The sequence below is a fragment of the Ptychodera flava genome (assembly GCF_041260155.1).
Source record: "Ptychodera flava strain L36383 chromosome 23 unlocalized genomic scaffold, AS_Pfla_20210202 Scaffold_23__1_contigs__length_28996876_pilon, whole genome shotgun sequence".
Lineage (NCBI taxonomy): Eukaryota > Metazoa > Hemichordata > Enteropneusta > Ptychoderidae > Ptychodera > Ptychodera flava.
The window spans coordinates 20,069,178-20,357,535 of NW_027248277.1; the positions used below are offsets into that span (position 1 = coordinate 20,069,178).

Genomic DNA, 288,358 nt, shown 5'->3' on the forward strand with positions numbered 1-288,358 from the left:
GTTATTTTTACTAATTTATTGCAATAGAAAAGCTGAAATGGTCCAAGGCCACTACTCACTTAAACATCGCCACTATGCACTTAAACATCGATCATGGAAAGATAACATTATAGGAAAGAATAATTGGGTGATTGCTGTTCAGGTTTTCAGAACCTATATGATATCCTTGGTATCAAGGAACGGAATGGAAAGGAGTCCGTGATTGTCCCCGCCCCCAATAAAACAACAACAAAAAACAAAACAAAACAAAACAACAACAACAACTTGGTGTGCAGTTGTATAGCCCTAATGCTGCAAGGACGGCACGCTATGAACCTTGAACTCTGAGGGATAGTCTTTGAACACAAAACAAAAGAGTATTAAGTAGTAATACAAAGCTATATATAGAAAAATATCTGCTCTGAGTTGAAATGAAGACACTGGACCATGCATATAGGACCATGTAATGATATGCTCATCCCTATAGAGAAACATATTTTTTCAACAAATCTATTTATCATCCTTTACATTCCGTTTGAGGTCAGATCTCTGCATTATATCAAAGGTCACAATTGGATCAAGGTTCAATAGGTAGATAGTAAATCCATTGGTCAAAAGAGCAACCTCCTGCAAACTTTTAATCTCCTAACCAATTTCACCCCTATTTCCTTATATAAAGGTCCAACTTTGCCCTAGAAAACAATGGAGTTAGGCCAAACCATGGTGGTGAAAGGGTAAACCATTGACCATGGTACATTACCATGGATTTCGATACCAACTTGAACCTTCATACCCAGAAATGTTTCTGAAAGAGTCCAATCTACTGAAAAACTCACCCTAAGTTCAACATCACCAGGACGTTCTCCTATCACCGGATCTCTTCTATTTGCATTTTGTTGTTCAAGTTCTAGTTTTTCAAAATCCCTATCATGGAGTGTGGCTCGGAGTAACCCAGGTTGATACCCTGATGACCACAGCAACTCATTCACATCTTCTTCTCGAGGTGTTGGCACATCAAGTTTTTTCCTGACAAAAGCAAGTAATTTATCCTAATCTTTATCTATTCTTTCAAATGCATATTATACTGTGATATTTGTAGTGTGTCCACATTTGTCTGAGATGACTATAAGAAGCAGTTGCCACATTCATATTGGTCCATGCTGCCTGGGTTTCTATCATATTTCAATCACATGCTGTGAAAAATGTTGGCAATGTCTACAAGCTGATAGTATACCCTAAGCTCTACATCACCGGGACATTCCCTTATCACTGGATCTCTTCTATTTGCATTTTGTTGTTCCAGTTCAAGGTTTTCAAAATCCCTATCATGGAGAGTGGCTCTCAGCAAACCAGGCTGACTCCCTAATGACCACAGCAACTAATTAACATCTTCTTAATTAGCATGTACCGGTACACCGTCTTTGATGGTTGTCAGCTTCCAAAAGTATACGGCTTGCGATGACTTTGGGTATAAAGGTATTGCATTACAAGAAGCAGCCTAAGTGGGTTAAAACATGGACTTCAGTGAGATTCCGCTACCTGTATGAGGATTTTTTTGTTCCAAAATCGGAATTAAAAATCTAATCAAAGTCAAAACAATGCAGTGAGATAATTTAGTGTCTAAATACACTGCTAACATGAAAACTGCTCTCAAGTTACAGGGCAAGAAGTGTAAAACAAAAAGTAAATAGTAGGTTCAAGATCAAGCACAGTGGCCACAACCTGACAGAATGGATGGTAGAAAATCATAGAATTGGTAATGTAGAAGCCTAAGTAATATTAAAGATTTGAAGTCGTAAATTTGGTAATACAGTAACCATAATTATTACCATGGATTTGGCCACAGAACTAACACTGTGACCCAATGTGAAGTAACAGAATAGGTAACAAAGTCATCAAATACTAGCTACTACATTACAGAATTGGTTGCAAAGTAATCAAACTTACTATATAGTAAGTCACAGAATTCGCAGCATATAACAAAAACTGGGTTGTAAATCACTGCATTGGTAACAAAGTAACTGCAGTCACAGAACTGGTAACAAAGTAAGCATTGAGTGAATCACAGAATGCTGTGAAAACTGCAAGTCAGGTCAGCACATAGACACTTGCAGACAGGTAAATCCAATTCTCTACAGCTGTGCATGTACCATCAAATGTGTGGAATGTTGAAATTCATTTGCCTGTCACAAACTCCTAAGAGGCTTGCATAGGCATCACAAAGCAGAGATAGTTGTCAATGAGAGTAACAACATTAATGACATGGGAACTCAAGACCACTAGTCTGAGAAATATCATATGTAGTGGAGCATGGTGATGTGTTATTAATCCTATTCCAGTGTCAAATACTAAATGTAGCAGTCCATCTTCCAGTAACTCAATAGGAATAACACCAAAGATTATTGTAGTTGTAGGATTCATCGCTTCAAAGACAGTGGCATGTGAACAATTTAGTCTGACTGAGAAATATATTGTCATGCTTACATGTTGGTGCTTCAGCCAACATGGCAACTTGGTATGGTAAATGTATATTACCTTAATGAATTGTCAATTTAAAAACAATATGTCAAGTAATATTATAATTATAACGCATAAACTTTATTTACAACTTGTGTTACACATAAAATAGCTCTCTTTAAATAAGTATTTCTCTTGAGAAAATCTAATAACAAAACTTGAAATAATAATAACAGCACACAACCGTGTAAAAATTGTAAAACAACAAAAAGTGTAATGGCAAACACACACTGCCAAAACTCAGAAATCTGAAGAGGCAGAATGATAGAGGCATGGACAAAAATGATACATTTCACCTGTTTTCTCACCAGCTTTAAAAGGAAAAACAATCAAGATGCACTCTTTCTTTTTCTAATTTTCATAATCACTAGCAATTCTTTCATTTCAAACTTGCCAAACATTCTTTTAATTTAAACTCTGGGTGCTGTAGTTTCATGCTCACAGCGTATTTTTTCTAAATAAGTAAATCCTATAGCTATACATCTTGTACGGCATTGTTGAACTTCAAACTTGTCCGTTTTTCACGCTGAAAATATTTTTCAGAATTACTGGAAGCTAAACATGAGCATGTAATTCAATATTTGGACTCAAAAATTAAGTCAAATTTTTTAAGTCATAGTTACCAGTGTCATTTTCTTCATATGATATCAAATTGAATGAAATTAAATTTTTCTTGAACAAAGACTCAAAATTAAATAACGTATTTTCAAAATCACAATTTTCATATGTCTCTGCTGTTGTTTCATAATTTTAAACTATGACCACATTGTTCAAAAAACCTCCATTTTTAAGTTCTAGAGCTGATATCATTTGCAGTCTTCATTATTCAGGTAAAATGCGAGCAAAAGTTAACATTTTATGTTGTTTGTCAGTTGCCTGGCATGTCAAAAAAAGCGATACTAGTAATAGGACCCCATCAACATTCACCACACTGACAGATCCCATGTATCACACTGTGTCTTGGATAAGGGTTTAGGGTGGATATCCAGGAAGTAACTGTGGTTGAACCACCATTGTAGGACTTATGACTGTGGTAGAGAAAGACATATTTGGTATTTGACTTTAGCATACGGAATAACAAAGTAAGTTGGTAAGAAGTAATATTGGTGTCACAGTTTTAAAGCCCTTAATAAATTTACAGAAATGGACAAAGCTGTAACAAAGTAGCAAAGAAAAATAAATTCTTTGGCACATTTCTTTCTAAATTCTAGCTGCCTTTGGCACTTTTTATTCTATTTACATTCATCTGAAAAAATTGAATACTGCTAGGTAATTTTCATGGCAAAATGTAAACAAAAAGCTTCATGACAAGCACACACAATAATGTATCTTTTTGATACATAAATAAGACATAGTCAAGATATTGGCATCAAGTCTTTGATTGGCTGTTGGTTTACCAAAGTATACTGATTAGCCAATCAAGCCACTTCTTAGAAAGCCAATGCAAATTAAATGATGAATGGCTGACTATGATTGGATGACTGTAAATAGTGAAGGCTGGCAAGTTATAATCTTCTCTCTTGTGGAAGATTATATAATAGCACACATGATTTCACAAGTTCTCATCATTTCAAACATTACAGTCTGAAAAATAACAATAAATAGAAAATGTATCGCTCAACAAAATTGCAAATAAGTGTTAACACAAACATTCCCATTTCCTTACTTTCACAGGATATGATGAAAAATTACAAGTCGTGCAAGAAAGCTTGGTTTTGTAGTGGTCATTAACTACAAACAATGTTACTTTTGGATTGAAAGTACCGTGTTTGTACAAGCAGACATCATACTGTAAAGAGTTTTGACAAGGTTCAAATGAGAAAAGTGGTAAGAAATGCTCAGATTATCACTCTTCATAATTGAGGAATTCTTGATGATGTGCTGCTGATGACAACATAACTGTCCTTATTTTGTTGATAAAATCAATGATTTTCTTAGAAGATGTACTGACTTAGACTAAGGGTTACATGATAAATTTGGAAGTAATGATGGGAGCAAAGTGAGGTTTATGGAGAAATGTCTGTTGTTGCCTTTTAGCCCCTGCCATAAAAGTTTGGTAGACATGAAAATTCAGGGGCATTTTCATATACTTGTGTAAAGTTTGAAGTATTTATATGTGATAGTTTAGTAATGTTGGTTATCTTCAAATGTAAGCTCATCTGCTTTCCTCTTTTTGCACTGCACTTGTTTTGAGGGCAATTTGTAACTTTGCAACTTTCAGCTATAGGTCACCTAACACTTTTGATAATTTTGAACAATTAAAAGATCAATTCTCCCAAATTAGTTTCAATCATGTTCAAAGTGAACGTCACTTCGTGTGAAAGTTGGTGCATTTATGAGAAATAAATAGTGAAAATGGGTATAGGTGCCTTGCTGTTTAACAGAGTGTCTGACACGTCACTTTGTCATAGCAATATTCAAGACTTACATGGATACAACATTCAACATCACTTTGGTAGTTTCATGTCACATGGTTTTTGGTATATTTGGTAAATTTCCAGAAATGTAAATATCTTCATTGGCATATGCAAAATTGCTCATGCCGGTATGGTACTGTATAATGGCAATAATGGTATCTATAGAGTATATTCCAGTTGGATAGTGTATCAGTGGGTACTGTAAATAAAGAAAAAATGAAATGATGAAAATCAAATCTCATCTACAGAATAGAAACTTTCAGATTATGTGATCCATTACAACTGACAGATTAAGTAGTGATGAAATAACGAAAACATGTTTTATGAAAAGTTTGACAAAATAATACACATGTAAACATATCTAAATGATCTGTCAGTGCGATAATTATTTTAATAATTCATGAGGAGAAAAATTAAATAATAAAATTATGACAGTGATTATGCTTTTATTCTTGTTGCAATTTCTCATGTATGGCAAAATCCACTGGGTATTTGATTGAAACAAGAATCAAGATTCGATATAGCACCGATTACCATTGAACCAATAGAGAATATTTCACATGCATGCCATTGTACATATGTATGACATATATTGTGTAAGCAGTCTTTCAGAATATCTTTGAATTTCATAACTTTACTCCAAAATAACTAACATTCTTATTTTTGTTTGATAATTCATCAAATTTGAAGAAGACATTTGGTACAAAGAGGCATAAAAAATATAACTTTCAGTTACAGAGTGATTCATTTACGAAGTAAAAAAAATATTAACTTCCAAAATTCTATGATGGTACAAATTTCATCAAAATTTAAACAAAAGGAGACTGGCCAGGTCAATTACATACAGTTGAAAACATGTTGAAACACCAACCACATAGCCTGTCAACACAACATCTATATGTGCAATACACTGTTAATATTTACATTTGGATTCCAGAAATGATCTACATTTGAAACTTCTTACACAGTCTTGTATGCGAATCTTACGCTCCAAGCACCCTACAAGCAATTTCAAAGCAACAAGAGAGGTGCTTCATAATGACATTTTTTGACCAAGGATGATAAATCACGAATTGCATTGGGATTAAACAGGTTTTCTTTATGTGAGAGCATCCCTAACAAAATAGAAGGCAATTGAGCATATGATTTGTTACAAGATTTCTAACCACAAATTAAAGAAATGCACAAAATCAGTTACAAATAAAGAATTTACAGATATCATTATCAAATACAAAATAACATAAACTTTAGAAATTGTACATGAATAGCTGATATCTGCAAACATTACATACTTGTTAACATTGACATACATATTATACCCAGCCAACTGACAGTGCTCCTTTGGGATATATATATATATATATATATATATATATATATATATATATATATATATATATAATATATATATATATATATATATATATATATATTATATATATATATATATATATATATATATATATAATCATATATTTTAAACAAGTATAAGCAAATGAAGGCAGCATATAATGTTATTGCGGAGCTCTTGCACCAGAAAATACTTCAGTTAAGATGCTTTGTGAACTGAGGTTCTGCCAGAACTCAGTTTAAAATCCCTACGTAAACAATGGTCTTGTTGTTAAGGTGACTCCGACCTCAGCATTGTCAGCATTCATATGTATTGACTGATCAAGAAGTAGGTCACCTAGAACAGCCTAGCTGAGCATACAAAACCACGATAGAATTTGCTTCACTACAATACTAAAGTTAGTTGGTGAGTCATTCAACACAATGAACAGCATTACAATATCATGTTGAGGGGTCTTATCTGCTATCAACTCAGAACTTGCCTCTTAATTAGGTTGGTTCACTGACATACCTATGCACAATGGCTGCTGCTTCTGAACACAAAGTTTTGGAAGAAATTGGTGAAGGTTTCCTGTGTTGTACCATCTGTCTGGAGCAGTTCAAGTCTCCTAAAATTCTACCATGTCTGCATACATTCTGTGAGCAGTGTTTAGTCACACTGGTTGAGAAGACTGGCTCTCTAAACTGTCCAGAATGTCGACAGCAATATCAGCTTCCTGTTGGAGGAGTTCCAGCGATAAAAGGCAACTTCTTCATGAACAATCTGATTGAAATATTCAAGCAACGACTAGAGTCTATGCAGGGACCGAGATCAAATGTGAAGGCTGCCAACAGAATATAGTGACTCACAGGTGCGTGGAGTGTAAACTCTATTTTTGTAAGAACTGTAAACGGGCACATGAAAATGTTCCAATGACACGGTCACATAAACTAACACTGACCATTGATGAATATGAAGCAGCAACGTTAACCCATCCAATTACACTACAAGCAGTGAATATTGCAAGAGTTACAGTGGTGGACAATTTGAGGGAAACTATCAAGTTACCATGACAATAGGAGATCAACCAATACAAGGTTGTCCTGTGATCATACCTGTAATAAAAGGATTATTGAAGACCATCGGCAGTAAAGGAAGTGCTGAGGGACAATACAAGAATCCCCATGGTGTGACCATAAACAAAAACAAAGAAATTGTCATTGCTGATTTAGACAATAACAGGTTGCAAATAATAACCAGAGATGGGAAATTTAAGAAGATCCTAAAATTCAAACAGTTTAGGAAGCCTTTCTCACCACGTGATATAGCCATATCAAGTGATAATACATACTATAGTTTAGATTACAAAGACAAGAAAGTTGTTGTGAGTGATGAGAATGGACATGTCATCAGATGCTTTGGACAAAATTCGTTGAAAAATCCACATGGTATTGGGATTAGTCCTGTAGATGGCCTTATTTATGTAACAGACTATGGTGGGAACTGTGTCAAGGTTTATACACAGTATGGCACATACCGTAGGTCTTTTGGGGACATGGTGAATGTGAAGGGGAATTGATTGGCCCTGGGGCGTAGTCATTGGAAGTACTGGAATGGTATTTGTGCAGACTACTATAATCATCGTATCCAGGTATTCAATGGGCATGACCAGTATTTGTATTCCTTTGATTGTCAGAGTGGGGATGGTGAGACGAGACGTCCCACAGGAATAGCAATTGAAAATGATAAATATGTCTATGTTACTACTTTTCCTGGTAATCTACTGAAGTTTGAGAGTAGTGGTAAGTTTGTTTGCCGTATTGATAGTGATAGTGATGGGTTGAGTGACCCCACTGGTATAGCAGTGACAGATGATGTACCTTGCAGAGTGGTTGTAGCTGATACCAACAACCACTGCATCAAAGTGTTTGTACAGTGATAACATCACAATGAATTGTACCAGACTGTGTTTGTTGATTGATAGTGGTCAAATCCAAAGACAAAGATCCAGTGACATTTTAATGTACGTCAGAGCTAGCTTTTAAATGTAGATGACTTTTACTGTACATTTATCGTACATTTATCAGAAACTCAATCACAAGATTGATACACTGCAGCGAAAAGGAAAAAAATCAATTTCCTTTCAAAGTATTTGACTTATGCTTTTTCTTATGTTAAAAATTTCACAATAACACGATTGGAACTAATTTGGGATAATTGGATGGTGAAGTAGTGTCGATTTAATCTGCAATTGTAACCTCATCTGCTTTTCTTTTTAAGTTACACACTTGTTTTCATGAGTATTTTGTTATATTACAGCGTTCAGCTATATGGCACCTAACACTTTTGAGAAATTTGAAAAATATGAAGATCCAATTATCCAAAATTACTTCAAATTGTGTTCAATGTAAATGAGTAAAACAAGGCTTGTTCATGTCTCGATCAAACTCATTCTCATATAATTTGTTTTTGCTTTGTATTGTTTGCACATACAACATTAATAAGGTTAAGAAATATTTTTTTTACTTCACTTATTTGATTTTGAATTTCACCAAAATTGTTCATCAATTATATATGGGAGTCTATGAGGAGAACTGCGAATAATTTTTTTCCAATATAAAACTTGCTATACTTGTGCATATATAGACGTTCAGCAAATGACATAAATTACTTGGTTAGAAGAAGATAGTTACAAATGCTTATGTTTACAAGAAATTTGACTTTGGAATTTCACCGAAGATGTTCATCCACTATACAAAGGAGTCTATAACAAAACTGCAAATCCCAATGTAAAACTCGCAATATTTGTGCATACATATACTTACTTGATAATTGACTGGAGTAGGGTTGTTAAAAGTGCATATGTGTATACGACTTTTAGGATATAATAATTTCTTGATAAACAATAATAGTGCTGTCTGTACAATAAAGGCCAGTTGAACTATAAATGAATTAAAGGGGAAGTTCACCAAGGATGATTTTACATATGTGCTAGCTTTGTGGTCACTTACCAAGGAAAAGCTATTTTCACCATTTGTAACTCACGCGATTTTTTACAAAAACCGTAAAAGTAGTACAGGAAGTTGCATTTTAGGGCTTCTTCAACTCCATGTATTATGAATCATAGAAAAAAGCTCCAGGCTTAGAACTTGCATCACATGTTATGAGAGGGACCATTATAGCTAGTATCCCTGCATACACGATGAATCACTTATAATACAAAGTCCACTGTCAGATTTTGTATTGCTGTTTACTACTAACCACCGAATCTACCACAAACGTTCACGGCCGTTTAACAATGGAGTGGAGTGATAGTTCTGACTATATTCCTATAACCATATATTTCTGAAGCTTGTGGTAGATTCAGTGGTTAGTAGTAAATGTTTGGGGTAAGATCTCCACATGTCATATGAAGACACCAGGGATCAGGGATCCTGCAAACATAAGATTTTTTTTATATTTTCATCCCAATTTAAACGGTCCAACTTCGCCATAGAAAGCAATGACATTGGATCAAAGTATAGAGATAAAGTACAGTCGAGTATGGTACATCTCAAGACTATTTCTAATTCTAGGTTCAGCCTTCTTCCTCAGATATGACTATGGAATGAGTCCAGTCTAGTGAAAAGCTTATCCTTTACTTAACATCACCAGGACGTTAATCTATCACCAGATTTTCTATTTGTATTTTGTTGTTCCAGTTCCAGTTTTCCAACATCTCGATCATGGAGAGTTGCTCTTAGGAACCTAAGTTGATACCCTGATGACCAAAGCAACTCATTAACATCTTCTTCTTGAGGTGTAGGTACATCGTTTTTCCTGACAAAAAGCAAATATTTTATTATATAATAATATTGTCTACATATCTTTTGTCTTTTCATTCACTCATTTATTGCCAGTAAAGCACAAAAAATGCTTAAATTACTTATAACTATCCAAAGTCCAAAGTACGACACTGAACTGGCAAGTTTGAAGTCTAAAATAGCTTTTTTGCTGGTCAAGTTTGGCTCCACCTCAGAAATTCTTTTTCATATAATATGAAATAAAGGCTATGTTTCTTTACAAATTAAAATTTGAACAAGCAAACAAAAACTACAAAGAAATGAAAAGGACAACATACAGTGCGAGCTACCATGTGTCTCTAAGAAGATAGACAAGCCATTGTCACATTGACAATTGTTAACTTTCCCTGGACGTTCAATTGCATTTCAGTCACATGTTGTGCAATTGTGGGCAGATCAGAACATTCCCAGTGTTGACCAAAGCCACTCATTAACATCTTCTTCTTGAGATGTAGGTACATTCCTGTGAAAAATTTGAAATTTGTCAGCTTCCCTAAGTATACGGCTATGGATGACTGTGGGTACAAAGGTATTGAATTACAATGAGCAACGTAGGTAGGTTTAAACAGAGACTTCAGTGAGATTGTTAGAGGAACTTTTTGTTGACTTTAAAGGGCCAGTAACAGTAAATATTTATGATTTGTTCACTACGTTTGTTTGTATGTTATTAAAATTCTTGTCATACTCAGTAGAGCATGCTGAATATCCAATATCCAGCTTATTCACCCTTATGAAAAAGACTATAAAATTCTATCGCTTACAAATATTCTATTGATATCTCTAGAAGTTCCATTGAAGTTTGTATGTTTTGGCACCATTATCTATATAATTCTATAGAAAAACAAGATTCCATAGAATTTTACAGAAGTTAATACAACATTATTGTAGGGTATACGTATTTGTTTAAAATGCAGTGATTGTTAACATGTGAATTCCTGTATGGACAAAAAATTCACTTGTGAACAATAACAATGAACTCTTCATGTACAGGCCAAGTTGAGATGCTCAGTAGTGCATGTGCAGGGTCCATACACTCACAATAGCTGATCATTATTAGAGTAAGTGAAGTGATATTGCTTACACTCCAATTCAAGATCGTCTTCTGTTACCAACATATCCACTAGGACACCTGTAAGTAAAAATATATAAGTAGTAATAGGTCGCACCGTAACGGGCGGATTTTGGCAGGAGGTTCAGTGAGGTTCACGGTTTTTTGGCAGGAGGTTCAGGAGGTTCAGTGAGGTTTACAAATTTTTGGCAGGAGGTTCAGTGAGGTTTGAAATTTTGGCAGGAGGTTCAGTGAGGTTTCCGATTTTGGCAGGAGGTTCAGTGAGGTTCGGGGGATTTTGGCAGGAGGTGGTTTGAGGTGCCGCAGGCGCCGACGATTTGGACCCCCTAGCCCAGTAAAAATTTGCATTTTTTGCAATTTTTGGCAGGAGGTTCAGTGAGGTTTCAGATTTTGGCAGGAGGTTCAGTGAGGTTTCGGGGTTTTGGCAGGAGGTGGTTTGAGGTGCCGCAGGCGGCGACGATTTGGACCCCCTAGCCCAGTCAAAATTTGCATTTTTTTTTTTTGCAATTTTGGCAGGAGGTTTAGTGAGGTTCGGGGATTTTGGCAGGAGCTGCAGTAAGTAGCCGCAGGCGCCGATGTTTTTGACACCCTAACTCGGTGTAACTCTGCAGTGTTGTTCATTTGAAGGCCTACGTATTAAGCTGTGATTGGTCGTATGCGTCATGCTTGACGACTATAAAAGGCCTTATCTTGGCCCGATCCACTCAAAACAAATATTTGGCAGTGAGGTGAAGGATCGATAGCAATAGCCTTGAGTCAACCCACACACATTGAACCTGCTGAGCCCAGCCTGTCCGGCTTCAAGGACGTCTGTGATGTGCGCCATCTATCGACAGCTCTAACTGCTTCTTTCGACTTTGCTACCTGTTCTCATCTGTTCCTTCTGCTCGGGCTAACATGGAATGGGATGATTCTCCCGAATTCACTGCAAGTCAGTGGGAAATAATTGACCGTTTGGAGAGAGAGCATGTACCACAGTCACCGAGGGATAACACTGTAAGTATTCATCATAATATTTAGAGTGTGTAAAAATCTACGCTGATCTGTTGTTCCGTACACAGTACCCGGCTGCTTGGGGTAGTACGTAATGCAATTGCAATACACATAACGTACCGACAGGGCATTTATGCATAATATTTACTATTGCAAAAAAAAAAAACAACAACAACAACAACCAACAGCATATTTACTCGTTATTGTTCTTCTAAATTCAGTGAATTCGTAAATGCTATTTGTGAATATCATATCCGAAAATATTCTCTGAGTTACACATTCTCTTACGCGTACGTAATTTACTGCAGTGTTGGCCATGCAACTCCCGCGCGCTGTGATTGTCGTCTGCGTATTGTGTATACGGACGCTATCCATGAACACCCTTTTTAGTGCATTTGAAAATAAAATACCTTTCAACTCTTCAGATTTATTGTTGAACTAAGACAGAATAATGTTTAGAATCAGTTGGCATGCTTTAAAATGCAAGAAAACGATAAATATTGAATGCATGCAATCTTTTTGTTTTCGTGTGCGGCCGCTATGACACAGTGCATTGTGAGTTCGCACGTAATAACTTGCCGCATTCTCCCACCGATGATCATGTTCGCTCTTTCTATTTCGACCTGTGAATTGTTCAAGAAACACGACTACACAAGTCTTGAAGCTCATGTCAAAAGGAATTTCGATGAAATAGTTTGAAATCTGTACAGTATGTGAGTACAAGTTGGAACTGCGATAACTCGATCGCATCGCACATAATATCAGTGTACAGTGAGCGCGAACGCGATGCGGCTTGACCCGATAATTAGTTTAGGGGTCAACACTTAATTGTTACAATGTTTCAACTGCTTGATTCATAATCGAGGGCAGCTGTACTTGTAATTACGGGTACACGTGTTCTCTTGTAATTGAGGAGGAGGGGTAATGCATCGTTTTTCGGACCATTAGAGACAACTATGTAAACAGTTAAGACTAATGACGCTCGACGGATGATCTGTTCCACTGTATAGGTGTTGGTCTGTGATGAAAGCGATGAGGCGGACTGTCAGTCAGAGAGGTCTGCTGAAGACGTTGGTCCTCGGGCATCACCCGTACGTACACTCAAGTAAGTGGTTGGTATTGTTCAAACACAATAATTAAAAACCATTTGCATTTTAACACCTCGTTTTTCAAAGTGCAGTTGATGTTGTGAGATGTAACTTTGTAATTAAATTATCCCGAATTTTTCTTTTATGTCAAGTAGTAGTCCGAATAAATCTGTTTATTTCATTTTAGCTATCCGAACGTCACCTCCGAGTCGGAGTCGTCAGCGCCTAGAGACGAAGCTCCCTCACCTTCTCAGATATGCAGGTATAGTTTCTTAAATTCACTTGTGTGATAATATTTGATGTTATTACAAAGTCAATTACCCGACGTTCTCTGTTGAGTTGTCACCATGCATTGTTCATAAAACATATTGCTAACATTTTCTATTTCCCCCCCCCTGTTAAACAGAACCGCTATTCAATCACCTGCACAGACAGGAAATGATCAATTACCGGATGAAGAGGGCTCTTCCCATGCTAAAAGATCGAAGTAAGTTTTTTTTTTTTAAATATCAATTGATGGTTACTCAACCCAAAGTATCTTTAATAATAATAATAATAATAATAATAATAATAATAATAATAATAATAATAATAATAATAATAATAATAATAATAATAATAATAAGAAGATGATGATAAAAAAGTATTTCTAATATGAATAAGAAATAGTCCTAATCTTTTTTTTTTTTCGCTTTCAGGTTTGCTACTGACTCTGTAGCAACACCATTGCTCTCAACACATCGACAGCCATCCCAGAATTTGTAGAGGCCTTACAAGAAATCACTAACCGTCCACTGACGCCTACACCGGTACCCTCGGTGAGTAATGATAAAAGTGATCTATGTTGTCACCGTTGCAAACGACATTTTTCGTGTCAAGGCACTTTGCGTCGTCACATTTCCAGTGTCCATGATGAAAAGCACAGTTATTCATGCTCATACTGTGACAAGTCTTTCAATCGAAAGGACAACCTGGTACGGCACGAAACCAGCGTTCATCGTTCGCCAACACACCCCAGTACTTCCCAGGGTACACGTCGCTCACCACCTAAACAACAGCGCTTTCCCTGTCCGACTTGCCATCGTCCTTTTACGCGTAAAGACAACATGCTGCAGCACATGAAGGCCGCACATGCCAACACAAAGGCAAAGCACAGCTGTGACGTATGCGACATGAGCTTCGTCAGAAAGTCACATTTCATCAGCCATAGCAAAATCCACAAGAAGCTATGCAAACCTATGTCATACAAGTGTGCGAGATGTCGCTATGCTTTTAAGTCCTTTCAGGCATTAAAGGCACACAGTCACCGTGATCACGTACCTGAAAGTCCACCTCTTGCATCGTCGTCCTCCTCTTCGACATGGTCATCATCGTCAGATGAAGAAAATGCATCAATATCAGTTCAGAGGGGTGGTGGTGAGAGTGGGCATATCTCTCTGTCAGGCAGTCACCTTGAACAACAATTGCCTGTTGACCTGATTGAGCCCATTTTTGGAGAAGATGAACCATCAGACCTTGCCCCCACATACAGAGAAAACTGGTCCAATATCAGGTCCAGGCATCGGGAAGGGAATCCCCTGCTAGATGTCTACAATTTTAGACTGACGGGTGGATTCCAATTAGATGACCTGAAGATTTTCCTGAACATGGTTCATCAAAGGCAATCCACCCAGTATAAAGTCAACTTTGCACTTGGTTTTATCATGCGCCATGTCGAAACCGATCAACTCAGATACTTCTATCCATCACAGAATAATCATCTGTTAGACACGCCTTTCTTGATTCGGAATCAAGATGATTTGGTCGACCTTCTGGATCGCCTACAAGATATTGATATTATGGAAGACATCAGACAGAGCAGACCGAACACTAAATGGGTCATTGAACTCATTACCAACATTACCATTTATATTGTGAAAATTGCAAAACACAGTATCGGATGCCACAACACCACAAGCTTGCCTGTAGCATTAACGGCATGTCGCAGTGTTGTGGCACTGGTTAACAACCCACATACCAACCGACCATACAGCGACAATATGTGTTTCTTCCGTTGCCTTGCACTGGCAAAGGGTTATGAGGAGACACGTTTGGAAGTGGCTGCAGTCAACTACGTAAAGCAATTTCTTCAACAGCAGGAACGTTTAGCTGGAGACGAATTTGAAGGTGTCTCCTTTGACGATATTGCAGACTTAGAATTTATCTTTGATATCAATATCGAAGTGTGTGAACTTTGTATGGAGGAGGAGGAAGAAGGGTCTCCCAGCACAACAAGAATCGTCAAACACCTTGTCAAATCAGAAAGAAAATACAGCCATACCATGTACATTAACCACCATCATGGTCACTTTTCATACATTAGTGATTTCGACCATTACGCCGAATCATTCAAGTGTGCCTACTGTGAGAAATTATTCGATCATTTAGGACACCTACACAGACACGAGAAAACCTGTACGAAACTGACCAGACACAAGTTCCCAGGAGGCACTTTTCAACTCGCTCCCACCATTTTTGATTGCCTTGCAATGATGGGAATATCTGTGCCAGAGCACTTGCACATTTAACCATACAGGGCTACATTCGATTTCGAGTGTTATCTGAACAAAGAAAATATGATTCCATCCGATGGCGGTAAACTGTGTCTTGAAGCAAAGCACGAATTGTTGAGCGTCAGTATATGCAGTAACGTACCATCGTTTGATGAACCGCGCTGTTTCACCTCTGAAGGAGACCCACAGCATTTGGTATCTGACATGCTGGGCTACCTGAATACCATCAGTCGTCACTGCTTCGAAATAATGAAGAACAACTTTGCATCCATTCTAACCGAGTTACAGGCGAAGATGGCAGGCGAAGGGGTAGCAGATGATGATGAGAAACATCCCCTGAGTAAGCTGAAGCGTCATTTTATGAGGTATCTGAAACAGCTGCCTGTTCTTGGCTTCAATTCGGGGCACTATGACCTGAACGTAGCAAAACCGTACCTTTGGCCAGAACTGCTACAGCAAGACGAAGTAAAGTTCGTTATGAAGAGGTCTGCGGATTATCTGGTGTTAGAGACAGACACACTACGCTTTCTTGATATTGCAAATTACATCTCGCATGGCTGCAGTTATGCTCAGTTCTTAAAAGCGTACAATGCAGGTGAAGAGGATTCTTTCCATACGAGTGGATGGATTCGCTCGAAAAGCTGAAGGAAACATCCCTTCCACCACACTCAGCTTTCTACAGCAGCCTGAAGGCAACAAATATCAGCATGGAAGATTATGCATTTTGTCAGCAGGTCTGGGAAACACGCCGAATGACCAGTTTCAGAGACTTCCTCGTCTGGTACAACAACAATGACGTGAAACCCTATCTCCGAGCCATTGACAACATGGTTGCCTTCTACAGAGAAAGAGGAGTCGATCCTTTCAAAGATGCAGTTTCTTTACCCGGTGTGACTATGCGATACCTTTTTGGACAACTTCCAGCCGACGTCAACTTCTCTCTAATCAGCGAGCAAGATAGAGACTTATATGATACTTTCAAATCCAATATCATCGGTGGTCCGAGCATTATTTTCCACCGTTACCAAGAGGCAGATAAAACCACCATTCGTGATGGCAAAACCTGCAAGAAAATAATTGGCTATGATGCAAATGCCCTATACCTTTGGGCACTGATGCAGGAAATGCCTACAGGTTTTCATGTCAGAAGAAAGGCCAGTGAAAATTTCAAACGGAAATGGTCTGAACCCATGGCAGTGGAGTGGCTGGAGTTTGTTGCTAACAAAGAAAACATCAGTATTCAACATAGGGGCAATGCAAGAGAGCGGCGTCTTGGCAGTCGTCAGCTTCCCGTTGATGGTTTTTGCGAAACTACCAACACAGTATACCAATTCCATGGCTGTTTCTGGCATGGCCATAACTGTTCCCTTAACAGAGGCAAAGAAATCAATGAGGTCCGAGGAAAACCCATGCAGGAACTCTATAGGGAGACTATGAACAATGACAAATACATCAGGGACATGGGGTTCCACCTGGTAACCCTATGGGAATGCCAGTACCTTGACATGAGACGTGCTGATGTTGACCTAAAAGCCTTTCGCCGGCGAAGACACGACAGATATTTTGACAGGTCTTTCTTCTTACAAGAGAAGGACATAATTGAGGCTGTGCGTAATGGAGGATTCTTTGGAATGGTAGAGTGTGATATTGAAGTGCCGCCACATCTCAAAGAACACTTTTCTGAGATGTGTCCAATCTTTAAGAATGTGAACATCTCAAGATCGGACATAGGAGAGCACATGTTTTCATCGCAGCAGAAAAAGACCAGCTCAGATCCCCTCGTCGATCACTGATTGGTAGCCTGCATGGTGAGAAACTTCTCCTTATTTCACCCCTTCTAAAGTGGTACCTTGAACACGGCCTTGTTGTGAAACGGATACATCAAGTTATCGAGTACACTCCAAAGTCCTGTTTCAAAAAGTTTGGCGAATCTGTATCTGAGGCCCGTCGACAAGGAGATGCTGATGCCTCTAAGTAGTCTGTTCTGGGCGATACGATGAAACTCCTTGGCAACAGTGCATACGGGAAAACTTTGATGAATAAGGACAAACATCTTGATGTGAAAATCTGCGGTATTGTCGAGGCGAGCACCCCTTTTCAGAAGAATCATCGACTTCTCCGATGACACCTATGAAGTGTCTTCCTTAAAACGTACTATCACCATAGACCAACCCATGCAAATTGGAATATTCGTTTACCAGTATGCCAAGCTACGCATGCTACAGTTTTACTATGACTTCATGAGCAAGTATTTTGACAGGAGTGACTGGCAGTATGTTGAAATGGACACAGACTCTGCCTACATAGCCATCGCTGCAGACACACTTCACAGCTTGGTCAAGCCCGAAATGCAGGCCCTATATGAAGCTGAACGCCACATGTGGTTTCCCCGACCAACCCATTTTCAACATGACAAGAGGACACCTGGCCTCTTCAAGGTAGAGTGGCAAGGTGAAGGCATCATCGCCCTGAACAGTAAATCATATTACTGTTTTGGCGGTGAGAAGGATAAATTTTCCAGCAAGGGAGTGAGCAAGAAAACTAACAACATCACCAAAGACGTGTACCTTGATGTCCTGACAACCAGATGTCCCAAAACTGTCACCAACAGAGGATTTCGTCTAGAAGGGATATGCATGTACACCTACCGACAGTTGAAATATGGGTTCACCTACCTTTACATTAAGAGAAAAGTTCTAGAAGATGGTGTATCCACTGTACCCTTGGATTTGTAATGTGATGGTGACTGGCTGTTTGGAATTTGAAACTTGTCTGTAAATTCAGAATTTTTATCTGTACGCGAGGAACCCAATAATAAGTTCTTTTGTTGATCATCTTTCAAAACAAAATGTTCCAGTCTCATGTTATATTCTGATAATGTTTAAAAGCAGTTCAATTCGTTCATATTTTATATGCCCTTAAAACTAATGAAAAAACTAAAGAACAACAACAACAAACAAAACGGCGTATAATTATAAAGAAGAAAACAAATGTGACAAATTAACAGTGTTTGAATTGGATATTGTATTGAGAAGTGAAATTTATTGCCTTTCAAATGTTGGGTGTGCAAAATTTTGTTAAAAGTTGGATGTATTAAACCGAACACAACTTTTTAAATTTGAAATGAATCAGCGGCTGGTTTGTATTTGTTCATTGGTGTTTGTGTATATATGTGTTAGTCAAAACAAGTTGGTGTGTATGTGTGGCCCCTTTGCCCCAAAGGCCAAAAAGTGGGCCCCTCTGCCCCGGGGGCCACTTGAAAGCAGTTCTCCTGACCACTGAAGTGTATCACTCTTTCATTTGTTATGTCCCTGCAAGAAACTTTGAGGTCCCTTTGCCCCACGGGTCCCCTTTTGCCCTCCCGTTGTCGAGAAATGAGATCATCCAATGGGATTACTTTCCTGTATAAGTTTGTGATGTTTGCAGTCTGACATTCATTTGACGTGATGGGTCTCATTCTGCAAACACTGCTGAAGTTGATCATCAATAATCGGGATTTTTCAAATCCAATGTTCTTTCTGTATTTATGTGTGTTGCCGTACGTCATATATGATAAATTTTTCAAAAGAAAGCCTGTTCTGTATCACAAAAGTGTTTGATATAAGCAGGGAAATTGACTGAAGGAAAAAGTAAACAGTCACACTGAAGAGCTGACCGGCTGACTTGATGTGCCATGCCACGAGTTCGAAAGAACTGTCCTTACCCAGGCTGTCATGCAAAACACTTAGTCAGACTGGCAAACCATCTCACACAAGTGCATAACATTGAAGACAAAGTGGAGAGGCATAGATTGTTGAAACTAGCCAGGCAATCTGACTCCCATCAGTTAATGTGCCAGCTGATACGAATAATTCATGCTTTGTCCGAACAACATCAACCCATTCAATCATGGATGTCAGACTTCAACATCCTTTCACTGCTCTCATATGTGGACCAACACAATCAGGCAAAACCGAATTTGTTAAGCGGCTGCTCAAGGAACGGGAAGCCATGATTTTCCCTGCTCCAGAAAACATTGTTTGGTGCTATGGCGAATACCAATCTGCCTATGCAGAACTCACTGCAAAGATTCCAGGCATTCGTTTTGTTGAAGGCATACCTGAAGACTTGGACAGTATGTTCTCTCCCCGTCAGTCCAATTTATTGATCCTTGATGATCTGATGTCTGAAACTGGTAACGACAAGAGGATTGCCAATATTTTCACCAAGGGTTCTCACCATCGCAATCTGTCCGTGATGCTTATCTTGCAAAATCTGTTTCATCAAGGTAGAGAGACCCGAACCATGAGTTTGAATTCACATTATCTGATCCTGTTCAAAAATCCGAGAGATGGATCACAAATCACACACCTGGCCAAGCAAATGTATCCTGGAAACACGCGTTTTATTCAGGAAGCCTTTCTCGATGCTACCCGAGAACCCTACGGCTATCTTCTTATTGACCTGAAACCAAATGCTCCTGAAGTCACTCGTCTGCGTTCCCACATTTTCCCCGGAGAGACTACCTTCGTTTATGTCAGAAAAACATAAAACAGATGTGACTGAAAGATATGTCATCATTCATCATGTCTCAGCGAATGAGAAAGCATGCCCACTTTCTCTCTGTGTTAGCCAGAGGCAACCCAAAGCAACAGAGGGGAGTTATTGAAGGAGCCAGTAACGAACTCATTCACTGTCTTTGCGAGTGCTGTCTTAACATCTTGAGGGGCAGTGTTCCACTGACAGCAGGTCAAAAGAAGAAACTGAGCAAATACAAACATCAACTGCGCACATTGACAGATAGAAGGTTAAAACATCCAAGAAGAAGAAAATACTGGTCCAGAAAGGAGGATTCCTCTCTGCTGTTTTAGGACCTGTTCTCTCCGTGCTTGGTAGTCTGCTGTTTAAGTGACGGTCACCATGCCCATGGAACACGCCAAGAAGATGGCACTGGTGCCGCAGGAATTACTCAATACAATACAACTTCAGCAGAATCAGACGACACATCCTGTCACCAAGGTATTGTCCTCATTAGACCAAGAGATGCAGCAGATCTTAGAAAGAACAGATATAGCTGATGATGAAAAAGCTAAGCTATACCAACAGACTCTTCAGCAGTACAGGGCTTTCATCGACAAAAGGAGGGAACCTGTGAAAATCAGCATCCTTCCATCTGAGATGAAAACTGATGATTCGGCTGCAACTTCTTCTTCCATATCTTCATTGAACCTGAGCGCGGAAGGGGAAAGGGTTTATGATGAAAAGCCAGCAGATGGGGTAGAGTTGGATGTCATCGAAAGTGTACCAAAATCTATGAAGAAAAAAGCAAAACTTCTCCTGGAGAAAATGAAACAGAATGATCAAATTGACTGGAACGAGAAAGGGGAACTGATGTTTGATGGTAGTCCTGTGCCAGGTACCCACATGGTAGATCTTGTCAATGATGTTTTACGTCGAAGGAAAACTTTCACTCCCAGGGGATGGCAACAGTTTGCACAGGTATTGTCTACCATGAATGTTCCACAAGATCTGGTAGGAAACAGAGACAGATGGAACTGGATCCAGTCTTTGAAGAAATCCAAAAGACTACTTCACATGGACCACAGTGATGGTGGATCGGAAATGTTTACTGAACAGCCGTTTGCCAAAAAGAAGAAGGTGGCTCCTGTTATTTCAACAACAAGAAGACCTCGACATCGTCCAAAGAGTTGGATTGACTTTTAAAACAACAAGGCCCGTTCCGCTGCTGATCATTTTACAGGAGGTTGTGGTCATGGAGTGTTGTCCCCCTTCTCTGTCTGTAAATGATGTTCTCAAACGCGTAAGGTGTCTGTGTGCCTGCTGTTCTGGGTCCATCGTCATCAAACATGAAACATGTGACCAAATCGACGGAGTTGGATCAACATCTCAGCGAGGTATTTTACGATCCAGGTCATTCCGCAAGTTTTGGAGGAATCGATGCTGTTTACCGTGCTGCAAGAGAAAAGGGGGTGAAAATAACCCGTCAGCAAGTGAGGGAATGGATGCAACGTCAAGACACTTACACACTGCACAAGCCTGTGCGGTGGAGGTTTCCAAGGGCTAGAGTAATTGTTGGTGGTATAGATCAACAGTGGCAAGCTGATCTGGCTGATTTAAGTTCACTGGCAAAATACAACGGAGGATACCGATACATCCTAACATGTATTGACATCCTGTCCAAGTATGCCTGGGCCATTCCCTTGAAAGATAAACGTGGAACCACTTTGGTGTCAGCCTTCCAACAGATTTTTAAAAGTGGACGAAAACCAGAGAAACTGCAAACAGACCAAGGTAAAGAGTTTGTCAACCACATATTTCAAAAACTACTGAAGAATGAAGGCATTCATTTCTTCACCACTGGAAATGAAACAAAAGCATCAGTGGTAGAGCGTTTTAACCGCACCCTGAAGACTAAAATGTGGAAATACTTCACCAGAAACAACACCCTGAACTACATATCCATACTTCCTCAATTGATGCACTCCTACAACAACACCTGGCACCGCAGCATCAAGAGAAAACCTGCTTCTGTGAACGAGACCAATGAAAAAGAGGTGTGGGACACACTGTACAGTGATTTTGACTCCAAAGCAATCAAATTCAAATACGACATTGGTGAGCAAGTGAGAATCAGCAAAGCCAGACGAATGTTCAAGAAGGGCTACCTTCCAAATTGGACTGAAGAAGTCTTCACCATATCAGGACGGATCCTGATCGACCACCCTTGTACAAGTTGAAAGATTACGATGGTGAAGTGTTAGAAGGGACATTCTATGAGCAAGAACTGCAAAGAGTGGTTAAGAAACACGACGATGTATTTAGGGTGGAAAAAATACTCAAGACGAGAAAGAGAAGGGGAAAGAAAGAATACTTGGTCAAGTGGTACGGTTGGCCTGCCAAGTTAACAGCTGGGTGACGGATTTAGCAAAGGTATAACAAGGACATACTCTGGCCCAGCACCACACTGGAAAGTAACAGTCACCATGGCTGAACACCCCTTCTTCATGACATTACCTAGCAACGCATCCATGGAAGTTTTCCCAGACAATAAAGTGACAGGCTACACTGTGAAATTACCAAAGCACGTTTCCCTCCAGGGTAATTGGGAAGTGGCCTTGACGGAAATACATTACCCTTTCCTTGGTACAACGTGGTCGAGGGCAGAAACTTCCTTGTGTATGATGATCAGGACCATAGAAAAACACTTGTCAAAATACCTGCAGGTTACTATGATGATTTTGGAAGTATACTGACTACTCTGAGAGAGCGAGGTTTACCCGATGATGTCCTATTGACTTTCGACACAGTGTCCAGGAAAGTAACCGCTGATGTGAGTGAGGGTACCAGTCTCCACTTTCTTCCAGGTTTGGCTGAAATCATGGGATTTTATCCCAATACCATATTACGGCAGAAGAGTGATGCCCCCTTCATATTCAGTGTTCGAAACCTCTCTTCTCTCTATGTGTATTGCGATCTGGTGGACGACCAGTTGGTTGGAGACACCTTTGCACCACTGTTGAGAATAGAAAATGTGGAAGGGGTCCACGGACAGATGATCAACCACACCTTTCACACTCCATACTTTCTTCCCCTGAGAAATCGCGAATTTGATACAGTAGAGGTCTACATAAGAGACGACACTGTCAGAGAGTACCATTCCAGAGTGGGAAAGTGATCGTGACACTAGCCTTCAGAAAGCGACGCCCTACACTGTTGTAGCCTGAACCATGCCTTATAGACGTAAAATCTATGAAAGCAACCCAGCCACATACAGGAAGTTTTATGTGGATCAGGTGGGAAATGGAGCATCGTTCCAGGGAGCAGCTGTGCAGCGAGGATATGGCTTAGGCGGTCTGTTGGGAGGTCTTTTCCGTGCAGCCACACCGCTGCTGAAACAAGGAGCCAAAGTCCTAGGGAGACAGGTGTTAAAAACAGGACTCAATATTGCAGGTGATGCACTCAGTGGACGTAACGTGAAGCATTCTGCCAAAGGCGACTGGTAAAAGCTGGAAAAGACCTAATGGCAGGAAGGGGTTTGAAACAGTTTTTCTCCCCTGGTGGCAGTGGTGGTATAAAACGCAGAGCGCCACGCAGAAGAGTCATTTCCTCCAAAGCAAAGCGACAGAGAAGATCTCTTGACATTTTTGACTAACATGGCATTTCTTCATGAACACTCCTGCGAATGTACAAAGAGTGAACTTGACTTGTTCACAGTTCCTCCACTCAGACCAGTGTGGAAGAGGACAATGGGAAGAAGTGCATCCCCTGACACACATAGTGGAATCGGGACCCATCGAATTTGTGATTTCGGGCTCGGGGGAAGACTACATAGATTTGTCCTCAACACTCCTTCTGATCAAGGCTAAGATCACAAAAGCTGATGGTAGTAACCTGGGTGCAGATGCAGCAGTGGGACCTGTCAATCTGTGGCTCCATTCACTGTTCAGTCAAGTGGATGTACACCTCAATGGCAAAATGATATCCAACCCCTCCCCTACTTACCCATACCGAGCGATGATGGAGACGTTGTTAAATTATGGGAAGGAAGCCAAAGGCACCCATATTGGTGCTGCCCTATTCTTCAAGGACTATCACTTGAAAATGGACGAAGTGGACCCTACTAAAGAAGGTGGGGAAGCAAACAAGGGACTGAAAAGCAGATATGCCTTCACATCTGGCAGTCAAGTTGTCGATATGGTTGGACCCATCCATTCGGATCTCTTCTTTCAACCCAAGTATCTAATGAATGGTGTTGAATTACGTCTCAAACTCAACAGAAGCAAGAATGCCTTCTCTCTTGTGAGCTCTGCAGAAAATCCAAACTTCAAAGCAGTGGTCACAGAAGCTACAGTACTGGTCAGAAAAATTAAACTCAGTCCATCGGTACAGCTGGGCCATGCAGAAGCTTTAAAGCAGGGACCATCCAAGTATCCCATACATCGTTGTGTGATGAAAGTTCTGTCCATTTCTGGAGGTACAATGTCCTTCAACAAAGATCACATCTTTTTGGGACAGCTACCTAAACGTGTGGTCTTGGGTCTGGTGGACAACAATGCCTTCAATGGTTCATACAAGAAGAACCCTTTCAACTTCAAACATTATGACATGACATCACTCGTCCTCAATGTCGGCGGAAAACAAATTCCAAGCAAAACCTCTGAAAATGGACTTCACCAGGGCCGGGGGTCAATCGTTCCTTATGGCCTACTACTCCCTCTTTACTGGAACTAACAAAATGGGTCGGGATGAAGGCATCGATATCAATCGCTATGAATACGACAACGGATACACACTGTTTGCCTTTGATCTCACACCGGACTTGTCTGCTGACGGAGGGCATTTGAACCTGATCAAAGAGGGCAACCTTGGCATAGAACTGCAGTTCAGACAAGCCTTGCCAAATACTGTGAATTTACTCGTGTATGGCGAGCTGGACAACGTGATCGAAATTGACAGAGATCGCAACATCCTGTTTGACTTTTGAATACGTGTCCTTCAACACTCGAATAAGAAAGCATGGACACCTTAGAGCTCAGGGAGATCTTGACTGGGGACAGGTACGCAGCATCTTCTTTTGTTGGGGTGATGGCCTCTGACAACTTGCCCAAGACAAGACTGAAATCATATCCAGCTGCTTTTGTTGCCAATGTGGACCCCAGCACCAAACCAGGAAAACATTGGGTTGCTTTCTACTTTGTGGATAGCAATAATGGCGAATATTTCGATTCCTATGGACGTCCGCCCATCAAGACACCTTTCGAGACATTCCTGAAAAGAAATTCTCTTGACTGGATCTATAACAGGCAGAGACTCCAGGGACCCCTTTCTTCTGTGTGTGGACAGTACGTTCTCTATTATCTGCTGCATCGGTGCCGGGGATGGTCCATGCCGAACATTGTGAAGCAATTCACTGAAGATTTGACTTTCAATGACTTTCTTGTCAATGATTTTATCGAAAAACTGACAGGTGTTGATTTTGACGTTTATGATGTTGACTTTTTAAAGAAGCGTTAGAATTTATCGTTCACTTTTCATTGCAAGTTAGCTGTTCTTTGTATATTTGCACTGGTGTTAACATTCAAATAAACTTGACAAGTTGTTCCATTGAAAACATTACCAGTGTGTATCATTTTTCCAAGGGTGGGTATAGCGGATTAGGATAAGGGCAGTTAAACAAAATAAATTAATCATCCACACTTCTCTTTCTCTCACTCAAAGACTGTAGACTGACAAGTTTTTCATCTTTAAGTCTTAACAGCACATTTTATTTTCTTAAATTCAAAACTTATAACACAAACATGAAATAGAATACAACAAGTTGTAAGTGTCCCGTACTGTTCTTGTACTCCTGAAGAAAGTCGGAGAAGAAACTTCAAGTAATTCATTGCATGCGTAACCTTTCAAAAAAGAGAACATCAAAAATAGCAACTCAAGCAAAAGGTGTGGCAAATAACTTTGAACGTTGAATGATACAATTGAAAACATTGCCGAAATTCTAACAACTAGAAGATCCATTTGTTTCACACATGGACTCGATAATGTCATTGCAGAGAACCATTCCGTACACGGTAATATTGTCCATCAAGGCTTCAAAGCATCCCTCTGGATCATCGGCCCATCGATAACACAGTAAGTGCAGCAATTCATCAAGGTCAATCAATCCGAAGTCCATTTGAAGGTTACAGATCTCTGCAACTTCCTGGACAGATCTTTCCACGACAGACATGTCGATCCGTTCGGCAGCAGCTCCAAAGTATTTGGAAATCACTTCCCTCTGTCCGGCAGGTGTGCAACCATAATGTAGACACTCGTGTTCCCTCTGGGACAGATAGTCATGTTGACATCCCTCACAGTTTTCACTCACAAGTTTATCAACTTCCTGTGAGATAAATTTCGCATAGATGTATTTCACCAGCTTGCGTGCCACTTTCCTATCCAGGTCATTGGGGATGGGGGGTGGAGTGTACTCTGGAATAGAATGAATTAACTACAGGTCAACATCTGGACAGCATCATCAACTCTCCCTACGATACATTTTAACTGACACCACTCATCCAGTCTTAATGTAATACCTTTCTTGGTTGGTATCAACTGACCAGTCTTCTCCTGCTTAAAGAACTCACGAATGCCAACATAGGCACTTCCCTTGTACATCTTGACACTAACAAGCCTAGCAGATGTCTCCATTGAAGAAAGTTGAAATCGAAACTCCTTCTCACCTGTTTGAGTGTGACATCACTGGTGACGGGTCTCGAGTGCACTTGGAGTACAGTTGCGGCTGGCTATCTGTCACATCTGTACTTTGAGAATCGAACAGAAGGGGTGTTGATGGTGGTTCTACGGCAGGCTCAGGAAGGGTGGGACTGTGGTTGCCAGGGGAACTGGCTGTAGGCGCATCAAAACCTTCTGGAACACCAGGCATTGACCATCGGCTTTCATTGGTTTTGATATTGAAGTAATAGGGCCTCTCTACCCTAGCTGAATAACATTTGCGCCATCCCTGCTGGCACTGGCTCGGTGTAAGGTCACAAGTCGCCATAGCTGTATGCATCTGCACTTGTCAAAGGTCAGAGCTCGAATGAGGCCCTGAGTGGCCCTGATCTCTTTTAAAGAGTGTGCTCATTTGCATAACTTCAAATCAACGAATCAAAACTCTTAAATTCAAATACGCCAATCAGAGGAAGACTCTGAGTCCTCCCATCGTGCTTTGCAGCATTCAAACCAGCCAATCATCGTCTACTTCAATATATCAGCCACATTACGAATTTTCCCAGACTTAGGGGATCAACATCTGCTTCACAATCGACTGTCACCTCCCTGCATTATACTACCCCCCCCCCAAAAAAGGGTCAAACTCCTGCCAAACTTGGCAAATTGCTTATTTTGACTGGGCTAGGGGGTCCAAATCATCGGCGCCTGCGGCACCTCAAACCACCTTCTGCCAAAACCCCAAAACCTCACTGAACCTCCTGCCAAAATCTGAAACCTCACTGAACCTCCTGCCAAAAATTACAAAAAATGCAAATTTTGACTGGGCTAGGGGGTCCAAATCGTCGGCGCCTGCGGCAACTCACTGAACCTCCTGCCAAAACCCCAAAACCTCACTGAACCTCCTGCCAAAATCTGAAACCTCACTGAACCTCCTGCCAAAAATTTGCAAATTGCTAATTTTGACTGGGCTAGGGGGTCCAAATCGTCGGCGCCTGCGGCACCTCAAACCACCTCCTGCCAAAATCCCCCGAACCTCACTGAACCTCCTGCCAAAATCTGAAACCTCACTGAACCTCCTGCCAAAATTTCAAACCTCACTGAACCTCCTGCCAAAAATTTGTAAACCTCACTGAACCTCCTGAACCTCCTGCCAAAAAACCGTGAACCTCACTGAACCTCCTGCCAAAATCCGCCCGTTACAGTGCGACCTATTACTACTTATATAAATATCTGATAGATGACAGACCTGTTTTAGACCTCTAATTACCGGATGCGCTATTTTGCGGGTTGCGGGCTGCGGGTTGCGGGCATAAAAAAATGCGTGATTTTCGGTATCATTTTCGCTAGTAGTTAGAATGAATGCTAAAAGAGTATCTAGATGTATTTGTTTATGGAATAAAAGCCGTGAACTTCTTGAATAATGCCGTTATTTCAGCTTACATCTGGTAAAGCGCCACCAACGTCAGAATAGTCCATTCCCATCCAACATTCGCCGTTGCACAGCGCACTGCAGATCGAAGCTTTCGAAATGATATGACTGAACACGGATGAGTTATAATATGAACACAAGACATATTTCACAACAACTCGCTATATTAACGTTTTATGTTATGATTAGGATGGATAGTTTAAAAGTAAGTTTCGGATCGTTGACAGCACAGATGAACTGGGCGATGAACTTCAGTTCGTTGAAACTCGACACGCCTAATAATTTGTTACTTTTTCATAGAATGCCATGCCCTTCTCACACTTCAGATTAGTTCAACCGCCGATAAAAGCACAATTTTCAGAATCGTTTTCAATGCCGTTTAAAATTATTTTATTGTGGTGAACACGATAATAGTCCTAGGAAACTTTTCATAGTCACGCTGGATCAAATGCATATGGAGCGACTATCATGCTGCAGGTGCAAGTCATAGAATATGTTCATGATATTAGGAGATACACAATTATTGAGAGCTGCAGAACACAAACTCATCCAAAAATATTCCTATTAGATCGATTCCTGAAAATAAGTCAACGCACCGACGTGTTTTTCCCGCTGAAATTCTCTCGTAAAATGTTAGCGGAATGTCGTTCTCTGTGGTCGTGACCTCGGTTGAACCGAAACGGCAAAGTAAGCTAAGTCCATTGTCGTACGTCTTTTTCTTTTAAAGATTTCATGAAAAATACACGGCATTTAAATACACAACACTTCTACGCTTTTTGAAGTCAAATCTTTCCTTACACATTGCATTTAAGTAGGCATTGTTTAATTTTCTGTATGTGTTGCCCTAGAACCGAATTGTGAATAGATGCATTACAAAGAATTTACTTCCTATGGCCTGATACTAGAAATGTAACAATTTTCATTCCGCGATAAGTGGCGACATTTCCGAGGCGCGAATTTTTTTGTCAGTCTGGTATTATTTCTCACTCACATCCATGGCAAGAAAGAAAAGTGATTTCAGATCCCAAATTATTTGTAATGGCCAGGCAGCTCGGAACAAATAAATTGGTCCTCGGAATCGCCGCTTTTAGTTTAGCAGATTTTGATTTTTTTTCAGAAACATGACGTATATATTTTCACCCACTTGGTTTGGTCTGTTATAGCATCTTTAGTCCAAAAAAATCAATTTTACAGCATATATGTTTTCAACAGCCTTCAAATGTACAGTATTATGTTAAAATACACAATATGGATATGTTGTGTTTCATTAATTTTAACCATCTTGACCTGATGTTGAAATATGGATGTGAATATGGACTTGGCAGGAAAGGGATACTGTACGATAGACCTGATCATGATTATTGATAATAGACACCTTCTAAAGGTTTTATTTCTTATATACTAATGCCATATTACATATATTAGAAATCTAGCCATAATTCTAAAAACCCGCAGCCCGCAACCCGCAGCCCGCACTTTAGCAGATACCTCTAATTACAGCGAAAACGGAGTCAGCGTGGACTCTCTGTTGTGCAGCGCAACAAAGTAAACGCAGCCACAGACTTTTTTTCAGACAGAACACCCAAACTAAACGCCATCAAAGGCACACCGCCTATTCAATCAATCCCACAAATCAAACAAAAGATTCAGTTTGTATTCTTATTGTAACAAAAAGTTCCTCATAATGAGTTGAGAATAAAACCAAAATTATGGTAAATCCTGTACAGAAGGAGCTTGAACGGCGCAGTATCAAGTTTTTTGCGTCTGCATACACAAACTTCCTTGGTCAATCGAGGTGGTAGCTTCAGCGAAACTCAGACTGGGACAGCATCTACCAAATAAACATCGCAGCGAGCAGCTCAATTTAGATTGTTGCCAGTACTGCCATTATTATACACCTTATTATTCGATGCCACCTTCATCACCCTACGTCTATTATAAACGTCTAGATTAAATTCCGACGATAGCGAGCAAACCGTCATATGACTGTGTGACCGACTCCTCTGCCCCTCCCCCGCACACAACAGCGACTATCCCTAGTGTGTTTTCCACAGACACTGTCCGTGTTTAGCGTCAGTTGTTTTTCCCGAAGACGGAAACCCTCGCTTCAGTTTCTGAGTTGGACATAATCATTGATAATATTGAAAGTTAACTATTTCAGTTTTTTGTTGTTCGAATAACGGATATATTTTTCTAACATATCCATGATGAAATCAACACGTTCACAAAAAGTAAATCCCGGTATTAAACGCCAGCACGCCTTTTCAATAAAAAATATTTCGTGGCATTTGCTACATTGTCTGTGTGTTTTGTCTGTAAAAACGTCTGTGGCTGCGTTTATTTTGTTGCGCGGCACAACAGAGAGTCCACGCTGACTCCGTTTTCGCTGTAATATACATACATATAGCAAAATGGGAATAAATTATCTTAATCAAAACGTTTATCAAACATGAACAATGCCGTGAGATGATTGAGTGTATAAATACAATGCTCATATGAAAATTGCTAACAATACGACATTAAACTGGTCCAATAATCACTTTCATTCAAGGTCCATGGGACATTTGAGATTTACAAATTTAAGTAGGACCATCCTGAACCACTGAAAGTTAGTGGTGGTACCTGGTGTCCGGAATGGGTAAGCGTACCCTGCTAGCATGCTACACCCGTCAGGATTGGTCCCAAAATTGTCTACATATTGTATGAAGTGATACAGTCTATGAATAAGCCGGGAATGCTGTCGCTAATCATTTGAGTGACAAGTTATGAACAGCAGGTAAGGAGTGCAAAACAATAAGAAAACAGAAGGTTCCTGACCGAGTGGAGCCATAATCTGACAGCACAAAGGGTGCCAAATCATAGAGTTTGTAAATTAAGTAGCCAAAATAATGAGATTTGAGTGGCAGGTTTGGTAACATAGTAACTAATCTGAGTAATTGCCACAGATTTTGTCGCAAAACTCCAACCAAGAGACCCAATGTGAAGTCACAGGTAACAACGTCATCAAATACTTGACACTATGCTACAGAACTGGTAACAAAGTAGAAACAAAACTTACTGTATACAAAGTCACAGAATTGGCAACAATGTAACAAAATGAAATTAGGTCACTGAATTAATAACAAAGTAACCAATATTACAGCATACTGCAGTGAATCAATTGGTAACAAATTATTGAGTGCTGTGCATGTACCATATCAGTTGATATGTGTGGAATTGTGAGAATGTGGAAATTCATTAGCCTGTACAATCTCTGTCCTATCAGGCTTGCACAGGCATGATAGAGCAGAGACAGGTGTCAATGAGAGGAGTTATAACACTAATGACATTGAACTCAAGAGCACTAGTTTAAAAATATCATTATGTAGTCGAGCGTGGCGATGTGTTACTGATCCTATTGGCATGTCCATCTTCAAATAATTCAATAGAAATAAGACAAACGACTATTGTGGTTGTAGGATTCATGGCTTCAAAGACAGTTGCATTTAAACAGTTTAGTCTGACTGAGAAAAATTGTCATGCTTATATGTTGGTGCTTCAGCCAACATGATAACTTGGTCTGGCAAATGCATATTACCTTAATGAACTGTCAATTAAAAAAACATATCAAGTATAATTATAATTATAACGCATAAACTTTATTTACAACTTGTGTTAGCTCTCTTTAAATAAGTTATTTCTCTTGAGAAAATCTAATAACAAAACTTGAAATAATAACAACAGCACACAACTGTGTAAAAATTGTAAAACAACATAAAGTGTAATGGCAAACACACACTGCCAAAACTCAGAAATCTGATAAAGGCAGAATGATAAAGGCATGGACAAAAATAATACATTTCACCTGTTTTCTCAACAGCTTTAAAAGGAAAAACAATCAAGATGCACTCTTCCTTTTTCTAATTTTCATAATCACTAGCAATTCTTTCATTTCAAGCTTGCCAAGCATTCTTTTTAATTTAAACTCTTGGAGCTGTAGTTTCATGCTCACTGAGTATTTTTTCTAAATAAGTAAATCCTATAGCTATACATCTGTTTGTACAGCATTGTTGAACTTCACAATTTTCTGGGTTTTTTTGCTGAAAATATTTTTCAGAATTACTGGAAGCTAGAAATGAACATTAAAATTCAATATTTGGACTCAAAAAGTAAGTCAAATTGTTTGAGTCATAGTTGCCAGAGTCATTTCTCTTCACATAAAATCAAATTTTTGTTGAACTAGGACTCAAAATTAAATAACATACTTTCAAATCACAATTTTCATATGTCTCTGCTGTTAATTTCATGATATTAAACTATTACCACATTGTTGAAAATCCTCCATTGTTAAATTCTAGCTCTGATATCATTTGCAGTCTTCATTATTCATGTAAAATGTGAGCAACATTTTATGTTGTTTGTCAGTTGCCTGGCAAGTCAAAAGACGATGCCACCGCAAGGACCCCATCAACACCCACCACAACGACACATCCCATGTCTCATATTTTGGCTTGGATAAGGGTTTAGGGTGGATATCCAGGAAGTAACTGTGGTTGAACCACCATTGGTAGGACTTATTACCATGGTAAAGAAAGACATATTGTTATTTTGACTTCAGCATACGGAATAACAAAGTAAGTTGGTAAGAAGTAATATCAGTGTCACAGTTTTAAAGACCTTAATTAAATTTACAGAAATGGACAAAGCTGTAACAAAGTAGCAAAGAAATATAAATTCTTTGGCACATTTCTTTCTAAATTCTAGCTGCCTTTGGCACTTTTTATTCTATTTACATTCTTCTGAAAAAATTGAATACTGCTAGGTAATTTTCATGGCAAAATGTAAACAAAAAGCTTCATGACAAGCACACACAATAATGTATCATTTTGATACATAAATAAGACATAGTCAAGATATTGGCATCAAGTCTTTGATTGGCTGTTGGTTTACCAAAGTATACTGCTTAGCCAATCAAGTAGCTTTTAACAAAGCCAATGCAAATTAAAGCATGAATGGCTGACTATGATTGGATGACTGTAAATAGTGAAGGCTGGCAAGTTATAATCTTCTCTCTTGTGAAAGATTATATAATAGCACACATGATTTCAAAAGTCCTCATCATTTCAAACATTACAGTCTGAAAAATAACAATAAATAGAAATGTATCGCTCAACAAAATTGCAAATAAGTGTTAACACAAAAATTCCCATTTTCTTACTTTCACAGGATATGATGAAAATTACAAGTCGTGCAAGAAAGCTTGGTTTTGTAGTGGTCATTAACTACAAACAATCTTACTTTTGGATTGAAAGTACCGTGTTTGTACAAGATACTGTAAAGAGTTTTGACAAGGTTCAAATGAGAAAAGTAGTAAGAAATCCTCCGATTATCATTCTTCATAATTGAGGAATTTCGTGATGATGTGCTGCTGATGACAACATAACTGTCCTTATTTTGTTGATAAAATCAATGTTTTACTTAGAAGATGTACTTAGACTAAAGGTTACATGATAAAATTTGGAAGTAATAGATGGCAGAAATGAGGTTTGCGGAGAAATGCCTGTTTTTGGAACAATATCAACTGGTCTTCTCATCCCTTAATTAGAGACCTTCAGTATTTGAATTTTGTTCCAGTTTTTGCCTTTTAGCCCCTGCCATCACAGTTTGGTAGACATGAAATTCAGACACTTGTGTAAATTTTGAAGTATTTATATGTGATACTGTGTTTAGTAATGTTGGTTATCTGCAAATGTAAGCTCCTCTGCTTCCTTTGCACTGCACTTGTTTTTGAGGGTATTTTGTAATGTTGCAACTTTCAGCTACAGGGCACCTTAGTTACTCTTTTGATAAATTTGAACATTTAAAAGATCAAATTCTCCCAAATAAGTTTCAACTGTGTTCAAAATGAACGTCAGTTTGTGTGAAAACGTGATGCATTCATGAGAAAATAAAAAGTGGAAAATGGCTATAGGTGCCTTGCTGTTTAACAGAGTGACTGACACGTCACTTTGTCATAGAAATCAGTGTTTCAGAGATATGCAAGCCTTAAATGGATACAACATTCAACATCGCTTTGGTAGTTTCATATCACATGGTTTTTGATAAGTTTGGTAAATTTGCAGAAATGTCGGTATCTTTACTTGCATATGCAAAATTATAATCGTGCCGGTATGGTATGGTATAAAGGCAATGGTATGTGAAGTGATTGATGGTTGAACCCAGAGTCATTAAATAATGTTCTTGTACACGTCTGAACTATTTCAGCAGGAAATTCATGTCTTCCAGTGAATCAATAGATGAGTGACCAGGCGAGACAGTTGGAAAAATATTTTAATTTTTAAGAGAAATGTTGGGGCGGTGATTTCTCAGTTATGATTTTACATCTAATTTATTATAGACCCTATTGAATACATTTGACAACAGCACTGGTTCCTTTAATGTCTCAGACAAATTTACACCTTTGACTGCAAATAATCCATTCCATCCATACTGTTCTCTATACAATTGTAGGACCTATGTACTGCAAAATGGGGATGACAGGGTGGCTTACGCTATCTATCCATCATTCATTCATAGTTAGAAAAGTACTGACATAATGATAATCTGACACATAATTATCTGGAAGTCTTCATAGTAACACCCTGTTCTGTAAATGGAAGATTCCGTGACCTGGTTGACGACTACTAGAAATACTCCGTTCCAAGCCTGCTTGGACCAGCTCCATTTTCCAGTGTGTAGTCAAGTGTACTGTTGTTTGTGCTGTCTATAGAGTATATTCCAGTTGGATAGTGGATCGGCTGGTACTGATAAAGAAGAAGATAAAACAAAAAATATGATAAGAAGAAATTCAAATCCGATCCTGTTATCAATTTTCATGGGCTATTACAGTGCTCGATGCTATAGCAGAGCGTTATAAATAATAACACTAAATTACTTCAACTACAAAGTAATGATACTTAAGTTTCATGCATCCTGCAATCTTCAGACTGATGAAGTGAAAGGATTCTCAGCTCTACAATCTCATACATATGTTCGGGATATACCATTACTTTTAAAGGTTGTGTTAAAATTTGATAAATAATATTTGTTTTGGTGGCAACATTTGAAACCAACTCAGAGTGTTTGTTTAACAGAGTAGATTTGTCGGCACTGATGTGTAGCTTTTCTGATATACAAAGATTACATCGGCTTGCTTATCTTAGAGTAACTCAATGCTTGTTACCGTAATGATTTACCAGGAGATGCCAAAGACAAGTCCTTATCTCCTCTCCAACTTACCTATACACCACTGTAATTGCCCCGAAAACATTGCCAACTTGCTAATCTGCTGTCGTATCAGCTGATTAATTGATTGAGTCAACACCACAGCCGTCACACATGTAGTAAAATAAGGGAAGGGTTGAAGATCACAGACACAGTGTCACGATGTCGTCCGTAAAACTAGTGGACGCTTAAAATATTCATGAATTCGTAAATAAACAGGAAGGTACACAACTTATTATTCATAAATAAACGGTAAAGGAGCTCCCTAGTGACCGGCCATTGAGAGAAATTACTGAAAAAAGTCGAAAACCTGAAAGCCACAACCTCGCGACCAGTCGTGTAGACAAATGTTGGCAAAAATTCCACACTTTACACTTACAGCCACGACCTCACGATCGGTCGTGGAGAAAAATTACCAGGAAAAAAGTCAAAGCCTGAAAGCCATAACCTCATGACCGATCATTGAGAAAATGTCGGGCTAAATTCAACACTTTACAGCCACGACCTCACGACCAGTCGTTGAGAAAAATTACCAGGAAAAAGTCAAAGTTTGAAAGCCCTAACCTCATGACCGATCATTGAGAAAATGTCGGAATGTAGAAAAGTTAAAAAGTCACTAACAACAAACAACCATGTAGAGAGACAGCTCAGAAAAAATTAAAATAAATGTGGATGGCCTGAAGGGAAACAGCAACGTTACAAAATTTTGATGACATAGATTAAGTTCCTGACTACATTTTCCTACCCTAGGTCTTTAAAAAGCTAAGTCAATGCTTTGAGCTTATTCATATTACGTGCTGCTGTCGTTGAGTTGCGTGTTTGAAGAATGATGTTTGAAAGTGCATAACAATACAACGACAATATATAAAAGTGACCGTGGATCCTCTGTTGTGCTGCGCAACGACCTAAACGCAATTCAAGATGTTTTGTTGTTACGATGTGCACGTGGTGGAGGTCTTTCGGAATACCGGTAGGTGAGAACTTCATTGGTATGGATAGTAGCTGATGTATTAGCGGGAGGCCGGGCAAACGAGTCGGTCACAGTCGATGACGGTGTGCTACGTTTACGATAGACGCTAGATGTACGGTGACGATGGTGGCATCAAACAATTCCCACTTCTACTTGAGATCAAACTTAATATTGTTAACACTGGCTTCATATCGTACAACTGCCACATTATAATCTCGCTAAAGAAGCTTTTCTGGAGCAAATGGTAAACAACACTAACAATAGATCCTGGTTTAACTGTTTAAGTGCTTTAATTAAAGACAATGGAATGGACTTTCTCCTTGATAAAGCTCCATCACTTAAACACCACAAAGTTATAACTGGATTAATGAAAACAAATTTAACAAACAATTATGAGGTCTTTTGGAAAAAATTGATCACTGATGAAAATAGTAAACTAAGAATGTATGCCAAAATAAAGCATAATTTTAGATTAGAACCCTACTTAACACAGTTACAAGGTGAGAAAAGAAAATTACTCACCAAACTTCGCATTAGCAATCATGATCTAGCAATTGAAAAAGGAAGACACACTGTTCCAAAAACCCCAATTACTGAAAGATACTGCAATCAGTGTAACACCAACAGTATTGAAGATGAAACACACTTTTTATTAGTCTGTCAGAAATACAAAGTCCAAAGAAAGAACTTTTTCAGTAAAATCAACTTCCCAAACGACAATACTGAAAATCAGCTTATTTCTCTACTAACAAAACAAGAGTTCTCTTTTAATGAACAACTTGCAGATTATATTTTTACTTTATACAAACAAAGAAATACCTAGTTATATTTATTATTAGCTACTATTATTATACTGTAATACTTTATCTTTATTGAAGAAAATTTTAACTTATTTTTGTATCACACTTTTATTGCCACAAATGTGATGTAAATCCTATATTTACAAGCAAGCAATAAAATATTATTATTATTATTATTATTACAATGGTATAATATGGACAGTGTATGATATTGGCATACACGATGACATCAATCTATATGGAGCTGTTTTTATTTTCTAGGATTTATTAAAACCAGTGGTGTAGCGTGTCTCATATAAATGTTTGCTCATTTTGAGCATGATGTACGAACTTTGACATTATATAACATCAAACACATCATGGGAAATATGTTTACTTCTGGAGTGGAAATAAACAGGTTTGAGGTCAAAAGGTTCTACTTCCGACTTCCACTCTTATGGACGACATGGGACCATGAGCGACTCAAAAATGTAGGTTGGTTTTCTGGCTCAAGATGACCATTTTAGACAGCATACTTTGGCGTGTAACAGTTCATCGGTATAGCGATGCTTTTGATAGTCGTTAAATTTCAATTGACTTCTATATCTGCTCAGATTTGCGTTTTTTTGTGACACTGTGTCTGTGATCTTCACCCCTTTCCTTATTTAACTACGTGTGTGACGGCTGTGGTGTTGACTCAATCAATTATTCCGCTGACACAGACAGCTGATTAGCAAGTTGGCAATGTTTTCGGAGTAATTGCAGTGGTGTATACACAAGTTGGAGAGAAGATAAGGACTTGTCGGTAATATATAAAGCAGTCAGACGGTGTGGAGTCGAAATCTTTATTTGAAATATCACAGTCAAAATTAATAAAATTACTTGTAGTATTAAAGAAAGCAGTCAGACGGTGTGGAGTTGAACTCTTTATTTGTTATATCAAAGTCAAAATTAATAAAATTAAATAAGGTAAACCGTTGCACAAAAAACCCTCCCTCCCCACCCAAGGGAACTTATTTCTTTCTCCTGTGAAAATACTTCAGTTAACCCTTTGAACCCAGCTCGGACATAAATGTCCGATGACGTCATAGAGTACCGGGGGGGGGGTCAGGTGCAAAGGGTAAGATGCTATATAAACTGAGGCTCTATCAGAACTCAGTTTAAAATCCTTATGTCAACAATGACATTGATATAAAAGTGACCTCTGACCTCAGTCACACGTCAGTATTCATACTCTGTGCATCGCCTGATCATGAAATCGGTCACCTACACTCTAGTACTCCCTAGCTAAGTGTACAAAATCCAAACAGAATTTGCTTCACTACAATACCTAAGTGAGTTGGTGATTCACGTGACACCATGAACATCATCTGTGATATCATATTGAGGTACCATAATTTATCTGCTATCAGCTCTGTACCTGTCTCAGTGTGCTTTACTGACACACCTATGCACAATGGCTGCTGCTCCTGAATGCAAGTTTTAGAAGAAATCGGTGAAGATTTCCTGCGTTGTACCATATGTCTGGAGCAGTTCAAGTCTCCTAAAATTCTACCATGTCTGCATACATTTTGTAGCAGTGTTTAGTCACACTGGTTGAGAAGACTGGATCTCTAAACTGTCCAGAATGTCGACAGCATTATCAGCTTCCTGTTGGAGGAGTGCCAGCAATAAAAGGCAACTTCTTTATGAGCAATCTGATTGAAATATTCAAGCAACGACTGGAGTCTATGCAGGGAACTGAGATCAAGTGTGAAGGTTGCCGACAGAATACAGCAACTCACAGGTGTGTGGAGTGCAGATACTATCTCTGTGAAAACTGTGTTAGGGCACATAAAAATCTGCCGCTAACACGTGCACATCAACTGATGACCAAGGCAGAATATGAAACAGCAAAGTCAACCAGTCTTGTGACACTACAAGCAGTGGAATATTGCAGTGTCCATACTGAGAACAAAATTGAATTCTACTGTGAAACCTGTCAGGTACCTGTCTGTACAAACTGCACCATAGTCAAACACCGCATACCAGAACATGTACACAGAGACTTGAAAGATGCAGCAGATGAGTATCTTACAGAATTGAAAGCCATGGTTGACAAACTGAAAGTGAAAGAACAGGAAGCTGAAAAGAACAAAACCCTGGCCAAGCAGATACACAGTGATCTTACAGAGCAGTGCAGCAGAGAAGAAAGGAAGGTGAGAATGAAAGCAGAAGAAATCATCAAGAAAATAAAGAGAGAAGAGCAGAGACTGATAGATGAACTGAAAAACAATTACAAAATGAAAATCAAAAGAGCAGCTGCTGATATTGATGAGATGGAATTAAAACATGGTAATATTATGAGTGCAGGCAATTACATAGAGGCAATGATGCATCATGGGAATGCTGCTCAACTTCTCTCAACAAAGGGTGATGTCAGTATTCGTATCAAGCAACTGATTACCATGGAAACTACAGACAAAGCTAAACATGACTACTTTATATTCACATCACAAGATGAATTCTCTGAGCATGGAATTCTGGGATTCTTGAATCTCGATATGACATTGAAATCTCAAAGTGTACGGTTGAAACATTCCAAAACAACTCCTGAAAGGTGACTCTGCAGACTTACTGATCACAACCAGAGATTCCACAGGAAAACAAGTCATCCCAAAACAACAAGTGAAAGCCAAGGTAAGAAAACCTGGTGCATCATGGGAAGACATCAATGTAGCTGATAACAGAGATGGTACACACAGAGTTACAGTGGCTGGACAATTGGATGGAAAATATCAAGTTACCATGACAATAGGAGATCAACCAATACCAGGCTGTCCTGTCATCATACCTGTCATCAAAGGATTGGTGAAGACCATTGGCAGTCAAGGAAGTGCTGAGGGACAGTACAGCTATCCCTGGAGTGTGGCCATAAACAAAGACAGAGACATTGTCACTGCTGACACAGACAATAATAGGTTGCAGATAACCACTAGAGAGGGAACAGTAAAGAAAATTTTGGAATTCAAACAATTTAAGGAACCTTTCACACCATGTGATATAGCTATATCAAGTGATAATACATACTATAGTTTAGATGACAACAATAAGCAAGTAGTTGTCAGTGATGAGAATGGACATGTCATCAGATACTTTGGACAAAATGAGTTGAAAGATCCATATGGTATTGGGATTAGTCCTGTAGATGGCAATGTCTATGTGACAGATATGGTGGGCATTGTGTCAGGGTTTATACACAACATGGTAAGTACCTTAGGTCATTTGGGTCAGAAGGTAAAGGTCAAGGGCAATTCAATTTGCCCTGGGGTGTAGTCATAGCAACTACTGGAATGGTATTTGTAGCAGACAGGTATAACCAGCGTATCCAGGTATTCAATGCACATGACCAGTATTTGTATTCCTTTGATTGTCAGAGTGGGGATGGTAAGATGAGATACCCCCAGGGAATAGCAATTGAAAATGATAAATATGTCTATGTTACTACTGAATACCCTAGTAGTCTATTGAAGTTTGAGAGTAGTGGTAAGTTTGTTTGTCGTATTGATAGTGATAGTGATGGGCTGAACTGCCCCACTGGTATAGCACTGACAGATGATGTACCTTGCAGGGTGGTTGTAGCTGATAGGGACAACCACTGCATCAAAGTGTTTGTACCTGTAGTGATAACATCACAATAAATTGTACCAGATTGTGTGTTGTTGACATTGGTCAGATCCAGAGGCATTTTTGATAGACACCTTTTAAATGCAAATGATATGTACTGAATATTTGTTCATCTTTTACAAGCAATTTAATAAAAACATTAATATGTTGCAGATGAAAGAAAAAATTCAATTCCCTTATAGCAGTATTTGATTTAGGCTTATTCTTGTAATAAAAAACCTTCAAAATGCAAACAAGTAAAACAAATATTTTTTCATGATTTGATCACACTCAATCACATTTAATTTGTTACTGGTTTGCAGTTTTTGCACTCAGTTAATAAATGACCAGGTTTCAGAGACATTTTTATTTTCTCTTTATTCATGAAGGAACTTTTTATTCACATCATATTCTTCTACTGTTTGAAAAAGTGCCTTTTTTCAACTTCACTTGGTTCATTTGTCAGAACAAAGCTGGGTAGATGGTGTGTAAAGAACATTTTTCTTCCATATTTACCTCGGGAACTTCACAAGAAAGTGCCTCTGAACAGATATCCAGAATCTCAAATTTGTAAATTCTTTTCTGATCAGCCACTTTGGGGGGTTGATTTTAAAAATGTTGGAGTAAGAAAAATTTTCACTGTCTCAGTATTTCAAAAGTTGTAAATTTTATTTTCCCCACAGAGTTCACGCAGGCATTGGGACATTTTGAAATATCAAGGTGTCAGTAAATATTGGGTTATTTAATTCCCTGGTATCAACATTTGCATGGTGATTGCCAAATATATTCTTGCTTTTGAAATAAATCAGTTGAAAATTTGCTTGAGAAAACTTTGATCTAAAGCTTACATCTTTCCTTTTTGAGGCGTGAACTACCTTAAAGGACAGTAGTTGTAGTTTTTATAATACTCATAGTATTTTTTCCATATAAAAAATTAATTCAATGCATTTCACATAAAGTATATAAATATTCAATACCATGTAAGCATGCTTTTCAACATTTCAAAGTTTGTGTAAGCTTACTTGTACTAATTTCATTCTACTTTTAAGACTTTTAAATAAAAAAGACAGACAAATGTTTTATTTCGACATTCATTGTCTCAAAGTGAAACATCCGTAATTTCAACCCTTACTATTTCATGAATTGAAATTAACCAATTTGTAATATTTGATGCTGCATTACAACTGTTTATTTAGACTTTGCATTATTGGTTGACAGTCTAAAGTTATATTTTTTTAACATGTAGCATAACAATTTTGTGACTCGGTTTTCTTTTGTTTTGTGTTAGTGTATTTTCTGTGTGTAATTGTTCCTATACTTAAAGCAATAAATCAGTAATTTCTTCATTCAATATAAATGTAACCATGTCACTGATGTCTAAGCTAAGAGGACTGGTTTGTACTCATAGGTTATTTCACTGTATGACACAGACAGCATGTAAAGTCAGTAAGACTAACAATCTCAAAATGTTTACTCTCTTGTTATGTTTATACTAATTTATTGCAATATAAAAGCTGAAATGGTCCAAGGCAACTACTCACTTAAACATCATCACTATGCACTTAAACATCGATCATGGAAAGATAACACTATAGGAAAGAATAATTGGGTGATTGCTGTTCAGGTTTTCAGAACCTACATGATATCCTTGGTATCAAGGAACAGAATGGAAAGGAGTCAGTGATTGTCCCCCTAAAATAAAACAACAACAAAAACAAAACAAAACAAACAACAACAAACAACAACAAACAACTTGGTGTGCACTTGTATAGCCCTAATGCTGCAAGGACAGTACGCCATGAACCTTGAACTCTAAGGGATAGTCTTTGAACCCAAAACAAAAGAGTATTATGTAGTAATACAAAGCTATTGACATGCCATCTATCAGACTAAATACATAGAAAAATATCTGCTCTGAGTTAAAATGAAGACACTGGACCATGCATATAGGACCATGTAATGATATGCTCATCCCTATAGAGAAACATATTTTTTCAACAAATCTATTTATTATCGTTTGCATTCTGTTTGAGGTCAGATCTCTGCATTATATCAAAGGTCACAACGGGATCAAGGTTCAATAGGTAGATAGTAAATCCATTGGTCAAAAGAGCAACCTCCTGCAAACTTTTAATCTCCTAACCAATTTCACCCCTATTTCCTTATGTAAAGGTCCAACTTTGTCCCAAAACAATGGAGTTAGGCCAAACCATGGGCCATGGTGAAAGGGTAAACCATTGACCATGGTACATATGATTACCAATTTGGATATCAATACAAACTTTGAACCTTCATACCCTAGATTGTTTAATGAAAGAGTCCAATCTACTGAAGACTTACCCTAAGTTAAACATCACCAGGACGTTCCCCTATCACTGGATCTCTTCTATTTGCATTTGTTGTTCAAGTTCTAGTTTTTCAAAATCCTATCATGAGTGTGGCTCTGAGTAACCCAGGTTGATACCTGATGACCACAGCAACTCATTCACATCTTCTTCTCGAGGTGTTGGCACATCAAGTTTTTTCCTGACAAAAACAAGTAATTTATCCTAATCTTTATCTATTCTTTCAAATGCATATTATACTGTGATATTTGTAGTGTGTCCACATTTGTCTGAGATGACTAAGAAGCAATTGCTTCATTAATATTGGTCCATGATGCCTGGGTTTCTATAATATTTCAATCACATGCTGTGAAAATGTTACCAATGTCTGCAAGCTGATAGAGCATTCCCAGTGAAAAGTTTGATGTTCATCAGCTCTTCAGGGATAAATGCATACGTACAAAGGATGAATTAAGGTTCTAAACTACGATGACCAACAAAGCCAGAATATAATGTGGACTTTGATGGGATCAGCCGATTCAGGAACAATTTGTTGCCTTTTAAAGTGATAGAATTCACATTTTTATATGTTTTTATCACTTTTTTGTTTTGCATGTCAACAACAAGTTCTCCTACTCCACAAAACTGTTGAAATGCCTGCTAGTCAGCATATCAACACGTCATTTTGTGTAAAGTGTATTGCCAATGCTGATATTTTAATTCAAATTGGGACCGTGATTCAACAATAACAGTGCATTCTATACGGTTGCATGTACGGGTTGCAACATAAAATGGCTATGACTTCATACAGCCATGATACTGGATCAGCCATAAATGTGAGGTTGTCCTAAAGACTGACAGTGAGTGCAAAATTTAGATACCTTTTACAGCAAACCACTAACAATGTTATTGCCAATACCACTAGCAGAAATCCTGCAATACCGCCGACTACAATGGCAATCCATTTCAATTCTGAAATCAGAACAGCAATAAGAAATGTTTATCATTATTGCAAGAGGTTTCTATGTAAGGAGAATTGATATGATCAATAATGGAAAATACACAAAAATATCAAGAAATGTCTCAAACTTGTGGAAGTGTAGCAGATATATTCCATCATTTGGTAACAGACCAGTAATTCACTTCTTGGTTTGTTAACCATAAACAAGATAGTCTGACTGAAAATTGGTGCAGACCTTTGAGTTTTGATATCTGAATTGATGCTTGTTTGGTTCAAGTTGAGCTTGGATTTGAAACATTTTGTAAAGATAATGTATACTGTTTTGAAAGATGGCTGTAGTATTCTTTGGTAATATACGGAGTTATAAAATCCCTGAAAATTGTAGTAATGAGTTTGAATTTCCGCAATAGTACCACTTGGGTCGTATTTTCATCACTAACTCAAAATTTCACTGGCCTGGCCAACACGAAAAATTCATCAGTAGTCAAACTGACATTGACCTAACACCTGTCAAGAGGATTCGTTTTCCTGAATGTTTGAATTTAGGAAAATAAAATAAGAAAATTTAGCTCAATGCCACTGTGATAGCCTATGAGAAATTAGTTCAAGGTCTTGTGCCATTTGTGATTTGTTATCACTTACTTTTCAATTCAGGATCCTCTTCAGTACAAGTCAAACCAAAATATCCACTTGGACACCTGAAAGAAAAAATATTTGTAAGTGTATGACAGGTATCAGAAAACAAGACCTGCTTCACCCATACTTACACCTGATATTGCTATTGATATGAAATAGCAAAGATTTCATGGGAATTGAAAATCTTAATCACAGGATTTTTCCATGAAATCTGCCTAAAAATGTTACAATATAGTGGGTATAGAAAGCACAACAATCAGATAACAGGGTTAACTAAATAACGATGGCTATAATCTGACTTAATTACGAGTACAAAGTTACCGAATTAGTGTTGCAGAGGCCAAAATAACTAGCTCCAAAGTAATAGAATTGGTAATATTGTTTAGTAACTGGATAAAAAGTTACAGAATTTTTAACAAAGTAACCAATACTAGATACTCTGTTACAGAATTGGTGAAAAAGTCATCAAATATTGGATACTAAGTTACAGAGTTTGTGACAAGTCACCAAATTCTGGATATGATGAGGTATTGCATCAGTTACAAAGTAACCAACCTTAACATTTACTTAGTTGCAGAATTTCCAACAAAGTAACCAAACTGGATACAAAGTATGGCAATGGTAACAATGTAACCAATATTCCTGTATATTGAGTCACAAAATTGGTAACATGGAACCAAAGTTTGGATACAAAATGAAGCTAAAGATAAAAGAGCGATAGGACATAGCTAGATACTTACAGACAAGTAAATCCATTCTCAACAGCTGTGCATGTACCATCATTGAAACATGGATTTGAGTTACAAATATCTGTTAATTAAAACATAAAATGTGTCACTGATGAATTATATTTCCTCCGATATCTCGACAAAAAATGGCAGAGAATAATGGAAAGCATATTTCAGCTTGGGACGTGTCATGATTTGGTAACAACATTACGGACCTGTTTCTTCATATGATTTGAGGCGAAAATATTCATGTGCATTTCTCATGCTAGGTCACCAATGCCAATAGCATAAATCTTCCATAGGGCGCCCTCGTAGTTCAGACTGAGAGGGTGTACTTACTGGAGCATCCTTCAGCTGAGAGTGGATCACCCATGTGACTTGCTTGACAGTTGCATGCAAAGCTTCCAGGTTTGTTGACACAGACAGTGTTGGGAGCTGTACAATTCAAAGTCTCTGCACATTCATCAATATCTGCTCAAAAATAAACAAAATTCCATTTTTCCATATTTTTCTGGTCATCTTTGCCTTCTTCTCTGTTTAACCTAAGTTTGCATATACTCCCCATCCATCCATTGATCTATCTGTCTCAGTATTTATCTGCAAGGGTTAGAAAGGCTATCTAGTGTCAAACTTATCCGAATGAATTGATGACTGAGACTACAAGCTGCAACAACAGCTGCGCATACAATGACTGCATTGGTAACAAAGTAACTGCAGTCATAAAATTGGTAACAAAGTAAGCATTGAGTGAATGGAATACTGCGAAAACTTCAAGTCAGGTTAGCACATAGACACTTGCAGACAGGTAAATCCAATGCTCTACAGCTGTGCATGTACCATCAATAGTGTGGAATGTTGAAATTCATTAGTCCTGTCACAAACTCTGTCCTAAGAGGCTTGCATAGGCATGACAAAGCAGAGACAGTTGTCAGTGAGAGTAACTACACTAATGACATGGGAACTCAAGACCACTAGTCTGAGAAATATCATATGTAGTGGAGCATGGTGATGTGTTATTATTCCTTTTCCAGTGTCAAATACTAAATGTAGCAGTCCATCTTCCAGTAACTCAATAGGAATAAGACTAACGATTATTGTGGTTGTAGGATTCATGGCTTCAAAGACAGTGGCATGTGAACAATTTAGTCTGACTGAGAAATATATTGTCATGCTTACATGTTGGTGCTTCAGCCAACTAGGCAACTTGGTATGGCAAATGCATGTTACCTAATGAACTGTCAATATAAAAACAATATGTCAAGTAATATTATAATTATAACGCATAAACTTTATTTACAACTTGTGTTACACATAAAATAGCTCTCTTTAAATAAGTTATTTCTCTTGAGAAAATCTAATAACAAACATTAAATAATAATAACAGCACACAAATGTGTAAAAATTGTAAAACAACAAAAATGGCAAACACACACTGCCAAAACTCAGAAATCTGATAGAGGCAGAATGATAAAGGCATGGACAAAAATGATACATTTCACCTGTTTCTAGTTTCTGAACATTTTTAAAAGGTAAAATAATCAAGATGCACTCTTTCTTTTTCTAATTTTTATAATAACAAGCAATTCTTTCATTTCAAGTTTGCCAACATTCTTTTTAATTTAAACTCTGGGTGCTGTGGTTTCACGCTCACTGCGTGTTTTTTCTAAATAAGTAAATCCTATAGCTATACATCTGTTTGTACAGCATTGTTGAACTTCACACTTTTCTGTTTTTCACACTGAAAATATTTTTCAGAATTACTGGAAACTAGAAATGAACATTAAAATTCAATATTTGGACTCAACAGTAAGTCAAATTGTTTGAGTCTTAGTTGCCAGTGTCATTTCTCTTCACATGAAATCAAATTTTTGTTGAACTACGACTTAAAATTAAATAACGTACTTTCAAATCACAATTTTCAAATGTCTCTGCTGTTCATTTCATGATATTAAACTTTTACCACATTGTTCAAAATCCTCCTTTGTTAAATTCTAGCACTGATATCATTTGCAGTCTTCATTATTCATGTAAAATGTGAGCAATATTTGTTGTTTGTCAGTTGCCTGGCAAGTCAAAAGATGATGCCACTACAAGGACCCCATCAACACCCACCACAACGACACATCCTATGTATCACATTATGGCTTGGATGAGGGTTTAGGGTGGATATCAAGGAAGTAACTGTGGTTGAACCACCATTGGTAGGACTTATTACCGTGGTAAGAAAGACATATTGTTATTATGACTTCAGCATACGGAATAACAAAGCAAGTTGGTAGAAGTAATATTTGTATCACCTTTTTATAGACCTTAATTAAATTACAGAAATGGACAAAGCTGTAACAAAGTAGCAAAGAAAATAAATTCTTTGGCACATTTCTTTCTAAATTCTAGCTGCCTTTGGCACTTTTTATTCTATTTACATTGCTTTTTCATCTGGAAAAATTGAATACTGCTAGGTAATTTTAATGGCAAAATGTAAACAAACGCTTCATGACAAGCACACACAATACTGTATCTTTCTGATACATAAATAAGACATAGTCAAGATATTGGCATCAAGTCTTTGATTGGCTCTTGGTTTACCAAAGTATACTGATTAGCCAATCAAGCCACTTCTTAGAAAGCCAATGCAAATTAAAGCATGAATGGCTGACTATGATTGGATGACTGTAAATAGTGAAGGCTGGCAAGTTATAATCTTCTCTCTTGTGGAAGATTAGATAATAGCACACATGATTTCAAAAGTCATCATTATTTCAAACATTACAGTCTGAAAAATAACAATAAATAGAAAATGTTTCATTCAACAAAATTGCAAATAAATGTTAACACAAAAATTCCCATTTTCTTACTTTCACAGGATGTGATGAAAAATTACCAGTCATGCAAGAAAGCTTAGTTTTGTAGTGGTCATTGACTACAAACAATCTTATTTTTTGATTGAAAGTACCGTGTTTTGTACAAGCAAACATCATACTGTAAAGAGTTTTGACAAGGTTCAAATGAGAAAAGTGGTAAGACTTGAGAAATCTTCTGATTATCACTCTTCATAATTGAGGAATTTCTTGATGATGTGCTGCTGATGACAACATGACTGTCCTTATTTTGTTGATAAAATCAATGTTTTTCTTAGAAGATGTACTGACTTAGACTAAGGGTTACATGATAAATTTGGAAGTAATAGATGGAGCAAAGTGAGGTTTATGGAGAAATGTCTGTTGTTGCCTTTTAGCCCCTGCCATCAAAGTTTGGTAGACATGAAACTGCAGGAGCATTTTCAGATACTTGTGTAAATTTTGAAGTATTTATATACGGTAGTTTAGTAATGTTGGTTATCTGCAAATGTAAGCTCATCTGCTTTCCTCTTTTTGCACTGCACTTGTTTTTGAGGGTATTTTGTAATGTTGCAACTTTCAGCTACAGGGCACCTAACACTTTTGATTATTTTGAACAATTAAAAGATCAATTCTCCCAAATTAGTTTCAATCATGTTCAAATTGAACGTCACTTCGTGTGAAAGTTGGTGCCTTGCTGTTTAACAGAGTGGCTGACATGTCACTTTGTCATAGAAATCAGTGTTTCAGAGATATGCAAGCCTAACATGGATACAACATTCAACATCACTTTTGTAGTTTCATGTCACATGGTTTTGATACGTTTAGAGTAGAATTGTCAGTATCTCATTGGCATGTGCAAAAATGCTCGTGAGGGTATGGTATTGTATAAAGGAATGAATGGTATGATATGATCAATGGTTGCATTCGGAGTCATTTTTTAATGTTCTTGTACCTGTCTCAACTATTTCAACAGGATATTCATGTCTCCCACTGAGTCAATAGATGAAGGACCAGGTGAGACAGTTTGGAAAAATAAGTTATTTTATGAGAGAGATATTGGGTAGGTGTATTTCTCAGTTATCAGTCTTACATCTCATTTATTATAAACCTGAGGAATACATTTGAATTATTTTAACTGCACTGGTTCCTTGAATGTCTGGGACAAATTTACACCTTTGACGGCAAATAATTCATTCCAACCATATACTGCTCTCTATAGGATTGTACGACCCATGTACTACAAAATGGGGATGACAGGGTGGCTAAAGCTATCTATCCATCATTAATTCATAGTTAGAAAAGTACTGACATAATGATAAATCTGACACATATTTATCTGGAAGTCTTCATAGTTAAACACCCTGTTCTGTAAATGGAAGATTCCGTGACATGGCTGACGACCACTAGAAATACTCTGTTCCAAGCCTGCTTGGCCAGCTCCATTTTCCAGGGTGTAGTCAAGTGTACTGTTGTTTGTGCTGTCTATAGAGTATATTCCTGTTGGATAGTGTATCGGTTGGTACTGTTAAGAAGAAGATAAAAACAAAAAAATATGATATGATGAAATTTAAATCTAATCCTGTTATCAATTTTCCAAAACTGCTTTTCATTATCAACTGAGTAAATTCCAGATCAGTGACCCATTACAACTGACACAGAAAACTTGTGGTGATATGCTGAAACCATGTTTTCTGAAAATTCAAACAAAGTTACAAATGTGAATATGCGATAAATGTTCTTTCAGTGTGATAATGATTTTAATAATTTGTGAGGAGAAAAATGACATTATGAAATTATGACTGTTAGTATATATCTTCATCTTGTCACAGTTTTCTGGAATGACAAATCCACCACATATTTAACTGTAACACAGACTTGAGATTTGATATATAGCATCAATGGCCATTGACACAATTTATAATATTTCATGTACATATGGCACTACATAGTGACAGGGACTTTTTAAATTGAAATATTATACCTCAAAAATAATAAAAATTCATATTTTGTCTTCAATAATTCATTGAATTTGAGGAAGAAAATCATTATCATGTTATAGAGTGATGCATTTTAGGAAGAATTGTGGAAAAAAATAACAGAAGCTTCCAAAATGATATGAAGGTACAAATTCTATCAAATTGGAACAAATGTGAAGAGACAAGTCAAGCAAATTTTTTAAAATGGTTGAAAGCATGTTGAAACTCCAACCATTTAGATTGTCCATACAATATCTATATGTGTAAAAACACTGTTACTCTTGTATCTGAATTCTTAGCTGATCTACATTTGAAACTTGTCTGACAATTTTCCTGTAAGCAAATCTGACCATTATTTGATCAAAATTATTGAATTATCCTCCTAATGCGTTGTAACTACTCAATGCACCCTGTACACAATTTCAAAACTAAAATATCCTGAAATACATCGCTGATTGCTTTGTCATTTACAGTATCATTATGTGAGCATTCCTAATAAATTGGATACCAAGGGGCATAGAGATTTCTTACAAGGTTTTTTAAACGACAAATTAAAGAAATGCAAATTAAATTTATATATTAACTGTTAACTGTTAATGTTATTGAAGAGCCACAGGAAATACTTCAGTTAAGACGATATATGGACTGAGGCTCTGCCAGAACTCAGTATAAAATCCTTATGTTAACAATGGCATTGTTGTAAAAGTGACCTCTGAACTACATCACATGTCAGTAATCATACTATGTGGATCACCTGATCATGAAGTGGGTCACCTAGAACTCCCTAGCTAAGCGTGCAAAATCAAAACGGAATTTGATTCACTACAAGACTTAAGTTAGTTGATGAGTCACGTGACACCATGAACAGCATCTGCGATATCTTATTGAGGTGCCACAATTTATCTGCTAACAGCTCTGTACCTGTCTCAAGTTGGTTTACTGACACACCTATGCACAATGGCTGCTGCTTCTGAACGCAAAGTTTTGGAAGAAATCGGTGAAGATTTCCTGTGTTGTACCATCTGTCTGGAGCAGTTCAAGTCTCCTAAAATTCTACCATGTCTGCATACATTCTGTGAGCAGTGTTTAGTCACACTGGTTGAGAAGACTGGATCTCTAAACTGTCCAGAATGTCGACAGCAATATCAGCTTCCTGTTGGAGGAGTGCCAGCAATAAAAGGCAACTTCTTTATGAGCAATCTGATTGAGATATTCAAGCAACGACTGGAATCTATGCAGGGAACTGAGATCAAATGTGAAGGCTGCCAACAGAATACAGCCACTCACAGGTGTGTGGAGTGCACACACTATCTCTGTGACAACTGTGTTAAGGCACATAAAAATTTCCCACTAACAAGGACACATCAATTGATGACCATTGGAGAATATGAAACAGCAAAATCAACCAGTCCTGTGACACTACAAGCAGTGGAATATTGCAGTGTTCATCCTAAGAATGAAATTGAATTCTACTGTGAAACCTGTCAGGTACCTGTCTGTTCAAACTGCACCATAGTCAAACACCGCATACCAGAACATGTACACAGAGACTTGAAAGATGCAGCAGATGAGTATCTTACAGAATTGAAAGCCATGGTTGACAAACTGAAAGTGAAAGAACAGGAAGCTGAAAAGAACAAAACCCTGGCAAAGCAGATACACAATGATCTTACAGAGCAGTGCAGCAGAGAAGAAAGGAAGGTGAGAATGAAAGCTGAAGAAATCATCAAGAAAATAAAGAGAGAAGAGCAGAGACTGATAGATGAACTGAAAACAATTACAAAATGAAAATTAAAAGAGCAACTGCTGTTATTGATGAGATGGAATTAAAACATGGTAACATTAAAAGTGCAGGCAATTACATAGAGACAATGATGCATCATGGAAATGCTGCTCAACTTCTTTCAACAAAGGGTGATGTTGGCACTCGTATCAAACAACTAATTACCATGGAAACTGTAGCAAAAACTGAATATGAGACTTCATATTCACATCACATGGTGAATTCTCTGAGCATGGAATTCTGGGATACTGAAATCTGATGTGTGTAGGTCAAAGTGTACAGTTGAAAACATTCCAAAACAACTCCTGAAAGGTAACTCTGCAGACCTACTGATCACAACCAGAGATTCCACAGGAAAACAAGTCATCCCAAAACAACAAGTGAAAGCCAAGGTAAGAAAACCTGATGCATCATGGGAAGACATCCATGTAGCTGATAACAGAGATGGTACACACAGAGTTACAGTGGCTGGACAATTGGATGGAAAATATCAAGTTACCATGACAATAGGAGATCAACCAATACCAGGCTGTCCTGTCATCATACCTGTCATCAAAGGATTGGTGAAGACCATTGGCAGTCAAGGAAGTGCTGAGGGACAGTACAGCAATCCCTTTGGTGTGACAATAAACAAAGACAGAGACATCGTTACTGCTGACAGAGGCAATAATAGGTTGCAGATATACCAGAGAGGGAGAATTTAAGAAAATTTTAGAATTCAAACAGTTAAAGTAGCCTTTTAAACTAAGTGCTATAGCTATATCAAGTGATAATACATACCATAGTTTAGATCACAACAATAAGCAAGTAGTTGTCAGTGATGAGAATGGACATGTCATCAGATGCTTTGGACAAAATGAGTTGAAAAATAGCCCAGATGGTATTGGGATTAGTCCTGTAGATGGCAATGTCTATGTGACAGACAAGGATGAGCATTGTGTCAGGGTTTATACACAACATGGCAAATACCTTAGGTCATTTGGGTCAGAAGGTAAAGGTCAAGGGCAATTCAATTGTCCCTGGGGTGTAGTCATAGCAACTACTGGAATGGTATTTGTAGCAGACTACAGAAACCAGCGTATCCAGGTATTCAATGCAGATGACCAGTATTTGTATTCCTTTGATTGTCAGAGTGGGGATGGTAAGATGAGATACCCAAGGGGAATAGCAATTGAAAATGATAAATATGTCTATGCTGCTGCTGGTGACAGTCTACTGAAGTTTGAGAGTAGTGGTAAGTTTGTTTGTCGTATTGATAGTGATAGTGATGGGCTGGACTACCCCACTGGAATAGCACTGACAGATGATGTACCTTGCAGGGTGGTTGTAGCTGATACCAACAACCACTGTATCAAAGTGTTGGTACAGTGATAACATCACAATAATTGTACCAGACTGTGTTTAGTTGACATTGGTCAGATCCAGAGATATTTTTGATCTACATCTTTTCAAATGCAAATGATATGTACTGAATATTTGTTCATCTTTTCCAAGCAATTTAATCAAAACATTGATATGTTGCAGAAGAAAGGAAAAATTCAATTCCCTCACAACACTATTTGATTTAGGTTTATTCTTGTAATAAAAAACCTTCAAAATGCAAACAAGTAAAACAAAGATTTTTCATGATTTGATCACACTCAATCACATTTAATTTGTTACTGGTTTGCAGTTTTTGCACTCAGTTAATAAATGACCAGGTTTCAGAGACATTTTTATTTCTCTTTATTCATGAAGGAACTTTTTATTCACATCATATTCTTCTACTGTTCGAAAAGTGCTTTTTTCAACTTTACTTGGTTCATTTGTCATAACAAAGCTGGGTAGATGGACGTAATTGTGTGTAAAGAGAATTTTTGTTCCATATTTACTTTGGGAAGTTCACCAAGAATGTGCCTCTGAGACAGATATTTAGACTCTCAAATTTTTAATTCTTTTCTGATCAGCCACTTTGGGGGGTTGATTTTAAAAATGTTGGAGAAAGAAAAATTTTACTGTCGCAGTATTTCAAAAGTTGTAAATTTTATTTTCCCACAGAGTTCACGCAGGCATTGGGACATTTTGAAATATCAAGGTGTCAGTAAATATTGGGTTATTTAATTCCCTGGTATCAACATTTGCATGGTGATTGCCAAATATATTCTTGCTTTTGAAATAAATCAGTTGAAAATTTGCTTGAGAAAACTTTGATCTAAAGCTTACATCTTTCCTTTTTGAGGCGTGAACTACCTTAAGGACAGTAGTTGTAGTTTTTATAATACTCATAGTATTTTTTCCATATAAAAAAATCAATTCCTTTAATTCTCACCACAGAAATCATTTCACATAAAGTAGATAATAATTCAATACCATGTAAGCATGCCTTTCAACATTTTCATGTTTGTGTAAGCTTACTGATACTAATTTCATTCTACTTTTAAGACTTTTGAATAAAAAAGACAGACAAATGTTTTAATTTCGACATTCATTGTCTCAAAGTAAACATCCGTAATTTCAACCCTTACTATTTCATGAATTGAAATTAACCAATTTGTAATATTTGATGCTGCATTACAACTGTTTATTTAGACTTTGCATCATTGGTTGACAGTCTAAAGTTATCTTTTTTTAACATGTAGCATAACAATTTTGTGACTCGGTTTTCTTTTGTTTTATGTTAGTGTATTTTCTGTGTGTAATTGTTCCTATACTTAAAGCAATAAATCAGTAATTTCTTCTTTCAATATCAGATGTAACCGTGTCACTGATGTCTAAGCTAAGATGGACTGGTTTGTACTCATATGTTGTTTGATTGTATGACACAGACAGCATGTAAAGTCAGTAAGACTAACAGTCTCAAATGTTTACTCTCTTGTTATGTTTTACTAATTTATTGCAATGGAAAAGCTGAAATGGTCCAAGGCCACTACTCACTTAAACATCGACCATAGAAAGATAACATTATAGGAAAGAATAATTGGGTGATTGCTGTTCAGGTTTTCAGAACCTACATGATATCCTCGCTATCAAGGAACGGATTGGAAAGGAGTAAGTGATTGGCCCCCCCAAATAAAACAACAACAAAAAACAACAAAAAACAAAACAAAACAACACAACAAACCAACTTGGCGTGCAGTTGTATAGCCCTAATGCTGCAAGGACGGCATGCTATGAACCTTGAACTCTGAGGGATAGTCTTTGAACGCCAAACAAAAGAGTATTATGTAGTAATACAAAGCTATTGCATTGACATGCCATCTATCAGATCAAATACATAGAAAAATATCAGCTCTGAGTTAAAATGAAGACACTGGACCATGCATATAGGACCATGTAATGATATGCTCATCCCTATAGAGAAACATATTTTTTCAACAAATCTATTTATCATCCTTTACATTCCGTTTGAGGTCAGATCTCTGCATTATATCAAAGGTCACAATTGGATCAAGGTTCAATAGGTAGATAGTAAATCCATTGGCAATGTGCATTGGTAAAAAAGAGCAACCTCCTGCAAACATTTGATTTCTTACCACTTTCATTCCTATTTCTTTCTGTAAAGGTCAAAATTTGCCCTAGAAAACACAGAATTGGGACAAAACATGGTGGTGAAGGGTTAACCATTGACCACTGCACATTACCATGGATTTCAATACCAACTTGAACCTTCATACCCAGGAATGTTTCTGAAAGAGTCCAAGCTATTGCAAACTTACCCTAAGTTCAACATCACCAGGACGTTCACCTATCACTGGATCTCTTCTATTTGCATTTTGTTGTTCAAGTTCTAGTTTTTCAAAATCCCTATCATGGAGTGTGGCTCGGAGTAACCCAGGTTGATACCCTGATGACCACAGCAACTCATTCACATCTTCTTCTCGAGGTGTTGGCACATCAAGTTTTTTCCTGACAAAAGCAAGTAATTTATCCTAATCTTTATCTATTCTTTCAAATGCATATTATACTGTGATATTTGTAGTGTGTCCACATTTGTCTGAGATGACTAAGAAGCAATTGCTTCATTAATATTGGTCCATGATGCCTGGGTTTCTATAATATTTCAATCACATGCTGTGAAAATGTTACCAATGTCTGCAAGCTGATAGAGCATTCCCAGTGAAAAGTTTGATGTTCATCAGCTCTTCATGGATGAATGCATACGTACAAAGGTTCTTAATTACTATGACCAACAAAGCCGGAATATAACGTGAACTTTGATGGGATCAGCCGATTCAGGAACAATTTGTTGCCTTTTAAAGTGATAGAATTCACATTTTTATATGTTTTTATCACTTTTTTGTTTTGCATGTCAACAACAAGTTCTCCTACTCCACAAAACTGTTGAAATGCCTGCTAGTCAGCATATCAACACGTCATTTTGTGTAAAGTGTATTGCCAATGCTGATATTTTAATTCAAATTGGGACCGTGATTCAACAATAACAGTGCATTCTATACATATATGGGTTGCAACATAAAATGGCTATGACTTCATATCGCCATGATACTGGATCAGACATAAGTGTGGGGTTGTCCTGAAGATTGATATTGAGTGCAAAATTAAGTTACCTTTTACAGCAAACCACCAACAATGTTATTGCCAGTACTACAAGCAGAAATCCAGCAATACCGCCGACTACAATAGCGATCCATTTCAATTCTGAAATCAGAACATTTACAAGAAATGTGTATCATTATGGTAAGAGTTTCTGTGTAAGGAGTATTGATATGATCAATAATGGAAAATATACAAAAATATCAAGACATGTCTCAAACTTGGGGAAGTGTAGTGGATATATTCCATCATTTGCCAGACTAGTAATTCACTTCTTGGTTTGTTCACCACAAACAAGACAGTTTGAGTGAAAATTGGTGCAGACCTTTGAGTTTTGATATCTGAATTGATGCTTGTTTGGTTCAAGTTGAGCTTGGATTTGAAACATTTTGTAAAGATATGTATACTGTTTTGAAAGATGGCTGTAGTATTCTTTGGTTATATACGGAGTTATAAAATCCCTGAAAATTGCAGTAATGAGTTTGAATTTCCACAATAGTACCACTTGGGCGGTATTTTCATCACTAAATCAAAATTTCACTGGACGGCCGACACGAAAAATTCATCCGTAGTCAAGCTGACGTTGACCTAACACCTGTCAAGAGGATTCGTTTTCCTGAATGTTTGAAATTTAGGAAAATAAAATAAGAAAATTTAGCTCAATGCCACTGTGATAGCCTATGAGAAATCAGTTAAAGGTCTTGTGCCATTTGTGATTTGTTATTGCTTACTTTTCAATTCAGGATCCTCTTCAGTACAAGTCAAACCAACATATCCACTTGGACACCTGAAAGAAAAAACATTTGTAAGTATCTGACAGATATCAGAAAACAGACCTGCTGCACTTATACCTGATATTGCTATTGATATGTAAGAGCAAAGATTTCATGGGAATTGAAAATCTTTATCACAGGATTTTCCATGAAATCTGCTAAAAATGTTACAATACAGTAGTATGGGTAGGACAACAATCAGATAACAGGGTTAACTAAATAACAATGGCTATAATCTGACTTAATTACGAGTACAAAGTTACCAAATTAGTGTTGCAGAGGCCAAAATAACTAGCTCCAAAGTAATAGAATTGGTAATATTGTTTAGTAACTGGATAAAAAGTTACAGAATTTTTAACAAAGTAACCAATACTAGATACTCTGTTAACAGAATTGGTGAAAAAGTCATCAAATATTGGATACTAAGTTACAGAGTTTGTGACAAAGTCACCAAATTCTGGATAATGAGGTATTGCATCAGTTACAAAGTAACCAACCTTAACATTTACTTAGTTGCAGAATTTCCAACAAAGTAACCAAACTGGATACAAAGTATGGCAATGGTAACAATGTAACCAATATTCCTGTATATTGAGTCACAAAATTGGTAACATGGAACCAAAGTTTGGATACAAAATGAAGCAAAGATAAAAGAGCGATAGGACATAGCTAGATACTTACAGACAAGTAAATCCATTCTCAACAGCTGTGCATGTACCATCATTGAAACATGGATTTGAGTTACAAATATCTGTTAATTAAAACATAAAATGTGTCACTGATGAATTATATTTCCTCCGATATCTCGACAAAAATGGCAGAGAATAATGGAAAGCATATTTCAGCTTGGGACGTGTCATGATTTGGTAACAACATTACGGACCTGTTTCTTCATATGATTTGAGGCGAAAATATTCATGTGCATTTCTCATGCTAGGTCACCAATGCCAATAGCATAAATCTTCCATAGGGCGCCCTCGTAGTTCAGACTGAGAGGGTGTACTTACTGGAGCATCCTTCAGCTGAGAGTGGATCACCCATGTGACTTGCTTGACAGTTACATGCAAAGCTTCCAGGTTTGTTGACACAGACAGTGTTGGGAGCTGTACAATTCAAAGTCTCTGCACATTCATCAATATCTGCTCAAAAATAAACAAAATTCCATTTTTCCATATTTTTCTGGTCATCTTTGCCTTCTTCTCTGTTTAACCTAAGTTTGCATATACTCCCCATCCATCCATTGATCTATCTGTCTCAGTATTTATCTGCGAGGGTTAGAAAGGCTATTTAGTGTCAAACTTATCCGAATGAATTGATGACTGAGACTACAAGCTGCAACAACAGCTGCGCATACAATGACTGCATTGGTAACAAAGTAACTGCAGTCATAAAACTGGTAACAAAGTAAGCATTGAGTGAATCACGGAATGCTGTGAAAACTGCAAGTCAGGTCAGCACATAGACACTTGCAGACAGGTAAATCCAATTCTCTACAGCTGTGCATGTACCATCAAATGTGTGGAATGTTGAAATTCATTTGCCTGTCACAAACTCCTAAGAGGCTTGCATAGGCATCACAAAGCAGAGATAGTTGTCAATGAGAGTAACAACATTAATGACATGGGAACTCAAGACCACTAGTCTGAGAAATATCATATGTAGTGGAGCATGGTGATGTGTTATTAATCCTATTCCAGTGTCAAATACTAAATGTAGCAGTCCATCTTCCAGTATAACACCAAAGATTATTGTAGTTGTAGGATTCATGGCTTCAAAGACAGTGGCATGTGAACAATTTAGTCTGACTGAGAAAAATATTGTCATGCTTACATGTTGGTGCTTCAGCCAACTAGGCAACTTGGTATGGTAAATGTATATTACCTTAATGAACTGTCACTTTAAAAACAATATATCAAGTAATATTATAATTATAACGCATAAACTTTATTTACAACTTGTGTTACACATAAAATAGCTCTCTTTAAATAAGTTATTTCTCTTGAGAAAATCTAATAACAAAACTTGAAATAATAACAACAGCACACAACTGTGTAAAAATTGTAAAACAACATAAAGTGTAATGGCAAACACACACTGCCAAAACTCAGAAATCTGATAAAGGCAGAATGATAAAGGCATGGACAAAAATGATACATTTTCCTGTTTGTGGTTTGTGAACATTTTTAAAAGGTAAAATAATCAAGATGCACTCTTTCTTTTTCTAATTTTTATAATAACAAGCAATTCTTTCATTTCAAGTTTGCCAAACATTCTTTTTAATTTAAACTCTGGGTGCTGTAGTTTCACGCTCACTGAGTATTTTTTCTAAATAAGTAAATCCTATAGCTATACATCTTTTTGTACAGCATTGTTGAACTTCACACTTTTCTGTTTTTTCATGCTGAAATATTTTTCAGAATTACTGGTAGCTAAGAATGAACATTTAAATTCAATATTTTGACTCAACGATTAAGTCAAATTGTTTGCGTCATAGTTGCCAGAGTTCATTTCTCTTCACATGAAATCAAATTTTTGTTGAACTAGGACTCAAAATTAAATAATGTACTTTCAAATCACAATTTTCATATGTCCCTGCTGTTAATTTCATGATATTAAACTATTACCACATTGTTCAAAATCCTCCTTTGTTAAATTCTAGCACTAATATCATTTGCAGTCTTCATTATTCATGTAAAATGTGAGCAACATTTTTGTTGTTTATCACTTGACTGGCAAGTAAAAGATGATGCCACTACAAGGACCCATCACACGTCCACCACAATGACACATCCCATGTCTCATATTTTGGCTTGGATAAGGGTTTAGGGTGGATATCCAGGAAGTAACTGTGGTTGAACCACCATTGGTAGGACTTATTACCATGGTAAAGAAAGACATATTGTTATTTTGACTTCAGCATACGGAATAACAAAGTAAGTTGGTAAGAAGTAATATTTGTATCACCTTTTTATAGACCTTAATTAAATTCACAGAAATGGACAAAGCTGTAACAAAGTAGCAAAGAAATATAAATTCTTTGGCACATTTCTTTCTAAATTCTAGCTGCCTTTGGCACTTTTTATTCTATTTACATTGCTTTTTCACCTGAAAAAATTGAATACTGCTAGGTAATTTTAATGGCAAAATGTAAACAAAAGCTTCATGACAGCACACACTAAAATGTATCTTTTTGATACATAAATAAGACATATTCAAGATATTGGCATCAAGTCTTTGATTGGCTGTTGGTTTACCAAATTATACTGATTAGCCAATCAAGTAGCTTCTTACAAAGCCAATGCAAATTACAGCATGAATGGCTGACTATGATTGGATGACTGTAAATAGTGAAGGCTGGCAAGTTATAATCTTCTCTCTTGAGAAAGATTATACAATAGCACACATGATTTCAAAAGTCCTCATCATTTCAAACATTACAGTCAAAAATAACAATAAATAGAAATTGTATCGCTCAACAAAATTGCAAATAAGTGTTATGACAAAAATACCCATTTCTTACTTTCACAGAATGTGATGAAAAATTACAAGTCGTGCAAGAAAGCTTAGTTTTGTTGCAGTCATTGACTACAAACAATCTAACTTTTTGATTGAAAGTACCGTGTTTTGTACAAGCAGACATCATTCTGTAAACAGTTTTGACAAGTTTCAAATCAGTATAGTGGTAAGATTTCAAATGAGAAATCCTCTGATTATCACTCTTCATAATTGAGGAATTTCTTGATGATGTACTTCTGAGGACAACAGAACTGTCCTTATTTTGTTGATAAAATCAATGTTTTACTTAGAAGATGTACTTCGACTAAAGGTTACATTATAAAATTTGGAAGTAATAGATGAGAGCAGTGTGAGGTTTGCGGGGAAATGCCTGTCTTGGGAACAATATCAACTAGTCTTTTTATCCATAAATTAGAGACCTTCTGTATTTGAATTTTTGTTCCAATTTTTGCCTTTTGGCCCTGCCATCAAAGTTTGGTAGACATGAAAACTCACGGACATTTTCAGATACTCGTGTTAAATGTTGAAGTATTTATATGTGATAGTTTAGTAATGTTGGTTATCTGCAAATGTAAGCTCATCTGCTTTCCTCTTTTTGCACTGCACTTGTTTTTGAGGGTATTTTGTAATGTTGCAACTTTCAGCTACAGGGCACCTAACACTTTTGATTATTTTGAACAATTAAAAGATCAATTCTCCCAAATTAGTTTCAATCATGTTCAAATTGAACGTCACTTCGTGTGAAAGTTGGTGCATTCATGAGAAATAAAAAAGTGTAAAATAGATATACCGGTAGGTGCCTTGCTGTTTAACAGAGTGTCTGACATGTCACTTTGTCATAGAAATCAGTGTTTCAGAGATATGCAAGCCTAACATGGATACAACATTCAACATCACTTTGGTAGTTTCATGTCACATGGTTTTTGATAAGTTTAGAGTAGAATTGTCAGTATCTTCATTGGCATGTGCAAAATTGCTCGTGAGGGTATGGTATGGTATAAAGGCAATGGTATGATATGATCAATGGTTGAATCCAGAGTCATTTTTAAATGTTCTTGGTACATGTCTCAACTATTTCAACAGGAAATTCACGTTTCCCAGTGATCAATAATAAGGGACCAGGTGAGAGAGTTTGGAAATATAAATTGATTTCTGAGAGAGATGCTGGGGCGGTGTATTTCTCAGTTATGAGTCTTACATCTGATCTATTTTAAACCTGAGGAATACATTTGAATTATTTTAACCGCACTGGTTCCTTTAATGCCCCAGACAATATACTGCTCATACTGCTGTCTATTGAATTGTAGGACCTGCATACTACGCAAATGGGGATGACAGGGCGGCTAAAGCTATCTATCCATCATTTTTGATTCATAGTTAGAAAAGTACTGACATAATGATAATCTGACACAAATTCATTGGAAGTCTTCATAGTAAACACCCTGTTCTGTAAATGGAAGATTCCGTGACCTGGCTGAAGACAACTAGAAATACTCCGTTCCAAGCCTGCTTGGACCAGCTCCATTTTCCAGTGGTGTAGTCAAGTGTACTGTTGTTTGTGCTGTCTATAGAGTATATTCCAGTTGGATAGTGGATCGGCTGGTACTGTTAAAGAGAAAAATGTTTAAATGATGAAATTGAAAACTACTTAAGAAGATATCGCTTTTCATAATCAACTGACCCTATACAACTGACACAGAAACTAGTAAAGAAATAATGAAACCATGTTTTAATGAAAAGTTGAAAAAACTGCACATGTAAACTCAAAAGATTTGTTAGTGCAATGATTTCAATTACTTATGAGGAGAAAAGTCAAATAATAAACTGTGACTATCTTTTTATTCTAGTTGTGGTTACTCACGAATGACAAATCCACTGTTTATTTGATTGTAACAAGAATCAAGATTTGATGTAGTATCAATGACCATTGCTCCAATCGATCATATTTTGTTGACACGATATTGTACACAACGTGTGTCAAAAGGTATATTGTGTTAGCAGTATTTTTTTGAAGATTTTTGAATTTCATCACTTTACTCCTAAAATAGCCAATGTTCCTATTTTATTTGATAATTTATCAAATTTGAAGAAAACATTCCATACCATGAGGAACAGATATGAACTGAATGGCCTCGCGTGCACATTTGTAAAGTACTTCTTGGGGTATTGGCTTTTATGAAGAAGGAAAATGTGTCAATAGATGACAAAATTTGTTCCCGAATTTCTCAAAATCATCTGTGCCGCGCCGTGTAGCAGCAAAATGAGTTCGTGACCTTTGAAGTACGCGTTTCAAAAAATAAATACCCATGGGAACATGCTCACCACGCCACGCAACTCATGTACAGCTGACTATGGTGCACTTGTCAGGCGATGGTCGATGATTCTGGTTATTGCCTATATTGTCAAGTTCAATGCCTAATTTACGGAAGCACGAACTCTGTCTAGTGTATTCGAAGCTCTGCGTACAGGTTGTGCACACGGCCTCTACCACGTGGTGTCCTGTGGACAGTGTGGTACAAGCCGCCGGCCTACCACCGTACCGCCGGGAAACGCAGACCTATTGTACGCAGGAGCTAGCCTACTGCTGCTGATTTAACATCAATGCCAACATGGAAATCTCATGAAAAATTTGTCATTGTTGGTTCTGTAGCTAATACAATCTTGAAAAGCAACTTAAAAGACACAGACTGTCAATACGTCGCCATAATATTATGCTGATCTCAGCGGAACCATGCCGGAATATAAATTCGCTGACACACACACAAGATTGAAAAGTGTCACTCTACATCTCATTCTCAGAGAAAAATGGAGCTTTTGGTTCGCTATGTCCAGAGTAACCCACACGATTCTTAAAGTCAAACGTCGACACGACGACATCAACAGTCAAAACTCAAGATTAGCGATCAGCGCGGCCGAGTGACTGAATTCAGAAATCACTTTGTGTAAAATGTTTTAGTATAGCGCCCTCAAACATACTTATTTAGCCTCCCCATAGACTTATACAGGCCACAAATTTTCTTTTACTCATAACTTGATAAATTCGCAAAGCACAACCACCAAAAACTAATCAGTTCTTGCAAATTTGAAGAACAAATTGTGTGCGAAATGTGATCGGAATCTGCCAAGCCGTTTTTGAGATATCGTGCTAACAGACAGACACACAGAAACGCCTAAACCATAACCTCGCTGCGCGCATGCGCACGCGAGGTAATAAAAGATGCTATTTTCAGTTAGAGATTGATGCATTTATGGAAGTTTTAAAAATAACAACAGCTTCCAAAATGGTATGATAGCACAAATTTTATCAAAATTGAGCACAAATGTGAAGAGACTCATGGTCAGGCCAATTTACTGACAGTTAAAAGCATGTTGAAACACCTGCCATTTAGCCTGTCGACACATCTATATATGTACAATGTACAGTTATTGTTTACATCTGAATTCTAGAACTGATCTACATTTGAAACTTGCTGCAGTCTTGTATGCAAATCTGACTATTATTTGATCAAAATCATTTAAAGCTATACAGTCACCTGTAATCTAAACATGCCCATATATGGTCAAAGGGGCATTCCTTGGTATTCAAATGACCATGTGAGGGCGCTGTTTTTTAAAAGCGGCCACCTGCTTAAAATCTGTGATTGGTTAGATTTTCTCTTTCCATGGTAACTGTGGCAAAATTGGAACTGGTGACAGTGTACCTTTAATTCATCCTCATAATATGTTGTTACTACTCAAAGCGTCCTGTAACAATTTCAAAGCAACAAGAAGAGAGCTTTATCATAATATTGTTTTGCAGAGGATGACAAATATATCCTGAAAAAAAAACACTGCTCATTGCATTGTGATTTTAACAGCTAATATATATATGTGAGCATCCCTAATATATTGGTTGCCAAGGAACACAATGATTTCATACAAGATTTAACCACAAATGAAAGGAAATGCAAAACCTCCAAAACAAAAAAGAATTTAAAGACATCATCATCAAATGGAATATTAATATAATCTTCGGCAAATTATGTACTTGAACAGCTGATATCATACATACAACATACATAGTGGTAAATATTTACATACATATAAATATCCAGCAAATTTATGCAATAGCCCTACCGACTATCTATAAACGTTATTGCAGAGCAATTGCACCAGAAAATACTTCCTTTAATATGCTGTATGAACTATGGCTCTGCCAGGACTCAGTTTAAAATCTCTATGTCAACAATGCCATTGTTGTGAAAGTGACCTCTGACCTCAGTCACATATCAGCATTCATACTATGTGGATCGCCTGATCAAGACCCAGGTCACCAAGAACTCCCTACCTAACCTTATAAAATCAAAACAGACTTCACTATACAAATAAAGTCTGTTCGTGAGTGTCAGTCATGTGACACCATGAACAGTATTTGCAATATCTTGTTGAGGGGCCTTATCTGCTCAGTGTGCTTTACAGACACACCTAAGCACAATGGCTGCTGCTTCTGAACGCAAAGTTTTGGAAGAAATTGGTGAAGATTTCCTGTGTTGTACCATCTGTCTGGAGCAGTTCAAGTCTCCTAAAATTCTACCATGTCTGCATACATTCTGTGAGCAGTGTTTAGTCACACTGGTTGAGAAGACTGGATCTCTAAACTGTCCAGAATGTCGACAGCAATATCAGCTTCCTGTTGGAGGAGTGCCAGCGATAAAAGACAACTTCTTTATGAGCAATCTGATTGAAATATTCAAGCAACGACTGGAGTCTATGCAGGGAACTGAGATCAAATGTGAAGGCTGCCAACAGAATACAGCCACTCACAGGTGTGTGGAGTGTAAACACTATCTCTGTGTCAACTGTGTTAGGGCACATAAAAATCTGCCACTAACACGTACTCATCAATTTATGACCATTGGAGAACATGAAACAGCAAAGTCAACCAGTCCACTAACACTACAAGCAGTGGAATATTGCAGTGTCCATACTGAGAACAAAATCGATTCTACTGTGAACCTGTCAAGTACCTGTCTGTACAGACTGCACCATAGTCAAACACCGCATACCAGAACATGTACACAGAGACTTGAAAGATGCAGCAGATGAGTATCTTACAGAATTGAAAGCCATGGTTGACAAACTGAAAGTGAAAGAACAGGAAGCTGAAAAGAACAAAACCCTGGCCAAGCAGATACACACTGATCTTACAGAGCAGTGCAGCAGAGAAGAAAGGAAGGTGAGAATGAAAGCAGAAGAAATCATCAAGAAAATAAAGAGAGAAAAGCAGAGACTGATAGATGAACTGAAAAACAATTACAAAATGAAAATTAAAAGAGCAGCTGCTGATATTGATGAGATGGAATTAAAACATGGTAACATTAAGAGTGCAGGCAATTACATAGAGACACTGATGCATCATGGGAATGCTGCTCAAATTCTCTCCACAAAGTTTGATGTCAGCACTCGTATCAAGCAACTGATTACCGTGGAAACTACAGCAAAATCCGAATATGAGGACATCATATTCACACAAAATCATGAGGTTTGTGAGCATGGAATTCTTGGAATCCTGAAATCTGATGTATGTATGTCAAAGTGTACAGTTGAAAACATTCCAAAACAACTCCTGAAAGGTGACTCTGCACACCTACTTATCACAACCAGAGATTCCACAGGAAACCAAGTCATCCCAAACAACAAGTGAAAGCCAAGGTAAGAAAACCTGGTGCATCATGGGAAGACATCAATGTAGCTGATAACAGAGATGGTACACACAGAGTTACAGTGGCTGGACAATTGGATGGAAAATATCAAGTTACCATGACAATAGGAGATCAACCAATACCAGGCTGTCCTGTCATCTTACCTGTCATCAAAGGATTGGTCAAGGCCATTGGCAGTCAAGGAAGTGATAGAGGGACAGTACAACAATCCCTTGAGTGTGGCCATAAACAAAGACAGAGACATTGTCACTGCAGATACAAACAATAATAGGTTGCAGATAACCACCGGAGAGGGAAAATTTAAGAAAATTTTGAAATTCAAACAATTTGAGAAACCTTTCAAACCATGTGATATAGCTATATCAAGTGATAATACACACTATAGTTTAGATGACAACAATAAGCAAGTAGTTGTCAGTGATGAGAATGGACATGTCATCAGATGCTTTGGACAAAATGAGTTGAAAAATCCATATGGTATTGGGATTAGTCCTGTAGATGGCAATGTCTATGTGACAGATAAGGGTGGGCATTGTGTCAGGGTTTATACACAACATGGTAAATACCTTAGGTCATTTGGGTCAGAAGGTAAAGGTCAAGGGCAATTCAATGTCCCTGGGGTGTAGTCATAGCAACTACTGGAATGGTATTTGTAGCAGACTGCTTTAACCAGCGTATCCAGGTATTCAATGCACATGACCAGTATTTGTATTCCTTTGATTGTCAGAGAGGGGATGGTAAGATGAGATTCCCAAGGGGAATAGCAATTGAAAATGATAAATATGTCTATGCTGCTGCTGGTGACAGTCTACTGAAGTTTGAGAGTAGTGGTAAGTTTGTTTGTCGTATTGATAGTGATAGTGATGGGCTGGACTACCCCACTGGTATAGCACTGACAGATGATGTACCTTGCAGGGTGGTTGTAGCAGATAGGGACAACCACTGTATCAAAGTCTTTGTATAGTGATAACATTACAATAAATTGTACAATTGCGTTTTGTTGATTGATATTTGTCTAATCAAAAGACAAAGATCGTGTGACATTTTGATGAACATCTTTTAAGTGTAGGTGAATATGGTTATCTTCTACCAGCAACTCAATCACAATATTGATATGTTGTAGCAGAAAGGACAAATTCAATTTCCTTACAACAGTATTGGATTTTGGCCTTTTTTTGCAATAAAAATCTTCACTATATAAACAAGTAAACTAATCACCTATAAACGGTAATTGCTCTTGGTTTGTATTATATGCACATTTGCAGTTAAAACATTGACAAGTTGTAGAGACTTTTTAACTTTCAATTTATTCATGAAGGAACTTTGAATTCACATTATATTCTTAACTTTCAGAAACAGTGCCTTTCATCTTCGTTTGGTTTGGTAATTATGTTTGTTGAGAATTTTTCTGTCTTTACTTTGGGAAGTCAATGTAGAATGCGCCTCGAGGACAGATATTCTGACTAAGAATTTTTACAATTCTTTTCGAATCTGTGAGGGTTCATTTAAGCTCTTGAAGAAAGAAAAGTTTTCACCATCTCAGTTTTTAAAATTGACACTTTACTTTTCTCAATAAAGTTTACACAGGGATGGTGTCATTTTGAATTTCAAATGGAGGTAAATGTCAGGTAGTGGGTTTCTCTTGCACCAAAATTTGCACAGTGATCCATGATTTTTATTCTTATTTGGTAAGAAAATGGTTGAACGTTTATTGAGGAAAGTTTGAGCAAAAGCTTTAGTCTTTCCCTCCTGAAGTGCATTTAAAGCATAGCAGTTGTAATCTTTATACTATTCAGAGTATTTTTCCATAGAAACAAAATCACATTTCTTCTATTTCTCCCCACAGAATGCAAATGTACAAAGAATCTTTCTATTATGCACAATATGCAAATTCATAGTTGGCAAATAAATTGTGGTCCCAACAAAAATCAAGTTGTCAGCAATAACATTGGTCTCTTCAAAAAATAAAGTAATATTTGGTAAAGAGATTAATTATTTCACAATTTGCAGGTTGTTGGTATTTGAAATGTTTTTATCAATCATCAAATAAAAACAGGTCTCACAAAAATATGTATTCTACCACCACATTGACTCTGAATGATAAGGGATCAATATTATGTTTCATTTTAGATAAAAAGTGATAATGTACATATTTCACAGAATGGACATGTAACATGTCTTTAAGCATTAATTTGATTCTTCAATGAAGACTATTGAATCAAAAAAGACAGACAAATGTTTTGATTTCTACAATCATTAATAAAACATCCCTAACTTCAGCACTTACGTTTTCATGAATTGAATTAACTTAATGAATTTGTATATTTGATGTTGCATAACTGCTGTTTACTTAGATTTTGCATAATTGGTTGACAGTCTAAAGTTACCTCTTTTTAATATGTAGCATAACAATTTTGTGACTTGGTTTTCCTTTGTTTTGCGTTTAGTGTATTTTCTGGGTGTAAGTTTTCCTTCAATCAAAGCAATAAAAATCAGTATTTCTTCATTCAATATCTGGTGTAACTGTGTCACTGATGTGTAGGTGGACTGGTTTGTACTCACAGGTTGTTTCATTGTATGACACTGACAGCAATGTCAAGTCGGTAAGACTATGAGTCTCAAAAATTTACACTCTAGTTCTGTTTTATACCAATTCCTTGGACGAGAAAAGCTGAAATGGTCCGAGGTCACTACTTACTGAAACATTGATCATAGAAAGATAAGGTTATGGGAAAGAATAATTGGGAGGTACATCATTGTTGTCTGTCGAGGGAGGGGATGGAGTCAGTCACTGTCACAACTCTCTCCCCCCCCACAAAACAAAACCTCCAACAAACAATGGAATCGGGCCAAACCATGGTGGTGAAAGGGTAAACCCTTAACCATGGTACATTGCCACTGTTTTCAATACCAATTTGAACCTTCATACCCAGGAATGTTAATGAAAGAGTCCAATCTACTGAAAGACTTACCCTAAGTTCAACATCACCAGGACATTCACCTATCACTGGATCTCTTCTATTTGCATTTTGTTGTTCAAGTTCTAGTTTTTCAAAATCCCTATTATGCAGTGAGGCTCCGAGCAACCTAGATGAAATCCTGATGACCATAGCAACTCTTGTTCTCGAGGTGTTGGTACATCATTTTTTTCCTGATGAAGGCAGTAATTAATCTGAACTCAAAACCATATAGTTTTACAGTTATCCTGTCAATTCATTAATATTTCACAATACAATCAAGTTGGATACAACTCTTGAAGAACAACAGGTCCCATATATTACATTATTACAAGAAATTGAACATTTGAAGGCCCTGAAAACTTTTTTATGAGATAAAGCTGCTGTAAAAACTCAAGCCCAGTTGGCTAAAGTATGTTTGGTTTTGACTCAACTTGGCAGATGGAGAAGTGGTACTGTCTGTATCTTTTTCTTCAAATGCATATTAATTATCATGTGATTTTTGCAGTATGTCCACGTTTTTCTGAGACAACTAACTGCCACATTAGCATTTGTTCACTATGTCTGTAAGTGCCATAATCTCATTCAATCACATGGTGGGTCAACGACACCAATATCTACAATGTGATCAGAAAAATCCCTGTCAAATGCTTAATGTTCATTAACTTTTCATGGAATGCCACTCTGGATGACTGTATACATACAGAGGTTCTAAATTATGATGACCAAACAAGCTGAGTTAAAATCAGGACTTTGGTTGAATTAGCTACTTAAGGAACAATTTGTTGCCCTTTTAAGGGTCAAAATTTGAACTTTTAGATGTTTTTTTTCCACTTTTTTGCTTTGCATGTCAACAGCAAGTTCTTCTCGTCCATTAAAAATACTGAAACACCTGCTATTCAGCTTAACAACGCAGCATACTGTGTATGGTGTATTGCCAATGCTCATATTTGAATTTAAATCTGGACCAGAATTCAACAAAAACAATGCATTCTATACATGGACGGGTTTGCAACATAAAATGGCTATGACTTCTTACAGCAATGATGTTGGATCAGAGATAAGTATGGGGTTGTCCTGAGACTGATAGTGAGTGCAAATTAAATTACCTTTTACAGCATACCACTAACAATGTTATTGCCAGTACTACTAACAAAAATCCTGCAATACCGCCGACTACAACGGCAATCCATTTCAATTCTGAAATTGGAACAGTTAACATTGTTTATAATCACTGCGAGAGGTTTCTAAATAGGAAGTACCAATATGATGAATAATGGAAAAAATATAAATATATCAAGAAATGTCTAAGACTAAGTGTAGGAATGTAGTGGATATATTCGATCATTTGGCTAGTAATTCACTTCTTGGTTTGTTAACCACAAAGATAGTTAAAATGAAAATTGGTGCAGACCTTTGAGTTTGAGTTTTGATATCTGAATTGATTCAGTATTCTATGGTAATATACGGATTATAAGGTCCCTGAAAATTGTAGCAATGAGTTGGAATCTCTGCAAAAGTACCACTGGGGTGGTATATTCATCACTAACTCAAAATTTCACTGACTTGCCCACATGAAAAATTCATCAGTAGTCAAGCTGACATTGACCTAACACCTGCCAAGAGGATTCGTTGCCGCTGAATGTTTTAAAATAGAAAAATTAAGCTCAATGCCACAGTGGTGGCCAATGGAAATTAATAACAGATATTGTGCCATTTAGCAGGCTATGTGATGTGTTTTTGCTTACTTTTCAATTCAGGATCCTCTTCAGTACAAGTCAAAAACAATATCCACTTGGACACCTGAAAGCAAAAACATTTTGTAAGTATCTGACAGATATCAGAAAACAGACCTGCTTGCCCATACTTATACCTGATATTGCTATTGATATGTAAAAGCAAAGATTTCATGGGAATTGAAAATCTTGATCACGGGATTTTTCCATGAAATCTGCTAAAAATGTTACAATATAGTGGGTATAGAAAGCACAACAATCAGATAACAGGGTTAACTAATAACAATGGCTATAATCTGACTTAATTACGAGTACAAAGTTACCGAATTAGTGTTGCAGAGGCCAAAATAACTAGCTCCAAAGTAATAGAATTGGTAATATTGTTTAGTAACTGGATAAAAAGTTACAGAATTTTTAACGAAGTAACCAATACTAGATACTCTGTTACAGAATTGGTGAAAAGTCATCAAATATTGGATACTAAGTTACAGAGTTTGCGACAAAGTCACCAAATTCTGGATACTGAGGTATTGCATCAGTTACACAGTAACCAACCTTAACATTTACTTAGTTGCAGAATTTGCAACAAAGTAACCAAACTGGATACAAAGTATGGCAATGGTTACAATGTAACCAATATTCCTGTATATTGAGTCACAAAATTGGTAACATGGAACCAAAGTTTGGATACAAATGAAGCTAAAGATAAAAGAGCGAAGGACATAGCTAGATACTTACAGACAAGTAAATCCATTCTCAACAGCTGTGCATGTACCATCATTGAAACATGGATTTGAGTTACAAATATCTGTTAATTAAAACTAAAATGTGTCACTGATGAATTATATTTCCTCCCATATCTTGACAAAAAATGGCAGAGAATAATGGAAAGCATATTTCAGCTTGGGACGTGTCATGATTTGGTAACAAGTACGGACCTGTTTCTTCATATGATTTGAGGCGAAAATATTCATGTGCATTTCTCATGCTAGGTCACCAATGCCAATAGCATAAACCTTCCACAGAGCGCCCTCACAGTTCAGACTGAGAGGTGTACTTACTGGAGCATCCTTCAGCTGAGAGTGGATCACCCATGTGACTTGCTTGACAGTTGCATGCAAAGCTTCCAGGTTTGTTGACACAGACAGTGTTGGGAGCTGTACAATTCAAAGTCTCTGCACATTCATCAATATCTGTTCAAAAGTAAAAAAAAAAAATATTTTCCACTTTTGCCAGTCATCTTTGTCTTCTTCCCTATCTGTCCTTAGTTTGCATGTACTCCCTCCTTCCCTCCATCCATCCATTGATCTATCTATAGTATCTCTCTATTTACCTTTCTGTCTGACTAATACAATTAGCCGACAATGGTTCTACTCCAATAAAAAGGCAGCGCAATATTTTGCACACTCATTATGCCCAAGGGATCACATGATCACAGTACAAACAAATGCATGTTTGCTCAGTAACGCGAATGGAAATACAGGCATATCTATGCATGTGCGTCTGTGCACATGGATTTGTTTGTACCTTGGTCGATTCGAATTCCAGGTTTAGTCTAGTCAAGTTTTCTCTCTGTCTGATTGCTGCATGTATTCACTGAAAACCCTGTTGATTGTTAAATATTACTGTAAATCTTCGTATGTTCTTAAAACTGAGAGGAAGGCGCAGAAATGACTTCTAATCTAGAACACAAGCTCATTCTGCTGGTCCTTCTCTTGGTAATATTTACAACAACAACACAACCATCATTTTTCAAAAGCTACATCACAGCTGTCTCTGAAGAAAAAACACACGATACTTACCTTCACACATTTTGGCAAGCTGTACGGCCTCCATCCATCACGACATTCACAGGTAAAAGTACCGTTCAGATTGATACAAATTGTTGAGAGAGGGTGACAGTCATCAACTCCCAACACACACTCATCCAAATCTGAAATCAAGAAACCATTCAAAGAAAAAGAAACTGTTGAAATTTTTCAAAATACATAACATAATATTCTGAGCATCAGTGCTTACCATTTCTTACAAAGTCATACAAGATAAGTTATTTGCTGGGCAGGTGTAATTTTATGGTTACTTGGCGGGTGGGAAGATTGAAATACTAAATGATTTTTGGTTTGGTTAATCAGAAAGGTCAGAGGTTAAGTATACAGAGGAATCAGTGAGATATGATTACGAAGGCAGTCACTATTTTACTTGGGTAAGAAACTTTTCAAAACTACCTCCCAGGATGTCAGGTTGGTATTTTCCACAAGTTTACAGCAACAATAATAGAATGTCTAATATGTATAACACAAAGATACACAAATTCTTGAAGACGTCTGACTGGCAACTTTTCAAAACTAAATGGCAGAATATCTGATTCGCATTTTCCACAAGTTTACTGCACTGATAATAGAAAGCCATATACGTATCACGACAATAAACAATGTCTTGAAGACGTCTTACCACCAGCCACAGATCTATGCCTATCAACTTCAAGTCCAGGGACTTCTTCATTGTTCATGTAACATGTACTACCGTCACACTGGATAGCGTCTTCTAATGCACTTTCCACATCAGATATATCCACATTGGTATCGATGTCAAATGCTAGCTCACTGTGCGACACCACACTACCATGTCTACAATGAAAAATTTCATATAGAAAAATTGAGTATTTGTAAAACCTCTAAGTGCCAAAGTCAATTTTTGTCACTTGTATAGAATATAACTGTTAATTTTTTTCAGATTTCCCATAAAGTTTGGTCAAAAATTGTAGCCAATGAAAAATGATGTCCATTTGGTCCAAAATTATCAAAAAATCGAAGAAAAAATCACAAAAAGTTGTAAAATTTGACACAAATTTTGGTGGGGAAAATTATAGCACTTAACAAGTCATATGATATTTATACTTTGACATCTATCAATCAAATGATCCTATGCTAAAATACAAAGAACCTTCCCCATGCATGATGGACCATCAGATCTTGGGAGGGGGTGGTTAAGATGCTATCATGTAAACATCTTACAATTCCAAATTTGGCACATTATTTTTTGAAATTTGCACTACATGCAAAACATTTTTACATGGATTTGCACACCTTTTGTAGGAAACCTTCATGTGAATGCATGTTTTTAAATCAGCATGGCTGTAGAGAATTATTTCTTTGCCCTCAATTTTTTCCATTTTGTTACCCACCCTTCCATGATGAATGGTCCATCCCTATTATTATCACAAGTTTGTTTCAGCCATTTGTCATGCTCAATTACCAATACAGTAACTAAACTTTCTTTGTTTTCACTCTGTTTTATGTATTATTCTGTTTCTCATTTTTTTCTCGTTATCAGTTTGTCTGGCAATCTATTTGCCTGTGTATCTATCTATAATCATGTCCTCATTTCTTCCAGCCTCTCTTTACTGTCTAACTACCAATCTCTGTTACTTACTCAAACTTGATGACCTTTGACCCAATAAACCCTCCAAGGCCTTGTAAGTCTTGTTTAGCTGATCAATGAATAAAAGAAATGAAAAAGTTATAATTTTTATTGGCAATAAACTGAATGATTTTGCTATTCTGTAATGGCATGCAAGTGACAATAACCAAAATATCAAACAGAATTATGAAATAACTTAAACAACAGTACAATAATGCAACTTGAGATATTTACATTTCCTGACTGATTGTATGCCTGTCTGAATCCAAAGATGTGTCACCATAAAACAGCAAATGCAGTCTTTCCCATGTATATTCTTTGCTGCATGGCAACACCACATAGGGTAGAATACACCTCGGGATAGATATTTGGACTCTCAAATTTCTACATTTCTTTTCTGATCTACCACTTGTCGGGGTTCATTTTAAAGCTCTTGGAAAAAGAAAAACTTTCACCATCTTAATTTCTTGAAATTAAAAATTTATTTTCTCCCATGGAGTTAACACAGGGATGGCAGCCATTTTGAATTTCAAATGTCGTAAAATGCTGGCCAAATTGTTTCACTAGTTCCAAAATTATCACGGCGACCCCTGATTTTTATCATTGATTTGGTAAGAAAATGGTTGACAGTTTCATTTAGGATATGTTTGAGCAAAATTTTAGTCTTTCACTTTTGAGGTGCATACTACCTTAACCATCAAATATCTCGAATGTTCAGATATTGATGTAGAATATTTTACTTGAACTGTTTAGACTTGATCTCTAAAATTAGTGCAGTCTAAATTTGAACTCTGTGTCTTGCATTTAACAATCTGTTTGGTGACCATGAAGGTATTTTATGACATCACCTTTTCTACATTTCATCTTTACCTTTACTTGTTGCTTATTGGATGTATCGGTAAAATGACATCTTACAGAGCATGACTGTACAGGAAAGAATTCAACACTCACACTTGCTTCTATTATCTCTGCTAATTCCTTGAATTCATCGCTGTCCTGATTTTCCAAGTCATCTTGATAAGTCAGGTATGGAAATACCAATGTAGCACCATACTTCACAGCTGGGAAGTAGAAACGTCAATATGAAACATGAAACATGACCTATCACATTTCAGGAGTTAATAAATGCGTAATACCCTGTTATCCTTGGTATTTTGCAGGGGTGTATTCAGTAAAATTTGGTTTGAAGCAAAAAATCTCAAAATATTGTTACAGGTCACATAAAAAATTATTTTGTCATACCTTCAATACACTTGACAAATCCGTTGCCATGGTATTCTGGGAGACACTGACAGTCAAAAGATCCTGGTAAATTGATGCACCTTGCGTATCTTGCACACCGGTTGCCATGGTGACTGCACTCATCAATGTCTGCAAGCAAAGAAAAGATTGTTCTGTAAAATTTGTAAAATCAACCATTCTAGGGTTGGTATTTTAAATAAACTGGGAAACATTACTTCATCCCTCCGTTATACAGGTACAGTGTCTCAGGGACAGATATTCAGCCTTTCAAATTTTTAACCCTTTCACCACCATGGTTTGTCCCAAATCCATTGTTTTCTATGGTAAAGTTGGACCTGTATACAGGGAACTGGGGGTGAAAGGGTTAAAATATTTTTTTCATCTACCAATTTTGGGGGCTCGAATATCACTTTGAAGCTTCTGGTATAAACAAAATTTTCCCAATGGAGTTCAGGTAGGATTTGCAGTGTTGTGTAGGATACTCGGTCTATGCAAATACTATAGAAGAGGTATCTCAGCCACAAGCATGTTTATACAGAAATTCAGTAATCTATACAAGCACTGGTGGCTCACTTGATTATGCAGGGGCACCTGAGTGACAATCTGTGATAGGCTACTGTAAATCTACGGTAGTAGGTGACTAAAGTCCTTGAAACATGGTAGACCCAACTTTTTCTGCATTTTATTTCCAAAGTGAACGTCTTTACAAAGTGCAAAATTATTGCAAGAGATTATGACTGTCATTGGTTTGGCTGCCGCAAATTGCTGTGCGTCAACATTTTTTTCTTGCTTTTCAGACATATGTCCCCACCTCTTTCAAATCACAGACACATTATCTATGTAAAAACAGCATCTGCATGACCATGTGATTATTTGGCAAAAACCCTGGGAATGACATGGTCACATAGATATCCTCAAAAGCGGCACCCTGACACCCCTGCAGTATCATAATAGAACTATCCACCTCAACTATCAAAATCTTTTGGAGAGAACCGAAGATATCATGTAGCGGGAGGGTTATGCAAAATGCAACAGAAAGTATGCCTTGTTTAGACTACCATGTTTTCACTTGTATACCGGTACTTACCATCACAAGAGTGTTTGTCTTCATTGAGATGAAATCCTTGCCTGCACTCACAATAGTAAGATCCTAGTGTATTGATGCATGTCTGGTTACAAGTACCTTGTTCACTCAGACACTCATTGTCATCTGAAATACAGTAAAAAACATTTAAGGTTATAACCTAGGAAGCTAGTTTTCTGTCTTACTGCCGCATACAGCCCTATTTCAAATACTGAACTCTGATGCTTGAAATGATGTGCAACTAATAGGTTCTCAAAAATTTTTGAAGTAAGCGGAAAATTTAGAAAAGTAGGCGATTAGCTTCTGTGTGCAACCAGGTTCCTGGGCGGGCGGGGGGTGGGGGGGGGGGTTAAGTATTTTTTTTAATTTGAACTTGAAGACATTTCTGAGCAATTTTATGCATTTTTATACAGTGTATGAGAGGCTATTCCAACATACACACAGGAGAGGGTTTGAGGGAGGGGGTTCCCCTGTGTGCAAGAAATTTTTAAAATTTGAAGACATTTTGGAGTAATTGCATGCATTCTTGTACTGTATGAAAGACCATTTCAGCATAAGAGTGTTAAGGTGTTAAGGATTTTTTTTTTAATTTGAAGACATTTCTGAGCAATTTTATGCATTCTTATAGTGTATAAAAAGCTATTTCAACATACACACAAGTAATTTTTAAATTTTAAGACATTTTGGAGTAATTTCCTGCATTCTTGTACAGTATGAAAAACCATTTCAGCATACAGAATAATCATTATCACAATTAATTACAACATGTTTTCGTTGGATAAAGTTTTAAAAAAAGTCAGAAAAATTAATTTGATATCACTTGGGCCTGTCAACTGCATTCAGTTGGCGAGGATAATAGCAAAATTTCACCAGACTGTTGTCTAGAATTATATTTAGCTCATGACTTGAACAAACATTTTGAAATACATCTTAGATAGGGGTTTTCACAACCCAGAAAACGATCCGCTAGAATCCTGACCAGTCTGGCTGTACAAAGTCTTTTACTGATTTAAATAAACTTGACTGAAGATACAGTAAAATCAAACAGTTTATTCAATTCAATGAAAATATAGGATAGGAACACAATTTTCAGTGATTTCAATTCACTGTACTATTAAATTACACAATAAAACGAATCCGCGAGCTGATTATTGATTTTTTTGTGATGTTGAATATAATTGAAAAAGAGAGCTAAATTTCAGTGTTCATGTTTGATAAAATCCCATACTAACGACACCGAACGCCAACCTGTACTACACCGTATGTGTACAAAGCACCGGCAGTCAATTGTAACACAGTACACACAACGCGATATCGGTCGACCTGAAATTTGACACTGTGATTGACGTAGCGTTTCAAAGTACGAATAGTCCCGGCGAAAAGTGAGACCAAGTAATTTTTTGTTCATTTAGATTTGATCTTAAACCTCCCAAAACCAACAGAAAAAGTCCTACTCTTTCGCAGAAAATCAAAGTTTTCAAGCGTCGACTTTCTCTTCCGCGATCCACACAACCACGGCCCCTCCACAAAACGCGATGTCGATCGACTTGAGTTGAATATTGACATTGTGATCGACCATCGATGGATTGACATGGCATTTCAAAAGTATGAAAAATGAGACTCAGTAACTTTTGGTCGCTTTAGATTTGATCAAAAACCTACCAAACCCATCAGACAAGACCCTATTCTTACGCAGAAAACCAAAGCTCTCAAGCGTCGACTTTCTCTTCCGCGTTTGAGCGAAACAACGTCGGCTTCATTCGGAAATCGGTCGGCTATTCGTGGGCATTACGTACTTGTATGTTAGTCCAATGTTCGGCTATACCCGATGTGAACGTCGGAATAATTCGGGCTGTGATCGGGAAAGCAGGGTTGACCTCGAGAGCGATTTCCCCAACACGTTCGCTGATTGCTGCAACAAGTTCACCGCGTAAATTGCTAGACTACATATAGCCACATCGGCACTTCTGAAATATTATTTCCGGCTTGCAAGACCACCAAAAAATCAAAATATTGTTATCAAAACCAGAATTTCGGGGCTAGAGAGCGAAACAGTACCAAAAGTAGTCCGCCAAAATATGAAGTAGCCGGTCAATTTAGCATCCGGCTAAAAATGAACACGCTGAACTAAGCGACTTGTAAGATTTCCAATGGGACAACATTTGACCTCAGCTGACCTATTGTGATCTTTGACTTGACAATGACCTGGCACTCTGTGTTGATCATTGTGACCTGGTGCAAAATATAATAGCTTGCTGAAGACTTTCTCTCACTATAGCTGCCTGGCTGCACTGCCATTATACCCTATAACTTCATATTCCTTGGTATAATTAAATTTTCAACTTGTCAATTACATGTAATACTTCTCAACATGCTTCAGTGGAAGTTTGCACCTACGTCTTGACCCATTCTACAGATAAACATTTTGGATGTGAGTTGACTTTTTTTGACTGCTGCATTCTCGAAAGGCGATTTCACTTCATTGCATGAGAAAAACTCACCAAAACATTTTATGCCATCGCCAACCATTCCGTCAGGACACGGTCCACACTGGTATTCCTCTGCACTGCCAGCCGGCATATCCGTACAGTTCACTCCTTGATAGCAAGGATAATCCAGGCAAGCGTCTTTGTCTTCCTGACAGAACCTGCCAGTCCATCCGTTGGCACAATCACAGTCAGCAATGTAGTAACCTTCTGAAGAGACAAACATGATTTTTAACTCTGTTACCGCTATTTCATAGTATTGAGGTCCAAATATGCCATGACAATAATTGGGCCTTTCAAAACATTTACATGGAATAGGTATGAAGTTCATTACTGATCGCACACATCAGCTTATACTTAATTTAAATTGATGACTATGGAAAATATCACAAGTCAAAGCTACAATTAGTCTGGTTCCCTGACCCATTTCCCTGGTAGAGGGCGTGGGGAAATATAGGGTCAGGTACTGGGTAGCCATCTTGAACAGAATTTTGTTCAAAATGGCGGAGGTTAGTCACCTGACAGAACATGCTACAACAAATATGGCTGCTACCAAGAAATATTCGACTGGATCAGAATTATGTTCGAACACTGGTATCCGAACCAAAAACATTGGCACACGAGACGGGAAACATAAACTGAAAGGATTAATCCAGAAGTACGGGGAAATAGAGGTGATTGAAGGCTTGCTGTGATATCGCAGCAGTACTTGTGGCGTGTATCGAACGCGCTAGGGTCATTGAGGTCATCGCCGACTCTGGCGTGACCCCAATGACCAGAGCACGTTCGATACACGCCACAAGTACTGCTGCGATATTACAGCTAATTGAAAGCAAACTTTGTGGGAACTGTGAACGACGATTGATTTCGATGGATAGAATGGTGTCCGAATTTCTTGAAAAATGCCAGGCATCATGTCGACGTTCTAAAAGTATCAAGAGGTGTGCTAAATCACAGTGGCTAAATCATGGAGGTAAAAAGTCTTTCTTTCTACCTCCACGGCTTTGTGGTACAAACAGGAAGTTGGTGTCAAGTGAGCCTGAAAGTGCGAAACCAAGAAACATGAAAAAAAGTTACAAGTGTTACTTTCATCCAATCACAGCTTGTTTTATTTTAACCCAATAGCGTCCATGTTTACATTAGCCGGTACCTGACCCTATATTTCCCCACGCCCTCTACCGGGGAAATGGGTCAGGGAACCAGACTAAGCTACAATTTTGTGGATTGTAGCCAGGGGGGGGGGGTCCCTTTATAATGATTGGATGATCAGAAAACATGATATCACCTAGAAAACTCGGAAATGGCTAAGAATATGGTAACAATGAAAGTATCTTTTTGAGAAGCATGCTTTGTAACAATCAGATTAAAATCAGATGTACAGATTGCAATGTTTCCACTTTTGCTGTTCTCATTAGCTGCAAGTCACGTAACAACGTCTGAACCATTGCCAAAGAAGATTTTGTTCAAATCTCATGCATCAGCTACGACAGCCAACCAATCTGAAAGAGGTTTACAACCACAACTTTTTTATGGATTCCTGTATTGTATTTTAAAATGCAACCTGATTGGCTCCTGCAAAGTGCCAGATTTCAACGTAATCTTCTATGACAGTGGTTCAGAGGTAGTGAGGAGACTAGCAGCTAATATAATAACAAAGAACGAGCAAAGGTGGATATGTCACAATCTAAACATCTGTAAGTGCATCTCGAAAGAAAATGTACAATTTTAAAGTTCATGTTTAAAGATTCATTAAGGAAGTTTGAGTACAAGTATTTCACTTTTGAGGCACATACTATCTTAACCCTTTGAACCCGGCTGGGACATAAATGTTTGATGACGTCATAGAGTACCAGGGGGTCGGGGTGCAAAGGGTAAAGTTATGCATGTGTTAAGAGTTGTTGTTCACCTGGATTGTGGGTTGATATTCAAAATTATCACCTTCACCAAAAGTACAGTTGCCGCCATTTTGACAGGCACATATCCACACGTCTGGGCTGTATATGGCAGCACCACTGCCGTCACTTGCCGTGAAATACACACAATGGGAGTACTCAAATTGACAGGAAGCTCTGGTGTCCAGCTGAACTCTGATCCGCCTGAAGGAAAAAAAAAATCATTCTTTCTGTCAACAGTTTGTCAGATGAAGAAACCTAGCACAGGGACAAACAATATTACATCACTGTTTCTCATTAATATGCAAAAATACACATTTGTCCACACATCTAGACTTCTTTCTTTCCACTACACATGCAGTACCGACACAAAAAACTTAGCAGGCGACTTCAAATGTTACAATGACAAACAGCAAAAGACATCTTTACAGCTCAGACAACAAGCTGCAATTACCACATCACATGTTGGCAGCAAGATTCAGCTAACAAATCTACAACCGTGCAATGCTTTCCTACACGGAATGTTTGTATTACTTTATCATAAAAGCTACCCTCAGACAAGTGGATTACAATTATTGTGAAACTTTGATCAGCTTTTCAACCATTTAAAGCCAACTGCACCATTTTCTTGCATTATTTTATCTCACAAGGTATCAACTTTACTCTCACTTTCTCTTAATTACAACATTCAATCAACATAAACATGTGTGAGTGTCGATATGCCCGGTGGACATGACCCATCAGTGCAGTAAATGCCGTGCAAATTCAAGTTTCTGGACCATTTTAAACAGCGCCCTCATAAGTTCATTACATAACTATCAGAATTGTTCCCTGAAATAAATTTGTCTGTAGTGTTGGTGGCGAATACACATTATAAAAGAATTCATACTGCTCTGTTGGGATTTTTACTGAATGTCAAGATTTACATTCAAGCATCACAAGTTTTCTTGTATTGTAGGGAAGCAGGCAAGATATGGCTGTAACTTACGGATAGAGTCCTGTGGTACAAAATTACTCCACACAGCAAAGCTGATTGGATTCCCATTCATATCAGAAGCATCAAGAGTCATTGAATAGTCTTTGCTTGTTCTCATCTCCAATCGACTTGGAAGTGCACTGCTAAATATTGGAGGGTAGTTCCCTGTTGGTAGGAAGAAAATATTTTGTGTAAGGACATCACATTGCAAAGTAGCACAATGGACATTGTAGATATACTTTTGGACTATAAGCTTTTTATACCCTTCTCAGTGTTAAAATTATTATACACAGGTCATTATGAGTATTATTCTGTCATTTGAACTGCAATATGATTGGCCACTGAAGGGTCAAATAACATTCCATAACCATTACATATAAGTCAACATGATTTTTTAATTGCCTCCTTCAATGGTGCATTTAATATGATTGGCTACTTAGAAGTCAAATAATACTCCATGACAATTACATGCAAGTCAATACAATTCTGACTGCCTCCTTCCATGGTATATCTCAGGTGATCGGCCACTAAGAAGTCAAATAATATTCCATGACCAATATATACTAGTCAATAACAGTCTTACTGCTGCCTTCCTTTGAACACTTAATGTGATTTGTTACAAAGCAGTCAAATAATATTCCATAACCATTACATACAAGTCAATATGAGGCTTATTGCCCCCTTCCATTGTACATTTAATGTGATTGGCTTTCAGTTAAAGAAGTCAAATAATATTCCAAAACCATTACATGCAGGTCAGTATGAGTCTTACTGCCTTTTTCCTAGGTAAATTTAATGTAATTGGCTACTCAGTTAAAGAAGTCAAATGTGCAATCCTTCTCGACTATATGAAATAGTCAATGTATGTGACATCCACAATTTGAGCCAAATTGTTCTTTTTTTCTTTGCAGTCCCTCCGCAAAAATATCCAATCCGTCCCCTTACCATAAACCAAAGACACCAACTGGAGTACAGGGTCAAAGACCGCTGAACAGGTTGAGAGCTGGGAGAGGGAGAGCCAGAACAAGGTAAGTGTGCAACTGCTGCCCACTGTAGAAATATTTTTGATGTCTTCGAAATAATCTGGTACATTTTTGTATCAAAACCACACATCAGTGTTGCAGGGTATAATCTGTTGGTCTAACTCTGAAAAAGGCTGTGGAAGGTGAATTTTGATTTATTGTAATGGAATGATAAGTGTAGTCTGATTTGGTTAAACCTTACCTCATACCCTGTGCAACAGGTTTAGTCTCACAGGAAGGGAAATTTGTGCTTAAAAAATCTTCTGAAATTTTTGTATGTTTTCCTTGCAGCTCTTGGACCATTGATGGCGTTCTGAAAGAACCAAGCAGATCGCACGCGCAGCCCATGTACCAACAAGATGAGCAGTTGAAGGCTGAATTACATAAAGTTATGCTAGAGAAAAGAAGAGCTGAAGAAATGTTAGAACAGCTTCAAGAGCACAAATTGTACCATCAACAACAGGTACATGTGGAAGCAGAAAGACTGGCAGAGGTAAGTATTTTGCTGTATTACTACCCCAGTCATAGATGCTTTCTTCTTTCCCATAATTCGTCAGTGTATGGTGAAGAATAAGGTACATTATTGATATTATTTTATCAATATTCGTATTATCATTTTGGTATTGTGTGGTAGTTGCAGAGTTTGAATTGACTGGTGGGTCAAAGGAATATTGTAAAAGTTTGAGAGTCTGAATATCTGTCCCGTAGGTGCATTCTACCTCACGGGGAATTCTGGTACCATGATTTAGGAACCTTGGTACATTTTACCAGGTATAGGTAGTGCTGTTAACAAAAATACTGCTTGGTGTTCCATTGACAGAGATGGATCCTGTTAACTGCAATTTTGATTTCAAATAATCAAAAATAATCAAATTTTGAATTTTTATCATGCAGGAGAGAGAGAAGAAGCTCCGTGGGGAGATTGATATTTTGAAAAATGAACTCCGATCTCAGAACAGCAAACTGCAGGACAATTACCACATTGTCATGCAGCTGCAAGAACAGTTGGTCAAGTTACAGTCAGAGCAAATGAGACAGAATGCCCGAGAGAAAAGAGCAAACAGCGCCGTGCCAAACAGAAAAGTAAATCTCCAAGGTCCACAAAGTAAAGTTTGTATCGTCATGTAGCTTTTACAGAGCAATGTCTTCACTATCCCCGTACTCTGTAGCGGTGACAAATAGGTTAGCAAGAAAAGTTAGCATCTTGCCAAAGCCAGCAGGTTACGCAACGAAAGCTGAAGGTTCTGGAACCAAGAAGAAGGGTGGAGAGTGACATATAACAGCAAAATATCAACATTTTGGCTTCTTCATTTCTTCCAAGACATGCTGACAGTTAGCTAGAAAAAGTTTGGCATTTTGCCAAAATGTTTTGGCAGATTACCAAGAAAGGTTGTCATATTGCCTAATGATGGTATTCTGCCAAATGTGATTCTGAAGAGTAATTTAAAAGTAAATAATGAACAAAAACTTAGTAAAAGGCCAGGAGGTATTAGGCAGTTCATCAAAAGAGGGGCAGCAGATTGTGAAGAGAAGTTCATCTTCTTTGATTCTAGTCAAGCATGTCTCTTGAGAAGAGGAGAAAGCTGATACTATACTGCTGCAAGTCTGTACTTCGTACCAAATGTAGAATTGTGTGTCTGCTAAATTGTGTTGATACAATGTAAGCCAAACATCCACAATCTACACATGTTCTGTAAGACTTCCAACATTTGCATAGAGCTATTGTGTTACATTTGGCTATCTGAGAACTTTTAAACTTTGGGGCTGTCATGAATTAGCTCATGAAGTAGGTCTGTTCTTTTAAATGTTTTTTTACATCACAACACATTCTTGTCCCTTGTTTATGAACAGTGGCAACTGCACTTTTGAATTCTTTATAAATTAATGCAGAATTTATTCCCTGTGTTACACAGAGATGGCAATGTTTAAGTACATTTTTATTTGACAGGTGTGCAATATATTTCTTTTTTTCCTAAGTAATTTTTACCATGGTGTATTCTTTTTAAATTGTTTTGGTATCAGAATTAAAATATTGTGATACACAGAATCAAAATATGTTTTGATTCTTTTAGATGCCAAATATGGCTCTAAAATGACATTGAAATATAAAAAAATTGATTTCACACATTTTCAAACGTAAAGGACCTTGATATGCTAAACAGAAACACCATATATGGTATTCTTTTTGCAATCAATAAGGAAAAGGCTGACTCAGGATGCCATATTTGGTCAGTGGTGATGTTATCAGTGTTGGCTACATAGCAATGCCATATATGGCAGTAATTAAATGATAGACTAGCCAAGGCTACATGAGAATGCCATATATGGTAATGATTTGTAACTTGTGAAAGGACCATTCCATATGGTGAAAAAATTCAAATGAGGTGGTTGGCAGGACAAACACAAAATTACTTGTGTGAAATATTGATGAGATATTTGTTATTACTTAAGAAAGTGATTATCAGGAATTGCATATTACTTAAAAATAAATGTATTTTTTTTGAAAATATGGTATTTTGTAAACAATGTTACCGGAATAGTACCAGTACTTGCAAAATGTTAGCAAAATCTTCATTTGTAAGAAATATTTTTCTTTGCAAAGAATAATGTGTACTTTAAATGTGGATATTATATTGTAAATATTTGCTTAAGATGAATTGTCTGTATGCTGTCCACTTAATACTCTGGAAAGAATTTTAGAACATATAAAATATTTTTCTAAATTCTACATTTGTTTGTGTGGTTTTTATTTGCACCACTGTTTATGTGACAAAGCAGTCATTAATCAGTCTTTTCTGGTTTGCTCAACGAAGAGTATCAAGATCATAAAGCAAAAACTTTGAAACATGAAACATACTTGTATAAACTATAAAATATAGTAGAGTCAGAACTGCCTGGAAGGTTCTCATAGAATCGCCTGGTGGGTTCTGAGAGAATAGCCTTATGGTTCTGACAGAATTGCCTTGTGGGTTCTAACAGAATCACCTTGTGGCTTTTGATAGAACGGCCTGGTGGGTGACACAATCACCTAGTTGGTTCTGACAGAATCACCTGGTGGGTTCTGACAGTTGCCTGGTAGGTTGTCACAGAAACACCGCAGATTTAGGAGTTTCATGGAAATAAACACTGCAGAGAACAATACTGTGACGCTTAAAATTGGTGAAAGCACAGTACCAATGAGAAAATCTATACATACCGGTACATCAGGGAGGCTAATAGAGCCACAAGGCAATAGTCAAAGTCCAAGATGACATTGAGAAATCTTTAAGTGACAAGAATGTAACAAGTTTGATTGAACGACTTGTCACTTCTGACACAACTCTGATGAATTTTTTCTGAGCTGTTGAAAATTTGTGCACTATCTGACAAGCACCATGTGTATAGTGCATCCAAATGAAATAACGGTGACTTTTTTATGCAGTCGGGTAGATAACTTCCATACCATCAAGGAGCTGTGCAAAGAGCTATCATAAATGTACAAGGGTAACTGACCTATTGAATGCCCCTTTTACTACATGTGTTTTCTGACATGCACAAATGTTTGTGTAACGTGAGATTAAGATGTGAAAGATATGTGATAAAAACTTTAAAGTAAAGTGAAGTGAGCGTTCTTTTAATTTCACCCGAACAAAGGAAAAGTCCTTCGGTGCCCACAAAATTGGCCGCATTTCCCTTTTTTTCTGTCAAAAATTTGAATAGACTGGCTTTACAGATTTAGCTTATATGCAAGCATATAATTGACCTTGTTTCAACATAATTACGCTATCTTGTAGGTCAATTTTTGGATAAAAAGCCTCCACAGGTAGGTAAATTCAATCCAATCAAAAAACGTTGTGTTATATTCTTTGTAGAAGACATTTCGCTAGGAAAAATCGGGTATTTCCCAAAATTCATCGCACCAAAAACAGCAACGTTTTGCGTGCGTAAAACTCTTATACTTAGGTGAATTTCTGACGTCAATGACTAAGTATGTGTAAAGAGAAGTGTGAAAATGTTTTCATTCTCAAGGAAGTAGAGTCGAGTACTCGGCCGCGTGCGGGCGATCTTTTGCATGCCAACAAAGAAAATTCCGCCTGAGCACTCAAACTTCCTAAATTAGCCGAGCTTTAGGGTTTTTCCCTCGAAATTCAGCTAAGTAGACTTGTTTTGCAGATTCAGCTTATATCCTAGCTGTGGGTCCATAGCTGTGGTGTTTTCAGACGGGATTCATGCCTTTTACGGGCTGGTTTTGACTTTTACGATTTTAACCCCGCCACGGTGGCGGGGTTAAAAATCGGAAAAGTCAAAACCGGCCCGTAAAAGGCAGGAATCCCGTCTGAAAACACCACAGCTATGGACCCACAGCTACTTATATCCAAGCATATAATTGAGCTTTGTTTACACACAGCCACCTAGCAGGTCACTATTTTGGATGAAAAGCTTGTAAACTTTTATCCAATTAAAAACTAAAAGTGCCACATTCTTTGAAGAAGACATAATAGCTACGAAAAATCAAGTGCATCTTTCTCAATTCATTGGAACCAAAAGCATCAACGCCTTGCATTCCTAAAACTCTTTGAAGGCTCCGATGAAATTCTGCAGTCAATGACTACGGATTTGTAAAGTGAGGTGAGGAGTTAGTGTCATAAAATCTTGTATCTCTCACAGGCGCTTGGCACTTTTCTGGGATAATAATTGTATTTAATATGTAGAAAGTCTATACAACATGATTATTCAATAAAAGAATCACGGGACATGATATCACTGTTTACTTCTGTGCAGCAGTGGACTATCGCGTGTTCATCGGGCCCAAGCCCGGCGGCTACAGCCACTCTGTTAGGCTGGCTGACATGTAAAGTAATATCACGTACTATCACGTACCGTTATTCTTTATCGAATAATCAAGTCATACACGTTAGGGAGCATTCGTTATTTACAGGGAGGGGGGGGGGTCGGTGGAAATCAGGGGGGGGTGACTTTTACAAAACCGCTTTTTAGGGGGGGGGTCAAATTTTACAATCAATGATTGAAGGGGGGGTCAAATTTTACAAAGGTTTGTATTGAGTTATGGAAAAAAAATTGACTTTGGAATTTCACCGAAATGTTGCTTGTGTAACAGATGTTTCGAGACGACAGAATAATAACCGACCGAAGGTCAGCCAAATTTATTTCTCTAGCAGGGCCAACAAGTCCGAGACTGGCGTTAACCTCTCTAGAGCAGCAACAGAGCATGTAGCCCTGAGTACAGGTCTGTGTGTTCCTGGCGTTATACGGCCTCCACCACAGCCCTGCAACGGTCTGTGGAGATAACTGGGGGTCTCTGCAGCGAGATTCAAAATGGGGATCTCCATGGGTAAACAACTTGACGAGTACGTTATGTTTCAGAAAATGAGCGGTTTTGGACGTTAGGAGAAGTTAATCGCATCTTTTCTGGGGTCGGTTAGGAGGTGAAGATAGGCAGGGAAAGGATTTTGCCCCGATAGAGCAGAATTTCGGCCAAAAAGACCGTTTAGTCTTCATTGCGGTCCAGATCCAGGCCGCAGAGACCTCAGTTCTCTTCAAAGACCATTGCAGGGCTGTGGTAGAGGTCATATAATGCTGGGAACACATGTGCACACACCTGTATGCAGGGCTACACAGCATAGGGCATGAAATGAGGAACCAACACAGTCATATAATGTAACAAACAACTTCTGTATATTACTATATTGTGTCAAATATTGGGGTCTACATATAAAATAGTAAAACCGTACTTCAAAACTATAAATGTTACTCCATGGTAACAATAACCGTACTGATCGACCTCCCGACGGCAGGAGTCGAACACACTTTCAGAACAAAAACTCTATTCAAACCCTTTCTAAATGCTTAACAATTTCTATGGAAAACTTAACATTACCGCAGAGGTACCTCAGACTTGACCACGCGGCTGGGAAACACAAATAGTTCACACGCGACTTTAACTAATGTTCGATGATGAGCACAATTGTAAGTCCGGTGTAATGTCTGCACATGAAAGTCGGCGACAACACACGCAATTCACTGCTAAGCAGCGTCCAGTTCAGCTACCACGGGAGCAGCCATCTTAGATCTTTGTTTACTTCCGGTCGGGACATGCCGAACTAATCTGAAGTCTTCCTCTGCTAACTCCGCGCATCGACAAAAGTTCAGTGGAACAATCATAAATAATGTTCTCATGACAATCTCAGACATATCATGACAATCTCAGACATATGACTGAACTCATAAACAGAATAAAGTTCATAGTTAACACACAATTTGCTGCAGAAAGATCAGCTTTCAACTTGTGGTGATACTATCATCTCAGCGTGCAGTGCGTATATTGCAAATATACGGCACGGCTTTCACTTGTGTGAGCAATGTTCGTTCGACCGACTAAAGTAGAGGATGCGTAGGGTTTAAATAAACAGTCCGATTCGCTTAAAGTTCGATCTCTGCCACTCACCGGTTTCTTTACATATCTGCTGACTTGAGTAAAACTCAAAATAGAGAAATATCTGACTTAAAAAGCACACGCTGACACTCAAACCTTCCAGTGCAGCATGCAAAGTAAAACACTCTCTGGAAAGCTCCCGTCTTGGACTCCCTAGGTATACAGTGATAACACACAAGAACTCCAAGGCAAAATAGAAAATACACAGGTCCTCTATTCATAATGTATGAGAAGCTATGAATAATTTCTTTTAAATACAAAACTAGCTAAATCTGTGTATTTATAGACTCTTGATTATTGATATTAATGTACTTGATCAGACTAGGGTAGTTACCAGTGCATGTGTGAGCAAGAAATTTGATTTTGGAATTTCACCGAATTGTTAATTCACTATCTTGTCAGAGGAAACTATGAATAATTTTTTTCCCTTACAAAACTAGTTAAATCTGTGTATTTATGTACGCTTGATTATTGATATTAATGTACTTGATTAGACTAGGGTGGTTACAAGTGGATGTTTGTGCAAGAAATTTGATTTTGGAATGTCACCGAAATGTTGATTCACTATCTTGTCTATGAGGAAACTATGAATAATTTTTTTTCCAATATAAAACTAGGTAAATCTGTGTATTTATGTACTCTTGATTATTGATATTAGTGTACTTGATTAGACTAGAGCAATTACAAGTTCATGTGTGTGCAAAAATTTGATTTTGGCATTTCACCAAAATGTTGATACTCTAGTATATTGTGAGGAATTTTTTTCAGCTCGGGGCCACAGGGTGCAAAGGGTAATGAATCAAATCTGATGAAATTTTTTTTTCATGGGGGGGGGGGGGGGGTCACATTTACAATTGATGAATTGAGGGGGGGTGTCAAATTTTAGAAATTTGATTCGGAGGGAGGTCGCTTTTTACGTTTCATTTGTCGCTCAAATTCCACCGCCCCCCCCCTCCCTGTAAAAAACGAATGCTCCCTTAAATAAGATGATTATGCAGTGTGTTCGCCGGGCCTGAGCCAGGCAGCAACGCATAGGCACTCGGCCTACATTAATATCATGTCCTGTGATTCTTTTATTGAATAATCATATCGTATAGACATTCTACGTATTAAATACAATCATTATCCCAGAATGTGCCAAGCGCCTGTGGTTCCTCTCAAAGAAGCAGAGTCGAGTGTTCGCGGGCGGTCTTGGGCACCACGATAAAAAAATCACCGGAGCGCTCACATTCTCACATTGGCCGAATCTTCTGAGTCTTTCACTGGAACTTCAAATAAATTGACTTCCTTTTTGACTACCAAACAATCTAGCATCTTCCCGGTGAACTTGTAAGGTCCATGACTACGTATGTGTAAAGAGAGGTGAGGAGTTTTAAACGGTGTCCGAATTTCGTGAAAAATGCCAGGCATCATGTCGACGTTCTAAAAGTATCAAGAGGTGTGCTAAATCAAAGTGGCTATATCATGTAGGTAAAAAGTCTTTCTTTCTACCTCCACGGCTTTGTGGTACAAACAAGAAGTTGGTGTCAAGTGAGCCAGAAAGTGCGAAACCCAAGAAACATGAGAAAAAGTTACAAGTATTACTTTCATCCAATCACAGCTTGTTTTATTTTAACCAATAGCGTCCATGTTTACATTAGCCGGTACCCGACCCTATATTTCCCCACGCCCTCTACCGGGGAAATGGGTCAGGGAACCAGACTATATTAACGTATGAAAATGTTGTCACTCACAAGAAAGCAGAGTCGAGTACTCGGCCGCGTGCGGGCGTTCTTAGGCACACGAACAAAAATATTTCTGACGGAGCGCACTATAAAGTTCCCGAAATGGCCAAATCTTCGGAGGTTGTCCCTTGAAATTCAGATAAAGAGACTTGCTTTGGAGATGCAGCTTACATGAAAGCGTATAATAGACCTTTTATTAACATACAGCCAAATAGCAGGTCAGCCTTACATGCCTAAAACTCTTTTACTCCAGTGAACTTTTTCTCAGCCAATGACTATGGGTGAGTAAAGAGAGGTGCGGATATAGCGTCAGAAAATGTTGTCCCTCTCATGACCGTGTGCGGGCGTTTTTGAGCACCCGAAGAAAAAAAATACGCCGGAGCGCACAAACTTCCCAACTTGGCCGAATTTTTGGTATACACACATTATTAACATATAGCTATATAGCAGGTCAATATTTGGATGAAAAGCCTCAACAGGCAAATAAACTCTAGTCCAATAAAAAAAAAACTAAGAGTATAACATCATTTCTAGAAGATATTTAGCTCCAAAAGAATCGGGTATCTTCTCCATATTAATCGGAACCAAAAACAGCAAAGCCTTGCATGCCTAAAACTCTTTTACTCAAGTGAACTTGTAAGGTCAATGACCCTCAGTGACCCCATGTCAATCCAAAGTGCAGTAAATTGTTTGTTTTATTGTGTTTTTTTGTGCTCTGTCTGAACTTTTTCTAATATTGGTGGAACCATTGTTGATATCAGTTAGTTCACTGTCATGTGGAGTGCTTTAGTTACCCCGGATGATAGTTCGTAAAGAAAGAAGTACCTGAGTTTGAGTTTTTTGATCTCAGCGATGCTTGCCTAAGTTGAGCTTCAGATTTGAAAGGTCAGTGAGATATCACTTTTAGCTCCCTATGTATTGAATATTAGTGAACATTTTGTGGAGATCATTAGTGAGTTCACCGTCAGACGGAGTACTTTGGTCATACATTAGGTCACTGCCATGCCGAGTGCTATCGTATAAGGAAAGTAGTACCCGAGTTTGAGTTTTTGGACATGTAGTAATACTTATTTAACTTGAGATTAAGATGTGAAAGTTAGGTGATAAAATCGTTTCATACTACTATTGATGTGCAAAGTGAGATGAAGAGTTAGAGTGAGAAAGTGTTGTCACTCTCAGGGAAGCAGAGTCCAGTACTCTACCGCATGCAGCATTCTTGGGCAACCAACAAAACATCCACCGGAGCACACAACGTTCCAAAATTGGCCAAATTTTTCGCGTTTTTCTCTCGAAATTCGAATAAATAGACTTGCTGTGTAGATTTAGCTTACATTCAAGCAGGTACTTGACCGTTTATTAACATACAGCCACTTAGCAGGTCATTTGAATAGATTGACATGCAATTTTACCTTGTCTTAGAAATCTGGTTTTCAGAGACATTGAACAATTACATGGATACAACATTTCAACATCAGATGGCCATCAGAATTCATGTCACATAGTTTTTGAATATTTTGGTATATTCGCAGAAATTTCAGCATCTCGATTGCTATAAGTGTAAAATTGCTAGAGTATATAGGTATGGTATACAAGCAGTTGTGGGATATGATCAATTATTGCATCAAGTCTCTGTTTTTAATGTTCTTGTACATGTCTGATATTTTGAGAGAAACTCCCCACTGCCAGTAAATCATCATACGAGGGGCCAGGGCTCAGAAAGTTTAGAAAGAGGTGAATTTCTAATTATGAGCTTACATCTTATTTCTAAAATCGGACGTTTCTTTTTGATTGCAAATCGATCATTCCATCCATACTGTTCTCTATAGAGTTGTAGGACCTGTGCACTGCAAAATGGGAATGACAGGGTGGCTTAAGGTAGCTACATACCTTTTAGACACTTTCAGATTTTTATTTTTTCTCAATTGAGCACGTCCCAAACCCCAATAAAGTATACATTTTCTGAAAGCCCTGATATACAGCTATCCGACCAAGCACTGTGCACGGTCATTATTTGCATAGGAGTTACGTGACAAGCGTTTTGCTGAACCTTCCAAAAACCGGTTTTTCCCGCCTTATGCAAACACGCTGCAAGATTTCTGGTTGGAATTTCTTCATTGACAAGCCTTGACAATATTCTTCAAAACCGTGTCTGGAATTTTCTTTATATGCCTTTGTTTTTTTTTTAATGCGCTCTTAAAGGTTTTAGATGAAGGTGCTTTCAAGGAATTTTAATGATCACGCCATATAATTTGAATAGTTAGAAAAGTACTGACATAATGATATCTGACACATGATTCTCTGGAAGTCTTCATAGTTAAACACCCTGTTCTGTAAATGGAAGATTCCATGACCTGGCTGACGACCACTAGAAATACTCCGTTCCAAGCTGCTTGGACCAGCTCCATTTTCCAGGTGTAGTTAAGTGTACTGTTGTTTGTGCTGTCTATAGAGTATATTCCAGTTGGATAGTGTATCAGTTGGTATGAATGAGGATACTCAAATCTAATTCTGTAATCTACTGAGTAGAAAATTCAGATTATGTGACCCATTACATCTGACAGAGGCTCTATAGTGATGAAATAATAAAAAAAGTTTTGTGAAAAGTTTGACAAAACAATACACATGTTAACATATAGAAATGATCTGTCAGTGCAATAATATTTTAATAATTTATTGTGATGAGAAAAATATCCAGTAATAAATTTACAACTGTGATTGTACTTTTATTTGTTTTGGTGTTTCTCAGGAAAGACAAAATCCATTGGGCATTTGATTGTACTAGAATCAAAATTTGATGTAGCATAAATTATCACTGCTCCAATCCAGCATAATTTATGTACATGACATTGTACATAAACTTATGTGTGACATAGTGACATATGGTCTATAGTATAACAAAGCCTTTTTTTTGAAATAATTGCATTGAAACTTTGTATTCAAAAATAACCAAAGCTCTTACTTGTGTTCAATAATTGATCATTAGATGCTACACAACTACCAGAATTGAATTTAAATTTTCTCCGTCTACACCGGCATTGTTGTAAAAGTGACCAAGCTCCAACATCAGACACATATCTGTATCATACTATGTGGATCGCCTGATAAAGAAGTAGGTCATTCAGAACTCCCTAGCTGAATGTATGAAATCAAAACTGAATTTGCTTCACTGCAATACCAAAGTCAGTTGGTGAGTCATGTGACATCATGAACAGTATTGCAACATCTTGTTGAGGGGCCTTAGCTGCTATCAGCTCTGTACATACGTGTCTCAACTGGGATTAGTGACGCACCTATGCACAATGGCTGCTACATCTCAACGCAAAGTTTTGGAAGAAATTGGTGAAGATTTCCTGTGTTGTACCATCTGTCTGGAGCAGTTCAAGTTTCCTAATTCTACCATGTCTGCATACATTCTGTGAGCAGTGTTTAGTCACACTGGTTGAGAAGACTGTATCTCTAAACTGTCCAGAATGCCGACAGCGATATCACCTTCCTGTTGGAGGAGTGCCAGCGATAAAAGGCAACTTCTTTATGAGCAATCTGATTGAAATATTCAAGCAACGACTGGAGTCAATGCAGGGAACTGAGATCAAGTGTGAAGGCTGCCAACAGAATACAGCCACTAACAGGTGTGTGGAATGCAAACACTATCTCTGTGACAACTGTGTTAGGGCACATAAAAATCTACCACTAACACGGATACATCAACTTTTGACCATTGGAGAATATGAAACAGCAAAGTCAACCAGTCCTTTGACACTACAAGCAGTGGAATATTGCAGTGTCCATCCTAAGAATGAATTGAATTCTACTGTGAAACCTGTCAGATACCTGTCTGTACAAACTGCACCATAGTCAAACACCGCATACCAGAACATGTACACAGAGATTTGAAAGATGCAGCAGATGAGTATCTTACAGAATTGAAAGCCATGGTTGACAAACTGAAAGTGAAGAACAGGAAGCTGAAAAGAACAAAACCGTGGCCAAGCAGATACACACTGATCTTACAGAGCAGTGCAGCAGAGAAGAAAGGAAGGTGAGAATGAAAGCAGAAGAAATCATCAAGAAAATAAAGAGAGAAGAGCAGAGACTGATAGATGAACTGAAAAACAATTACAAAATGAAAATAAAAGAGCAGCTGCTGATATCGATGAGATGGAATTAAAACATGGTAACATAAGAGCGCAGGCAATTATATAGATACACTGATGCATCATGGGAATGCAGCTCAACTTCTCTCACCAAAGGGTGATATTAGCACTCGCATCAAGCAACTGATTACCATGGAAACTATACCAAACTTTGAACCTGAAGACTTCATATTTGCACCAAATGATGAATTTTGTGAGCATGGAATTCTGGGAATACTGAAATCTGATGTGTGTATGTCAAAGTGTACAGTTGAAAACATTCCAAAACAACTCCAGAAAGGTGACTCTGCAGACCTACTGATCACAACCAGAGATTCCACAGGAAAACAAGTCATCACAAAACAACAAATGAAAGCCAAGGTAAGAAAACCTGATGCATCATGGGAAGACATCAATGTAGCTGATAACAGAGATGGTACACACAGAGTTACAGTGGCTGGGCAATTGGATGGAAAATATCAAGTTACCATGACAATAGGAGATCAACCAATACCAGGCTGTCCTGTCATCATACCTGTCATCAAAGGATTGGTGAAGACCATTGGCTGCCAAGGAAGTGGTGAGGGACAGTACAATGATCCCTATGGTGTGGCCATAAACAAAGACAGAGACATTGTCACTGCAGATACAAACAATAATAGATTACAAATAATAACCAGAGAGGGAAAATTCAAGAAGTTCCTGAAATTCAAACAGTTTGAGAAGCCTTTCAGACCATGTGATATAGCTATATCAAGTGATAATACATACCATAGTTTAGATGACAACAATAAGCAAGTAGTTGTCAGTGATGAGAATGGACATGTCATCAGATGCTTTGGACAAAATGAATTGTTAGCTCCATATTGTATAGGGATTAGTCCTGTAGATGGCAATGTCTATGTGACAGATGGTGGTGGGAATTGTGTCAGGGTTTATACACAATATGGTAAATACCTTAGATCATTTGGGTCAGAAGGTAAAGGTCAAGGTCAAGGGCAATTCAATGATCCCTGGGGTGTAGTCATTTCAAGTACTGGAATGGTATTTGTAGCAGACTACTTAAACCAGTGTATCCAGGTATTCAATACAGATGACCAGCATTTGTATTCATTTGATTGTCACAGTGGGGATGGTCAGATGAGATACCCTATGGGAATAGCAATTGAAAATGATAAATATGTCTGTGTTACCACTTTTACCAGTGACTGTTTTAGCTCTAATAGTAGTCTATCGAAGTTTGAGAGTAGTGGCAAGTTGTTTTGTCATATTGATAGTGATGGCGATGGGTTGAACTACCCCACTGTTATAGCATTGACAGATGATGTACCTTGCAGGGTGGTTGTAGCTGATAGGAACATCCACTGCATCAAAGTGTTTGTACAGTGATAACATCACAATAAATTGTACCAAATTGTGTTTATTGATTGATATTGGTCAAATCCAACCACAAAGATCCTGGGACATTTCTTTTAAATGCAGTGGTTGATGCATGGACGATTTATGCTCAATATTTCTCTTTTATCAGTAATTCTAATCACAAGATTGATACGTTGTCGGGGAAGGAAAAATTGTTATACAAAACTTCACAATGTAAACAAGCAAAACACAGGCTTGTTCATAGTTTTATTACACTTCATCTCATAAACTTTGTTACTGGTTTGTATTGTTTGCACATAGTTACAACATTAACAAGTTTCAGAGATACTTTAAATTTTAAATCATTGTATTCACATTATCAGAAAAAGTGCTTTCTTTTGTCTTTCACTCAGTCATTTATTAGTACAAAGTTTGGTAATTATATGTACAGAGAATTTTCCTTCTCGCTTCAGTTTGGGAATTTAAGGGGGAATGTGCCTCGGGGACGGATATTCGGACTCTCAAATGTTCACAATTTTCTGCAATCAATAATTTGCATATTTAAAGATCCATTAGCTTTAACTTTGGTCATTTTTTTAATTTTGTTTTTTCTGTGTGTCATCTGCATTTTCTGGTTTGAATCCCTGAACCATGGAGAAATTCCTAATATTTAGCTCATAAATATTGAGTATAATCTGCATTGTTATTGTTTAAATTTTGTACTCAGGTTCGGACTAGAATACATTTATCAACAATAAAATGGTCTTTCACATATACAGGCCGTGTTGGCAAGCAAGACACCGGACATTGGTCATGATGATCGGATTATAGTCAAATTCTGTAGTTGATACATTGAAACAGAGTAGTGAAAAATTAGTAAAAAGTTACAGCTAATGCCCCTTTAAAGACAATATTTACTGGTAGCCAGTATTTGACAATGTTTTTATCCACTGTCAATATAAACAGGTCTCACGAAAATATACCTTATTTGAAATTCATTCAACTGTTTTCTACCACACATTGATGCTGAGATGATAAGAGATTAATATTTATCATCACTGTAGAAAAAAGAGATAATATACATATTTCTCAGAATGTACACACAGTGTAACATATAACATAACCACACCTTTAAGCATGTTCAAGTTTGCGTAAATTTGCTTGTATTAACTTCATTCAACCCTTAAGAGACTAGATCAAAAAACGACAGAAAGTGTTTTGATTTCCACATTTCATTGTCTCAAAGTAAAACATTGCAAAATTCAACACTTACTATTTCATGAATTGAAATTAACGAATTTGTAGTATTGCATCATTGGTTGACAATCTAAAGTTTCTTTTCGATGTATCTGTGGCTTTGTTCTCTTCTTTTAGGTGCCATATTTTTAGTGTATTTTTCTCGGTGTAATTGTTCCTTTACTTCAATAAGAAATAAATCAGATGTAACTTTGTCACTGATGCGTAAGATGAGTGGTTTGTACTCATAAGTTGTTTCATTGTATGACACTGAGTGAATGTAAACACGGTAAGAGGCTCATAACTTTTACCCTCTAGTTTTGCTTATAAGATTCAGGAAAACTGAAATGGTCCAAGGCCACTATACTCACTTAACCATCGATCATGGAAAGATAAGATTACCGGAATAAATAATAGGAAGGCAGGTCATTTGATGATTGTTGTTCATGTTTCAGTGCCTACATGATAAACCTATTGTCGAAATAGGGAATGGAGTCAGTGATTGTAGCAACCCCTCCAAAAAACAAAACTATTACAACAAATAAATTTAAAAAACCAAAAAATTATTCTTGGTGTGCAGTGGTTTAGCCTTAATGCTGCCGGGGTGCATGTAATGAACCCTGAAGGCTGCTTGGTTAGGCTACGCTGGAGAGCAGTTTATGAGCACCAAACAACATTGTGTTATGTAGCAATATAAAGCTGTCGCATTGACAGGCCTTCTATCAGACCAAATACATGGAAAATTATCTGGTCTGAGTTTGAATGGAGACACGTGGATTCCACTGATATGCTCATCCCTATAAGAAAAAACATATTTTCTGACAAATCTAATTAGTTTCATCCTGTACACTCTGTTTTGGCTTAAATCTTTGCAAGGTGTCACACTGCACACCGGGGGTCAAAGCTCATACTTCCAGCAAACATTAGTTTCTTTTTAAACTTTGAACCCAATTTGCTTCTGTAGTGGCCTGTGAGCAACAATATGTTAATATCTAACATATATCAAATGACAGCTCTGCTTTACCAACATTAATACCGCATTGCTATACACACATATGGCAAAATGGGGATCACAAATCTGTCTTGAAGTGTTACAAGGCTAACAAGCATAAACAATGTAACAATTGAGTGTCTTAATACACTGGTCTCATGAAAATTGATCATAAAACAGCAGGTATTAGGAGTGTAAAACAGGAGTAAACAGTGGGTTCAAGAGAGAGCAGTGGCTACAACCTGACAGAATGCAAGGTGCAAAATCATAGAATTGGTAATGTTACTAAGTGGCAACAATAATCGTTTTTTTAAGTTGCGGATTTTATAACGTAGTAAAAGAAGTAATTGCCATGGATTTAGCCACAAAATTAAAAACAAAATGATCCTGTGTTAAGTCACAGAATGAGTGTAAGAAAGGTATCAAATACTGGATACTGACTTCAAAAAAATTGTAACAAACATTAAACCAAACTTACTGTATACAAAATCACAGAATTGGTAACAATGAAGCAAAAGAAAATGGATGATAAGTAACCGCACTGGTAACAATGTAACCAATATTACAGCATATTGCAGTCACAAATTTGGAAATAATTGATCAGAAGTGAGCATGAATGGAGGCAAATAATGAAAGACAGGTAAGCACATAGACACTTACAGAAATCCAATTCTCTACAGCTATGTATGTACTATAAATTGTGTTGAATTGTGTGGAATGTTGAAATTCATTAGGCTTTCGCAAAACTATACTATGATGCCTGCATAGGTTAGACAGAACAGAGATAACAGAACTCAAGACCACCAGAATTATGTAATAAGCATGTTGATATGTTAGTAATTCTATTCTACAAATCAATTAGGTGCATCAGTCCATCATCCAAGTATTCAATAGGAATAAGATCAAAGATATTGTGTCAAGGATTCCCTATATTATTACGTAGAGCTGCATGTTGCCAGCACAGTTTTTTTTCAAAGGAATGTCTCTCATCTAAGATGACAAGAAAACCCCCTCATACTATATCTTTTTAAAAATCAGAGAGTCTAACATTTAGTATGGCAGCAATAGTTAACTTGAAAGATGAAGGGGTGTATATTTGGGGTAAAAAACCTCAATTTTGGTATTGAGCAAAATATGCTGTGTTGGGTGCAGTGCTCCCTTAAAAGACAGTTAACGTTGCATATAAACAGTTTTTGCCCGACCGAGAAAAGTGTTGCAATGCTTATATGTGGGTGCACTAAAACCGTTTTATATATAATCCTACGGATGTCTATAGTTACGTGTTGAATTACAGTTAGAAACTGTTGTCAGTCTCAAGGAAGCTGAGTAGAGTACTCGGCCTTGTGCAGGCGATGTTTTCACCCCAACAAGAAAATTCTGCCGGAGCGCACAAACTTCCAAAATTGGCCGAATTTTCTTTTTTTCCCTTGAAATTCAAATAAATATACTTGCGTTCCAGATTCAGCTTACACATGTAGGCCCAATTGACCTTTTATCAACATACAGCCACCTAACAGGTCAATATTTGCCAATGAATGAAAAGCCTCAACATCTAGAAAAACTTTAATCAAGTAAAAAATCTGATTGTTTCTCTCTGTCTGTCTGTCTGTCTGTCTGTCTGTCTGTCTGTCTCTCTCTCTCTCTCTCTCTCTCTCTCTCTCTCTCTCTCTCTCTCAAATGTGTATAGACAAATATCCAAAGTTAAACAATGCTCAGTGGCGCTCAGAGTTACAATGAAAATGCTCTCTGGAGGATGTATGTCATGATACGTAGATTTCTAGGAGACATTTAGCTACAAAACAATCGGGCACCTTTCTGAAATTAATAGGGACCAAAACAGCAAAGCGTTGCATGTCTAAAAGTGTTTTACTCCGGTGTGAAATTCTGACCATAATGACGACGGATGTGTAAACATAGAAGAGGAGGTAAAAGCGTCGGAAAATTTTCTTCTCAAGGAAGCACACTCGAGTACTCGGCCGCGTGCAGTTGATCTTTTGCACGCCAGCAAAATATACTGCCGTATTTTGGCTAAGTTGAGCTTCAGATTTGAAAGAGTAGTGAGATATCAGTTTTAGCTCCCTTTATGTTATTCAAAATAGTGAACATTTTGTGATCAAGATTAGTGAGTTCACTGTCACACGGAGTATTGTGGTCACCCATACTCCATATAAGGAAAGTAGTAGCTGACTTTCAGTTTTCCGACATGCAGTAATTGTTGTTAAACTTGAGATAAACATGTGAAAGATGCGTGATAAAAAGTGTTTTATTCTCCTACGGATGTGTAAAGTGAGATGAAGAGTTAGCGTCAGAAAACATTATCCCTCATAGGAGAGCAGAGTCGAGTACTGTGCCGTGTGAGGGCGTTCTATGCGTGGCTCTCCAAACCCCCGCGAGAGGGCCCAAAGAAAGACAAATCGTATATTGGCTATTTCCATTATATATTTAGACAAAATGTGGTAATGGAATGCTCAAAATCCTCCCTTGGGTGTAAGAGATAATGTTTACCCCTGATAAACCATCATTTCAAGAGAATTCAAAATATCTTTTGTGCACCGACGGTACTGTATATTCCCGTTTAAATCCGGCACAGCTAATATCAATATGAGCCGGCAGTGTCAAGATGCTCTGTATTGGTAGTGTGGCATCTTCTTCGTTTAGGGGAATAAAATTTCATTCCCTCTGCATCAAATTGTAATAATACAGATAAATTTACACTAAAATGTTGCATGTGTTACAGAATAATACATATGAATTCACATGAGTCCACATAAATATAGCCTTGCTGAATACAAGCAATGGATTATTGACAGTATTCAACTAAAATACAGGCAATAATTCGCTATTACTATAGTATTATAGGGTTTCATGCAGTGTCCGTTGTTTTTCCTAATCCAGACATTTTCAAAATATTAGGCTAGTTGGGGCACACGGAATTATAAATGCATTGAAAATTAAATACAGTTTATTCCAGGAAGTTGAATTTGCTACTGTGGATTATAATGTGAACTGTTTTGTAATAATGTTTGCAATAAATTATTTCATTTCCTGATAGTTTGCGGAAAAATATGCTCTCCTCTAGTCTGCCTTAGTCATGGTCGCCTGATTCATTTTGCGATACAGTTTATTTGTCCGTGGCTAATGACGGCCAAGTAAAATTTGAATATTTCTTGAAATTGACGAATTTGCTTTGGCGAAATTTTAAGTTTTGGGATTAGTTTTATTTCAGATATTACGCGCGTTTTTGTACTCATTATTTGGAATTTCCTACGATTTTCGAATTTGACACTGCTGTATTAGTCTAGAAATTCAGTGTGCCAAATTAAAGGAAAACGTTTCAAATATTACTGGGTCTATCTGCCGAGTTACCATGGCGACAAGTTGCTGACCGGTCTCTTTCACGCTTTTTAGACTTCTCTTGCCCTTGTGACGTTCGCTTCTTGTAACGTTCAACTTGCTGTGGCAAAAGAAAGGTTTGTAGTCGAATACATCGTTCCTGATTATCGAGCTTGGATAGGTAGTCGACGCTACAAAGCACTTCTCACGCCGAGATAAGATGTCTATTGGCAGCCCGATATCCAACTATGCGGAGATTTCAGGGACAGCGCGCCAGTCACGACATCCACAATCTCTCCGCAACTTTGAAATATTGAAAATAGGGTGATTTAATTCCTATCCCGTGTATTGATAACTGTACAATAAACACAACATGAATGGGCTTCCTTGATTATATTCTCTGGTACAAATGCATGAGATAAACGTGGCATGAGTAGGTAGAGAATTTGATTATCCGGCACCTCTCGTTATGTAACAGGTGAAAGGGGCCCACACAGTGTGTGAGCAGGGGTTGATGTGGATGGAACTGTCTGGGTTGCTTCTGTAGAATGTTTTTATTTTAGTCAGAATGGTGTTTTTGTGCTTTGCTGAGGTGGACACCTATACGATTTCAAGTTTTCCTTACCAACTCAGTATTTTCGATGCCGCCCCTGCACACCCCCCCTTTTTTCAATCCCCAGTCAATTCTCCAACCGTTAACCGTACAAAGGTTTTGTCAACAGACTTTCGTCAGCCTCCAAATGAACTAGTTTTAGTCATTGAGTTTTTCCCAATTTTTGCGCATTGTAGAATCGTGTCGTCCTCGACTAATGGCATTACGATGAAAATTTTGAATCATATAAAATCGTATGTAAAAGTATGCACTACATAACGAATCAGATATGTCCCTCCTTTCAAGTTGATTTAACAATAACTTTTAGACCTCTAAAGCAGATTTAAAAGTTTACATCTGGCCATAAATATCGTCTGGTGCAGATATTATGAAGATTATCGCCATAAATACACGACAGAAAGACCCATCTAAACATGTACAGCCGGTCATAAATATCGCCTGGCGCGGATATTTAGAAGATTATCGCAAATACAAACACGACAGAAAAGCCAAATATTAAACATTTACAAACTCGCTTTTCTCTGATCTTGGCTATACTGTTGATATCTAGATGCGCCCATATATGCGATACTCGCTAGCACCCGTGTAAAATTGGACGCTTGCTGTGATATCTGAATTTCAAAAACGAGATTAGAGATGCACGAGATTAGGCCAAGAAAATAAAAAGTTTGTTTCTCATGCTCGCGCGAGCCAATTAAGACCCGCCGCGTCAACCTTTCTTTCTGCACATGAGAAAAAAAAATGAACAAACCGCAAAATTCGCGACGATAGTGCATAACACAGCGCTGTATAAAAGAGAACTGTAACAAAATAACTGACACTAACATTCCATTCAGAACTGTACACATTTGTCACTGTTATATTAAGCTGTCAAAACTGTGCATTGCTGCACTAAAAGTCAAACCACATAACTGTTGCTATGCAAATTACTAAAGCAACACTGCTGTGTGCATTTGTCTCTGCGTGCATTCCTATGTTGTTTTCATGGTTTTGCGCGTTCTCGTTGTTTGAAGAATAAAAACAATTGAGGAAAAATAAAAACGAGTCACAGCATCATTTTTGCAATATGTCTATAAGATGATAAATCAAACTTTTTATTTTTCTTGGCCTTATAACGACAAAACCAAATTAGAAAATTGCGTCAAATTCTAAATGGAATGAAACAAGATATGCAACATCTTAATCACAATACGATTGAAACTAAGAAGGGATAAATGAATGGTGAAATAATGTCGGTTAAATCTAAAACTGTAAACTTATCTGCTTTCCAAAATACACACTTGATTTTGTGAGTAATTTTTAACATCGCAACATTCATCTTAAGAGCATTTAAAATTTGGAATTTGAAAAATATGAAGATCTAATTATCCCAAATTAGTTCCAATCTAGACTTGAAAGTACATCAAAAACAAATTCGTCGATTTCACAAAACAGTAATAGAATTTTGCTTGGCCGTCATTAGACACGGACCTTTATTCTATAAACTTGTTTCGGACATGTCAGAAATTTGTCATTGTCAATAGCTACTAGTTATGTAAAAAGGGCGCTGTACGAAATATAGCGTATTTTCCTAAAAATCACGTTTTGCAAATATTCATTCAATTTTAAGTAATTGTGAACCCAAGATTAAATATTGGTCAGGTTCTACTTTCAACTTTTCAAGCAGTCGTACGTTTAGTGAGAAAGAAGTGTAAATTTATGTTAATTTATGCGTGTCACCCGATTTCGTGGTTTCCCTTCCACTTTGGCTAGGTCAAACTTTCTGAAATTGTCACATTATCTTTTTAAATTCTATTTTACCGAAAGACAATTTTGCTTGGCAATTAAATTCTAACATTTTGAATGAGAGGCTTAATACAATTTTAATCACCGTTTTAATTGTCAGTCTATCAACAGAATGAAAATACAAAATAAAATAGTAGGTCTTTATACATTTACTATTGTTCGAATTGAAATATTGAATTTCAGGAAATAGTATAGTTTTTTACTTAAATTAATTTATATCAGAAATACCAAAATTGAAGTTTTCTTCCCAAAATATATAACCTTTTCTAGTAAACTGTTGCTGCAACACTAAAGTTAAGATTTTCTGCGTTTTGAAAATATATAGTACGAGGGGGTTTACTTGGCATCTTTGATGAGAAATATTCATTTGAAAAAAAAACTGATGTGTTGGTTAAGTGCAGTACGATGTCTCTTCTCAGTCTTTCTAAAGTTTTCCATCACTAGTTTTGTAACAAATGACTAATAATGCATTCAGCTCGATCCTTTCTGGAATTTTTAATCACAATAGTGCCCCATATTTATTTGCTAACTTCAACTTCAGCCTGACATTTTATTTGTGAAATATTAGCCCGAATGCGACGATTCAGACTATTCCGGTTCCGGGTCTAAACTGTACGAGTGACAACAATTTCCACAACTTTTTTGTTTAAGGTAGAATGCATCTCGGGGAAAGATATTCGGACTCTCAAACATTTCAAATTCGTTTCTGATCTACCACTTGTGGGGGCTAATTTCGATCGTGTCGTTGCATTAACTTCATAAGTATAATTTGTAAATATTCTAAATAACTAAAAATACTGTGACTATCCGTCGCTAGCGCGGTGAAAGCTATGTCCGCTGATGGCCGACTTGCCTTGCCATCGGTCCAGCGCGAGACAATGATTGACACGCGCACGTGACCTAATCCATATGTCTGATTGGTGTAGGTACCATTTGATGTATCAAAATTTCAGCTTAATCGGATTTATGAATGAAAGTATACCTGTAAACATTTGCACATCTCCTGGGTGACGGGCCGCTTTACTCATTAAATGAAAGTAATCCGCGTAAATAAAACACAAAATCGCGACGAAAATCATGCGATTTGTTACAATAATTTTGATCCACATCCACATCAAAGAAAAATAAGAAGACTGTTCATGTGATAAATATATAATCCCATGGAATTTTTCTCTGTTTGCCGTCATCGTATACGAGTGTTTTTCGCGGAGCCGCACAACTTCTCGCCTTCGGCTCGAAGTTGTATGGCTCCACGAAAAACACTCGTATACGATGACGTCAAAGAGAGAAAAAATACCATGGGATTATAAATAAGAATTGACTGGTCTGCTTGTGGCTGGTTGATCTGGTTGATATATAACTAAAATGTTATAACAAGTAGAATAAATCATCAAAAGAGGACGCTAATACGGAACATGTTGCCTCACATTTGTCCGATTTGTAATAAGCTATCTTCGCAAAGGTTGTTGGGTAGGCTTTGGGTTGGATATCGCAGACGTTCCATCAAAATAATGAATGTGTCCTCCACAGTTTTTTATTTCAACGGCAACTTCTCTTTTCAAAATCATTCTTGAACATGTTTCTACGAGGCTTCGTTGCAATTCTTACAATGTCAATTGTAGTTTGCTGTTTTGGGTTCTTATGGCTAGAAATTGATGATGATCATTTGAGAAGAGGCTATCTACCACGACCGAAGAAGAAATTGAAGACTTTAGAAAAACCGAAAACAAAAACTCCTCGCAGCAGACACCTTTTCAATCTGTAAGTGTAAAAATTGATTTCAGCAACAATTGTGTTATTACGTTTGGATAGTGATATGACTGCCTCTTTTACACTGTATTGGCTCTCTGTGTCGGACTTCAACTCACATCCGCCAAATTAAGTTAGGATTTTGATGCAATCTAAAGGAATTTGATAGTTTAAAGTTTCTTTAAAATGGGTATTCGCTATTTCTATATATTCTGCAAAATTCACCCTCTCCATCAAGGTTAGGCGCTAACATGTACACATCATCGAGTCGGCCAACAAAATTTAGAACAAACTTACCGACAGGTATTTAATGAAGTATCATGGTTTTGTGAAATACGCCATCCCAAAGGTACATATGACCTTCACATTTAACAGGCAGCATTTGTAAATGCTTCTCTGCACTTCACAAGCTGTCCAAATAGTCCTTTCCTTAACTAATTGGGTCAATATTAAGGATGTATTACTTTCTTTCAATACTTGTCACAGATCAAGACAATGCCACATCGTTGCGTATCATTGTTATGCTGTACTTGTATTAGCATCATAAACACAAAGGTAGACTTTAAACTTGGCTTATATAGAAGAGTTTGAACTGTTACCTTTATGGTTAAAATTAACAGGTTAATTTCAATACATCCTATTACGTCCGTAGGTCTATACGAATTCATCTACACGACTCCTGCTGTATATCAATCCCATAGGACGCGGTGGCCCAAACTGTCAGTACGGTCATTTTAAATCTGCTCTGCAATACTCTGTCATGCAGAATCGTTCTTTGGTGAACGCAATTATGTTTTATGAACATTCTATGTTCGGAGCACAGGGACAGCTTAAAGACGCACGCAAGGACACTAGAAGAGACATTTGATATCAACAAGTTGAAGGAAATTGTAAACATTATCTCTCTGGAAGAATTCAACGCTCATTGCAACAAAACAGTCGAAACTGTATTAACATCTCCTAAAGAAGGAAAGCACTTGACCAATGCGTATTCAAATGCTGCAAGACTTTATCATTCTGCATTTGCTGTAGCACTACAGAGTACGAACACCTACCGGCAACAAAAGATCAACTTACAGAACGACTCGAAACAGCGTCTTCGATGAACTGTGTTGGAGTTTGGGCCCTAAGCGCTGCAGGTCTTTTCACACCGACTATTCAAGAAAAAGTCGTCAAGCATCTGGTACCGTCACTAGGTATACGCCATTCAGCGGATAGCATTCGTAAGAATGTATTGAAGGGACGGCCATACCTTGCGATCCATTGGAGGAACAAGCCTAAAGAAATGTAAATAAGTTGATATCACTCATGCCTCTATTGTAAAGGAAATTTTATGATTAAGGTAGAATAAGCCTCGGGGACAGATGCTTCAAATATCGGTAAATCTTTGGTAAATTGTTTCTCTAGTACCAAATTTGAACGGTGACCCCCCCAATTTTTATTCTTGACTTTGAAAGAGGATAGTTGAAAGTTTCATTGAGGAAAGTTTGAGCAAAAGTTTATGTCTTTCAGTTTCGAGGCGCATATTACCTTATGTAAAAAACTCACTTACTAAACGGAGTAAGTTTGTATCTGGAACTGATGTGTGTTAGAAAATATCACCAAAATCAACAAGCGTTTCGCACATCAGACAAATTGCTTCAGGAGAGTGTCTCTGATGCTTCTTTCTGCGAAAAGAAGGACTCCTTATCTTCATGTGTCTGTGTAATTGATGCACTCACATTCTATGAGTAAACTAAAACACCTTTAGGGAGCCGTCATTATTTATGGCCTGGGGGGGGGGGTCGGAGGAATCTGAGGGGGGGGGTCACTCAAAAAATCGAAAGCTACAAGGGGGGGGTTGCTCAAAAGTGGAGAACAAGAAAGGGGGGGGGCTACTCAATTTTGTTGACATGTATTGAAGCATTTGGTGGAGTTACGAATTAATACAACAATAATAGTAAAGATTCATACCCGATATTTGTGTACACACACACACACACACATAATATATATATATATATATATATATATATATATAATATATATATATATATATATATATATATATATATATATATATATATATATGTAAATCATAATACAGGTGGTTCAAGTAGAAACTAAATCTCATTACACTATGTGTTTCACGTTATTGTGATCTTCAGATGAGAATGATCAGCTATTCCACGTGGCAAGCCTTATGTTAGAGGCTAGTACTGAGTACATTTTTCAGTATTCCCTGATTAAAGATTGATATACTTGCCTGATCATTAATGAAAAACGTCTGCTTTCTATATTCTACATTGTATAGGTTACCGATAGGGGAAAATGTGTAAAGCAAGCTTATTCTGATGCTATAAAGTTTAAAACCAGTTGAATGCCTTGACAACAAACCCATCTTTTATTGCAGGAAAATAATAATAAATAATAAATGTGAATACATGTATGTCTGTCGCTATTTTTTCGGTTTCAAAAAATATAGTTGAAATCAGTGAACTGAAATATAAGTTTTGGAATACTGTCTCAGATTTATTTTCCTTTGAGTTTTTTATACGAAAAAAATACTCCCCAAGTGCCACCAAATAACACCATTTTAATCTCTATTTTTCAAAAGCTCCAATGGCAGGAGGGGGACACCCCCCTCCTGACCTCCCCCGTGACCGCTTATGCGGTCTCTTGTGGTGCTTTCGCACCACATCTTCCCCCTCTTGAAAAAAAATCCTACAGAATAACTGCATGTCACCAGAGCACTGGATACAGACCTGTACATCAGCCCCTGCCACAGCAATTAGAACCTCCTTCCGACAAAGACCTATACCACAGGGTTTAATCAGGGTCTGTACAGGGCCTATCGCAGCAGCAATCCATTTTACTGTATAGATATTTAACTTTCCCAATTTTTTTGGGGGGGAGGGGGGTCACTCAAATTTTCTGTAGCAGAGAGGGGGGGTTACTCAAACACGTCATGGTTGGCAGGGGGGGGTTACTCGAAATTTTGGAGTTTCGAAAGCAATTCCTCCGACCCCCCAGGCCGTAAATAATGACGGCTCCCTTAGAAGATTTAGCCAACCTCTATGCCTTGAACATGACGTAAACTATTATGTAATATCACGTAGACGATTGCTTACATATATTCTGTATTACCAACAAGTCATTATCAATAATCCCCAGTACTTAAGGTTGCGGAAAATATTTTAAAGCTGAAATTGTGATGATTTAATCGCATTGCTATTGCATCATAAGAAAATCTGACCATTTTTTATAATCACTGCACATAGCTTAATCGATTTTGTTTGAATGATATATTATATTTTTTGCAGTTACAAAAAAGTTTGTGAAAATGTCGACAGAGGTGAAAATAAAAGATGTTAATACTATACGCGGGACCTTGGATTAATGATGAATCCCACGGGCGATATTGCTAAATCTATTCAGAATTTCATGAACACCAACAATCTAACACAAGTGTACGTCGCTAGTCCACCTATCTCAACGGTAAGTTCTTGAAATATCCTTCTGCTGATTCACGCTTTTGCATCCCTTATTTAACCCTTTCACCACCATGGTATAGCCCAAACCTATTATTATCAATGGTTATTGTGGACCTGTTTACAGGGAATTGGGGGTGAACAGGTTAAGCAATAATGTACCCCCTCCCAGCCCATAATGGACGAAAGCAAACTTTGCAAGACATAATGTACGAGGCGAAGTCAAGTACAGTGCAAAGTTTGCTCGAGTCCATTATAGGCCGGGAGGGGGTTCATTATTGCTATTATTTTATAGTTTGGGTAATGCCAGTGAGTTTGTAGAAAACGAATACAAAAGCAAATGAAAACTGAGTTTGAAGCCAATGAGCATCGCCCAGTATGATCGGCCCTGAATCTGTATACTGCATACATTTAACAATATTCCGCATTCACTGCACTGGACATGCACGTTCAACGCACAAAAATGAGCAGCACATTTATGGTTCAAATTAGACATTAGGGGAAGACTGCATTAACTTGCATGGTACCTGAAACCCGAGTCCTTGGCTGACCAACTCGGGTGACAAACAGAAGACTTTGAATCCCTCAAGGTGTGAATGTTCCATTGTTATGTTTATCTAATCCAGCTGGTGCAATTGTAGTGCCATTGTAGGAAAGGCAGGTCTGTGAAATTGATCCTCATAGGGAAGTAGGGTATTCTAAGTTAATGGAGCCTTCCCGTAATGAAATAAAAAAAACTATGTTCGAAGGAAATGAAAAGTAATTACATTCTTATCTATCCAGCTTGAAACATCAAATTTCAATATCATGTCATTCAAAGAGCTCAAAGCACGTGAAATGCAAGGCAAACAAAAGAACGTATTTTCCATTAATACGAATATCGACATCATGTCAAGGGCCTGTTGCAGCGAGCTTCATTATCAGCTGATTGATGCGATCAGTATCACAGACAAAAAGACATTCTATTCGCTAGTAGCACAACATTCAATTACAGACAATATCAACAGAGTTCTGCAATGTCGTTCAAATGTTTAAATTTCATTAATAATTGCGTCAATAAATGTGATTATGGCTTCTTGTGAATTTTGGCGACCGGGAATACTCGACGTAAACGGGTGCTTAAAAGGTACAGTTGACAAACATACTAGAGAGGCTGAATTTAGGTGGGCCACCGGAATTCAGACTTATACTTTTTTGAGGATATGTTTTTATCGATATCTCGCGATCCGCGCGTAGTAGCCACGTCAAATATCGACCGTTGGCATTAAAAAAGTGTGTTTTAAAAATGTTACCAAGTGGGAGTGCCACTATGAGGGTAATCGAGATGCTTGCTACGTCATCATTGCTGCTAACAATAGAACGCGCCCTCTACGACGAGCGCGTCCACTGTACGTGACCGTGCTCACTGTAATAAGGCCAACGTAATTAAATTCTTTGTTTTGCGTACATACCCGCCTAGGTTTTTAAGGTTTTCATGAAAAGCACACACAGTGTATTTGAATAGGATATTTTAGGACATAACCGCTTAGCTTTTCTGAACTAAATTTTGTTACAATTTTTATTTGCTGCAATCAAATTACATTGTGTTATTTTCTTGTATGTGTTTTTCAGCCGCTTAGACGCGTACTTTTTCCATTAAGAGTGGACGCAAAACAAATAATTTAGTTACTTTGGCCTAATTACACCGTGGTTTAATGGAAACCTATCTTCATATACATCTTATTGTCAGAGCTTTTAGCATGAAAGCGGACGTTGTTAGTGATGATTGAATGATCATTATATTATGTTCGACTTGAACGTTTTAAATATTTGAATGTTGATATATTTACAGTATTTAAAAATAATTTGAAAAGGACATATTTCTCATCAAATTGTGATTTTTAACCATTTCACATATGGGGGGAGGGTGACATAGCATTGTAAATAGGCTGGTGACCCCATATTTTTATTTGGTGCATACAATGTGCAATATCTGAACAATAATTTGTATGAAAAAACGAAATTGTTGGATTGGAAATCTAAATAAATCTACAAAGTATGGATAAGGCGTGGTCATTACTTTTAAGTTTGCAACAGCTTTAACTGTTGTTTTGGAAGGCCTGGGAAATGGTAATTTAAATTCGTATGCACATTTTCAGCGGAAAAATAGCTAAAACTGTCATTTATTATTCAATGTGGTTCACATGTAAATAAACAGTGCAGCATTTCAAGAAAGGAAGTGAAAGTAAATATATCGGTTGGGCAACGCTTACGGGAGAATCAAAATTTTTGTCATTCAATGGGATAAAGTGGGTGCATTTCAAATCCTTCTAGCTACCAAATTAATCTGGTGACACATTGATTTTTTTATCGTAATCTCATCCTCACATATAAGTCTCACTGTTATAGAAAAAAAACCGAAAATTGTTGGTAAAAAATTAGTGGCTCGATCACCTTTAAATTTAACATTTTTGTTTCGTTTTTGTTTTGTTTTATTCCTGGTGAATATTGAGAACTATGTGAACAGCTAATTAATTGAATATTAATATATATTAACATAAGCATCAGTAGTCATAATATTCACTGTCGCCTCGCAGTGACTAGATGTATTTTCCACTCATTTCCGTCAGCGATGAATCGAAAAAAAAAGATAAAGAAATTTACCTCGGAATACTCATACTCCTCGTTTGGTTTGTTGCAACTTTCCAGCGTACTGAGTTCGGTTTCACCTACCTATATACACATGTACATCAACAAAGCGAGCCATGTTGTAAACAACGTAGCACTGAGTACTGCATAGTATCGAAGGGGAGCTGAGCGCGAGCAAGACGGAAAAGACGAAGAGTACACCCAGGAGGACTAAACATTTTGATAAATCGCACTGAAAGACATTATTATCGATATAGTACACCATCATCAAGATTTATCGTTAAATGTATTGCATGTATGTTTACTCCATAATATCCCTTCTTATAAAGCGCCAATAGCTGCTAATTTTATGCACTATTTTCATGATTTTATTTTCGAACCAAAGTTGATTCGTGTAAATGTTCTAACTGAAGGACGTGTTGAAGTATCACTGCTAGCTGATTTGCAATTGGATCACGCCTACAAGTTTTAACAGGCTTAATAATAAACGGGTGCCTCATCCATAAAATGGCACCGTCACGGAAAAATACACAAAAAAAATAGTATTTCCTACACATACACATCGTGATCATACCAGCAACGAGCATGATGGCATTTACTTCAATGCACAGCACAGGATGGCCAACATTTTGTTCTTTTAATCTTTATTTTCTATGTCATATGATTTTTGTTTGATTTTGTATGATTTTTAGTTTTTGAAAATGGCGGGAAATCTAAAATGATGTTAAAACCTTTGAATTTACGAATTTACATGCCACTTTTGACACTCGTGGAAGCGATATACACTTTTACAGACTCTAAAGGGTCTTATTCAAAGAAAACTCTTGTAAAACTAAGGGTATTTTGAGATCGGTCTATTAAACATTCGTAGCTATTGGGGCTTACCCACGCCTTTATTCGTTTATAAACAAAAACCTTGTATTGTTATGCTCGCTGAGGGGCCACGATGCTTTATAATGGGGTACATTATCAGTAATAATCAGGGGGTAAAACGGCACAAAATTCACTTCTTTTGACAAAGCTATAATATAATATAATGTAGATTAATTACCCAAGTAATTAACACACCAAAACGCGAAAAAGTTCACCGAACTAATTGTTGGACCTTGTGACATGAACGCTGTATATAGGTCTTTACTTTTTGTATACAAGCTCAATTCGAGACAACATTCCTAAATTATTCCATAGTTATGATAATATTGAAACTATTTTTGAGAGTCTTTAGCTCAAATGGTATATGAACAGAAAAAAGCACGTAGAGTGTTGTATCTATAGATAAGGACACTACCGAGTCATTAATCCTCGCATTTGTGACATCTCAGTTAGATTATTATAATAGTCACTTGTATGGAAATATAGCTGCAAAGCAGCAATGACCGGGTTTCGAGAGATCTCGGTGTACAGGGGTAATAGAGGAATAAATATGCAAAGAGACGAAAGGCTATGGTAGTATTTCTGAAAATGAGGTCAAAGGTCATAGAGGTCATGTGACATTTTGTCGAAAAATTGTATTTCATATTACTCCCTGTGTACCAAAATTCGGATCTCTAACCCTATTGGTTAGCCTAGAATTAGATATGTGCATAATTAATGAGGTCTGGTCACGTAACATATTGACAATAGGTTTCTATCCCATACTACTCCCTGTGTACCAAAATTCAGCTCTCTAGCCCTATTGGTTAACCTAGAATTAGATATGTGCATAATTAATGAGGTCTTGATATTTGACATATTGACAATTGAGATCTATCCCATAGTACTCCATGTGTACCAAAATTTGGATCTCTAACCCTGTTGGTTAGCCTAGAATTAGATATGCGCATAATTAATGAGGTCTTGTCACGTGACATATTGACAATAGATTTCTATCCCATAGTACTCCCTGTGTACAAAAATTCGGCTCTCTAGCCCTATTGGTTAGCCTAGAATTAGATATGTGCATAATTAATGAGGTCTGGTCACGTGACATATTGACAATAGATTTCTATCCCATAGTATACCCTGTGTACCAAAATTCGGCTCTCTAGCCCTATTGGTTAGCCTAGAATTAGATATGTGCATAATTAATGAGGTCTGGTCATGTGACATATTGACAATAGATTTCTATCCCATAGTACACCCTGTGTACCAAAATTCGGCTCTCTAGCCCTATTGGTTAGCCTAGAATTAGATATGCACATAATTAATGAGGTCTGGTCATGTGACATATTGACAATAGATTTCTATCCCATACTACTCCCTGTGTACCAAAATTCGGATCTCTAGCCCTATTGGTTAGCCTAGAATTAGATATGCGCATAATTAATGAGGTCTGGTCACATGACATATTTGCAATATATTTCTATCCCATAGTAGTCCCTGTGTACCAAATTTGGATCTCAAGCCCTATTAGTTAGCCTAGAATTAGATATGCGCATAATTAATGAGGTCTTGTCACCTGACATATTTGCAATAGATTTCTATCCCATAGTAGTCCCTGTGTACCAAAATTCGGATCTCTAGCCCTATTGGTTAGCCTAGAATTAGATATGCGCATAATTAATGAGGTCTGGTCACGTGACATATTTGCAATAGATTTCTATCCCATAGTAGTCCCTGTGTACCAAAATTGGATCTCTAGCCCTATTGGTTAGCCTAGAATTAGATATGTGCATAATTAATGAGGTCTGGTCACGTGACATATTTGCAATAGATTTCTATCCCATAGTAGTCCCTGTGTACCAAAATTTGGATCTCTAGCCCTATTGGATAGCCTAGAATTAGATATGCGCATAATTAATGAGGTCAAGGTCACGTGACCTGACCCAAATATTTCGGTGAACATTAGCAGCCAATGATCGTCTATGTCGAAAAAGAACCAGACTCCTAGCTCTATTGGCTAGCCTGTAATGGGCATTTGTAAATCTATAGGGGAGGTCAAAGGTCACTGAAAAATGTGAAAAATAATACTTTAAAAATCTTCTTCTCAAAATCGGCAGGGCCTATGACCTTGAAATTTGGCATGAAGAAGCCTAGCCCTATGGTCTACAAAAATATCTAACAGAATTTTGATTGGTTTATTTTTATGCAAATTAAGCCAAGTTGAAAGTTTAATTTCAATATGGCTGCCAGGTCACGTGACCCATTGTTATGGTCATGTGATCAAAAAATTACTTGTGAGGAGTTTTACCTATGTGCCAAATTTGAAGTCTCTAGGTGCAACAGTGTTCGCGTGGCAGTTGCATTTAGAGGACGGAAGAAGAAGAAGAAGAAAAAGAATAATAATAATAATAATAATAATAATAATAAAAAACGGAACGATTACTAGAGGGTTTCGGACCCGTGGTCTCGAAACCCTAATTAACAGAGATCAGCTGCATCGTTTGCAATCTCTTCCAAACTTCTGTTTTCAGTCTCGATGTGTGTTTTCTCTTGCAGTATAGTTGTTTTATTATTTTTTGGGTGTCTGTGTTCAGTCTTGTTATCTTTGAATGCCAGTGAGGAAGTATAGGAAATAAATAAAAAATAAATAAATAAATAAATAGATAAAAACACCGCAGCACGTTTAATCAGCCGTTCTCGCAAATTTGATCATACTACACTTGTACTTGTTGATTTACATTGCCTGCCTGATGAAGTACATATTAAGTTTAAGTTTATGCTATTTTCCTTTAAAGTAAGTTAGTAACTGTTTTTAAATTACTAAAGGTTTTGCACGTGTGCATTTGGCAGGGCTGATAGAGCAGTATGTTGCTTCCAGAGATCGCCGTTATGCAGATAAGTTACGTCTAATTCCACTTCGCGGTAAATTCAGTAAGACATACAGCCAGAGAGCCTTTTCAGTGTGCGTGCCATCTTTGTGAAATATGTTGCCTGCAGAGATTCGTACGGCAAGGAATGTTGAGTATTTTGAACGCGGTTTAACATGAATTGTAAGTGATTTGTTTCACCGCAGGACTGCTCGTGTGGTGTGTTATTATCCGTGCTGCTTGCATTAAGTATTTTGTAAATGTTGCATATTCTTTTGAGTGTTCTGTACAGCGTACTATGACTTATATGTGTATGGCGATTGTTAAGAAGTTTTAATAACAATGATAATATTTTGTCTCAAGGGTACAGTTACAGACAAATAAGACGCTCCTTGGTCATGAACTATCATATGCATCAAGTTTGGTTTACATATGCAACCCTAATTTCTCAAAATGCGTGACATCAATGTGTGTGCGGGGAAGCAGATCCAAAATAAATCTGAAATTTTGTTTTGTGTTATTTCTAAACGACGTTAATTTGTTGTGATACATTAAGCCCTGAATAAGAGAAGGAGCATGCATAGTCGTAATCAAATTATTTAAAGCGTAATACGAGTTTGAGCCTAGAAACTTTCTCAATATAACGTGTCTGGTTGTACTGTCGCCCTTCAATCTTCGGTCTAAACCAGACAAATATTGGCAAAACTTTAGCACTCTCAAATAAAGCATTGTAAAGTATAATATTACGAATATCTGTCGCGAGGCGCATTTCTACATTAACTAACCTTCAGAATGCAATTTTTATTTCAATTCTATTTATTTTCCGTTTTTATGACAAAAATTTGAAATAACGTTTTGGTAGTATTTTTGCGCCCAATCCAATCTGAAATATGTTTAAAAAGCCTATTGTAATAGAAGGCATTATTTCAAATGTTGTCAATAGGATTTCTTTTTCTCATATTTTTTTCAATGAATCTTTTTCAATAAAGCTCCTGTTTTTTTAATATTAACAAAATGCGTTCTGCTTTTTCATGTTTGAAATCCGCCATATAATTCTCAATATACTAAACTCGAAATTACATATAAAAATGTAATTTTTTTGAACTTGTTTAATGTTTTTTAATTATTTTTCTTAAAATAAAGAAAAAGTAAAGAATGTTTCTTCTTTTTCAACGAAATGAAAATAGTATTTTTGAAAGTTATTTTAATTTTTCATTTATCACTGCATGGATTTGGACCGTGACGCTGGATACACGCATTGTGCACGTCCATAATATGTACCCACACTGGCATTGAGTAGAGAAGGCTTATGGCCTGTGGAGACTACATTTGTTTATCGGCATGCTCAGGTGACAAGTCAAACGCGCTCAATATACGATAATTCTCGAATTTACATTTACAAATAAATTTTAGAATGCACGTTCTGCTCACTGGCATTTATGAATTTTGTATACGTTACTTGCTTGTGGAGTCATGTAATATCAAATTTATTTCGCCTGCGTTTATTTGTAGGGCTACTGGTATGTCGGTTTGTTGTCTTATGGTTGAGAGACGATTGTTCGAAAGTGACGAAGTTGTGTTAAGTCGGTAATTGAGGTCGCATGCTATTTTGATACCTTCATTTGTACTTAATTTCTGTTTATAAAGGATTTATGTAATATCTAGTTTATTTTCCGACTCATTTGCATATGTTTGAAGCCATTAAAACCTGAATGCAGCCCTGGACTGCATATTATCCACAACGATTAGCTGTAATCATCGTAATTTTTTTCATCGACTGTTTGGTAGGCATTTCCCCAAAACAAGGGGGTAGGATATTAATTATCGGTACATTTATTCTTAGCGCACGATAACATTTCACACATCACAAAATCCACATTCTCTCTTTGCAAATATCAACATTCTCGTTTCAGTACATAGCACTCACCAAGTGGCTTGATTCAGAGGTACTGTTTCGACTGTCTTGACTTTTATAGCAAATTGTTATCACAGACGGTGTGGCTTTTTGTTTTGTAGAATTTCGTGCAAATACTTAGGAATTTAGGAGTCGCAAGTACGTTTTCTGCTGAAAATATCACAAGTGACATAGATACCAAAGCAAAGAATGATCCTTACATATGGTCTCTTGTTGAACAAGAAATCTGCACAAGTAAGTTTACATTTGTTTAATCTTATATTTAAAATAAAAAAGCATTGCACTGATAAATAAGCTTACCTATATGAACAGATCATTTAAGTCTAAGCAAAGAGTCTATTCAAAGTTACCTATAAATCTGTTAAAGACAGCACCTTCCAATTCTCGTTATCAATCTACCTGATTTACCGATTTCTGCAATTCAAAATGACATGTGTTACCCATTAAGAGAAAGTTTACTTTGGACTTTTACTAACCTAACGAAACAGCTACGTTGATGCTATTTCAACAGTGACAGATAGTTTTGATGCCAGTCTAAGTCTACTAATCCGATACTACCACGATGACATCATCTTATACAACATGAAAAATTGCTGTTTTGATCGTTTTACGCTTTAGATGATGGGTATCTTTCAAGAAATGCTATGCCTAAAAGGTTTTCAGCAACACGTTACCTTACACAGAACATAAAATGATTCTTCAGGAACATTTCGCCTTTAACGAAATATACTCTTTCATGATTAATTTCATTTTCTTGTCACAATCACTTATTCTCGTGAAGGACACAAATAACGAAGTTCACTATATATAAAATGTAAACTACTGTGTTTTTAAAGTACGGCTGAAGATTTTCGGCCAGAATAAGTCAATGAAGGCAAAACCACTTCAGATAAAAGTCGATTTTTTGACGAGACTTCCGGCATAAGTTAAAAATATTTATTTTTATTATGTTGCCATTTGAAATTACAGTTATTCCCTGTCCTTAACCATTATTTTTAATGATTCTTCCCTGTCCTTAACCATTTTTTTAATGATTCTCTTTCACAGAGAAAAAATAATGAGTTGATATTGTGTAACGTTTCTCTTCGCAGATGCCCACGTATTTATTGGACACTACAACAGCACTTGGTCGCGGAGAGTATGCGAGAGAAGGTTGGGAAGTATGGCTAAATGCTTGACGATTAAAGATTTTGCAGCTAACCATACGAATGAACTATTTAGCCGTCGTCGCTAACGTGATAGCAAAATGGAAGTACACATTTTTATCGTTTTATTAAATTTGAAAGCTTTTATTTTTTGAAAGGTGTTAGGCATTATCACATGCACATGCCAAATTTGTCGTCTCCGAACAAAAAATACGGAATTTATTCTCTGGTCGTTCTACGTCACGACAACCCGCGTCTATGTCATCAATTTTGGTGCGTCGGACCTTTTTTGCGTCGATCTTCGGTGTGCTCGTAAATGTAAACAAACAACATGGCGGCCGATATTTCTCCCACGATCAAAATGTGTCTGACGTAAAAATATCGCAAACATTAGTCATGATTATTAGAGTCTGACAATACATCAACTAGGCAAATTTTTGAGACCTCGTGTTTTAGTTTTGTCGCCGATATGCATAGGGTTTCGTATTCGTATGGACCCCGCCAACGCCTTAACTTTCCACGCACTGTGTACTTTCATTCGGTAGACCAGACCACGGTAGACATACGGTTTCAACTGCAACAAGGGGGTCAAGTGCGATGTCCATGCCTCCAAAAGTCATGTAATGAAATCGATATTTTCACAGACTACGACATATAATCCGAACAATATAAACACAAGAGTGTACCGCCTGTATATTCCGAAGCCGTGAATAATTTGCGGAAACCACGAACTCGAAGCTGGTAGCGTTACCGTGGGTCAGGCTCGACGTTTACAGTGTTTGCGCCGTCGAGATTCACACGATATTTTTTCCCGAAAAATAGCGTATCTTCGTCTGTGATAAATTTCTAGGCCTATGCTGTCTTTGAAATAGTGTATAACTTTGCGGAAGGTAGTCGTGTTGACCGAGAGGTCCTCAGGCATTTGCTCCATACACGAACGAACGTGAACGCCGTGTTCCTCGCTCACGCGCGCGACGGACGACTGGAAATGATTGACAACTTGCGCACGGCGTACTGATATTATTCCTAAAGTAGTTCAAAAGTTTAAAACGCGGAATCGTCATCCTTCCATCCTGACTAATCTACATAGATTTACTTTGCAGATTTAGCTTATATCAAAGCATATACTCTAGGTGTTTTCAACGCACAGCCACCTTGTAGGTCAATGTTTGAATGTGAAGCCTACACAGGATGTAAAGTTTACTTTAATCCGATCCAAAAACTAAAATGCCACATTCTTTCTAGAAGATGTTCAGCTACCAAACAAGCGGGCATCTTCCTGAAATTAATCAGGGCCAAAAAACAGCAACGCCTTGAATACCTTAAAGTATTTTACTTCGGTGAACTTGTAAGGTTAAATACTACGTATGTGTAAAGAGAGGTGAAAAAGTTAGCATGTGAAAATGCTGTCGCTCTCAAGGAAGCACAGATGAGTACTCGGCCACGTGCGGGCGATCGTTTGCTTGCCAACAAAGAATTCCGCCGGAGCGCACAAACTTCTGACATTTGCCTAACTTTTGGGTTTTTTTTCGAAATTCAAATGAATAGATATGCTTTGCAGATTTTGCTTACATCTAAACATACAATTGAGGTTTTATTAACATACAGCCATCTAGCAGATCAACATTTTGGGATGAAAAGCTAGAACAGGCACGTAAACTTTAATCCAATCCAAAAACTTAGAGTGTCAAATTGTTTTGTACAAGGTAATTAACTATCAAACAATCGAGCATCTTCCCGATGAAAATACACTAGTATGTATGTGTAAAGAGAAGTGGAGAGTTAGCGTGTGAAAATGATGTCACTGTCAAGGAGCAGAGTCGAGTGTTCGGCCGCGTGCGGGCGATATTTTGCACGCCAACAAAGTAAATTCCGACGGAGCGAAGCTTTTACCAAATTGGCCAAATTTTCGGGTTTTTCCTCTCGTAATTCAAATAAATAGATATGTTTTTCAGATTAAGCTTATATTCAAGCACATAACATACAGGCATTTAGCAGGTAAATATTTGTGGTAAATATTTGTGGTTAAAAAGCCTCAACAGATTGGTAAACTTTAATCCAATCAAAAAACTAAAAATATAACATTCTTTCTAGAAGACATTCAGCTACCAGACAATCGGGCATCTTCCCAGTTAACTTCTAACGTCAATGACTATGTATGTGTAAAGAGAGGTGACGAGTTAGCGTGTGAAAATGTTGTTATTCTAAAGGAAGTGCAGAGATGAGTTCTTGGACGCGACGCGTGCGAGCGATCTTTTACAAGCCACTCAAAAAATCCGCCGGAGCGCACAAACTTCCCAGATTGGCTGTACATTCGGTTTATTCCTTTGAAAGTCAGATGAATGGATTTATAGCTTATATCAAAGCATATAATTGAGCTTTTTTAAAATAAAGCCTACCAGGAGGTCATGATATTTTTGGATGAAAAGTTAGACTTGGTTCAAGTCGGTGACTTTTTGAAAAATAAAATCATTTATAATATAGTTTCTCTTGTGTCTCTCCTATTTCGTACAAACCTATTCGGAATTTGGTAGCCCAGGTCAGGTTTTCCCAGCGATTGAATGCGTTACCTTTGAGTCTGTGTAGTATAGCCATATGGGATTCGATCTCCGATGATGACGATGATGATGATTAAATATTTAAAAATGAAGAAAAATAAAAATATATTTGGACTCAGTAAATTTGTTGTTGTTGCTGTTATTGTTTGTTGTCGTTGTTGATACTATTTGCAGAAAAGAACAAAGTATGCGCTGCAAAATTCAACATAGCCTAACTATACATGTGCGTTGCAAATTCAATACAGCTTAACATTACCCAAGGGATGTCACTTCATTGCCACACACTTTTTTTCAATCGCCAAAAATGCACCTAGTAAGCATAGAATTTTACCGATTTCGATGCATGCTAGGTGCATTTTTGGCGATTGAAAAAAAGTGTGTGGCAATGAAGTGACATTCCTTGGGTAATGTTAGGCTGTATTGAATTTGCAACGCACATGTATAGTTAGGCAGCAACGCACATGTATAGGTAGGCTGTATTGAATTTGCAACGCACATTTATAGTAAGGCTGTATGTGTTGAATTTTGCAGCGCATAATTTGTTCTTTTCTGCCAATACTATCGACAAAGACAACAACAATAACAAACAACAACAACAACACATTTACTGAGTTCAAATATATTTTTATTTTTCTTCATTTTCAAATATTTAATCATCTCATCGTCATTATCGGAGATCGAATTCCCTATGGTATAGCGAGTTAGTTTCTGCCGGTGATTCCGGGTGAACTGAACTCATCGCGTCCACTCCACTCACTTGCGCGTTTCACATGAAAGCAAAATAAGCTTACCTATCATTGCGTTCACTCCACTCAAACATTAACAAATCACAGACTTGGACCAAGTCTAGATGAAAAGCTTGAATAGGCAGGTAAACTTTAATCCAATCCAAAAACATAGAGTGTTATATTCTTTGAAGAAGACATTTACCTACGAAAAATCGGGCATCTTCCCCAAATTCATCAGCACCAAAAACAGCAACGCTTTGCATGCCTAAAACTCTTTTACTTCGGTGAACTTCTGAGGTCAATGACAACGTATGTGTAAATAGAGGTGAGGAGTTAGCGTGTGAAAATGTTGTCACTGAGAAAGCACAGTTGAGTACTCGGACATGTGCGCAAAAGATACGTGATTAAAATCGTTTATACTCCAATATATATGGCAGTAGCAATTAAGTGAGATGCAGAGTTAGTGTCAAAAAATGTTGTCCCTCTCAAGGAAGCAGAGTCGATTATTTGGACGTGTGACCATAGGGGAAAGAAATCAGTCCCCTGGGTGGGGAGGGAGTTTTTTGTGCAACGGTTTACCTCATTTGATTTTATTAATTTTGACTGTGATATTTCAAATAAAGTTCAAGTCCAAACCGTCTGACTGCTTTCTTTATTACTACAAGTAATTTTATTAATTTTGACTGTGGTATTTCAAATACAGATTTCGACTCCACACCGTCTGACTGCTTTATATATTACCGACAAGTCCTTATCTCCTCTCCAACTTGTGTATACGCCACTGTAATTGCTCCGAAAACATTGCCAACTTGCTAATCCGCTGTCGGTATCAGTGGATTAAGTGATTGAGTCAACACCACAGTCCTTATTTCACTACTGTGGTGTTGACTTAATAAGCTAATCCGCTGATACGCTCAGTCATTAACAAGTTGGCAATGTTTGCGCAGCAATTAGAGTGGTATGTGCACTGGTTGAAGAGGAGATAAGGAATTGGAAACACAGTCAGACAGTTTGGAGTCGAAAGCTTTATTTGAAATATCACAGTCAAAATGAATAAAATCAATATTAAGGTAAACCGTTGCACAAAGAAACCTCCTCCCCACCCCAGGGACTTTCATCTGCCCCCCGTGTCCCTTCTGATCTTTAAGTAGGACCTGCATACTACAATATTGGATGACGGGGTGGCTATAGGCCTAAAGCTGTCTATCCATCATTTTGCATTCATAAACACGATTGGAACTAATTTGGGATAATGTATGGTGAAGTAATTCGATATAATCTGCAAATGTAAGCTCATCTGCTTTTCTTTTTAAGTTATACACTTGTTTTTATGAGCAATTTGTAATATTACAACATTCAGCTATACGGCACCCCAAACTTTTGAGAAATTTAAAAAATATGAAAATCCCATTTAATTAGTTCCAATCGTGTTTGTAGTTGGAAAAGTACTGACATAATGATAATCTGACACTCAATTATCTTGAAATCTTGATAGTTAAACACCCTGTCCTGTAAATGGAAGATTCCTTGACATGGCTGACGACCACTAGAAATAGACTGTTCCAAGCCTGCTTGGACCAGCTCCATTTTCCAGGGTGTATAGTCAAGTGTACTGTTGTTTACACGGTCGGTAGTGTATATTCCAGTTGGATATCGGTTGTTAAACATAGTGTTTCTATTGTGATAATAATAATCTTAACTGTGGTTCTACCCGAACTAAATTTAAAATTCCTCCGTCTACACCGGCGCGGCATTGTTGTAGAAGTGACCTCCAACAGCAGACACATGTCTGTATCATGCTATGTGGATCACCTGATCAAGAAGTAGGTCACACGTACAGACCTCCGTAGCTGAGCGTATGAAATCAAAACAATTTGCTTCACTCCAATACTACCACAGGGAGAAGAGAAAGGTCCCTGGGGTGGGGAGGGAGTTTTTTTTTGTGCAACGGTTTACCTTATTTGATTTTGTTAATTTTGATTATGTTTATTTTGTTAATTTTCACTGTTAATTTTAAGGAGGCACCGTGGTCCAGTGGTTAGGATGGTGAATTCGACGCCCGGTTCAAGACCCGGTAGGGTCAGAATAATGGTCTAGCATGGTGTTGTGCCCTGAGCCCCTGATGATGGACTGATTAAAAAAAAAGAAAGAAAAAAAAAAGAAAACTGTTTATTATTTCAAATAAAGAGTTCAACTCCACTCTGACTGACTGCTTTATATGTTACCACAAGTCCTTAGAGGAGATAAAGACTCCGAAAACATTGCCAAAACTTGCTAATCCACTGTCCGTATCAGCGGATTAATTGATTAAGTCAACACTTGAAGAGGAGATAAGGAATTGTAGGTATTGAAAACACAGTCAGACAGTTTGGAGTCGAAAGCTTTATTTGAAATATCACAGTCAAAATTAATAAAATCAAATATAAAGGTAAACCATTGTACTTAAAAACACTCCCTACCAACCCCAGGGGACTTCTCTTCTCCCTGTGATACTACAGTTGGTGAGTCATGTGACACCATGAACAGTATTTGCAATATCTTGTTGAGGGGCCTTATCTGCTATCAGCTCTGTACCTGTCTCAGGTTGACCGACGCTCCTATGCACAATGGCTGCTGCTTCTGAACGCAAAGTTTTGGAAGAAATCGGTGAAGATTTCCTGTGTTGTACCATATGTCTGGAGCAGTTCAAGTCTCCTAAAATTTTACCATGTCTGCATACATTCTGTCAGCAGTGTTTAGTCACACTGGTTGAGAAGACTGGATCTCTAAACTGTCCAGAATGTCGACAACAATATCAGCTTCCTGTTGGAGGAGTGCCAGCGATAAAAGGCAATTTCTTTATGAGCAATCTGATTGAGATATTCAAGCAACGACTGGAGTCTATGCAGGGAACTGAGATCAAGTGTGAAGGCTGCCAACAGATTACAGCCACTCACAGGTGTGTGGAGTGCAAACACTATCTCTGTGACAACTGTGTTAGGGCTCATAAAAATCTGCCAATAACACGGATACATCGACTAATGACCATTGGAGAATATGAAACAGCAACATCAACAAGTCCAGTTGCACTTCAAGCAGTGGAATATTGCAGTGTACATCCTAGGAATGAAATTGAATTCTACTGTGAAACCTGTCAGGTACCTGTCTGTACAAACTGCACCATAGTCAAACACCGCATACCAGAACATGTACACAGAGACTTGAAAGATGCAGCAGATGAGTACCTTACTGAATTGAAAGCCATGGTTGACAAACTGAAAGTGAAAGAACAGGAAGCTGAAAAGAACAAAACCTTGGCCAAGCAGCTACACACTGATCTTACAGAGCAGTGCAGCATAGAAGAAAGGAAGGTGAGAATGAAAGCAGAAGAAATCATCAAGAAAATAAAGAGAGAAGAGCAGAGACTGATAGATGAACTGAAAAACAATTACAAACGAAAATTAAAAGAGCAGCTGTTGATATCGATGAGATGGAATTAAAACATGGTAACATTAAGAGTGCAGGCAATTACATAGAGACACTGATGCATCATGGGAATGCTGCTCAACTTCTCTCAACAAAGGGTGATGTTGGCACTCGTATAAACAACTGATTACCATGGAAACTACACAAAAACTGACTATGAGGACTTCATATTCACACCACATGATGAGCTTTGTGAGCATGGAATTCTGGAATACTGAAATCTGATGTGTGTATGTCAAAGTGTACAGTTGAAAACATTCCAAAACAACTCCTGAAAGGTGACTCTGCAGATCTACTGATCACAACCAGAGATTCCACAGGAAAACAAGTCATCCCAAAACAACAAGTGAAAGCCATGGTCAGAAAACCTGATGCATTACGGGAAGACATCATGTAGCTGATAACAGAGATGGTACACAAAAGTTACAGTGGCTGGACAATTGGATGGAAAATATCAAGTTACCATGACAATAGGAGATCAACCAATACCAGGCTGTCCTGTCATCATACCTGTCATCAAAGGATTGGTGAAGACCATTGGCAGTAAAGGAAGTGCTGAGGGACAGTACAACAATCCCTGGAGTGTGGCCATAAACAAAGACAGAGACATTGTCACTGCAGATAGGGATAACAATAGGTTGCACATAACCACCAGAGACGGGAACATTTAAGAAATTTTGAAATTCCAACAGATGTAATTACAAACCATGTGATATAGCTATATCAAGTGATAATACATACTATAGTTTAGATGACAACAATAAGCAAGTAGTTGTCAGTGATGAGAATGGACATGTCATCAGATACTTTGGACAAAATGAGTTGAAAAATCCAAGGGGTATTGGGATTAGTCCTGTAGATGGCAATGTCTATGTGACAGACAAGGGTGGGCATTGTGTCAGGGTTTATACAAAACATGGCAAATACCTTAGGTCATTTGGGTCAGAAGGTAAAGGTCAAGGGCAATTCAATGAGCCCTTGGGTGTCATCATTCAAGTACTGGAATGGTATTTGTAGCAGAATGGTTAAACAAGCGTATCCAGGTATTCAATGCACATGACCAGTATTTGTATTCCTTTGATTGTCAGAGTGGGGATGGTAAGATGAGATGTCCCAAGGGAATAGCAATTGAAAATGATAAATATGTCTATGTTACTACTGGTAGCTATATTCACCCCTGTAGTCTACTGAAGTTTGAGAGTAGTGGTAAGTTTGTTTGTCGTATTGATAGTGATAGTGATGGGCTGAACTACCCCACTGGTATAGCACTGACAGATGATGTACCTTGCAGGGTGATTGTAGCTGATAGGAACAACCACTGCATCAAAGTGTTTGTACAGTGATAACATCACAATAAATTGTACCAGACTGTGTTTTGTTGATTGATATTGGTCAAATCCAAAGACAAAGATCCAGTGAGTGACATTTCAATGTACGTACATCTTTTATGCAATGGTTGATGCATGGATGATTCGTTCTTCATTTGCCTGGCAACTCAATCCCAAGATTCAATTGTTTGCTGAGAAAGTTGAAATCATTTCCTTATCAATAGTAATGGATTTAGGCTTTTTCTTTTGGTGAAAAACATCATGATGAAAACAGGCAAAACAATGGCTTGTTCATGTTTTGATCAAGCTCAATCACATATAATGTGTTTCCTGGTTTTATTATTTTGCACACAGTTAAAACATTCAGGGACATTTTACTTTCATTCATTCATGAAGGATGTTCGGTATTTACGTCATTTTCTTCCATTCTCAGACAAAATCCTTTCTTTTGTATTTCCCTCGTTCATTTGTAAGAACAAAAGTGGGTAGATGGGGTAATTGTATACGAGAATAGAATTCTTGTATCTTCACTTGGAAGAGTTCAGGTAGAATGCACCCAAGGGACAAATATTCAGACTCTCAACTGTTACAATTCTTATCTGATCTACTCACTTTTGACGACTCATTTTAAAGCCTTTGGAGTAAGAAACACTCTCAACATTCACAAATATACCAATTGTACTTCATTATCTAATTTTAATCATTGATTTTTACCACAAGATAACGAAATATATATATTATATATATATATATATATATATATGTATATATATATATATATATATATATATATATATATATATATTATATATATATATATATATATATATATATATATATATATATTAGGGCTCAAATTAACATTTTATCCTGGTAGTCATTTTGACCACCACATTTTAAATTTGGTGGTCATTTTAAGGAAACTGGTAGTCAATATTTTTTTGAACTGAATCATATTATCAGGCTTTTTGTATTCACGAAAAGAGAGGTCAATGTTATGGTGGGAGTCTTTGAACATGGCTGTACCCAAATTGTACATGTCTGTACAGTGGATAAAAAAAAATAATACCTATGTTTGAAAAAAAAACTGATAATGATTTTGCCAACAACTTCTCATCTACTGACTTGTGCTTTATTGGAACCAAATAACATGCAAACAGGTGGCACAATTCATTCATGTTGTCTATCTTGCAATCGTATTTTTATACTTGCCAGAGTTCCAAAGTGATCGCTGCGTTGTCTAATGTTTTGTAATGATAAGTAGAAGGATTTTGAAATTGTTTTTTCCGTTGCGAGAAATATTTGCATAAATGTTGCAAAATGAAATTTTGTTTATTAGCACCTGTGAAGGCCCTGCGCCACAAAAAGGAACAAAACGTTATGTGTATAAATTTCTTCAAGGCCGATTGCAATGTTGTATTGATGAAACGGTACCCTCGCCATCAGACAAACCGGCAACCGCTGAAATACTAAATTTTTTTCCATGGTGGTCAAAATGACCACCAGTTACAGAATTTGGAGGTCAAGCGTGGAAAAATGGTGGTCATTTGACGCAAGACCACCGCTAATTTCGAGCCCTGTATATATTATATATATATATATATATATATATATATATTATATATATATATATATAATATATATATATATATATATATATATATACAACACACACACATGTGTGTGTGTGTGTTAAACACAATGCAACCATTGTGTCAAATTTATGTAAGTTTGCTTGTGACTATTTCATTTTAGTACTTCTACCTTGGTAACAGTATAACAAAGGCAAATGTTTTGATTTCCACATTTTATTGTCTCAAATTTTTTTCTGTCATAAAGCACACCGTCTTAACCATTTCACTAACTGAGATAAAGTTGACAATTTGTAGTCATCACACATTATAACAATTTGTTTAACTTGAATTACTTTGCATCATTGTCTGATTATATAGAACACCATTCCTTTTTTTAAGTGCCGTGTTTTTAATGTATTTCCTCTGTGTAATGGTTTGTTACTTCAAGGAATAAATCAGTATTTCCTTCATTCAATATCAGGTGTAATTGTGTCACTGATGTGTACGATTGACTATAGTTTTTATACTCATTTGTCATTTCATTGTAAGACACTATAATGACTGCAATGTAAACAGTTAAAAGCTAGTCTGTTTATACAAACTGATTGGACACAAAAAGCCAGTGGTTAAAGGACACTACTCACTAAACATCAACCATGGAAAGATAATGTAATGGGAAAGAACAAAGTGGGAGGCATGTCATTTGATGATTATTGTTCAGGTTTCAGATCCTGCATGATATCCTTGCTGTCAAGGAAGGGAATGAAGTCAGTGTTGTCACAAAAACCCCAACAAAACAACAATAATAACAAACCAACTGGGTATGCGATAGTGTAGCCCTACTGGTGCAACAAGGGCATTTATGCTATAAACCTTGAACTCTGAGCAATAGTCTATGAACAGCAAATAAAAGAGTATTATGTAGTATTATATTACCATGCCCTGCCCGTCGCATTTTGATTGGTCAAGCTGAACCACGTGACTGACCACAAATACACAATAATGGTTTGTTTATATGCACGTGAATATGAATAATCAGATTAAACAACTCACAGTATCGTAACTTTACAGCTCAAACGTAAATCATAATCAATCATAAAATAAAATTGAGCACTTGTAGGTCAAGTTGAGATACTTTTTTTCTGAAAACATCTCCAGATTTGCCAATGTTTTACAGCGCGCGTGACAGTGCATCGCGTATTGCTCAGTTTCTGAGGCCAGTTGTCGTTCGCTCCTGAAATTTTTGCAAATTTTGACAGTTTTCTTGGTTCGCTGATAATATAATGGAAATAATAGACTCTGCTCTGACCATTAACGTTTATTTATGGGCGCGGGTTAGAGGAAAGCCAAATTAACAGGCGAGGCTTAATCTTTGGCTTTCCTCTCGCCCTTGCCCATAAATAAACGTTAATGGTAAGTGCATTGCCGGTTATTTCTACAATACAAAGCTACTGCATTGACAGGCCATCTATTCAAACCAAATACATGGAAAAGGGATTTTCTTACCATTTCACCCCTATTTCCTAATGTAAAGGTCCAACTTTGCCAGAAAACATTGGGATTAGGCCAAATCATGGTGGTGAAAAGTAAAACCCTTTGACCATGGTACATTGTCACTATTTTCATTACTAACTTGAATCTTCAAACCCAGGAATATAATGAAAGTTTCCAATCCAATGAAACTTACCCTAAGTTTAACATCACCCGACATTACCCTATTGTATTTGTTGTTTCGGTTCTAGTTTTTCAAATTCCCGATCATGGAGCATCGATTCTGAGCATCAGGTCGATACCCTGATGACATAGCAACTCTTCTTCTCGAGGTGTTGGGACATCGTTTTTTTCCTGACAAAGGCAAATCAATAAATTTTATGTAATCATGATAATGTTGTGCACATATCTTTTGTCTTTTGTTGAGTACCATGTCTCTGTATAGATGATAAACAAGCCAATTGTCACATTCACAATTGTTCATTATGCTAGAAGTTCAACTGTACCGTGTTTCAGTCACAAACTGTGTCAAATGTGGGCAAATGTTTACAAGCTGACTAGTACATTCACTGTTAAAAGTTTGATGTTTGTCACATTCCAAAAGTATATGGCTCAAGATGACTATATGTACAAGGGTATTGCATCACCATGAGCAACCTAGGTAGGTTAAAATGCAATCTTCAGTCAGATTCTGCTACTTGTATCAAGAACTTATGTTGCCTTGTAAGGGGCCAGTGAGTTAATATAAATGATTGTTTTCACTACTTTTGTTTGTAAGGTTGTAAGTTCTTGTTCTTCTCTGTAGAGCATGCTGAAAACACCACTTATAATCTAGCTCCACCCTTACGACAAAGACTTCATAGCATTCTATAGAAATGTACAGCTTACAGACATTCTTTGCGTTTGTATAGATCCACAGAGTTTATACGAGTTTTGTACCATTTTCTATAGAAATCTATAGAAAAGAATGATTCAATATAATTGTGTAGAAGTCTTTACAACATTTTCGTAAAGGTTGTTAACACGACACATATATCTATAAAGTGCAGTTATTGTTCAAATTTGAATTCTGGTCTGAACCAAAAATTCACTCATCAGCAATAACGATGAATATTCATGTGCAGGCTGAGTTGATGTGCTCAACAGTGCATGTACATGGTCAATATATACACACAGAATTAAGTCATTCTTAGAGTATGTAAAGTGGCATTTCTTACTCTTCAATTCAAGATCCTCTTCTGTTACTAACATATCCACTAGGACACCTGTTAGCAAAAAATATGTAAATATCTGAGAGATATCAGATGACAGACCTGCATACTTATACCAGCTCCCATTGATATACATACAGATAGCAAAATCGGAATAAATTATCTTAATTGAAATGTTTATCAAACACAAACAATGCAGTGAGATGATTGAGTGTATAAATACACTGCTCACATGAAAATTGCAAACAAACTGTGAACAGCAGGTAATAAGGAGTGCAAGGCAATAAGTAAAGATTGGGTTCATGCCGGGGTGATCATGATAGAGTAGAGCAGTCGGGGTGCAAAATCATAGAATTTGTAAATTAAGTAGCCAAAATGATTTGATTGTAGGTTGCAATTTGGTAACATAGTAATTGCCATGGATTTAGCCAAAACGTTTCAAGTACGTTACACAATGTGAAGTCACAGGCAACTAAGTCATCAAGTACTTGATACTATGCTACAGAGCTGGTTATAAGTATAAACCAAACTTACTGGATACAAAGTAACAGAATTTGCAACAATGTAACAAAAGAAATGAAATTAAGTCACAGAACTTGTAAAAAGTAATCATATTACAACATACTGCAGTCACAAAATTGGTAAAAAAGTATTGAGTGAATGGAAGCAAAACTGAGACAGGTAAGTACATATAACCCTTACCACCAGTACCAGGTACCTCCAATTCTCTACAGCTGTGCAACTACCATATCAGTTGTGTGGAATGTTGAAATTCTTTAGCCTTTCACAAACTCTTTCCTATGAGGCCAGCATAGGCATGACACAGCAGAGACAGGTGTCAATGAGAGGAGTTACAACACTAATGACATCTGAACTCAAGACCACTAGTCTAACAAATATCATATATAGTGGAGCATAGTGATGTGTTTTTGATCCTATTCCACTTATCAAATACTACATGTAGCAGACCATCTTCCTATAATTAAATAGGAATAAGACAAAAGACTATTGTGGTTGTAGAGTTCATGGCTTCAAAGACAGTTGCATTGAAACAGTTTAGTCTGACTGAGAAAATTGTCATGCTTACATGTAGGTGCTTCAGCCAACATGACAACTTGGCTTTATGGTAAATGTATATTACCTTAATGAACTGTTAATTCAAAAAACATATGTCAAGTAATATTATAATTATAACGCATAAACTTTATTTACAACTTGTGTTACACATAAAATAGCTCTCTTTAAATAAGTTATTTCTCTTGAGAAAATCTAATAACAAAACTTGAAATTATAACAACAGCACACAACCGTGTAAAAATTGTAAAACAACAAAAATTGTAATGGCAAACACACACTGCCAAAACTCAGAAGTCTTATAGAGGCAGAATGATAAAGGCATGGACAAAAATGATACATTTCACCTGTTTCTAGTTTCTGAACATTTTTAAAAGGTAAAATAATCAAGATGCACTCTTTCTTTTTCTAATTTTCATAATAACCAGCAATTATTTCATTTCAAGCTTGCCAAACATTCTTTTTAATTTAAACTCTGGGTGCTGTAGTTTCACGCTCACTGAGTATTTTTTCAAAATAAGTAAATCCTATAGCTATACACCATTTTGTACAGCATTGTTGAACTTCACAATTTTCTGTTTTCCACACTGAAAATATTTTTTAGAATTACTGGAAGCTAGAAATGAACATTTAAATTCAATATTTGGACTCAACAAATAAGTCAAATTGTTTGAGTCGTAGTTGCCAGTGTCATTTCTCTTCACATGAAATCAAATTTTTGTTGAACTAGGACTCAAAATTAAATAACGTTACTTTCAAATCACAATTTTCATATGTCTGTGCTGTTCATTTCATGATATTAAACTTTTACCACATTGTTCAAAATCCCCCTTTGTTAAATTCTAGCACTGATATCATTTGCAGTCTTCATTATTCATGTAAAATGTGAGCAATATTTGTTGTTTGTCAGTTGACTGGCAAGTCAAAAGATGATGCCACTACAAGGACCCCATCAACATCAACCACAATGACACATCGGATGTATCACATTATGGCTTGGATGAGGGTTTAGGATGGATATCAAGGAAGTAACTGTCGTTGAACCACCATTGGTAGGACTTATTACCGTGGTAAAGAAAGACATATTGTTATTTTGACTTCAGCATACGGAATAACAATGTAAGTTGGTAAGAAGTAATATTTGTATCACCTATTTATAGACCTTCATTAAATTCACAGAAATGGACAAAGCTGTAACAAAGTAACAAAGAAAAATAATTCTTTTGGCACAATTCTTTCTAAATTCTAGCTGCCTTTGGCACTTTTTATTCTATTTACATTGCTTTTTCATCTGAAAAAATTGAATACTGCTAGGTAATTTTAATGGAAAAATGTAAACAAAAAGCTTCGTGACAAGCACACATCAATAATGTATCTTTTGATACATAAATAAGACATAGTCAAGATATTGGCATCAAGTCTTTGATTGGCTGTTGGTTTACCAAAGTACACTGATTAACCAATCAAGTAGCTTCTTACAAAGCCAATGCAAATAAAACATGAATGGCTGACCATGATTGGATGACTGTAAATAGGCTGGCAAGTTATAACCTTCTCTCTTGTGGAAGATTATGTAATAGCACACATGATTTCAAAATCCTCATAATTTCAAACATTATAGTCTAAAAAATAACAATAGAAATTGTATCGCTCAACAAACTTGCAAATAAGTCTTAACACAAAAGTACCCATTTCTTACTTTCACAGGATGTGATGAAAAATTATAAGGCGTGCAAAGGAAGGTTAGTTTTGTAGTGGTCATTAATTACAAACAATGTTACTGTTTGATTGAAAGTACCGTGTTTTGTACAAGCAGACATCATACTGTAAACAGTTTTGACAAAGTTCAAATGAGAAAAGTGGTAAGACTTGAGAAATCTTCTGATCGTCACTCTCTGTAATCTAGTATTTTCTTGATGATGTATTGCAGCGGACAGCATAACTGACTTGATTTTGTTGATAAAATCAGGGTTTTTCTTCAAAGTTGTACTTCGAAGAAAGGTTACATTACAAAATTTGGAAGTAATAGATGGGAGCAGTGTGAGGTTTATGGACAAATGCCTGTTTTGGGAACAATATCTTCGATGTCTTCTTATTCCTTAACTAGAGACCTTTAACATTTGAATTTCACGTTCAAGTTTGTGTCTTTTAGCCCCTGCCATCAAAGCTTGGTAGACAAGAAAATTCACAGATTTTTTTCAGATACTCGTGTAAATTTTGAAGTATTTATGTGTGATAGTTTAGCTCATCTGCTTTCCTTTGCACTGCATTTGTTTTTGAGGGTATTTTGTAATGTTGCAACTTTCAGATATAGGTCACCTAACTCTTTTGATAATTTTGCACAATTAAAAGATCTAATTCTCTCAAATTAGTTTCAATCATGTTCAAAATGAACGTCAGTTTGTGTGAAAACTTGGTGCATTTATGAGAACTAAAGTGAAAAATGGATATAGGTGCCTTGCTGTTAACAGAGTGACTGACACGTCACTTTGTCATAGAAGACAGGGTTTCAGAGATATGCAAGCCTTACATGGATACAACATTCAACATCGCTTTGTAGTTTCATGATCACATGGTTTTTGATAAGTTTAGAGTAGAATTGTCAGTATCTTCATTGGCATGCGCAAAATTGCTCATGCCGGTATGGTATTGTATAAAGACAATGGTATGATATCATCAATGGTTGCATTCAGAGTCATTTTTTAATGTTCTTGTACATGTCGGAACTATTTCAACAGGAAATTCATGTCTCCCAGTGAGTCAATAGATGAAGGACCAGGTGAGACAGTTTGGAAAAATAATCTATTTTATGAGAGAGATACCGGTATTGGGGAGGTGTATTTCTCAGTTATCAGTCTTACATCTAATTTATTATAAACCTGAGGAATACATTTGAATTATTTTAACCGCACTTGTTCCTTTAATGTCTCAGACAAATTTACACCTTTGACTGCAAATAATTCATTCCAACCAAACTGCTCTCTATTGAATTGTAGGACCTGCATACTACGAAATGGGGATGACAGGGTGGCTAAAGCTATCTATCCATCATATTTCATTCATAGTTAGAAAAGTACTGACATAATGATAATCTGACATAATTCTCTGGAAGTCTTCAAAGACACCCTGTTCTGTAAATGGAAGATTCCGTGACCTGGCTGACATCCACTAGAAGTACTCCGTTCCAAGCCTGCTTGGACCAGCTCCATTTTCCAGGGTGTAGTCAAGTGTACTGTTGTTTGTGCTGTCTATAGAGTATATTCCAGTTGGATAGTGTATTGGTTGGTACTGATAAAGAAGAAGATAAAACAAAAAAATATGATAAGAAGAATTCAAATCCGAACCTGTTATCAATTTTCATGGGAAATTACAGTGCTTGATGCTAAAGCAGAGCATCATAAATAATAACACAAACTACTTCAAGTACAAAGTAACCATATCTGTTACTTAAGTTTCACGAATCCTGAAATCTTCAGACAGAAGTGAAAGGATTCTTAGCTCTACACTGTCAATACATATGGATTAGCAAGTTGGCAATGTTTTCGGAGCAATTACAGTCAGGGGTGGAAACACAAGTTGGAGAGGAGATAAGGACTTGTTGGTAATATAAAAGCAGTCAGACGGTGTGGAGTCAAATCCTTATTTGAAATATCACAGTCAAAAGTAATAAAATTACTTGTAGTATAAAGAAAGCAGTCAGACAGTTGGAGTTGAACTCTTATTTGAAATATCACAGTCAAAATTAATAAAATCAAATAACGTAAAAGCGTTGCACAAAAAAAACCCTCCCTCCCCACCCCGAGGAACTTATTTCTTTCCCAAGTGAAAATACTTCAGTTACCCTTTGAACCCAGCTTGGACATAAATGTCCGATGACGTCATAGAGTGCCAGGGGTCAGGGTGCAAAGGGTTAAGATGCTATATAAACTGAGGCTCTATCAGAATTCAGTTTAAAATCCTTATGTCAACAATGTCATTGATATAAAAGTGACCTCTGACCTCAGTCACAGGTCAGTATTCATACTCTGTGCATCCCCATGATCATGAAATGGGTCACCTAAACTGTAGTACTCCCTAGCTAAGTGTACAAAATCAAAACAGAATTTGCTTCACTACAATACCTAAGTGAGTTGGTGTGTCACGTGACACCATGAACATCATCTGTGATATCTATATTGAAGTACCATAATTTATCTGCTATCAGCTCTGTACCTGTCTCAGGTTGGTTTACTGACACACCTATGCACAATGGCTGCTGCATCTGAATGCAAAGTTTTGGAAGAAATCGGTGAAGATTTCCTGTGTTGTACCATCTGTCTGGAGCAGTTCAAGTCTCCTAAAATTCTACCATGTCTGCATACATTCTGTGAGCAGTGTTTAGTCACACTGGTTGAGAAGACTGGATCTCTAAACTGTCCAGAATGTCGACAGCAATATCAGCTTCCTGTTGGAGGAGTGCCAGCGATAAAAGGCAACTTCTTTATGAGCAATCTGATTGAGATATTCAAGCAACGACTGGAGTCTATGCAGGGAACTGAGATCAAATGTGAAGGCTGCCAACAGATTACAGCAACTCACAGGTGTGTGGAGTGTAAACACTATCTCTGTGACAACTGTGTAAGGGCACATGAAAATCTGCCAATAACACGGACACATCAACTTATGACCAAGGCAGAATATGAAACGCAAAGTCTACCAGTCCTGTGACACTACAAGCAGTGGAATATTGCAGTGTCCATCCTAAGAATGAAATTGAATTCTACTGTGAAACCTGTCAGGTACCTGTCTGTACAAACTGCACCATAGTCAAACACCGCATACCAGAACATGTACACAGAGACTTGAAAGATGCAGCAGATGAGTATCTTACAGAATTGAAAGCCATGGTTGACAAACTGAAAGTGAAAGAACAGGAAGCTGAAAAGAACAAAACCCTGGCCAAGCAGATACACAGTGATCTTACAGAGCAGTGCAGCAGAGAAGAAAGGAAGGTGAGAATGAAAGCAGAAGAAATCATCAAGAAAATAAAGAGAGAAGAGCAGAGACTGATAGATGAACTGAAAACAAAAATTACAAAATGAAAATCAAAAGAGCAGCTGCTGATATTGATGAGATGGAATTAAAACATGGTAACATAAGAGTGCAGGCAATTACATACAGACTCTGATGCATCATGGGAATGCTGCTCAACTTCTCTCCACAAAGGGTGATGTCAGTATTCGTATCAAGCAACTGATTACCATGGAAACTACAGACAAAGCTAAACACCACGACTTTATATTCACACCAGATGATGAATTCTCTGAGCATGGAATTCTGGGAATTCTTGAAGCTCGATATGACATTGAAATTTCCAAGTGTACAGTCGAAAACATTCCAAAACAACTCCTGAAAGGTGACTCTGCAGACCTACTGATCACAACCAGAGATTCCACAGGAAAACAAGTCATCCCAAAACAACAAGTGAAAGCCAAGGTAAGAAAACCTGGTGCATCATGGGAAGACATCAATGTAGCTGATAACAGAGATGGTACACACAGAGTTACAGTGGCTGGACAATTGGATGGAAAATATCAAGTTACCATGACAATAGGAGATCAACCAATACCAGGCTGTCCTGTCATCATACCTGTCATCAAAGGATTGGTGAAGACCATTGGCAGTCAAGGAAGTGCTGAGGGACAGTACAACAATCCTGGAGTGTGGCCATAAACAAAGACAGAGACATTGTCACTGCTGACAGAGACAATGATAGGTTGCAGATAACCACTAGAGAGGGAACAGTAAAGGAAATTTTGGAATTCATACAGTTTGAGGAACTGTTCTCACCACGTGATATAGCTATATCAAGTGATAATACATACTATAGTTTAGATGATAACAATAATCAAGTAGTTGTCAGTGATGAGAATGGACATGTCATCAGAACTTTGGACAAAATGAGTTGGAAGATCCATATGGTATTGGGATTAGTCCTGTAGATGGCAATGTCTATGTGACAGATAAGGTGGGCATTGTGTCAGGGTTTATACAAAACATGGCAAATACCTTAGGTCATTTGGGTTCAAAGGTAAAGGTCAAGGGCGATTCAATTGGCCCTGGGGTATAGTCATCGCAACTACTGGAATGGTATTTGTAGCAGACTGTTTAAAACCAGCGTATCCAGGTATTCAATGCAGATTACCAGTATTTGTATTCCTTTGATTGTAAGAGTGCAGATGGTAAGATGAGATACCCCCAGGGAATAGCAATTGAAAATGATAAATATGTCTATGTTACTACTGATGCCCCTCGTAATCTACTGAAGTTTGAGAGTAGTGGTAAGTTTGTTTGTCGTATTGATAGTGATAGCGATGGGCTGAGCTGCCCCACTGGTATAGCACTGACAGATGATGTACCTTGCAGGGTGATTGTAGCTGATAGGACAACCACTGCATCAAAGTGTTTGTACAGTTGATAACATCACAATAAATTGTACCAGATTGTATGTTGTTGACATGGTCAGATCCAGAGGCATTTTTGATAGACACCTTTTAAATGCAAATGATATGTACTGAATATCTGTTCATCTTTTACAAGCAATTTAATCAAAACATTGATATGTTGCAGAAGAAAGGAAAAAATTCAATACCCTTACAACAGTTTTTGATTTAGGCCTATTCTTGGGATAAAAAACCTTCAAAATGCAAACAAGTAAAACAAAGGCTTTTTCATGATTTGATCACACTCAATCACATTTGATTTGTTACTGGTTTGCAGTTTTTGCACTCAGTTAATAAATGAGCAGGTTTCACAGACATTTTTATTTTCTCTTTATTCATGAAAGAACTTTTTATTGACATCATATTCTTCTACTGTTCGAAAAAGTGCCTTTTTTCAACTTCACTTGATTCACTTGTCAGAACAAAGCTGGGTAGGTGGTGTGCAAAGAAAATTTTTCTTCCATCTTTACCTCGGGAACTCTGGGACAGATATTCAGACTCTCAATTTTTTAAATTCTTTTCTGATCAGCCACTTTTGGGGGGTTGACTTTAAAATGTTGGAGTAAGAAAAATTTTCACTGTCTCAGTATTTCAAAAGTTGTAAATTTTATTTTCCCCATAGAGTTGACGCAGGCATTGGGACATTTTGAAATATCAAGTATCGGTAAATATTGGGTTATTTAATTCCCTGGTACTCAACATTTGCATGGTGATCCCCAAATATATTCTTGCTTTTGAAATAAATCAGTTGAAAATTTGCTTGAGAAAACTTTGATCTAAAGCTTAATCTTTCATTTTGAGGCGTAAACTACCTTAAAGGATAGCAGTTGTAGTCTTTATAATACTCATAGTATTTTTTCCATTTAAAAAAATTAATTCCTTCCCATTCTCACCACAGAATGCATTTCACAGAAAGTAGATAAATATTCAATACAATGTAAGCAAGCCTTTCAACATTTTCAGATTTGTGTAAGCTTACTTATACTAATTTTATTTTACTTTTGAGACTTTTGAATAGAAAAGACAGACAAATGTTTAATTTCCACATTTCATTGTCTCAAAGTAAAACATCCGTAACTTCAACCCTTACTATTTCATGAATTGAAATTAATCAATTTGTAATATTTGATGCTGCATTACAACTGTTTATTCAGACTATGCATCATTGGTTGACAGTCTACAGTTATCCTTTTTTTAACATGTAGCATAACAATTCTGTGACTCGGTTTTCTTTTGTTTTGTGTTAATGTATTTTCTGTGTGTAATTGTTCCTATACTTAAAGCAATAAATCAGTAATTTCTTCATTCAATATCAGATGTAACCGTGTCACTGATGTCTACGATGGACTGGTTTGTACTCACATTGTGTTTCATTTTGTAAGACTGAGTGCAATGTAAACATGGTAAGAGTAAAAAAATTTACTCTCTCGTTATGTTTTACTAATTTATTGCAATGAAAAGCTGAAATGGTCCAAGGCCACTACTCACCTTAACATCCATCATGGAAAGATAGGCTATGGAAAGAGTAATTGGGGGGCATGTCACAGTTGATGATTGTTGTTCGGGTTTCAGTGCCTACATGATATCCCAGCTGTCAAGGAAGGGGATGGAGTCAGTCATTGTCACCCCCCAAAAAACCACCAAACAAAATAAAAAAACAAAACACCAACTGGGTGTGCAATGGTGTGGTGCTAATACTGCAAGGAGGGCATGCTATGAGCCCTGAATTAACTCTGGGGCATTGTCTGTGAACACCAAGAGTGTTATGTTGTATTCAATATAAAGCTATCTATCGCATTGACATGCCATCAGACCAATTAATGCTTGGAAAACAAGTTTCATTTTCTTAACAATTTCACTCCTATTTCCTTCTGTAAAGGTCAAACTTTACCATAGAAACCAATGAATCGGGCCAAACCATAGTGGTGAAAGGGTAAACCACTGACCATGGTACATTGCCACTGTTTTCAATACAAACTTGAACCTTTGTACCAAGGAATGATTCTGAAAAAAACCTTACTGAAAATCTTACCCTAAGGGACATTCACCTATCACTTGATCTCTTCTATTTGCATTTTGTTGTTCCAGTTCAAGGTTTTCAAAATCCCTATCATGGAGAGTGGCTCTCAGCAAACCAGGCTGACTCCCTAATGACCACAGCAACTAATTAACATCTTCTTAATTAGCATGTACCGGTACACCGTCTTTGATGGTTGTCAGCTTCCAAAAGTATACGGTACAAAGGTATTGCATTACAAGAAGCAACCTAAGTGGGTTAAAACATGGACTTCAGTGAAATTCCCTACCTGTATGAGGATTTTTTTGGTTCCAAAATCGGAATTAAAATCTAATCAAAGTCAAAACAATGCAGTGAGATAATTTAGAGTCTAAATACACTGCTGACATGAAAACTTGCTTACAAGTTATAGGGCAAGAAGTGTAAAACAAAATCTTAGTAGTAGGTTCAAGATTGAGCGCAGTGGCCACAACCTGACAGAATGGATGGTAGAAAATCATAGCATTGGTAATGTAGTAGCCTAAGTAATATCACAGATTTGAAGTTGTAAATTTGTGTAACACAGTAAGTTATTACCATGGATTTGGCCACAGAACTAACACTGTGATCCAATGTGAAGTAACAGAATAGGTAACAAAGTCATCAAATACTAGCTACTACATTACAGAATTGGTTGCAAAGTAATCAAACTAACTATATAGTAAGTCACAGAATTCGCAGCATATAAACAAAATAGGGCCAAAGTCCCTGAAGCTACTATAGACTTGGATACAAAATTAAGTATTATCTGACTGTATGAAATTATCTCACTAAGGTCATCCTAGGGACTTGTAAACCAAATATTAAAGCTGTCTGACCAGCGGTTTTGAAAAAACAAGCGACTCAACAGTTGACAGAGCTCTGCTGTGTTATGTAGAGAATAACCTTTTGTGACACATGTATTGATGAAGAAGGTGGATATCTTTGATAGCTCATTTCAGGATGGCCTGACCAAAAATGGGAAAAAAAAATTCCGTAAAAATACAGATTTGCATATTTCATCACAATTTTAACAAATCTAAGTTGGGTTATCCCTAGGGACCTGTATACCAAATAACAAAGCTGTCTGACCAGTGGTTATGAAGAAGAAGATTTTTTACCAAAACGCCTTTTTTGGCGCTAATTTGCATATTTTCAACAATATCAAAAAATTAATAAAAATAGTTTCTCAAAATCATATATTTTATCCACATAACAAATATCAAATCAGTAAGTACTGCAGTTCTCAAGATATTTGAGTGGACGGACGCCTCACAAACGGACATACACAACAAAGACTTGTTTATAAATAGATCTAGTATGGATAATCACATAGTGGTAGCATACATGTACATGCATTACATACTATAAACATACATACATACATACATACATACATACATACAGACTGATAGTGGACGCCGGACGGATACCCATCCCAATAGCTTCTATAGACTATATTAGTCTATAGTAGCTAATAAACGAGAGTTAATTACATTCTAATTAAAGTAAACAAGACTTGCTTAAATCAAGATTTACGTCATAAAAAAACAGCATATCTGTCAGGTTATAAAGAATCTTAAGCTGGTTATCTTTATCAGTATTTCAATCCTATTAACCAAGCACATTTTAACTTTCAAATTTACATTGTAAGTAAGTTCTGTTGAATAAGTTGAGACTGTACGTACTCAGAGAAAGCACACTGAAGAGACAAATGTTTGAAACTTAAGAAGTTCAAGGTCATCAAAAGCATTATAAGGATCATGTAACACTTTCATTGCACTGTTTACACAGATTGCATAATTGCTATAAATAGCACATGAGGAATCTTACAGCCCAGCTTTACCATAAAAACCCTATCACTTTGACCACTCTTTTAATTGACCACTCTATTTTTTTCCTCAAAATGTAATTTTATTTTATCCTTACCAAGTCAACCATAAATGGAAATTAGAACTTTCTCTATCTCTATTTATTTGACCACCCTATCATGACAAACTATGAGCAATTTCTTTTAGATAACATACAGAAAACAACAAATGATGGTTCAGAATATGTCAAAGTTGGGATTCAGGAAAGTTGCCTTTACATGTTTTAATCCTCCAAGATGGTAAGCATTTCACTATGAACTGTCAAAAAAAGTTGAACTTTCTGATAATTCTACACTAAAATTATTTTGGCTTTGATGATTTCCTAATTTATTCAATTATTTAAAATCATATAATTATTTTTTTCTGGGTGAATTGATAGGGTTTATACAGTACAAGAATACATACAATGTAAGTCAAATTTTGACCAAAAATGACAAAAAAATTCCTTAAAAATACACATTTGCATATTTCATCACAATTTGAACAAATCTAAGTTGGATTATCCCTAGGGACCTGTATACCAAATAACAAAGCTGTCTGACCAGCGGTTATGAAGAAGAAGATTTTTACCAAAACGCCTTTTTTGGCATTAATTTGCCTATTTTCACTAACATCAAAAAATTAAAAAAAAAGTTTCTCAAAATCATATTTTTAATCTACACAACAAATATCAAATCAGTAAGTACTGCGGTTCTCAAGATATTTGAGTGGACGGACGCCTCACAAACGGACATACATACATACATACATACATACATACAGACTGACGCCGGACGCCGGACGGATACCCATCCCAATAGCTCGAATCTATAGACTATAGTCTATAGTAGCTAAAAACTGGGTTGTAAATCACTGCATTGGTAACAAGTAACTGCAGTTAACAAAATTGGGTAACAAAGTAAGCATTGGTGAATGGAATGCTGCAAAAACTTCAAGTCAGGTTAGCACATAGACACTTGCAGACAGGTAAATCCAATGCTCCACAGCTGTGCATGTACCATCAATTGTGTGGAATGTTGAAATTCATTACCCTGTCACAAACTCTGTCCTAAGAGTCTTGCATAGGCGTCACAAAGCAGAGACAGTTGTCAGTGAGAGTAACAACATTAATGACATGGGAACTCAAGACCATTAGTCTGAGAAATATCATATGTAGTGGAGCATGGTGATGTGTTATTGATCCTATTCCAGTGTTAAATACTAAATGTAGCAGTCCATCTTCCAGTAACTCAATAGAAATAACACCAAAGATTATTGTGGTTGTAGGATTCATGGCATCAAAGACAGAGGCATGTGAACAGTTTAGTCTGACTGAGAAATATATTGTCATGCTTACGTGTTGGTGCTTTAGCCAACATGGCAACTTGGTATGGCAAATGCACATTACCTTAATGAACTGTCAATTTAAAAAACATATCAAGTATAATTATAATTATAATGCATAAACTTTATTTACAACTTGTGTTACACATAAAATAGCTCTCTTTAAATAAGTTATTTCTCTTGAGAAAATCTAATAACAAAACTTGAAATAATAACAACAGCACACAACCGTGTAAAAATTGTAAACAAAAAAAATTGTAATGGCAAACACACACTGCCAAAACTCAGAAATCTGACAGAGGCAGAATGATAGAGGCATGGACAAAATGATACATTTCACCTGTTTCTGGTTTCTGAACATTTTTAAAAGGAAAAAGGCTCAAGATACATACTTTCTTTTTCTAATTTTCATACTCACAAGCAATTCTTTCATTTCAAGCTTGTCAAACATTCTTTTAATTTAAACTCTGGGTTCTGAGGTTTCACGCTCACTGAGTATTTTTTCTAAAATAAGTAAATCCTACAGCTATACATCTTTTTGTACAGCATTGTTGAACTTCACAATATTCTGTTTTTCACACTGAAAATATTTTTCAGAATTACTGGAAGCTAGAAATGAACATTTAAATTCAATATTTGGACTCAACAAATAAGTCAAATTGTTTGAGTCGTAGTTGCCAGTGTCATTTCTCTTCACATGAAATCAAATTTTTGTTGAACTAGGACTCAAAATTAAATAACGTTACTTTCAAATCACAATTTTCATATGTCTGTGCTGTTCATTTCATGATATTAAACTATTACCACATTGTTCAAATAGCCTCCATTGTCAAGTTGTAGAGATGATATCATTTGCAGTCTTCATTATTGAGAGTAAAATGTGAGCAACATTTTATGTTGTTTGTCAGTTGCCTGGCAAGTCAAAAGATGATGCCATCACAAGGACCCCATCCACGTCCACAACAATGACACATCCTATGTATCACATTGTGGCTTTGGTAAGGTTTAGGATGGATATCAAGGAAGTAACTGTCATTGAACCACCATTGTAGGACTTATGACTGTGGTAAAGAAAGACATATTATTATTTTGACTTGAGCATATGGAATTACAAAGTAAGTTGGTATGAAGTAATATTGGTGTCACAGTTTTAAAGACCTTAATTAAATTTACAGAAATGGACAAAGCTGTAACACAGTAGCAAAGAAAAATAAATTCTTTGGCACATTTTTTTCTAAATTCTAGCTGCCTTTGGCACTTTTTATTCTATTTACATTGCTTTTTCATCTGAAAAAATTGAATACTGCTAGGTAATTTTCATGGCAAAATGTAAACAAAAGCTTCATTACAAGCACACACTAAAATGTATCTTTTTGATACATAAATAAGACATATTCAAGATATTGGCATCAAGTCTTTGACTGGCTGTTGGTTTACCAAATTATACTGATTAGCCAATCAAGTAGCTTCTTACAAAGCCAATGCAAATTAAATCATGAATGGCTGACTATGATTGGATGACTGTAAATAGTGAAGGCTGGCAAGTTATAATCTTCTCTCTTGTGGAAGATTATGTAATAGCACACATGATTTCAAAGTCCTCATAATTTCAAACATTACAGTCTGAAAAATAACAATAAATAGAAAATGTATCGCTCAACAAAATTGCAAATAAGTGTTAACACAAAAATACCAATTTCTTTCTTTCACAGGATGTGATGAAAAATTACAAGTCATGCAAGAAAGCTTAGTTTTGTAGTGGTCATTGACTACAAACAATCCTACTTTTAGATTGAAAGTACCGTGTTTTGTACAAGCAGACATCATACTGTAAACAGTTTTGACAAGGTTCAAATGAGAAAAGTGGTAAGACTTGAGAAATCTTCTATCGTCACTCTCTGTAATCTAGTATTTTCTAGATGATGTACTGCAGAGGACAACATGACTGACTTGATTTTGTTGATAAAATCATGGTTTTTCTTCAAAGTTGTACTAGAAGAAAGGTTACAGTACAAAATTTGGAAGTAATAGATGGGAGCAGTGTGAGGTTTATGGACAAATGCCTGTTTTGGGAACAATATCTTCAATGACTTCCTATTCCTAAACTAGAGACCTTCAGTATTTGAATTTCTTGTTCAAGTTTATGTCTTTTAGCCCCTGCCATCAAAGTTTGGTTGACATTAAAATTCACGGATTTTTTCAGATACTCGTGTAAATTTTGAAGTATTTATGGGTGATAGTTTAGTAGTGTTGGTTATCTGCAAATGTAAGCTCATCTGCTTTCCTCTTTTTGCACTGCACTTGTTTTTGAGGGTAATTTTGTAATGTTGCAACTTTCAGCTATAGGTCACCCAACTCTTTTGATAATTTTGAACAATTAAAAGATCAATTCTCCCAAATTACTTTCAATCATGTTCAAAGTGAACGTCACTTCGTGTGAAAGTTGGTGCATTTATGAGAAATAAATAGTGAAAATGGGTATAGGTGCCTTGCTGTTTAACACTGTCTGACACGTCACTTTTGTCATAGAAATCAGTGTTTCAGAGATATGCAAGCCTTATATGGATACAACATTCAACATCGCTTTGGTAGTTTCATATCACATGGTTTTTGATAAGTTTAGAGTAGAATTGTCAGTATCTTCATTGGCATGTGCAAAATTGCTCGTGCCGGTATGGTATTGTATAAAGGCAATGGTATGATATGATCAATGGTTGCATTCAGAGTCATTTTTTAATGTTCTTGTACATGTCTCAACTATTTCAACAGGAAATTCATGTCCAGTGAGTCAATAGATGAAGGACCAGGTGAGACACTTTGGAAAAATAGTTTATTTTATGAGAGAGATATTGGGGAGGTGTATTTCTCAATTATCAGTCTTACATCTAATGTATTATAAACCTGAGGAATACATTTGAATTATTTTAACCGCACTTGTTCCTTTAATGTCTCAGACAAATTTACACCTTTGACTGCAAATAATTCATTCCAACCATACTGCTGTCTATTGAATTGTAGGACCTGCATACTACGAAATGGGGTGACAGGGTAGCTTACGCTATCTATCCATCATTCATTCATAGTTAGAAAAGTACTGACATAATGATAATCTGACACATAATTATCTGGAAGTCTTCATAGTAACACCCTGTTCTGTAAATGGAAGATTCCGTGACCTGGTTGACGACTACTAGAAATACTCCGTTCCAAGCCTGCTTGGACCAGCTCCATTTTCCAGTGTGTAGTCAAGTGTACTGTTGTTTGTGCTGTCTATAGAGTATATTCCAGTTGGATAGTGGATCGGCTGGTACTGTTAAAAGAGAAAAAAATGTTAAATGATGAAATTGAAAACTACTTAAGAAGATATCGCTTTTCATAATCAACTGACCCTATACAACTGACACAGAAACTAGTAATGAAATAATGAAACCATGGTTTAATAAAAAGTTGAAAAAACTGCACATGTAAACATAACATAAAAGATTTGTTAGTGCAATGATTTCAATTACTTATGAGGAGAAAAGTCAAATAATAAACTGTGATTATCTTTTTATTCTAGTTGTGGTTACTCACGAATGACAAAATCCACTGTTTATTTGATTGTAACAAGAATCAAGATTTGATGTAGTATCAATGACCATTGCTCCAATCGATCATATTTTGTTTACACGATATTGTACAAACGTGTGTCAAAAGGTATATCGTGTTTGCAGTATTTTTTTTGAAGATTTTTGAATTTCGTCACTTTACTCCTAAAATAGCCAATGTTCCTAGTTTTGATTTGATAATTCATCAAATTTGAAGAAAACATTCCATACCATGAGGAACAAAAAATGCTACTTTCAGTTAGAGAGTGATGCATTTATGGAAGTTTTAAAAAATAACAACAGCTTCCAAATGATATGATAGCACAAATTTTATCAAAATTGAGCACAAATGTGAAGAGACTCATGGTCAGGCCAATTTACTGACAGTTAAAAGCATGTTGAAACACCTACCATTTAGCCTGTCGACACATCTATATATGTACAATTGTACAGTTATTGTTTACATCTGAATTCTAGAACTGATCTACATTTGAAACTTGCTACAGTCTTGTATGCAAATCTGACTATTATTTGATCAAAATCATTTAAAGGTACACAGTCACCTGTAATCTAATATGCCCATATATGGTCAAAGGGGCATTCCTTGGTATTCAAAATGACCATGTGAGGGCGCTGTTTTTTAAAAGCGGCCACCTGCTTAAAATCTGTGATTGGTTAGATTTTCTCTTTCCATGGTAACTGTGGCAAAATTGGAACTGGTGACAGTATACCTTTAATTCATCCTCATAATATGTTGTTACTACTCAAAGCGTCCTGTAAACAATTTCAAAGCAACAAGAAGAGAGCTTTATCATAATATTGTTTTGCAGAGGATGACAAATATATCCTGAAAAAAAAACACTGCTCATTGCATTGTGATTTTAACAGCTAATATATATATGTGAGCATCCCTAATATATTGGTTGCCAAGGAACACAATGATTTCATACAAGATTTAACCACAAATGAAAGAAATGCAAAAACTCAAAACAAAAAAGAATTTAAAGATATCATCATCAAATGGAATATTATAAAATAATCTTTGGCAAATTATGTACTTGAACAGCTGATATCATACATACAACATACATAGTGGTAAATATTTACATACATATAATATCCAGCAAATTTATGCAATAGCCCTACCGACTATCTATAAACGTTATTGCAGAGCAATTGCATCAGAAAATACTTCCTTTAATACGTATGAACTATGGCTCTGCCAGGACTCAGTTTAAAATCTCTATGTCAACAATGCCATTGTTGTCAAAGTGACCTCTGACCTCAGTCACATGTCAGCATTCATACTATGTGGATCGCCTGATCAAGAACCAGGTCACCAAGAACTCCCTACCTAACCTTATAAAATCAAAACAGACTTCACTATACAAATAAAGTCTGTTAGTGAGTGTCAGTCATGTGACACCATGAACAGTATTTGCAATATCTTGTTGAGGGGCCTTATCTGCTCAGTGTGCTTTACAGACACACCTAAGCACAATGGCTGCTGCTTCTGAACGCAAAGTTTTGAAAGAAATCGGTGAAGATTTCCTGTGTTGTACCATCTGTCTGGAGCAGTTCAAGTCTCCTAAAATTCTACCTTGTCTGCATACATTCTGTGAGCAGTGTTTAGTCACACTGGTTGAGAAGACTGGATCTCTAAACTGTCCAGAATGTCGACAACAATATCAGCTTCCTGTTGGAGGAGTGCCAGCGATAAAACACAACTTTTTTATAAGCAATCTGATCGGAATATTCAAGCAACGCCTGGAGTCCATGCAGGGAAATGAGATCAAATGTGAAGGCTGCCAACAGAACACAGCGACTCACAGGTGTGTGGAGTGTAAACACTATCTCTGTGGCAACTGTGTTAGGGCACATAAAATCTGCCACTATACACCGTACACATCAACTTATGACCAAGGCAGAATATGAAACAGCAAAGTCTACCAGTCCTGTGACACTACAAGCAGTGGAATATTGCAGTGTCCACACTAAGAATGAAATTGAATTCTACTGTGAAACCTGTCAGATACCTGTCTGTACAAACTGCACCATAGTCAAACACCGCATACCAGAACATGTACACAGAGACTTGAAAGATGCAGCAGATGAGTATCTTACCGAATTGAAAGCCATGGTTGACAAACTGAAAGTGAAAGAACAGGAAGCTGAAAAGAACAAAACCCTGGCCAAGCAGATACACACTGATCTTACAGAGCAGTGCAGCAGAGAAGAAAGGAAGGTGAGAATGAAAGCAGAAGAAATCATCAAGAAAATAAAGAGAGAAGAGCAGAGACTGATAGATGAACTGAAAAACAATTACAAAATGAAAATTAAAAGAGCAGCTGCTGATATTGATGAGATGGAATTAAAACATGGTAACATTAAAAGTGCAGGCAATTACATAGAGGCAATGATGCATCATGGAAATGCTGCTCAACTTCTCTCAACAAGAGTGATGTTGGCACTCGTATCAAGCAACTGATTACCATAGACACTGTAGCAAAAACTGAATATGAGGACTTCATATTCACATCACATGGTGAATTCTCTGAGCATGGAATTCTGGGAATACTTAAATCTAATGTGTGTATGTCAAGTGTACAGTTGAAAACATTCCAAAACAACTCCTGAAAGGTGACTCTGCAGACCTACTGATCACAACCAGAGATTCTACAGGAAAACAAGTCATCCCAAAACAACATGTGAAAGCCAAGGTAAGAAACCTGGTGCATCATGGGAAGACATCAATGTAGCTGATAACAGAGATGGTACACACAGAGTTACAGTGGCTGGACAATTGGATGGAAAATATCAAGTTACCATGACAATAGGAGATCAACCAATACCAGGCTGTCCTGTCATCATACCTGTCATCAAAGGATTGGTGAAGACCATTGGCAGTCAAGGAAGTGCTGAGGGACAGTACAACTTTCCCTATGGTGTGGCCATAAACAAAGACAGAGACATTGTCACTGCTGACACAGACAATAATAGGTTGCAGATTACCACCAGAGAGGGAAAATTTAAGAAAATTTTGGAATTCAAACATTTTAACAAGCCTTTCAGACCATGTGATATAGCTATATCAAGTGATAATACACACTATAGTTTAGATTACAACAATAATCAAGTAGTTGTCAGTGATGAGAATGGACATGTCATCAGATGCTTTGGACAAAATGAGTTGAAAGATCCATATGGTATTGGGATTAGTCCTGTAGATGGCAATGTCTATGTGACAGATAAGGGTGGGCATTGTGTCAGGGTTTATACAAAACATGGCAAATACCTTAGGTCATTTGGGTCAAAAGGTAAAGGTCAAGGGCAATTCAATTGGCCCTGGGGTGTAGTCATAGCAACTACTGGAATGGTATTTGTAGCAGACTGGTTGAACCAGCGTATCCAGGTATTCAATGCATGTGACCAGTATTTGTATTCCTTTGATTGTAAGAGTGGGGATGGTAAGTTGAGATGCCCAAGGGGAATAGCAATTGAAAATGATAAATATGTCTATGCTGCTGCTGGTAACAGTCTACTGAAGTTTGAGAGTAGTGGTAAGTTTGTTTGTCGTATTGACAGTGATAGTGATGGGGTGACTACCCCACTGGTATAGCATTGACAGATGATGTACCATGCAGGGTGATTGTATCTGATACAACAACGACTGCATCAAAGTGATTGTACAGTGATAACATCACAATAAATTGTACCAGACTGTAGGGGGTTTACACGTGTGAGTTAAAGGGATAGTCCACCCAAATATCAACCTGCCTTTAAAAGTTGAAGAGGATTATTTTTGTAACATTTATAATGAAAAGATGAAAAATGTGCTGTTCATTCTCCTAAAAATAGATGTTTTATGAACTGATGTGTATGACGCCATTTTAGCGATATGGAAACGCCACCTATCGGAATTCCTCAGAGAGGCTTGACATTTGATGACGTAAAGTTTTCGTGTTTGGTTGAGGAAGTTAGGGGGTATCGCTAGGGGGTCTGATCTACGTACGTTTGTATTGAGCTGCTGCCCCATGGATACACTTTGCCTTCAACCTTATAACTTTGAACCGGAATTCAGCGTTACTGAACTCTAGATAGGATTTCGAACTTGGTGTTTCCGACGAATACACGGACACATCGATAAATTCAGAAGTAAAAGAAGGGCACATGGCTCAACCAGTTACCGAAGGAAGCTGTACAAGCATGGCTCTTTTGGTAGCTCCATTATAAGTAACAACGTTACGGGAGGCCATGTTTGGAGCTGAACCACGGTCCCCCACCGTGGTTGAACACATCTTCAATATCGCCTGGTGACAAAACGAACTCAACTTGCCAAAATGATTGCCAATTTGGGCAAAACATTTTGATCAGCATTGCAAGCTAGCTGCTATCACTTGAAAAAAAGATGTTGGATTTCAAACGCCCGAAGAAAACTGTATGACGACATTGCTCCGCCTATTTAACCATTACAACGCTGGTTTTAAAATACGGTTAACTCTTTTATGACAAAGAATGGTTATCGAAAATTGCCAATTCAAAGTATAAGTTTTTCAGTTACATATAGAAAAAGAATGAACGAATGACGAGATAATTCAAAGCACCGTCTCCATTGGAGAGGGAGGAGACACAAAGCGGACGACCGGAAACGACTCATCTGTCCGACTCTAATGGAGTGTCCGTCATCTAACAAACAATAGTTAGGCCCTATATATACACACTTTCATGTTCTCCGGGGCACTAAATTAAACTTCAAACACACTTTCATGTTCAAGGGGGCAATAAATGAAATTTCAATTTATCCTTTCAAAGTACAGTCATAAAACACACTGAAATTGTCCCGTTCTCACAACTCACATCGAACAGTCTGGTTACTTCAAACGTAAGTTACCGGTAATTAGAAACCGCTACGGAGTAGGAAGAGATGAAGAGATCGCGAATCCGAGTAGCCGTTTTCTGCTGTCAACTTGGTGCAGTATTGGAAAAAATAATTGAGAATTGTCAAAATCTGAAAGCCACGACCAGTTATTAGGAAAACTTTTGGGAAAAATTCAACACTTTACAGCAACGTCCGGGCGACAGGTCGTGGAGAGTAACCGAAAAAATCACAAGCGTGAAAGTCTACCCCGACTTCACCACCGGTCGTGGACAAAAAGTCAGAAAAAATTCAACACTTTACATTCATGAACTGGCGACCGGTCATGAAAAGACAAAAAGAAAAAAAAACAACTGAAGCCTTGACCTGGCGACCAGTCGTGAGAAAAATTACTGACAAACGTCTAAATCTGAAAATCACGACCTCACAACCGGTCTTGTGGAGAAAAATTGTAAAAAAAATCAATGGCACTTTAATGCCACAACCTGGCGACAGATCGTGGAGAGAAAATAAAAACAAAACTCATTAACTTGAAAGCCATTTCTTCACGGTCGTGGAGAAAAATTACTGAAAGAAGTCTAAAGCCTGAAAGCCACGACCTCGCGGCCGGTGTCGGAGAAAAATGTCGGCAAAAATTCAACACTAAAAAGTTACAGCCACGAACGTGACCTCGCGACCGGTAGTAGAGAAAAATTACAGAAAAAAGGAATGAAATAAACTGCCTTTCGACAGATTGGGGGTGGGAAGGTGGCAAAATTAAAAAGTCATGTACTATTATATAGCAGTATGGAAAGAAAGTAGCTCTGAGAAAAAAATCTGAATCACGGTTACTCTACGCTTCAAGAGTAACGGTGTCTGATTAGCCTGACTGAGAAACGTAAAATATATTCGATCACACATATTGAGTATCTGATTCCATTTTCCACTCTTGAACTTAAAGTTTTTAGGCTAAATGATGTTATTATAAGTGCTGCTGAGGTTGAGTGGCGTGTTTGAATTACGATACGATGCACTCTGATCTTTGGCGCGGCGTAATTACGTGGAAATTTCTAGAAACCTTACAACAGAGAGCCTCGTTTTCAGTACAATCCAACATGGTCGTAAGAACGGTCTTGTAGCGTGCTTATATAAAACGTTGGTTCATTTGGACCATTTTATGAAATCCATGTGATTAGTTATTTCGGGAAAATCCCTTGTAATTCCGCACTAGTAACGAAGTAAGAAGTTCACTTACTGCTTCTTGTTTTATTTATAATTTAGTGGCAAATTGCTCATTATTTTTTCGACGCCACAAAATATGGCTTGCTGCCGTGGTATCGTCGACAAATTTAGCGGTGGGTCCATAGCTGTGGTGTTTTCAGACGGGATTCCTGCCTTTTACGGGCTGGTTTTGAATTTTATGATTTTAACCCCGCCAGCCCGTAAAAGGCAGGAATCCCGTCTGAAAACACCACAGCTATGGACCCACAGCTAAGACAAATTCAACCCACAGCACTGATGTCCGATAATAAAATTTACTTTGACGTGCCTATTTTTTCTAAAAGGAAGAAAAGACTTATTATGTCTGAAATTTTTCCGACATCAATGAAAGTTGTCATCAACGTATCTTCTTCTTTCTCGAACTCTTTTGCACCAATTCTTGGTTCCAGATAACGTTCAACATACGGATCGTTTCCGGTGACGTCACGCGTGGGTGCTAGTTGCGTTGATGCGGTTAAACATTCCCGAGCAAAATAAAACTTTCTGATTTCAACTGATCACGCAAACTTTATTATGTTTTAAATATCAATGCTATGTCATCAACAACAAGAACAAGAATAATAAGACTAGTAAACTATTTGTAGGAAAGATGATCCCAAAAAACTCTCCGGCGGTTCAGAAAAATCATAAATATTTAAACCATTAACCTCTTTCTTTTATGGAAAGTCTCTCCCACAATCGCCCTTGATGCCTTCCTTTTCACGAATGCATTTGCTTTCCAGTGTAATTTTGTGGTACAGCATCATCTTGAAGTCTTTTCCTAATCCCAATTTGATTAGGGATCGTCAAACTGCCGACGAAGTCCTTCTCTTGGAAACGGCATTCGCATACGTAAAAACATGCACTGTGCTTATAATTTTGAAAATTTATGTCAGTGCCAATCTTCACCAGCAACAATTTCTAGAGGCGGTGTTTTCACCTCGGATTTCGAATCATGCAGAATGCCTTCTCGAAATCTCGCGCACGATCATTGGTACATCAGTAACACTAACGGGCAGGCATAAGCTGTTAATGAGACTCCCTAGATCAGACCCTCTAGCCAATGCACCAAAACACGAAAACTTTACGTCATCATCCGGGAATTTTCCCCGGCATGCTTTGCGATGAAGTAGACAATATGGCCACGCACAGTCAGCTATAAGGGTCTCCATATTGCCTGATTTTGATACTTATTTTCATAGATAACTTCAACAAATCGCTGTTTCTGAGCAAAAAGTAATGATAAATGCTTTTATAACATAAATATAAACCTGTATAAGGCTGATTATATTTTGGGTGGACCATTCCTTTAAGTCCGGAGTTGACACCGGAATAAATTTAAACCTGTGTCAGTGGACGTGTGAACAGACAACACTGAACTAACAAAGAACTAAATTAATACGGTGTCGGAGGGCTGGTTCAGGTTCGGTGCTCCGTACTAAACAATGGCCTATTTACACGTGTGACCAGAACACCGAACTAAACACCGGACTATATCCTGTCTTCGGGCCACAGTCACCTGTGATCTATTCCGCTCTTGGACTATGAGCCCCATAGACGTATGTACAGATATAATGCTGGTTTTTCTCAAGCATATGTACACACGTCTATGGGGCGCATAGTCCAAGAGCGGAATAGATCACAGGAGACTGTGCTTCGGGCTTGCGGTCATTACCACAATCATGGAGGTAGCAGAGATTACCTCCATGCCACAATGGACGGTGTTCAAGTAAGAAGCTCTCGCGATTGCGGCAACAATTGGTCACAGGAAGAGATCAGGCTACTAATGTCAATCTGGAGAGACGAAAACGTCATCCGTATGATGGACGGCACGTCGAGGGATCGGCAAGTGTATGAAGTCGTCGCTGCCAAGGCCAGGGAGAAGGGACTTGAGAGGACAGCGGAACAATGCCACAACAAAATCAAACGGTTGCGAGCTCAGTTCAAGTCCGTGTCCGACAACAACCGTCGTAGTGGCAGAGCTAGAAAAACGATGCCATTTTACGATGAGTTGTAGGTAGTAAAGGGAAAGCAACTGTAGTAAAGGGAAAGCAACTGGTAGTAAAGGGAAAGCAACTCCACACATCGTTCATATTTGGGTTGTTTGCGTTTTGTGTATGATATTGTGTATAATATAAGTGTATATCATGTTTGGCTGTTTTATGTAAAATGTTGCTTAGCCATGGCGAGACATACCCGTAATCTACGTGTCTTGTGTTAATCCGCACTGGAGCGGAGAGACTACTGTGACACTACGATCCTTTGGCGCTACGTTTCGAAAACAGAGTTTTCTTCATCAGTCGCTTAAAATTCATTTTTGATTGGTGAGACGTGTTGAATGGTTGATTGTTTTTATTTGGTAATATGTTGTTCCACTTACGTTTGTTGTTCAAGTAAGGGAAGCTAGAATGTCTACTGTTTGATCTTGTTGTGTTTGTGTAGGTTCGTGTGAACCTGAGTTTGAGCTATTGTAGTTTTTGTGAAGTCTGGCGCTTATAAGTGTGTCGCCTATATTTCTGTTCCTTCTATATGCGATTATTGGTTGGTTTTGGAACAGTTTTTTTAGTGTTTTGTCTTTTTCAAGTTCACTCCAGTTTTTCTGTCAGGGCTTGCTTGATTTTTGTCGTTTTGATGTACGGGCTATATGTTGTTATGAAGACTACTGTTTAATTGTTAGTGGCGTTCTTTCTTTCTTTTTGTTGTTCAAGTCTTTTTCTGCTTTTATGATATGTCTCTCTGATAATGCGTTCTATTTCTGCCGACTTATTCAATTGCCTAATTATGTGGTGTATTCGTGTACATGGAATTTACATCATTGTTACTAGTGTCGCATTGGCCGAACTTTGATTGTCTCAATTTTCCGTATAAGAGTCTGATCTTGACATGAAATAGATACCGATATCAGAGGGGGCGAGGCCATCGATACTCTCTCCTAGTAAATTTCTTCGCCAAAGGCTTCTCGATTGGTTGAAAGAACACAAAAAGAGCGTAGACAGCAGCTGCACGATGTGTGGGTCCACAATTGCAAGCAAGCAATTGTTCTCTGGCCCAGTGAATACCACTGAGGGCGTGACCAAAACTAAATTTACCAGTATACCTTAGTGATTGATGTGTAAATGTGAGATTACTGAGATCGCTGAAAAGAAATATTTACAGAGCAACTAATTGGATCTCCTCAGGTTTAAAAAAAATACATGTGTAAGCCCACCTTGTGTTTTGTTGACATTGGTCAGATCCAGAGACATTTTTGATCTACATCTTTTAAATGCAAATGATATGTACTGAATATTTGTTCATCTTTTCCAAGCAATTTAATAAAAACATTAATATGTTGCAGATGAAAGGAAAAAATTCAATTCCCTTACAACAGTATTTGATTTAGGTTTATTCTTGTGATAAAAAAGTTCAAAATGCAAACAAGTAAAACAAAGGCTTTTTCATAATTTGAACACACTCAGTCACATTTAATTTGTTACTGGTTTGCAGTTTTTGCCCACAGTTAATAAATAAACAGGTTTTAGAGACATTTTTATTTTCTCTTTATTCATGAAGGAACTTTTTATTGACATCATATTCTTCTACTGTTCGAAAAAGTGCCTTTTTTCAACTTCACTTGATTCACTTGTCAGAACAAAGCTGGGTAGGTGGTGTGTAAAGAAAATTTTTCTTCCATCTTTACCTCGGGAACTCTCGGACAGATATTCAGACTCTCAATTTTTTAAATTCTTTTCTGAAAAGAATTTAAAAAATTGAGAGTCTGAATATCTGTCCCAGAGTTTTTTTTACAGGTTTGTGTAAGCTTACTTATACTAATTTCATTCTACTTTTAAGACTTTTGTTGAATAAAAAAAGACAGACAAATGTTTTAATTTCCACATTTCATTGTCTCAAAGTAAAACATCCCTAACTTCAACCCTTACTATTTCATGAAATTAACCAATTTGTAATATTTGATGCTGCATTACAACTGTTTATTTAGACTTTGCATCATTGGTTGACAGTCTACAGTTATCTTTTTTTAACATGTAGCATAACAATTTTGTGACTCGGTTTTCTTTTGTTTTGTGTTAATGTATTTTCTGTGTGTAATTGTTCCTATACTTAAAGCAATAAATCAGTAATTTCTTCATTCAATATCAGATGTAACCGTGTCACTGATGTCTAAGCTAAGATGGACTGGTTTGTACTCATATGTTATTTGATTGTATGACACAGAAAGTAAAGTAAAGTCAGTAAGACTCACAGTCTCAAAATGTTTACTCTCTAGTTATGTTTCTACTAATTTATTGCAATAGAAAAGCTGAAATGGTCCTAGGCCACTGCTCACTTAAACATTGCCACATATGCACTTAAACATCGATCATGGAAAGATAACATTATCGGGAAAGAATAATTGGGTGATTGCTGTTCAGGTTTTCAGAACCTACATGATATCCTCGGTATCAAGGAACAGAATGGAAAGGAGTCAGTGATTGTCCCCCCAAAATAAAACAACAACAAAAAACAAAACAAAACAACAACAACAAACCAACTTGGTGTGCAGTTGTATAGCCCTAATGCTGCAAGGACGGCATGCTATGAACCTTGAACTCTGAGGGATAGTCTTTGAACGCCAAACAAAAGAGTATTATGTAGTAATACAAAGCTATTGCATTGACATGCCATCTATCAGATCAAATACATAGAAAAATATCAGCTCTGAGTTAAAATGAAGACACTGGACCATGCATATAGGACCATGTAATGATATGCTCATCCCTAGAGAGAAACATATTTTTTCAACAAATCTATTTATCATCCTTCACGTTCCATTTGAGGTCAGGGTTCAAAAGAGCAACCTCCTGCAAATATTTGATTTTCTTACCACTTTCATTCCTATTTCCTTCTGTAAAGGTCCGAATTTGCCGTAGAAAACACAGAATTGGGACAAACCATGGTGGTGAAAGGTAAACCCTTGACCATGGTACATTACCATGGATTTCAATACAAACTTGAACCTTCATACCCTAGATTGTTTATGAAAGAGTCCAATCTCATTAGGGGAAGACTGCATTAACTTGCATGGTACCTGAAACCCGAGTCCTTGCCTGACCAACTCGGGTGACAAACAGAAGACTTTTAATCCCCCAAGGTGTGAATGTTCCATTGTTATGTTTATCTAATCCAGCTGGTGCCATTGGAGTGCCATTGTGAAATTAATCCCTTGATAACTAAGTAGGGAAGTAGGGTATTCCTAAGTTAATGGAGCTTCCCGTAATGTACTGAAAAACTTACCCTCAGTTCAACATCACCAGGACGTTCTCCTATCACCGGATCTCTTCTATTTGCATTTTGTTGTTCAAGTTCTAGTTTTTCAAAATCCCTATCATGGAGTGTGGCTCTGAGTAACCCAGGTTGATACCCTGATGACCACAGCAACTCATTCACATCTTCTTCTCTAGGTGTTGGTACATCAAGTTTTTTCTAGGTGTTGGCACATCAAGTTTTTTCCTGACAAAAGCAAGTAATTTATCTATTCTTTCAAATGCATATTATACTGTGATATTTGTAGCGTGATCACATTTGTCTGAGATGACTAAGAAGTAATTGCTACATTCATATTGGTCAATGATGCCTGGGTTTCTATAATATTTCAATCACATGCTGTGAAAAATGTTGGCAATGTCTACAAGCTGATAGAATATTCACTGTGAAAAGTTTGATGTTCATCAGCTCTTCATGGATGACTGTATATGTACAAAGGTTCAAACTTACGATGACCAACAAAGCTGGAATATAACATGGACTTTGGTGGGATCAGCCGGTTCAGGAACAATTGTTGCCTTTTAAAGGGATAGAATTCACATTTTCATATGTTTTTATCACTTTTTGTTTTGCATGTCAACGGCAGTTTTCTACTCTATAAAACTGTTGAAATGCCTGCTACCTCAGCATATCAACACATCATTACGTAAAGTGTATTGTCAATGCTGATATTTGAATTCAAATCTGGACCATATATGATTCAACAATAACAGTGCATTCTAGACATGTATGAGTTGCAATATAAAATGGCCATGACTTCATACAGCCATGATACTGGATCAGCCATAAATGTGAGGTTGTCCTAAAGACTGACAGTGAGTGCAAAATTTAGATACCTTTTACAGCAAACCACTAACAATGTTATTGCCAATACCACTAGCAGAAATCCTGCAATACCGCCGACTACAATGGCAATCCATTTCAATTCTGAAATCAGAACAGCAATAAGAAATGTTTATCATTATTGCAAGAGGTTTCTATGTAAGGAGAATTGATATGATCAATTATGGAAAATGTACAAAAATATCAAGAAATGTCTAAGACTTGTAGAAGTGTAACAGATATATTAATCATTTGACACAAGACCAGTATTCACTTCTTGGTTTGTTAACCACAAACAAAATCGGTTTGAGGGAAATTTGTGCAGACCTTTGAGCTTTCATATCTGCATTGGTGCTTGTTTGGTTCGAATTTGGATTTAAAGTATTTTGTAATTTTAAAAATGATTGTCCGCTTGGATCAATGAGTTTGAATTTCTGCAATTTGGGGAAGAATTTTCATCACTAACTCAAAATTTCACTGGACTTGTCCACATGAAAAGTTCATCAGTAGTCAATCTGACGTTGACTTCACACTTGTCAAGAGGATTCATGTGCTGAATGTTTGAAATTTAGGAAAATAAAATAAGATAATTTAGCTCAATGCCACTGTGATAGCCTATGAGAAATTAGTTAAAGGTCTTGTGCCCTTTGTGATTTGTTTTTGCTTACTTTTCAATTCAGGATCCTCTTCAGTACAAGTCAAACCAACATATCCACTTGGACACCTGAAAGTAAAAACATTTGTAAGTATCTGACAGATATCAGAAAACAGACCTGCTGCACTTATACCTGATATTGCTATTGATATGTAATAGCAAAGATTTCATGGGCATTGAAAATCTTAATCACAGGATTTTCAATGAAATCTGCTAAAAATGCTACAATATAGTGGGTATAGAAAGCACAACAATCAGTTAACAGGGTAACTAAAGAACAATGGCTGTAACCTGACTTAATTATGGGTACAAAGTTACTGAATTAGTGTTGCAGAGGCAAAAAAAATAACTAGCTACAAAGTAACAGAATTGGTAATATTGTTAAGTAACTGGATACAAATTTACAGAGTTTTTGACAAAGTAACTAATACTAGATACTATGTTACAGAATTGGTGAAAAAGTCATCAAATATTGGATATTGAGTTATAGAATTTGTGACAAAGTCACCAAATACTGTATACTAAGCTACATAATTTGATACAAAGTCATAAAATAGTGGAAAGTAAGTCACAGAGATTGTGACAAAGTCACCAAATTCTGGATACTGAGGTACAGCATCAGTTACAAAGTAACTAACCAACCTTAATATATACTTAGTTGCAGAATTTGCAACAAAGCAACCAAACAAACTGGATACAAAGTATGGCATTGGTAAGAAAGTAACCAACATTCCTGCATACTTAGTCACAAAATTGGTAAAATGCAACCAAAGTTTGGATACAAAGTGAAGCAAAAGATAAAAGAGAGATAGTACATAGCTAGATACTTACAGACAAGTAAATCCATTCTCAACAGCTGTGCATGTACCATCATTGAAACATGGATTTGAGTTACAAATATCTGTTGATTAAAACATAAATTGTGTCACTGATGAATTACAATTCCTCAGGTATCTTGGCAAAAAATTGCTGAGAATAATGAACAGCATATTTCAGCTTGGGACATGTCATGATTTGGTAACAACATTACAGGCCCATTTCTTCATATGATTTGAGGCGAAAATATTCATGTGCATTTCTCATGCTAGGTCACCAATGCCAATAGCATAAACCTTCCACAGAGCGCCCTCACAGTTCAGACTGAGAGGTGTACTTACTGGAGCATCCTTCAGCTGAGAGTGGATCACCCATGTGACTTGCTTGACAGTTGCATGCAAAGCTTCCAGGTTTGTTGACACAGACAGTGTTGGGAGCTGTACAATTCAAAGTCTCTGCACATTCATCAATATCTGCTCAAAAATAAACAAAATTTTATTTTTCCATTTTTTTCCAATCACCTTTCTCTTCTTCCCTATTTATCCTTAGTTTGCATATACTTCCCTCCATCCCACCATCAATTGATCAACCAATGTATCTCTCCATTTACCTGTCTGACTACTACAATTAGCCGAAAATGGTTCTACTCCAGAATAAAAAGGCAGCGCAATATTTTACATACCCATTATGCCCGAGGGATCACGTGATCACAGTACAAACAAATGCATGTTTGCTCAGTAATTGCGAATGGAAATACAGGCATATCTATGTATGTGCGTCTGTGCACAAGGATTTGTTTGTACCGTGGTCGATTCGAATTCCAGGTTTAGTCTAGTCAAGTTTTCTCTCTGTCTGATTGCTGCATGTATTCACTGAAAACCCTGTTGATTGTTGAACATAACTGTAAATCTTCCTATGTTCTTAAAAACTGAGAGGAAGGCGCAGAAATGACTTCTAATCTAGAACACAAGCTCATTCTGCTGGTCCTTCTCTTGGTAATATTTACAACAACAACACAACCATCATATTTTCAAAAGCTACATCACAGCTGTCTCTGAAGAAAAACACACGATACTTACCTTCACACATTTTTGGCAAGCTGTACGGCCTCCATCCATCACGGCATTCACAGGTAAAAGTACCGTTCAGATTGATACAAATTGTTGAGAGAGGGTGACAGTCATCAACTCCCAACACACACTCATCCAAATCTGATATCAAGAAACCATTCACAGAAAAAGAAACTGTTGAAATTTTTCAAAAAACACAACATTATATTCTGAGCATCAGCGCTTACCATTTCTTACAAAGTCTACAAATAAGTTATTGGCTGGGCAGGTGTAATTTTAAGGTTACTTGCTGGGTGGTAGGATATACTAACTGATTTTTGGTTTGGTCTATCAGAAAGATCAGAGGTAAAGTATACAGAGGAATCAGTGAGATATGATTACGAAGGCAGTCACTATTTTACTTGGGCTTTTCAAAACTACCTCCCAGGATGTCAGGTTGGTATTTTCCTCAAGTTTACAGAAACAATAATAGAATGTCTAATATGTATAACACACAGATACACAAATTCTTGAAGATGTCTGACTAGCAACTTTTCAAAACTAAATGGCAGAATATCTGATTTGCATTTTCCACAAGTTTACTGCACTGATAATAGAAAGCCATATACGTATCACGACAATAAACAATGTCTTGAAGATGTCTTACCGCCAGCCACAGATCTATGTCTATCAACTTCAAGTCCAGGGATTTCTTCATTGTTCATGTAACATGTACTGCCATCACACTGGATAGCGTCTTCTAATGCACTTTCCACATCAGATATATCCACACTAGTATCAATGTCAAATGCCAACTCACTGTGCGACACCACACTACCATGTCTACAATGAAAAATTTCAGAAAGAAAAAGTAGAGTATTTAATCCCTCTCTGTACCAAAGTCATTTTGTCACCTGTATAAAATATAAGCCAGTTTAACCCTTAGCGCGCGTATACCGACAAATGTCGGGTTCAATAGCTAAGCCGCACTGCGCGGATACCGAGAATTGTCGTGTTTACAACATGCGTTCGTTTAGTTCCGGTTGCAATGTATTCTGGTCGATCTTTGACCCACATATCGTTATCGATATACTGCCATCAAGTGGCAGGAATGTTTCTAGTGGTAATACATGCGTGAATGGGATTATGCGAGGTTTAATGACGTGTTATTCTAGACTTTTCCATGCGATCGCGTGGAACGTTTTGCAAAATGTCCGCCATTGTAAACAAACTGTACGCGTCGCCACGGCAGTCGGACGAAGTGTTTTCACAGAAAGTTTTGGGGACTACAGGTTGAAAGACTATTTAAAAGAAGGATTTTTGCAAAGATTTGACAGGGAGATAAAATGTGATAGTGTTGATCAAGAAAACTCAAAGATCGTGAGAGAAACTGCCATAGGTTTGTACAGTACAGTAAGTACACGATGGGACTACTGACGGCCGCTGGAAATACCCTACGCGCGATCGTAGGACCATCGAGTAAGATTTTACTCAGATTTCAGCTAAAAATGCACCGGATTTCATAACAATCAGTAAGATTGGAGAGATGATTAATTTTATTAAAGAATCATATCAAAATTTCCGAATATTTTGTTGATTTGGGTTCATAAGCGTCGGCAACTTGCATGGTGTTTTTCATGCTGGCGTCACACAATTAATTCAGCGTGCAGGCAGTAGTGCACGCAAATCTATTCAGCGCTCTGAGGGTTAATAATTTTTTCAGATATTTCCAAAAATTTTGATCAAAAATTGTAGCCATAAAAATGTAACTCAGTTAGATAATTTTTTTCAGATTTTCCCCTAAATTTTGGTCAACAAGTCATCGTTGATGACACAGTCCCCACTTGTTAATGGGTGCTTTGATTACAGGTCCTCAGAGAGGATAGAGTCCTCTCATTATTAGGTCTGTGATAAAAATACTTTTGAATAAATTCGCTTGATACATGTCTGAGTTGTAGTTCAGGACATGAAAAAATCGTAATAAAATGGCCACATGGTGGCCATAATGGATCGAATCACAAAACAAATCAATGTGCATATGTATGACATACAGAAGGTCAATGTCCTTGTACCAACTTTGATTAAAATTGGTTGAAATATGCCTGAGTATGGCTTTGTACATGAAAAAATCATAACAAAATGGCCGCACAGCAGCCATATTGGATCGTATCACAAAACAAATTAACATGCATATGTATGACATTGGTCAATCTCCTTGTACCAACTTTGAATAAATTTGCTTGATACGTGTCTGAGTTATGGTTCTGGACATGAAAAAACGTAATAAAATGGCCACACGGCGGCCATATTGGATCGTATCACAAAACAAGTCAATGTGCATGTGTATGACATAGGTTGATGTCCTTGTACCAACTTTGAATAAAATTGGTTGAGATATGCCTGAGTTATGGCTCTGTACATGAAAAAATCGTAATAAAATGGCCGCACGGCGGCCATATTGGATCGTATCACAAAAAGAATTGACGTGCATATCTATGACATTGGTCAATGTCCTTGTACCAACTTTGAATAAAATCAGTTGAAACATGCCTGAATTATGGCTCTGTACATGAAAAAATCGTAATAAAATGGCCGCCTGGCAGCCATATTGGATCGTATCACAAAACAAATCGACGTGCATCTGTATGGCATATGAAGTAATCCTTGTACCAAGTTTGAATGAAATCGCTTCTGGCATCTCTGAGATATCTGCGTGAACGGACGGACGGACGGACGCACGGACGCACACACGCACGGACACGACCAAACCTATAAGTCCCCCCGGACGGTGTCCGTGGGGACTAAAAACTGTAGCCAATGAAAAATGATGTCCATTTGGACCAAAATTTTCAAAAATTACACAAAAAATCATAAAAAACTGTAAATATGGCACAAATTTTGGTGGGAAATATTACAGCACTTAACGAGTTATATGATACTTAATTGACATCTATCAAATTAAATGATTCTATGCTAAAATACAAAGGACCTTCCATATGCATAATGGTCCATCAGATCTTGGGAGGGGTGGTTAAGATGCTATCATGTAAACATCTTACTATTACAAATTTGGCACAGCATTTTTTTTCGGATTTTGCACTACATGCAAAAAATGTTTACATGGATTGCACACCTTTGCTGCAGAGAATTTTTTCTTTGCCCCTCAAATTTTTCCATTTTTTTACCCACCCTTCCATGATGAATGGTCAATCCCTATAATTATTACAGGTTTGGTTCAGCCACTTGTTTGTACATGTATCTATTTGTCTGTGTATCTATATATACTAATATCCTCATTTCTCTCGGTCTCTCTTTACTTCTCACTGCCAATTTCTATTACTTACTAAACTTTCTATTACTTACTCAAATTTGATGACCTTTGACCCAATGAATCCCTCCAAGGCCTTGTAAGTCTTGTTGAGCTGATCAATGGAAAAAGAAATGAAAAAGTTTTATTTTTTATAAGAAGTAAACTGCATAATGTTGCTATTCTGTGATGGCATGCCAGTGACAATCACAAAAATATCAAACAGAATTATGAAATAAATAAAATGATAGAAGTTTGTACAATAATGCAACCTGAGACAATTACATTTTATGACTGATTGTATGAGTGTCTGAATTCAAAGATGTGTCAGATTTTCTAACAAAAAATGCAGTCTTTCTCATGTATATTCTTTGCTGCATGGCAACCCACATTAAGGTAGAATGCACTTCAGGGACAGATATTCTGACTCTCACATTTTTAAAATTCTTTTCTGATCTACCACATGTGGATATTCATTTTAAAGCTCTTGGAGAAACAAAAACTTTCATTGTCTTAGTTTTTTGAAAAATCCAAACTTTAATTTTCTCCATGGAGTTAACACAGGGATGGCTGCCATTTTGAATTTCAAATGTTGCAAATGTTGGCTACATTGTTTCGCTAGTTCCAAACTTATCACGGTGACCCTGATTTTTATCATTGATTTGGTAAGAGAATGGCTGAAAGTTTCATCTAGGAAAGTTTGAGCAAAATTTTAGTCTTTCACTTTTGAGGTGCATACTACCTTAACCATAAAATATCTCTTGAATGTTCAGATATTGATTCATATGTAGAATATCATACTTGAACTGTTTAGAGTGTGTTGGACTTGACATCAAAAATTAGTGGAGTCTAAATTTGAACTTGGCATCTTGCATTCAACAATCTGTTTGGTGACCATGAAGATATTTTTATGACATCGCCTTTTCTATATTTCACCTTCACCTTTACTTATTGTTTATTAGATGTATCGGTAAAATGAAATCTTACTGAGCATGGACTGTACAGGGAAAAATTCAACACTCACACTTGCTTCAATTATCTCTGCTAATTCTTTGAATTCATCGCTGTCCTGATTTTCAAAGTCATCTTGGTAAGCCAGATACGGAAACACCAATGTAGCACCATACTTCACAGCTGGGAAGTAGTAATGTCAATATGAAACATGAAATATTTCAGGAGTTAATAAATGCCTTAATGGCCTGTATCCTTGATATTTTGTATTAGAATTGGCCATTAAAGTTAAGGAGTGCCCTTGCAGGGGTGTATTCAGTTAAAATTGGTTTGAATCCAAAAATAAGTCATTCAAAATGTTGTTATAGGGCTCATAACAATTTTGTCATACCTTCAATACACTTAACAAATCCGTTGCCATGGTATTCTGGGAGACACTGACAATCAAAAGATCCTGGTAAATTGATGCACCTTGCGTATCTTGCACACCGGTTGCCATGGTGACTGCACTCATCAATGTCTGCAAGCAAAGAAAAGATTGTTCTGTAAAATTTGTAAAATCAACCATTCTAGGGTTGGTATTTTAAATAAACTGGGAAAGATACCAGTACCTTCATCCCTCCGTTATACAGGTACAGTGTCTCAGGGACAGATATTCAGCTTTTCAAACTTTTAACCCTTTCACCACCATGGTTTGTCCCAAATCCATTGTTTTCTATGGTAAAGTTGGACCTGTATACAGGGAACTGGGGGTGAAAGGGTTAAAATATTTTTTTGATCTACCAATTTTGGGGGCTCGAATATCACTTTGAAGCTTCTGGAATAAACAAGATTTTCCCGATGGAGTTCACGTAGGATTTGCAGTGTTGTGTAGGATACTCGGTCTATGCAAATACTATAGAAGAGGTATCTCAGCCAAAGCATGTTTATACAGAAATTCAGTAATCTATACAAGCACTGGTGGCTCACTTGATTATGCAAGGGCACCTGAGCGACAATCTGTGATAGGCTACTGTAAATCTAGTAGGTGACTAAAGTCCTTGAAATATGGTAGACCCAACTTTTTCTCCATTTTATTTCCAAAGTGAACGTCTTTACAAAAGAGTGTAAAATTACAGCAAGAGATTATGACTGTTATTGGTTTGGCTGCCGCAAATTGCTGTGCGTCAACATATTTTTCTTGCTTTTCAGACATATGTCCTCGCCTCTTTCAAATCACAGACACATTATCTATGTAAAACAGCATCTGCATGACCATGTGATTATTTGGCAAATCCCTGGGAATGACATGGTCACATAGATATCCTCAAAAAGCGGCACCCTGACACCCCTGCAGTATCATAATAGAACTATCCACCTCAACTATCAAAATCTTTTGGAAAGAACAAAAGATATCATGTAGAGGGAGGGCCTTGTTTTTGACTGTAATGTTTCCACTTGTATACTTACCATCACAAGAATGTTTGTCTTCATTGAGATGAAATCCTTGCCTGCACTCACAATAGTAAGATCCCAGTGTATTGACGCATGTCTGGTTACAAGTACCTGGTTCATTCAGACACTCATTGTCATCTGAAATACAGTAAAAACATTTAACCCTTTCACCACTATGGTTTTACCCAAACCCATTGAAATCAATGGTGATTGTGGACCTGTTTACAGGGAATTGGGGGTGAACAGGTTAAGGTTATCACTAAGCTTCTAAGTTTCCTCTCTCACCGCCGCATACAACCCTATTTCAACTACTGAACTCTGACGCTTGAGATGATGTGCAACTAAGTGACTTGTAAGATTTCAAATGGGAAAACATTTGACCTCAGCTGACCTATTGTGATCTTTGACCTGACAATGACCTGGCACAGTGTTTTGATCATTGTGACCTGGTGCAAAATATAGTAGGTTGCTGAAGACTCTCACTATAGCTGCCCGGCTGTACTGCCATTATACCCCACAACCTCACAATGCTGGGTATAATTAAATTTTCAACTTCTCAATAACATGTAATACTTCTCAACATGCTTCTTTGGAAGTCTGTACCTACGTCTTGACCCATTCTATAGATAAATATTTTGGGTGTGAGTTGACTTTTGACTGCCGCCATTCTGGAAAGGCAAATCTCACTTCACTGCATGAGAAAAACTCACCAAAACATTTTATACCATCGCCGACCATTCCGTCAGGACACGGTCCACACTGGTATTCCACGGCACTGCCAGCTGGCATATCCGTACAGTTCACTCCTTGATAGCACGGATAATCCAGGCAAGCGTCTTTGTCTTCCTGACAGAACCTGCCAGTCCATCCGTTGGCACAATCGCAGTCAGCAATGTAGTAACCTTCTGAAGAGACAAACATGATTTTTAACTCTGTTACCCCTATTTCATAGTATTGAGGTCCAAATATGCCATGACAATAATTGGGTCTTTCCAAACTTTTACATGGAAAAGGTATGAAGTCCATGACTGATTGCGCACATCAGCTTATACTTAATTTAAATTGATGACTATGGAAAATATCACAAGCCGAGCTACAATTTTGTTGATTGCAGCCTAGGGGGTCCCTTTATTGTGATTGGATGATCAGAAAACATGAGAGCACCTAGAAAACTCGGAAATGGCTTAGAATATGATAACACTGAAAGTATCTTGGTGTTCAAATCTCACGCATTAGCTAAAACAGCCAACCAATCAGAAAGAAGTTTACAACCACAACTATTTATGGATTCCTGTATTACACTTTAAAATGCAACCTGATTGGCTTCTGCAAAGTGCCAGATTTAAACGTAATCTTCTAATGTAGTGGTTCAGCAGGGTTTTACATCACTTTTAACTTTTGAGAGTCCCTGGGACTCCTGGTGTTAGAAAATGGGAGTCCTACATCAAAATATGGGGGTCCCAATTTATTTCACAAAATGTTTTATATTTATCAATGCCATGGTCTTCACAGTATTAATTTGCATACACAGAGACAACAAGGTTCCATATTGTACATGGAGGGGTAACTATTGTGCAACACATGCACACAACTATAGGGCATATTCAACTGACTCTGTATAGTTTGAACCGCCTGTATAACTATAATGAAGAGTTGAAGACAAAAACACATTTCACTAACCTTTTTATCGATTAATTTTGGTGTTTGACCCAACTTACATTAGTTTAATTCACGTACGCGTGTGTAACTATCTGTGGCTTATCGAGTCACGGACTCGTACTACCATACATACTAGTCAATCCGTTCGCCAAGTTTGATCACATTTTTGACAAGCACGCCACAAAATCCGCCACAAAATGGAAAGAAACCACTAAGTATCAAGAAAAAAGTTTCATGTCCGGTTTATTTCAGTTAAAAAATGCGTAACACGTAGGAAATGTCTCGCAATGTCAACAGTTCAGAACAACTACATTTCATTTACAAACCGGGTCGACTGTTATGGCCGTCTCGCTTCAGGACGGCCGGAGGTCAAATATCAACAGTTTAAAGGGGCTTTTTGGCAGTCAAACGCTTGAAAATTCACAAAATACACTTCAATTTAACCGAATCCTTACAAATTTCTCAATCTTGCATGTTTTGGACTTCGAAAACCTTAACCTCGGGTTCCATGTCGAGAGTTAGGCATCACACAGTGCCGCCATCTTGGCCGCCGATACGTTCGAAGTTCACTATCGCGATCGATTTGGTCACCAAATCGCGTCATTTTTCCATAAAATATTCTCAAAAAAACTGTAAAATCTATCATTTCTATCACCCAGAGGGCAGTAGCTTGGCATAATATAGTTGTCTTCCGTGTCTACGGCATGGTAAAGCTTTCAAAACGTACGTACATGTTTCGTTCAATGCACTGTGGCCGTATCCGCGTACGGGTGAAACTGCAGACCTGATTAAATATTCATGAAAACCGCTGACCTCTTTTGAAGAAAGTTCGCATAAATTACTGGAATTTTCGATTGTTAGGCTGCATGATGTCATTATTTTAGTCCTTATATGGTACTAAACTGGGTTCAAAGGGTCAGGAATACCCTCCTTCTGGCTGAGTTCGGCAATGCATAGCTAAGTTAGGCATAAGCATAGAACGCAATCACTGTCGGTTTATATACCGACGTGGCGCTGAGAGCGAGAATGCCGTGTCGGTTTATAAACCGACGCGGCACTTTAAGGGTTAAAGTACGGGGTCGGTAAGGTTTACTGGGATGTGTTTTACGTGTTCAGCAGCTTCGCAAGGTGTACACCAGCAACAGATATTGCTGCGTCCCAAGGGACGCGTGGTTTAGTTTTTGAGGGGTCCTGCGTCCGGTTTTATGCGTAAAGGACGCAGAAATGCGCGTCATGTAAAACCCTGGTTCAGATATAGAGAGGTGACTAGCAGCTAAATGCGACGGACAAGCAAAGATACAGTAGATACGTCACCATCTAAAGATCTGATCTTTATCAGATTGACTTTGTAAGTCCATCTTGAAAGAAAATGCATAATTTTAAAGTTTATGGTTAAAAGATTCCTTGAGGAAGTTTGAGCAAAAGTTGAAATGTTTCACTTTTGAGGTACATACCACCTTAAATTATGCATGTGTCAAGAGTTGTTATTCACCTGGATTTGTGGGTCGATATTCAAAATTATCGCCTTCACCAAAAGTACAGTTGCCGCCATTTTGACAGGCACATATCCACACATCTGGGCTGTATATGGCAGCACCACTGCCATCACTTGCCGTGAAATACAACACAATGGGAGTACTCAAATTGACAGGAAGCTCTGGTGTCCAGCTGAACTCTGATCCGCCTGAAGGAAAAACAAAAACAAGAAAATTCATTCTTTCTGTCAACAGTTTGTCCAAGGTGAATAGCGAGGAAAATGACAAACCATTTTACAATGGAGCTGTTCACAAATGACATCGTTTGCTCATTTATATGCAGAAATACATATTTGTCCACACAACTAGATTTTTTTGAAATTACAAATACAGTAACAACCAAAATAACTTAACAGGCAACTGCCAACGTTATGGCAAAAACAGCAAAAGACATCTTTACGGCTCAGACAACAAACTGCAACAACAGCCACGCATGTAATACTGACACACGCTGAAGCTGTATTTGGCTAACAAACCTACAACCGCTAACAGCCATATTCCATGTTTTCCTAGGAAGTATGTATCCTTAGAAGAGTGGATTACAATAATATTGAAACTTGGATTGGCTTTTAAACTTTTTAAAGCCAATAATACCATCTTCTTGGATTTTTCTCTCTCCAAAGATCTAAATTTTACTCTCACTTTCTCTAAATAACAACATAATATAATCACAACAAAAGCTGTGTGAGTGTTGACATGTCCAGCAGACAGTGATCTATCAGTAAAGTAAACACCATGCAAATTCAAATCTACGGGCCATTTTAAACAGCGCCCTCATATCATAAGTTCATAACACATCTACCAGAGCTGTGCTAGCGCGTGGCCATTTCATAGTGGTTCCCTAAAAAAATGTGATTGCCGAGATGGTTGGGAAAACTCATTATAAAAGATTTCATATTGTTTTCTTGAGATTTTCACTGTATATACAGATGTCGTCAAGATTTACATTCAAGCATAACAACTTTCTTGTGAGATAAATAAACTGTTCATGATTTCGTATTGCATTGTATTGGTACAAAAGTGAAGCAGGCAGTACATGGCTATAACTTACGGATAGAGTCCTGTGGTACAAAATTACTCCACACAGCAAAGCTGATTGGATCCCCATTCATATCAGAAGCATCAAGAGTCATTGAATAGTCTTTGGTTGTTTTCATCTCCAATCGACTTGGAAGTGCACTGCTAAATATTGGAGGATAGTTCTCTGTTGGTCAGAAGAAAATATTTTGTGTGAGGACATCACATTGCAAAATAGCACGATGGACATTGTAGGAAAACTTAAGGACTATCAACTTCCAATATTGTTCTCAGTATTAAAAATATTATACACAGGTCACTATGATTATTATTCTGTCCTTTGAACTGCAATAAGATTGGCCTATGGGGAGTCAAATAATATTCCATATTCTTATTGCCTCCTTCCATGGTACATTTAACGTTGGAACTGCTTATGTGTGACATTAATGGAACATTTAATGTGATTGGCTACTCAGAAGTAAAAATAATATTCCATAATATTACATACACATCAATATGAGTCTTATTGCCCTCTTCCATAGTACATTTAATGTAATTGGCTTAAAGAAGTCACAGTAATATTCCACAACCTTTATATGCAAGTCAGTATGAGTCTTACTGCCTCCTTCCTGGGTACTTTTAATGTGATTGGCTACTATGAAGTCAATATCTGTACAATACCAACCTCTCATTTCCTTCTCTGTGTTGTAAGTAGTTTCAGCCAATGCCGTGACCTCTCCCATACTGATGTTTCCTGTAGCAGCAATGTCAAACAAACAGGCCATGTTTTCTCCGCAGAGATTCACAGAAGCATTTTTCATGTCTTCTATCCCGTCAAACATCTCATCAATTGAACCAAAGAAGAGCGGTTGAAAGTGATCGTTTCTGTAGTGCGTGTAGTTTGTGCCATTACCATATGTGAAGAGTGATTCAGCTTCTTCTATTTGCCCTGCACAGAAAACAACAGAAAATCATGGTATACCATGTTATCGACATATTTGCCCTGCATAGAAAACCACAGAAAACCATGGTAAACTGTGTTATCTATATATTTGCCCTGCATAGAACACCATAGAAAACCATGGTACACCGTGTTATTGACGTATTTGCCCTGCACAGAAAACAACAGAAATTATGGTACACTGTGTTATTGACGTATGTACTGGTATATGTATGTACACGCCGTCAAGTATGAATTACGGTATGTGTTGTAATATGGTAGATGTTGACAATTCCTGTTAAAATATGACACATCAATTACTCACACTATTTTTTGCAAAGTTTTGGAAGATAATGAAATAGTTTTCAGACCTCTGTTGACGTTCTGTTCATGACAAGAGTGGCTATTAGTTTGTCGGGGCAGATGTACAAAATGTAAAATAAATTTAAATGCTAATTAGTATGCAAGTATGTAAATATTTTCATCTCATCTGCTTTTTTTTAAAGTTATACACTTGTTTTTATGAGTAATTGTAAGATTGCAACATTCAGCTACAGGGCACCTAACACTTTTGAGAAATTTTAACAATACGAAGATCCAATTCTGAGAATCTCCCAATTCAGTTCAGATCGTGTTACAGGGAAAACTAATCTAGATGTCAGTCAGTGTACGACTTACACATTTGTCCAAATGTGAAGATTTCTTGATCTGTGAAGCTCCCACTCTCAGGGTACATGACTGTACCATTGGGAAGTAGGAAGTCATCGGCCATATCACCGTTCCAGAGTCCTACCAGACCGGATGTACGTCCATGAAATGATTCTGGTAACACCACCGATGCTGTCAACATATTGTAACTTGCTGTGATCTGAAAGCAAGGTCATACAGTTAATAAATAGATTTTGTCAGTTGCTTGAGGTCAAGTTCACCTTGGGTAAAGATATTCAGACTCTGAAATTTTATCATGTTTTGCTTGTCTATTGTTCGTTTGGATTTTTTTATGCCTTAGAATCATACAAAATGCTGTCATCTTTTTTTTTGAAGATAAAAAACGTGTTATGCCCCACATACATGTAGCTAACACTGTTTGGTGACCATTTAATCATAACATTTCAAATATCTACAAATTTTATGAGAACTGTTCCTCTAATTAAAAACTTTGTGATATGACCCCCTTGTTATGAAAGACAATACTTATAAGGTTTCTTGAGGAAAGTTTTTAGCAAAAGCTTCAAAGATTGTCTTTTGAGGCACATAATACCCTAACTGCCATCTTCTAGATCTTTTCGAAACTTGAATGAAAAAAAATTCTACCGATAGAGGTCAATGTCACACATAAAACATGATAACAACTACAATTGCAATCAGTGCTATATATGTACATTGCACTGCATAACATTTTTTCACTCTGAGTTTATGTAGCCCTTTGGATAAATAAAACCCAAATACATGCATCTCCCCTCAGTGATAAAATGTGGAATTTGGCTGTTTTAGAATTCACAAACTTTTCAAAAGGGACTTAACACCATTTGTAGATGTTCTACACAATATATGCTTTAGACCAAAATGTTACTGATTGATAAAATATGAAAAACACAGAATTTAGGGATCATATAATTATTTTCTTTTCTTTTACCTCATTTGCATATTTTTGACACTGATATGTTCATTTGAACAAACTCAATCTTCACCCCTGGGTGAACCTGTACTCAAAATTCAAAGACGGTATGTGATGTAGTTTTTTGAGTTTTTGATGTGGATGGACAAATGTACATACAGACACACAGACGCTGCTGACTTACCACAAGCTCTCTTTGGTACATACATGTATGTGAGCTAAAATACAGAGTTTGGAAATCATATAACTATACCTGTACTGATATCCCTGAAGAAAAAATGCACTGAAGTTTCTCCTGATTTTGCATCAGGACAACATTAGTGAATTTCTCCATCTGGTATTCTCCAATCTCACTGAGTTTCTTGTTCTCTGTGCCATCGATTGAGATCTGTACATCTTCTGTGCCAGGGATGTGTTGTATCTGGACTGTTTCAGAGCCATTCTGCTTGGCGGCAAAGGCGCTGAAAACTGTTGCTGTCGTTCTGTTGCCTATTGAGGGCGCTGCTTCTGTCCTACCCTGCAGGACAAAAACCTAGAAGAAAGGGATATTATGATGTTGATAAAATTTGAGCAATAAGGGGCGACGTCAAAAGTTCAATGTAGGATAAAAAACTTAATTCCCTTAGTTTCCCCCAAAACCCCCCCCCCCACCCCCCTTAGAAACTTAATTGACTTATATTGAACTGTTGCCAGGCTCTTTCTATGTAAAGCAAAGCTAAGGATCTGTCAATTTAGGGGTGAAATAAAGTAATGCATCGTTAGGCCCCACTAGCTGTACTCTTGAAATTTGTTGACGTCAAATTATCTACCTATTCTTTCCTCTCTGAAATCTACCCTCTGAAGAGATATGAGCTTTTACTGCATTAGGAAACCATTCCTTTCAGAAACATTTGACATGTAAATTAAACTTTTATTAACGGTCATTTTGATTTCCTGGCATTTTCAAAAATTGGTAATATTAAAAAGGAATCAGAATATACAATGTCATAGTTGAAAACATTCACCCCTATGCATTACATTGGACTACTCTGTGCAGTTTTATGAAGATTTAAATGCAGATATGCATAGTATCAAGGGTTTTAGCTTTTCTGCATGGGGCTGTGATTTAATGTTTGGGCGAACATTTAATCGCAGTGTAATCTTTATCTTGTTCAAAATTGCATATATAGCCCCAGCAGTGTGTACACAGACCTAAATGACTACATTGTCACAAACTTATTTTAGTTTGAAAGTAAAATCATAAAAATAATGCTAAAAGATACAGCTAGTGGGGCTTAAGATTGGGAACACACTTTGTGTTTCATCCAATGTAAATACAACATACTAACAACAAACTTGAAGTTTATCAATGAATGAACAAGAACAACAACAATAAAGTCCAGGTTTCTCCTTCCAGAGGCATAAAAACTATCTCATCTGTCCTGGTGGTTGTAACAACTCAGTTCACACTGCTCCATTCAGGCGGACTACACATGCACGAGAAATGTAGCAAGATATAATTAAAAATAAATTCCGAGTGCAACCAGAAACAGTAGAGAAACCACCGTCTATGGTGCAACAGAAGCAAACAGCCTGCATTGTTTACACTAACTAGGCCAGGTGCAGCTCTGCACTGTGTTAAAACAACTCCCTCCGCTGGATTCAACACGAAAGTGTACATTTCTGCTCTATTTTTTCAAATATTCATTCCCCTGAAAATTTTTACCTTAAATCGATTTGTAGGATAGAAACTTTTTTAGGTCAAAACCCCCCCACCCCCAAACTAAAAGAATTAAGTTTTTTATCCTTCATTGAACTTTTGACGTTGCCCCTAATGGGTATGCTAATGATACTCCTTATGCTCCTGAACAAAAATCAAAGGAACGGTTTTCCTTGGTCTAAATCACGTAAGTACAGAAACAGGAACTATAAAATTACTATCATATAAAATATATTGCAAAACTCTCATAAAATGACCTTGTCTTTCGTTTTTATCGACAAAAGTGGTTATGACATCCAAGTTCAGAGTCACTAATATCATATATTACCACTAGAGGGCGCTTTCATGTATTCGCATTGCAATGACGTGCCAATCCTCAATCTCATACAACTAAAATACCATCTTTCTTCAATGATGAATAGATTGTATTACACTTTTAACATGGTGAACAGATAGATGAATAGATTGTATTACACTTTTAACACGGTGAACAGATAGATGAATAGATTGTATTACACTTTTAACATGGTGAACAGATAGATGAATAGATTGTATTACACTTTTAACATGGTGAACAAAGTCGATGATTTCATGACCAAGTTTCCAAGCCTTGTAAGACTTGAAGAAGAAGGACGTGTCCTGAATGCATTCATATATCTTGAATGCATTGATATTTTTCTTTCTTTTCTTTCTTCTTAAATTACTAATTTTGTAGACAATTTGCTTTGTCATTTGTTTTGCTCGATGCATTCACAGCAATGTAGATTTGATCCACTTGCCACTTTATTTGGAATAGATTTATCTTTTTCAAAAAAATGTGACAGCAGTGTTAGATTTGGCCACTAGAGGGCGCTTCTCAATAAGTTCTCTAGAAGTTTGTGAACTTGCAAAAGATGATTTAAGGATGTACGAGCGGTACGCGCGCGTGGAATTTGTCACTTCCCATAGGATTACATTGAAATTTGCTGGAAAATCATTTTCTACTAATGTCATTTTCATGAAAATTTGCACAAAGCTCAGTCTTGAGAAATAAATAATACTGATCAAATAAAATTATATGGTCACCGCGCTAAATTTGAGATAAACAGCATTGAATTATTTCGTCCATAGAAAATGCATTGGTGAAAAAATGCTGACTCAGCATTTTTCTCACAAATGGCAAAATTCATGGTCATTTATCTCACAAACGAGCGCGGTGACCCTAATATTTTATCACACATTTTGATAATACTTACAAAGGAGAATCCAAAAATTGACAATTTAGAGAAATGACATTACTTTTAATTTACCGATCGTACATCCTTAAGTTCAAAAACTGATACACCTATGTAACACCATTGGAAACAAATTAATCACACAGTATATGGAGGGTCTGTGTTGATAACTTCAAAGATAAGATATCTTCACAACAGGAAAGTTGTGCAATAGTCTGTGAGTACATGAGATTCAAACCATGATGCAATTGGAATGATAATCGTCTTCACTGACGAAGACTGTATATCTCTTGTAAGATGATTAACAAAGTTGATTTAGAGGTGAAATTTTAGGTCTGGTGAGACTTGACCATAAAGCATGCACCTTGGACTCATTTTGATGGTTAATTTGCACTAACACCAACAACTCAGGAACTAATGGGAAATGTGTTGACCAACACCTCAGGAAATAATGGAATCTTATTGACCTAGCCCTAGGGCAATAATGGAACCATATTGACCTATACCTCAGGCAATAATAGAACTATTACTTACTGGTTGTCCACATCCACTATAGTGTATTCTCCCATTCCATTGAAAGTATACTTGTAATTGTCCAGTGTTATCAGATGAGGATCTCCCCAAGACAAGGCTGTCAAAACAAACAGGAAACTGTCAATAAACTTCTGTCCTTGAGCATAACTGCTTTGATATTCTAAGAGGAACTGAGGTTTAAATGAACTAAAGAGGGCTGACTAGATACTGCTCTGTCTTAGCTTAGCTGAGCAATCAGTAATAGAGGTATTTGGAGTGTCTGAGTGGTTTCATGATGTCGATTTCTTTGCTAAGTGTCTAGGTACTGTAGATTAATTGTGAGTTTAAATCTGATTCCAAAAATGCTGACTTGTGACTGAGTAGATCAAAGTCGGGTTGTAGCTATCAGTTTTAACGCTTTGAGTGCAGCTGTAATTTTTCCCACCAAAATTTTACTGCAATGTTTTACCAGTTTTCATGAGTTTTTCTAGAATTTTTGTGGAAATTTTGACCAAATGGCCATTACAGTTTATTGGCCACAGTTTTTTATCAAAACTTTGTCAAAACTTTTAAAAAAACTTGATTGGGGTATAATTGAAAGTGAATGGTTAAAAGATTGCTGGCCTTTGGGAATTCAAGCAAATTTAGTCTTTCACATTTGAGGTACACACTACCTAAGTTAATCTCTGCATATACTTTATATTGCAAAATGAAATTTCCTCTGAATCTGCATTACCTGATGCTACTGGTCTGTACCGGCTACAATCATCCGATGGGAAGACACTGTAGTAGAGATGACAGTAATCCGACCGCTGGCAACATTCCTGGAATCCTTTGACTCGGAAGTCTTCCATACTTTCAACCATGATGGTGCCTCCCCTGGGGGTTCCTGAGAGAGAAATCAAGGAATCTCTGTCAGTGTGGAGTTGTCAAAGTAATAAATCTGATCATGAATCTGAACCTGATTCTGAGTCTGTATAGATATGGAACTGAATAGCATGAATAGGTAGGATTCTGAATCGATCTATGCTTTTCAAGACAGTAGTTATCAAAATTAGCACAAAAAATGAAGACATCAAGAATATCTCTGTGACACACAGTGCAGAGAAAAATACATCATCAATGGGGTCATGTCAGTGAAAATAAGGCCTGTGATGTCTTGGCATGGAAAGTTGGCAAAAATCATATTAATCTTTGTTTCTATAAGGATCCACAAATTATGAAAATGGTTGAAAGTGTTTTTCTTAAAGGCCCAACCCTGGAAAAGTTTCATTGGATTCATTTCAGTACATCAATGTAAGTAAAAAAGTAGTAAAAAGAAATGTTACAAAAGTTCTCAAACTTTAACCCATTCCAAAAACAATGTGAAACACACTATTTGCTGGTTTACACCACGTTCAATATCTGATAGTGAGAAATGACCATGGCTGGAAAGGTTTCCACATGTGAACCTGTCTGATTGTGGCAAAAACTTGATAGTTTCTCTTTATATTTACACTTAACTGGCCTGATGAACAGGATTGGACAGAATAATTCTCTTTCACATGGATTTTCAAATTATCAAATCCAAACTTCAGTACAACTGACATTCATTCAGAGCAGAATGGTTGGACCAGGCACGGTAAGTGATGTCACTCAGTTCTCTATGGTTATTGAAATGAAGCAAATAAGTTCTGTATATTTCAAATTCTAACAGCATTAATTTGATGATCATAAATTTTTCATTTCCAACTTTGAAATAATGAGAAGATCAACCCTCTTTCAACAGAGGAGATGGAAATTATGTGATTTTTAAACACACATGTGTCCTATCTTACCTGTAAGCAAGCCAGTGGATGTGCTGTCGTCAAGCATAAATTCATCATAACAACACTGCTGACGGGTCCCTGCCTTCCAGAAGAGACTTCCGGCACAGAAGGATCTGTTCATCACCTCGTATCGCGGATCCATCCGTGCTTGCTGCAGACTGCACGGACACGGCTCCGATGCACGGATGTACTGGCTGAGGTCGGGACGATTCTTGTACCAGTCATAGCAAGGGATATTTGGATTGTATTGCCCTGGTACATTCAGATCAAATGCCAGCCGTCCGCGTTTTCCTGAAGATAATCAAATCAAGTTACTTAGGTTAATTAACCCTTTGACAAAGATTGATTACATCAAAATTGTTCAAAATTCTGACATTGCAACTGCACTGACTGAAGGACAGACAAAGAGAGAGAGAGAGAGAGAGAGAGAGAGAGAGAGAGAGAGAGAGAGAGAGAGAAAGAGAGAGACAGAGACAGAGACAGACAGACAGACAGAGACAGAGACAGACAGACAGATGACAGACAGAGTGACAACATTAAAAACCCTTTGAGCGTCAAAGTCTATTTTGTCCCCTTTATAAAGTAAGCCCCGTCAATTTTTCTCATATTTTTGCCAAAATTTTGAGAAATAACTGTAGCAAATGAAATGTGATGTCCATTTGGTCCAAAATTATCAAAACATTACCGAAAAATTTATAAAATTTGGTAAAATTTTGCACTAAAATTTTGGCGGGAGAAAATTACAGCACTCAAAGGGTTAATTGGCAACTATACTATTGTACACTTACCAGTGGAATTTCCAACGACCTCATCCATTTGGTAAACATCTCTTGTAAAAGATTCTAACAGAGAAAGGTAGTGACTGCCGCCATCTGAATATCCTACTTGGACTGACCTGCAATATTCATTGTAAAGTGATTAACCCTTTGAGCACCAAAGTCTATTTATGTCACCTACATAAAATAAACCCCTGTCAATTTTTCTCAGATTTTTGCCAAAATTGTGAAAAAAAAAACTGCAGGCAATGAAATGTGATGTCCATTTGGTCCAAAATTATAAAAAAATTACAGAAAAATTCATAAAACTTGATAAAATTTTGGCGGGAGAAAATTATAGTGCTCAAAGGGTTAACTGTATCAGATCAGTCATAATTCATATTTTTATTTCATTCAGTCCTTACATGGTAAAACTTGACACATGGGAAGAGTACTATGACATAGTGAAAGATGCATGTTACCTGTCCTCAACATTCCCAGAATGCCACAGCATTCCACCAAGGTCGTAGTTGAACACTGCATATGATAAATTTCTGTCAGTTGCTATGGCAACTTGAAATAAGGCAGTCTGAAAAAGAAAATGAAACAGAAATTACATTGGAAGCAGCATTTTAACATATTCACATCAAAACAAGTCCACAATCCATAATGGTTTAAGGTGAAACCATATTTTAATCAGTATTTCCACATATTTCGATGTATTTCTCCCATAGTGTTTACTCTTGATGATTAAATCTGTTCAATAATTAATATTTAAAAATAAATCCCACAGCTTACCTCGATGTCTGCATAAGTTTTGGAAGGGTACGGTGGCACTCTGTGCCACGTTGCTATAAATAGATAAGTAGCGTTGAAATCGGGCACGTTGAAGTACACCTGTATGTGCCTGGTGACCTTGGCAATCAGATCTCGACCCTCACTGGAGGAAGACAATGAGTAGCTCTGGTAGTACACAGCACCAGTGCCGTGTGTTGTGTCAATATCGGACCAGAATGGAGCCAATATTGCCTGACCAGCGGGCACTGGGAATGGCTTCATCGGTGCCGAGTGCTGATATGGCTTGTCAAATGAGATGTACCCATTCATATTTACCTGAAAATAAAACGTCAGGATAGCGTGAACATTTTCCAATGTATACTTTTGCATCAAATCTGTAATTGATTAAAAAAATATTGTCTTCCATATAGTACCGGTAGGAGTAACTGACCAATCACTAGACAGCTTTGACAAACTTCTCCCTAAATTTATATAGCTAGCATAGCTTGAGACACGTCTTTTGATTGGTTCTTTTTATATCATTCTTATGCCGATGTTTAGCAAGAAAACACAGCTCCTTATCTTTCATGGTAGCTTTTGATAAAATTTTCAAAAAGAAATTAAAATAATCTTTTTTAGACAAACGACTAACTTTCATTTTCTTAGAGCATTTCTTATTTTTTAAAGATCATTGTAATAATAAGGAAGTACTGGTAAGATATGTTTGAGAAAAAGTACAAAATGAACACTACTGGTATATGTAACTACTTCATTATCTTATCTCAGAAAGCTGCACCTGTGCTACAAAGTCCATCGCAAAAGTCTGAAAATGTTGGTTCTACTTACATAAAATTTTGTGTAAAATTTTCCAAAAAAGGGAAATCCCTCGAGAAAAGGTATTGCTTCAGTAAATACATCGTCACCCTTCAGAGTGCGAGCACCGCTGTGTTGGTATGGATACAACATTATTTCTGTAAGAAAGATGAGGAATGGTGTTCATTGGATTATCCATCTCTCCTTAAAGGCGGAGCTTCCCTTTAAAAGGACCCCAAGGTATGGCAGCGTTCATTTTGTAAGTGGACAACAAACAGGCAACACACGGGCACACGCTCCAGAAAATGCCACTTTTTAGTTTTCCCCGACCACAAAAAACACAGACAGACTGCCAAGCGGTCAGTGCAAGTTGTTGCCGATCGAACCTTGAGGTTATAATTCAAAGTCTAACGCGAGTAGAAGGAATTTTTTAGGAAATTCGAGCGTTTGTGATGGGGAATCAATGACCGTTGGCGATTTGAACCGACCGTCAATCAAAAGCTTGCATAAACTCTGTTTGCAGGATTAGCAAAATGTGACAAAAGGTTGAGATCATTTTGTGTAATCAATGTAATAGAAATCAAACATCGTACTGGCCAAATGTTTGACTGGGAGGAGAACTCCACTAATGCGAGAACCAGGGATTGAAAAGTGCCGCTTTAAGCTGATCTACAATGATTTTATCACAATTTGAACAAATCTAACTAATCCTAACTCACCTGTACAAGTGTATCCATCACCTCTGAATCCATCATGACATTCACACCGGAAAGCTCCATCAAGGTTTGTGCATTCTGCTGCAGCGTCACAGACTGCCACACCGGATGAGCATTCATCAACATCTGAAACCAAGAATGCCGTGACCTGTAACCTTTGACCTCAGAAGACACTGCATATATTTAACATCTATTAAGAAATGTTTCTGAGGCATAAACTCAGACTTCAGATCAATTTCAGGGTTAAACTTTTCCTACACAAATACCTGGTCTAACTAGGCCACTGATGACTGTGAAAATGGATGTATTTACATTGAACTTTTGTTGTGAATGCAGTAAAGCACAAAACAACTGTGTATAGGTTGATTACTTCTAATTAATTCATCATATCAGGGAAAGAATGTCATGACTGGGGTTTCTATTCTGGCCCTTCAAATCAACAACGGTTTCATATGGTAAATTCAGACAAAGGAAAAATTTTTGAGTATGGAATTTAGTATAGCTGTTACCACTGGCAATAAAAAATTATATCTTTCTAGCACAGCTGTCAAATATAGCAATTTGCAGAATGATATGACCTTGTGACATGGGTGTGACTGATTGTTTGTTTACTGATCTGGCTCAGAGCAGTAAGCTTTTTTAAGGTCTTAAATTGAGGTTATACAGCTGTGCAAGGATCAGATATTGGTTGATCTGTCACTGTCCCCTCTACCTTGTTCTTGAAATTCTTACCTTGTTCACAGTGTGTTCCATTCCATCCCATGGTACACCTGCATTCATATCTGCTGAGTTTATTCAGACACGTAGCACCATTCATACATGGGTTAGATGAACACTCATCGATTTCTACAAATGATTAAAAAAAATTCAAAATTTTTATATCCTGAACTTTAATAGTTCAATAATTTTGCATCTATTGTTGCTCATGTTTGATTGGAAACTCCAAAATGGCAGTGTGCTCTGGACACAGCTTTTGAAAAACAAGGGGGGTGGCTACCTTGCATAATGTACTAGATTTCCATGTTTTGCACAGTTATTAACATATGAGATCTGTCCAAAAACACAGGAGTGACCTATCCTTCCCTCAAAATCCCAACAAGAACTATGAAAAGGTGTGGGCAAGGATCGATAGTCATGTCTTCGAGTTACACATCAGGCAAATCTTAACCCTTTCACCACCATGGTTTGTCCCAAATCCATTGTTTTCTATGGTAAAGTTGGACCTGTATACAGGGAACTGGGGGTGAAAGGGTTATAGGAAACAATTTGTGTTCAGTCAAACAAATGCGTATTGCAAATGATCTTATTTGCTGTTTTTCTCACAAACTTTGAAGATTCTCCCGAATATAACAGTGTCATCTAGTAGGATGGCATCCAAGTACTTCGAACTTGCTATTTCTCCTCGGTAACGTACCCCAAAGCAGTAATACAGTGCAGCCAGTGACAACATAAGCAGCTGGAGTCATTGACATCAATTTAACCATTTTAACACCATGGTTCAGCCTAAAAAAAATTGCTATCTATGTTGATCGTGGACTCGTTTACTGTGTATAAGGGGTGAACAGGTTAAAACACTGACCTGCACATATCTTGCCGTCACCACTATAGCCATCATGACAAGCACAGTGATAGCTGCCCTCGGTGTCAGTACAGTTGGCATTCTCACTACAGTCATTCAAATCACGGCTGCTGCATTCATCAATATCTGTTGATTTAAATTTCAAAGAGTTGAAATTGAATTGGAGTGCCTGGAGAGACGCTATGAAAACTCTGAGTCACATGTTTAAGGTCAAAAGGTCATGACCTTTGACATGTTCACAACCATCAAACTAGGCCTGCTATATCTATTGAGTTGAATTACAAAGAAGAGTGGAAGTGCCTGGAAGAGACCCGGGAAAACTGATTCACATGTTGAGGTGAAAAGGTCATGACCTTTGACCTGTTCACACCCACTTCCCCTACTTGGCTTCACAATTGACCATTACCAAAGTAGTTAAATTTAAGAACAAGAATTTTTTAATCCCATCTTGAAATGTCATTCCAAAATGCAAATATACCAGTATATCTGCCATTTGAAAAAACTCTGAAGGTTTATGGCATGTGCCCTCGGTTGGTGACATAGGTCCATGTTCTTTGACCTCATTTCACTGACCTTGTAACCCCTTATTCAACAATGGGCAGAAGTTCAATGAAGCTGTGTACCTTTCAGCCCCTTTGCCACAATGGTTTGGCCCAAACCCATTGTTATGATTGGTGATTTTGGACCTGTTTACTGGGAATTAGGGGTGAGCATGTCAAGCCAGTGTGCATACAGGAGGTTCTCATGAGGTATGAATACTTTTAATGTCACATTTATCAATTGTGGTCTGACACGTACAGACATTGCAGGGCATGTATATTGGTGAGGTAAGAATTTCAGTCAAACAAACAGGAGCTGCTCCTAATTAAGCCAGTATCAGTTGCTATTCATAAGTCATAAAACCCTCTTGAGAGAAAAAACATTTTTCAATTTACCAGGAGTGGTAGTGTACTGAAATTTCTAGACTTAAAATTGACATGTACTCCATCCTGAGAATATTTGGGTATCTCAATATGACTAATGTACAGCATCTATCAGATTCAAATATCTGGTCAACTCATCTGCTCGTGGCGTTCAAACCACATCAGAGGTTTCGTATCACAAATATACATGAATCAACATATTGTACATGTCACTCAAAACTGTGTATGTTTATACTTACTGTAAGTACAGTTTATGCCATTCCATCCGGACATACACACACATAAATAACCATTCACCTGGTCTATACACTGACCCCCATTATCACACGGACTTAGGACACAGTCATCAATATCTGTAATGTATAAAATGCACAGATTTATGAAAGTTTGTGAAATATTACATAAAAGATACCAATAAATAAATACATTTTATTCATGACAGTAACAATTACATGGCAATAACATAACAAACTTTCATTTCAACAGATAAGGGGAACTCTGAGGGTCACATTTAGTTTGTTCCACCCTTCCACCCCTATTTCGCTGTATATAAGCCCACCTTCCTAATGAAAGCAATTGGGACGTACCACTGTCTGTTTGTGAATGGGTAAATGAGAGGCGCTTTTCTTGGTGTCCATGGTAATTGTATCTATGTAAGAAATTCAATGCCGTCTCAATCCATTTCCTCTTTCTATGTAACATGATACTTTCAAAAGCTATGACATCGGTACGTACATGTACCAACTACTGAAAAATGTCAGTCATTCAAAATATGATATCTTTAAGTAGCACATCCTGTTTGTGTGAAATATGGTGCTCTACGCAAGTGATACGAGAAACGCCCTTTCCTAAATGTATGCAATTAAAGAAATATTGGTTTCGAAAATATTGTCTGCAAATGTTGACGGCTGTCTTCATGACTTAGTTTTGCTTCTGACAACTTTTCTGGTGATACACTAGAAATGTACCTCATGTCACAGACCAAGCACGACCAAAACCAACCAAGATCATGTGATTTTTGTCAACCAATAGGAATGTGTCTTGGCAGTGTATTTGTGATCATGTGACTCAAGCCGACCAATGAGAACTCAGTATGTGTGCAGAGATTATTCAGCGATACCTACTATCACTACAGAACTCTCCTTCAAATCCAACAGGGCACTCACAAGTAAAGTTTCCATCAGTTTGATTACAAAGCCCGCCATTTTGACACGGAGACGACGAACACGGATCTATCAAGTTTAAAAATAAAGAAAAAGGAGACAAACCAAAGAGCGTTACACAATGAGATTTATCATAGGCCTGGGGTTCTATCAATGGCGTAAGTTGGAAATTGGGGTTTGAAGTCAGAAATTGACGTTAACCCTTTGAGTGCTGTAATTGTTCCCACCAAAATTTTAGTGCAACATTTTTACCAAATTTTATGAATTTTTCTGTAATTTTTCGATAATTTTGGACCAATTGGACATCACATTTCATTGGCTACAGTTTGTCATCAAAATTTTGACAAAAATCTGAAAAAAATTGACAGGAATACATTTTCTAAAGGTGACAAAAATTGACTTTGGCGCTCAAAGGGCTAAATATGAAAATGTACATGCATATGTTGTGATTTTGCATGAATTCTGACATTGAATTCGCATCTTGAAAACTTAAGAATCTGCAAAATAAATTAATGCATGCACGTCATTCTTCTATGACAGTCTAACTGTGTAAACTATAATCGGGCATAACTAAATGCATGTAAATCTAAGAAACGCGTAAATAAAACAATGTATAATGTGAGACCACGTTATTACAAATTTTTCATTGGGAGAAAGACAATTTAGTGGTGTACTGATTATAGAAATAACATATCAGTGCTGGATAAGAAAATTAAAGTTAATATGTTAGTAAATAAATACGTGTGCATACAATGTTGTGATTTGTTTGACAAAAAGTCTATGTGTGCATACAATGTTGTGACTTGTTGACAAAAAGTCAGAGTTAAGTAGTGAATCTCAGAACATGACCAAATTTTCTAGAAAGGTAAAATGCGCCTCGGCAACAGATATTCAGACTCAAACTTTTGCAATTTTTTTGTTGTCAACCACTTGTGGGGGCTCACTTTTAAGCTCTTCGAGTAACAAAATTTTCACCAGCTGGTTTTTGTGAAATCGAAAATTCAATTTCCTCATAAAGTTAACACAGGAATGGCGGCCATTTTGAATTTGAAGTGTCAGTAAAAGTTAATTTCAGTGTTTATCATATACCCATGCCCATATTGCTACATTCTAGTGACGTTCAACGTAAAATATCAGCCGTGATATTTCACGGTAAACGTCGAGATATGCACGATGAACGTCATCAGTTTTAGAGTTTTCCCGAACTACATTAGCAGTTTGTTGGTAAACAACGTAAACAACAAAATGGCTGCCGCTCCCCGCCTGCGAAGCGATGTCGCCGACGTAAAAACTTGAAGGGCTTCGAGGAACACGGGTATTTCTGGTTGCAAAATACGGAAATATCACGTTGAGTCTTGAAATGTTTTCCATGGTATTTTTTGGTCAAGTTCTAGCAAACATTCTGCCGTTCGCACGGCGCCGGCACTGTGCACGGTCTCCACCGAACAGGTAGTGAGCGCGTGGCGTGACAGCGATGTCGCGCGCGCGCGACGACTGTTGACATGGCAACTCTAAAGGTAAACTAACAAAATGGCGTCCCCTCTCCGCGCGAGCTCCGTGCCGTACGACGATCGAAATCAGGATAGATTTAAAGCTGAGCAGTTTTTGATCGGTTACAGTTGTAATAGCATATTGCACCTTAAAATGTTCCATCTGTATGACGATTTTTGTATCCCGGTGTCTTTCTTCTTGGGTTTCATTGAGATATGGACGACTTGCAGCGATGTCGCGCGTGATGTTGACATCTTCGTCGTATACTTTATGAATGAAGCCTGTTCACATAAACATTCTGATATTTATGCGCAAGGCGTAATAAAGTGAAGCCTCAAAATTAAAGGTTTTTCGTTCTATTAGTAAAAATTCCCTAAAATTAAGGGCATGGGTATATGATAAATCGGTTATTACCCAATATCGCCTGTTCCTTGTGTCGTATCAGCATTCGTGTCATTTGTGCTGCGTCAGACACTCGACTTCGTCTCGTGTCTGACGCAGCACAAATGACACTCATGCTGATACGACACAGGAACAGGCGATATTGGGTAATAACCTCTTAATGTTTATCTATTCTGCACACTGACCGCTGATTTTTATTCGTGTATTCAAATGGGAGTCATTTGCACATTGTTTTTGGAAGATTTTAGTAAAAGTTTAAGTCAATTTGAGGCACGCACTACCTTAAAAGAAAAAGAAACATTGTACATGTAAATCTACAAAAACAAATATGTCAATGTGTAATAAGATGTAGGTTATGAATACTACACAAGACACTGACAGTGAGTGGAAATTGAGAGGATGATCTGAAATAAAACACAGCCAGTGAAGCCTATGAACTGAACAAAAAATGGAGAATGCTGGACCAATATCGAAATATTTACAAATTTGCATAATCCTAGGGTCCAACGTTTAGAAACTCAAACTTGTTACTTGAAATTTGGAAAAATCGTGGTAAGTGTAAAGAAAACTTGAATTAATAATTGTCACAATATATTAAACAAATATGTTACCATGTGAATGATATAAAAAGAAAATTATGCACAGCCAAAGAGCAAATTACTGACCATGCAATGTGTTGTGGTACAATGGTTATCAATGGGGACGTATGCTGCAATTGCAAAATTAAAAGAATGTGTTGCCATGGAAACGTGTTGCTATTGACGACTGCTCGAGATCAGTAGGTTAGTACACAAACAGGATGCATGAACATGTAATGAGTGTATAACTGCCACAGACACATACAAAGTTGATATACAGTGTCATTTCGTTACATTCCATACAGACCATAAAGTGTGGTTGTGACTTCAGTCGTGACTAACACTGGCTCTTCAGTGCTTCCATGGTCATTCGCTTCTCCTTCCATGGTAATAGTTGCCATAGTGTCTGATTCTTCAGTAGCATCTTCTCTTGGTATCTCTGATGTTGCCATGGAAATATTTGTCGTGGCAACCACTGCTTCCTGGGAACCAGTGCTGTGATTCCCTAGTGTAAATGCTGAAAAAGATGAGTCAGTTACTGGTTGCTCTGTTGTTTCTGCTTCCTCATCATCGTTATCATCGTTGTCATGGTTTTCATCGGTGCTGATGAGATTCTCAGATGAGGAATTTTGATTTGATGGCATGGCGGCTTCAATGGTGTCAATATTTGCGAGTCCTGCCGCACTGCTTGCTGGGTTACTTTCAGTGGTCGGCATTGTCGCATCAAAAGCCGTTCCTACAGATGTTTCGGTAAAACTCTCTGATGAAGAATAGGTGTTTGTTTCGTTGTTGATTTCAATGAATCCTTGTGGTTTGGCTGTTGATGATGACAGGGGAGTGTTAAGATGAATGGTTGACTGTGATTTTTGAGTTTTATCTACTCTAGTGCTGTTCTCATCTGCAAAGCCAGACATGGCGGTAGTGACCTCAGATTCATGCAATGGTGGGGTCACGTCAATTGTGTCATTTCGGGGCCGCACAGCGAATTCAGGTACCGCAGTGGGTTGTACAATATCAATGGTGTCATTTCGGGGACGAGCGGTGAACTTGGGAGCTGCAGTGTTTCGCATTCTATGTTGTGATGTTGTACTTTCGTCGACGACGCTTGGTGATGAGGGCATGCGAGGTCAGATGCCTCTGTGTGTCGCGCATGCGACGTTGTCTCGACTGAAGGTGTATCTGTTATCAGCTGCTGTGTAGGGGCAGATGAACTGCTGTTTTTGCATAGTCTGTTGCCATGGTGATGTCAGATAAGCTGTGTTAGTACTTTGCTGGTTTGTGGAACCTGATTGTCGAGTGATATGTTGCGTTGTCAGTTGTGATGGTGACGATGTTTGTGTCGGTTCAACGACCAGTTCGCTACTCATACCAGTTAGCTGCGTAGCAGGCTCTGTTGTTTCAGCATGGTGATGTGACGATGATCTCGCGGTGTCGGCCGCATCGCTATTTAAAAGAATCTCTGAACCAGATACTGTTGTGTATTGAGTAACTTCATTGTCTGGCTGTGTTGATGCCTCTGCAACACTCTGCTGGTCTGCCATGCGGGACAACGTGGTGCGCTGCGTCAACTCAAGCACTGGTGTTACGGTATCTACAATAGTGTGGTGCTGATCAACAGCCTCAGTTTGTAAGGTGCGTTGCAGTGAATTGTGCGACGGTCGTGACGCCGTCTCCCTTTCTCCCTCTCCTTCAGAAGAGTCATGCGAGGGCGTTGTCATGAGACCGTTATACTCATTTGACCACAAGTCTCTTTGTTGAAAGCTGAGCAAAATTTTTGAAATTTCTGGAAGTCTAGATCTAAATTCATGGTGAGGGTTGTGAGTACTGCTAGAACTAGGTGAACTACTTTGTGCATTTTGTGCTGTTGACAAAATATGGTCTGCTTCCTGAGTCAGCCTTGACTGGGCTGTTGTCACGGCAACTGTACCTGGAATGGGAGAGTTTTGGAAAGGGGTGTTTGTACCTGCGTGATGTGACTCACTGTTGGCCGTTTGGCTTCCTGGGAAAGAAAATAATGAAAAAGAGTGTTTTACAAATACATGACGCAGAAGAAGTTGTATAAAGCCCAAAATATATAATCTGTGCTGTTCTGATAACATGGTTTTCAAAAATAGGGTAGGTACATGTACATGTAAGTCGGCATGAATTTTTTTCAAAACTATTTTAAATTAAATATGCATTTTTCAGGGGTTCAGGGCTGTCAAACACTGGCCACAAATTTTCAAGAAAAATGTACTATCACACACATAAAAGGAAAAATACATAAAAGACATTCTCGTTCAAGCTAAAATTAAATGCCAAGTAACGAGCGCGTGATTTTACGTTGTTTTCTTTCTTTTTTTTTCCTTCTGTGTTTGTGTAGCTCTAAAGAGTTTAGGGTTAGCAGGTTAAAAAAAAGGGTAGGTTGGGTTATCGGAACAGCACATTTTTATTTTGTTCGGCCTAATAGAATATCCTTTCTGATTTTACTGTGACCACTTTGTAATCAGCACTTGATTTCCCAAATAAATATATTCCTTTACAAAAGTGTGTAAACAAGAAATTGGTGCGGAGTGTACAACCAAGAATTCAGTATGCAAATTGCATGATGATTGATTTATTATCAATGGGGAAATATTTTTTCCCGAAAATCACGAACAATATCCTAGATACTACCAGTAATTTTAAGCAAATGGAAGAGTAACACTTTTGTTCCTTTAGTTGTTTTACAAACCAGGAAAATCTTCCACTGTAGTTGCATCGTTACTGATGACTTGGAGTTTAGATCTGACATACTATCCACAATAAAACTAGAGGCACTGCATATGCAGGCAGTGTTTAGAGAACAAATTCTGAACATTTCCACATGCTCCTGGAAATTAAAACAAAAAAATATGCCCCCCCCCCACAAAAATGTCCTGTAATTGCTGCAATATCACAAGAGCAAGCGACAATTCTGAGGAACAATTTGCATCTTTTTCTTGGCTTTATTATATAACCACTTTGTGCATGTCAATCTCAAGTTTGTGTTTTACTCCCCAGAGCATGTTGCTCAGTAGATCACCTTGTCGACCATAACAATACAGTCTACACATCGTTGTACAGACTGTGTTGACAAGCTGAATGCTGTGTATCTAAATCAGGGCTCGAAATTAGCGGTAGTCCCGCGTCCACAGACTACCAACTTTTCCCTGGGGCTACCAAAGTCCATGAAATGGTAGCCCACGTGGACTACCAAAGCCTGGGACAAATGCTTGGCGTGCGATGTCCGTCACTTTGGGACGAGCTAAATGCAGTCAACAAGCAGTTGCATTCGTTTGAAACAATTATCCTTTCATCTGTGAAGAGTTTTTTCTGGTGACTATAACAATTTTCACTGCTATGTTATTGCTTTCACAAGATGCAGAGCGTTTGATACTAGAATGTTGAGTTGCTTTTCCGTGCAGTCTTTGCATGCCAGTTCACACTATGCTGTTGATCGACAGCATACAAGACGTACTTGTGTAAAGTTTTGGGGTTTTGATGCTGAAATTTTACAAAACTGTACTTCTTTATCCAGAGATTATGTTATCAGTTTGATTTGAAGTAGTAATATAAAACACTGTGTCAGTTAAGCTTGGAAATCGTGTCTGAGTTTCGCTGTCTTTTATCTATGGTTGTCGATCAGTATCAATGTATAACGGTCTGTATGGAGAGACTCGGGTGTAACAAGGCATGCCAGTTCATAAGATCATAAAAATTTTTTTTTCTTTTTTTTTACTCAAGTTACAAGTTCTTTGGATGTATAAGCCGATTTTGAAAGTGATAGAAAGAGTTAAAAATGTACATAAATTAGCATAAATTAAGCGTTCTTGACACATAACATGGGGTTTTTCGAGTGGAAGCCCCTAGTTTTACTGCTTTTTTGTGTTGCTGAACCGGGGGCTTATACTTGGACGAGTACAGTATCCCTAAACTAAAATATTCATGGACTACCAGCCATTGTCGCTGGGCTACCAACTTCAGAAAATGGTAGCCCAAGTGGACTACCAGGGTAAAAAGTTAATTTCGAGCCCTGTAAATACATGCGTTGGGGAACAGAACAAAAAAACTGTAGTTGACATTAACGACAAAAATAGCCTAGATATCATCAAAAGTAACAGCTATTGACATTTTAATAAATATATAATGAAAGTTTTGTATCATGAAATGAAATGAAAAGTGAAATTCTATTGAGATAATTAAATTTCTAAAGAGCATTTGTCAAAACGTCAAACATATGGACGCACATATATACTACAACCTTTGCCAGTGAATTTACAAAATACACCTTTCCATGGAAGTTATATCAATATGCTGGCAATTAAAATACACACACACATACCGGTATATATGTACACACATTTGGTACTTAGAGTTACACATACACTGACAGTGTTTCCGCTGCCGTTCGCCAATTAGGCAATTGGCGAATGGAATGGTCCATTTGGCGAATTTTTTTGAAGACCAGTTCGCCAGCCTGGCGAATCCAAATTCCTAATGCGGAAGTGTTGAGTCATTGCCACTGTTTTCCCTCTTGGCATAAGGGTTTAAAAATGGGTGGTATTGCGCACGCTCTGTTGACTTTTAAACAATAGTCTAGGGGTTTAAGCTGAACGTCGCTGAAACGTTTTTAATGACCCGCCATGATTGATTTGAATAGCACACATGGTGCATTGACGGGTCGCTTACATAATGACCTCTTACGGACAGAAAAGCAGCCGACACTGATCAAAGTTCAATAGGGCCAGCAGAATGCAACCCGATAGCCAGAGACCCTGAATCACTACCGGTAAACTCTCAGTCACTGGCGAGCTCCACTGTCTGTACAAGTGAAAGCGGCAAGAAACGCTAGAAAACGTGACCAAGGGCAGTGTTGAGAAGAAACGTAAATTACAGGAGGAATGGTTTGTCGAATTCCCTTGGTTGATTTTTGAGAATTTAGAGAAAGACAAACAAATGTTTTTCTGTAAAGTGTGCCAATCAGCAGGGCAGAACAATATTTTGACATCTGGTCGGTCATATGAAGTTTTTAAAAAAGACAACTTCACCAAACATGAACGCACTGCAGGGCACAGACTGGCGAGTAATTTTACTGTAGCCTACAGCCACCAAAGCAAAAACTGTCGACAGATTAATGAGGATTGCAATTGTAGGCCCTGATATCGAGCAATTTGACTTTCAAAACAGAGCTTTCACTGTTTGGTCAAATATGAAAGACAGAAGAATATTTTGTTCTGGTGTACTTTGTAAACTAAATGAACATGAAGCATCAAGTATACCTTTTAGAGAAGGACTTGTGGAAAAGCTGAATGCTTTTTTTATAGAGATCATGGATTGTGAAAGTGAATCACTGGCTCTAGATCTGTCCAAGAAAGTATCTTGATCTGTCAGTGTGGGGACAGTGTTCAACAATGTGTTGATACAGTATCTTGACGAACGAGAAATAAAAAGTTGTTCACATGACTGTGTTAAAAATATGTGTGTGTACATTTGTATGTTGTTTTCTTTGAAATATACCACTGTAATCTCCCCAGAGCATTAAAAAGCATTAAAAATCATTACCATAACAATTGCATGTATTGTTATGCAAATTAGCCAATATATGATTTCTTTTCCTGGGGAAAACTCTGTGGGCACGCTCATACTGAAACATTTTGGTTGCTAAATGGTGGCTAATCAGTTTTGATGCTAATTAGCCAGTATGGCTAACAGAAAAAATTAGCCAGAGGAAACACTGCACTGGTTCGCACTCAAAATTATGTAATACGTATAGTATGTAATACATATACATTGTATGTGTGTATATCTATGTATATGTATGTTAGTACAACAAAAGAAAGTTTGGTGCCTTCCCTTACGGTCAACATGCTTTTGGAGGCAGAAATGGGAATTTTTAAAACGACATCTCTGAGTGACAATAGGTGTCTCATTTTGGAATGGAGCCAAAAATACTCCCTACACGACAGACCAATTGTTTTCTTATCAATGTATATCTGAAACTTGTCAATCCTTAATTATTTTTTGGAACAAAAGATTAATTTACAGATCAAAGTCTATGGTCAGATTTTATTTGTAATACTAATTACCTACAAGTCGCTCAATTACTTCAAATTACCAAGTTATTATTCTCCAACAATGGATCATTGATTTGCTTTAACAAATATCAGATTACACTTTCAATTACGCACAGTGTGTCCCACACACAGGGTTCATTAAATGTATCACAGTTGGCTAGACACACTTGTAGTAGTTATGTCACCGCTGAGTACACACACATACAGTAATAGAGAAAATTATTCCGTTTATTTATAGCAGTTGTAGAGTATGTAACTGGATTCCTCTCTTCTCAAAAATCTATTTCTCACATCCTGTAATTTGTGCTCGGAGCTGGCTGAAATGATCTCATTTGTGAAGCGGAAATGAAGGCGTGCTTTGGTTTTCAATGGTGAGGTTGGACCGATGTACAAGGAAATGAAGGTGTTCACCACTGTGCTGTGGTTTAAACCCATTGTTTTCAATGGTGAGGTTGGACCTATGTACAGGGAAATGAAGGTGTTCACCACTGTGCTGTGGTTTAAACCCATTGTTTTCAATGGTGAGGTTGGACCTATGTACAGGGAAATGAAGGTGTTCACCACTGTGCTGTGGTTTAACACCATTGTTTTCAATGGTGAGGTTGGACCTATGTACAGGGAATGAAGGTGTTCACCACTGTGCTGTGGTTTAACCCCATTGTTTTCAATGGTGAGGTTGGACCGATGTACAGGGAAATGAAGGTGTTCACCGCTGTGCTGTGGTTTAACACCATTGTTCTCAATGGTGAGGTTGGACCTATGTACAGGGAAATAAAAGTGTTCACCGCTGTGCTGTGGTTTAACACCATTGTTCTCAATGCCGAGGTCGGACCTGTGTGTGATTAAAATGTGCTTTCAATTTGCAATTTTGCATTACACTGTACTAGCAGCAAAGAATATCATTTCTATTTTTACCTTAGATCCCTATTCTTCGTGAATAGATTCACCCAAACCAGGTTCAGCCATTGTGGTGTACCAAAGTTTGCAGGAAAGGAGGAGTTGGGACTAAAACTGTAGATCAATGTAAATGTTGTGGACCTTATTATTTTGAGGCTCAGAACTCTGACTTGAAGCATTTTATATTCCATACTAAATGAAATTACATATGGCATTTATTTAAACATTTCAAATCACAAGAAAATCTAGTTTTCAAATGATGAGATTTTTAAACACAAATTTCAATTTAGTATGGAATGAGATATGACTCCTAAAAGGCATATTTGACTTTAAAAAGCAATATTTTATTCCCAAAAGCCATATTTGACCATGTGTTTTTTGTGGAATTGAAACACTGAGTAAAAAATGCCACTACTAGGATTGGTGGGAAGTATCTTGACAGAGTGAGTTGTAGCCGTTTCAGTGCTGTCATTTTTCCCACCAAAATTTTTGTGCAACATTTTACTAATTCTTATGGATATTTCTGTAATTTTTCAGATCATTTTGGATCAAACGGGGATAACTTTTCATCGCCTACACTTTCTGATCAAAATTTTGGGAAAAATCTGAATAACAAATATTGTGTGTTACATTTTATAAGGGCAACAAAAATTGATTCCCAATCCTGCAAGACACTGTCTGCACTTCCACATCTACCACGTCAGTAAAAAAGCTTTATTGAGCCAAATCCAATACGTGTTGTACTTTCACCTAGTACTTGTGATGGTATGTAATGGCTGGTTTGGTCACAAAAAATTGTTTAAAGAGGCCATCAAATACTCAAATTTTTCACAAAATGCAACATGTGAGACCTGTATTGCCTTGCAAGTGTAACAAACTTGACCTGATGGCATGATGGTGACATACAAACTTGGCGATATAAGGAATAATGTACTGTGGCGATATAAGGAATAATGTACGACAAAACGACTGTGGGAAAATGTTTCATGGTAATACAGGTGCTAATATGACAGACTTTTTTCATTCAATATTGTTTTCATTTTGCTAGTGCACACAATATTTATATCTTTCTCTCTATGACTAAAAATACACAATTTCCTTCTGCCACATTGTTAAGTAGAGGTGTTTGCTATCTCCCTCCTGTTCAGCGTTATTTTACCCCTAAACATTTACCTCCTTTACAGGTATGATGTACAGGAAAGTCTTATGATTGTTTCAAGAAAACATAATCTAGTGATCTAGTGCTGTCCAAGTTAAATAGTATCAGCCCCAGACAAAACTCAAAAAATTTCATAATACTTTGAAGTGCTTATACCACAATTCCAACTACAAAGTCAACTCACTGGGAATAGGGCCAGTGTTTCCAGGGGACAATTTTACTGGTCAGGGAAAAAAAATTCAGGTGATCTGACATGTCTTTACCCTACCTCATGGAATTTTTTTGCAATTATCAAAACTATCACAAGTATTTATTTTTCATCTATTAACTCTTGTCTTGATTATCTCCAGCGATAAAATATATCATAAATGCATTCCCTGTCAAACTAATTTGTTTTGAAGAGTGATGTACAGAAAATATTTTCTTTGCTAAAAATTTGAACCTTTCAGAACAACTTTTTACTGTAATGGTTTTAAACATATTGTTTCATTTACTACAACAACATCAAACTTATACTCACGATATTGCACCTAAATATCAGTTAGGAAGCCATACATTCATAGGAGGGTCGAAGCCAAAGGGTCCTGTCCTACAGCTGGAGGTCCCCTCCCCCGAACGTTACGTATCTGAATTCATTGATATGCAGTAAGGTTCTTTTGTTGGTCTTCCCATTTATTAACATGTGAAAAGCGCGACTTAATCCCTTTTGTCAACCGGCTAGCCACCTTTAGACCGCAATGTAAACACGGAATTTCCTACTGTCCGGCCACTTCCTCGCTATAAACAACACAACACTCGTCAATGGATGGCGTTTTAATAATCTGTTATCACCTTTTCAAAGATTATTAATGACTTGCCAACACTCGAGTTTGCCTCCTTCAAGCTGAGTACCTGTACGTGCCCCATTACAACACACATTGTGTCGTAGTACTTCCCAATGTTGTGTATAGCCGTTTTAATTAACCGTCACCGATGAGGCTTCAATGGCGGTATTACAGAGGACTTATCGTGTAATACTGGTTAACCAGCTGCTAATACCTTCCACGTTTGCATTGACGGCCTAATCTTACAACCTACAGCTTTATTCCTTTGTTGGTATGGAAGCTGTGTTTCGGAAGCTAGAATCTGTAACGTTGTGAAGTCTACTGACGTTGTACGATCCGAGTGTGGACGCCAATATTCCCGTCCACTGTCCCCAAAACTTTCATCACTACGGTTAGAGAACACTTCTGTATTGAGAGCTCTCTTGCTAAGCACCTCTTGTGCTTAACAAAAGAAGGATTTTTCAGAGGGCAAGTTTTGGGTCATCGACGCTATAAACATGTCGCTTTTTCACATGGTAATGCCTGTCGCGTGGCTCAGCTACCGCGCTAAACTTCAAAACATACACGCATCACATAATTTAACACATGGGCAATATTCTTTGCCCGCGGGGTATATCCGAACTCTACTACCTGACCAACACGAGTTACTTCTCTACCGAGGCATATTTGAAACAATTTGAGTGTTGTACTCCAACCGAACAAGGACATATGTGGAATACGAACCTGGAAGTGCTCTACTTGTAGAACTGTCGTCTTCGACAATGCCATCACCTCTAGCGCCAGCAACCTCACTCACCACCACGCAGAAAATGGCGAAAATTAAACAGAACGGCGGGAATTTTGGCATCTTCGGCGGTTTTGGGAGGTAGCTGTGGTCTTGGAGTATCCCCTCTGCCCACTGTGGAAGACAGCTGGGGTACAGTTTACGAAATTAGAAGGGGAACGCCCAAATGTTTTCGCTCTCGCCTGCACATCATGTAAAAACCCCTTTCATAATATAATTCAACGACTACAAGCATTCACCACTTTCATCAATAGAGGGCGTCTCCCTCTGCCCGTTGCTATTTATAAAACTTTCATTAATAATTTCTGCCCTGCTGGTCAATGTAGCCATTGATAGAAAACCAGTGATTCGAATATTAATTCCCAGCACAGACAGAATGCTCATAAGTTTCCACTTGCAATCAGGCAATTTGTTTTCAATTTACCGTGGTTTTTTGTTGACTTCGTTGGACTGAATTTCAATAAAAAGTACATCCTACAGACCGTAGAGAGTTTTTCTACTGTCTATGTAGCAATACTCCATGAGCTGTTATACGATACGTGAGCTTATTGTTTATACGAATTCAGTGATATCGGTAGAGTTTTTTTAACATTTTATCTAACACTTGACGTTAATGGCAGAAAATCCGCACGACTTTTCGTCTATTTCAACCTTCAAAAAGAGAACTGTGGATCGTCCCAACCTTTTAGCAACATTACCGAACTCACCATTTCCTTTACAAACAATAAAACAAAACAAAACAAACAAATAAATCAACGAAAAAATGTGAAACTATCACTGGAAATACACAGCTATGCACTATTTTTTTCAGAACACCAAGGCGTGTTGGAAACTAATAGCGAGTTCACTTTTCAGATCGGGAAGTTCAACTAGAGGTCACTGTCCTATTGTTGTATTCAAAAAGAGCGAAAGTCTTTGTTGAAAGCCGATCGATACTTAACGCCCAACTCTTCAAAGGGTAGGGTTTAAAATGAATAAACTATTAGTTTCGGTTGGACTCAGTAATTTACTGGATTAACAATATGACTTTGGATTGGTCCCAGAGAGAGAGAGAGAGAGAGAGAGAGAGAGAGAGAGAGAGAGAGAGAGAGAGATAGATGATCCTGTGTAAATTTTAATTGCAGGCGATCTTATGTATATTGAAGTTTAACATTTTAGCTCATTTTAGTGCAACGGGTAACTGTCGGTAAAACCTATATGTATGATTTAATGTACATGGAAGCGTAAATTAGTACTCTTGTTCAGTGTTGTAATTTGCCGACAAAATGGACAAATAAAAACCTACTAATTTGTTGTTGTTGTTGTTGTTTTTGTTGTTTCAATCACATTTTGTCGTTGCAAATATATGTAAATGAACTCAACAATAATTTGGCTTCCTGAGCCAGAAATAGGGAGGAAGTACCTGAGTATACACAGGCGAAAAAATACACCCTTTCCTCCGACTGAGTGACCTTTAATTTTCGCGGACCGCCAGTGGAGGTGGTTTACCCTTCACCCTCAATTCCTTGTAAACAGGTCCCTTAATCACCATTGATAACAATGCGTTTGGGCGAAACCAAAGTAGCGGACGGGTAAAGCAGCTAGTGCACGCACCAAATCTCATATATGAATTTGTGTACCATCTTCCTGATATATGTAAACAATATGACCGCCAGTATTTTTGAATCATTCTGAATTATCGCAACTTGTATCCCGGGCAGTATCAAATTAATATCGATATTGCGTTGCACCGTGATTGTGTTTTGTTAGAATTGTTGAGCGTTTTGCTATACTTGTTAAGCCTCAATAGGACCCCCTCCCTCCTCCCGTCATAAAATCAGCTGCTCAAATAATGTTTTGGGGAAAAAAATCATCGTCATGAGTAAACAAATGTGTTCAATCTCATTTCCTCCTCCATCCCTCTCCGATATCAGACTAGCCACTGAGTAAATCTTTGTTTTAATGAGCTACAAGACCGTATTTTAGGGTCAAACTTTCATATATCATAAAACAAGTAAACTCTGGAGTCTGGACTAAAAAGAATGTTATCTAGCTAGTGCTGGGGTCGAACGCTATCAACTGTTTGAAGCCAAGAGAATGTTGAGAGCCGTCTTCATTCTTGTAAGATCTTGTAATATAACAGTTGTGTAGCTTTTGTATTTATTTCGTTATTCTTGTGTATTCTAGCTGCAATAATGGCTGAAATAAGTCCGCCAGGTGGCTGGATGAACCAGCTGCGTATGACTCGCCGCACTGCCGCCGGAGTGAATGCATGATATGACGGATGTGCTGCGTCGGAAAATTAACCATCCAGTTTGTCTGAAGCTTCTGTGAGGCCCATTGAGATCCCAGTGTCACTGTAACTGCTAGCTGTAACCTGATTTGCAGTTCACCAGATCTCGCATTGTTGCCAGTGAGATGAAATACGTAGGAGCGCGAGCGAGACCTCCATGTGTAGCCGTACACTTCCTCTGAATTTGCTTTGCCCTACAATACAGCAAGAAGATTGGCAATGCTACGGGTTTTAGCAAGTGTCCGTGACACGTTAGTTAAAACTAGATAAAACGCCCCTGGATGGGTGGAGACGAAAGAAATATAAAAGCAATACCCGCAAGTCTTATTTTCAGCGACTACTTCGGCCCATGCCTGGACTCGGGCCTTGCACCTTGTCAGAATGGGCTTGGATCGATTAATGCAAGATGCGAGGTATAATGATATTCAAATATGCAGATTACATTAATGAGCATTGTTTCGGTATTAAATTCTATGCTAATGACCCTTAATCAATGTGGAATATTCATGTACCTCGGGTCTTGCATTGTATAATGGGCTTGGATCGAATGATGCAGAAGGGAAGAGCTAGTGCTTTTCAAAAGATGAATGCACGGAAATTACTGACCCTTCCCAAACCGGCTGCTTGCGCAAAAAATGACGACCTCCTCGCCTTGCCAAATAACTTGCATTTCAATTTGGTTGTTTGCCAATGACGCCGTTAACGTTGTTCTCTCGGTAATATGACAGGAAAGCAATAATTCGTCCGAAACTAAAATTGAAATTACTCGCGCAGTAACCACGAAAAACACGACTTAATGCGTGATCGCCTTCCCCAATATTATGATCAACAACTAGATACATATCAACGAAGTGTATATGGTGTGAGGAAGAAATGCCGGCTTATTTATAATAAAAACATGCAGCTTCTCTCTGTGGAAAAAAGTTACCGTACATCTACATATACTGATCAATAACAGTATTACATGCATGTATATAGATGATGATGATGATGATGATGATGATGATGATGATGATGATGATGATGATAATGATGACGATGATGATGATGATGATGATGATGATGATGATGATGATGATGGTGATGATGATGATGATGATGATGATGATGATGATGATGATGATGATGATGGTGGTGGTGATGATGATGATGATGATGATGATGGTGATGATAATGATGATGATGATGATGATGATGATGATGATGATGATGATGATGGTGATGATGATAATGGTGATGATGATGATGATGATGATGATGATGATGATGATGATGATAATGATGATGATGATGATGATGATGATGTGATGATGATGATGATGATGATGATGATGATGATGATGATGATGATGATGATGATGATGATGGTGATGATGATGATGATGATGATGATGATGATGATGATGATGATGATGATGATGATGATGATGATGATGATGATGATGATACTGGAGAGGAGGAGCAAGAGGGATGGTCATAGTCAGCTGGTAGTAGTATAAATAGAGAATGATTATGCAGCATCTTGTGTCTTTTTGTTCACTAAAACATCTGTGTTTATATGACACTTTTCATACAAAATATGTGTTCAGCACAATACGTGATAAAGACTGAGGGAGCCATCATTATTTACGGCGGGGGTGGAGGAATCTAAGGGGGTCACTCAAAAATTGAAAGCTACAATAGGGGTTGCTCAAAATGTGGAGAGAAAGAAGGGGTTACTCAATTTTGGTGCAAAGAAATTGAAACACTTCTCAGATCGCATCATTTAATTTCACACATCAGTTCTCCAAACATTTCTCGTTCTCTCCTTCCTAAGTTCTTGGGGTGTAACAGTTTTACTCAGTAATAAATTGAAAGCACCTCTCAGACTGCACCAGACTGCACTATTGCAATTATCAATTTCTCAAATTTTCCACGCAACAGGGGACACCCCTCTGTCGCTTTTCCCATAAGCCTCTAGCGTTTTCTCCCCCTGTACTGTCAAAGTCAGATATCCTAGTGAAACCCTGTCATGATACCCATCCAAATTAAATAATACTATATGATACTGGTTACAGCGTGAGCTTTTATATCTACATTTGTCGTGACTTGGAATTTCATTTTGTTGGTTTCACTTTTCAACCGTATGAGATCAGTATTTTGTAAAATTAAAAAATACAGTACATGTATTGATATTTATTTAACTTTTCTGAGTAAGCAGTAAAACTGTTACAATATACCCCAAGGCGGTGTTAGAGAGAGAGGTGGGGGTTACTCAAATTCAACATGGTTGGAGGGGGTTGTACTCGAAATTTAAGAGTTTCAAACGAAATTCCTCCGACCCTCGAGGCCGTAAATAGTGACGGCTCCCTTACCATAGAAAGGTTTGAGTAAAACGAAATTTGCCAAAAGATTCTGAGTTTGAAAAGTGTTTATGCTGAATTATGGGCACTGCAAATTACTTCTAAAAGCCGTGCAAATATATTCTCGCGAGCCAGAGCATGATTTCCAAGCTCTTGCCGTAAAGGGGTGTGTCGTTTAACGACGATGTGCAAATAGTGTATGTTTGAACCGCAAGGTGATGCAGAGCATGTATTTGGCACTGCGGGTCAAACACTATCGTAAGGTGCCCTGTATCCAAACACTAATTATGGATTGCTTTGGGGTATCAGCATTAAACTTTCCCATATCCTTGCACAAAACTTTGCTGACCCTTCCCCTACATACACGAAATGAAATGACCCCCAAACTGTTGCATGAAAATTGGTGACCCCATCGCATCCCCCAGTACGCAATGGAGGTCTATGAGTATAAAATGTCTTTTTCAAAGAAAAATACATTGTTTCCATGACCACTAGCGAAAGTGCGTCTACCACCGAACTTAGAGTATAGGTTTTGAAAGTGCCCCGAGTCGTACTCGCAAAAGTGCACTTTGGCTGCGTTCACAAAAGACGGTAGGGAGGGGAGCTGGAGGAATTCAGGCGGATTCGAAAAATTTTGGAGGCAGTGGGGGGACTTGAGAGCTTTGTACTGCCTATAGAAGGGACCTGAAAATTTTTTGGTTCCCTTTTACCTTTACATTTTCCAATTCCAAGGTTTGTCAGATAATCCAATGTTAAAAGAATAACACTTTAGTGCCATCTAATTGTTCTAATATCAGTAATAATTAAACAAAGTCTAGCATATTTTGTCACATTTCATGACTTTTATCTCGAAAGAATCTAGACTGGTTTTTCGTAAAAAACTAAATAAGTTGGCCTAGTAGGTAAGTTAAAGGGACAGAAGCTGCAAATGTTGATAATGTTTTCAATATTTCTATGCAATATAAGCTTATACAGTATACTGAAACACACAATATTCAGTTTGTCGACAAAGCCTGTTTATATAAATATGTATATTGGATGATAACTGAATAAGAGTCCAGACTGAAAGTCAGTTGTCAATGATACAAGTGCACAGTAGACATACACAGGCTGTGTTGGCAAGCTGAATACTTTATCAATCACTTTATCAATCACAATTGTTGCATAACAACACACTTCGGAAAGTGCGGTATATAGCAAGAACAAAACTAAACATTGCATAAAACGTTGTTGTCGATGTCTTTAGCTGCAGCTGCCGGGGGAAACATGTAGGCCCCTTGTGTTTGTAATATCTCCGATGATATTGATGATGATGATTAAATATTTGAAAATGGAGAAAAATAAAAATATATTTGGACTCAGTAAATTTGTTGTTATTGTTGTCATTATTGTTGTTGTTGATAGTATTTGCAGAAAAGAACAAAGTATGTGCTGCAAAATTCAATACAGCCTAACTATACATATACGCTGCAAAATTCAAGTAGGCCTATTGAAGTTTTGTCCAGACAGTTGTGAAGGGAGTTGACATGAAGTTGAACACAGTTGCATAAACTGAACAAAATATTGTCAAAATTATCAAAGTTAATACATCTTCTGCCTTGCTACCGCAGTGTCACTGTCACTGCACATCGGTAGTGACACACTGAGAGATAGCTTTGACTCTGCATATACCACATTGGACACTCAAACCCGGGCCGACTCCAACCGAGCGTCGCGTCGAGCGCCAGACTGTCGCCGAGGAGGTCATTCCAGGGTCATCTCAGGTTCATGTAGGTTCAAAGAGCAGCAAAGAGCGGTGACCTACTTGAGGGCGCTGTGGTTCAATATGGCAGCATTTATAAACCGTATGCACGGCTTATTTGCCCGACTGTTTACACCTTTGCTACTACTATTATTATACTGCGAGTGCCTGCAACAGCTGTCCCCGTCAGATATATTCACAACAGTGCAACAAAGTTGTGTCTTTGCTGCTACATCGGCGTCAGACGACAAAACGGTCGAAATTCTCGAGCAACTGGCTCACAGCTTCCGATCTGAAATACACGTCAGCGTTGGCCGTCTGTCAGACGACCTGGATCATTCACATGGAATGAAGGAAGTGGAAAAGAGAGGCTGAAATGGGTCCAACCCACTGAGAGAAAGGACATAGCATTCTTTGAGCGGGTGAAAACCGACCGGACGTGTCTCATCCGAGCTCCGAGATTTTATCCGAAAGCCGAACACTACGATGGTCCGAAGTCCTTCGGAGCAATGCTTGACTTTGTGAACTCAAAGTGCGGCACGTACAGAAACGCGAATGGACATGTTTCTGTCGAGGGACTTCACAAGGAAGATATTCTAAACAACATCTTTCGTGTTTCTGACATCAGTAACTGCACTTCAGGTATGGCGTTCAAGGAAAAGTTTGAGACTTGCGGAAGGCGAGGCAGCAGTAACTGCAAGAAATGTGACGGCGAGGACGATGGTGTTGCCACGGAAACCGCGTCACTGTATCTTGGCGATCGCACAAAAATGCCAGAATGTGAAAGGATCGCCATGCCAACAAGAGATGACTTTTTCAACGATTTTCTAAAACGTTCAAAACCAGTTATTATCACAGACGCTATGCAAAACTGGGACGCCATCGAGAAATGGAAAAATGAATTTTTGCGGAAAGAGTATGGAAAAAAGAAAATTCACATCAAACTTGCGCCGAACGGTGAATTTGAAGGATGTGAACCATCAAGGATATGGGAAGATTCCAGATCTTTCAAAATTCCTCAACAAGTCCGGGATCAGCTTCCTTTCCCGGATTTAGTGGTGGTTCGACCGGCCACCATGAATTTAAAATTTTCAGACTTTCTGGATATGGTGGAAAATGCAACCCTCAAAAAGAATAATGTCTCTGCCTACTTGGAATACTCCTCAATACCACAGTACATGCCGGAACTGGAAAAAGACATCCAGGAATTTCCTTTTGTGAAAGGAATGCTCACTCGGAAACACTTGAATTTGTGGATTAGTGATGGAAACACACTTGGAAAACTGCACTTCGATCCTTTTGATAACTTTTTATGCATGGTAAGTATTGTCACTGGGAATAGAGAAACCTTGGTGTTTAATGTTGTTGTTTTGTTGTCGTTTATGTTATTATCTGGTGATAATATTGAAGAACAAAAAATTTTCTCACTTTTTTGTTAATTCATTTCTACTGTTTACCTGTACTGTTTACCTTCTAAACAACTGTAAAATAAAATAATTATTATATCTAACTTTCAAGTCTTTGATGTGCCAAGGAGATAGAGTACAGCACTGGTGTCCATTCTTTCCTATAAACACTCATCATGGGATACAAATTGAACTTTCTCCACAGGGTACAGGGGAAAGTCCCCTGGGGTGGGGAGGAAGGTGTTTTTTGTGCAACGGTTTACCTTATTTGATTTTATTAATTTTGACTGTGATATTTCAAATAATGCGTGTGGGACGGCTGTGGTGTTGACTCGATCACTTAATCCGCTGATACGGACAGCGGATTAGCAAGTTGGCAATGTTTTCGGAGCAATTACAGTGGTGTATACACAAGTTGGAGAGGAGATAAGGACTTGTCGGTAATAATAAAGCAGTCAGATGGTGTAGAGTTGAACTCTGTATTTGAAATATCACAGTCAAAATTAATAAAATCAAATAAGGTAAACCGTTGCACAAAAAACACCTTCCTCCCCACCCCAGGGGACTTTCCCCTGTACCCTGTTCTTTCTCTGGTGTCAAAGCATCTCAAACTTTTCAAGATGAAATTAATGTTAACTTTTCCAGGCAACACACTCCAAGGGAATTGATATGGAGAACATTGAACAGTACACTGTAACTTTACATTCAGTTTGGTCATCTTTTGGCGCATGGTTAGAAATGCAGAAAATTGAATATCCGGTTCAGAGTTTGACAAGAAACCAGTTCTTATCTTTGACTCAATATGCAAATGAGACAATTCAAATGCAATTAGGTCACTGAAAGGTCATGCTTTTGAGTTTATGAAATACCCAACTACACAGGGGAGATAAGCTACAAGTTATTGATGCTGCAGCTGATTTCATTGGTTAACACTAAAACGTTAAACATCCAATAAACACATTAAAATATTGAGATATTATTCAAAAGTGAACTACTTTTTCGATATTAGGATATTTTTATAGATGAGATAGTACAGTGTGTTTATGTTCTGTGACAACATTCTATCAATACGGGGCAAATGCAAAATTTGACATAATTCAATTTTTCTACATTATTCAGTGTGTTTTCCACAAGTTTGGTAACACAGCTAATCGCTAGAAATTAACTGTAAGATTTCTGTAGTCCCCTATTATGATTGCTGTTACATAACATTGGGGAACCCTCAAAACATGATTTGGAATTCTCATTAAGGTTAGGTTCCACCCAAAACAAAAAACATGGCTTGTACAAACACTACATTAGCTTGAAGGATTCTTTATAAATAGACTTGTTGTTTCAAATGTTCGTAATCGTTGTAAACATTCTTGTCAAAAACAACATTCTTCAAATATGTTGTATTTTTTACAGATCAGTGGCAAGAAACAGCTGATAATTTTTGAACCTCATGAAAATCACAAACTGTACGAAGCTCATATTCCAGAAGCAATATTGGACTATCAACCGGAGACTGGGAAATTCCGTCGGAAGAGGCTTCTTGACAGCACATCCATGGTCATGTCTCCAGTCGATATTCTGGATCCAGATTTTAAGGTGAAATAATTGTCTTCCAATCCATCCTTCAATCCTTGTGCCTTAATCCATGATTTTACACAGTCTTTCATATTCCCTGTAGGAATGGCAAATTCAACTGTAGATCAGCTACTGTAAATGTACTTTTCAGCAAGCAGTCTTTAGACAATTCAGAGGCAAGAGTTAGATGCAGCTAATTCAAATATTTCCCTAAGTGGATAATGAGAATGAACTAAATCAATTTAAATTGCCCATTTAGCTAAAAAACTTGCAGCAAATTGACAGTGTTTTACAGTATTTGATATTATAAAAAGGAGTGGTATCAGTGGTCAGAATTATGGCAGGTGTGCAAGGGTGTTTTGCATGCCAAAACTTTTCACATTTTACTGCGGTATTTTAGGACTAGGCAGACTGTGTATGCTGTCTTGAGATTCCATATTTATTTTCAGCTTTCTTGTTCTAGTTGTGTGCACTTTTATCGCTAGGAATGCTGTTTATACCCAGCAACAGTGTCAGGTTTCTAACAGTTCAAGTTAGGTTGGACAATCTGTCACTTGAGGGCGCTCTTCTTCTTCCTCTTTGACTGAAGATAATAACTGAAAGCTGCTGCCCTGAGTAAACAATCTTACAGGCTATGAAATGTGAAAGCTGAAATATTTTCATATTTGCCCTTGAACTTGTACTTTTCTCCAAAGTAAATAGTGAGATTGAACTTTGACCACATACCACTATGCAAGCATCTATGCAGCTTTTTATGATGTGTGCAATCATAATACACGTAATGTACCAACCTTGGTTGATAGATTTTGACCGACCTGATCATACTCAAAATTTTTGTCATGATGGTTTTATTTTCATGCCATTATACAAATATTTCAGACCTAGTAACAAGCTTTCTTGCCCCTCCGATAATTGTTACACAACAAAAACCTTGCATTGTGATGTTAATTTGTTTTTCACGTCCAGCATAGACTTGACACTTGGTAGTTTTTTCCATAGGTTTGTGAGAATATTGCAAGCTTTTACATTGGTCCTTTTTTATTGGTGTGTTTGTTTGTGTTTGTTAACTCTGAAATATTTCAAAAAGTGGGTGTCATAAAACCCTGTTTATTAAATGCCTCGATGTGAGTGAAAATCAGTGCATTGATTTGAATAGGAAACATCTGGCGTTTTCGACGTCAAAGCAGACGCTTAACGCTAGATGTAAAATATCCATGGGCGCACTGCTATTTTGACTTTCGTCAAAATCTGTTTGATACTTGTCGATAATGGTAAAATTGTTTGACATTGCCCTGCATGTAACTAAATGTCACATAGCATTAACTGTAATAAAGATATTATTGCCTGAATACATGCCTGGCATTGGGCAAATTGTCACCTGCTCTCGGGCACATAAACCCATGTATTATAATATTGAATTTGTTTATGGTGTATGTGTTTATCTTTGTGGACTCCTTTGTGGACTCTAAGTAGACAAAAATGAGACACCATATGATTTTAGATTTTGCAGTTCTCAATTTTCAGTTGTTTAATTTATGTCTGTGTTTGTATTTATGTACTCCAGATTGTTCAAAATGGCATTACTTAGGAAAAGCAATAGCTCGAAAACTGCACAGCTGTTTTTGTATTCTGACAAAATGTTTTGTTATCATCAATAATTTTCCAGAGGTTTCCAGAATTTTCCAAGACATATCCCCTGAACTGTACCATTTCCGAGGGTGAGGTTTTGTTCATGCCGGCATTCTGGTGGCATGAAGTCCAGTCTTTTCCAAGTTTAACGGAAAACCGCAACGTTGCAGTCAACTTCTGGTGAGTTGGGAAAGTAGCAACCTTTCTCTAAAATAATTTCACTCAGAAATATTTTCAGTGTTTTCTGTAGTCCCATGCATCATACCACTAGAATCCCATCAGCCACTAAGTTGTCAAAAGCTGGGGACTCAATCAAAGTTTGTTCTAGTCTGTCAAAGGATTATGGAGACGCCAGAGGCTTTTTTCCATTGAAATTGTAATCATCATTGGGTGGAAAAAGTGTCAGCGCAAGCATACATACTTTTTTCCTTACCATACCTAGAAAATGAGCCCCTGAATGAGCATGACGTGTCACTCCTGTGATTATATTGCCTGCGAAATATATGATATTATATCATACCAGTATATTGGTGGTGCAAATACAGCAATCTGATTGGTCTAGACGTGAAAAAAAGTGGTATATTGGCGATATACCACGGCTGGCATACGTGCAAGCTCTCAGCTCGAGCAAACCCGTTTTTGACGTTCCATGCTAGAATGTCAATATACTGTTTTGATATAATAGCAATAAATCACACCCAGCGACAGTATACCACTCGATTTTGACCAGTTCACTTTGTATATGCACTCACTATCGCTCATGCATATATGTCCTGAACTGGTCAAAATCTCGTGGTATCCCATCGCTGGGTGTGCTTTATTGCTTAAATATTGCCCTGAGAGGTCTTATATATGCTACCAAACACCTTAAGCATTACTTCCATTGTATGATTCATCCAAATACTATAAATAGCTTCATTGTTCATTGTTACTTCAGGTGGAAATAACTGACTGGGTCAGAGCAAAATAATAATATTATATAGGACTCAGCCCTTGGTGTCGCGCCAGGGGTTATTAGATTAGAAATGTTATTTGTATTGATTCATAATTAGTCATGTAGTAAAGGATAAAATAGAATTAATTGTTACTTGCTATATGCTATATATATATATATATATATATATATATATATATATATATATATATATATATATATATATATATATATATATATATGCTATATATAAGCGCATTGAAATTTTATACTATTATGTAATGCGCTATAGAAGAATTAAGAAGAATATATATACCGTACTCGTCCGAGTATAAGCCCCCGGTTCGGCAACACTAAACAGCGGTAAAACTAGGGGAGGGGCTTATACTCGAGCAACCCCAAGTGATCTGGCATGGACGCTTAATTTATGCTAATTTTATGCACGATTTTTTTCAACACCACTCGATTTTTCTATCGCTTTCAAAATCGACTTACAAATCCAAAGAAATTGATTGTACAATCTCTGAATACAGAAGTGACATTTTGGTGAAATTTCAGCGTCGAAAAAAACCCCAACTGAAACAAAGACGTCATTATGCTGCTGATCAACAGTAATGTGAACAGGCATGCATTGCCCACACGGAAAGGCAACTCAATATTCCAATATCAAACTGTCTACATCTTGTGAAAACAACAACATAGCAGTGAAAATTGTAATAGTCACCAGGAAAAGTCTTCACAAATGAAAGGATAATTACTTCAAACAAAAGAAACTGCATGTTTCAAGCATGAAAACATCGTGGCCGTGAATGAAAATAAACAATGGCGGACGTGAGTGAGACTATTCTATTTAGGCGACGGGGGTGAGTAGGGTCAAAGAATCAAGATAGTACTGGAAAAACGTGTCATTTTCCTTACGATATTGTCAAGGGAACTCCAGTTTCCCATTGCTTTAACATCTTTTAATGGTTTCTTTATTATCTAAAATTAATTTTACCAAGTCAAATGACCAAATATACTCCCCTAACCTTTCTGTATTTGAGTTGCACTAGGGTAGGGGCTTATACACGGATGTAATGCATTTTCTAAAATCCTCTAAAATCAGTAGGGGGGCTTATACACGAGCAGGGGCTTATACTCGGACGAGTACGGTATTACCATACCATATATATACCATATATATATGGTATAATATATACGGATTTGGTTATTTTGTGAGGACATACTGAGACACAAGTAAAAATAACACAAAATGAAATCCAACTCCAGCATTTTACATGTAACACCAATGTCCATTTCCTGTCTGCAACATCTATGTCACCATGACAATGTTTTAGGCCTTTAAGTTGTGAAAAGTGAATCAACTTTAGTTACTACAAATCGAGCTTATTATATATATATATATATATATATATATATATATATATATATATATATATATATATATATATATATATATATATATATATATATATATATATATATATATATATATATATATATATATATATAATGCATCACCATCGAAAACGATAGAATTTTACGTGCGCTAAAAAAGCCGTACGGAATGCCCATTCCGTAACACGTACGGTTTCAAGGCGCCCCGTCCGCTGCAGCTTTGTCTGCGCGTTCACTGTTGAACGGTTTCAAGGGACCCATTGGACGAGTGCCAGAACATGTCTCGCGCGCGCTCTGTACGTACTTGTGTAGTGCACACACACTATCCAGAACTTGCAGAAGTGCGTCCGAGATAGCGTTCAACACTTGCGCCATAAATCGGAAGAAAAATTGTTGACATTGCACAAAAACGGTCACTACTCTGACAATTTGATGCCCTACTCATGAATGTAAGATGTATAATAATAAGGTTATTACAAAAATACTGCAAAGGATGCACTCGGACATTGGCGCCGCGCATCGCCCTCCGCTTCGCATCAGGCGATACGCTGTGCCAATGTGCTCGTGCATCCTTTGCAGTATTTTCGTAATAACCTCATAATATATATATATATATATATATATATATATATATATATATATATATATATATATATATATATATATATATATATATATATATATATATATATATATATATAATTTTTGCCTTACTGCACTCTCTGTGTTTTTAAGTGATAAAGTTCTTGATATTAAAATAGCTGCATGGTTCATTAAAAATGCTCGGTTTGTAGTAAGTCAAGTTGATTCACAACTTAAAGGCCTAAAACCTTGTCACGGTGACATAGATGTTTGCATACAGGAAATGTGCCATTGATGTTACATGTAAAATGCTAGAGTTGGATTTGATTTTGTGCTGTTTTTAATTGTGTCTCAGTATGTCCTCACAAAATCCTTAATGTTAATAATAGGCATTTTTAATGCATTCTGTTGGATGTTGACACTTCCACACATGTGTCGGTTTTGGAAGTCTTGATTGATTACAAGCAAAATAAGTTTTATAAATTGAGTCAGATATTTACAGTGTATTAGACAACCAGTTTATCCAAATCATTGTGGAAAAGTAATTGTAATTGCCTGCAACTAGTTTTAAAATTTTTTTTATTTTGTTTGATTTGCAATCAATACCTTTCTTTTTTTTCTCAATGCAGGTATGAACCATTCCTGACCAAAGATTTTCCGTGTCCTGGGTGTACACTGGATGTCAATCCCAAGTACTCACATCTTCTTTGAAGTTGAACAGAACAGCCCAGCCAGCTTTCTTGCCAATGCTTAGCTCCACAAAGCTTTTATCTTGTAGCTAGGAAATGGAACTCTCTCTACTCAGCAAATGTTTTAATGGCTCACCCAAATTCCCTGTAAACAGGTCCACAATCACCGTTGAAAACAATGGGTTTGGGCCAAACCATGGTGGTGAAAGGGATGTAAATTACCTGCAAAAACATGTTTATTGATTCTCTTTTTGATGCTCTATTCAGGGAATGTTTGTCATACTCGCGAAATGTTCAAAGGGAAATTTGTGAAAGACAAATTTCAGTCTTGAAATTTTATTCTGGTGTACTCTTTTGAAAGTCATGTCAAACCAATATTGAAATCTATATGTATAAATTTTGATCAGTAAAAATCATCAGGTTTTCAAAATGTTAATGTACCTGTCCATGGTTTCCTAGATGGGGAGTGTGGATGTGTGGGGATGTGGGGAAGTGGGGGTAACAGGGGAAATTGATCACTAATCATATCCTGAGACGGGGGAATTTGATCGTTATGATACTCCCATCGGGAAAAATTGACAATGCTGCAAAAGGCTAGTTTTAATTTTAACAGATATCAAGTCCTAAATTATCTACCGGTACACGTTGCCTCTATGACTGGGTGCCATATTTTGTGGGTACAAATCCAATCAAAAATTTGCACGATTCACCTGCCTGTTGGTATTTGATATATTTTTGCATCATGTGGGTGGGGAACTTTACATGGCTTGGAAGATGCATCTCAAATTCCCCAGTTAGGCTTGCACACCTCCTCCATCCTGTCAGACCCACACACTTCCCCCACCCCTTCCCTGGTAGAAAATACCGATAGGTGCATAGTTTACAAAAGTGGTATAGCTGTAATAAAGCTAGATGACACAATATTTTAAATGCTAATGAGCTCTAGTCAAATGAATACTTGTTACTTTTGATTACATTTTCACTGTTTTTAATCCATAAAGCAAATGCATTTTTCTTTTCCCTACTGTCATTTATGTCAAACTTCAAAAATTTGCCTCAGGACAGATAGTTGGCCCCTGAAGCTTTTACAATATTCATTTTGCCCTCCAGTTGTGGGGGGGGGCTCATTTTGAAGTTTATGGAGTAAATATAGTTATCACCCCTTATGTTTCTGAAACTTTACATTTTATTTCCGCCTGGTACTAGAGAAACAAATTGCATGACATTTAATGATATTTAACATTCAAAATGGCTGCTACCCCTGTGTTAACTCCATGGGGATAAATAATTTTTTTATATTTGCAAACATAAGAAAGTGAACAGTTTCTCACTCCCAAATCTTTAAAATGAAGTCCCACAAGTGGTAAGTCAAAAAAGAAGAAGCATAAAATTTGAGAGTCCAAATATCTGTGCCTCAGGCACTTGGAAAATAAATCGAATATTAAAGGCAATGCCAGGAACTTATAGATTCTGTTATTTCATGAAGGATTTATCAATAAAAATATTGACTCTAATTTTTCCTGTTGTATGTCATGCATTGATGATTCAACCCCTCCAAACTTAAAGGGGCAGTCCCTAATCCCTGGTTCTTGTATGAGTTCTTGTTGACATTGAGTATTTACATGGTGTTAGTCCTTTGTTAGTCCCCATGGACAACGTCCGGGGGACATAGGTTTGGTCATGTCCCTGCATGCGTCCATGCGTCTATGCATCCGTCGGTCAGTCAGTTCACGCAGATATCTCAGAGATGCCTGGAGAGACTTTATTCAAATTTGTAACAATGATTATTACCTATGTCATACATATGCATGTTGATTTGTTTTGTGATCCGATATCCAATATGGCTGCTAGGTGGCCATTTTGTTTCCAGTATTTGATGTCGGTGCATACATTCATGCAAATTTCTCAGTGATGCTTGGAGCGATTCTATTCAAACTTGGTACAAGGATTGCTCTACATGTTGTACATATGCACATCGATTTTTGGTTTGATCTGGTCTAAAATGGCCGCCATTTTGTTTCCCATATTTGATGACAGTGCGTCCGTTCACGTAAATTTCCCAGTGATCCCGGTAGCGATAGTATTGAAAGTTGGTACATATATTAATCAATATGTCATATATTATATATGCACGCTATTTTTTGTAATGATCCAATCAAAAATGGCTGTGTGACAGCCGTTTTCTTTCCTGTATTTGATATATCCACAGGGTCGCCAGGATTTATACACAAGGGGCTCAAGGATGGCCAATTAAGAGATAATAAAGATTATGTCATACCAGTATATTGATGGCGCAAATACAGCGATCTGATTGGTTGAGACGCGAAAAGAACCATGGTATATTGGTGAGATACAATGGCTGACATACGCACAAGCTCTCAGCTTGAGCAAAAATATGTTTTTGTCGTTCCTGCCAGAATTTCAATATACTGTTATGATATAATAGCAATAAATCACACCCAGCAATGCTATACCACTCGATTTTGACCAGTTCACTCCATATATGCACTCGCTATCGCTATATATATGTCGTGAACTGGTCAAAATCTCCTGGTATACCGTTGCTGGGTGTGCTTTTTTGATTAAATAATGCTCTGTCCATGCATAGGAGATGATGAATGCAGATATCTCAGATATGCCCGTGCCAATTCTTTTTAAACTTAACACAATGATACTACGCTATGGCATACATATACGGGTCCACTTATATTGGTGTGGCTTGCATAATTATTGCTAATTAGCATAATTTGGGATTAGAGCGCTATTTCTGGTACGACTGTGCCAAATTTGATGAAATGTGCAGATGTTTTTCACACAGAGTTTTTATATCACACATTGACATATGTGAGTATTGCAAAAATTAATTGTTATTTGCATATTTGATGAATATTTATAATTAGGGTGATGTCTAGGTGATGAAATGTGACACAGGTGATAATCTGTCAGTGTAAAATGATTTGCAACATCATATTGATTAATTACTACTTGAATCATTTTTTAATTAGGGTGGCAGACCAGATTGGTTTTATGTTTTCACCACCATGGAACTCATTCTTGGCCATTATAAGCCTCATCTGTATTGCAGTATTTTCAATCATAAACCCAGTTAACAAACAGGACTCTATCCTCGCTCTCTGAGGACCTGTAATCAAATTACCAATTAACAAGTCATCGTTGATGACACAGTCCCCACTTGTTAATGGGTACTTTGATTACATGTCCTCAGAGAGGATAGAGTCATCTTCATTAATTAGGTCTGTGATAAAAATACTGCGATACAGATGGTGCTCAATGGCCAAGAATGAGTTCCATGGTGATGAAAACATAAAACCAATGTAGGCACCATCCTAAAGTTCATAAAATGAGTCAACTAGGAATTAATCAACAGGATGTTGTAAAACACTTTTGCATACAATCCTAACACTTAACAGATTTTCAATGTTACCATATTTCTTGATGCAGTATCTACAACACTATGAGATCAACATCTGTATCAAGGTTCATCAAATTTGACGTTGTATTAATTTGTTGCTATATCACTCTAATTAGGAAAGTTCATTACTTATGCAATTAAAAATTAATGAAAATGACACTGATAAATGTCTTTTTCAATGTTAAAGCAATGTGAGCTTAACATCTGTACAAAATTTCATGAATTTGATGCAGTATTTCTTGACATATCAGCCTACTTACGAAACTTCAATAATTGACATGTTACTGCTACATGATGTGAAAGAAATTGACGAGCGTATGTATGAAATAGGTCAATGTCCTTGTACCAACTTTGAATGATACTGGTGGAAATATGTCTGAGTTATGGCTCTGTACATTCGAAAATTGTAACAAAATCACAGCCATGCAGCGATATTTGATCTCACTATTTAAAAATCAACACGTATATGTATAACATAAGTCAAAGTCCATGTACCAATTCGAATAAGATCAGTTGAGACTTGCCAGAGTTATGGCTCTCGACATGAAACAACCATAACAAAATTGCTACCATGTGGCCATATTGGACCATCTCGTGAAACAAATCGACATACATATGTATAAATAAGTCAATGTCCATGTACCAACTTTGAATAAATTCGCTTGATACAAGTCTGAGTTATGGTTCCAGACATGAAAATTCAGAAAAAAAATGGCACCACTGCGGCCATATTGGATTGTATCACAAAACAAATCAATGTGCATATGTATGACATTGGTCAATGTCCTTGCACTATGTTTCAATAAAATCCGTGAATAAAATCAGTTGAGATGTGCCCAAGTTTTGGCAAAGGACATGAAAAAATTGTAACAAAATGGCTGCCATGCAGCCATATTGGATCATATCATGAAGCAAATTGACCTACATATGTATGACATAGGTTAATGTCCTTGTACCAACTTTGAATAAAATCGGTTGAGATATACCTGAGAATTATGGCTCTGTACATGAAAAAATTGTAACAAAATGGCTGCACGGCAGCCATATTGGATTGTATCACATAACAAATTGACATGCATATGTATGACATTAGTCAATCTCCTTGTACCAACTTTGAATAAATTCGCTTGATACATGTCTGAGTATTATGGCTCTGTACATGAAAGCATCGTAATAAAATGGCTGCCTGGCAGCCATATTTGATCGTATCACGAAACAAATCGATGTACATATGTATGACATGGGTCAATGTCCTTGTACCAATTTTGATTAAAATGGGTTGAGATATGCCTGAGTTATGGCTCCTTACATGAAAAAAATCGTAATAAAATGGCCGCCTGGCGGCCATATTGGATCGTATCACCAAAAAAATCAACGTGCCTATCTATGACATTGGTCAATGTCCTTGTACCAACTTTGAATAAAATCGGTTGAAAAATGTCTGAGTTATGGCTCTATACATGAAAAATCGTAATAAAATGGCCGCCTGGCGGCCATATTGGATCATATCACAAAACAAATCAATGTACATATCTATGACATTGGTCAATGTCCTTGTACCAATTTTGAATAAAATCGGTTGAAAAATGTCTGAGTTATGGCTCTATACATGAAAAAATCGTAATAAAATGGCCGCCTGGCTGCCATATTGGATCGTATCACCAAAAAAATCAATGTACATATCTATGACATTGGTCAATGTCCTTGTACCAACTTTGAATAAAATGGGTTGAGATATACCTGAGTTATGGCTCCCTACATGAAAAAATCGTTATAAAATGGCCGCCTGGCGGCCATATTGGATCGTATCACCAAAAAAATCAACGTGCCTATCTATGACATCGGTCAATGTCCTTGTACCAACTTTGAATAAAATCGGTTGAAAAATGTCTGAGTTATGGCTCTATACATGAAAAAATCGTAATAAAATGGCCGCCTGGCGGCCATATTGGATCATATCACAAAACAAATCAATGTACATATCTATGACATTGGTCAATGTCCTTGTACCAATTTTGAATAAAATCAGTTGAAACATGTCTGAGTTATGGCTCTATACATGAAAAAATCGTAATAAAATGGCCGCCTGGCGGCCATATTGGATCGTATCACAAAAAAAAATTGATGTGCATATCTATGACATTGGTCAATGTCCTTGTACCAACTTTGAATAAAATCGGTTGAAACATGTCTGAGTTATGGCTCTTTACATAAAAAATCGTAATAAAATGGCCGCCTGGCGGCCATATCGTATCACACAAAAATCAATGTACATATCTATGACATTGGTCAATGTCCTTGTACCAACTTTGAATAAAATCGGTTGAAACATGTCTGAGTTATGGCTCTTTACATGAAAAAATCGTAATAAAATGGCCGCCTGGCGGCCATATTGGATCGTATCACAAAACAAATCGACGTGCATCTGTATGACATATGAAGTAATCCTTGTACCAAGTTTGAATGAAATCGCTCTTTGCATCTCTGAGATATCTGCGTGAACGCACGGACGCACAGACGGACGCACGCACGCACGCACGGACATGACCAAACCTATAAGTCCCCCCGGACGGTGTCCGTGGGGACTAACAAGTGGGGACTGTGTCATAAACGATGACTTGTTTACTTTAAACAGCAGTTTTAGGTCACGACTTTGCCATGTGAGTCGTGACCTCTTTTATTCAAAGAGACAATAGCGCTGAACTAATATGTATGGTCCATGACATGGTAAAAATTACAGTGTAACAAATGACAATGAACACTGCATTGATATGAACTGAACTGAACTCAATTGAAGTAGTTTGCATTAGAGCGCCCTCTACATTAACCTTGAAAGACAAGATCATTATCATGTTCTCTTGAGATAATAGAATGAGTGCCCGCCTAAACGAGTAGACCGGCCTCAACATCGATGATACTTTGATGCCAAAATAACCCATGAATTCACCCTCCGACCCAGGAATAGAGGTGCGTATTGAAATAGTAATTGATTATAGTATTGATTAATTTACAGTTGAGTTTGTAGTTGTAGAACTTTCCAAGTTATCTTGACTTTATGTAGAGAGTTTCTTACATAGATTACGTTAATTTTTGTCCTACAGTTTTTACGTTAACAATGTCGATGAATAAAACTGAATATTGGTAATCTGAAGAACTGTGTTGAGCCAATATATATCCGCAACAGTAAAAACTCTACCCTGTGGATTCATCGACATTCAACGAACGATGGCATCGGCAAAACAGTAGATATGGACGTCAGATTAAGCTGACTGCAAGAGCCTTGGCAAATGCCAGGGAGAAGATTTCCAAGGACTTTGACCACTCATACAGACGCCTCTATGATGTAATGCAAGACACGTATGGCTTGCTGCGAAAACGAGCCCTGCCACTCCTTGACGTGTTCTGCTGGGAGTCAATGACCAAGCTACCCGAGTGGCAGAGGCTACGGATTCGCAGCAAACGTATGGCCTGATTGTGACAGGTGAGGACAATACACGTGTTAAAGAAAACTATGATAAGTGGCTACCACTGCTAGACAGATTCTACCAGTCTGAATCAGAATTTCTTGCAATGCTGGATGAACAAGAACTGAAACAGCTTGAGACACAGTTGCATGTGAGACAGGGAGACATTGAAACTTTCCAGTCTTTTGTCACTGACTTGTTGAAGACTGCACAAGTCAAACAAGAGCCAGATAGTGCTGAACACGTTACGCCAGTGAAACAGATGAGTGCGCATTCCACGCATTCCAGCAACAGTGTTGAGAGATTGCGAGGTGTTGACATGAGGAAGTCAGACTTAGTAGATAGCGTTGCACTACCCAAAGACAAAGAACAGCTTGGCTTACAGATGAAAGAGATTGATCTTCAAATAAAGACAGCATTGTTAGAGTTTGAAGGAATGAAGGCGGAGTTGAGAAAGGAAATCAAGAAGGCTAAAAGAAGAATACTAGACTTCCAGTATACAGCGATGATGAAACAGACCATCAAAGTGAGTGCAGCTCAAAGTACTCTGATTCTGTATCCTCCCATGGGACTTTCCTATACTCTAGCCGAGACAGTGTAAACTCAATACACACTGAGCCAAAGGCTACACCGAGTAAACGTATGACGTCACCAAGTCGCCATGGTGACAGAGAGAAGTTTTCCTTTACTGCGAAGGAATTAAATACGCTCTTGAACAATCGAATTGATGAACTTCCAAGAAAGGAACCAAATGTCTTCAGTGGTTCTGTGTATGATTATCCAATGTGGAAAAAAATCATTTGACGCATTGATCGAGAGAAAGGTCTCAGTAGCTGCCGATAGACTGTATTATCTAGGCAGGTACACTTCCGGTGAAGCAAAGGAAGCTATCAAGTGTTTGCTTTTACAAGACACAGATGAAGCGTACACCAAGGCTAAGAAGCTACTAGCTGATCGCTATGGCAACAAAATGGCCGTTGCAGAGATGTATAGAAAGAAGATCCATGACTGGCCCCCAATAAAGAACAGAGATGGTCCAGAGCTGCGGAAATTTGCTGACTACCTGCAACAAGCCAGTCAGCAATGTCAACGATGCGATAACTCAGAGAGTTTTGCATGATCCTGAGGAGCACGAGAAAATACTGCGATAGATGGGACTGCTACGTTTACAAGCAGACGAAGGGTTCCAATGTTGATCTGCATGATGATGATGGAGACAACCCGTACGGAAGTTACCCATCATTCTCCAAGCTTTGTGACTTCTTGAAGGAAGAGGCTGAAATTGTTTGCGGTCCAAAAAACCGCAGGACAGAAGACAGTACCAAGACGACAGCTGAGAAGCCAACGAAGAGTAAACAAAATGCTGCCAGAATCTTCAAAACTGGCACAGAAGAGAGCAAACAGCGCCCTCAACCGAAGCAGAGTTCAACTTCTTCCAAGAACACTAACACTAGTAACAAACCTTGTGTTGTTTGCAAAGGACAACATAACATCGAGTCTTGTGATGATTACCTGAAGATGACCTTAACCCCTTGACTACCTATGGCGCCAGATATATCCGGCGCCATATTGAATAACCATATACGAGTGCCGGAATATCCGGCACAGTTAAATAGGCGTATTTGCTTCGTTTTTGTCGCTAAAAATCCCGTAATTTCGGCGTCGGCACGCAGCGCAACTAAGATTGATGTATTCCGATCTGGCCTGAATGTAATTGCGCCCCGTACGTCCCAGTATGGCCAAAATCCGGAAGCAAATGTCTTGACCCATGACCTCGACCCTAAAAGGTCAGACTGATCACAGAAGCGTCGCGCTGATTGTTTACAGTTTTCAGAAGTACGGACTATCGCGAAGATGTTTATGGTTGTTTTTTTAAGGTAGTACGCTACCATTCTATACAGGAGAGTGCCCTCTTTTGTCCACAAGATGTACATGTTCCTTTTAGAGTACCTAACCTGGTGAGCGTGAATAACATGACAAAATGGCAAAAAATCATGCTAGTGACCTTAGAATATTTCTTTCAGAGTTTTTTATGAATCAAAACAACCGAAATTATATTTTTGCACTGAAAAATCGACAGTTATTTTTATTTTGAAAGATCAGTAGAGAATAATTAACAATTGTAGCTCTGACATAATATCAGTAAGCTAGAGGGTCAAATCTCAGGTCTAACAAAATTCACCTTTTTTCGTCACTTTTTGCTGTTTATTAAGAAAATTTGCTCGGTGACCCCAACTTTTTTTGCTTCTAAATCAAAGAACACTGTCTGTTTGATAGATATTGCTGTACTTTTTAACATTTTGAAAATTATTTTGTGCATTTATATGAAGTTTATATTTTTAAAAAAGACTAATTTTACAGTTAAATGATAAATTTAGGGTCTAATATTTAATTTTTAAGACAAGACATCACATTTTAGTTGATTGTCCTAATTCCGCTGTCCTGGCAATGCAAAAATGTGGTATGCACACTGGGATATGTTAATCGTTTGCGATAAAATAAAGATTCTGCTGGTAAGTGCAAATTTCGCAAAATGGGAGATTTAGTGGTTTTCTGTCAATTTTGGCATGTGTTTTTACAAATATTTTGCATGGGTACCCCATATTTTTTTCATATCTTTGCAATGTACACATAAAGATTATTTCAGAAAGGTCAACTTCAAGAATGTCCCAATATTTTTTGGAATGGTACGTACCTCCTTAATGAAGTGAAATGTTTATTTATGGAAAAACAATGATTTATATTAAATATGTTCTGTTAACAGCAATATTCGTGAATGAAACTAGAGGAAATACAATTTTTACTATAAGCCAGTGAAATTTTATAGCAGCCATAATATCAATATGACTGATCACGTGACTGATCAGGTGTTTGGTCATGTGATATGTTGTTCCCAAAAATGTATTTTTAAATATTGTGAATTATTTTTCGATAAATTATAACCATTTTAAATGATTGTTTCTGCAAGAAAGACATAAGGCAGGTGTTTACAAATATAAAGTGTGTTGATTTTCAAATACAGAATCATGTCAGATGCTGATGTTTGTGGTTCATTTACTCTGCCTTTTTTGAGAAAAATCATAGATAGGTACATCTATAAATAAAGTAAAGGGTAGTTAATATTACATATGTGTAAAGACAATGCCATGAAAATTGCAATTGTATTCAAATTTGCGTCATTATATGGTTCAAAACACGTCCTGATGCTTCAAATATTCATATTCTTTGCAAACTCTGGTCACATGATGTGTCATGTGATCAGTCACGTGACCTGGAAATACAAAACTTATGTATGAAAAAGTTGAAAATTTCATGCTGATTCAGAAAATATATGGTTTATTGGTACTTACTTAATTTTTACTCTAAGCAGTGTTCATGCAATGACCACACCCAAGATTTTATCAATATTTACATAAGGGGCCTGGTATATAGGAATACATTGGCCTTGGTAGTCAAGGGGTTAAACGACCGACAAGCTTTAGTGATGTCAAAAGGCCTGTGTATGACCTGCCTGAGATGGGGACACAGACGACGCGAATGTCGAAGTAAGGGACCGTTTAGTTTTTACGGCCCGGGGGGGGGGGGGGGTGTGGCAAAATCTTGTCGCCGGTGTTCAAAAAAATATAGACCCCCTGCATTTTTCACGAAAAAATGATGACCCCCCCTTTGTCAGACGAAAAATTTTGATGACCCCCCCCCCCCCCCCGCTGAAATATAACCAAAACCCATATGTCGAATTTACCCGCACGGTTTGGATTTGAACTCCGGTACGTGGCGCACTTTATTCGTGTAGCAGAGATGCCAGTGCACAAACTTCTCAGCCACATCCATGCAAACGTCTGTTAATTAGGACGACTGTAAGGCATTTTGAACTTCCATAATGAGACAACTTATGTCCATGGACATTGTATAAAGTAAACTTTATTGTAGTGGTTCGCCAAGGCAGCCCTCCGTTAACCGGTAACTCTCGGTAGGGCCCTACCGAGAAAAATCGATAAAATGGGCGGAGCAAAACATAACTAATATGGTTTCTTTGTGAACAAAAAGTAGCAAATTAAAACAGCTGGTTGAACACCTCCAAAAATAGAACGTGCACGCCACATAATGTAAACATTGACTGCACGGTGACTTTACGTATACTATTTGCACCCAATTTTAGGGCACACAGTCCATGTAGCCGACAATGAGATGCAAATGATATGCGGTTAAGGTCTCCTCAACTAACTTTCAGCTGGTTTTTCACTTTCTACTATTTTTGTAGTATTTTATACAAAGGCACAGACTTATTCTACCTGCAACTTAAAACTGATAGTGATTTTGTAGCTCATTCTTGACTATTTTTCATAGTTTTTGGTAGCCGGTAACAGACACTTCGTGTTCGTGTCGGCTACATGGACGATCTGCCATTTTACGGTTTACTTTCCATACGATACATCAACTCATTTCCCCCATAGGATTGTCTTGAACATAGACTTTTTCGAAGTCTTACTGGAGCAGAGGTTCGGCGCGGCGTCGCCTCGGATTTTACAAACCGTGATGACGTTGCCAGGCGATCGATCGTCGACACCCCTGGGCCTTCATCTCATGCGCGCCATGGTATACGTTTCTCGTCCGAAAACGAAGCGTTTGTCATTGTATTCTGCGGGTTTTTGAATGATTCAACATAATGCATATCATGGCAGTGGCAATAGCTATCCGCATCTTTGTATACGGGTAAACGATGCAGAAATCCAACGAGTAGTTTTTTCTGCCACGGGATCTTTTCCTCGGCTCAGTCAGTCATAGTGTACACCACTCTTGCAGGGAGTCTTGATTGCAGAGTCGTATTTGCCTTGATAATGAAGCACCGTTTTGTCCAAACGCCGTCCTAGAAATGCTGCATTTCAGGAAAGAACGGAAAAAAATCAAAACAGTTCTGAAAGAACAGCAAATTCGCCTACTAGATGTCCCAATTTATCGAGTGTGGTTATTTCAATGGACGACATTGAACATTTACCACAATGCTCAACGGCCGAGTCGTCTACCAAATTTTGTAGAGCTTTTGTCTTACAAACAATCCTTTCCTTATTCGACCTTAGTTTAGCGAGGCAGGGCTGTGTCTCCATTATAAACGTAGTTTTCCACAGTTCTTGGATGGTAGTTGTAGTTTCCTTTTCAAAATTTCGTTGTCTCATGAACTCGGCGCTGTCGCGGATGGGAGGGTACCGACGACTATTCCCCGGCTTCGATTACAAGTTTTATGGTGACCGAAATGAAATGTGGTGTCGATTTGTTGTCTTATGATTATTTCAAAAAGCTTCTGAAAAATACTTATTTTAGAAATCAAACCGTTAATATTTAATCACCTAAAATAAATCAGAATAAAGTGATCGCATGATCTCTCGGAGTATTCATTTCCCTGTGCGCTTACACTAATTTGCGGAACGGAATGAGCGGAACGGAACGGAACGGAACGGAATAGCCACACCAAATAAAAAATTAGTTTCTCTTAATTAGAGTCCATTTTTCGCCCAACAGAATTTTTGAGCGGAAAAGAATGGAATTAAGAGAGACATTTTGATTTAAATAAAATATATCATTTATTCAACTCTACAAGTAAGGCACCTTAATTTTTGAAGTTTCCAAAATGAAAATTATGTCAAATACCACAGGAAACGAGGCTGTAATTTCAATTTGAAGCTACATCTAAATTTAAATCTAACCCCTAGCCCGAGAATCACGCCTTATAGAGGGCAGTACCATAGTGTGGAGGGGGTGGTCAACCCAAAAGAGGGCGTGTCTATGGCCAACATGTAGTTTTGCACTCTGTTTTGTACGATCGCAATAGCTCAACATACTTTTCAAACAATAATTACTTGTGTACGGCATACAACGACAATTAGGGGTGTAAACACTACCTGCCTTCAAAAGCTGATCACAAAAGAATGACTTAAATTGCAAAACGGCCGTAGTTTCATGTTAATGCGTTGATCGACTGTGTTTGTAAGTATAAGCGATGCCTTTTGTATGAATTACTGTTGTCCTTCGACTAGTTGTTTGGTCTTCGATAGATTGATTTCAGCCCAAAGTCTTTTACCGAGCATGCTAAGGGGAGAATCATTTGATTTCTGAAGGAGGGTCTGGAGGATTCGGTAGGGGAATATTGTCAACCCCCCCCCCACACGGAGAATGATAAATAATTTTCTGCAAAACCCAAGTGAGAAAAGAAATGTTACCAATTCCCGGAGAGGAAGGCAAAAAATGTTATGCGAGGTGCTGGAATTACAAAAATGAATGTTTAGAACCGACCTTAGTATTTTGATCTTCTAGATCTGGATATTTAAAATTTTCTAACGTGGGAAGGGTTAGAGACCGTTCAGTTTTTACGGCCGGGGGGGGGGGCGGCAAAATCCAGTGGGGGTCATCATAATTTCGGAATCTGCGAAGGGGGGGGGGGTCATCACTTTTTCACTGGTAGGAAAGGGGGGGTCACCACAGTTTCAAAAACATAATACCTACAATAAAGTTCACTTAATGCCATGGCCATGACGACCCTCTTTACCGCGGGCCGCCTTCAGCGGCCCACTACAATAAATATACTTTATGTATTACCCATGACCCTCTTAACGGGAAGACGCCTTTGGCGGCCCACTCCAATTAGGTTTTACTTCATGCAATGGCCATGATCGACCCTCTTTACCGGCAAGCCGCCTGCGGCGGCCCACTACAATAAATTGACTTCATTGTAATACCCCATGACCATCATAACGGCCGGACGCCTTCAGCAGCCCTGTTTAGTAAAGTTTACTTCGTGCAATGGCCATGATCGACCCTCTTTTTACCAGCGGGCCACCTTTGGTTGCCCACTAGAATAAAGTTGACTTTACGTAATGGCCCATGACCCTCTTAACCGGAGGGCTGCCTTTGGCGAACTACTCCAATAAAGTTTACTTTATACAATGTCCATGGACATAAATTGTCTATGGAAATGAAGTTAAAATTGCCTTACAGTCGTCCTAAGTAACAGACGTTTGCATGGATGTGGCTGAGAAGTTTGTGCACTGGCATCTCTGCTACACGAATAAAGTGCGCCGCGTACCGGAGTTCAAATCCAAACCGTGCGGGTAAATTTGACATATTAGTTTTGGTTATTTTTCAGGGGGGGGGGGTTCATCAATTTTTTTCGTCTGACAAAGTGGGGGTCCTCATTTTTTTTCGCGAAAAATGCAGGGGGGTCTATATTTTTTTGAACACCGGCGACAAGATTTTGCCGGCCCCCCCCAGGCCGTAAAAACTGAACGGTCCCTTAGATATGCAAAATTCTGCAATAAAGATTACAGGTTGCATGAATAAACTTTGACATGCAAAACATATGCACGTGCACTTCCTTTTGAGAACAAATGAAATGTATTGCATTGCCTTCGCAATTCAGTTGTGCAGAAAATAATTTGTTGCGCGAGCATGCTTTTGAAAAAAAATGCTGTCATAGTGGGTTAAAAAAATTATCTACACCTCCATTTTCACAACCCCCAAATCAACTGGTGCTCCCGTAAGTCTGCAGACCCCTCGGCAACAATAAAAACGAAAAAGAAGTGGCACCCGCCACAATGAACACACAATCAGCAATGCAGTTACACTGTATCCATTATTAAGAAGTTACGATCCGTCACCGCCTCCCTCTTTTTTCACCTCCGCGCCAAATGTAATTAGGCGCCATGCCATCGAGGTGAATTATTACACAGACCGCCACCTCACAGACGTTCTGTTGTGTGGGTAGTTTGTAAAAGTGTAGTTTATGCTACATTGGACGTTCTCTTCCGTAGCCTTAATGTCGGAACGTAGCATGAAATTACCAACTACCACTCAACAGAACGCCTGTGCACCATCTCACATGCCTCAGGTAGCCATAGCATCCTCCAGCAGATACAGGGTGAGATTTGGATTCAGGTTAGTTTCAGATTTGATTTATAGCTTCAGTCCAGTAGTCTTATTCATTCGCAGCAGCAGTCTTGGGAGCAGTCTTGCCTGATTATATGTGTAATGTTTGATTTATTGTACTTGTTCTACCACAGCTCCCGAAGTGTGTTTCTATGGAATAAAATTCTAATAGTAGTCTTATTCACGATTTTCATCACGGCAAGAGAAACTTCGAAAAACAGATGCATGTAATTAGGCGCCATGCCATCGAGGTGAATTATAGGGTTGAAAAATGATATTTTATTTAAATCCAAATTGTCTTAGATCCGAAATTCCATGCTGTTCCGCTCCAAAATTCAGTGAACGAAAAAAATGGACTCTAATTAAGAGAAACTATTTTTCTTTTTGGTGTGGCTATTCCGTTCCGTTCCGTTCCGTTCCGCTCATTCCGTTCCGCTAATCATGTAGCCTCAATGGTCGTCCTCCTTATAAAATGGTGAGTTCTAGTATTTCGCTACTTTGAACGATCCCGCCAAAATCGAGTGCACTTGCACACGCAGTCTAGTCGCGATACTAGTTCATTACAAACGCGTGGTAGTCAGAGTCAGACTGCTAATCACACCTATGTCAACTGGCTTTATGAAGATAGCGGTCACTGATGAGCACTAGAGGTAGCCTCGGGAAATTTCTTTGCCAGGAATGAATTGGAGCTAGCTGTGATGGGGATCGAGCGCGGACATTTGAGTGCAACTTATGGGACTGATTGGTACGGTGACCTCAGCTGCCGCCGGCGACGTTTGTCAACTCGACGTCTGATCAGCATAAATGACCCAGCAGTGACGACCGAATATGCCGAAGGCGATAGCAGAAGTCAAAAAACATCCCGGTTTTGTCAGCACATTGGATTCTGGAGGCTACTTGTTTTGTGTTACATAGGCATGCACGGCTTTAGATCGGGAAAGAAAATGTATATCACTTTTGGAAACAGCTAAGCGTAAGCGATAGTTACGCATATCGCATTGCGATGATTGCGCTTTCAACAGTACGTTTACTCGAGGTAAAACTTGAAATTTGAAAAGAAGACAGAAGATATACAGACAGTGCAGACAAAGTGAGAGATCATGCCAGAATTTGTGCTGGTACTTGTCCGTGGTCTCAACCCGAACATACCAGACGTACTTTATGTCGGGCATAAATGACAGTATAGGCCTTCCTGTCTGTAAAATGTACGGCTCAGGTAGGCCAACATAAATGAAAAACGGTCCTTTTCAGGACCAACAAATTTTCCAAAAAGAGAACTACCTAATCAAATGTGTTGCATGTATTTATTATACACAGTGTGTGTGTGCGTTTGTATCTTTCGGTATGCTCCGGTTTGTTTTTTTCCCCCGCGTTGAACAATCAACGCTACGTACGTAAAAAGTAAACAACGTATCGCACATGACTCTTTGCAATCTGCATATCATGTCAATCATGCAGATTCAAACTGAACATCGAACGTTATACCGGCGATATTACCGGCAAGTATTTTATCCTTTTCCTGGTTCCAGACGTCATTTCAAATTTAATTTCGTCAGAAACCAAGTATATTGTGCTCCAAATACTTATACACATATCCCTCAATTTCCAAGAAAAAAATTAATCGGTAGATTTCTAAATTAACGGTTTTTATTGACGACGTCCAGAGCGTACCGAGTACGTTTGAATATCCCACCATTATGACCACTCTCGTAGGTTCTCGCGCTTTTATACGGGAGTTGGGGCTTTAAGAGGGTCATGGGCCATTACGTAAAGTCAACTTTATTCTAGTGGGCCACCAAAGGTGGCCCGCTGATAAAAAGAGGGTCGACCATGGCCATTGCACTAAGTAAACTTTACTGAACAGGGCCGCTGAAGGCGTCCGGCCGTTAAGATGGTCATGGGGTATTACAATAAAGTCAATTTATTGTAGTGGGCCGCCGCAGGCGGCCCGCCGGTAAAGAGGGTCGATCATGGCCATTGCATGAAGTAAACTTAATTGGAGTGGTCCGCCAAAGGCGTCTGCCCGTTAAGAGGGTCATGGGTAATACATAAAGTATTTTTATTGTAGTGGGTAAAGAGGGTCGATCATGGCCATGGCATAAAAGTGAACTTTATTGTAGGTATTATGTTTTTGAAAATGTGGTGACCCCCCCTTTCCTACCAGTGAAAAAGTGATGACCCCCCCCTTCTCGGATTCCAAAATTATGATGACCCCCCCCCCCTGGATTTTGCCGCCCCCCCCCCCCGGCCGTGAAAACTGAATGGTCCCTAAGAAGGTATGCGGTACTTGTGGACAAGGCCACCATACCACACTACATGATGATCCCTCCAGTAAGAAGAATCCAGACACCAACCAAGCTTCCCAGAAAACAGAGGTGAAACAAGAAACCGCTGTTTCACACCGAGTAGAGGTCAACAAAGATTATACAGGTACATGTTCCCATTCACTCATTGTGCCTGTATACCTACATCACAAGAAGACACCGGCTACACAAACACTCGTGTATGCCCTGTTCGATCCACAATCTGACTCCTGTTTCATAACAGAAGACGCCCTGCTTAGCAAGATGAAGGTGAAAGGTCGTGAAGTACAACTGAAACTATCCACCGTGTCGGATGATAACTTAGTGGTCTCATGCAAGAAAATCGACGATTTAGTCATCAAGGATCTGGACGTCACAACCAAAGTAAACTGCCCAGTGTTTACACAAGGAATGTCATTCCAGCCAGCCACGACCAGATTCCAAAGCCAGAGACACTAAGACAATGGCCACACCTACATGAAGTTGCAGAGAAGTTGTATCCATTCAGAAATGATGTCGAGATTGGCCTTTTGATCGGGTACAACTGTGTCCGTGCCATAAAGCCGAGAAATGTTATACTTGGCGAAGACGACGCTCCCTTCGCAGTCAAGACTATTCTTGGATCGGGTGTTATCGGCATCGTGAACAAGTCAATGAACTACAACGACGTACGTGCATGCAGACTTGTCAATACAGAAGAAAGAAGATGTCACTTTGCCTTCAGAACACAGACTAAAGAACTCAGTCCAGCCCAGGTGAAGCAAATGTTCGAGCTCGACTTCAGCGAAGGGAAAATTGATGAAAAGGTATCGATCCAAAACAGACGATTCCTGACAAAGGTACGTGAAGGAATCCGCCAAAGAGATGACGGACACTTTGAAATTCCACTTCCATTCAAACAAGATGAAGTTAAGTTACCAGATAACAGACCCTTATAGCTGTTAAACGCTTGGCTAGATTAATGAACAGACTGATGACGGATAAGCAGTATAAGTTCGATTATATTACCTTCATGAGTGACATCATAGACAAAGGGTATGCAGAAAGGGTACCCACCGATGATGAGCCACAGACAGACGGTCAACGATGGTACATTCCACATCACGGCGTGTATCACCCGAAGAAGCCAGGTAAAATACGAGTGGTATTTGACCGCAGCGCTGAATATCACAGAGAGACACTGAACAGCCACCTGCTTCAAGGACCAGATCTGACAAACGAGTTGATCGGAGTTTTGTGTCACTTCAGACAAGAACCGATAGCATTCACTTGCGACATCGAAGCGATGTTCCACCAAGTTGGAGTTGACGTTAAACACCGTGATTACCTGAGATTTCTTTGGTACGAGAACGGCAACCTTGATAACGAGCCCACTGAATACAGACTGTTTGGAGCAACGTCCTCACCAGGCTGTGTAAACTTCGCCCTCAAGACGACAGCTGACCTTTATGAAAAGGACTATGGTAAAGATGCTGCTGACTTCGTTAGAAGAGACTTCTACGTCTACGAGGGGTTGAAGTCAGTCCGAGAGCCGTCCGAGGCAATTAACCTGATTGAGAGCAGCCGACAACTGTGTCAGAGAGGCGGCTTAAATTGCACAAGTACATATCGAACAACAAGGAAGTCATCGATAGTATTCCTCCAGCACAACGAGCTAAGGACATACAAACCATCGACCTTCGTTGCCAGAACCTACCAATCGAGTGCATGCTGGGTGTGCAATGGTGTCGAGTCCGACACTTTCCAATTTCGAGTCCAGCTGAAGGACAAACCACTGACAAGACGAGGCATCTTATCGACAGTAAGTTCGGTGTACGATCCCCTCGGACTTGTATCCCCACTACTTCTCGGAGGCAGACACATACTGCAAGAATTATGCAAAGACGGTGCCGACTGGGATGATCCGATACCAGAAAACACCATGATTAAGTGGGAAAAATGGAGAAGAGACATACTTCTTCTATCAAGTTTGAAGATACCAAGATGTTACAAGCCTAACAACTTCGGTAAATTGAAGAAAGCAGAACTACACCATTTCTCCGATGCCAGCCATTATGGGTACGGCCAATGTAGTTACCTGCGACTCATCGATGACGAAGACAGAGTTTCAAGTTCTCTCGTCATGGGAAAATCCAGAGTGGTTCCAACCAGACCAATGACGTTGCCACGATTGGAGCTCACAGCCGCGGTAATCTCAGCCAGAGTTGGCGCCTTTCTGAGAGACAACCTACAATATGAAGATGTCAGCCACACATACTACACCGATAGTAATGCGGTATTGGGCTACATCAACAATGAAGCAAAGCATTTCCACATCTTTGTAGCAAATCAGTGGACCAGTGGAGACACGTCGATACCAAGACAAATCCAGCAGACTTGGCTTCGAGAGGTATGACTGCAGACGAGCTACTTACAAGTACTCTATGGTGGAAAGGACCGGCTTTCCTGACTGATATCGAACTGGAACAGACAACCCAAGAAATACCTGAACTCGATACTAATGATCCTGAAGTGAAGAAAGAAGCAACAGTCCTCGCTTCACAAACAAACTAAGACTATGCCGACGTACTGACAAGGCTAGAGTACTTTTCCAGTTGGCATAGAGCCAAGAGAGCGATAGCAGCGTGTATGTAGTTCAGAGAGAAACTACAGAAGCGCAGCGTAAAGAAACCGAAGAAATGTGAAGATAAGGAGACCCTGAAGAAACTGATTGAAAGCGACTATGTACCAGTCGACGTTGAAGCAATGCGCAAGGCAGAGCAATTCATCATAAAATTGGTGCAAAAGAAAGCTTTCGTCCAAGAGATCCTGACTCTCCCACCGAAGAGAAAGGAAGAGGACGAAGCAAAAAATCTTCGATCTCTGGTGAAGAAGACGAGCTCCCTCTATCGCTTTGATCCATATATTGATAAAGACGGTATTGTTCGAGTTGGCGGTAGAATTCGACGAGCAAATCTTCCACGAGAAATAACCCACCCTGTGTGCTGCCGAAACAAGAACACATCACGAAGTTAGTGATCGCTCATTACCATGAGAAGATAGGCCATCCAGGATGCGGTATGACAATAAATGAGATACGTTCATCCGGGTATTGGATAATTGCGTCCACGGCCGCCGTAAGCTCCCACATATGGAAATGTGTAAGATGCAGAAAGCTGCGGAGACCTACCCAACTACAGCGAATGTCAGACCTACCGAAAGACAGGCTAGAACCAGCCCCACCATTCACCTACAGCGCAGTGGACTATTTCAGTCCATTCTATGTGAAAGAAAAACGAAAGGAAGAGAAAAGATATGGCGTGCTATTCACCTGCCTGAATTCACGCGCCATGCACATCGAAATGGCGAACACATTGAGCACCGATTCATTTCTCAATGCGTACCGTCGTTTTGTTTGTCGACGAGGTCCAGTCCGACAGTTGCGATCCGACCAAGGAACGAACTTTGTTGGTGCCAAGGGAGAATTAGCCGCTGCACTAGCAGAGATGGATGAAGATAAGATCAGACAAGAGTTACTGAAGGATAACTGCGATTGGATAAAATTCGAAATGAACATTCCCTACTCCAGTCATATGGGAGGAGTGTGGGAAAGAATGATAAGATCAGCGAGGAACGCCATGACAAGTCTAATGGTAAACCACGCTTATCGACTTGACGACGAGTTACTGAGAACCCTCCTCGTAGAAGCAGAAGCGATAGTCAACAGTCGCCCACTGATCTACAACGATGTGAGTTCAGCCAACTCATTAGAACCCCTATCTCCAAGTCAACTACTGACACTGAAACCCAAGGTGGTTTTACCTCCCCCAGGCAATTTCGAGAAAGCAGATATGTATTGTCATCGTCATTGGAGACGTGTGCAGTATCTTGCTGACGAATTTTGGAGAAGATGGAAAACAGAATTCCTACCAACCCAGCAACAGCGAAATAAGTGGTTGCTACCACACCAAATCTCCAGAAGGATGATATTGTCTTGGTGGTTGATGATAAAACACCCCGATGCCAGTGGCCAATAGCACGTGTTGTGAAAACCTTTCCAGGAGAAGACGGTCTTGTGAGAAAAGTTCGACTGCGCATTGGACAATCAACATATGATAGACCAATCCACAAACTTGTGCTACTGATGAACCGAGGCAGCCCCGTCGAGGAGCCTTGATCCGATTTGATTTGATTCAATTTGAATTTATCTGAATCTATTACTCGATAGTATAGTGAAACTTTGATAGATGTAGTAAAAAAAAATTGACACACTTTACCTTTTGCTTTTCCTTATTAGTTAGGACTATTTTGATAAGTTTAGGTAAATTGCTTCCAATTTAGGGGAGCCATGTAACGAATGACAATGAACACTGCATTGATTTGAACTGAACTGAACTGAATTGAAGTAATTTGCATTAGAGCGCCCTCTACATTAACCTTGAAAGGCCAGATCATTATCATGTTCTCTTGAGATAATAAAATGAGTGCCCGCCTAAACGAGTAGACCGGCCTCAACATCGATGGTGCTTTGATGCCAAAATTACCCATGAATTCACCCTCCGACCCAGGAATAGAGGTGCGTATTGAAATAGTAATTGATTATAGTATTGATTGATTTATAGTTGAGTTTGTAGTTGTAGAACTTTCCGAGTTTTCTTGACTTTAATAGTTGTAGAGAGTTTCTTACATAGATTATGTTAATTTTTGTCCTACAGTTTTTACGTTAACAATGTGGATGAATAAAACTGAATATTGGTAATCTGATCAGAACTGTGTTGAGCCAATGTATATCCGCAACATACAGACAACAAACAGAGCTGAACTAATGTCTGGTCCAAATTACAGACAACAAATAGAGCTGAACTGATGTCTGGTCCAAAATTACAGGCATCAAACAGAGCTGAACTAATATATGCTCCATGAAATGGTGTACATAAAAAGACAACAAACATCACAATCAGTCATCAAGTCTCGCAAATGTATCCTGTTGACCTTGGATGACAACAAGGGGTCAAAGGTAAACTAACCAGCAAAATATCACTATCAATCATGTATTTTGACCCCCGAGCACACGACAAAAGCTACTTCAACTACTGAAAATTAATTTGTTCTCGACGTGAGAGGTCATTCGTTGTCTATCTAGTCTACAATCACATCATGTTTCTCAACACAGCTGCACATATGTGGCTTTCCAAATATACTTTATTTTCTGTCAGTGTCCATGGCCACGACTATGCAGCTGCATGTGCTCTAGTTTACTTGTACTTTCGACATTAAAAAGTAAAAACAGCTGTTTTCTGTGAACACGTTTTGTTTCTTGCTGATATTTCATTTTTTCCAAGATTATTGAAGACGTTTAGCATTTTTTAATGACATTTATTCAAATTTTTGATGACTCCTGCAGGGAGATAAATTTGAGATAATAAATAGGAATATTTGTTTTGATATGATAGTCTGCTGTGTGTTGTGCAAATTTTATTTTTGTTTGTATATATCAACTCTGGTGCGGGATGAATTCTGGCGAAATGTGCATGCATCTATGTGAAAATAATTTCTAAACCTAGCATCCACCTGTCAATGGTCTAAACTGTATCACTCATGTGACATCAAGTTCATTGAAATGCTGTTTTTACGGGAACTTTTCAAAATTGATCATTTTGAGCCCACACTGAATATTAAAATATCAACCTTTGATGAGACATTTTCATATTTGTTGGTTAAGTGATAAACAAAAGTTTGGTTCATTCATCTTTGATGCTGGTGGATTAGCCTGACTGAATACTCTAAAAGTGGCTGATTTTGTATCCAAAACACAATTGTTGTGACTGATGGTATTCTAAGGTGGCGCATCATTCATCACCTTGCCAAAATTACTCTTTTTTTTGCCACCGTCTCCTGAAAGTGAAAGAATTCATGTGAATACTTGTGTGAAACATCAAAATTACCTTGAAATGTCGGCACCTCGGCCGCACTTCCACAAAGACATTTTATACATTTTAAGATGACAAGGCACGGCTACATCCTGGATCAGATTTTAAGTGGAGGTTGCCAAATAATACACTTGGGGAATGGCTTCCCCTTCTCACAATTAAACCCTACTTAGTGTCTAAATATGATGGATTACAGACCATCTGTAGGTACATATGATCTGAACTTGCCAGACCATGACGCTGAGACCAGACTTTGCGTCCACTCCTTGACAATTTATCAATGATCAAACCTTTAATGTCAAATGCAATTGGTAGAATGATTGGGCTAGGGAAGCTCATTCCTTACTTCTCCTCCTTGCGCTGCACTCCTCTCTGCGGAGCCTGCTGAGTGTGCTGAAAGTCAGGACTCTACGGTGTCAAGACTGTGGTCCCACCATTGAGCAGAGTGACTGAACAATGAGAGAAGCACTTGGCGTGCATACACTCGGCCAGTTGTACAGAGACAATCTCGGCATCCTACGGAATTATCGTACAGGGCCTGAATTGCAGGACCTCTGGTGCTAGGATAAACAACTGTGCACACGTGCTACGGGAAAGGACTTGGACGGGATCTGTGTTGAAGTTACCGAATCAAGGAATTGTATGCTTGACTGGACAGTGAACACGGCAAACGGACGCTTACTTAACCCGGCAACTGTAGAGCTCATAGACTGTACTACACCTTACTCCCTACCCCTCTTTTATGCACAAGAGTCGGGTAAGTTTTTCTTATTATCGTAATTTAATATTTCTTTGATATTTAATTATAATTAACAGGAGAGTTACTATATTTTGTGTGTGTGTCTGGATTACTGTTGCATGGACAATAACTGGTAACATCAATCACATTAAGGGTTTTGTCTCCCCACTTACCCACAGCCAGTCCAAACCAAGGTCTTCCAAATTAATTAACTCATCCCGAAAACAATAAATCAAATCATTACAAATTGGTGGCAGCGGTGGGATGATTAATTGATTCGTTATTAATTTTGGAAGGTGAAAAAATATATGCACATAAGGGTTTGTGATCTGTGTTGCTGTTTGTCTGTGCATACAGGAGCTAAGCATTTATTTGCAAAGGGAAAGCGTTCACTTTTGACTTTGCATTTTTACTAGCTTAGTATACGGTCATAGAAGTTTGTTTGAAAAAAATTATAATAATTTTGTATATTTTCAAAGAATGGCTTAAGCAATGAGTTTCGATGGTGAGAGGCATGATGATGCTAGAAGTGTGGACGAGTTTAGTGAGGGTTATTACTATAACGAGCCTTTGACTTAAGTTGATGAGATAAATGAAACAGATTAAATTCCAAGTACTTTGGTGTTGATTGGTAGAGATGGCAGACTTCTGACTGATGGTTTGAGTACGAGGGTGCCAGCAAACCAGAGACTACGTGAGAATGATACGGGTTACATTGAACGTAGAAGTGTGAGTGGCAGTCTTCACGAAGGAGATGTAGGCAAAAGGTTGAGTAGTTGTGCTGATGTCGGCGTGAGGACAGATGACATAGAATGTATTGATTATGAGAGGGAGGCGAGAGAAAGTCAAGAGATGCTAGAACAAATGCGTAATGAGATCAGGCAAATGCAGTCGGTAATGCGTGATCAAGCCCATGAGATTAACAGGCTGAACAGCCAACAGAGAGTATCTCAGGAAAGATTGCTGGAGGTAATATTCTCGAGCAAGGTGACGATCCTGCCCCCACTTGCAAAACACCCACAATACAGGCACCTGCAGATAACAGTCGACCAGAGAATGTAACTGTTAATACTAAGGGTGAACCATTTGATATCCTGAGGAGGTCTGGAAGATTTTTGGGGACATTATTTTTTCCACATGTTCCACTGGATATTATTTTTTTTCTCTTGTGAATCCTTGCCTTTTTTTTGCATTCTTCCTTCAAAGAATTTCTTTAATGCAGTGATGTTGCAAAATCAATCTTTTTGTCATACATCAACGGACTTGTACATAAGTGCAAAGTTTATAAAGAAACTAAACTTTAATAGGAATTACATGGCACACTGACTTAACACGGTTGTGGCTGGACAGTGGCTAAGGTCGAGATTTGTTTGAGTTGATTCCACAATCCTTGATGTTTACACTTGTTTGCATAAGAAAGCATAAGAAAGATTATTTTCATAATATAGAAGTTTATTTAGTGAGTTATTTTAAAGTTTAAGTTATTTGTTAAAGTTATTTGTTAAAGTTACCTAAACTAAATGTAATGTTTTTTTTTTTATATGTAAAACCCTTGATTTTCAAAAGTCTTTGTTGGCATGATAATAAATCCGTGGCACATTTCGGCCAGCCAATAAACCAATTTTCACCTTCAAAAACGAAATCTAAATGGAGCTAATTTTTAATGTTTAAATGGTTTCATTACCTTGATTATTAATTTTTAGTCTGTTCAGAGTTTTACAAGAAACCAGTTCTTATCTTTGAATCAATATACAAATGAGACAACACAAACTAGGTCACTTGAAGGTCACACTTTTGAGTTTATAGAATACCCGACTATACAGGAGAGATAAGCTACAACTTACTGATGTTACAACTCATTTCATTCGTTAACATTAAAATGTTCATCGTCCAATATAATATTTAAATATTGAGATATTATTCAATAGTAAATTATTATTAGACATTTCATAGGTAAGATAGTACAGTGTATTTACATTCTGTGACAATATTCTATCGATACTGGGGCAATGCTTTACTGCTTTAAGCAAACTTTGACATACTTCAATTTTTCTACAGTATTTAGTGTGTTATCTGTAGCCCTATTATGATTGCTGTTATATAGCATGGGGAACCCTCAAAACATGACTGAGGATACTCAGTAAGGTTAGGTACCACCCACTGGGATACTCAGTAAGGTTAGTTACCACCCATTGGGATACTCAGTAAGGTTAGGTACCACCCATTGGGATACTCAGTAAGGTTAGGTACCACCCATTGGGATACTCAGTAAGGTTAGGTACCACCCATTGGGATACTCAGTGAGGTTAGGTACCACCCATTGGGATACTCAGTGAGGTTAGGTACCACCCATTGGAATACTCAGTGAGGTTAGGTACCACCCATTGGGATACTCAGTGAGGTTAGGTACCACCCATTGGGATACTCAGTAAGGTTAGGTACCACCCATTGGGATACTCAGTAAGGTTAGGTACCACCCATTGGGATACTCAGTAAGGTTAGTTACCACCCATTGGGATACTCAGTAAGGTTAGGTACCACCCATTGGGATACTCAGTAAGGTTAGGTACCACCCATTGGGATACTCAGTGAGGTTAGGTACCACCCATTGGGATACTCAGTAAGGTTAGGTACCACCCATTGGGATACTCATTAATGTTAGGTACCACCCATTGGGATACTCAGTAAGGTTAGGTACCACCCATTGGGATACTCAGTAAGGTTAGGTACCACCCATTGGGATACTCAGTAAGGTTAGGTACCACCCATTGGGATACTCAGTGAGGTTAGGTACCACCCATTGGGATACTCAGTAAGGTTAGGTACCACCCATTGGGATACTCAGTGAGGTTAGGTACCACCTATTGGGACATTCAGTAAGGTTAGGTACCACCCATTGGGATACTCAGTAAGGTTAGGTACCACCCGTTGGGATACTCAGTAAGGTTTGTTACCATCCATTGCGATACTCAGTAAGGTTAGGTACCACCTATTGGGACACTCAGTAAGGTTAGGTACCACCCAAAACAAAAAAAACATGGCAGGTACAAACACTACATTACCTTTGAAGGATTCTTTATAAATAGATTTGTTGTTTCAAATGTTCGTAATCGTTGTAGACATTCTCGTCAAAAACAATGATCTTCAAATATGTTTTATTTTTTATAAGTCAGTGGAAAGAAACAGCTGATAATTTTTGAACCTCATGAAAACCACAAACTCTACGAAGCTCATATTCCAGAAGCGATTTTGGACTATCAGCGGGAGACTGGGAAATTCCGGTGGAAGAGGCTTCTTGACAGCACATCATGCTGATGTCTCCAGGTGATATTCTGGATCCAGATTTTAAGGTGAAATAGTTGCCTTCCAATCCATACTTCAATCCTTGTGCCTTAATCCATGATTTACAGTCTTTTATATTCCCTGCAGGAATGGCAAATTCAACTGTAGAACAACAACTCTAAAATGTACTTTTTAGCAAGCAAGCTTAAGATAATTTAGTGGCAAGAATTAGGTGCAGCTAATATTTCCCTACATTAAAACACAGTGGTCAGAGTTTCTTGTTAGCTTAATTAAGAATGAACTAAACCGATTTAAATTCCCAATTTAGCTAAAAAACTTGCAGCAAATTGAAAGTGTTCTACAGTAATGGATATTATAAAAAGGAGTGGTATCAGTGGTCAGAATTATGGCAGGTGTGCAAGGGTGTTTTGCATGCCAAAACTTTTCACATTTTACTGCGGTATTTTAGGACTAGGCAGACTGTGTATGCTGTCTTGAGATTCCATATTTATTTTCAGCTTTCTTGTTCTAGTTGTGTGCACTTTTATCGCTAGGAATGCTGTTTATACCCAGCGTTCGAAATTCACGCTAACCCGCTAGCCCCAGACCAGCTGTTTTCATGCCGGGCCGGTAAGTTGTGAAAGAAGCAGACCCGAGTGTCCTGCTCTAAATAAAGAAGGGGTCAGCAATTTTTAATACTCTTACCCTATTATGTTAAATTCTCAAGTAATCAAACCGCAAAATTTAGGAAAAAATTGGCAGGTAAAATCTCAAAAGATCGAACGGTGAAATTACTTAGCGAAAGCCTTTACAGCTACGCATTTCTCGCGACTTGCGAGATTGATGGCGCTACTCAACATCTTCCATTTGTTACGCGTTGGAGTCACGTTGGGGTAGGTTCGAGATTTCGTTTAGTCAAAATGGCAGCATTGTTTTGATGAACCTCGCCTCGCGGGTGAATATTAGTAGCGAGAAAGATGTACAGGTATTTGAATATTGAGCCACCTACAGCAAAAAAGAAGGGGCCCTGAACAATAAAAAAGATGCAATATCATAACACCAAACTATTAATTTCCCTTCAAGTAAAAATTCCGTATTATGCCCCGGACCAGTTGATTTCCTTTCGGGCCAGTGAATTTTATAAGTTACTGGCCCGCTTGGCCAGTAGCGATTTTGCATGAGTTTCAAACACTGTTTATACCCAGCAACAGTGTCAGGTTTCTAACAGTTCAAGTTAGTTTGACAATCTGTCACTTGAGGGCGCTCTTCTCCATGCTTCCTCTTTGACTAAGAATGATGACTAAAAGCTGCTGCCTCGAGTAAACAATCATATTTGACCTGAAATTGTTCTTTTCTCCCAATTAAATGAAGTGATTGAACTTTGACCACATACCACCATGCAAGCATCTATGAAACTTGTAATGATGTGTGCAATCGTAATGCACGTAATGTACCAACCTTGGTTGATAGATTTTGACCGACCTGATCATGCTCAAAATTTCCGTCATGATAGTTTCACTTGCATGCCATTATACAAATATTTCAGACCTAGTAACAAGCTGTCTTGCCCCTATGATAATTGTTTCACAGCAAAAACCTGGCATTGTGCTGTAATTTTTTTTTCAAGTCCAGAAAAGGCTTGACAAATCTCTTGGTAGTTTTTGTCATAGGTTTATGAGAACATTGCAAACTTTGTCATTGGTACATTTTTTATCGGTGTGTTTGTTTGTGGTTGTTAACTCTAAAATAATTCGAAAAGTGGGTGTCATCAGAACTTTGTATAATCAAATCTGTTTATTGTGTATGTGTTTATCTTTGTGGACGCTAAGCAGACAAAAAGGAGACACCACACGAGTTTAGATTTTGCAGTCCTCAGTTTTCAGTAGTTTAATTTATGTCTGTGTTTGTATTTATATACTTCAGATTGTTTAAAATGGCATTACTTAGAAAAAGCAATAGCTTGAAAACTGCACAGCTGTTTTCGTATTCTGAAAAAATGTTTTGTTATCACCAATAATTTTCCAGAAGTTTCTAGAATTTCCAAGACGTATCCCCTGAATTGTACCATTTCCGACGGTGAGATTTTGTTCATGCCGGCATTCCTGTGGCATGAAATCCAGTCTTTCCAAGTTTAACAGAAAACCACAAAGTTGTAGTCAATTTCTGGTAGGTTTTATAAAAAGTTACCTTTCTCTAGTACAATATCACTAAGAAAATATTGTCAGTGTTTTCTGTAGTCCCATGCATCATACCACTAGAATCCCATCAGCCACTAAGTTGCTGAAGGGCTGGGGACTCAATCAAAGTTTGTTTTAGTCGTTAAAGGATTATGGAGATGCCAGAGCCTTTTGTTTTCCATTGAAATTGTAATCTGAATATAAAATTCCTGGCAAGACAATCTGATGCCTGACACAGGCATTTAAAGTGATTTTCGTTTGTCTCAATCAAGTCAAATGATTGACTAAGGCAAGGGTATAACTTTGTTCTCATTAAAAGATCAGTCCCGGAACTCTGAAAAACAACTAAAAGTGAAAATCTGAGCATTTGATTGGCTGTAGCATGATAAAACTTGTTTTCTGCTTAGCATCTATAAAGCACTACTAATTTTGAAATTCAGGAGTTCAAGTCTTGCTGTCTTGGATTGGTTACAATATATTACACTTTACCTGCTTGGTGAAACTATGAGGCACATGTCCAAACAGCAATAATAAGGCTAGTAAAAAACAAAGCTATTATTGTCATCATTAGGTGGAAAAAGTGTTAGCACAGGCATACATGGGTTTTTAACTTACATACCTAGAACATGGGCCCTGAACAAGCATGACGTGTCACTCCTTCAGTGATTATATTGCTGTGAAATATATAATAAAACACCCTCAGCATTACTTCCATTGTATGATTCATCAAATACTATAAATAGCTTCATTGTTACTTCAGGTGAAAAGAACTGACTTGGTCAGAGCAAAATAATAATATAAATATATATATATAATATATATATATATATATATATATATAATATATATATATATATATATATATATATATATATATATATATAATTTTTGCCTTCTCGCACTCTCTGTGTTATTAAGTGATAAAGTTATTGATATATAAATAGCTGCATGGTTCATTAAAAATGCTCGGTTTGTAGAAAGTGAAGTTGATTCACAACTTAAAAGCCTAAAACGTTGTCACGGTGACATAGATGTTTGCAGACAGGAAATATGACATTGGTGTTACATGTAAAATGTTTGAGTTGGATTTCATTTTGTGCAATTTTTACTTGTGTCTCATGTCCTCACAAAATAACAAAATCCTTAATGGTAATAATAATAGGCATTTTAAATGCATTCTGTTGGATGTTGACACTTCCACACATGTGTCCGTTTTGGAAGTCTTGATTGATTACAAGCAGAATAATTTTGATAAATTGAGTCAGATACTTACAGCAGCGTTGGAAACTACCGCCCGTCCTCCCGTCCGAGACGGGTAAATTTTCAGTCGGACGGGAGGAAAATTGTACTTCCACATCCGTGTGTCGGGCTCTCGATAGTAGCCCATACGGCATACCCAGTAATCTCATCGATCAGCTGCTTCTAGATGTTGTGTAAAATAAACGAAATGTTGTATACCAATACGTCCGACTTCGACGGGCTTGTGCTACTGAAACTGTGCAACTGTGTGACGCCGGAACGCAATGCAAGCGAGACATGTAAACACAGGTAAACAGGAAGTCGCTCATACTTAGATCTCACACTAAGCGAGATTTGCGCGATATCAGCCAGTGCTATAAATATATAAAGATATGAAGGATATAAAGGAAAATGTGGGCAACTCCACACATAGGCTCTATCAAGATTGTTTAGTATTACGATACGGTGAATAAAAGGATCATTGCATTTACTAATGATTTTGTGTGGAATACATGGCGAGACACGAATCGATAGTGCTTTGACCGTTAGACATGTGATTTGTGGTCCCCGGTAAACAGGTTTGTTGATTGAGTGGTTCGTCTTAACGGTGTTTCGGAACCAAAAATGGGGTTCCTTCATCTGTCGCTCTCTTGTTTTGTATCCCATCCGCTTGGTTGTGTGATGAAGTCATCTTCGTCCTCGAGGAGGAGTAGCCAGACTCGTTATTGAGAGAGTTAGCCACTATTGACTTACTCTATAGTGAGCGATCCGGTACGTGGTGTCATATTATAATTAACATGACCCAGCATCGACCGGAGTTTCTGGGCGTTTATAAGGATTTTTGTTTTAGGCCATATTTTGAGCATTGCTAGTGCTCGTTATGTTAACAGTAAATGTTGTACTAATCTGTCAACGATTAGTTTGTTTTAGGCATTTAAATCGATTATCCAAACTTTTAATTTTGTGTCAATTTTTCGTGGACGTTGTAATAGATTTCGGGTCGATATTGGTGCCTGCTTTCCGTTGTTTGAAAAGCATGTTGTGAAGGGCTGCTTCGAGAAATAAATCTTGTTTCTCTGTGTTAGCCATACCCAGGTTTCATGGTTTCGTTAACAATATTTGCTGTAAACGGCCTTTGAAATCGGTTAGGTCTGAGGAGAGTATTGGTTTACTTAATTCATGCCACCAACTTTGATTACTTATATGGCAGCTCTCTGAGTTTTTGATTTCTTTGCCAGATGATGTTTCCTGTATTGCTCAGCAATCTTTTCAGTTTGGTTGATTGTAGTACCAATTCGATGACAGATTGCATCTTGGTTTTATACGATAAAGTGGCATAAAATGGAGACAAATTAAAAAAAATTGTTTCCCCGTTGTTAAAACCGCTATTGTGAAACCTTTTAACTGTTTGAGTGATATGGCAAAGTGGTTTGAATTAACTAATTAATTAATCATCTAAGCATTGTTATTGTAGAAATTATGTATTCAAGTCCGGATTAGAATTCATTTCAAACAGTGGAATTCAGAACAGTTGTAAGATCACAGTTAATACTCATGTTGAAAATAAAGTTGTTTACAGTTTGAAGTACATAATGGTTTTGTGTTTTTTGAATGAATGGATTTGTCAAAAATTCAGGACAGGCAACTTTCTGGCAGGACAGGCAAGTTTTGAAAGTTACCAGTCCTGATGTCTGGCAAATATTTTGGCCAGTTTCCAACACTGCTTACAGTGTATTATATTACCAGTTTATCAAAATCATCATGAAAAAGTTATTGTAATTGCCTGTAATAAATTTTAAAAGTTTTGTTATTTCATTTGATTTGCAATCAATTCCAAAGTATAAATAATATTTTTTTCTCCCTGCAGGTATGAACCATTCCTGACCAAAGAGTTTCCGTGTCCTAGGTGTAAACTGGATGTCAATCCCAATTACTCACATCTTCTTGAAGTTGAATGGAACAGCCCAGCCAGCTTTCTTGCCAATGCTAGCTCCACACAGCTTTTATCTTGTAGCTAGGAAACTAACTCTTATTACTCAGCAAATGTTGCACCCGCTCACCCAAATTCCCTGTAAACAAGTCCACAATCACCATTGGTAACAATGGGCTTTGGCCAAACCATGGTGGTGAAAGGGATGTAAATTACCTGCCAAAACATGTTTATTGATTCCTTTTTGATGCTTTATTCAGGGAATGTTTGCCATACTCGCAAAATGTTCTAACAGAAATTTCATTCTTGAAATTTTATTGTGGTGTATACTTTTGAAAGTCATGTCAAACCAATATGAAATCTATATGTATAAATTTTGATCAGTAAAATCATCAGATTTTCAAATACTAATGTACCTGTCAATGATTTCCTAGATGGGAGATGTGTGGATGTATGGGGGTGTGGGAAGTGGGAGCAACAGGGGAAATTGATCACAAATTGTATCCTGAGATAGGGAATTTGATCGTTATGATATGCCCTGCATGGGAAATTTGACAATGCGTCAAAAGGCTAGTTCTAATTTGGCTGATATCAAGTCCTAAATTATCTACATGTTGCCTCTATGACAGGGTACCATATGTTGTGAGTACAAATCCCATGAAAATTTGCCAAATTCACATACCTTTTGGTATTTGACATAGTTTTGTAGCTTGTGGATGGGCAACTTGACATGGCTTGGAAAAAATATCACATTCTCCTGTTAGGCTTGCAAACCTCCGTACACCCTGTTAGACCCACACACTTCCCCCACCCTGTTAGCGCCACAAATTTCCCCCACCCCTCCCATCCCATACACTTCCCCACTTCTACCCTGGTAGACAATACTGAAGAATGCATACTTTACCAAATTGGTATGGTTGTAATAAAGCTAAATGACACAATAATTTTAAATGCTGATGCAGTCTAGTCAAATGAATAGTTGTTACTTTTAATTACATTATCACTGTTTTAATCTATAAAGAAAATAAATTTTCCTATTCCTTTCTTCAGTTTATATCCAAATTCAAAGGTTTAGCACTGTACTTTGTACAATAAGGCAATATTATTGAAGACCAATGGATACTTGTTCAGATTTAAGGTAAAATTTGCCTTAGGAGAGATAGTTAGCCCCTGAAGCTTTTACAATATTCATTTGACCCTCCACTTGTGGGGGCTCATTTTGAAGTTTATGGAGTAAATAAAGTTATCACCAGCTTATGTTTATAAAAATTGAAAATTGTATTTTCTCCATTGAGATTATACAGCAATGGCAGCCATTTTGAATAGGGCCGTTCCAGTTTACGTCACTGTTCTCTCATTAATATGCAAAAATAAATATTTGTCCGCATTTTTAGATTACGCTTTTGAAAATTACGCATGCAAGAACGTAAAAATACATCTCAGTGGGCGACTGCTAGTGTAACAATGAATACTAAAGCATATTCACGACTCAGAGTACAAGCTGCAAAACCAGCCATGCAACATTGATAAAATGTGTCAGCATTTCAAGCAGTGTGTCCGATGTCACGTACGTACAGCTATATTTGGTAATAAACCTGTAACTGTGAACAGCACTATTTCAAATACTGTTAAATATTGGGTAATTTGTTTCTGTTGTACATAAAAATTTGCATGGTGATCCTGAATTTTATTCTTCAGAGAGGTTCAAAGTTTGTTGACTGAAGCTTGAGTAAATATTCAATACTTTTATTTTTTGAGGGCAAATTACCTTAAATCGGGTTGTCAACAATAACTTAGCGTAAAATACATTTACTGGCTGACGTTGACAAGTTGAATATTCAGCTGAGTGACATGGTTTTAGAAAATAACAGGAAGCTCCTAGAAAGTGAAAGACTTAAACATTTGCTCTAATTGGGATAAAACTTTCAAACATACTCTTACCAAATCAAGAATAAAAATTAGGGGACACCATGCAAAATTTGGTTTAACAGAAAAAATTGTATGACATTTTAAAGATTTTTGAATATTCAAAATGGTTGCCCCCTGTGTTAACTCTATGGGGATACATAAAATTTGTTATTTTCGCAAACCTGAGACTGAACATTTTGTTACTCCAATCAAGAGATTTAAAATGAATCCCCACAAGTAGTAAATCAAAACAGAAGAATGGAAATTTTAGAGTCCAAACATCTGTTTCTGAAGCACATGAAAAATGCATCATACATTACAGGCAATGGACATTATACATTCTGTTATCTCATGAAGGATTTACCAATAAAATATCCTGGACTCTAATTTTTCCTGTAGTATGTCATGGTGACGCAATTCCTCCAAACTTAAAGGGGCTGTCCCTAATCCCTGTTCTTGCATTAGTTCTTATTGACATTGAGTATTTACATGATGTTAGTCCTTTGTTTTCCTTCCAAATTTTTATCAAACCAGTCAATTTGTTTCCAGATAAAGCTGATAAACCACGTGCTTCTTTACAATATTTTTTTGCAGATCAAAGTAGACAATTATTCAGAATTTCATTAGAGATCGGCAGCTTTGGAAATAAGAAAGCTGCAACAGGATTCTGACAAGCTGAATTTGGCTGCATTCACAAACATTTCGTGGGGGGTGGGGAGAGGAGATTTCAGGGGGACTCGAAAAAACTTACAACAAACAAGGGGAACCGAAAAAAATGATGTTGCAAAGGGGCAAATTCCTTTTCAATACCACTTTCATTTCCTGCAATTTCCTGCAATGTCTCCCTCCAGAGGTGTCCGTGAATGCAGCCTTACAGGAGAAATGTTGTTGAATTGCTTGGGAATTTACAAACAATTGTGTTAACTTGTCTCTAGATATCAAGTGGTAACATCAATGGCAGATATTTGTGCAAGGAAAATGTTTCAGTTCTTTGTCGAGTTGTTGATCAAATCTCTCCGTGTAAAATCAAATGTTCTGCTCTAGCTATGCACATGATAAACCAATAGGTTTCAGCTTACCAGATTATTCCTTAAGCTTGGAGTCAGATTTGTGTCTTTACCCAAATCCACACCTCTTCTGATCCTCTAAAGTACAAAGTAAACAATTAATTAAAATGTCACATATGGAGCTTTGCGAAGTGCGTGCAAGGTCTATGGTACTTTTACTTTTAGCTCTTCTATCAGCAACATGGAGTGTATCAAATATGTGGTCGTCTATGCGTCTTCCAGTGTCGATTGTCATCAGTCAACATTGTACTTTCCTAGCTTCTGCTCACTCTAAAGTCGTGAAAAGTGTGGTTGGGTAGATTGATCAGTGAGAGAGATGAAATTAAAAGTTTTCATAACACCTTTTATATTTTAAACTGCAGCTTTAGGTAACAAATTTATAACTTAACGTGTACTAGATTAATTGTTTGCTTCTGATGAGTTACTTTGAGCGTCAAGTTTATTGAGATCAACTATTTCTACGAGGGTAATGAACTTAGGGACTGGACATAAATTACAGGGGGGGTGGGCCGGTGTTTTTTGAAAAACCGCGGCGTAAAAAATAGTGACCCTTCAAAAGTTCATGCACAAAAATTAGTGTGACCCTCCCCCTTATCCGTGCATAAAAATAAGTGACCCTCCCCTGTTACTCAATACCCCCCAAAAAAACCCGCAATGTGTTAAAGACCCCCTTCTGACTTGCTATATTTTTTAAGTCGCCCTCCCGAAAGGAAGGCAAAATGTGGCCGATATAACGCGTTGTCCAAAAAATATCAAATCATATGTGTGTGATAATTCATGTAAATGTACTTTGCTTGAAGTGGCAGGTAAAAAGTGCATGCCTGTACAAAAAATGTAATTTTTAGATTTTATCGATAATGTTGATTCACTATACATGTAGTCGACTATAAGAAAACTACGAACGTGTATTTTCCAGTATAAAACTAGCTATATCTGTTCATATACAGATGTTTAATAACTGATATAGATATACTTGATTAGCATGGGTTGTTTACAAGTGCACATGTGAACAAGATATTTGATTTTGGAATTTCTCTCAAAATGTTGATCCACTATACATGGGAGTCTATGACAAAACTATACATGGGAGTCTATGACAAAACTGTCAAAAAATTTCAGAATTAAAAATTTGCACTATTTGTGCATATATGGACCCTGAATAATTGACATAATTGTGCTTGATTAGAAGAGGGTGGTAAAATGTGCATCTGTGTACAATAACTTTGTTTTTGGAATTTCGCATAAAATGTTGATCCACTATACATGGGAGTCTATGACAAAATTGTAAAAAAAAATTTTCAGAATTAAAAACATGCACTATTTGTTGTGTATATATGACCCTGAATAATTGACATAATTGTGCTTGATTAGAAGAGGGTGGTAACACGTTCATCTGTGTACAATAACTTTGTTTTTGGAATTTCGCATGAAATGTGGATCCATTATACATTGTAGTCTATGAAGAAACTATGAATAATTTTTTTTAAATACAAAACTTGGCAAATCTGTGTATTTATGTATGCTTGATTATTGATATTTATGTTCTTGATTAGACTAGAGTGGTTACAAGTCCATGTGTGTGCAAGAAATTTGATTTTGGAATTTCACCGAAATGTTGATTCACTATACATGGCAGTCTATGGTGAAACCCTATGAATAATTTTTTTCCAATACAAAAATAGGAAAATCTGTGCATTTATGTACACTCAATTATTGGTACTAATGTTCATGATTAGACTAGAGTAGTTTCAAGTCAATGGTTGTGCAAGAAATTTGATTTTGGCATATCACTTAAATGTCGATTCACTATACATGGCAGTCTATGATGAAACTATCAATAATTTTTTTCCAATACAAAAATAGGAAAATCTGTGCATTTATGTACACTTGATTATTGGTATTAATGTTCATGATTAGACTAGAGTAGTTTCAAGTCAATGGGTGTGCAAGAAATTTGATTTTGGAATTTCACTGAAATGTCGATTCACTATACATGGCAGTCTATGATGAAACTATGAATAATTTTTTTCCAATACAAAACTTGGTAAACCTGTGCATTTATGTACACCTAATTGTTAGTATTATATTCATGATTAGACAAGAGTGGTTTCAAGTCAATGGTTGTGCAAGAAATTTGATTTTGGAATTTCACCAAAATGTTGATTCACTATACATTGTAGGCTATGAGGAAACTGCAAATAACTCATAGGTTATCTGATCCTAAATTGTTATTCCAAAGTTGTTCGACCTGAAGCTTCCAGTTGTTATTGATGACACTATGCACTATTCTGAACAGTTTGTATTCTGTCAATGTCCTCAAAAAATAAAAAACGTACATACAGCGACATGAACGTTTGACACCTACCTATACCCAATGTATTGTCAATGGGAGAATGATGTCAATAAGTAATCTCCCAAATTGGTATTGAAAGAGTCATTATAGGGGACAGTTATGCACAATAGTGTTGAATAAGTAGAAATCATGACAACTTAAATCAATGTGGCTGCTTGGATCATCAATACATTGTTTATTATACGTGAAATTTGCGCCCGAAGGGCGCGCCGAAAATGGTAATGGCAGAAAATAAAAGTGCCAGGAGGTATTTTTTCTTTTTTCAGTATTCCATAACGTGCACATGCAATTTCAGCTTTGATGCATGAAAAAAGGTGACCCTCCCCCATAGGCTTGCACAAAATTTTATGACCCTTCAAAAATGCTTGCGCGAAAAATGGCGACCCACCCCCAAAAACACCGCCCACCCCCCCTGTAATTTGTGTCCAGTCCCTTAACACTCACGGTGACCCCTTCAGAATCAAATGATTAATTTTACGCAAACTGTCATAACTAAAAATAGTGTGCTCGACCAGTGTTTCCGTCTTCAAGGAAGATTTCTTTATTAAAACCAACGTTTCGGCAGTACACAGACTACCTTCTTCAGGGTTACACTAATGGGAAAAAAAACATGAAAATACAACCTAGATCTTCTTCTTCTTCTGGAGTGCTTTGATTTTGTTGAAGTGGTTCCATTGTGTCTTTGAAAATTCCATTAGTTTAGTCGTAGAATCCATCATATCAGATGCTTTAGACTTCATCGAAAATTCGACTTGTATGGTATTAATAAGATAATCAGTCCAACTACAACTATTGAAGCCTTCGGTGGAAAATGGGAGCGCACATCATAGCATAAATTCGGTAGAAGAAAACAAGTTTGCTCGACCTTTTTTCCCGTCTTCAAGGAAGATTACTTTATTAAAACCAACTGTAACGCCCCTCCCTGTAGAGATTTTATCTCGAAGCGTCCCTCTCGTGGCCAAGACGTGTGAAGGTCATTGACTCAGATCGTACGAGAAGCAGATAAGAGATAGTGTGATAGTTTAATTAATTAGTTCCAGAGACCAGCTCTGGAACTGTTAGTTTTTGCTCACTTTCCTTCTTTCTTTCTTTCTTTCTTTCTTTCTTTCTTTTCTTTCTTTCTTTCTCTATTTCCGGTATTACTATCATAGAACATGCTATACACAAATTTTACCTTAATTACCCAGAATGCATTGCGACACGCTTATGACGTCATCGCTCAACTCAGACGGGTTTTACGGGCATTTCTTGTGTGTTTATTTATTTATTTTTTATTCTGCATTTCTCGACTATCATATTGCGTTCAGCTATTAATAATTCTAGCTTTTTTTCGCTTTGTTTTTTGTTGCTTTTTGATTTTATTTTTCTCTAAATACTCGCCGTACGTGGCGCTATACTGTTTCGCCCGAATGTAACAATGGCGGCACATAAGATGGCTTCGGTCGCATAGAGAGAGAAAATTATAGCGCGGCTGGGTACATCGTGTACCTAGGCGAGGTGGGTGTGCTCGAAAACGAAGGTCAATGCAAAATTTGGATTCAAAATCGGCTGTTTTGGCGGAGAAACTGCCCGCCGTATTTCTGAGGAGCCACCAGCGGTTTTTCCCCGGTTTTTCCTATATCAGTCTGCGAGGCCGTTAACACACAGGCCGGTAACACACAGCCGTCACCGCACCGGCGCCGGCATGCGTTGGCTGCACGTTAAAGCAGCTCAACTTTCCAAGATCAAACGGTCAGTATCTCGTGAAAACAGCGACATTGCAATGAAAATTGTTTTAGTCTGTGCTTTTAATCAAATGAAAATGCATGTGGCCTCGGTTTTCAATTTCAACGGCCTAGGTCCGATCATGGTCCGATGTTTCCTCTCGTCTGATCATCGTCGTAAACCACGCTCCCTTAGGGCAACAACTCAGCGCTACCCGTCAAGCGATTGACTTTTGCGTAGATCAGCGGAGCGAAAATTATTGCTCTGGCTCGCGAGAATGTCGTCTGATATACATTTCCGTGCGTTGTCGCCCCCGTATGTATCTGTTTCGTTTTTACCGTACATGTAGGCATTTGTAATCTGTGGACTGCCTTGCTTTTAGTTGTATATCATTGTGTTTACTGCTAGCAGCCCTATAGGTACGTGCTTGAATATTAAAAGCACTCTTTCATTCTGCACCTATCTTTGTCACACATTCTCTTGTTTCTTCCGCTGCTCTGGTCTCTGGAACTTCGCTTTTGCTAGCAAATGCTTTCTAGTTAGTGGTTAAGATTTGAATGAGAACAATCGAGAACGGGATATTCCATGGTGTGAGCATATTTAATCTTAAGAAACAATCAAAGACTTGCGGGAAAATTACCACGTGATAACTTTTGTAACTATGTAAGTTTGAAGATGTATTTAACTTTGTTAGAGAGCTTAGATTAAGGAAGACTTGGGATCAGACCTTGGACGGTGAATGACACGGTCGCCATTTTGCAATAAAGTACAAGGTTGTGTGTCAATCTACATCTTGGTGTGTCCGCTTCAGTTACTAAAAGCGTTACGATCCAGACTGGTACCTCAGCTCGTAAATTACCCTAACTACGAGCGTGACAATTTGGTGGAGAATCCGGGTATACTGAAGCAGGACGAATATATGATTCTTAGATCTTGTAAAATAAACGGGCGACAAGAACCAGTCATGGCAGAACAAGCAGAAATACCAGTAGCTGTACCACTGAACCAGCAGCAGGATGAGCGATATGATAACCTCCAGCAGCGCATCGGAGAGTTGCTTGAACAGGTGCAGGGTTTGCAAGACCGAGGGCAAGAAGACCTGACAAGCCGAAATGGATGCTCTTGGTAGGCACGTTGACAATTTGACTTTTAGTGCAAATATCATGCCTCTTAGGTACACTGGGCGAGAGAGCGACTGCCCTCAGAAATGGATGAGGAAGTTTGAGCTGTACGTGCACTTGAGACAATTACAGCCAAACAACATCCGTGATGTCTTTGGTTTGCTGCTGACTGATGAGGCTGAGCATTGGTTATACTCACAGCCAGAGAAACGACACATGGGAAATTGGGAGGCCCTTAGAAACGCTTTTCATGAGCGTTTTACCCAACAGACACTGAGGTGGCGTAATGATGAAGAAATTCGCAGCATTCGCCAGGGGCCGAACGAATCTGTGGAGAGTTATGCAGGTCGCCTGAAAGACAAGTGTGATAGGTATGGTCGAACTGATGCAGAACTTTTGAGCGCTTTCCTCTTCCTTTTCCTTTGGACGGGACCCCAAGGACTTCAGGGCGGCTTTCACATCCCAAAGACCGGGGAGTTAGTGGTTGATCTGCCCTAGGACGATGGTTCGTCGACATCGGAACTGACAAAGAAGGCCACCGTACCGCAGGTTGCAGCGGCGAGCGGGATTTCACCAGCACCGGTACAAGTAGATACGGTACGTTCCAATTTTGGTGATAATTATGACCAGAGACAGAACGCTTACTCGTATCAACGGAAGAATGGCCAACATTTCAGGAACAATGGAGACAACAGACTATCCAAAATCGGCAAATTAATCAAAATGTGGTTTGTTATAATTGAGGAGGGGTTGGGCACATTAGATCTGCATGTCCAAGTAATAATAATAATAATAATGTTGGGCAAAGTGTTAAAGTATGTTACAATTGCGGTCAACCTGGCCATATTGCTCGTAACTCTCCGGCAGGGGGGGGTTGTGGATACCAAGAAACAAACGAATAAAGCCGGCAGGTGTTTGGATAAAGAATCAAGGGGATGGTACCTGTGAACGGACAGATAACGGGGTTAATGATAATATATCATACCAGTATATTGATGGTGCAAATGGTCGAGACGTGAAAAAAGGTGGTATATTGGTGATATACCACTGGCTGGCATACGTGCAAGCTCTCAGCTTGAGCGGAACTCTGTTTGTGACGTTCCACGCCAGAATTTCAATATACTGTTATGATATAATAGCAATAAATCACACCCAGCGACGGTATACCACTCGATTTTGACCATTTCACTTCATATATGCACTCGCTATCACTCCTGCATATATGTCGTCAACTAGTCAAAATCTCGTGGTATACCATCGCAGTGTGAGAATTACTTCCTTTGTATGATTCATCCAAATACTATAAATAGCTTCATTTTACTTCAGTTGGAAATAACTGACTGGGTCGGAGCAAAATAATATTAAACTTGCATGTGCTTCCTATAGAACACTCTGCTTTTAGCATCAAACCTAATTATAGGGAAAATCCTGTTCACTTCTAATTCCCTATAAATAGGTTCACACTTACATCGATAACGTATATATATATGCTCGATTTGTAGTAAGTCAAGTTGATTCACAACTTAAAGGCCTAAAACATTGTCATGGTGACAGAGATGTTTGCAGAGAGGAAATGTGACATTGGTGTTACATGTTAAATGCTAGAGTTGGATTTCATTTTGTGTTATTTTTCAGTATGTCCTCATAAAATAACCAAATCCTTAATGGTAATAATAATAATAGGCATTTTAAATGCCTTCTGTTGGACGGTGACACATCCACACGCGTGTCAGTTTTGGAAGTCTTCATTGATTACCAGCAAAATAAGTTTATACATTGAGTCAGATATTTACAGTGTATTATATAACCAGTTTATCCAAATCATCATGAAAAAGTTATTGTAATTGCCTGTAACAAATTTTAAAAATTTCGTTATTTCATACTTTTTTTGTCTCACTGCAGATATGAACCATTCCTGACCAAATGTTTTCCGTGTCCTGGGTGTACACTGGATGTCAATCCCTAGTACTCACATCTTCTTTGAAGTTGAATAGAACAGCCCAGCCAGCTTTCTTGCCAATGCTAGCTCCACACAGTTTTTATCTTGTAGCTAGGAAACTAACTCTTATTACTCAGCAAATGTTTCACCCGCTCACACCCGATTCCCTGTAAACAAGTCCACAATCACCATTGGTAGCAATGGGCTTTGGCCTAACCATGGTGGTGAAAGGGATGTAAATTACCTGCAAAAACATGTTTATTGATTCCTTTTTGATGCTCTATTCAGGGAATGTTTGCCATACTCGCAAAATATGCTAACGGAAATTTGTAGAAGACAAATTTCATTCTTGAAATTCTATTCTGGTGTGTACTTTTGAAAGTCATGTCAAACCAATATTGAAATCTATATGTATACATTTTGATCTGTAAAAATCATCAGATTTTCAAAATGCTAATGTACCTGTCCATGGTTTCCTTGATGGGGGATGTGTGGATGTATGGGGGTGTTGGAAGTTGGGGTAACAGGGGAAATTGATCACAAATTGTATCCTGAGATAGGGGAATTTGATCGTTATGATATACCCTGCAGGGGAAATTTGACAATGCTGCAAAAGGCTAGTTCTAATTTTGACTGATATAAATCCTAAATTATCTACATGTTGCCTCTATGACTGGGTACCATATGTTGTGAGTACAAATCCCATCAAAATTTGCCGAATTCACCTACCTTTTGGTATTTGACATAATTTTGTAGCTTGTGGATGGGAAACTTGACATGGCTTGGGAAAAAATATCACATTCTCCTGTTAGGCTTGCAAACCTCCCTGCATCCTGTTAAAGCCACACACTTCCCCCACCCTGTTAGAGCCACACACTTCCCTCACCCCTCCCCTCCCATACACTTCCCCACCTCTACCCTGGTAGACAATGCTGATAGATGCATACATTTTCCTATTCCTTTCTTCAATTTATATCCAAATTCAAAGGTTTGCAGTGTACTTTGTACAATAAGGCAATATTACTGAAGACAAATGGATTCTTGTTCAGATTTAAGGTAAAATTTGCCTTAGGAGAGATAGTTGGCCCCTGAAGCTTTTACAATATTCATTTGACCCTCCACTTGTGGGGGCTCATTTTGAAGTTTATGGAGTAAATAAAGTTATCACCAGCTTGTGTTTATAAAAATTGAAAATTGTATTTTCTCAATTGAGATTATACAGCGATGGCAGCCATTTTGAATAGGGCCGTTCCAGTTTACGTCACTGTTCTCTCATTAATATGCAAAAATAAATATTTGTCCGCATTTTTAGATTACGCTTTGAAAATTACGCATGCAAGAACGTAAAAATACATCTCAGTGGGCGACTGCTAGTGTAACAATGAATACTAAAGCATATTCACGACTCAGAGTACAAGCTGCAAAAACAGCCATGCAACATTGATAAAATGTGTCCGCATTTCAAGCTGCATGTCCGATGTCACGTACGTACAGCTATATTTAGTAATAAACCTGTAACTGTGAACAGCACTATTTCAAATACTGTTAAATATTGGGTAATTTGTTTCTGTTGTACATAAAAGTTTGCATGGTGATCCTGAATTTTATTCTTCAGAGAGGTTCAAAGTTTGTTGACTGAAGCTTGAGCAAATATTCAATACTTTTATTTTTGAGGGGCAAATTAACTTAAATCCGGTTGTCAACAATAACTTAGCGTAAAATACATTTACTGGCTGACGTTGACAAATTGAATACACACCTGAGTGACATGGTTTTAGAAAATAACAGGAAGCTCCTAGAAAGTGAGAGACTTAAACTTTTGCTCTAACTTGATAAAACTTTCAAACATACTCTTACCAAATCAAGAATAAAAATTAGGGACACCATGCAAAATTTGGTTTAACAGAAAAAAATTGTATGACATTATAAAGATTTTGAATATTCAAAATGGTTGCCCCCTGTGTTAACTCTATGGGGATACATAAAATTTGTTATTTTCGCAAACCTGAGACTGAACATTTTGTTACTCCAATCAAGAGATTTAAAATGAATCCCCACAAGTAGTAAATCAAAACAGAAGAATGGAAATTTTAGAGTCCAAACATCTGTTTCTGAAGCACATGAAAAATGCATCATACATTACAGGCAATGGACATTATACATTCTGTTATCTCATGAAGGATTTACCAATAAAATATCCTGGACTCTAATTTTTCCTGTAGTATGTCATTGATGACGCAATCCCTCAAAAACTTAACCCTGGTTCTTGCATTAATTCTTATTGACATTGAGTATTTACATGATGTTAGTCCTTTGTTTTCCTTCCAAATTTTATCAAACTGGTCAATTTGTTTTCAGATAAAGCTGATAAACCACGTGCTTCTTTACAATATTTTTTTTCCAGATCAAAGTAGACAATTATTCAGAATGTTCATTAGAGGTCGGCAGCTTTGGAAATAAGAAAACTGCAACAGGATTCTGACAAGCTTAATTTGGCTGCATTCACAAACATTTCTGGAGGTGGGGGGAGAGGAGATTTCAGGGGGACTTGAAAAAATTACAACCAACAAAGGGGAGCGAAAAAAATGATGTTGCAAAGGGGCACACTTGAAAATGTTTCAATACCACTTTCATTTCCTGCAATTTCCTGCAATTTCTCCTCCAGAGGTGTCTGTGAATGCAGCCTTACAGGAGAAATGTTGTTGAATTGTTTGGGAATAGACAAAAAAATTGTGTTAACTTGTCTCTATATATCAAGTGGTAACATCAATGGCAGATATTTGTGCAAGGAAAATGTTTCAGTTCTTTATTGAGTTGTCGATCAAATCTGTCCATGTAAAATCAAATGTTCTACTCTAGCCATGCACATGATAAACCACTAGGATTGAGCCTACCAGATTATTCCTTAAATTTGGAGTCAGATTTGTGTCTTTTCTTCAGGGTTACACTAATGGAAAAAAACATATGAAAATACAACCTTCTTCTTCTTCTGGAGTGCTTTGATTTGTTGAAGTGGTTCCACTGTGTCTTTGAAAATTCCATTAGTTTAGTCGTAGAATCCATCATATCGGATGCTTGGGACTTCATCAAAAAATTCGAATGTGTGGTATTAATAAGAGAGTCAGTCCAACTACAACTATTGAAGCCTTCGGTGGAAAATGGGAGCGCACAATCATAGCATAAATTCGGTAGAAGAAAACAAGTTTGCTCGACCTTTTTTCCCGTCTTCAAGGAAGATTACTTTATTAAAACCAACGTTTCTGCAGTACATAGACTTCCTTCTTCAGGGTTACACTAGTGGAAAAATAGCTGTTGTGGAATTTTCCCTTTGGCCAGAGTGTCCATTTACGTTGTCTCGGGTACTCACACTGCACTTCGGGGCAGTCTGGGTTTTCTAGACGCTGTGCCAACTCAATATATAATCTCATGTCTCGTATAACCAGTATAACTGTATAACTGTAGAGTGGTGCGTCAGATTCAAAGATCCAGTTCTCAGCGCTATGAGAACAACCAGGGCAATTCTCTACACTAGTATTAAAACTTAACACCCCATTATTTGAACGATCATATCATCTTGATTATTCACCGGAAAACGTCTTTTACTGATACAGTAAGACAACTTTTAGTGTTTTTTTGTACTTGCCTTGTAAATTGCTTGAAACATAAGGTGGTGAAAAGATTAGACAGTCTTGGAAAAGCGAGACAAATGAGAGGTTTTTGGTTTACTAAGTCAGATACACTATAGATAGGTTTGACGAGGCGATAGCGTCGCGAGAGTGGTGGTAAGGATAGATTGAATAAGTTGTTCCATGCCATAGTCTACTGTTGCCGTTTTAGAAATTTGTATCAAGAAAAACAACCTCTAAACGCTTCCCCATTATCAGTATTTGCTTCAGAGAAACTGGACTCAGCCTGTTGTCCTAGAACAAGCTGTGACTAGCACTAATCCAGTGGCGATAAGGTATGGGGCAGTCTGTTCAATTGTGAAACTTATGGAAACACACATCGGAAAAAGCTTTTCTTCCTACTGATACAAAACGTGTTGATGTCATACCTAGAGGATACGCGTCAATGTCGAGGCATCTTGCGACTTCCGCGTCTATACTTAGCCATGATTAAAACCAAAATCACGCATCTGGTGCATGTTTAAGCTCCATTAGAAAAATTGGGCCATTCTTTACATATTCAAAAGACGGGGTATTTTTTATAGAGGGACTTTTGAAAGTAAACCCTCTCTTTCACAGACAGTAGCCTTTACCTATAAACTGTAACGTTGGATATCTATTGCATTACTTGACAAAATTTAAAAATGCAGAAAAATTAGACTGCTGTCTTTTGACATTTGTAAACCACGCGACCGCGTATAGCAGTAGTGTACACAACCAATGCCCTCGATAATTGCACGTTTTGGAATGTGTCAACCACCAAAACGCACCCGTGTTGCGTCATGCCATCCACAGATCTTGCATTGAAAAGTTGTAAATGCACTGTAAGGCGAAAAATGAACCCTGCTTAAAGGTGTCCAGATTGATGTCTTTTCGCCTTTTCATAGATTTTTAAAATTTACTAGTTTCAGATTTCTCCCTCGAAATCTGTACTTAAAGTTTAAGAATTCACTTTTTTCATCTTACAGTCTGACCTCTAGAAGTTTCTACATCTTTCGTAAGATAGGGCATTGCTTATCTTGAGAACGTTTTCATTTGCGTCTGGAAAGGTTCCTGTAGCCAATAGAACCATTTCTGGAACTCGTCACTGTTTTTAGCTCTATTTTGAGTCCTTATACGGTCTTGTTAGGTCTCTTTGAAAGAGAGTCATGTGATATTATCGCTGTTATTTCAAGCGGTGCCCACATTTCCTTATTTAGCACTTTTTCATTTGCGTATGGAAAGGTTGCTGTAGCCAATAGAACCATTTCTGGAACTGGTCACTGTTTTTAGTTCGAGTATAAGTCCTTATACGGTCTTGTTTGGTCTCTTTGAAAGGGAGTCATGCGAACTTATATCTGCGATTTGAAGCAGTGCACACATTTGGTTTGTGACTGTTTAACTGCCAGTTGGTAATACAGGCTTCATTTGTTCTAACGGACTGGAAAGACATTTTACGCCGTGTTTGAGACACCTCGGTCTATCGAATATCTCAGAACAGTCCAGGCTGATTTTGTCGTGACGAAATCTGGTACATAAGGAAATCTTGTCCAGGGGTTAAAGTTTTATTCACATAACGGTGAGTAAAACAGTTAATTTTGTCATCAACTGTGCATCAATTTGTGCATTTTGGTTGTCAGACTAATACGTTTTCACAAAGTTTTTTTCTACCTAACACATCCGTGCACCATTGAAGACGGTAGCCCAGAAGTAGTAGTAGGCGTGTCAAAATTGTTCATTCTCGATATTTTGTGCTGCCGCCATTTCATAAGGGACGGACCATTAGATCTTGGGAGGGGGGTGGTCAAAAACAGAAAAAAAAAAATTTTCAGAGCAGAAAGTTAGGAAAAAAAAAAATCTTCAAACTAGTTTGCAAAATAAAAAAAAAATAAATAAGAAGACAAAGGCGTAAAAAAAAAATCTGCAAAAGTCTTTAAAATTTTGAATTTTTTTTAGATTTTACCGACAGAAAGCAACTTTCTGTATTTTTTAGTACATCCTCCCGGCACATTTTTAATTTTAATTTATACATTTAGAGTGACTGTATCCCTTATACTGGAAGTTGTGATTATCTTATCTTTTCAGGACTTTTGTATTCTGATCACTTGAAAATTATGAAATTATAGAACCTGTTTTCTACTTGTTTCCTGCGTATAAACCAAGCAGGTACACTAGGTAAAACATTCAAACTATGGTATGGTTGTCAAGACAGAAAGTTGTATTTGCCTTTTAAGATCAAGGTAAACAGATGCAGGCCACATCAGTTTCATTTTTTCACAGCATTTTATTGCAATGATGAATGCAAGAATGGGTGAACAAGTAGAAACACGTCAATAATGATAAAACAACATATCAAGTCATTATGTATTATTTTGCTTTTAAAAAGGCATTTTCAATTCTTTTTTCTCAAAAAACAGCCTCAAAAAACAACAGCAACACATGTTTTAACATTCAACAATACACTACGTAGAATGCCATCTATCCAACAAATCCCAACACAAAAACACACAAAAGGGTTGAACTTTGAAAGTTTCTCGATAGCAAATACTGAATAAATCTGCATGAATAATCGTTTTTGTGTAGCAAATTTCAAAGAAATTGGACAAGCCCTTTCAGAGAATACAGATTTTTTGACCATGAATGGCATAAATTGCCCTAAAAAGACAAATATTGAAATTTCAACACATCTATACACATCCAATCAATTTGGACATGCTGCTACAGAGAAATAGATGTTTTGATCAAAAAAGGGCAACAATTGCTCTAAAAACACAAATATGCTAATTTAACTATATTATTTAGCTTATTTTAGCTTCTCAGCTTGTCAAAATCAATTGCAAATCATGAGATATGCATGATGCTTGGTGGGGTGAATGTAGGCATTTCACCACGCAGTAGAAAGGGAAGCCAGGAAACCAAAATAGTCAATTTTCAAAACTATAGGAAGCTACTGACGAGCAAGAAGACCATGTTTCGGAGGAAGATGTGTAATCCGAAAAAAATACTCCCAAAGTGCCACCAAATAACACCATTTTTATCTCTATTTTTCAAAAGCTCCAACGGCTCCTGACCTCCCCCGCAAAAATACTCCCCAAGTGCCACCAAATAACACCATTTTAATCTCTATTTTTCAAAAGCTCCAACGGCAGGAGGGGGACACCCCCTCCTGACCACCCCCCACAAAAATACTCCCCAAGTGCCATCAAATAACACCATTTTAATCTCTATTTTCAAAAGCTCCAACGGCAGCAGGGGGACACCCTTTCCTGACCTCCCCCCCCCGTGACCGCTTGCGTGGCTGCTTGTGGTGCTTGGCACCACATCTTTGCCCTCTTTATCTTCAGACAGCGACGAACTAAAAAAAAATTATAAATCTGAAATTTACTCTGAAAAAAAAATTTGCACAGCTAATCTCAATTGGAAAAAAAAAATTCAGAAATTTACAATAGTAAAAAAAAAATTTTCACAATTTCATTGTGACCACCCCCCTTCCCAAGGTCTAATGGTCCATCCCTAAGTTCTACACCTTTATGCCAACTTTTTCTCCCGAGGAGTCATACATCTTGTGTCGCATGATTTGTAATAATAGGGTCCTGCTGAAAATTAAAAACTCTGAAAAATAGACATATCTGTGATGAGTTTTTAAATTATTTCTATATCACTTGTGAAAAGTGCAAAAAACGTACAATGTACATGTCCAGAAAATTTACAGGGTGTACCGATTTCGCATGCTAATAATTCACAAAGTCTAGTGCATTCAGGCCTTACTTGCGTTATTGTTAGAAAGTGACTTGCAGTTGTATGCGGCTAAAATAATTTCCGATATATTTATGTTACCCAAAAATGCAACAGATAATGCATACAGTTTCAACGTATTGTTTGTTTCAATAAAATTATAATCTGTACATGAAAATGAAAATGGAATACAAAAAATATTTTTTGTTTTTGTTCTTTGTTTCATGACAAGTTCAATATTGTTCAAAAAGATTCATATGCATTGGTAGTGTGACATTTTTCAACATCCTTTCTCAACAACATAAAATTATAGGAAGTATTTACCTGGACATAGCTTAACCAATACCTTATACACTGGCTGCAACATGACAAAAAATAAACAATAGTTGACAAAGACTGTATATACTGGACGATGAATGTGTTTCAAAGCACGATGTTATGCAACGCACAACTTACGTTATGTTGGTATGGTAAAACTTTGTACTTAACCATACTTTGGGAGCGACCAACTCGTTTCATTTCTTATCTTATCAGTGTTCGGGGAGATCTGAATTTTGTCATGGGGAAGACGAATAACACTAAAATGAGTAAAAGTATTTCAGTACAATGAAGGTAAGATTACATTGATGCTGCAATGTCGGCCATCTGTGAACAATATGGAATAGACAAGGGTGTGCTTAAAACTGTCAATCAGATAAATTGTAATTACATTCTTCATTTATCTACATTGATATTTCTCAGGTAGTAACGGCTTGATTCACTAGTGGTATCGTCTACCCTCTTTTGAAACTGCAAAGGACAACCGTTGAAGTACATTGACATAATTACTTGTCACCAATTCCAAAATACCCAACATCAGCGTCATCGAGAACGGCCTCTGTGTGTGAAAGGAAAATATTCACCGAGGAGGAGCTGACAGATTGCTTTTAAAAACAATATTCTGATTTGTAAATATTACCAAATACTCAGAAGTGCTTATCATGGTGAATTTTACATACAATGCATCAATTAGATTTTCAAAGTATGCAACAGGAGATATTTATACCGAAACAATCACCACTGCTTGCGATGCTGCCAATTATCTGGGAATCCTTAGTTTTGCAATAACCATTGTTGGACTGTTAAGCAATTCTTTCTTTGTATTTATGTTCTGTAAAATTAAGGAAATGCGCAGCAAAACTAATGTATTATTAATTAATTTAGCCGTCTCAGATATTCTTTTTCACATCTTTGGTATTGTTACCACTATATCAGTTAATATCTTCGATTATTTCGGTATTGTGATAAAATGTTTTGACACTTTGATTTGGATATCATTGATGGAGTCACATTTTACCATTCTTTTAGTTGCAATCGAACGATACATTGCCGTGTGCCATCCATTTAGAGCACATTTGTATTTAAAGAAGCAGAATTTCATTATCATGCTCTCATTAACATGGTTGATTAGTACGTTGTGCTTTACTGGTTTTTTCCCTTATAGTTCAATAATACTTCTTCCCCGTTCCCTCTATTTTATTATTATCCTTTTCATAATTATTGGTCTTCTTATCAATATAACTGCTGTGCCTATATTGTACACATTAGTCGCAAAAGAGATGAATTCAAGACATAGATCGTCTACTCTACCTCAGTCAGAGTCACTTGTACAAGGTTCAAGACGAGTGTTTAGGACTCTTGTCGTCACCCTGTTGTATACTTTTTCGGTTCATTCCCAATTATAATGATAAATATGGTCTTTGTATTAACATTTTTAATTAGACATCCCGACGCTGCGATTGCAGTGATTAGTACATGTAACGTAAATATTATACGTACAGTTTGTGAATGTTTACTTGTTATTCAATGTTCAGTCAATCCCTTTATTTATTTGCTTTGCAACTCGAAGTACAGAAATGCTGTGAAAACAGTTTTCTGTTCGCGTGTTGTTCATACTCCAAGACAACACGAAGACATTTCATTACAAATTAAATGAGTTTCGTGGCATCAAATGCATTGTAGAAATTTAAAACTGACTAACACGTTACATTTGTATCGGGACTCACAGTATTGAATTACGGATGACAGTAAGGTATGTATTTTAACCAAGAAATATTGTTATTATATACATTATTTAACATATTGTGATACCCGCTATGACGTTTTTAATACACAATTAAAATCCAAGCGCAACGGTACATTGTGCAATGGCAGTTTTAAGAAGAAAAGCACTTTTCAAGAGTAACGGTTATTCAATAGTATCCCTAATTTCGCCCGGAATCGTCTTTAACTCTGATTTCAGCAGTTTTCTGCAATCTTTCTATAATACCTGTACATGGACCATTTCTAACAATGTAGTCGAGCTGTAATCTTTACTAAACATTTTCTACATACAATATTTCAGAATCAAGGAAGAAGAATACTAATGTATTCAGTCTTATGCCTTTAATAGATAGGTATTTAAAAAAACCAAAACAAAACAAAAGCAGTGTATTTTTGTCAGTGTTTTTTGAACTTTGGTTTTAGGTAACTATTTTAGAAACATGTGTATAGTACACAACTGTATTGAGATTAGGTCTATTTTACAACCCTTTTCAGAATTAGAGCGCGAACCCACTGCAGTGAACTGCAATAAAACTGCTCACACTAATTAGTTTCAGCTGTAGCCAGCTGGCAAAGTCGACAACATTGTATGTCCCATGCAGACAGTTTGTCTGGGGAAATTGAAAATAAAAAGATTTGTACATGGACCAGTGCATGGTAATGTTACATTGTATCTTAATCTTGAACACAGGGTGCCAATCGTAAACTCTCATTTACAACTCGAGCCTCAGACAGAGCTAGTTTTGCCTTTGTACAAGCAGACTTTTTGGTCTTTATCAAGTAGCCTTGTTCAACACCAAAGTGGCCACGGCTACAGCTGAAACTAATTAGTGTAAGCAGTTTTATTGCAGTTCACTGCAGTGGCTTCGCGCTCTAATTCTGAAAAGGGTTGTATATCTCAGTGTAAGAATCAACACAACCAATACAGTTTTTCCTCTTTGATAACAGCTTTTCATTTAGTATTTAAAAACTCCCTTTTAGGAATATTCAGCAATTTTCTCATGTGCAAACACCATTATCCTTCTAATTTTTCTGGTGACAGTTTCCAATATTTAAATAAAAATTGAAATATCTTATTCCTGAAAATAAATAGATGTAGTGTATTTGCTACCATATATTTTCAATCTACGGATTGGACTTTGTTGTGTGTAATGGAACTGGTTTGTTGTCTATATTGCTGCAATGTGCTGTTTGTCTTTGTCATATTGAGCTTATCACTATGGAACGTATGACTTTGATGTAGATTATGACAACGTACTTTTGTTCTGATTAAATGTCTAGCTTTAGTGCATTTTCAGCATTCCTATTTTCTAGTTGTAGAAACAGATATTTATAACCAAAAAATATTTATGGTGAATGTTTTTAATAATAAAGTTTTCGATATTTATTATTATTATTATTATTATTATTATTATTATTATTATTATTATTATTATTATTATTACAAGTTTAGGGGCTATAAGTATTATATAGAAATCTAATAATAGTTCATTGAGGCTGTGTGGGAATTCTGATAAAGAGGTGTTATATATTTTAATTTTGTCAATAGGGGTGACTTCCCATTGATGTACGTGCAGCGCAGTTTTCTTCCATCAAAAGTCACGACTATGAAAAAGATTTCCAATATAAATTAACTCTCTCTCTCTCTCTCTCTCTCTCTCCTATGAAAAAGATTTCCAATAGGCCTATAAATTAACACTCTCTCTCTCTCTCTCTCTCTCTCTCTCTCTCTCTCTCTCTCTCTCTCTCTTCTCTCTCTCAGTGAAATTGCTATGCTGCGACCACCGAACGAATATTTTCCATACATTAGGAATAACATTAAAAGTTCATTATATAAATCTAACCAGTGTAGTCTGGCAGAGACCCGGCGATTCGCGTTCTTCTCTGTTGGAACACGCGCGCACGATGCTGAAGTTAGACTCGGTTTCGGATTCGGTTTCGGATTCGAGTGACTGAAAGAAATTTTATATTTTCAGTTGATTATGTTATATTGTGGAATACTTTAGTTTCACTTAGAATATATTTCCGTTACTTTCCCTGGACCTTTTATCAGCTAAAATAAAATCCAATCAGACTAGACGAAGTGAAAATAAGATCACAGTGAAACAATGAAAATCTGTTTTCAGCTAATATAAATTCCAGTGAAAATAAAATAGTCCACAGTACTTTTGTGTGCAAAGATAAATACTTGTCAAGAACAAGTTTTAATGGATTACCTGTCGGCAGATGTAGTATATATTTCACAGCATAAATTGTGTGCATATATTCACAATTAAAATGGTTAAAAATTATACATTACAGAAAACTTCAAAGCACTTTAATTCGAAATTGAAAGGAAGTGTCGAGCAAGGAAAACGACATTTACAAAAACATTTATACTTTAATTTGTTTATATGTCACAATATGTGTCACATGGTGTAATGCTAATGAGTTGTATTAATTTGATGTTTTGATTGATGTTGTTCTACATAGATTACATTTTGAATGTGTCATACTAAACTCCCAGACTAAACTATCAGTTAATATGTTGTGTAATAAAGATTGCATTGAATGCATTTCTTTGTATTGAACGTTCTACTGTTAGCTTGAATAGTCCAAACTGCATAATGTCCATAATTGCTCATAAGTTGTAATTTTTGACTAATTTTCAGCAGTTTTGGCTTGTGTAATCATGCCAACAGTTTATTGCACTATGCCTAAAGTGTTTTGTTTTTAAACTGTATAAATTATGATTATGTGCAAAACATTTATGTCATGAAATACATGCTTCATGTGCAGTTAGGTGATCTTGTTTAAATATCTCCTTGTGTATCAGTAGTTATCATATCCTTCGAAAATATAATAACATAAGCTAGAAGTAGGAAACTATTCTCAGTTATTCGAATCCGACACCGAATCCGAAATCGAATCCGAATCCGAAACCGAAACTGAGTCCAACTTCAGCATCGTCACGCGCGCGCCCTTCAGAGGGACGACGCGATTCCCAGAGCATGCGCAATTGAGAGTGCGTGGCGTGACATTAGAACGTCTCCGATCTCGTGCTATCGTGTCGTTAGCTTTAAAAATGATGGAATGTCAACAGAAACTGGAATTACTGCAGAGAATACTTTCAGGATATCACATGTGAGTGTCTAAGGTAACAAGTAGGACGTTTAGGAAATCCTTTCAGAAACTTCACGCCGCCTGTGGCCATTTTGTGGAGTATAAGCTTGGTTCCCAGACACTTCGCACCAAAACCACTTCGCACCATACCATCTCGTCCCATACCATTTCGCACCAAAACAACCTCGTACCAAAACCACTTCGCCCCAAAAGTCATGTCCCCAAACCACTTTGCCCGAAACTTATCGCTAACTGGTAAAGCTGAAAATAACCACCTTCCTGTCATCCTGGGACTGAAATCTTGAAAGTGTACGCATTTCGCGAAATTGACATCGTGCAATTCCGCGCACGGCACCTGAGTTGTAGCATTTGCGTGTTTCTTTTTTCTTATTCTATCGTTTATGGTTTCATGCAACAATAAATGGTTCGTGGTAGCCAAAATGTCCTAACACATTAATGCTTCCAAGTTGTAGGTAAAAACAACCTTATGATACGTCGTAACATCGTTGTTTCAGGACGAGTTGACGGTACTATACTTTGGGCGAAGTGGTACTTCGATGTGGTACTTGGGGCGAAGTGGGGTTGGCGAAGTAGTACTTGGGACGAGGTGGTTTGGTACGAAATGGTTTTGGGACGAAGTTGTATGGGGCGAACTGGTTTTGTGCGAAGTGTCAGGCCCCCATAAGCTTATAAGCTTACGTAACTGCAGCGTAAACAGTATTTCTACTGTACATATTGCCGGAACATATGCGATGGAAATGTTTGCGTTTCACGTCTTTCAATTATTCAGATGGAAATGCCGCCCTCCCGGCGGTGGCAGTCCCGGGTTGGTGGGTACCCATGCTTGTTACCCAAGTTTGAAAAGTACCCCCTTACCTAGAATATTTCTGAGAAAAACACCCCTATTTATGGCAAATCTGGGAGAAATTAGCTGTAAAAAACATACCCTTATTTTCGAAATCTAGGAGGTTAGTATGTTGACTTCCCGGGGTTGACCCTGGAGGTTGACTTTGTATACATGTACATACATCAAAAATGTTTGTCCTCACCTGATTTTAGTCACATTCATACACAATCATCTTCCTTATCCGTTTGGATCTGGAGTTCTCTGCTGACTCCTGTGTGACAATACAACTCCCATCATCTAGTGTCCCTCGTGTTTCTAGGATTCTTTGCTTATTCTTCACATTGTCAGTCTTTTTTCTGGATTTTGCATTTATGTTTTTCACAAATTCTTTTACTTTAAGTTCATCTGGCTTAATCTCGGAGCTTACCCTGAAAACGTACCCCTTTTTCTCGATTTCACGGACCTAGAATCTCCGAGATGACTGAAGAAAAAACCCCCTTTTCCGTGAATTCGGTAACGCGCATGGGTACCCACCAACCCGGGGACTGCCACCACCGGGGCCGCCCTCTACTCAAAACTTTGAAAAAAACATGGTGACAGACTTTGGAAGGCTAACTCTTGTATAACAATGACGTAATTTAATGAGAAGACATTTGTATTCGAGCACGACTACAGTACAGTTTTTGATTCGAGAACTCTCATCATGTCGGATTCACTGAAACAGTCAGTTGTATGCTCAACAATCCAGAGGGTGAGTCGAACTTTTTCCTATGTCCATGTAGAACTTGTGCAAAAATAAGCTAATCCACAGGCCTTTGGCGAATCAATAAATGCGTTTTTCACCAAGCTGAAAGGTGGGAAGATTTATTATTTGTAGCACGTCAGTAGTTTGATATGACTAACGCCTTTCACAATAATACTGGCTATTCCATTGAGCATCGTGCTACAGGTCAAAATCTTATTCCTCAGGTTGATATACATATGTAGAGATTTTTATAGAAACTATTCCATAGCTATTTACATTTCTTTATCACTTTTTGCGGTTTTGTGGTTTCCTGTTTTTGTAGTCCGATTAGCCGGCACACGCCAAAACGACTACTCTTTGCAGTTTTCTATAATTTTGGCACGCTCCAAAACGATTAGTCTATTGCGCTCGTACGGGCACGTTTAGTCTCACTGTTTACCTCCGGTTGGTTAGCAACCACAGTTTTGACAGCCGATTCTTTATATTTAGGTAAATTGTTGCAATAAGTGTTTCCTACGACGTTCGCACAGTGAGAGCCCTATACTATGTCAAGTAGGGCAGTATTAAACGTGATATCTTGTAAAATTTCCCCCTTATCTTGGCCTGCTGGGTTTTTCAAAAGTGTTTAAAGGTATACAGGCACCATATTCAAATTAAGCCGTTGCTACCATGGAAAGGGATCTAGCTAGTAGCTAGTTTATGGGGTCACGCCAGGTCACACTTAAATAATGCACCACTACATGGTCATAATTTTACTATAGTTAAACAATCAGAAATAATTTGTCTTCAGTACTCTTCCTGGAATGGGACAAAGAAATTATTAATTGTCAATCCATAAAATAAATAAGTACCAGTGAATCTTGAGTGCTAAGGGGAATTGGGTTCACAAATTAATTTGAGATACTAGTAGAATTAATTTTATCACATAAAATTAATTTGAAGGCATAAACTTAATTCGATGAATGCGAAGTTAGTAATATACTACATAACACTTATTTGAGATGACTGCATGAAACAAAATTAAAAATGCTTGAAAAATTATTTCATGGGATATGAGAAAAATTGATATTTTCAACCCTAAAATGGTTACCATGGAAACATGGGGCAGTAAAATCGATATCATATTTGGTCTTTTCGACCCAAAATACCCTACTTGTGAAATTTTCATGGAAATTGAACCTATTATTATTCGCGTTATTATTTCTATATATTACTTATATTAATTAATTATTATAATTATTATTATAATTATTATTATTATTATTATTATTATTATTATTATTATTATTATTATTATTGTTTCACTTTATTTAGGACTAATTGTTGCGAATAAGTTTGGCCATAATACTTCATTACTGCTGCTGTGTGGCGGTCTCTAAGCCAACGCTATTATACGACCTCATTTTGATGGTAATGATGGTATGAGCACTCAGTCGTTCTTCAATAATGATAGTATTATTTTACGTCACTCATTTCGGATGGCAAAGTGAAGAGTCTCATTGAAAGCTGACATCCTAAATAAGACGGCTTAAACAGCGTTTCTTACTGGCTTGACTTCAGAATAACATTATGAATTGCACAGATGTTAATAAAGTATGAAAAGACATGTAGCGGTGAACGTAAAAGGTTAGTGCTTTTGGCTTAGCGAACACAGTAATTTATTAAAATATTCCCAACAATAATGTGACTCCATGTAAGGTACATCTGCAGATCCAGCCATATCATAGCCATGATTTATTGGTTAATTGGTGAAATAAAGCCCACTCTTTGACATTATCACTTGGCTAATATACATAATGACCTCGCAATAAATGACAATCTATGCACGTACGCTGTGGGTGAGTTCGATCTGAAAAATAGGGTAAACTGGATAATTTAGATATTTGATTTTGTCGAAGATACACTTTTAATATTTTGTGCAAAAATTAAGTGCTATCATTTTAGAAATTCGCATTGACTTTGAAGTAAACTGATGACTGCATACTAGCTTGTATCAATCTTAACACCAACACATTTTTCTCAATATATATATATATATATATATATATATATATATATATATATATATATATATATATATATATATATACCTGTAAAGTTAAGGTTTTTTATTTCAATCAATGTCTAAACTTCACAAAATCATCGACCGCATACAATATAGTCTTTAACAACTTGTAAAAGACATGTTTAATCTTGACACAATGCCACTCAATTAATTATATAAAATACACGACGTTAGCAGTCATATAAACAATTATAATATATTCATCTCCACATCCACCCACGGAGGATAATGAATAACAATACCAGATATGAACTGAATATGCTCACGTGTTTACAGCAGGTTCATAAATAGTAGTATGCTTCACAGAACAATAAGATATATGTTATCAGTATATGTAGCAGGTTTTTTCAACTTAGCACAGTACTCTCAGAGTTTAATCGCTAATTACAAAATTTTATTTAATATGCAATGAGCTGTTAATTGACTTGACACTGCTCAATGCTTCATGGGACGATTAGATATCCATCAGATCAACATTTGTAGCACGTTTCATTTAATTTAATGCTGTAATTTTAGAGTAATGTCACTAATTACAAAGTTCATTAAATATGCAAATTATCCCTAAATTAACTTGACACTATTCAATGATTCATAGCACAATTAAATATTTATCAAATCAATATCTGTAGCACGTTTCACAAAATTTGGTGCCGTAATATACCTAATTACAAAGTTTATTAAATATGCAAATGAACCCTTAATTAACTTTACACTACTAAATGCTTTACAACACAGTTAGATATCTGTCAGATCAGTATATGCAGCAGTTTTCATCACATTTGATGCAGTTATTTCGGAGTTATATGACTAATTATAAAACTTCATGAAATATGCAAATGAGCTAATTATTAACTTGACACTGTTCAATGCTTCTCAGTACAACGGGATGTTTATCAGATCAACATCTGTAGCAAGTTTCATCAAATTTAACGCTGTAATTTTGGAGTAATATCACTAATTACAAAGTTCATTAAATATGCAAATAAACCCTTAATTAACTTCACACAAGTAAATGCTCTACACCACAATTAGATATCTGTCGGATCAGTATCTGCAGCAGATTTCATCACATTTGGTGCAGTTATTTTGGAGTTATATCACTAATTACAAAACTTCATAAAATATGCAAATGACCTATTTGTTAACTTGACACTGCCAAATGCTTCTCAGTACAATTAGATATTTATCAAAACAATATCTGTACCCAATTTCAAAGATTTGGGTGCCGTAATTTCAGAGTTATATACCTAATTACAAATTTCATTAAATATGCAAATGAACCCTTAATTAATTTCACACTACTTAATGCTTTACACTACAGTTAGATATTAGTCAGATCAGTATCTGCAGCAGATTTCATCACATTTGGTCAAGTTATATTGGAGTTATATGACTAATTACAAAACTTCATAAAATATGCAAATGACCTATTTATTAACTTGACACTGCCCAATGCTTCAAAGTATAATTAGATATATATCAGATCATTATTTGTTGCAAGTATCATCAAGTTTGGTGCAGGAATTTCAGAGTTATCTCGCTATAACAAAAGTTCATTAAATATGCAAATGAGAAGGTAATTGCCATGACACTAACAGTACCATCATAATGTTCTGAGATTGTCATCTGTAAAAAGTTTCATGAATTTTGTGCAGTATTTCTTGATATATGGCTACACTGTCATTACCGTCTCCATAGGGAAACCATTGTACAGAAAAAAACGATATTGCATAACTTCATTAATATGCAAGCCACACTAACCAAAATCTAATCAGTTCTTGCAAGTAGCATACTGTACCTGTGTACCAAATCTGACTTGAATCCGTTCAGGCGTTTTTGAGTTATCGTGTAAACAGACAGACAGACACACACACACACACACACACTAACACACACACACACACACACACGGACAGACAGACAGACATCGCTATGACAATAGCCCACGTGTTTACACACGTGAGCTAAAAAGGTTGGTGTTAACTTCACAAATTTTACTCCGATCTACTAGATTTCCCAAAATTGTCGGGAAAATATCTCTTGTATAGACTGCAGAACGCTACAGATTCTCTACATTCCAGAATGATGAATGATCGATGTACAATTAATATAGCGGAGACAAGAAACCTTATATAAGATTGCTAACAAAGTCAACAAAGTACAAATTCAAATGAAGACGTTATAAAGTATTACTAATTACACAACATTTAAGCTCTAGGAGAAAAGTAAATTTTTATAATCTAATTTTTGTCGAAAAACGTAATTCCGTTTTTCCCTGTAGAGCTAACATGAGAGAAGTGGCCACGTATGTATGTATGTGTGTGTGTATGTATCTATGTATGTATGTATGTATGTATGTATGTATGTATGTATGTATGTATGTATGTATGTATGTATGTATGTATGTATGTATGTATGTATGTATGTATGTATGTATGTATATATATATATATATATATATATATATATATATATATATATATATATATATATCTCTGTCTGTGTGTGTATATAGATATAAACTTCACACTCTCACATATATGATTGAGACGAACCATTCTATTTGTAGGTGGTCTTAAAATTTGATAAATAATATATGTTTTGGTGGCGAAACCAACCCAGAGCATTTGTTTAACAGTGTAGATTTGTCAGCATTGATAATGTGCAGCTTTTCTGATATACAAAGATTACATCGCTTGCTTATGTTAAAGTAGCTTGATGCTTTGTCAATGTTTGACCACGAAATGTCAAAGACTTGGTCCTTGCTTCTTAAGTTCCATACAAATTTTGACAACTCGGTATTGCTTTTGTATTTCTCATTGCGGAACGATTGCATGTGGTTAGGGTAGCGCGTCTTGAAGGTGTTATCAGTGAGGTCGATGTAAACCCTCTCTGCCTTGTCTTCCGTTGATACTTTGGCCTTGTAAACCACGCCTTTGACTTGACAGTTACCTTCAAGGGGCATGCCGGGTCAATTACAATCAGGTGGTTTATCCTTACGCTGATTTCCGGAGATGGTTCGTCCCAATCATATGTGTAAGAGTGTCAAGCTAGTAATCCTTTCACTTCTATCTGAGGATTGCAGGATGCATGAAACTTAAGTCATAGATTTCATTACCTTGTACTTGAAGTAATTTGTTTATTTATAGCGCTCTGCTTAGCATAGAGTACAGTAATTTCCCACCAGGACATCTGTATACTTCGATATATATATATATATATATATATATATATATATATATATAATATATATATATATATATATATATATATATATATATATATATATATATATATATATATATATATATATATATATGAGTAAATCTGAAGATGGTCCTGGCCAAGACGTATCGCCCAGTCTTTGCTGGGCTGCTTCAGAGGGCCCTATCCATTTCATTACTCTGCTGTCCTGTCATGTGATGTCACATGATCCAAATGGTCTATTGTCTTCGGTTGATACCATTATTCCCACGGGTGTTTAGTTTTTTTATCCAGAATGTTTCTCGTGTTAGTCTATATGACTTACTGTTCCATGTTTTTTCAAGTCCAATTATTTTGAAGTCGGCTCTTTGGGGATTTGGTGAATTGAAATGAACTGGTACCGGATCCTGTTTTTTTTGCGCGTATTGTAGATAGGTGATTTTGTATGCGAGTGTATATTGTGTCTCCAGTTTCGCTCACGTACACTATGTGTCTGCATTGTTCACTATAGATTCCATATACCACGCTTGTTAATTTGCAATTTATGTGTCCTGTAATTTTTGTGCACTCCCATCCCTAGGAATGCTGTTTATACCCAGCAACGGTTTCTAACAGTTCAAGTTAGGTTGGACAATCTGTCACTTGAGGGCGCTCTTCTTCTTGCTTCCTCTTTGAGTGAAGATGATAACTGAAAGCTGCTGCCTTGAGTAAACAATCTTGCAGGCTATGAAAAGTGAAAGGTGAAAGATTATCGTATTTGACCTTGAACTTGTTCTTTTCTCCCAATTAAATGACGTTCTTGAACTTTTACCATATACCAGCAAGCATCTATGCATCTGTGTGCAATCATAATACACGTAATGTACCAACCTTTGTTGATAGATTTTGACCGACCTGATCATACCCAAAACTTTTGTCATGATACCGGCAGTTTCATTTGTATGCCATTATACAAATATTTCAGACCTAGTAACAAGCTGTCTTTCCCCTCCTATAATTGTTACACAACAAAAACCAGGCATTGTGATGTTAGTTTTTTTTTTTCATGTCCAGCATAGACTTGACAAATCTCTTGGTAGTTTTATTCATAGGTTTGTGAGAACATTGCAAGCTTTTACATTGGTCCTTTTCTATCAGTGTGTTTGTTTGTGTTTGTTAACTCTAAAATATTTCAAAAAGTGGGTGTCATTAAACCCTGTTTATAACATGCCTTGATGTGAGTGAAAATCAGTGCATTGATTTGAATAGGAACATCCGGGAAGTTAACAGACTGGTGAACGATGTACTGACCGGCTTCAATGGTTACCCGGTCCAGTGAAGCCCTTCGACGTTTTCGACATCAAAGCAGATGCTTAACGCTAGATATAAAATATCCATGGGCACACTGCTATTTTGACTTTTGTTAAAATCTGTTTGATGCCTGTTGATAATGGTAATATTGTTTGAAAATGCCCTGCATGTAAATAAATGTCATATAGCATTAACTGTGAAGAGGTATGTAATAAAAATATTATTGCCTGAATACATGCCTGGCATCGGGCAAATTGTCACCTGCTCTCGGGCACATAAACCCATGTATTATAATAATATTGAATTTGTTTATGGTGTACGTGTTTATCTGTGTGGACTCTACGTAGACAAAAATTAGATACCATACGATTTTAGATTTTGCAGTTCTCAATTTTCAGTTGTTCAATTTATGTCTGTGTTTGTAATTTTGTTCTCCAGACTGTTCAAAATGGCATTCCATAGAAAAAGCAAAAGCTGAAAAAACTGCACAGCTGTTTTCGTATTCTAACAAAACGTTCTGGTATTACCAATAATTTTCCAGAGGTTTCCAGAATTTTCCAAGACATATCCCCTGAACTGTACCATTTCTGAGGGTGAGGTTTTGTTCATGCCGGCATTCTGGTGGCATGAAGTCCAGTCTTTTCCAAGTTTAACGGAAAACCGCAACGTTGCAGTCAACTTCTGGTGAGTTTGGAAAATAGCAACCTTTCTGTAGAACAATTTCACTTAGAAAATATTTTTAGAGTTTCCAGTAGTCATACACCATACAACTAGAATCCCATCAGCCAAAAAGTTACTTAAAAGCCGGGGACTGGATCCCGGGATCAAGTTTGTTCTAGTCTGTTAAAGGATTATGGAGGTGTCATAGCCTTTTGTTTTCCATTGAAATTGAAATCTAGTAAGTAAATTTCCTGGCAGGACAATCTGACGCCTGACACAGGTCTTTAAAGTGATTTTAGTTTGTCTGAATCAAGTCAAATGATTGACTAAGGCAAGGGTATAACTTTGTTCTTATTAGAAGACTCAGTCCCTGAACTCTGAAAATACAACTAAAAGTGAAAATCTGAGCATTTGATTGGCTATAGCATGATAAAAATTGTCGTCTGCATAGCATCTATAAAGTACTGCGAATTTTGAAAATCCAGGAGTTCAAGTCTTGCAGTTTTTGATTGGTTGATATTACACTTTTACCTGCTTGTAGAACAATGAGGCACATGTCCAAACAGCAATAATAAGGCTAGTAAAAAACAAGCTATTATTGTCATCATTTGGTGGAAAAAGTGTAAGCGCAAGCATACATACTTTTTTCCTGACCACATCTAGAAAATGAGCCCCTGAATGAGCATGACGTATCACTCCTTCAGTGATTATATTGCTGCGAAATATATAATATTATATCATACCAGTATATTGATGGTGCAAATACAGTAATCTGGTTGGTCGAGACGCAAAAAAGTGGTATATTGGCGATATACCATGGCTGGCATACGTGCAAGCTCTCAGCAAAACTCTGTTGTGAAGTTCCATGCCAGAATTTCAATATATTGTTATGATATAATAGCAATAAAGCACACCAAGTGACGGTATACCACTCGATTTTGATCAGTTCACATACATGCACTCGCTATCGCTTGTGCATATATGTCGTTAACTGGTCAAAATCTCCTGGTATACCATCGCTGGATGTGCTTTATTGCTTAAATATGGCCCTGAGAAGTCTTATATATGCTACCAAACACCCTCAGAATTACTTTCATTGTATGATTCATCCAAATACTATAAATAGCTTCATTGTTACTTCAGCTTGAAATAACTGACTGGGTCAGAGCAAAATAATATTAAACTTGGATGTGCTTCCTATAAAACGCTCTGCTTTTGGCATCAAACCTGTTCACTTCTAATTCCCTATACATAGGTTCACACTTACATCGATGACGATATGTTTATATATATATATATATATATATATATATATATATATATATATATATATATATATATATATCACATCGATGACGATATGTTATATATATAAATATATATATATATATATATATATATATATATATATATATATATATATATATATATATATATATATATTATAATTTTTGCCTTATTGCACTCTCTGTGTCTTTAAGTGATAAAGTTATTGATATTAAAATAACTGTACCTGCGTAGTTCATCAACTATGGTCAAGAAAGGGTGACTTTGATATATCGATATATTTCTTAACAATATATATATATATATATATATATATATATATATATATATATATATATATATATATATATATATATATATATATATATATACAGCAGTGTTCTCCCCAGAGCTATTATAGAGTATAATATAATATTGGTAAACAATAGAAACTCATTACCATAACAGTTACATTTATTGTTATGCAAATTAGCCGCCACTCTCTCAGAAAATCCTGGAGCAGTAAGGCAAAAATTATATATATATATTATATATATATAATTTTTGCCTTACTGCACCCTCTGTGTTTTTAAGTGATAAAGTTATTGATATTAAAATAGCTGCATAGTTCATTAAAAATGCTCGGTTTGTAGTAAGTCAAGTTGATTCACATTAAACATTGTCATGGTGACATAGATGTTTGCATACATGAAATGTGACATTGGTGTTATATGTAAAATGCTAGAGTTGGATTTCATTTTGTGCTATTTTTACATATGTCTCAGTATATCCTCACAAAATAACAAAATTCTTAATTGTAGTAAAAGGCATTTTAAATGCATTCTGTTGGACGGTGACACTTCCACACGTGTCAGTTTTGGAAGTCATGATTGATTACAAGCAGAATAGGTTTTATAAATTGAGTCAGATATTTACAGTGTATTAGATAACAAGTTTATCCAAATCATTGTGAAAAAGTTATTTTAAGTGCCTGTAACACATTTTAAAAATTTCGTTATTTATTTGAGTTGCAATCAATTCCAAAGTATAAATAATACTTTTTTTCTCACTGCAGGTATGAACCATTTCTGACCAAAGATTTTCCGTGTCCTGGGTGTACATTGGATGTCAATCCCAAGTACTCACATCTTCTTTGAAGTTGAATAGAACAGCACTGCCAGCTTTCTTGCCAATGCTTAGCTCCACACTTGCCAATGCTTAGCTCCAGCTTTTATCTTGTACTAGGGAATGGAACTCTCTTTACTCAGCAAATGTTTTGATGGCTCACCCCAATTCCCTGTAAACAGGTCCACAATCACCATTGATAACAATGGTTTGGGCCAAACCATGGTGGTGAAAGGGATGTAAATTTCCTGCAAAAACATGTTTATTGATTCCTTTTTGATGCTCTATTCAGGGAATGTTTGCCATACTCGCAAAATGTTCTAACGGAAATTTGTAGAAGACAAATTTCATTCTTGAAATTCTATTCTGGTGTATACTTTTGAAAGTCATGTCAAACCAATATTGAAATCTACATGTATAAATTTTGATCAGTAAAAATCATCAGATTTTCAAAATGCTAATGTACCTGTCAATGGTTTCTAAGATGGGGGATGTGTGGAAATGGGGGCAACAGGAGATATTGATCACAAATAATATCCTGAGACAGGGGAATTTGGTCATTATGATATGCCTTTGCTGGGGAAATTTGACAATGCTGCAAAAGGCAAGTTTTAATTTTAACAGATATCAAGTTGTAAATGATCTACATGTTGCCTCTATGACTGGGTGCCATATGTTGTGAGTTTGTATCCCATCAAGAATTTGCCGAATTCACCTGCCTGTTGGTATTTGATATATCTTTGCATCATGTGGGTGGGGAACTTGACATGGCTTGGAAGATGCATGTCAAATTCCCCAGTTAGACCTGCACACCTCCTCCATCCTGTCAGACCCACACACTGCCCCCACCCTGTTAGGCTTGCACACCTCCCCCACCCTGTTAGACCCACACACTTCCCCCACCCTTCCCATGGTAGAAAATACCGATAGGTGCATAGTTTACCAAAGTGGTATGGTTGTAATAAAGCTAGACGACACAATATTTTAAATGCCGATGAGCTCTAGTCAAATGAACACTTGTTTCTTTTGATTACAATTTCACTGTTTTTAATCTATAAAGCAAATGCATTTTTCTGTTCCTTTCTGTCATTTATATCCAACTTCAAATATTAGCCTCTCAAACACAATTTGATTTGTGCAATAGAGCAATAGTGTTGTTGACAGGTCAATTCTGGCCCAGAATTTATAAGAAAAAATTTACCTCAGGGACAGATAGTTGGCCCCTGAAGCTTTTATAATATTTATTTGGCTCTACACTTACAGGGGCTCATTTGAAGTTTATGGAGTAAATAAAGTTTCACCAGCTTAAATTTCTAAAAATTGGTAATTTTATTTTCCTCCATAGAGATTATACATCGATGGTGGCCATTTTGAATTTCAAATACTGTTTAATATCGGGTACTTTGTTTCTGTTGAACCAAAAATTTGCATGGTGATCCCGAATTTTATTCTACATTTTGAAAGAGAAATTCAAAGTTTGTTGACTGAAGCTTGAGCTAAATTTCAATACTTTTATTTTTTGAGGGGCAAATTACCTTAAATCCGGTTGTCAACAATAGCTTAGCACAATACTGACGTTGACAAGTTGAATGTCCAGCTGAGTGACATGGTTTTAGAAAAGAACAGGAAGCTCCTTGAAGTGAAAGACTTAAACTTTTGCTCAAACTTTCCTCGATAAAACTTTCAAACATACTCTTACCAAATCAAGAATAAAAATTTGGGGACACCATGCAAAATTTGGTACTACAGAAAAAATTGCATGACATTTTAATGATTTTTGAAAATTCAAAATGGTTGCCCCCTGTGTTAACTCTATGGGGATGCATTAAATTTGTTATTTTTGCAAACCTAAGACAGTGAACATTTTCCTACTCCAAAAGATTTAAAATGAATCCCCACTAGTAGTAAATCAAAATAGAAGTATTAAACAATTGAGAGTCCCAATTAATCTGTCCCTGAGGCACATGGAAAATGGATCATACATTACAGGCAATGGAAATTATACATTCTGTTATCTCATGAAGGATTTATCAATAAAATATCCTGGACTCTAATTTTTCCTGTAGTATGTCATTGATGACGCAACCCTCCAAACTTAAAGGGGCAAGCCCTCATCCCTGGTTCTTGCATTAGTTCTTATTGACATTGAGTATTTACATGATGTTAGTCCTTTTTTTTCCTTAAAAATTTTCTATCAAATTGGTCAATTTGTTTCATCGGCAGCTTTGGAAATAAGACAACTGTAACAGGATTCTATGAAGCTGTCAATTAGGCTGCATTCACAAACATCTCTGGAGGTGGAGTGGGCAAGAGATTTCAGGGGGACTTGAAAAAATTTACAATACACGAGGGGGGAACCAAAAAAATGATGTTTCAAAGGGGCACACTTGAAAATTTATTGAATACCAAATTCCTTTTCAATACCACTTTCATTTCCTGCAATTTCTCCCTCCAGAAGTGTCTGTGAATGCAGCCTTGCAGGCGAAATGTTGTTGAATTGTTTGGGAATTGACAAAAAATTGTGTAACTTGTCTCTAGATATCGAGTGGTAAACATAAATGGCAGATATTTGTGCAAGGAAAATGTTTCAGTTCTTTATCGAGTTGTTGATCAATTCTCTCCGTGTAAAATCAAATGTTCTGCTCTGGCCATGAAAATGAAACACCAATAGGTTTCAGCTTACCAGATCATTCCTTAAGCTTGGAGTCAGATTTGAGTCTTTTCCCAAATCCACACCTCGTCTGATCCTTTAAAGTACAAAGTAAACAATTAATTAAATTGTTACATATGGAGCTTTGCGAAGTGTGTGCAAGGTCTATGGTATTTTTACTTTTAGCTCTTCTGTCAGCAACATGGAGTGTATCAAATAGGTGGTTGTCTATTATTATTTGTCATCCGTCATCCAGTGTCAATTGTCATCAGTCAACATTGTATTTTCCTGGCTTCTGCTCATTCTAAGGTCGTGAAAAGTGTGGTTGGGTAGGTTGATCGGAGAGAGAGATAAAATTGAAGGTTTTCGTAACACCTTTAATATCTCAAACTGCAGTTTGATGTAACAAATTTATAACTTAACATGGTTGAGTCGTTAGTTCTTTTTTATTCACAAAAGACACAATAGAGCTTCACCTCTGTGTGGTCCAAGGAAAGGTATCAACACAACACAATCTGTCAGCTTTATTTTTGTCCATCAACCATGCCATGCTGACCTTGGGTGACCTCAGGGGGGTCAAAGGTAAACTGATAACAACCAGACTATCATGAGAATATACACAACACTGTTTTTCAATACCAAACCTTGGACTTTCCAAAAGTGAAGATCTGATATTTGAATGTTTTTTCGACCCTTGAACTTTACCCCAGGCTAAAAAAATATACTGTGAATTAATTTGTCCATTATTAGTGTCTTGAGAGATAATTTTTTTCTATTCAGTCTACAATTACACAAGATGTTCTCAACTCATCTCAGTGTGTTTTTGATTAATCATGCTTTGGGACGTCGAACAGAAGGCAACACAAAATTAGAAATTAAATACATAAAAACAACTGCTTTTCGAAAGCATGTTTAGCTTTATGCTCATATTTTGTTTTTTCAAAGATACTGAACGGCGTTTCACATATTTTTACTGACACCTATTTTATGCACAGGGAATAAAATAAAAAAATCAATATCAGTACTTAAAAATATTTATTTTGCCCTGATAGTCTGCTTTCTATTGTGCATGATTTTATTTTTTTTTAATTAATACTGGCTAGGGATGAATTCTGGCGAAATTTACATTAAACCAAACATCTTAGTGAAAATAATTTGTAGACCTTTCACCAGCCTTGAAATGATGAAAACTGTATCACTACTGATCATTTTGAACCGATACCAAATTTATTGAAAGATCACACTTTGATGAAACTTGTGACATTTGTTAATAACCTGATACAGGAAATTTAATTCATTAATTTTCGATGTTGTGCAGTTGGATATGCCTGACTGATCACTCAAATATGGCCGATTTTGCAAAAAGGTTTCCAGTTGTTTATTGTAAGGTGACCCATTTCATTCATCACCATGCCAAAATTATGTGTTGTTTTGCAACTCTCTCCTAAAAGTGAAAGAGTTGGGTGAAGACTTGTTGTTCACACATCTGAGTCATTCTTTGGATATCAATTAGACTTCAAAGCGAAAGTGAAATAGACTCTGTTCAGTTACTGTTAAATTGAAAATCTTCCTTCAAACCAATAATTTGACGTGTTTTCACAGTTCGATTTCGATGTAGCATATATTACTCTGGCTACACTGAATGGGTTTTTAAATACTTCAATATCTTTCGAGTATGGTGCTGTTAAATTGACATTTAGGTATGCTGACAATGAAGTGGCCTTGAAAGAACTTGCCTGTCACTTTTGGAAACTGTATTAGTGCTTAGGGGAGGTAAGATACATCTGAGACAGCTAAGTTTTATGTTTACAAAAGTATTGTATATTTTAACGCAGTCAAACTTTAAATCATAAGTCTGTGCATTGGTGAATGGCATTTATAAGATATGACGGAGGTTTTACTCAGATACTTTGCTGTGCGCACAGTATAATTCCCTCGAGCTCCAAAATGGTTTAGTCTGACCCGCCCTTTGACCTTGTTCAGACCAATGACTTGTTAGTTACCTGTATTTCTAAACTGCGTCCTGTGACGACTTGTACTTTCTGTTAGTGGATGAGAACTATATCGTCAACAGTACACACATTGGACAACTCCTGTCACTTATTTACATAAGTATAAAATAGGTATGTTTATTAACGTCTTATTTTCTTAGGCATTCTTTTACTTTCAGTTTTGCCACTCTAAAGGCAACTTCCATGTAGCAAGTCAAAACAATCTTTAAAAACTGAGACCAACACAGACAAGAAACACCAAAAGCGTGTTTCTTGTTGACCTATGGTCATTTGTGATAATTATTAATTATCTAAGAATTTGTTGCTTTTAAATTACTTAGAATAATGATAGAGCTGCAATTTTAAAAACCTTTCCCTTATTGATCAAAAACATTGAATACACTTTGTGCTCTATTTACTCATATATATTTGTTTGAGACCATTAAAAATTCAAAATGTAATGTGCCCAACTTTGCTCACGATGTGCAAAAAGATGCCTAGTATTGTTCCGACACAATTGATACACCCCAAATTGTCCCACTGTGCGGAATTTTTTCCTGGCGAAATATGATATTAGAATGACAAATTTTTTCAATTCCGTGGTCAACTGTTCTTGTTAGCTCACATTTGGTGTACCAATGTGAGGTTATCGTATAAGCTGAATCAGTTCATTTGCATCTGATTTGCATGTCTGTATGTCTGTATATTTGTGGGTATGTGCGGATGTATGTCCGTCACACACAAAGGCTCCCATACCACCAAAGCTACCATCTCAGTATTTGGTGTCCAGGTAGATGCAGGGGTTGAGATGTGAATTTGTTCAAATGAACACATCAGTGTCAAAAATGTGCAAATGAGGTAAGAAAAAGTGAAATCCTGCAAATGTGCAGGAGGCATGCCAGTGAGAAACAGGCAAACTCCACTGATCTTGACTCATTTCCTGTCATTGTTTATGAACTGTTACATATTAACAGACCAGCTGCAACCATAGACAGTAGATGGGGAAGACCGTTTATACTAAACTAAGAGGGGCTTGTTTCTGCTATGCATGTTGCTAAAGTTGACCTCCAGTACCTAAAGTTAGACCTTAATTACTTTTGTCATTCTTGTTTTTCTTGTTTAAATATTTCTGGTTGTACTGTGCAGAAATCATTGCCATAACATCAACGTAGAATTTTCCTCCACTGAACAGATAGAAACATTTATTGTTGATCATTGGTAACCCATACTGGTATATACCAATTCTGATCAAATTTGATCGACACCGTATAATTGCGGTATTTTGTTAATGTTTGTGATAAATCATTCCGTTGACACATATACGTGTGAACACTTAAGCAAAACGCATCATTTTGTCGATGGTACATCTTTGCTAAGGCGAAATAAAAAGATGTGTTTCCGGTAGCTCGACCTATTTAAAACCCTATAACTCTAATTTTGTTCGAATGTTTTATTAAAAAGTCACGCATGATTTTGCCCACCTTACTGATTTTGATAGGTCACACTCTAATAAACAAAAAATAAATAAAAATAGTTCCCGACCGTTAATCCTTGATATGTGGCTAACCATTTTTTGATCACGAAATCAAGAATGACAGCCTAAACATTTTCATCATTTCATGATTTCATCGCTTCACTATATTTACATCAAAATTGGACCAAATTATGTCCTGGAATGTACTTTTTAGTGTTGTATTTCTGAAATAAGAATTCGCGCGCTATTTTCATTGGCCAACCTTATTTGTAATCAAAAGTGCAAATGGGATTTACGAACTGGATGAAATTCTAAATTGATGTCAATTGGCACCATGTAATGGGGGGGGGGGGCGGATAGCAGGGGGTTTTAGTTTTACAAAACTTCGGGGCGTTAGGCATTACAAAGTTTTGGGAAGTTGTATGTTACTGAAGCTGCTTGTTGAAGTATAACAACACTAACAAAAGTGAACGAAACGTTATACACTATCATGAATCGATGGATATTGAAAAGATGGGATATGAATACTATCTTAATAGTTCATAATGTATGTAATTATACAACTGTCATGGATTTCCATTTGACAATAACTACAGCGGGTTTGTCTACTTCAATAGACCTGTAGCTATATAAGAACGTCCTATGAATACAATAAGTTGAAGAATAGTTTTTGAACGAACAAGAACAGTAAACTGGTATTTATATCTCCTGTTATGATACAGTTTGCCTAAGATAAGTTTCAATAGAGCCGTGTTGATCTTGACTGATACCAATATTGTTACGGTTAGCACACTGTTGATCAACTGTTTTACTGTAACATTAGCTTTCAAAGACAACTGTCTCCTTCATCAGATGTACTTGCAGAATGGACAAAGAAGCACAAGGCCAAATGCATTGTGGGTAATGGACAACGCTAAAGGAAGGTGTCAGCGCAAATATGCCCCCTCAAAACCGCCTAGTTCAGACTTCGAGCCCCCTCAGAACCATGTAGTAAAAGTCATCCCTTCCCATATTTCCATACCGTAAAAATTAAGTCTCCCGAAATTGAAGTCAGGTGGAGCCAATTTCTAATGTCGCATTGATTTGATGTTAACATTTCACGATAGGAGTTGACGTAACGTCATGAATGCTGTTTATCGTGCTCAGGAATTCTAACAGTGTACTTGTGTGTGGCAATTTTCCAAATTCATAATTTCTATTTTCATTAATTGATTAAAAATTGGATGACCGATAAGGATGATGTGCAGAAAGTGTTTTTCGTTAGAAAGCGCAAAGAAAGCACAAAAAGATTGAAATTTCGTCCAATTTTAATGTAAATGGCGATGTGAATTGATTAACCATGAAATTTGCCCATATTTCGATTGTCATTGTTTGATTTCCGGGTGTGTGGCCGACTCCTGTCACGGATTACGCTTATAGCA

General features: G+C 37.5%; 9 protein-coding genes and 1 long non-coding RNA gene across 11 annotated transcripts; 5 read left to right on the forward strand and 5 right to left on the reverse strand.

Moving 5' to 3' along the window:
- The first annotated feature begins 13,422 nt into the window (after positions 1 to 13,422).
- Positions 13,423 to 14,411, forward strand: LOC139124257 (uncharacterized). Its single transcript, XR_011549903.1, has 3 exons — positions 13,423 to 13,497; positions 13,642 to 13,722; positions 13,934 to 14,411. It is a non-coding gene; the product is annotated as an uncharacterized lncRNA (long non-coding RNA).
- A 9,542-nt stretch (positions 14,412 to 23,953) lies between these two features.
- Positions 23,954 to 25,018, forward strand: LOC139123826 (uncharacterized protein F54H12.2-like). Its single transcript, XM_070689977.1, has one exon. The coding sequence runs from the start codon at positions 23,954 to 23,956 to the stop codon at positions 25,016 to 25,018; it is 1,065 nt and encodes a 354-aa protein (XP_070546078.1).
- A 9,859-nt stretch (positions 25,019 to 34,877) lies between these two features.
- On the reverse strand, positions 34,878 to 163,537 carry LOC139123577 (uncharacterized). 2 transcript variants are annotated; one of them, XM_070689746.1, is made up of 7 exons: positions 163,411 to 163,537; positions 162,673 to 162,804; positions 162,347 to 162,416; positions 161,529 to 161,584; positions 160,875 to 160,965; positions 56,007 to 56,196; positions 34,878 to 35,209 (listed from the first exon to the last, which is right to left on the reverse strand). In XM_070689746.1, exons 1-7 carry the CDS (start codon positions 163,418 to 163,420, stop codon positions 35,090 to 35,092), a joined length of 669 nt encoding a protein of 222 aa, XP_070545847.1. In that variant the 5' UTR covers positions 163,421 to 163,537; the 3' UTR covers positions 34,878 to 35,089. The 2 variants fall into 2 exon arrangements, with proteins under 2 accessions (XP_070545847.1, XP_070545846.1); XM_070689745.1 differs by lacking the exon at positions 34,878 to 35,209 and adding an exon at positions 48,995 to 50,074.
- LOC139124289 (delta and Notch-like epidermal growth factor-related receptor) lies at positions 43,493 to 46,184 on the reverse strand. Its single transcript, XM_070690430.1, has 5 exons — positions 46,052 to 46,184; positions 45,725 to 45,794; positions 44,991 to 45,046; positions 44,269 to 44,359; positions 43,493 to 43,589 (listed from the first exon to the last, which is right to left on the reverse strand). Exons 1-5 carry the CDS (start codon positions 46,083 to 46,085, stop codon positions 43,493 to 43,495), a joined length of 348 nt encoding a protein of 115 aa, XP_070546531.1. The 5' UTR covers positions 46,086 to 46,184.
- LOC139124290 (mucin-like protein) lies at positions 74,908 to 80,238 on the reverse strand. The gene is made up of 6 exons (XM_070690431.1): positions 80,184 to 80,238; positions 79,776 to 79,970; positions 77,278 to 77,400; positions 76,191 to 76,319; positions 75,900 to 76,009; positions 74,908 to 75,018 (listed from the first exon to the last, which is right to left on the reverse strand). Exons 1-6 carry the CDS (start codon positions 80,236 to 80,238, stop codon positions 74,953 to 74,955), a joined length of 678 nt encoding a protein of 225 aa, XP_070546532.1. The 3' UTR covers positions 74,908 to 74,952.
- Positions 83,131 to 86,376, forward strand: LOC139124291 (golgin subfamily A member 6-like protein 1). The gene is made up of 4 exons (XM_070690432.1): positions 83,131 to 83,144; positions 83,540 to 83,656; positions 83,942 to 84,143; positions 84,545 to 86,376. The coding sequence occupies exons 1-4, from the start codon at positions 83,131 to 83,133 to the stop codon at positions 84,776 to 84,778; spliced, it is 567 nt and encodes a 188-aa protein (XP_070546533.1). The 3' UTR covers positions 84,779 to 86,376.
- Positions 163,538 to 164,012: 475 nt separating the features above from the next.
- LOC139123827 (mucin-like protein) lies at positions 164,013 to 181,367 on the reverse strand. The gene is made up of 14 exons (XM_070689978.1): positions 181,085 to 181,367; positions 180,004 to 180,156; positions 179,287 to 179,385; positions 176,095 to 176,372; positions 174,902 to 175,091; positions 173,969 to 174,232; positions 173,318 to 173,470; positions 172,224 to 172,415; positions 169,783 to 169,977; positions 169,088 to 169,210; positions 168,030 to 168,158; positions 167,712 to 167,821; positions 166,744 to 166,802; positions 164,013 to 164,223 (listed from the first exon to the last, which is right to left on the reverse strand). Exons 1-14 carry the CDS (start codon positions 181,215 to 181,217, stop codon positions 164,013 to 164,015), a joined length of 2,289 nt encoding a protein of 762 aa, XP_070546079.1. The 5' UTR covers positions 181,218 to 181,367.
- Positions 181,368 to 181,843: 476 nt separating this feature from the next.
- On the reverse strand, positions 181,844 to 200,221 carry LOC139123828 (uncharacterized). Its single transcript, XM_070689979.1, has 11 exons — positions 199,950 to 200,221; positions 190,580 to 192,271; positions 187,763 to 187,870; positions 186,878 to 186,991; positions 185,716 to 185,841; positions 184,869 to 184,982; positions 184,140 to 184,262; positions 183,454 to 183,578; positions 182,629 to 182,943; positions 182,313 to 182,419; positions 181,844 to 181,970 (listed from the first exon to the last, which is right to left on the reverse strand). Exons 2-11 carry the CDS (start codon positions 191,391 to 191,393, stop codon positions 181,844 to 181,846), a joined length of 2,073 nt encoding a protein of 690 aa, XP_070546080.1. The 5' UTR covers positions 191,394 to 192,271; positions 199,950 to 200,221.
- Positions 200,222 to 206,417: 6,196 nt separating this feature from the next.
- On the forward strand, positions 206,418 to 216,096 carry LOC139123578 (bifunctional peptidase and (3S)-lysyl hydroxylase Jmjd7-like). The gene is made up of 4 exons (XM_070689747.1): positions 206,418 to 207,684; positions 209,179 to 209,361; positions 211,007 to 211,149; positions 214,513 to 216,096. The coding sequence occupies exons 1-4, from the start codon at positions 206,875 to 206,877 to the stop codon at positions 214,592 to 214,594; spliced, it is 1,218 nt and encodes a 405-aa protein (XP_070545848.1). The 5' UTR covers positions 206,418 to 206,874; the 3' UTR covers positions 214,595 to 216,096.
- Positions 216,097 to 232,701: 16,605 nt separating this feature from the next.
- LOC139123830 (uncharacterized) lies at positions 232,702 to 234,084 on the forward strand. The gene has a single exon (XM_070689980.1). The coding sequence runs from the start codon at positions 232,702 to 232,704 to the stop codon at positions 234,082 to 234,084; it is 1,383 nt and encodes a 460-aa protein (XP_070546081.1).
- The last annotated feature ends 54,274 nt before the right edge of the window (positions 234,085 to 288,358 follow it).

Bases quoted from the DNA above. Each gene is read 5' to 3' on its own strand.
- LOC139123828 (XM_070689979.1), bottom strand. From the start codon at position 191,393: ATGCCCTCATCACCAAGCGTCGTCGACGAAAGTACAACATCACAACAT. The intron at 184,983-185,715 runs GTCAGTGTTTTA...AATCATTTGTAG, and splicing joins TGACGGCAAGATATGTGCAG to AAATCGATGAGTGTTCATCT. The intron at 181,971-182,312 runs GTAACATGCATC...TGAATATTGCAG, and splicing joins TCTGGGAATGTTGAGGACAG to GTCAGTCCAAGTAGGATATT.
- LOC139124290 (XM_070690431.1), bottom strand. From the start codon at position 80,238: ATGGCTACCCAGTACCTGACCCTATATTTCCCCACGCCCTCTACCAGG. The intron at 76,320-77,277 runs GTAAGTACCGGT...CTTTGCTTGCAG, and splicing joins AGACAAACACTCTTGTGATG to ACATTGATGAGTGCAGTCAC. The intron at 75,019-75,899 runs GTGAGTGTTGAA...TTCATTGATCAG, and splicing joins CAGAGATAATAGAAGCAAGT to CTAAACAAGACTTACAAGGC.
- LOC139123826 (XM_070689977.1), top strand. From the start codon at position 23,954: ATGAACACTCCTGCGAATGTACAAAGAGTGAACTTGACTTGTTCACAG.
- LOC139123577 (XM_070689745.1), bottom strand. The intron at 162,417-162,672 runs GTAAGTACACCT...TTTAATCAACAG, and splicing joins CTCAGCTGAAGGATGCTCCA to ATATTTGTAACTCAAATCCA. The intron at 56,197-160,874 runs GTATCTAAATTT...TGCTTTTGTCAG, and splicing joins TTAGTGGTTTGCTGTAAAAG to GAAAAAACTTGATGTGCCAA.
- LOC139123830 (XM_070689980.1), top strand. From the start codon at position 232,702: ATGAGTGACATCATAGACAAAGGGTATGCAGAAAGGGTACCCACCGAT.
- LOC139124289 (XM_070690430.1), bottom strand. From the start codon at position 46,085: ATGGGTGATCCACTCTCAGCTGAAGGATGCTCCA. The intron at 45,047-45,724 runs GTAAGTATCTAG...TTTTTCTTTCAG, and splicing joins GAGAATGGATTTACTTGTCT to GTGTCCAAGTGGATATTTTG. The intron at 44,360-44,990 runs GTAAGTGATAAC...TTCTGATTTCAG, and splicing joins AGAGGATCCTGAATTGAAAA to AATTGAAATGGATTGCCATT.
- LOC139123578 (XM_070689747.1), top strand. From the start codon at position 206,875: ATGCTTGACTTTGTGAACTCAAAGTGCGGCACGTACAGAAACGCGAAT. The intron at 207,685-209,178 runs GTAAGTATTGTC...TATTTTTTACAG, and splicing joins TTGATAACTTTTTATGCATG to ATCAGTGGCAAGAAACAGCT. The intron at 209,362-211,006 runs GTGAAATAATTG...ATAATTTTCCAG, and splicing joins TTCTGGATCCAGATTTTAAG to AGGTTTCCAGAATTTTCCAA.
- LOC139124291 (XM_070690432.1), top strand. The intron at 83,657-83,941 runs GTAAGTGTGCAA...TTTTCCTTGCAG, and splicing joins AGAGGGAGAGCCAGAACAAG to CTCTTGGACCATTGATGGCG. The intron at 84,144-84,544 runs GTAAGTATTTTG...TTTATCATGCAG, and splicing joins AAGCAGAAAGACTGGCAGAG to GAGAGAGAGAAGAAGCTCCG.
- LOC139123827 (XM_070689978.1), bottom strand. From the start codon at position 181,217: ATGGATCCGCGATACGAGGTGATGAACAGATCCTTCTGTGCCGGAAGT. The intron at 169,978-172,223 runs GTGAATAACAAC...TTGTCTCTTCAG, and splicing joins ATATCGACCCACAAATCCAG to AAGGTTACTACATTGCTGAC. The intron at 169,211-169,782 runs GTGAGTTTTTCT...ACTGTATTTCAG, and splicing joins CGATGGTATAAAATGTTTTG to ATGACAATGAGTGTCTGAAT.